Source organism: Perna viridis, chromosome 14 (assembly GCF_037379345.1).
Source record: "Perna viridis isolate PV_CMFRI_1.1 ecotype Kerala chromosome 14, ASM3737934v1, whole genome shotgun sequence".
Taxonomy (NCBI): Eukaryota; Metazoa; Mollusca; class Bivalvia; order Mytilida; family Mytilidae; genus Perna; species Perna viridis.
In genome coordinates this window covers 27,471,260-27,759,617 of record NC_142458.1, presented here as the reverse complement: position 1 = coordinate 27,759,617, position 288,358 = coordinate 27,471,260, and the positions used below count along the sequence as shown (strand labels likewise).

Here is a 288,358-nt window from a genome sequence, read left to right as displayed (position 1 = left end):
CTGCACACGACTTCCCGTTTTTCTAAAGCAAGACACATATTGTAGTAGATTTCTATTAGCTGGTGTACAGTTGAGTGACCTGATCTAAAACCGGCTTGATACTTGTCTTTCATGTAAAAAATTAAATATGTATTTATAAACAACCCTTTCAAATACCTTGTCTACATAGCTTCGCAATGCAATAGGTCTATAATCACTTGCTGGTGATTTGTCACCCTTTTTGTGTAGTGGCATACGATGTTTTCCAAATATCAGGAAAGCAGCCCGAACGTAGCGATGTGTTAAAAAGTGTAAGCAACGGTTTACAAATGGTTTTTGCAGTATTTTCAAGCATATGGCGACTTTATTATCATGTCATGTCCAACAGCTTTTACAAGCTAAAGAATTTTCAGTATATAATATTATCTATTGTAAATTTCATCATTTTCCGTTTCTCAAATGCAGGCGGTATAAATTTATATCATATACTTAGATTAAAATATAACTTTGTTACATATGCATTATAAGTGTTTGTTTAAACCCTACATCATCTACCCTATATCACACCTCTAGACCTATATCGCATACCCTTTATCACACCTCAAGACCTATATCGCATGCCCTATATCACACTCCTAGACCTATATCGCATACCTTATATCGCACCTCTTCACAGACCATACTTGAAGTATGGTTGAAATATATGATATAATGAACATGACATTTAAAATCTTTAGCACATGCTGTATCAACCCTTGACACTTAGGGTGATATAGGAGTCTCGGGTTGATACAGCATTCGATACAGATTTTGACATGTAATATTCAGTATGTATCATTAAAATTCGATATTGAATAAAATTAAGTATTGAGTACATCGTGCAGCTTTTCCCTTTTTCATCATATACCAATATATTATTAACAGAGACTTTTAATGGGGGTATGGTGGTAAAACATGATGGTTTGCGTAAAAGCGCTTTAACTAATTTCCAGTCCGATTTAGAATCGGATCGTGACTCTCTGTCTCGGAGATCATTTGCATTTATAAAATTTGATCTCTTGCACGGTTTACCATGCTGTTCACAAAGTTTCTTTGGCGTTTATACTTTAGAAACGAGGTGAACAACATGATAGAACGTGCCAGTAAACGAGGTGAACAACATGATAGAACGTGTCAGTAAACAATTTTATATAAATGCAAATGATCTCTTAGAGATTTTTATGGAGTAAAATCTGTAGACAATCATAAACATCTTGGTTTAAATTTTTCATCGCATTGTCGGTGGAACGTTCATATTGACAACATTTTAAAAAGTGCAAATTAAGATTTAGCAATACTTCGTAAGTTCAAATTTCTTTTCAGTAGTTCCAATCTAACAACAGGTACCAGTATCGTATTGCATATCCCTGAGCGGGTGTACGTCAAAACATGGATGCCATAAAAATATAGTGCATTTTCTTTTTGCCTCTCTACAAACTAATGTTTTGTCAAAAGACATGAACAATGACTTAAAAAATAGAGCAAACATCACACTGTAAGATGAAGAACTTTTTTAAAAGAAAATCTAGCATAATATCATAAAAATGTTCCACTGAAAAGGTTGGTTTGGTGAGTGCAAAACGAAAGTGAAAGTATGGAAATGGCTATTTATAGTTCAAGACCACTTTTCTGTCCAATCTTCGTGGACTCACCCTATTTTCTTTGCGGGAAATTATTTTTTCACATGTCCTTAGAAATGCTACATAAGTGAAAGTTTTATTGAATCAATTTACATATTTTTTAAAAAATCCTAAAAATATGCACTTCACTATAGAAGTCTATGGGAAAATTAATACGATACTGAGACCAACAATTTACTTCACCTATATTCTACCAAGACTAGAATATGCACGTGATGTTGGGGACGTGTGTACAATTTTACAACGATAAAATAGAACTAATTCGATATAAGTCTGTGACAATTTTGACAGGACTCACACGATTTGCTACTATTGACTTGTTATATTTTGAAACCAGCTAGAAACTTCATCTATCAAGATGAGACCGTAGGAAATTAAACTTAATGTCCAATATCGCATGTGGAAATTCTCCAGATTTTCTACAGGACAGTGTAAGAAGTAATCGGGTTTACAATCTCCGCAATATTAATAATTTGACAGTTCCAGTTACAAGATTAGAACTATATTTGAAGTCTTTTCCCATCTACGATACGGTTATGAAACCAGCTGGATATGAACTTGTGCCAGTTGCCGACATTCAATCGTTTTAGAAAATCACTTAGCGGGAACCGCTGGCATACTTTTCAGTTGGAAATCGAAAGTTAAACGTATTACATACTCGTTTACGGCGCAGATGTAGTAACCTAAACGCGGATCCATTCCGAGTCAATTTACAAATGATGTTAGCTGTATATGTGGATAGCATCGTGAAGATTCGCTTCGCTATTTCATATAATTATGTCAAATTGAAAGGGCCATTCTTTTAACAAATTACCTGAAAATACACATATTCAAACAATACTCTTTGGTAATGACTTTTGGTCTAATAAGTAATAGTATATATTGTTTTCTTGCCATGCAGAGATTTATCAAGGTTTTTTTTCTTGCCATGCAGAAATTTATCAAGGATACCCAAAGGTTAGGTAATTGATCTCATGACAATCCTTTCTTGCTGTTTTCTTTCTACTTTCACCGTCATTCTCTCCGCTCATGTCATTTGTTCATATTTTGGTGAATATAGTGCATGTGTATATTTTTTATTATATAGAGAGGACATTGGTAAGTTGTTAAAACTTAATTGAGTTCAATTCTTTTTTTTTCTGCGCAATAAAATGTGTTAATTCTAATCTTCTTCCTATTTACCGACTAAGTTTATTTTCGATCATTTTTTATCAAATGTAAAATTTTTCGTGACATTTTTCTCAGGAACTGCTGATCCCATCTGCTTGATATTTGGTATGCTGGCTAGTGGTCCTATACCGCGCGTACAGATTTCAGTCCTATCTGAAAACTACTTCCTGTTTACCGACTTTGAGAAGAAATACGGGTTATTCTCAGTGAGTAGTATCTTACAGATCCCGTGCTTGTTAATAAATTTTTAACTCTCTCAAACCTTCTCAATTAGTTTTTAGAAAATACTTTAATATTTGGTAGTATATATTATGGAGCAACCACTTAATATTTTTGTGGGCGCTAGGATTAGATTTTCTATCCTGCCTTTTTATTTTGAAAATAATTTGGTCCTGCTTTTTGCGCTAAGCACCGAAATTATTTTTTTTTAATATAAACAAAAAATATCAGGACAGTTATAGATCCTGCTTTTTTTATTTTTATTTTTTTGATGGCCTGTCCTGGCTTTTGATTTCTTGTTCCGACGCTGTCAGTAGAGTTCGCTTTGACATCACGTAACATCCATGATGCTTACACTTGGCAACCTAACCCATATATCCTTACAACCTCGCATTTCATTGGTGTCCAGATCATTTTTCTTTATTGAATAATCTTTTATAAATAGAATAATTGGAAAAAGTTTACTTGTTGGACCAGTAAAATAATTGAAATAGGAAACATAGTACAATGTTCCCAGTTCACCAAATAAAATCTTAATCCGATTTGGGTATTAACAAAGCGAGAATATGCATCGGCTATCTTTTGTAGTATTTGTTTACAACTGCAGTTAGTCCATAGGGCTGGTAACGAAACTCAGAAACCAGGGTCTACAAGAAGATCACGAGTTCTTTTCTGATTACGCAGTTTCACAACATTTTGCTTCCATTCATATACAGTGTATATAAACAATAATATTTTTGTATATGAAAATTGTACCAATATCGTCTATTTGTCTTGACTTTTAAGATAAAAACTGAAAATACTTGATAACTTTTATTTTAAAATTAAAAGAATTAAAAATGTATACCCACCCTATCATAAATTGTCTTCTCAAAACAAAAAAACTAAATCTAATTTATCTCACACTAAATTTGGTAAACATGTTTCTAATAATTACCAGTATCTACACCGCATGTTTCTTATAATTACCAGTATCTACAACGGATACTAAACGTCTTGAAATGTATAAAACTACGGAGAACCTAAAAAAACAAAAACTTACAATCAGTAATAATACTGCTTTTATTGAATCTACAGAAAAATGCTAGATGTGGTCTCTATAAGTAATACAGAAGAGTCATAAGGTTGGTCAATTTCTACGTACCAAACGAAATATGTTTATCTTAAGCACATACATTCATTTGAGTATATTATCTTTAGGATTCATAAGACACTAAAAAGTTTCATGATATTTTAGAGATGAACTTTTTATATTTTACTTCAAAACTCACTTGAATTGCTATTCAGATTATCACAGTTTAAAACAAAATGATACGTTTTTGAAAAAGGATTAATATCGAATATGCAAAAGAGGGGATTTTTTTTGTCAATGCCACACCGGGACACCAGAATTACAGTAACCAAGGTTATAGCGGTAATCAAAAGAATGTAATCCAGGGACAAAGACCAGACATGGAAAACAGACATACACAACAAAGAACATAAAGTAACTAAAATCATAAATACATAGTAACAAAAGTAAATGAGCAACTCGGACTCCACTAAAAACTGGGAGCATGAACCGGGTGAACCGGTAGGGTAAGCGTCCTCTGCTTTTCTAGAAACACCCGCCGAGATGCTCATAAAAAATCAAGTCCGGGTTAGACAAACGAGGAAAGGCAAACTATGACCGTTGAATAAATCAGTTTTCATGGTGCTGATGGATACACCATACCGATCCACCAGTTCATGATGACGACCATAAAACTTCTGTAGTGATGACTTCAATCTTGTAGCAACATAACTCTGTTCCAGGAGCCTATTTGTTAGAGTTCTAGCGCGATACAAAAAGTCTGAGTAGAACATACAAAGAAAACCTTCAATACAAAAGAACTAAAAGGTTCACACTGAAAAAAGGCAACAAATATCATAAGGGAAAGTCGGATGCTCCGGAAGGGTGAAAATTTCCTGCTTCTTGTAAGACACCAGGGCTCGGTTTCATAAAAAAGATGTTCTCAAACTTTCCTCAACTCAATATTGACCGAAATTCAATTGATGAAAAATTCAAAAATTTGAGTTTGAGATTTTGTTTGATTAAACCCAGCTAAGCCAGTCGTACTGTCCATTGGACAAGGTCGAGTCCATTGAAGAGAAAATATCCATGACATTTGGAGGTCGATAATCATGATCGAAATAAACACTATAGTCACAGTAACAACGGTAGAAACTTATAGGCTATAAACTGTGGAAATAAATCCTTGTCCCATGCAGTAGTCCCGGCGTCAGTCACAAAATCTAGAAAATGAAAAAAAACCAATCATAAAATGATGACAAACAATCAAAATTCAAACTTCATGAAGTTACCGTATTAAGAAACAATCATTCACAAATACTTCTTCAATAAACAGCTAGAATGCTCCGCACTTTGACGGTACTTCAATTTAGCTAAAAAGAGAGAATCATTTCAAAGGTATATTCGCGGCCCAACATGAATCCTCCGCTTTCTGAATCACATTAAACTAATCTTTACTTGTTTGTTGTTTCAGTTTATTTTTGACCTTACAATAAAGGGGTGGTTTACCTCATAAAGCTAGTTTAACTCCACCGCAGATCACATTCAGGAGATGGTGGTCAAAATTGTCTCTTTATGTCTATGTATCACGTTTTTTGTATGCTTCTGAAGAATTGTCACCGTTCAGTTACCGTCAACTTTACTCAGTGCTTCTTAACGAAGTGTTTACACCTATTAAAGACCTTTTGGTGATACATGTGCCATTTCGTATTAAGGTTACGCGCTGGTGCATTTGTTACGTTTCACCAAATCCGTTCTTTTTCTATTCTAACTACCACAGGAAATACATTCTTTTGATTACCGCTATAATCTTGGTTCCCTTGGTTACTCTTACAATGTATAGTTCGGTTTAGAGAAATATCTTTACATAGAAGGTTGGTTTTTTATTATGTCAAATATTTGACCAACTGATTAAAACAATTCTATGACCATTGTATTACTGACCAAAAATGTTTCATTGCATTTACATGATTTATTGATTGTTGCTTTATTGTTGAGGTTTAACGTCCGAGCAGCAATATTTCAGCTATATTCAGACGATGAACATGAAATGGATGATAAAATGAACATGAAATGATGATGAAAAAGGGATGGGACACAAGGATAATAGGGTCGAAAAATTTTGCTTGTCACTAGAAAAAGGGAGGGATGGGTAAGGTTGGGCAATTTAGCCTCCTGTGGCGGAGCGCAAAGGTTCCTACTCCGGGAGAATACCACAGCAGAGTTCTTTAACGTGTGAGGAACGTGACATCTTTCCCAACACGGTGCACCACTATGGTTTGCCCTCAGGTTTTCCATATTATAGCTTGACAACCCCAGCATGTAACACGCCAGGGGTACCCCATTCCACCACCTGGGGCACACTTCCCAGTTGCTCTGTGGACAGAGCACCTAGCCTTCGGCTAGGTTTCTGAGCACTATTTAGTCGCCTTTTACGACAAGATTAGCGCTGCTGCATGCCTATTCTTTTGACACCCGGACCTGCACGGGGTTCATTGCATTTACGAGAAACTTTTAAGTCAGACAAAAATTAACAAAAAATCTGTGAGCGATGGCTTACTAGTGATACCTCCGCTTTCAATCACGATATAAAGAAAAGAAACAAAGTCATCAGTTAACAAGAACTTGCCGATTTGTTTTCGAAAATGAATCCCACGATATGGCACACCTACAGGGAGAGTAGGTTAAAATTTCAAGCTGCTGTGGATACTTTTAGTAGTTGCCGAGGAAAACTGTGACGGAAAAAAATGTTACAGGTGGAAACACTGACAAGGGTAAAACAGTATATCCCTTCGGAGCGGGAGCATAATTATCAATAATATTTAAATACGAACATTTAGTCTTATAGATACAATTAAGCTTCTCTAAGTCTGAAATATAGGGATGGCATGGCTTCTACTGTTGCACTTGCATGTAATTGATATTATTACTGAATAAGAATGCAGAAGTAGAGAATGGAAGTATAGACTTAGTTGTTTCCATACGATGGAACATACGAGCAAAAGATTACTGTTTTCTGTAGTTATGAATGAGATGAAAGTATATTTGGAAGTAAACTAAAAAAAAATAAGGTGTTATCAAGATTGAAAAGTAATGCTGTTGAATATCTTGGGTAGCTGTTTGTCGGGACATCTTTGAAGTGCTAAATCGAAAGATATCTGCATGAAATTGCAATTAAAGTCTCCCCAAACGGAAATAAATCTTTAGATCAAGTCCATATCTGAAATTCTGAAATTTCCTGTTTTTCCCTTTTTCATTATGGGGTTCTCATTTCTAATGCAACAGGGAAAACATTCAACTCTTGCTGTGTGATGTTTACCATTCATATAATGAGAATGAATATGTTGAATACGTCAAAGAAACAACAACCTCATCAGGATGAAAATCACCCATCAGTCTTCAATGGATCACAAGGAAACCCTCACACCACAGGACAGGCTGTAGCAGGCCCCAAAACAACAGGTACAGTGAAATAGTTTCCCATATGGTTAGCCGCGGACCAATAACTATATAATCCAATATGGAAACCCTTACACAATAATACTGTAATATTCTGTTGGATGACCAGTTACATGTACACAAAGCTTTATTTGTTTGAAGTCCTAAAACTTACCACAGGACAAAATCTTGATACAAAGAAAATTTTCATTATTAAGTGTACTTAAATTTTTAGTAACTCATATAATAGACTTCTAATGTAATCCAAAAGGACAAATATTTGTGATTTTTAAGTTCTTTAAGCATAATACTTAAACTTCGTTTAACAACAAAGGCCTTTCTCAAATATATGTCATATGTATAGAATACAAGGATATGTGTTATTTTTGAACTTTAAACGTTACAGACACCGTTGAAAAGATTAGCAAAATATTGTTTCATTTTGTCCCTCATCAAACAGTGAGATTTTGAAATGATTTCAGCAAACAATATCATCAATGCCTCACTCAGACTGTGACGACCCATGTAGAGACTTGAACTGGGATCCATTGTATATACGGTTCAAGTCTAATTTTAAAGGTTCATAATTTATCTGAAAGTGAAAATTACAAATCTATAAGTACAGGACTTATATATACATGTATTATGTAATTTTTAACTATAATTGGAGCTCATTAGGGTGGCGTTCTCGTACGTATCCTAAGATTTGGCCTATGACAAGCCTTTATACCAATAGAATATCTTAGTGACCTCTTAATTTGTGTCTCGTAGCTATCACAGACACATCTTATTTTAGTACGTCCTTAACATATTTTAAATCGTTATTGCATCATTCATTACCAGAAGAAACCAATTATCAAATACCTACTAACGTGTAATTCATCAGATGCATCATTTCAAATGTAATATAACAAAAATATTATTGAAAAAATATCATCGTATTAAATGGAAAACCATTTGTTTAAAAAAAAATGAATTTTTGAAGTGTCGTTGTATAGTGAAACACTGAGTTCAAAGTTTAAAAAATGCACAATTTATTTTTTAAACATAAGGAAAGAGAAGACGCATGGGTTTCTGATCATTTCAGATTCATCATCTGACTCACATGAAAATAATGAACATAAAAACGAAAACTTTTCGGAGGAGAAATTACTCAATCGTTTAGATGAAGTTTAGAGTAAGAATATACGGCGCTTCATTCAACTAGAACGGAAATGTAGCCAGAATGAAGCCGATAAAATGTTAGGATGAGGATAGGATGTTTTTAAGACACGTTATCAGGTGAAAAAGTTGAAATAAATACTCTGGCCTACACCTGCTAGAAGATAAATTTTCTGACCTCAATTCAGATACTTTATACAGTGAAATGAAAATAAATGATCCTAGCGGTATTTTATGGCCCAAAATATTACAAAAATAAATATTTTGACCCAACAAAATTTGCCAGGCTACCCCATCAGAATCAATTCGTCGTCCCCTTATCTATCGCATTTTACTGACTGTTTATCAGCCCGTATGTACATTTACAAAAAAAAGACCAATATCAGAACGAAGAAGACGATAAAGGACATGGAAAAAGCAATGAGCCTGTTTGTATGAGTCCTTAGTGGTTACTTGATGCAAAAATAGAACAATCTGACCAACCCCCGTGATCAGCTAATGACCTGACATCGTAAAAACATTAGGGATAATAAATTATACAAATGACTGTGAAGTCGTTTTTCGTCACAAATTTCCTTTTCAAAACTTTTAGAACATACCCTTTGAACCGTCTTATTTGTAGTAATGCCATTTTTTTGTTGTCTGTGAATCATTTACGTAGGTATATCATTTCAGTCTTGACCATACTAATCGTTTGTCGGTAATCGAGGCGTATCATTATAATTTGGAGTCTCCTTTTATAAAAAAAGTTTAACCGAAATTCAGTAAGATGTGAATTGACACCTTACATTTTACAAAAAGAAAATTTTACGTGAGTGTAAAACTTCTAGTCACTACTGTTTGCAAAACACGTTTTTGTAATAATTCTTTCAGTCGTAGAGCGTGGGAAACGGACCGCACTATAAAAACTATTTGAAAAGATGTTTGAATTGACGATTAGGAAAAGGGTCAACTAAAGTCAGCACTATGACTATTATAATTGGCGAATGGTTGCAGTTTCTCTTCATAATTCAAATTTCTAATTCAGAAAAAAATGACCTTCAATAATAATACATTTTGTATGAAGTTTTAAACAAGACTTTTTGTTATTAAAATACGCCATGATTTGGAAATACCGGCATAATAGGTGTTAAAAGATGTAATAGAAAACAATACATCTGTCCTTTTACAAATTAAGACTTCTCAATGATTGAAACAAAGAAATGACATAATGATAATAATAACATTTAAAAAAAAAACCCAATCAAACAAACAAACAAAAAAAAACCACACACACACACACACACACACACACACACACACACACATAAAAAAACTGCATAACAAACAAAAAGGTCGAAATAAGCAATATAATGTTTTTTTTTGTTGTTTTTTTTTTAACCAAACATTTACAAACTACCATTGCAAAAAGCACATTTCCAACCATCTTGCTCTTTTAAGACGATGTATTTATTTTCTTAAATGGCATTTTACTGATTGTTTATCAGCCCGTATGTACATTTACAAAAAAAAGACCAATATCAGAACGAAGAAGACGATAAAGGACATGGAAAAAGCGATGAGCCTGTTTGTATCGCTTAGAGTCCTTAGTGGTTACTTGATGCAAAAATAGAACAATCTGACCAACCCCCGTGATCAGCTAATGACCCGACATCGTAAAAACATTAGGGATAATAAATTATACAAATGACTGTGAAGTCGTCTTTCGTCACAAATTTCCTTTTCAAAACTTTTAGAACATACCCTTTGAACCGTCTTATTTGTAGTAATGCCATTTTTTTGCTGTCTGTGAATCATTTACGTAGGTATATCATTTCAGTCTTGACCATACTAATCGTTTGTCGGTAATCGAGGCGTATCATTATAATTTGGAGTCTCCTTTTATAAAAAAAAGTTTAACCGAAATTCAGTAAGATGTGAATTGACACCTTACATTTTACAAAAAGAAAATTTTACGTGAGTGTAAAACTTCTAGTCACTACTGTTTGCAAAACACGTTTTTGTAATAATTCTTTCAGTCGTAGAGCGTGGGAAACGGACCGCACTATAAAAACTATTTGAAAAGATGTTTGAATTGACGATTAGGAAAAGGGTCAACTAAAGTCAGCACTATGACTATTATAATTGGCGAATGGTTGCAGTTTCTCTTCATAATTCAAATTTCTAATTCAGAAAAAAACTGACCTTCAATGATAATACATTTTGTATGAAGTTTTAAACAAGACTTTTTGTTATTAAAATACGCCATGATTTGGAAATACCGGCATAATAGGTGTTAAAAAATGTAATAGAAAACAATACATCTGTCCTTTTACAAATTAAGACTTCTCAATGATTGAAACAAAGAAATGACATAATGATAATAATAACATTTAAAAAAAAACCAAACAAACAAACAAACAAAAAAAAACATACACACACACAAAAAAAAGAAACATAAAAAACTGCATAACAAACAAAAAGGTCGAAATAAGCAATATAATGGTTTTTTTTTTTTATTTTTTAACCAAACATTTACAAATTACCATTGCAAAAAGCACATTTCCAACCATCTTGCTCTTTTAAGACGATGTATTTATTTTCTTAAATCACAAAACTCCAAATCAATATATTGTAATGGTTGCAAAGGTGCCTCTTTGGAAGTGTTCAATTTAGAGGAAAAATGTCGAAAAATGCATTTTCAACGACTTATGTTGGTGAATTTTTACCTTTTCTCTATCTGATTTCTTCATAAATTTGCATATTTTTTTTACAGATTTTGTTGGAATTGTCGCGCATTTAAACATTTTTTTATGTCGGTCCTACTTCTGGGGAAAATGACCAAGGTCCTTTAAAAATTTAGAAATTTGATCTCGACTTAATCTGAACAACTAACATTTAATTACTGCCCCAATAGAAATTTGACCTCTCGACAACAATGCCATCGAACAGCCGCCGCTGTGTATATATAACATCTAAATCTGGAAGGCTTGTGGGCGATGGTCACCTGTGGTGGTATAAAAGGGTAAAGGTTCGCTGGTCAGCTCAGAAACTGGCATAGACTGTGGATCCCTCTTGTCTAATCAGAAAGGTGAGATTGCTTCACATTAATAACTTGGTTTGCCACTAAATTACTTTTTATAAGGTATCTTGAAGTTCAGTTTATTTAGGTGACAAATAATTACTATGTCTTTTATTTCATTTTTTATTTTCTGAACGCTAATTATAAAGCAGCAAAATTAATTCGTTTTCCAACCTGAATGCAGTTAGATAAATAATGTATGACTTTTTCTTTTTATTAATATGCTTGATTTTCAAAAGGCAGAACTTTTAATTAAGTTTTAGCTGATCTACAGGTTCGAAGTCTGAGAACAAAATATGCCTAGTTGAAAAATTTTGCCAGAATAGAGTAAATAAAATAAATATCTCGTCATAGCTAGCCGCCCCTCCTTTAAAGTTTAATCATCAATAAAGTGAATACATTTATTTAAAATCCAAAAATTTTTTTTTTTAATTTTATTTTCTTTAATAATATTGAAGTTTCTATAAACGTCAGACTTTTGCTATTTGAATTTCTGTATTATCTGTTTTATTATGTGGCTTAGGATCCTCGTTCTTTTGTCAAATGCTTTCTAATATAATCCTCTAACCCCATGATTGGATATACTTGTAGGCTTCGTTGATGTTCGGTTTAGGACAGCACATAGCAGAATGTTGGAAAAATTGCTCTAAATATTTATCGTTATATTATTTTTGGAGTTTTTGTGATTAGAATCAAATATATTTGGATTCTGATCGATTCAGACTATATCAATAATGTTGTGTCTGCTTATTTTTTTTGTAGATGAAGTTGCTATTGGTTACAGTTCTCTGTCTCGTGGTATCCTTGGAAGCCAAAGGATTTTTCAGCAGAAGGGACGATAAAGAAAACGCAATACAGGAAGCGACCAACGAGGTGAAGGCCAAATTTGGCAAAGACAAAGAGGCAGACATCCGCAATTGTATGTCACTGGATAAAGGCTGCGATTCTGTCGGATGCTTTTACATGATTGCCGCCGATCTGACCGACGACGAAGAATACCATGGTATGGTCGTACAATGGGCTCTCGGTCTCCGAGGCATGTGCTGGACCGACATCTGTGAGAAGTGCGGCTGGTGCGACGAGGAGGCATCAAAACGTTCTATTAAGCGACACCTATCAAGCTCAAAGCGTTACAACAAAGACCAGGCTTTAAATGAAGCCACTGGTAGCATCCAAGAAAATTTTGGAGTAGACAAGGAGGAAGCTGTAAAAGAATGCTTGAACAAGGACGGTTGCGACTCTGTCGCCTGTTTCTGGATGTTGGCTTCAGAGCTGACCCAAGACGAAGAGTACCTACACATGGTTGGTAGCTGGGCCCTGAAGGTCAACAAAATGTGTCTTGAAGACATCTGCGATGAGTGTGGTTGGTGTTCTGATGTCAAGAGATCATTCCCGTCTTCAAAGAAGTCAACAGCCTCAAAGCTGGTCGATTTAAGTAGATCTGCTAGAAAGAGGTTTCTGTCGAAACTGAACTAGACTCTCGGCCGACAGTGCTATTGGATTTCGTGTCAGAGTATTGAATGGAGAAATTCCCAATAAGACGTTCAAGCTAGTATGAACAGTTCGTTTTTTTATCATCATTTATCATTGCATTAAATTCAAATAAATCTTTCGATTTAAAATATTGTCATTTACTGGTTTTTTTTTATTTTTATATACGCCGTGATTTGGAAGTACATGTATGGACAACATAACAGACAGTGATTAGTCAAAGAGAACCGACTTTAAATACATACTCTGATTGTTTGAAGAGGATGTAGAAAGAATATAAAATACAAGTTATGCAATCTTTCCCTGTTGGCTATGATAAAAATTCTGCAAACAAACTGATAGTTATCCTTATATATCTAATTTTGAATCCTCTCAGCAAAGACATAAAATATAGTTACGATACGATTTGTCACATAAAAAGCAGAAGAATAAAAAAACAGAGATTTTGAACTTATATTCTACGCTCGAGTCAAAGATTTTCTATTCTGAAAAGCGATATATTGTCTTACGGCTGTTCTATCACAGCAAATACCAAAAGCCTATCTCGAATTACAAAATAAGGTATTGCACAAACACAAATTATAACAGTAAAATAAGGAAAAACAAAACAGAATTTAAACATAAACAAAATAAAACAAAACAACAAAAAAACTTGAAGAAAGGTCAAAGCTGCAATATAGGTCACTAATCTTGAAAATCGACTTGTGTCTTTGTATCGTTATATTATTTTTCAGTTTGATTGTGAGGTTTTGCCATCGTTCTGGATTTATTTATCTTGTTGTCGGGCACTTTCAGGGCTTGCTTAAAAGCGTTATGGTAAACTGTAAAGGTATTTACTGGTTTGGATTTAAATTATGTTGTATACTCGTTCGTTTGTTGCCTTTTACCATATCCGTACGTTTTCCCATTTCAACTCTGAAGTCTATTTTGAAGAAAAAATAATAAAAAAAAGAATAATGGAATAAAAAAGCTTTGATCTTAAGGTCAAATTCACCAAATCTAAGAATAATTAAAATCAGTCTCTTTGTATTTGTTTTACTTGTTTCCATCGGATGGGCTTACTATATAGAACCTCTGATTGATTAATTGATTTATTGTTGGGGTTTAACGCCCGAGCAGCAATATTTCAGCTATATTCAGGCGATGAACATGAAATGGATGATACAATGAACATGAATGATGATGATGAAATGAAAAAAGGGATGGGACACAAGGATAATGGGGTCGATAAATTTTGATTGCCACAAGATAAAAGGGAGGGAGGGATAGGGTCGGGCAATTTAGCCTCCTGTGGCGGAGCGCAAAGATTCCTACTCCTATCGAATACCACAGCAGGGTTTATAGAACCTCAGAAGACAGTCCGGACACAACTTGTTACCATGGATACATAAGACACTATACAGAACCTTAGAAGACAAACAAATTACAGTCCGGACACGATTTGTTACCATGGATACATAAGACATTATATAGGGCTTCCTCTACTTTGTGTGTCATGATTAAAAAAAAAACAAAAGAACAAAAACAGATTAAACGATAAGATAAATTTTGAATTTTTAAAGCTCAAACTCGGTTGTCTCTCTTTGACAGCACTTTTTTCATCGTTTCCTTTTAAGTTATATATATCATCACAATGTAAAAATGCTACCGGGTAGATCGGTTATTATACTAGGTTGGGGAAGAATTACGTAAATACAAAAAGAAACTGTCAATTAACAAATTCTACTATTTTAACTCGTCATGGATGGTTTATTGAAACAGTAATCTACTTGTTAAGTTTCTCTGCATTGTGTTTCACTTCTTTTGTGTAAGTTGCATTTAATACCACAAATATTTATATCTATATATCAGAACAGTTTAAAAGGTGGAACTCCAAAAAGTCTTGCAAAGATCTACCTACAAAGTATTCAAAAATTAAGAAGCGTGATAAAGGTTGATAGACTTGTGGTAGGTCAAGCAGCGTGTCAGTGCATTTAACTAAATTTTAATGTAAACATTCATCCTCTTCTGCGAACGCCATCTTCAATGTTGTATAAGCCCCGTTATTTTTTTTTACCCTAATCGATTATAGAAGAACAAGAATATTGTTTTATTATCCAAGTGGGCATGAACATTTATGAAGAATTATGATTGTTTTGATATAATCACCCTGCTTTCAGTATACCTCGGTAAAATGAGATACGCTCCCGGGGCACACTCTATCATACTGTTGTCAGTATACCTCGTGGTAAGAGAGATACGCCCCCCCGGGACACACTCTATCATACTGCTGTCTGTAAATCTCGGTAAGGGTGAGATACGCCCGGAGTCACACTATCATACTGCTATCAGTATACCTCGGTAAGAGAAAGATACGCTCCCGAATCACACTCTATCATACTTCTGTCAGTATACCTCAATAAGAATGAAATACGCTTCCAGGACACACTTTATCATACTGCTGTCAGTATACCTCATTACGAGAAAGATTCGTTCCCGAGTCACACTCTATCATACTTCTGTCAGTATACCTCACTAAGAATGAAATACTCTTCCAGGACACACTTTATCATACTGCTGTCCATATACGTCGGTAAGATTGAGACGGCAGTAGACATTAATGTCTGTTTTTTTTTTTTTTTGTTTCTTTTATTTGTTTTTGTTTTTGTTTTTGTTTGTTTAGGGGGATCCAAAACCTGCGGTAATGAAATAGTTGTTAAGTCCTTTCAATAATATGCATGTGATGAAGATGTTCAGAGCCCGTTACAGTTGGTTGATGACATAATTGTTAACTTTTAATTTTCACTTTTTCTATTTTATCCTTTGTGTATCATTTTCAGATTACTTTCTATATTTACCAATTCAGTGCATATATTTGAAGATAACCTACGGTCAGATTACCACAATATATTGTAATTATATGAGACTGGGGGGTCCATCTCCATGTGCATGTCCTTGTATTACAGTGCTAGAATGTAGAACGGCATTTTATTGCGCTTAAAGTTACATTAAAATTCAACTAGTTTCGTAGTCTTCTGAAAAATTCTAGACCCATTTTGTTTTAGCAATAATTACTTTTTGTATGCATGGCCTTTTTCTTTTAATTGTTACCCCCCCACCCCACCCCCATCCGAACAAAAAAAGATAGGTCTACAGGTTTTTTTTTATAGTTAAAGAACTTGTTGATACCGTTTGTATTGCTCTTGTTATTTCCCTTTTAATATTTAAGACCTAAATTAATTTCGAGTGCATGTGTATGTTTAAAAAATGACAAATCGATAAGATGCACTTGAATGATTTATTTTTCCCTGCTATTCAATTCAATATTTGCAAAAAAGAATGCCCCAAATTATTTCAAAAAATCAATAATGATATAAATCATCGAAATTGTTTGCTCTTATAGACTAAATAATGTTTAACAGACAACAAAAAATCAAACATTTTGAAAGAAAAAAAAATGGGGTGACCAGCTTATTTACAGACAACTCTCCTTTTTTCTAATTTGAATATTTGGCCATTAAAATCAATGGATTTGAATAAAAATTCAAATAAGGTTATTTTATTTTCATTTTAGATGTTTACTACTAAATAGCTATCAAAAAAATACAAAAGTAATTTTGAAATATATTTAATATGTATTGAAATAATATAAATGATATTTAATAACTTTTTGGTAATTGCGTTTCTCCAACCTTTTTTCGATTGTATTTCTTGTACTTTAAAACACCTATATTGAACAATAGAGGTTGTTTACAATGCACCACATTACCATGATGAAATCACATGGACTAGTTTTCAGGTTCCCTAAAAATGAGAAAACTAGAAATTTTGAATTCCACTAAATAGGGGAGCCACCTTTTTGTTTAAAACCCATGTTTAGAAAGTGTTGTTAATTTTGTACAAAAGCATACAGGACCGAATCCAAGCACTTTAAAAGGAGGAGTGCCAGTCGAGGTTCCCCAGAAGAAGGGGCTTTTAGGGCATTATTCGCCATTTTTTCTCAATTTTACAGATGATAATGACAATTTTCCAATAACAAAGGGGGTACCCGCCCCATGCACCCTCCCTATTGACCCACTACTGGCATAAAAAAGTAAAAACATCCATTGTGTTGACTAAAGAACTAACTTTTTAAGATACAAAAAATGTGCATGTTCATTGTATGTGTTTGCTAGGAAACGTCATTTTTACAATGTTTAATGATTGATTGATTGATTGATTGATTGTTGAGGTTTAACGCCCGAGCAGCAATATTTCAGCTATATTCAGGCGATGAACATGAAGTAGATGATAAAATGAGCATGAAATGATAATGAAATGAAAAAAGGGATGGGACACAAGGATAATGGGGTCGACAAATTGTGATTGCCACTGGAAATAGGGAGAGGTGGGTAGGGTCGGGCAATTTAGCCTGCTGTGGTTCCTACTCCGGGAGAATACCACAATAGGGTTCTTTAACGTGCGAGGAACGTGGCATCTTTCCTAACACGGTGCACCACTATGGTTTGCGTTCAGGTTTTCCGTATTGTAGCCTGACAACCCAGTATGTAACACGCCAGGGGTACCCCATTCCACCACCTGGGGCGCACAACCCAGTTGCTCTATGGGTAGAGCGCCCTAGCCCCCGGCTAGGGTTCTGAGCACTATTTAGTCGCCTTTTACGGCAAGCTTAGCACTGCTGCAGGCCTTTTCTTTTAACACCCGGACCTGCACGGGGTACAATGTTTAATGAGAAAAATGCATTTAATCAATGTTAAGTCGGTAAGAAAATTTCTATAGAAAAATGTCATTATATGTTATCATGATCATATCCAAGTTTCCATTTTTAAGTTTTATTTTCACAAGACCCCAACAGGAGAATGTATTATATGTGAACAATTAAAAAACCTTCAAATAACAAAGAAATGCAATGAATAATACAAAATAAGTAATATTTAATTAATGATCGTTATATGTTTTAGTCTGCGTGGAAATAACCTCAATCACGTGGTGCACATTAAATTACACGAGTAGCTTGTTATTTTCATCTGTGCACAACGTCCACGTATCTATCTAAACCTATACCACGTACGGGGGTGGGGGTAACGTAACTGGTAAAAAGATACAGGTATGCGGCCCCAAAAAAATTTACCCACCTTATTCATATATTCTGACAATGAAAAACCGACACCCACTCATATATATATATAATGCATTTATGTAACCCATTCATATATATATGCATGGTGTTTATCAGTATCTACCTATCACAGCAGGATGCTGATCTCGGAACATTTGACATTGTATCTAAGGACATTAACATGTCCAAGCTGATTGGATCCCTTTTTGCTTATCAGTCAAGTGTTAATCTTTATTTACTTTGATTTTAGGGATGATTCAATTGATGTCAAATCATTTACTATGTGTAAATATATAGGCAATAATTTGTAAATTTTAATCCCAATCACATATACTGCAACTAAATTCCTACCCTTTTCATATATTACTAATCATAAAAGTAGACCGATATGGGCCGCACATCTGTACCTACCCATTGTACTTAAGTTCTTAACTAAGATGAGGTTATCTTCTAATCGTTTACATTGTTTGCATAACTATAAGGCACCGACCATTTATTTTTTTTCCTGGGAGAGGATGTGCAAGGGTATTCATGCCGATAATATATTGTTATTCTGCTTCGAATGCCCTATTACTTCTCCCTCGTAAAATTAATACAAGAATATATAATTTGGGTAATTTAGTTATTTCTATGGACGCGTATTAGCGTCACTTAAACATTTTTCTTTAATTGCGTTATATTTGCGCAGTTTGTACATAAACATCAAACGTGGAACATCCACTACAGATACGTCTCATGATCTAAATAAAAACTACGCCGAGCGCGATATAATACGACCGCAGCATATTGAAACCTGCACGCTGGGGAACAGTATGGATGCTCTTAATTTTGATACATGCAAAGAACGGTGGATTGTCAAAACATCTTTTAACACATATTTAAAGTTCACTACCCTTGACACCAAGGCTTTTTTTAACTTATCTTCCAATGCTTTTGCTGAACATTCTATAAAAACTAAGGATTTGGTATCGAATGAAATAAACCCACAAATAAAGAATATAAATACATTTAGGCGGGACTCACATTTAATTGGCCCATATTCCTCCGAAATGGTAAATAATAGCTCAAATCGACCACCCAAACCCCAAGATTAGATCTACATTTTTAAAAAAAAATCATTCAAAAATTAACAAAAAACTTCAACAAATAATTAAAATTGAACTTTTTTACCCTTCACGCCTTAATTACTCGGAAACTGTAAGAGATATCACAAATCTGAATGACAAATAAAGGCAGGGATACCTACGAAGAATCCAATCGAACAAAATTGTCGAAATCGGAAAACAAATATAAAAGTTGATTCTTTGGGTTTTGCCCCATCTTGATCGCCTGTAACTATAGCTTTGGAAAAAAATATTATACAATGGTTTTAATACAACACTAATTTCCCCTTTTTGGCCCCTTTTCTGAAAAGGTAAGGGTCACAAACCGCTAAATGTTATAGAAACTTTTTTTAGTGATTAGTAATATTGTAGTTAACTCTGCGTAATAACACAAACCTAAAAATGCGAATGGGCAACGTCGTTACATTATACTCATTTTACCACAGCATAATTTTGTGTTATACCACAATAAAGTAAAAACAAAGTTTAGGTAACGCTAATACGCTTCCGTATATTTCATTACAAATTCTGAACAAATTTTTTTTTGGAACAAAAATCTACGCCAGATTTTTTTCCCCAAAACCCTCTCCATCTCACATCAAAGTGGCCTACTAGAAAGTTTATGAAAATGAAACCATTGCTTTTGAAATTTAAATATATCTCTCTTTTTTATCAAAGTAGAATTATATGACAGGACTTTATTTGCATATCCAGTCAACTATTCAAATATTTATGAATAGTATAATACGAATTTCAATTTAAATGTAAACAAAACCCATGGTAGTTACATAAACCTTCTCTGATATCAGGGGCTGAATTATACAAATCTAGATTTCTCTTATGTAAAAGAATTTAGATAATGTTACGTAATAGAATAATAGTCAAGAAACAAAATTAAAAACAAAAAAAAACAAAAGCACAGTCATTTAAATTTTTTGCTAAGTAAACGTAGAAAAAACACTCTAATCGGCTTGCATTCTTGAAATGAAGTTACCGATTCACATATATTAAGTAGTGACGGTTTTCCTTACGGTGAGGCCATGTGGATTGGTCTAACAAAAACAAACCTTATATCCAAGTTTAGAGTTGAATGAACTTTTACCCGTGACCTTCTCATTTTGCTAATTTAATTAACAAAGGGTTAGGAATTAAATTACCCAACTGAACTGAAAATGTCATAATTTAGAGCGTTTCAAGTAAATGACATAAGACCATACAAATGTACATACTAGTGAAAAGTGGGTTTATATAATTTGTCGGCGTGTACATGACATTTCGTAGTTAGTATATCTTCTGAACGCGCGAGTGTTAGATTTGTTGGATCTGCAGTTCAAATATGTTCAATAAACTTTTATGGCTTGGTGCTCTGTTAGTTGTCAGATTGTCGGATGTCATTTATGCAGAGAAAACGATGATGGTGGTTGCCAATCAGAGCTTAGAACATTTTCACGTGAATGTTCCTAATGGAATACTAATTCTTTTTATGGAAACCGAAAATGTGAAGATCAGCTTTAATTTTACCGTTGAATGTGAATCTACGGGTGAAAAATATATTTTAAGAGCAAAAGTAGATGACATAGGTCTCGTGAAATTACACGCGAGTGACGTACTAGTTGATTGTAGTGAAAGGATTATTGATACTACGCCGGTGCTCGTTAATAATGTATCTTCCTCGAATCCCACATATGCTACCCATGACAACGAAAATATGAGGAAAAGGAGATACGTCGTCCACGGAGCAATCCCTCTGACTATGGACGTTGATATGATCGGTAAAACTTTTATAACGTTCGTTTTACAAAGTAACTCATCCACTGATAATACAGACAAAAACCACAATTATAAGATCCCTTTGTCAGTTTTACGAACAGTGAGACCGATTGACACTGCTTTTCGAATCATCATATATGTCTTTCTAGTTTTTGTTAATTTGGCGTTTGGTGCCAAGTTAGATTTGGATGTGGTAAAGGAGAACATCAAACGACCCCTCGCTCCCGTCATCGGTCTCCTAGGACAGTTCGTTGCTATGCCATTGGTAAGTGAAACTATCTACTAATTACCTTTCCAGGGCACCCAATAAAAACTTTTTTTTTAATTCAAAGTCGTACACTTAATATTTTTGTTCTGTTTGTTATAGGCTATTGTTGCTTATTTGTTATACATTTTTTGTTTTTGATTTTGCTGTTGTAGTTGCCTTTTTTTATTTTTATTTTTTTATTTGTTTATTGTTTGTTATTGCTTTTTAATAATGATCGATTTCAAAGTAGGATAAGGGTACGTTGCTTTGAAATTATGAAATTAAGATTTAACTCTGTAGTTCATATGCTTTTTTCATTTTGTTGTACTAATGAACAGTGTATAAAAGTATCAATTATGACCCTGACATGTCGCATGACACCATATAAGAACTGATATTATAAATCCGTAAACTACATGTAGAACAAACTTCAATTTATTGATATTTCAGTCATAAAGTTTAGGGGTCTTTGTATGCTTGACAATACGGCTGTTATTTGTTTAAACCGGTGTAGTCTAGAGGGTAACCAGACACTTTTGCTATTTTTGTTACAGATAAGAGTAGTAGCAATCACAATTTTTAACCCAAATATTGGATACGAAATATAGTTTGGCTGCACAAAAAAAAAATACATTTTAACGAACTAATCGCAGAAACGGAAGCCTCGTACGTACGTAGCCATTGTCCAATTCGTACCACAGTTTACATAAGCAAATAGAAACAAAGACTGAAGTGAATCCACCACAATGGCACACAGCACGTAAAATTTATACCTTTACAATTCTGTGAAAGTACTTTAATTCGTGGATATACCAATTTTCGTGGATTAGAGAAGAAACACCAGTTCGTGGTTGATTGAACTCGTGGTTTTGAGGTTTACAGTATACACATCAATGGGATTCTCCTTTTCGCTTTGAACCAAATTTCGTGGTTTGGCCTACCCACGAAAACCACGAAAATCACAAAAATTGGTTCCCCACTATCAATAGTACTTTCACAACAATCCAAAACTCAGTAAATGCTCTCAGTGTTGTACTTGTGTTTCGGAAATTTGGGACTACTGCAATGTTCCTACTTGTACACGTATAGTCTCCTTCTGTTTACTTAGTTATTCACTTTCACAGATTGGTTTTGGTATTGCCAAGCTTGTTATGCAGAACCAACCGAGTATTGCTCTGGGAATCTTCGTTGCTGGTTGTTGTCCAGGAGGTGGCGCTAGCAACATGTATTCTTACCTTCTTGGTGGTGATTTGTCGCTATCTATTACCATGACAGCTTTAAGTACAGTTTTGGCCCTTGGTAAGACAATAATTTCAAAGGAATGTCTTATATATTAAATCAGAAGATTGAAATAAACGCTTTTAACAAATTCAATGTTACATTCATCTTCGACTTTAGACTTTTAAGATTGAGAAAAACTGTTAAATGTACTTATACTTTGTTTTAAAACTGCTACAATAATATCATTATAATATTTAACATTAGATCTCTTAAAATAAGTTGAAGTGCATATAGCATGACTGTTTGTCCATCTGTTATGGTTTCAAGTGTTAATAAAACCTTCATGTCAGTCTCTTATATGACGGGTATAGACCCATGTACAGATTTTGAACAGGGGGATCCAGACTAGTATTTGCTCATTTTTCTAAATATTACACGAAAATAACAAAATTTTCCAACAATAATGGTCCAATCCGCGAAGTTCCCCTTCGGTCCACAACTGATATGGTATTATATGCACTTGTGTTTGGTATATTTCAGGCATGATGCCAATGTGGCTATATACACTTGGAACACTTCTGATGGAGACAGACGCACAGATTCCCTTCGCAAACATCGTCAGCACACTTCTCGTTCTAATGATCCCACTGGTCGTCGGCATTTTAATGAAGAAAAAGTTGCCAAAGGTTACTGAAGTAGTGATCAAAATACTTAAGCCTGTGACCGTCATCTGTATCATCATATTGCTTTCTGTTGGAATATATTCTAATCTTTACATTTTCAAGCTTTTTAAGCCTAAAATAGTACTAGCTGGTTGCTTACTACCCTATATTGGATACCTAATAGGTGGAGTACTTGCTGCAATTGCACGGTTGCCATGGGAACGCATTAAAACAGTTGCTATTGAGACTGGTATGCAGAACACAGGAATTGCCATGATTTTGATGATGTACGCTTTTCCGCCACCTGACGGTAATATTGCAGCCGTCGCTCCTATTGCATCTGCTGTTATGACGCCACTTCCGCTTTTTGCCATTACTATTCCGTACCTTATTTACAGGCGAGTAAATAAAGACAAATATGCAAATGTTCCCACAGAGAACGGAAAAGAGGCAGAGAAAAAACCCAGGAAGTCGTTAGAAATGGGTATTAAAGTGGAAAATGGCAAGGCGGAACTACTTGTTACATGAACTGAAAAATAATGAATATTTTAAAATTTGTAGCGATACATGTTACAAAAAGTGAATAACAACCCAATACGTAGGGCTGTTACCGATGTCTGCTTCCAGACAATACATATGGTGCCTTATTAACATTGCATATCAATATAGCTAGTAACAAGTATTCAGGGGATATATAATTGTATTAAAAAGACATTGTATAACTTTATAGCACCATGTTTATCAACCCATGTGATCATACTTTTTATATGTAAATCTGTCCTAAGACTTTGAACAACGAACACATAAGAAACGTGCCAAAGTTCGAAAATATTCATATTGATGTTATATGGACATCTGTATAATAAATTAACAAGGTACGAGCCGTTTGATTTTCTGGGCTGAAGCTTGCGATTTTATATTATTTTAAAGAAAAAAATTCTGGCTCGGATATTTGTGACAAAATAATCTGGCCAGCATATGGAGTGAACAAAAAGAGCCTGGTCCACATTCTCCAATCTTATATATTATGTATTAATATATGTAATTCGAAGAAGTCTGGTCTGCAAAATTTTCTGACCGCATGAATCCTGCACGATTTCTGTTCCCTCAAGAAAATCAGATGATACATGCCTAGTATATTGCATAGTAGACCGAGTAGAATTAGTTTTCTGCAAGCCAAGATATATCTCGTCATAGTGTCCTCAGAATTGTCGTCTTATTATGTGTTATATGTTATAGAATGGGCAAACTTCTGTAGATAATTTTTATAGGGATTGACGAGCAAATGAAACAGAAGTATCGGTCTCTGTGAAAATCGGAGAATTGGTTATATATAAACATGATAGAAATCTGATTTTCATTTATTTTGCCGGTGCAATTTCATTTAAATGTGCTACTCTTAACAATTAAATCAGGGGCTTGTAACTATGTCAAAATCAATTTCTTTAACACAATTGAAAAAGTTCCCAATACAGAAAAAATGTCGGTCAAAATCAGTAAAGTGGACATACTGTTGGATTAGTTACGTTCTCCCATGTATACTTCTAATATTTCATACTTAGCATCGGTTGATTCTTACAAAACTCCTAGCAAATCAACAGGGTCATGGTTTGTAGCTCAGTGGAGGGGTGGTCGACCGAAAAATCAGGATTGACAAACAAAACACGCTCGTAAAAGAGATCTAACTACTAAATCAATCAAGCACTTTGATCTTGAATTTCTTTTCGTAAAATAGCTCTTCATTAATTTCTTTAAGTCATGTAAAAAAAATCTTCGACGAGCACAACATGATACGACCACAATGGTCGAAACCTGAACAGTTTTGGCAAGTGTGGACACAATATTAGTTTTTGGCACAATGAAGCATAAGGTCTTATAATTTATTACGGACACTACAACTAGTTTGGACATTATATTGCACAAAGTTTTATATTCAATCAAAAATTTTCAAAATCAGACCAAAAATAATCAAGTCAATTTTTTCAGGTGTTAGCCCATTAGGCCCTTTTAACCAGAAAACGGTAAGAGATATCTGAAATCTGACTGAAAATGCGGGCAGGGATTTTTATGAGGAATCTTATAAAAGATTTCGAAATCGGACATAATATAAACTGTGCCTAACTGTGACCTCCTGTAACTTGAAAAAAGTCCAAAACACATAAAATCTGCTGATGCATATGTTTACCAGAATTAAATAAGGAACGCAATAATAATATAAGAGAATAATTAAAATAAGCAAAAAACATTCTACATATATTTTGATAAAACACTCATTTTTACCCCTTTTTTTGGCCACTTTTCTAAAATTATAGGGCCACAAAGCCCAAATAGAACAGGAATCTTCTTTTAGTGGTTACTAAAATCATATCGAAATTTCAGAACAATTAGTCAACCACAACTAAAGTTAAGTGTCCCCAGACGACGGCGACTGCGCCATAACATTATACGACCGTAATTTTTTGTGGTCGTATAAAAATTCATTCGTATTAGTAAACTCGTTGTAGACGAAAGTCCTTGTGCTACATATCATCACATACGTTTTGAAATTTGAAATTTGCGCAGAAATCTGTAAGGATTGATTACAAATGTACAAAATACAAACTATCCCCGAGCTACAAATTTGTAGTGTAGGAAATTTGGCATGAAAATGGCACATTGTACGAGTGTTTAAGCCATACTATGTAGCTTCTATGGATAATTGTGGGGTCATATCAATGTTAAACTATAAGTCAACTATTTTCTCAGCAATATAAATGTTATTGTTATTAAAACCCAGTTAAATTAAAACTGACATTTCGGTTTTATGTACCGAACTTAACAAAATAGTGTCACTTTCCAGGTTAAGTATATAGTCATGTATGCGGTGGATGACTGCTGTGAAAGTTGAAACTTTCCAATAAGGTTTAAATTCGGATGTGCTCCATCAAATTTACAGTTCACTGTTGGTGATCGTGATATTGTATTTCAAAAATATGTGAGGACTTTGAAAAGTAAACCTGAAATGGCCTTACCGAATAAATCGTTCGATTCGATACAGGACGGTAAACATCTAAAACGAGCGGACAAAGGTTTCAGGTTTTAAATATAAGATGATGCGCTTCAAAGCTATTTATTTAGACCTCATTCAACTTCATAGTAAAAAAGTGATAAACATATGACATCTGTAGTGGAGACACCAAAGAATATAAAATAATGATTCTGATTGAAAACCACTGGGTACATTGTATATATATGACATACTAGTATCAAACTACAAGTGACTTAAAAAATATCTACCTAAAAATGAGAGACATAGTTCTTACCCAACCTCAATAGCAAAGCTCATTTGAATTAAATGTATTTGAAGACTTTTGCAGTATCACTCTTAGAGGTTGTGATTTTTAATAATATGCACATTTTATTAGGGTCCATCACAGACTGTCCGTTCATTGGTCTGAAATAATGTCTGGGCTTAAAGCCTGTAATTTTCAGTGGTTATTTTTCAAAATAGGCTTTTAAATTCGGTATGTAGATATCAGGGTGAATGATCTTTGAAGACAAATTATGCTGTTTTTTGTTTTATTTTAAATCGTGACGAGTCCAAACTGTAAATTCTGTATTTCATAATAGGATTTACAAATTTAGCACATCGGTTGCGACTTGACTTTCTTTTCAAATGCTAGAATTTATGGTGGTCCCAAGAGAACAGGACCTTCATACATACTCCCTCCAGCGAGAGAGTCTATCTCATGATTGTAAGACTTTTGTATCTTTCTATAATAATCAGCCTAGTACATGTATAAAGAGACAGCATTTACCTATGGAGAATTTAAGAATATTTTATACAATGTGCCAGTAATAATCCTTATTATCTATTTATCTTGTTCTAACAATACCTGCTATATAAATTGTCATTGGGGACTTCAAGGTGGTGTCAAATAAAAGCAGCTAAGATCAAGAGTGAACTACAAACATACAATAGAAATATATTCTATTCATTAACATTTGACCCAAGACACAGTTAATCCACAAGACCAAAGTTCATTACAGAGTGAATAATCAAGGGAACCAAGGTTATAGCCCTAATCAAAAGAATGTAATCCAGGAACTTAATGACCAGACATGGAAAACAGACATACACAACAAAGAACATGAAATAACTAAAATCATACATACAAAGCAAACGAGCAACTTGTGGACTCCACTAAAAAATGGGAGCATGGACCAGGCGCACCGGTAGGGTAAGCGTCCCCTGCTTTTCTAGAAACACCCGCCGAGTTGCTCATAAAAAATCTAGTCTGAGGCTGACTTTACAGTGTCTGTAGTATCCTTTATTTTCTTTGGGGTAGATGCGATGTAGCAAATCTACAGAAAACATTTTGAACAACCCTGGCCTGGACATGCTACTATCTTACTGTGACAGAGTCATTCAATCATTGAATAAAATTTATTTATTTCACATCATTAAACAAATGTAAAGAAATACAACATGAGTAAAATATAAAAAATACAGTTAAAAAAGATAAAAAAAAGTAAGGTTGAACTTTATCACATTTTTTTTTTCATGTCAGTTAACTTTTTTTAAGACTGATTATCCTTAATACAAATAACAATGTCAAAAGAAGTTGTCAACACATTGCACAATGTTGTATTACTATTACAAGCACATATGTAACATATGTTTTTATATGTTTAATCATATGATAAGAAAACATATGGTGATGTGTGTTTTTCAGCATGAAAAATGTAAATCTGCATACATTTATTTAGTCTTCCAACAACAGCAGAAGATCAAGAAGGAGGATTCTAAGGGTTAATATATTAATACCATATGATTTATATATAAGTCCTAAACACATGTTCATTTTCTACTTCTTTGTTGCAATTTTCCTATGTACATTTATAGTGAAACCTGTCAAACTGAACCCTGAAGAATCTGTAAACCTGCTGAAATCAGGCATTTTTTTCTCGGTCCATCTACCTTTATATTATTGTATTTTGAATTGAATATCAGTTTAAATCAAACAAATTTTAAAGTCCAAAAGGTAATCAGTATATACAGGTTTCAATGTACTTTTACTACTGTAAACGTAATTTTCATTGTGTACTAAATTTTGCTATTTTTGCAATGGGCAGAAAACCCTTAAAAATAGTACACATGAAATTTAATTTTAACATTATTTAATGCTAATCATATTTTTGAAACCATGAAAATTGATATCTGCAAATATGTTCACTTGAAAAAATCTGTGAAAATTAGCAACCATGAAAATTAATACGTTAACAGTATATCAAAATGTTGATGATTGTTGAATCCGCAGACAGTCATTACTTAATGTAGATAATAATTATAATTATACAAGAACAATGGCTCTACTAAACACCAATATTATACTTCGATATTCACTTTAAATTGACTTCTACTACACTGAAGTACTAATGCAGAAATATAAATACAGGTGGCATATACAGACATCAGACATGAGCATGACAATATGGCACTTCATTAATAGAGAAGAACATTAATTGATTTAACACTTGTACAGTGGAGTCCTCTTATCACATACCCAATTTTTAAGAAAAAAGTATGCAATTAACAGAAATATGCTATTATCATAAATGTTGAATTTGGTATGGTGTAACAGTCTTATTCTCCTATACATTATCCTGCTCCTATATAAACAACTCCAGGGCATTGATTAAACCAACATAATGTAATTACAAACAAAGAAATAAAGTTATACAGCTTTTTGACTTAATTTTACTATACAGACATAATATAAAAAAGTTGAATTAGCTACACCTTTTATTTGAGTAATTGTTAAAAATAAATTGTTATGGCCAGAAAATGTCAATTTTATAACATTTTGCCTGTTTAGACCTATGCAATTCAGAGGAATATTTAACACAGCAGAGATGGGAAATGATTTGGTTCTTGAAAATGCTACACAATTAACAGAAATATGCAATTAAGAGGAATCCTCTGTACCACACTTAAGGCACACTGCAAAAACATCTATATACTAGTTCAGATATAAAGATTCATATCACATTTAAATAACCCCAAATTAAGACATGAAAGAAAGATAAATAGACAGAAGACCTTTTAATCAATACAGACATTAAGTGTTCGTAAGAATCAGGCAAAATGGGAAAAACCAGAAACAGCAATGTCAAAACCCCACCGATCTGACAATGTAATACCACTCAAGGATACTTTCTCTATTTGAAAAGACCATTATTTGATCTCTGCATCACTGGCTTTGCTCAGAAATTTTTCAATGGGATGTTAGAAAAATTAGGTTTTTGACAGAGTTTTCTCTCCTTGAAATGTTCATTTCAATACATTTCAATGAAATTGTAACTCAATGGTCCAGTATGATATGAAAAATCAAGTCTATTTTCCTTGATTCTGATGGTGAAAATAGTCAAATGAAACTATCAAAATGATGGGTTTTTTTTCATACCATGTTTCATCCACTGCCTGATTCTTACAGAGACTGACACTTAAGTAAGGACAAGGTAAAATTGGAAAATAATGAATCATGCTTAAAAAAAAACAAGAATTTGACAATTTGGGGACAGAAATGTAGTTCCTGGTCTATTGAAGAATAATGAAGAGTTCTTTATCTTAGAAGTGTCAGAGGATGCAGAAAAGTGTGATCAAAGTTACAATAAAATGGTAAGGGAAAAGTGAATTAACTCCCTTTGATGATGATGAAATCACTATGCATTTCATATAATTTATACCTCGAATCACTGACCCTTAAAAAAAAATGAATGCAATTTCTGAATTTCAGATAACATTTTGAATAAGACTTCATGGAAAGATTTGTGTGTTTTTGCCACCATGATTCACCCACTGCCTGATTCATTCAGAGAAAAAAAATAGAAACAAAGAAATGATTGATGTTTGATGTAAAAAAGGGAAGTAAATATTTGCTTTTTATATAAAGCTAAAATGGTTGACTTTTGCCAAACACTTGATAATGTTAAAAGTTTGATTGGCAGTTACATTATTTCAAAGCTATGATCTAGTATAAATGGATTTTAATCAGCAGTAATCCAAGGAACTTAACTCTACTTTATTTCTTCATATCTGTAAACCTTGAGAACAGTTTCCCCTGCTGGCACTGTTTCATGTGGGAGATTTTCATGTAAAAGCAAATTTTTTTTGAAAAAATTAAATTATGTACCAGTAGTATTTTTCACGGGAAAATATATTAATTTGTTAATCCTCCCACAAATCTTACAATGCTACATTTTTCATTGATTTTGTGGGTGTCTGCCCTGTAATGAGGGAGGGCAAACTGGTATGATTTCTTTGTGATGTGATCATACAACCAAAGGCAAAATATTATTAAAACCTTCACCAATACAATGCAGAAAACATTAACACACCACTCTAACAAGTTAAGGTATAAATAGCAATCCTTTTGAAAAGACAGAAATTACACCAACTAGTAGAAATAATGATTTGGACCAAACCCCGAACAATAAAATCTCTACAGAAATAAATTGCACACATCAGGAATTATATCACAATCTTTCTCATTGAATGACACATAATTTAGATTTATTGTTTTTCAAATGTTGAATTTCTTTTTGCAGTTTTTGGATTTCCTTGTCTTTCTCCTGGAATATTTCTTCTTTCTGTTTATCTTGACTTTCATCATTTACATCATCAATTTGTTTCTGTAGTTTGTGGATTTCTTTGTCTTTCTCCTGTGACTCCTCAGATATTTTCCTAATCTCCATATCTTTTTCTTTCAGCACTTTGTATTTTTCTACCTCTATGTGATTGTCCAGTTCTCTCTTCTGTCTTTCTAATTCTTTCTTATAAAACTTAAAAAGAGTGAAAAAAATGGTACCCATTGCCATACACCATACAGTATAACATCAAACCAAATTTAATCAATTAAGTACCATTCTGTGTAAGAATCAGGCAATGGGTGGCACATCATTTCCCTCAATTTAGTCATTTTTGTCTAAAATATATTCAGTGCATCTAGAAAACAACCAAAAACCTATTTAAGTTTATCCTGAAGGATCTGTGATATAGATATTTTTTCACTGCTTATATAAGGAAAGAGTGCTGGAAATTTTTCCGCCATTTTTCTGTAGTGCATTTCAACTAAATTTGGCCAATCAGTATCTTAAAAAGGCAAATTTTACAAACACTTGGATGTTTATTTCTGGGTGGTTATCGGGTATAAATACTTGGTAAATGCAATAAATCTCTGTGTTTTCCCCTTCATGTGCCACACCTTATACACATTTTGCCTGATCCTTAGACGGAGACATACTTAAATGTTGATGTGGAGTAAAAGTATGGAATTCACAGACTATAACAGTCTTCATTTAAAGGTATACCACAACTTGATGTCAGCAAGGACTTTTGATAGGAGTTTACTAAAAAAAAAACCTTGATCTCAGCAACATTACTCATAGAAATTTGAAAAAGCTTCATACAATGTCAACAAAATGTAAAAAAATAAAATAAAAAGAAGAGTTTCACTAAGTGTAGCATGATACAACCATAGCATGTTGAACTTCGTAAATTTGGGAAAAGTATGGACAAAATATTAGTTGTTGACACACTTGAGCATATCGACTTACAATTCATTATGCACACAACAACTGGTGTGGACACAATACAGTACAAAATTTTTAAAAAATCTGCTAATCAAAGACTTTTGCTTTTGAACCCCGTAGCTGATAAACATAACAGATGTAAATCTGATAAAACAAGAAACTTAGAGTCATATGTCCCCCGCTGATTTGTGACTGGACAAATGTTAGGATAGACAGGTATTTCTATGTCCCCCTCCACATAGCAGCAGGGGACAAAACAGCACCCAGGGATTTTCATAGAGGAATGATCCAATGAAAACAAAGAGCTTCATAGACCACAGCATGATATGACTACAGTGGTTAAAACCTGAACAGTTGTGGCAATAAAAAAAATCGAAATTGGACCAAAAATAAATCAAAATGATGTTAGCACTGAAGGTTGTTGATTCAAGTCAAAACTGTAGTATGAAAAAATTTCAAAGATTACATGATGTAAAATATAACTGGAATCATATATTTGTGTTTCCCATATTATTTAGAATTGTTTATAATATGTAGAAACTGAACGTCAATACTTACTTCTGATTTCTGAAGTATTAACAGTAATCAATAGTTAAACAGTACCTTACTTCACATACATTTACAATTTTGTTCCATTTCAACAATTTTTTCCCAAATTTTTCAAGCTGTAATTTCCAATCATATTCAAAATTTTTTTTTTAAATGAATACTTATTCTGCACTGTCATTGTACTCAAATAAAACCAATTTAACTCAGAGAAAATAATTTCAATGATGAACATTAAAATTTCCAAAACAAGACACTTTTCATCAATTTAAATTTTACTACCTATTTCACTTGGTTAAAATCAGTACTCTTCACTCCTGTTTATTAATCCTAAAAAATTAATGATAGGTAAAGATTTTGACAGATAAGTTAATTAAATGGAACATGCTTAACACATTTAAAGTTTCGTGACACAGTACTGCAAGAAGTAAATTCCCTAAATGAATTTCATTACAAAATATCTTTCAAAGCCAAAAAGGAGTTCTTCAAATCTTAGTTGATTTGAAATCTAGATCTTCATTTTATTTTGCAGAAATAGTAAAATGTTTTGAATCATAAAAAATGGATGAACATTAATTAAGCTTTTTCTATCAAATCTAATAATAAGACATATGTTTTCCCTATTAGCCCCTTTACTTCAAAAGAGGTGGGGCAAAAAAAGTATACTGGGGCCTTTCGCCATTTTCAGAGGAATATAATTAGTTAAAAGTTGGAAAATGTTGGATAAGTTTTACTCAATTTTCATATATAAACTAAAGATAAGGGATGATGACCACAACAACAATAGAATGATACCAGTATACCAATGAAAATTATTTTTGTGGTCAAAGAAAAATTTAAAATTGGACCCAAAAATGCATAAGTTTATTTTTATGGACATGGCCCCTTTTGCAACTTTTTACTTGAAAACCGTAAGAGATATCTAAAATCTCATTGAAAATTGCAGAAAGAGATTTTCATGAGGAATCCCCCCAAAAAAATTTCAAATGGACAAACAAATTTAAAAAGTTGATAGTTTCGGGCATGGCCCCTTTAGACTCTTATTACTCCAAAACAATTAAAGATAAGATGACCCTATTCAAAACTGGGGTAAAAATCTTCAAAAACTACAGGGACCTCGGTCATATTGTGAGGAATGATGTGTTATGATTTCAAACAGACTAGATAAGTTTTACCCCAGTTGAAGTAAATAAATGAAAGTTAAGGGAAGACAGAACATTGACAACAAGGTGATATCATTAAATGCAGGACCAGTGGAATGATAAAATAAAATGCTTTGCAGTGTGTAGCTTGATGCAACTGCAGAAATTTAAAACTTGAAGTAACACTTTAAAATTAGGAATTTATACAAATTTGAGAAAAAGCTTATATTTGTCCCTACAAGGCAAGGGGTCATAACCCTTCAAATCATTCAACAACTTCCAAAATTGTGCCATCAATCCTTGTACAATACAATTGCATAAAGATCTTTACACTTCTTCTCAAGTACATGTAACTGCCAGGAAACAAAACAAAATTTCAAAAAGTTTGCTTTTGACCCCCTTTGATCACCAATTCCTTTATGGACAAGGTAATAACCATTAAAATCAATTCCAGCCAGATTGGGACTCAGAAGACCTTGAGATACAAATTCATTAAGATCCATAAACAAGCATATACATGCTATTTTTCTTTCTATTTCTATGTAGTAAGGATTATGACCCAATAAATCATTCAAAACCTTCCTGTAAAGTTTTGGAATCTCATAGTGCACTTCCATGTAGATCAATACTATTTTAGTCATACCACTGTTTGAAAACATGAAAAATACTATTTTGAGGATTTCTGTTAAATACTCTCAACCAATCAGCTAGCTTGAAATTTGAAATTTTAGGAAAACCCAAGGATCTGAAAATAATCTCAACTGAAACAGGGCCTGGGACTTAAAAATAATCTAACCTAATACTTTATCCATTAACCCATACCTGTTTAGACCACTCCTGTATACCTGAAGGTTTTAATGGTCCTTGAACACTTCCATCTCTGCGTATATAGACCTCACCTGCTGCCTCATACAACAGACCTTGACTATCAACTTTATCTACTGATATCTCAATCACTTTAAAATTTCCTGAAAGACAGATGACAAAGACAAGTCTAAATCTATCACCTTTTGAAAATCGATAAACTGTAGGAAAGGTGATGTTTCTTGAAGGGACAATGTATAATAAAGTTCTAAATCATCTATGCCATCTACCAACAATGCAAAATAAATCAGCATAAACCAAATGAATTTGCACACGTTTTGCTATGTAAACTTCCAATTGTACAGGAAATTGATTTTAGACAGTGTAAACCAAAACACATAACAATATATGCCCAATCTAAATATAGCCATATGTTAAATTTGAAATTAATCAATCTATAGGGAGTTGTGATAATTATTAAGAAATCCAGAAGGACAGACAGACAAGTGTGTGAGTTGGGGTATAATAACTATTACATGTATAACTATTCAAATTCCATACTTATATACAAGTAACACATTTCTCTGGCAAAGCCATAATTAATATTTTAATATGTTGAATATTTAAAGTGGAGAGATTATAAAGCAGACTGGAACCTTCTTGAACCCCCCTGACAATTATTATATATAAGCAAATACAAATTTTTGATTAGTAGAATATCATATTAAAGAGTCAGTATCTGTAGGATTCAGGCAGTGGGAAAAACATGGTAACTTAACACTTTGACAGTGTAATTTGACTTTGTGTACCACCAGAATAAAATACTAAGACAAGATTTTCTACAACATTTTGCAAAAAAAATATTATTTTATTGAAAGGCATTGCAAAGAACACTTCAAGGGGAGATAACTTTGTCAACTTTCTAACAATAAAACTGGGAAAATTTCCTAACATATCCAGGAATGCAGAGATCAAATAACAGTCACTTCAAATGATAAACACTTCTTCAAGTCAAATTATATTTTCAGACATATGAGTTTTTGACAAGCATGATTTTTTAAAAATTTTTTTCCAATTTTTCCCTAAAAATTATTTTTGTAGTTTTCTTGTTTTAAAACCCAAACTTGATGAATTTGCTCTAAAGAGCCTACTTCATAAATGAAAAATCTGAAACAATAAAAAAAGGAAGCATTCTTATATTTTCCAAAATGTTATTAAAATCCCTTGAAGAATTTTTTAGTACAAGTACATTTTAGCAAATGTATAATGTGTGGACAAATGAACAGACAGCTGAATGGGATAAGATGTTGGTATTACAGATTACTGGCATTACCTTTCGCTTGTCCATTTCTGTGACAAACAGGAACAAATTGGACATGGTAGCTCTGTGGGAAGATTTGTGGCTGGATACTTTTGATTGTCTGGTCGATCTTAAGACGTATATTATCCTCTTTCTTCAACGTGTGGTCACAATCAATACCAATAACATTGCCTATACATAAATATCAGTCTAAAACAACATCTTAATAATAATGTACATGTATAATGTAAATGTTACAAAAAAAAAAACATTCAGCAAGGCCTAAAAATAATAGTCTTGTTTCCTGCTACCAGCAAAATAAATAGGGTAGGTTGGTAGGGAAATCATTTCATTTTTCAGAATCATTTTACATTGCGTTGTCTAGGGAAACAAGCTAGACTTGAACAATGCTTGAACCAAAATGGCCATAAAATGTTTAGGGTAGGCACAACCAACTAAGGTAGGTAGGGCAGCAGGAAACAGACATATTATTTTTTTTTGCCTTATGGAAGCTTGAAATTACAATAATGTCTTTCGTAGGAAAATCTTAGTCCATACATCTGTACATTTCTAGCTAAAAGCAAACCAAATAATGTTATTTGTTAGTATGAAGCATTTATAACATGACAACTTTAAATTGTATTCCACCTTTATAATACCATTACTAAACAATTTGTAACCCAATAACCTACCATTATCCTTCACTCCAATGAATAATGTTCCTGCTTGTGAGCTGTTGAGGAATCCACATATATATTTAGCAACATGATCTCCTAAATTTTTGTCTATGTAATGCTCACCACCCCCTTCTTTAAACTCCTTATTTCTTGTCTCGTTTCCAAGGTTTTCATTTTCTATATAAAATTTGCCTTCTTTCTGATGCATTCCATGGTTTAGAGATTGTAAAGTTCTCCTTTCATTAACATTATTTACTGATGGGGGAGTGTGGTATGAAGACTGGTTTAAGTTTAGTGGTTCTGGTACAACTTGGTTTTGTTTCAATTTGTCTTTTTTTGACTTATTCTTATTTTGGGATTTATCAGGCCTTTTGATGCCAACTTTTAAAGCATTCTTTGGCTCAAGAAGTGATGAAAATCCAAAACGGAGATTTCTTCTTTTTTCCCATGTGTCAAGGTGATCAATTGCATATTGAAGATCATCTTTAGACTGAACATGAATGAAAGCATGTCTTGATTTTGACCCACCTTTGACATAAATGTCACTTCGTCTAAGGTATATCCCAAGTGTTTGTGAGAAGAGTTCATACAAGTAATTCACTAGATCTTTCTTTGGACAGTCTTTTCTTAAATTGCCAAGAAAAACTGCATTTTCTTCCAGTAAATTAAATTGACTTTCCATAGCTAATTTTTTTTACGACTCCAGGAACATTTTTGACAACTTGTACCTCCATGCAGACATTATAAGCTATAAGTGTAACCTACATGTACATGTACACTTCATCACTGTATGGGCTACAAAAGCCTTTACATATGAATAAGTGGTAGTATAAGTAGCTCCTGAAGTGGATGCACTTCAAGTTTGTCACCATTCAATCAATGAGGTTTATGAAAGTACAGTAAGACCATCCTTGTGTCTCTCAGACTGATAAGTTAGAGATGAGCTAGTATCTGAGCAGGTATTCTTGATCCAAATTTCTTTACATTTACACCATGGCAAGTTAAGTTCTGTTAAAGAATTTAAAAAAAAAATCATTTAGTGTCATTACTTCCTTTACAAATTTCATGAAATCAGTAGCGGTGATGCATTCTTTGCAAAGTTGTCAGCATAATTTTATATCCTATTAAGCTAAATTCATAAATCAATTATACTTACAGGCTGATGGCAAGTTTCAAGGAATATTGTCATTGTTTCCATGAGTTATCTCCCTTTGCATTATATCTTTACTATAAAGTGGGTTTTATGGCATATTATCCTTTGTATATAATCAGTGTATACAGTTAATCATTTTTATAAAATATGTTAATTGTGGTTCTGTCCACTTGTAACATGTAAATATCAATTTAGGAATATAGGAAATTCTGAAGAAGAAAGATCACTGCCACTGGTCAATTTCACAAAAAGAAAAAACAAAAAAAGAATAGTGTTTTAGAACATTTAACAGTCCAGCTGGTGTGAGTGATTATCACAATATTATTTCAACCGTTTTAAAAGATAATTTGGCAGTCAAAAGGAAAGATGTCAAATATAGAAGTTACAAAAAATTTGATTTAAATGATTTTACAAATGATTTACATTCAATTAAAATTACTGAAAATTGTAATGATACAGATTTCAACAATGTGTACAATGATTATGAAAATGAGTTTGCAAACATTTTAGACAAACATGCTCCAATAAAAACTAGAAGCCAATGTAGAAAACCATTTCCTTGTATGAATAAGGATCTTAGAGGGGCCAAATATAGAAAACAAACGCTATATACTAAATTTATTCAAAACCAGAGTGACAAAAATAGGGAGAAATTTAGGCAACAAAACTCAAAAGGAAATCTATGAAAGTATACTTTTTAGAACGTGGCCCTGGAGGATAAAAAAATTGTGATTTCTGGAAAACAGTCAAGCCATTCTTCTCTAAAAAGGGGAACTGTGGAGAGCAAAAAATTGTACTACTTGAAAAATGACAAAATTAGAAACAATTCAGAAGATGTGTCAAACGTATTCAGTAATTTTTTCTCCACTGTAGCCAAAAAAATTGGAGCAGATGTTGAATATGACCCCTCAAACCATCCTAGTATTATTGAAATTTTGAACATTAGAAATGATAAAAACAGTTTTATTTTTAAAGAGGTATCTAATGAAAATGTAGAGAAAATTTTTAATAAAATAAATGTGCTGACGGTATTCCAGCAAAAATGGTAAAAAATTGTAAATCTTGTATAGTGCCTCAACTTACCTCTCTTGTTAATATGTCAATTGAAAATACCTGTTTTCCTAATAAATTGAAAGAGGCACAGGTTACACCTTTATTTAAGAAAAATGATCCATTGTCAAAAACAAATTGTAGACCAGTTAGTCTCCTTATATTTTCTAAAGTTTTTGAAAAGATATATGAAATACAATGATCTGATTATTTTGACAAAATATTCGATCCTTTTTATGTGCTTTCAGACGTGGTCATGGATGCCAAACCATCCTACTCAGAGATTAGAAGATTGGCGAGCTGGTCTTGACAAAAACCAATATGTAGCAGCAGTTTTGATGGATCTTTCTAAGGCCTGTGATTGCTTCCCCCATGAAATTCTGCTCGATAAATTATCAGCATATGGTGTTTCCATACATTCAGTCTCCCTCCTCAAATCTTATTTATAAAACAGAAAACAGCAGATTAAAGTTAATAATGTTCTGAGCAGGTGGGCTGACATTCATAAAGGTGTACCTCAGGGCTCCATCTGAACCCCATTGTTGTTTAACATTTTTATAAATGACATTTTACTCTTTGTAAAAAAAGGGAGCCTATAAAATTATGCAGACGATAATACCTTGTCTTTTTGTAACCTTGATTTTGATAAGTTAATCTCTACTCTTGAATCTGAGTCTCAAATTTTGATTGATTGGTTTCAGTTTAATAAAATGCAGACAAATCCTGATAAATTTCAAGTTCTTGCAGTGGGGAAAAAGACATTTCAGAAAAATCCATCCATCAAAATTCAAAATTCAGTCCTCACTTGCGAAAAAAAACTACTACTGAAATTACTAGGAATAGAGATTGATTATCTGTTAAATTTTGATGATCATGTCAATGTGATCTGCAGGAAGGCATCTCAGAAACTGAGTGTATTAAAAAGACTAGGTTCTTATTTGGATCGTTTAAGTAAACTAACTATATTTCATACTTTTATTTTTGAGTAATTTCAATTTTTGCCTTTTGGCTTGGCACTTTTGTACAGAAAAGAATTTAAAAAAATGAGAAAAAGTGCTAGAAAGAGCACTTTGTTTTGTATATGAGGACTATAACAGCTCTTACCAGAAACTCCTTATCAAAGCTAGGGTGCCTTCAATGCAGATCAGACAGATAAGAACTATGGCTTTAGAAACTTTTAAAATTGTTCATAATATTGCCCCTGTATGTCTAAAAAATCTGGTAAATGTAAAAAATTCTAAATATTCTTTCAGGTATGTAAACTTGTTGGATGTGCCTCAGGTCAAGTCAAGCAGATATGGTAAAAAATCTTTTAAATTTGCAGCGGCAACACTATGGAACAGCCTTCCCAACTATTTCAGGAGAGAAAACAGTTTTTCTCATTTCAAGAGCCTAATTCAGTCCTGGAATGGTTCGGAATGTTGCTGCTCTGCATGCAGGTAACTTTCTTTTAGATATCATGCTTATTTTCAGCCATACATTTTGTTTTGGCTTCTGCTTAAATAATAGTACTTCTGCATTAGATTTAGTTTCTGTATGTTTATATACTTTTATGTTTATTTCTCTGCTACATAAACATGTTTTAATTGGTGAATGCTATGCTTATTTTGTGCTTGATTGTATGTATTGCTTTGTGTGTATGTGTCCTTGCCTTGTTTTATGTTATGTTTTTGTTGTATATTTGGTCAAAAGCTGCTTAGAGCTTGTGTTTGTATTTATGACATGCCGAATCAAAATAAAGTTTTCTTATCTTAATTGTAGGAGAAAAATAGGTCATATATTATGATACATTTTGGACATTTTCCTGTAATGATGCCATAATTAACTACTATTTTCAAAACATTTGTGGCCAACCACTCTTTCTTCTTCTTTGGGCATTTCAAGTTTTAACAAGTTATTTCCATATACACAATTTCAAATTATTCTTGATTGTATTAAAAAAGGAAGTAAATTATCTCTTTTGGGTGATTCTGCTTAGCTAAAGACTTTCTTCAATTTACCATCCATTCAATGCAAAATGAAAATTGTACCTAGAATTGTGTTCTTCCTGCTTCAGTTGGAGTAAAAATTTCCTCAGGTGAGGTAAAATGTTCAATGTTTCTAAAAAAATGAACTTTGTGGTGTCCCCAGCCTTTAAAAATTGTCAAAATTAGAAATCCCTTTACACTGTTATATTTTAAACAGGGACAAATACATCCCTGTCATCATTTTTTAATGCTTTTGATATTAAAAAAATGCTGTTTTCTGCATGGTCATCTTTTGTAAAAACACAAAAATACATGTAGCACAGTGTACTGTAGATATAGATATGGACTGCATTTAACATGCACAAGTACTACATTTGTACATGGACAGATATATACTTTTGTAACGGGAGAGCATGATTTGACTCACAAAATTATACTCCGCCACCGAGGATCGAACCCCAGATCGCTCGGTGACAAGCCAGCGACAAACGATTCGGCTAAAGAATTAATCCTTTAGCCAAGTCAATTAACTGGCTATTTAAATTTCACTACCTACTACAGTGCAGGTAGGCCGTCCTGCCACATTTCCCCCACCTTAAGAGTCTTCGTACCACGAACAACTCTAACACTAGCTCAATAGCTGACCAAATCCTGTGGGTTTTTTAGTTGGGCACCAAATATAACGGGAGAGCATGATTTGACTCACAAAATTACACTCCGCCACCGATGATCGAACCCCAGATCGCTCGGTGACAAGCCTGCGACAAACCGATTCGGCTAAAGAATTAAATCCTTTAGCCAAGTCAATTAACTGGCTATTTAAATCTCACTACCTACTACAGTGCAGGTAGGCCGTTCTGCCACACTTTCAAATATGTATTTCCCTCATAAGATTCTATTTTTACCACAATTTCAACTGTGCTTTTGAGACCATGACCGAGTTAACATTTAGTTTAGTTTAATTCAGTTTGGAAATTTTGTAAATAGCATGCGCAGAGAAAAGTGGCAGTATCTTCACTCACTATATATTACTTCAACGTATTGAAGTTGGTCAGGACTCACAGGACTCCCGTCAGGAGATTGTAGAAGTCGAACCGGTGTCGTTATCGACTGGATAACTCTCGTCTACATATAAATCTCTATTGTTTAATCTATTATTTCCCTTGTAAATCCTCATTGTTTTGACAACAGTTGGACTGGAATAAAAGATCACTACTTATTTTAACAGGAAACCAGTAAACCAATATAACCATGAAACAAATTTCGTGTCCGCCAGCATTTAAATCGTTTTTTTGGTGTTTTTTTTATATAAAGATTATTCGTAAGAGTAAGAGTAAAAAAAACGACAGCGTTAGTAATTACATAGGTATAACATAACAACAGTTATCTTTTCTTATTGTTACTTAGTATAGAAAATTCAGATCGTATATGATTCTTTTTTATCAGTTTGGATGGAAGATCAGAATTGATATAGCAGTCGCCAGAGCCTTTAGACTTGTAAAGCCTGTTAGCATCTAAAATTATCTTACACTGCCGCAGGAAAATAGTACCAGTGGGATACCCAATTAAGATTCAAATGCAGGTAGTTAGGTTCACTTTCTAGGTATTTCTAATACATCATATTTAATTCTATGCTATTTACACCAATAAACAAAGCCAATAAACAACTTTTATTGCGAACTTAATATTTAATTTGGTTTGTATTAACAACGATCCAGTTAAAAAAGGTTTCCTCTAACCTCAGCAGTACCTGTTTATACCTATGAACTTACCCGAATAAACCAATCGTTGATTATATTATATTCAATACGTCGATATATTTAAGTAAGTTGCCTACAAATGCAATATTCTTAGACGCATGATAAAAGCATTTGATGTTTAGCTAGAAGTACAAGAGCAATGCTGAGTGCCAAATTTTAGAGCTGTCTTCAGATATTTCATGCAGGACCTGTCGGATCCATATATTTACAAAAAAAAAAAACTTTCACCAAAAGGGTAGCAAAATCCATCAAATCATCCTGATCTATCACCCACTGTATGTGTACTTTAATAACGGTCATCGCCTCGTGACATCGGAAGCCCAAAAATGACAAATAAAAATGAAACTTTGCTTACAGACGATGGCATAGGAATTTCGACAATGGATTTCTAAGGAATGGTGTGAGTCTGTGGCTTTTACCCGTCCAGTAGGTCATATTGACCTGGTTAAGACCAATATTAGCCTAGGCCAATATGACGTATTGGACTAGTTAGTCAATAAAGGTATAATCGCGTAAGGTTTTCTATATTATCTGAGTTATTGGTCCTCGGCTAGTCGTATTGGACGTCGTCTACACATCAGTCCAATATGGTTAGCCTCGGACTAATAACTAAGCCAATATGGAAAACCTTACATACACAATACTGTAATATCAACCATTCACAACAATAAGCTTGTGTTTAGATAAATACGTTTAAATTCGATCCCCATACTTTCCTTTTATCGCTGCTTCTATCCCATATTTTTGCAACTGACGAACATTTTAGGCGTGAAAATTCAAACGATCGATATAAATTGATTAAATACATGAGTACTTTGATTCCCTTTATGTTGTTCAAAATCAAATAAAGCGCGATATGTTGATACTAACTAAATATATTTGATTTTCAAAAAGCTCTTTTATGATTTGAAAATAATTAAATAAAAGAATTTAAACATTAGTGAAAAATAAATGAACAAATAAACAAACAAATAAATTCAACGTAAAAAATACATTTTCGGAGGATTTTGACTTATTTGAAATAATCATGCCCACTGCATGCATGCATACTGACACTTCAGTAATTTTCCCCGTTGACCCCCCCCCTGACCCTCTTTGGATCCACATATAAAGGTGGCATGCCAATGCACCCCCCCCTAGCAAATTTGAAACACTTCGTGATCCTCACCAGTGATCCTGTCAAGAATTTTTTTTTGCCCCCCCCCCCATTACCTAAAACTTTGGATCCGCCACTACTTAGGTTTTCCAAGTTAATTATTGGATGACATACTGTCATCCAATAACATGGTAAACCAAGTTGTTCATTAACATTTTAGTTCATGTTGAAGCATTTTTACCATGGGTAGGGGTGGCAATTTTCCACCTAACTTGACTTGGAAAAGTTCAAATGTATATTACTTGGGATCGTAAGAAAACTAAGACACTTTTACCGCAAAATCCTAAGTGTTACCAAACCTTTCTTGGTATCATTGTAAAGCTGAGACAATGGGCTTAACGGTGATATCAAAGTTTATTTAGTTTGTTCAATCATACTATCCCAGGAAGGCTAAGACGCTTAAGCAATTGAGTCATAAAAATCTCCTTGACCCAAGGGGTACAAATATAGGCTTATACTGAAAAAGAATGTGAGAATATTCTTTGGCGACAAAATCATTCCGTAATAGGAGGTGTAAAGGTACCTAAAATTTCACCATGAAGTTGATGAGTGAGGGGAAGGGGTGCACAGTGGATCCTCCCAGCCCATGGACCACTAGGCTTCCGATGTCACGAGGCGGTAACCGTAATAGAATACACGACTGATTGTTTTGGGATCATGTAACCCTTTTGTTAGACGTTTGGTAAAGTTGGCAAAAATGAGCGGCAAATAACTGTCTGGAACCTCTTTCTTTATATTAGTTTCTTGATCGGAACCACTTCCTCCTTTTTTGTAAGTACTAGAGTACACTGATCCACCAGGACCTGCATGAAATATTAGAAGACAGCTCTTCCAATTGGTACTCAGCATTCCTCTATATTTCAGGATCAATGACTTTTTGTAATCTCGCATGGTTTTCATTTCTAGCTAAACACCTAATAGTTTATTTTGCGTCTATAAGAATAAAGCATTGGTAGGCAACTTGAATATATTGGCATATTGAATATAATGAACGATTGGTTTATTCGGGTTCTGATTATTGGTACTGGTTATATGTCAACTATTATATAGTTGGCTGTATATTGCATTTGGGTGCATGTTAGAAACTTATTACCTTTGCGTTGGGCAAATTTTTTTATTTCAAGTGGCCGCAAAAGATTTTGAATCTCCGCCGTTCAACTGGGCGCATTTTTCAGGCAACACCAATAAATTTGGTAAATCATATGAATATGTTAAAAAATTGTATATAAAAACATCGCCGACAGTTAGCGGTTTCCACTCAACTTTGGGCCAGTCCAACGTTGGAAGATTTATTTTTAAACACACGAACAACGGACCGGAGGCGTTTCATTCACATTTTAACTCCCAGTTATATTCAGCGAGTCTCGCTCTGTATGTTTTTTTTTATGTATTGCTGAAGCAATTCACTTAAACTAGCTCTTGAAAATCCAATTTAAAAATGTGCCCATATGAAATGTACATGTTAAAAATATCGATGCAGGACTCTTTTAGAATTATTGTGTTTTAAGCAAGTCACTTTTATCTTTTAGTGCTTTTGAGGTTTAACACTTAGTGCATATATGTTTTATCATGTCAATTTTAACATCTTGTGATATGCTGTTTTATCATGTAAATAAATAACTTAATATTAAAACTATTATTCACGTACCTAGTTCTTGAAAATCCAATTTCAAAATGTGTCCATATGAAATGTACATGTTCAAATATCACGTGCCTATTTAAAAGATTTCATGCACACATTTGCAAAAACTTTTATTAGAAATACCTGAAGTTGACTTAACTATCTACATTTGAACCTTAATAAGGCTAGATGGCGACTTCTATATTAATTTTAATCTATCTAAATTGATAAAATGAAAAATGAATGAGAAATAAAACAGCTGAAAAACTCACACTTCACAGTACATTAATAAATACATATAAAAAAAATGATAGTAAAGTTACTAACTGGGCAGATTTTCATAATAATTCATTATAATTCATATATTTATACGGAAGCGTCACGTATAAATTGTTTATCCCTAACTTACGAATTAAGCCAGATTTTTACAAATAAATTCAGTTTTTTATTGGATTTTCACGTATGGACTTTTTAATCTTTATTTCTATACAATTTCTGGTCTTTCTCGGTAAAATTGCATTTGTATTTTTAGTCACTGGAACCCCAAAAACGAAATTTATTTGCATGGTGAATTACTCCAGATATTGAATAGTTTAAATTTGCTGATTGATAGATTATTGGTGTTTAACGCCGAAACATGTAGCATCAGGGCGATGAACATGAAAAGGACGATAAAATGAACATGAAATGATCACGATGAAATGAAATATGGGATAGGGCACAAGGGTCATTGGGTCGACGAATTTTGATTGCCACTGGAAATAGGGAGAGAGGTGTAGGGTCAGGCAATTTAGTCTCTTGTGGCGGTGCGCAAAGGTTCATATTCTCCTATCGAATACCACACAGGGTTCTTTAAAGTCTGTGGAACGTGGCATCTTTCCGAACACGTTACACGACGATGGTTAAATTTTTGCGGTCAGTTTTTCCGTATTATGGCTTGACGACCCCGGCATATAGCATGTCAGTAACCATCTGAGGTATACAACCCAGTTGACCTGGAGACAGAGGAATCTGCGCACTATTTAGTCGTTTTTTAGGACAAGCTTGGCGCTCGCAGGACCTGCATTAATATAATTAGCATAATTAACTACTATATAAGGATAAGTTTCCATTTTTAGTGTTATTTTGATACATTTTTACTTCTGGTACTTTCTTCAACCCGAGAACGAAAAAGAATGTTTGGAAAAATTTCTCAATAGACATATTTACATAAAAAGATATATTTTACATGGAAAGACATTTTCTTTACTTTTCTGGTCCTTTCTGGTTGATTTCTTCTTACTTTTTAATTTCCTTTTTGGTATTCATCTTTATCTGTATATATATATATACACAAATATGGCCGAAAACGAACTCCAGCTTCCTCGTTTGAAACACAAAAATATTGAACTTGGCGATCTTTCAACAAATAGAAGCAATGGAAGAGAAGATGGAGTGGTTAATGGTGCAAGGCAAAGGCTCTATAGTCATTCGATAGGATCAGACATCCACACCTCCCTTCAACCAGAGATTAACATGAGACAGTATGCTCAACAACTTGCTCCTTGGGTTTACAACTACAGACTATGGTCGGCTATGTCCACATTACCTCCATTTTTCACTAGTCAAATGAGTTGTCTCCCTTTTCAAAATCAGCAGATGTTTTCTGGAAGTTCATCGTCTTCTCCTTCAGAGTATTCAACCTCGTCCATGCCAACACACCAGTCACATCAGCATATTGGAGGCATCAGAACACAGGTCACAAACAGGATAGGTATAGACAAAAGTTCAAAGTTTAGTAGATTCAAATCAGTGGCCCACTAAGGACACAATAACAACACAAACATATATGATTCATTTACAATATTTGACATGAAAGTCGTGCAACTGTATACATTTGTACATGTCATAAAGTAATAATTTGGACTTATCATTGGATGATAGGCATTTGAATTATGTACCAATTGAAGGATTTTTTCACCTTATTAATTTAACCTCCCCATGCTTAATTTGCAACAAACAAGTATGCTTTGATAATCATTTTGTTGCAAATTAAGTCGCCAGAGTGGGTACTAAAAGATTTATAGATAATGATAATAATGTAGAGTAGGCATTGCCTATATCAGCGAGCACTGTGAGCTTTACCATACTTGTACCATCTGTGCAAGACTTGTAAGAGTAGTCAAGGACATTAAAACACCTTTGGCACAAAGGGATGGGATGGGGTGTTTGGATGAGATTTTTTTCATAAGTTATATTTTTTTGTAAGAAAAGAAACCCTGGTTCCCCCTTTCCCCCTCTTTTCAAAATGGTTGATGACATCTTATTTAATACCAGAAATATTACAGTTTTCAACAGCTGGTGGAAATATTTTACACATATCATTTGATGTCATCAAAATTCAGACACTATTGACAGAAGAAAATGATTGCCTTTCCTATCTTATAAAAGCTGCATGTACAAAAATGTATGCTTTGATTTGGCAAATAAATCAATCAGTTATATTATTTCTGAGGTGAGTTAGGTTCTTTACAACAGCAACAGTGGAATTGCATATATACATGTTCATGTAGTATATGTACATCCAAGTTTTTCAAAAACTTTTTACAAACACATCATATTCACTTCTTTTAAGAAGTAAAAAAAAATAGAAAAGACTTTAAATCTATCAGAAAAGATAAAGTTATTTTTTCTGAAAGGTACTCTTAAACTGTACATTATTTTTGCTTGATTTAAGGAAACACTTAATTTTCTCCTTCAGTCACTTTATAGCTCACCTAGCTATTGCCATCACTTAGCACCCATCATCTTCATCCCTCGTCGTCATCGTTGTTGTAGTCGTCTGTTAACAATTATTAAAAAATCTTCTCCTCTGAAACTGCTGAGCGGTATTATATGAAACTTTGCACATATGTTGCTTAGGGTATCTTGCACAAAAGTTATATTTAGATTTTTGATCCGTTAAAAAAACATGGCCACTGTTACTAAAAATAGCACTCAGCGGTCAGACTGTAGTTTTTCATATACATCTCCAAGACCATTAGGTTTAGCCAAATTCTCACTGGGTGAAAGTGTTCACCATGATGAGATCTATCGAAGGTCAAATTTTCATTTTAATCTATCAAGCCATTTAGAAGTTATTGTCCTTTTTTGACATTTGTTTGCTATTTTTAATGTTATTTCTTTCAAAAATCTTCTCCTCTGATACTACTTGACCAATTGGAACTAAACTTCGTATGACTGTTCCTTGGGGTATTTTGCTCAAAAGGTATGCTTAGATTTTTGATCTGTCAAAAAATAGGCCACCGTTACTTAAAATAGAACATAGGGGTCAGACTGTAGTTTTTCACATATATAGATATAACCATAGTTATTTTGTTGCAAAAGTCGCCAAAGGTAGATACCTACATTGTACATGTATGTGTTTTAGGGTTATATAATAATGCCATTATAACATTTACTGAATATTTACACAATACATGTACATGTACCCTATCATAAACAACCTTGTGTCTTGTGCAAGAAATCAAGGATGATTAGATTATTATTTTGTTGCATACATGTACAAAAATTGTAAGGGTGGATACAATCAAAGGTTGAAGGGTCATATTATGATAGGCAATATACATCAAATTTGAGTACAATTCAAATGTACAGTAATTCTATCATTATTCAATTTTGAGCAGTTTAATAAAAAATGAGTTTCATCCTCTATTTCATGACTATATGCGCATTTCAAGAATAACCTATCTTGCCAGAGATTGTCCTGATATTTTCCAGTGTCTACTTTTAGTTAATGTGCAGTTATACTTTGTTTGGTTAGGCTGAACATATACAATATACATGTTTAATTCAGAAAATGTTATTGATAAGTGCTATGTTTGAGAAAACTGCACTCAACATGAAACACGACTGCTTCCAGTTTTACTGAAGTTGGTCTTTTTTTGCCTTTTGTAACTTTTTGGAAAATAAGTGACAGGGCAGCCTACAAATGTACCATTCTGTTCAAGATATTTAATGAAGTAAATTTTAATCACTAGTTACATAATTGACATGGCTTAGGAATTATATTTGTACATTTTGCATTCAACTGAAAATGCTTGTGGCGATTTTTTGATGAATTATTATGAATAAGCCTATTAACATGGATATTGTCCATGTGGTACATTGAATATTGAGGCAGGGAAAGTGTAGGGATTCTCACAGAAGATTTGTGTCATAGTTTTATTGATTTTCAATAAAAATACTTCTGTTCTCAAATTTAAAAAAGGAGTATTGACATATTGGATGGAGGAGTCAACCAGTGCTAAAACTTCCAGATTGGCGACATCATACTGTTTGGAACTTATTGTACAGCATGAGATCACCAACTGGGATTTACTCCTCAGGATAAAGCTCCAACATCCAACATTTCAAAAGCTCTCTATATATTGATGTATAGCATATACATTTTATTTCAGGATCAGAATTTACATTACCACCTTTATGGAAGAGAGTTATGGCAGAGTTAATAGATTTTGTAGTTCTTTTTTACCTGAAAATCATCATCATGATCATGGTTATGAGACAGATGGGTATTCTGTAAGTACTGAAAGTGATGTATAGAAAAATAGATCATTTTGATTTAGATAATATCATGTGGAATATCTTGAGACTGAGTAGCACGTGAGTGGAGGTGTTCCGTATGATATTGTCATGATAAAAATCCACAGTAACTATTATTCTATATATCGATAAACTAATAATTGCATTTTTTTGTCATTTTAAGGTACTTTTAGGTAAAAAAAAAACATAGTGTGACTTCATATTAAGTGTTGGTGCATGACATCATTTTCATTAAAAAAAAATCTAAAGAAGCTCTGATAATGTCATAATCACTCCAATGTTTTGACAGATATTTTTTGAATATCTTGTAATGTATGAGAGATAGAAATATATCTGTCAACTATATCATAAGAAAAAAGGACAGATTACAGATAAACCAATTACCAGTACGATGAAAATATTTTATTGTGATTCACCTGCATGGATGAGGGGAATTTTGGATTTATGCAAAGAAAATTTTTAAAGAGTTTTGTATTGTATGAGGCTGTGACACACGCTTGCCAAAAAATATGATTTGAATTTTTCTCTTTAGAAATTTGTGATACTGAACATGGTTTAGGCCAAGAAAAAAGTACTGATGTTTCTGCTAACATGATCTAAATCAATGGTCAGTAGGTGGGCAAAATGTTTTATATGACGGTCAAAAAGGCGGTGAAATTTTGTCATGATGCTGTCTTTGTTGCAATAACTTTAGTTGTAGTGAACCAAATGTCATGAAAATTTTAAATTGTAACTTGCTGCTGGAAGAAGCTTGTTATTCAAAATTTTGTCACTGGCCCCTACTGTTCTTCTGAAAATGGGCCAGAAGGGGTAAAAAAAAGTGTTAATTTGAAATTGATGTAGGTTTATTTTTCTTCAATTTTGACAATTCTTGTTTCGAATTGTTCCTTATGAAATTCTGTTTTACCAGTATGTTCTAGTTACAGATTTTAAATAGCATTTAGCATTTTCAGTTTAAAGGGGGCCAAAGTGGGGCCACACCCTAAGCACTCCAGTTAAGAGTCATGCAAAACGTGATTCATGGGTGAAAAGCCTACATATTTTTATTTTTTATATTTTGCTTGAATTGCCATAGTAAACAGAAATTAACATTCTGTTTTTCATATAAGCTGTGTTCTTAGTAGATAAAAATTAGATAGAATGCACTGTAGATTTCAAAATTAAGGGAGACAACTCTGTAAATGATACTCAAATACAATGGAATCTATTGGATTTTCAATGATGATAATCTCCTAAGAGCAGACAGATAGGAATGAATAATTACACATTTTATAATATAAACCCATAAGGCAACTTAATTACAAAAATAAAAATATGTAGCCTTTTTAGGGTATATCACATTTTTCAGATTTTGCATGATTCTTACAAAGACAGTTACTTAATTTTTTGTCTGATTTTGATTCTTATAATTAAATTCATTCTGGACATCTATACCTGCATTGTTCATTTAGTATTTAAATATTTCTCACTGTTTTTGAATAACATGGGGTCAAAGGGACTAAAAACACAATTCTTTGGAAGGCAGTATTTTCAAAATTTTTGTCTTATTTCAGTGATTATTTTTTTGTAAATAGTTCCTCTTTATAGGATGCTTAGAAGTATGCAAGCAAATTTATTCCATAATAAACTTTTTTTTGAGGTAGTGGGGTGTGAAGGGATCCCACAAAAGCACTGGTTTATATACAAGACACATTCAGACTTCAATAGTACTTGTAATGAAACGACTAAAAATTCCTCAGGGTAGGTACAAACAATTAGGGTTGGTAGGGTTGGCAGAAACACAAGTAATTTTTTAGCCCTAAAAGACTTGTGCATATATTTAAAAATTAAGGTTGGCTCAGGGAGAGCTTAAAAAATGCATTGAATGGGGTGTTACAAAATCACAAGGATACAGTACATAGTTACAATAAAGATGTATATCTACAGTAATTGGTAATGGGTGATACATAACACAACCTCTAAACATTTAGTATGACCATTGCATTGTTGCATGAAGTAAGCTGGAAATAATATCTCAAGATGAGTGAAACCATCAAAAGATTCAAAAGATTGAATATATATATATCTCACAAAGTAGCAAATTTCCAGCAGATGATTAGGTTCTTTGATTGATATTCCCTGTGACATTTATCTATTGCATTCAAACTTTGAATGGTTCCATTCATAGTGAGGCATGATGTCTGTTTCCAGTCTGCACAACTCACCTCATGCAACAAAGCACGGTTCATACTTAATTTTTACAGGTCGGATCTTATATGTATACTCATATCATGAAATTACTGGTAAAGTATTTAAAAAAAAATATTTTAGACATCCTTTTGAAGATGCTGTGAAGAATAGAATGAGTGAATTAGATTCTAAGAATGGAATGACAAAGATGATTGACTACATGTTTGGTTTATGTAGTAACTTTTTGAAGCTTTTGTCCATTTATTCATGATTCACAGTACTACATGATAACCTTCAACTGCATGAAAATACATTATGTACATGCATCTATGTAAAAAAATAGCATATGTGTCATTTTCAATAACATGAAATATGTGAAAAATCTTTTGAAGAGATTTACATATTTATCATATTTTTTATTGTCACCATGTGTTGTAGGAAAACAGAGAATGTGCTGAATGTGCATATTGATTTTGTTCCATATTTTGACCTTAAGAATATGGAGATGGACATAGACAAGGCTTTTACAATGACTTCAGAAATCATAGCTCTTGAAATAGTCAACAGAATTATGATCACTTTATTTGAGGTTTGTTAATATACTGTACATTGCATTGTTTTAGAGGATCTAAATATAGAAGAGGTTTATAAATAGTGCAAACTGGTCCAAACCAGGTTATTCAAAGATTAAAAACATTTTTGTTTTTAATAGATGGCAGTCTAAATATTTTAACATGTAATTGATTGCCAATCACGATATTGCAGGTTATTTTTTTTAGATTATTTGAATTGCATTAGTGTGGACCAGTCTGCAGTAATGACATTATAGTACCAAGCCAGGTTATACAAAATAACCTGGTTTGCACAAATAGTACTAACCTATCAGAAAGCTTGTTCCAAATCAAATCAAATTATATAAATATGGAATTAAACTAAAATGGAATACACACTAAAACATTGTTTTGAAGATACAAGTACTGGTATAGTAGATTTGTTTGACTTTACATGATTTTTTTTTCAAGCAAGAAAGCAGACTATGTACATTAGAAACTGAAAAAAATTACCTTTGAATTCCACAAAGGTTAAGAATTATAAGTAGACAAAAGTTTAGTACATGTATTTACTTCAACATTTATATCATACCAAGAAGGCATGAAACTATGACTTACATTATTTGTGGTATTGATATAGTTCTTAGGAACATATTGATTATATGTACCGATATGTGTATGGAAGGCATTATTTTATGATAGAGACAAAAACTACAATGCTATGCATGATTGAATGATAAAAAAAAAACTTAAGTTATCTAAAGGCTATTCTTGTAGACTAGTACTTTTGAGCTTTATTTAAATGGATTGCCTCTATGCCATGACCTACTAGTACCGACTTAATGATTACATATATTGAATTAAAAAAAATTCTGTGTAGATGAAGACCTCTGTTGCTATGGTTTATGTTTTTTATGTGTATCCTGAATACAAGTTAACTTTTTAATGTATTATTTTTTTAGACATGTTGTCTTCGAAAGGGTGTGGGAAGACCAGGTGGCGCCACACCAGGAAAGAGACTGATGGGAATGGTAGTGGTATCATGTGATAACATTATAGATCTTGGTAATGGTAGAGTTGTTGTTGTACCTGCTGGAGATATTGGCTTTATCAAGTAAGGTTAATGGGAATGATTTTCTTCTACTTTTCAGCAGAATTCTGCTTTTTCAAAATCTTATTACCATTAGAATCATCCTTGGGTAATAAAAAGATAAAAGTCTGTGCAAAAACTTGAGGTTTCTGTGTAATGGATAAAGAAATGAGTATTAGAATATGACCTGACTTATATGTATCTATGACCTGACTTATATGCATCTATAGGAAGAATAAGTTGATTTTATGAAAACTGTTCCAAAACATAAAGATGTAACAAGGTGGTGGTTAAAACAGAATGACAGTCATATCACAGTACATACATGTACATGTATACGGAATACCTTTCCTCCTTTTTAATAAAAAAAGTTTAAGATAAATGCCTGTCCATTCCTCTGTAAATATACATGTATTTTTAGCATACATAGAGAACATTTTTTTTGGTTTGTACACTGTTGTCTTGCTTTCAGTAAATGTGCATACTGGTATACACTAAAAACTGTTGGACATGTACAAAGGGAGATAATCCAGCTGGGGTTATAATGCTATATCTTTTCATAGTCTTAAATTTAGTTTATCATACTTTTAATTGAGTCATTTATTGGCAAGAAAGTTGTTATTATATACTGATAATTCAATGTGAAATGTGTAAAAAAATTTCTAGATTTTATAAAATTTGTTTATATTTGAATGTACTTTTCTCTTTTCAGTGCATTGGTTCGATCTGTGATCAAGAACTTCACCTTAGCTTTTTTCTTCCCTGCCTGTTTTACTGTGTTTTTCTTTCAATACAACAGAGCTGCTTATGATATTTTGGCAAAGACAATTGTTGTAGAACTTCCTGTAAGAGAAAGACAAAACCAAAGATGAAACAAAAGTGTGATGAGCATTTGAAAAGTGATATGATGTGATAGAATTTATAAATAAAAAACCTTAGCAATGATCAATTTCAAATTGAAATCATACAGTTGACTATTCAATCAAGGATGAAAAGAAACATGTCCATTCGTTTACTGGACTTGGAACATGGGTCAACTTAAGTAGTTATGGAACTTTTCAACTCAATACTTTTTTGTGGTATGAGTGAAGTATAATTGAAGGATAAAAGAGCTATAGATATTTTTAATTGTGCAAAACAATTTTTATGTCTTCAATATGTCAGTAGTGTTCCCAGCAGGTTTTAAAATGTATAGGATGATCAAGGTAAAAAAGCAAATTTTAAAGCACATCACACTAGCGTCACCATGTACTTGGTAAAAGGGCTGGGGGGCTTATAGAACCTTCCTAACAGAGCAAGGTGCCTTTAAACCACCAGCAATGGTCAGATGGCTGGTAGGAAATACATGTACCTTTCCTGTACATTAGGTTGTATAATCAAGTACTTGTATACACCGAAATAATTTTAATATGTGAAATTAAGTTGTGGAAAGATTCCAAAATTATACTGGATGGCAATATCTCGTCATACTGTATAATCTGTTATCCAGGGGTAAATTCTTTAAAAATGGGTATAAAAATGTGCTTATTTTTAGTCTGTGTGTCTGATATTAATATATGATAAATGGCTGAATGAACAAAATTAAAATAATCCAGAAATTATTTTGTGATAATCAGATAAGCTACCATCATCTAAAATATAATATATAAAATATAAGTTATTTTCTTTTTCTGAAATTTTCTTGACTTCAGTATACATTTCAGAATTAATGCATCTTTGTCTCTTTTAATGCTTTTCTAGGTATTTGTCTTTGTCAGTTCATATGCTCTTAACTGTATATTCAAAGGTTTTGACATTCTAATTTAAACTTTTTTGAAAATTGCCACTTTTAAAAATAATTATTATACATGTATTTTTAATAACATTTTGATAAGCAACTTGTTGGAAACAAGCCATATGAATAGTTCATGTTTCATTTTAAAAGAAAATACCAAGCAAAAACTTTTTGGTTGTAATGCCTTCAGACACTATGCTGATGTTCCTTCAGTTATAATATTTGTATGCATTGTTCTAGTTATTCATTGATTTTTTTTAGACTATTTTATAAGAAAATCATATTTTTTTTTAAATTGTGAAGTCAGTGTTGAATAAAATTTTGAATCCTTACACATAATGGTATTAAAAACTAATGTTTTGTACAGGTATTTCAGTTTAGTTGTATACCAGTCAAATAGAGTGCAATGATCTATTATTTGACACAAAATACATTTGTAAAATTATAGAGGTTATGAAGGCCCCTACAACCCACTTTCATAGAATATAACAGTTTGTATATACTAGGGATGCAATAGGAGCAAATACACTTCCAATCTGAATTAATTCCATGGTGTTGGTCTACCAGTATAATAAAAAAACAAGCAAATAAAGTGCATTGAAAATAAACCCTGAAAATCCTTTGTATAAGCATTCAATTGCTATAACCTTATACAGACTATGTTGTATATTTTAAATCCAAATTATTTCAATGTAATCTCAACACTGACAAACAAAAATTTCCTGCTTCAAATGATCTCTCCTTTTATCAACACTTATCTTCAATCTGAAGGGCATTCAAACTTCCATTATCTTTATTTCTACATTGTTGTTCGATAAATTTTCATATATTTATTTATTGTTATTTGTAATAATTGTTATTAAAGTTTTGTTGGATATCTATGGATGTGTGTTGTTCCTGTGTCAATAGTGAGGGCATATATTTATAGAAAAATGCTGTATGTCAAGGAACTGATCTGGTCTATTACCAAATATTGGATAAAAAAATATACCAAAGCATGAACAAATGGACTATTTAAATTATCTTAATCTAAGCACATGGCCTTCAAACATGAAACAAGATGATCAACATACTGTAAACTTTGAATTAAATAAAATACATATTGAGGCATGAATACAAAGTCTAACAGTATTTCTGTGGTTATAGGACACATTGGTATGCTAGAATTTGTAGATAATCTCTGCATGGACTGTTTAAGGATGATTGATAACTTAATGTTGAAGTGTCAGTGATGGTAAATACTGTCAGCACTAAAATCAAAACGTTTCTCTTATTATATTACCAAAATAAATTGTAGATGAACAATAAAATCATGCTGTTTTCAGTGGCAGCGCCCATAGACATATTGGTTTCCAGACAATAACTTGAGTATATGGATATAGTGAATATATATATATATATAAGTCTAAAGGATTGTACAACGATACCGATAAAGATGTTAACACACTATAATAAAGTATATAATGGGCAAAATTTTCAGTGAACAAATGACCCATTAAGTTGACTTTTTTTTATATATATTTTGAGGTAGACTGAGTTGGGCACACCAGACACAAGCATTTTCATAACATTTCAACAATTTCTTCATTATCAATGAATGGATATTTATTAAATGGTACCACAAAAGGAAGATGGTGACTGATATTTGAGTTTATTACTTCATTGAACTGCTAAGGAATTAAGGGCCAAGAAAGGGGTCAGAAACTAGCATTTTCTTGATATCCAGACAATAACTTAAAGTGATTGCCATACCTCCGAAGGAAGGCTGGGATTGATTTTTTTTTTATCCTGTGTCTAACATTTCATCAGAATCAAAATTCAGAGCTGTATCAAGCTTGAATGGTGTGTTCATATTTGCCATAACTATTTAGTGTTTGATCTATGTGGTTTAATCAAGCCGCGTCCACCAAATAATTTTATTTTAATTTTATCTTTAGAAATACATAGAATATAGACAAGATATACCAATCAATGAAAGTAAATCAGAAATTGTGGCCTTTAAAAAATGCTAGGAAAATGTTTCATTAAGTCATGAAACAGTATTTATAAACCCAATCATCAATGAGATTGGCATGTTGGCACAGTAAATGCAGTAATATTTATTACAAACTAAAAAACTTAGCAAAGCTCATAGATGGATAATCCCTGTACCCATCCAAAGTAACTAGGATAGAAATAATTAATAAGTTGTCAAACAGAACATTGATGTGGCTTCCGTCTGAAATTGAATCTTACAAAATGACATGACTTTATAAAGCTGTCAAAGTAGCTGTGATAAATAGTTGAGGGACACCACAAATAATAAATACATCCCACAAAAAGGGGGGTATAAACAACAGGAGTAAACAATATATATAGTGTTGATATTTTTAATGCAAGAATATATTATTACACCTTTCAACATTAAAACAAAATTCCTGAAAATACATGATCATTATGTCAATTGCAGACATCAAGTGCAATATCAAGAAAAAAATTAAGTTCAACAATTCATTACTTTTAATGAATAAAATGTTATATCATGTTCAAGAAATCCTATAGGTGTATTCATCCCCCCTCCCCCATTATGCTAAAAAAATTTGGTTGACTACATAGGAAACCACTGGAGCAGTCCCCCTCTTCAACCAGTCCGTCCCCCTTTCTGAGTTGCATCACTAAATAATATGAATGAAAACAATAAAATAAGTTTAACCCTCAGAAATAGAAATATGTTATATCTTTTACATGAGAACCTGCACATTAAAAAATTACTAGGTTCATAATAAATAAAATGATGAACATGATTCTTGTGAAATTAAAAACCAGGGGGGGGGAATCCAGATATTTGAGAGTGGAGGAATCTAATCAAGTTATGATGAAAGGGGGTTCCAGGCTATCATTTGCTTTTTTTGCCCAAATTTTTATAGACATGAATGAAAACAAAACACTAGATAAGACATACTGGTCAATAACACAAATGCCACATCATGTCTTCTTTGCATATAGATACTGCATACATATATTATTGATGAGATACTGTGTATATACTATTGTGTGTGGGGTACTAATTTTCATGTGTAGACCAAACCACAAAATTTGGTTCCCAACAAATAACAGATTCCCATTGTTGTGAATACTGAAAACTTCAAAACCATGAATTCAAGAATTTCAAATTGAAGGAGTTAAGTAAAATTTCAAATTAAGATTTTTTTTATAAAACCTAACCCAAAGTATCTTAGTTTGAAATGAAAATTTTACTTTTTTTGGAGGTACTGTGGAAGTATTATCGTTGTGGGGTTAAAATTTTTGTGGTTTTCGTGGGTTTGGTAAACCACAAATTTTGATTTTCAATGAGTAGGAATCTTCCATTCATTTATATGAAAGAGTTATCAAACCCACAAATTCAAAAATCTACAAATCATTAATTTTGCCATAAGCTATGAAAGTTGGTACCCACAAATAAAAGTACAATGACAGTAGTTTTGAATTCATTTATATAATTGAATCACAAATTTTTTATCCCACAAACAATACTACATTGATAGATACAGTTCCTTAGAAACTACTGGACTAGCTTTAAAATTACTTAAATTACAAAACTCACAAAACTCACAAATATATTTTATGAAAATTACACCAGTCAATTTGTTATACATGTACAAAAAGTGACCTCATCACAATGAAATACCTTATGACAGATTATTTTGGCAGGTACAAAGTTTGGCAATTTTGATGCAAAAGATACATGTAAATGATTTTTTTTTTTTGCATTTTTAATTTAAGCACAGTGGTGCACTCAGTGCTGAAGCCAAGAGAAAATACTTTTGTGGAATTCATTTTGGTATTTTCAGACAGACCGCTTAAATATGGCAAAATTAGTACCTTACATCAATCCCTGGATATACAGTATGCTGAAGTCAAATGTAGAATCAATATAATTAGGTAATATTCACATGTACATTGTATAACATACACAAACTGGATTTCAGGTAAAGAAATGAGACCATAGGACTTCTTCTATTACTAACATGCAACAAAGAAGTTATACATGCATTACAACCCTTTTTAAATAAGAGGGTCATATTTTTTTTTATTACAAATATGTCTTCGCCATTCGTGCATTAATTTGTTCAATGTTTATTCAGTAAACTAGCCAAACTTGTGCTACTTTCCTTAATAGTATTCAAATTTTTAAATTAAAGTAAAAAATAAAATTAATAATATTTTTACCTCAACATTGTTTACATACATATAATGCAAACCTGAATCTTGTCAATAAAACTGTTAATATCATTATACTTTTTTTCTCCTAGCATTGACCTCATTTACTGTTTGGGAAACAAATATATGGAATAAACGAAACCCAAACTGATGTTTTCATGCAATTAAATCAAATCTAAACAAATTTCACACCCTCTCTACTATAAAGATCTAAGACATCAGTGAAATAACAATTATAGCATATAGGCACATATAATGATAATGTTGTTTAATGAAGGTTAGATCAACTCCATCCCATGAACATCATCATTGCATGCACTGTAATAAAAGTCAATGACTAGAAATTATTGGATTAGGTTAGGAGAGCTGACTTGGAATCATAATGATGGAAAACAGGTCCGATATCTGAAATTTTTGTGCTAAATCTCTTTTGTCAAAAATTGTAATTTTTGAGTCCTGACAATGCTAGAAATTTTTTATGCATAAATTATACTTCATTTTTTTTAAAGTCCATAAAAATATTTACAGACTAAAACATAATACCATCTAGATCACATATGTTTTCAGGATCAAGCATAACACAATCTGAAGCACACACATTTTCAGAATAAAACATAACACAACCTAGAGCAAACAAGTTTTCAGAACTAAACATTACACAATCTAGAGCGTACTTATTGTATTATTTTTTTCTTGAAGTATTAATATTCTTTCTACAAAGCATAAGACACTATAGAACACTTATGTATCACAAGTAATAGTAACACTACAGTATTTAAATAGCTTGCATAGAGATTCCTTGCTGTTCTCAAATCACATGCCTGGTATGAAATATGAGCTCACAAACACTAGATTTGGTTTTAAGTCATGTGGTCAAACTTATACAAATCATTTACATAAAATCAATTTTAAGAGCAGTTATTATTTCTTATTTTGTGATAAAGGTCTTTTACTAATACAATGCATAGACTTCTAAATTTTAAAGACACCCTCAGATTTAGAGCAGACAATTTTTGCAGAAAATTATACAAAAGATTCAAAAATTATATTATATGAAATAATTTAATTTGATTTGTAATAAGCCTTATGATTGGTGGGGTTTCTTTGGTCAACATACAATGTTGGTTATTTTGTATATTGTACATCATTAATGTGTATTGGTACAGTAAAATCATTAATGTGTATTGATACAGTGACATCATTAATGTGTATTGATACAGTGACATCATTAATGTGTATTGGTAAAGTGACATCATTACTGTATATTGGTATAGTGACATCATTAATGTGTATTGATACAGTGACATCATTAATGTGTATTGCTACAATGACATCATTATGTGTATTGATACAGTGACATCATTAATGTGTATTGGTATAGTGACATCATTAATGTGTATTGCTACAATGACATCATTTATGTGTATTGATACAGTGACATCATTAATGTGTATTGGTACAGTGACATCATTAATGTGTATTGGTCAGCAGTCTACCATTCAAATAATCCCTTAGTTTAATAATATACTGATTAGATCAAATCCTAATTCTGACTGGAATCAATTTGAAACTAAATATAGATTTCAATTTTCGCAGTTCACAGAGCATAAGCTGCTGCAAAATTGTATAAACAGCTGAAAAATTAAAAATAATTCTTCATTGGATTTACATATTCTTATTTATTTGAATAGAAAAAGTAATACCAGCCTCCAATTCAAATATACAATGTATGACTAATATTCACAATTTATTATCTTTAATCCTTAAATTTCATACTTTTTAGTGTGCCCAACATGTTCTAACTTAGAAATAAAAAAATAATTCTCTGTTATTATTTCCCAATCCAAACAAAACTGTTTTGCAGTCATATGACATATATATATGATTTCTAATTTGCTTTGTATCATTTACCATATTTCTAAGTAGAACTTTTTATTTCATATTTCAAAAAAACACAACTAAGAATAGTTTTTAATGAATTTTGATAGATGAGTTATATCAATATTTCCAAAATAAATTGAAGAGGATTTAATGATTTCTTCTTTACACTTTTAAACTGACTTGTAGTGTTCAACGAAGTAAATTCAGAAACAATAGAACAATGTGGCTTACAGGTCCATCAGATCAATGACCTGGCAGCCCGGGTAATATTTTTGTTCCACAAGTTTCTCTCAAATATAACCCTGGGTCACCAGTGACGTCTTCCATCGTTTCATTGGATGAGTGGTTATGATGTTATTTTATTTATTTTAAATGTTCTTATAATCAAATTTAAAAAAGGAATATTTAAAAAAAAAAAAAAATTTCAAATTACTTATGTTATCTTTAAATTTAAATGGACCATAATAAGTTAATTCAGATAATTTCATCTTGGTTTTTTACTTCATTTCATAAGCAGCAATTTACTCATATATTACGCATATCCATCGGTGGTGACCCGAGTGTATATTTTAAGCAATCCTAGGGTCATTTATGATATTGATCTGGGAACCAAATTAATCTGACCAGATGCACAGAAATACATGTACTTATGATTGTATCATTGACATTTTTTAAATTTTAATATCATGAAATTTTCATACCAATAAACAATATTTTACTTACTCAAATACACTCACATTTCTATGGAGATTTCTTTTAAAAATAATACATTTAAACATGATTGTAGTTCAAACTTTTACTGACAATTTGAAAAAAAATACTTATACAAACTCTATATTGTGATTATTTTTAATTTTGTCATTGGAAATAACTCTCTAAAAAGCCATAATTATAAAAAGAAAGTACAATGCCCTTGATATAGATCACAAATCACATCAATTATATTTCTGCTTTTTTTTAATTTGTGTAAAAATAATCAGCACCCTTTTGTCTTTTTAAGCTGACCATTGTAATTCTTGAAATATTTTAAGTTCAGTGCAAATTGTTAAACATCCAGAAGCAATTTCAGTAAATCATGAAATCTATGTAACTTCTGAATTTAAAAACATAAAAAAATTATCCTGAACAAATTAAGATAAAAACAAACCAATGTTTTACAGCTGTTAAATTTAAATAGTCCATCATGGATACTTATCATATAATGTACATGTTCAGTAATCCTCTAACAATACCAAACATCTTAATACACATAAAAAACAATCAGTGTAACAGAAATAATATTGCTTCCCTAGGTTGATGCATATATATGGACCTCTTACCAAATATTACATTTATCACCAGTCTATCAAGTGACATACTGGTTCATTATTACAGATCTGTTCTTGGATAGCACACACAGAATACCATTAACCAGTATAAATTCTATAAATATCCTATTCTGTTGCCTCTGTCATGTTGCTTTTCCGAGTTCAATTTTTTTCTGTAAAACTCTTGATGAATGATAAATCATTGAATCTATGATACCAGCAACTGAAAAAAAAAATATATATAGATATGTGACTTTATACAGTCATTTGTGTTTCTTTTTTTATTTTATTGTGTCTTTAAATACAAAACAGTGCATTTCCAACATCTTGTTATTCACTATTAATTTCAACCTGTATCCCCTTTTTTCTGCTATATATATATATATATATACATGTGTTAAAACACAACCCTATGGTCTACACTATCTGAATAGGGGTTGGATGGGTTGGAAGTTTACTGAAAAATATAATCAGCTCTGACCTCAAATTTTATATATTTTTGCCTAATACATATGTTAAGTTTTCTCCTTAGAAACAGAATGCAACAAGAAAATTTAAGAGAAAAAGTAAGAGAAATTTTAATCAAACTTAATTATGAAAAAGAAATCATTTTGAAACATCTAGTCATAGGATATGAAACACATGATCAAAACTATTGGGATGTCATCATTATATTCACCATCATTAGTTTCACTATTTATATATTTATTATTACATGTCAAATCTCAGAATAATGCAAATTGATATTCTTAATCTTTTAAAGAATGAAATTATTCAGTATGTCACTATCAAGAAACTGAATACATTATCAAGTTTGGGTAAATTACTTCTTATTTTGCAATGATCATAATTATGTACATGTAATCATTGCTTTCCTGTGATACTGACAGTACTTAAGATACATGGAAGTAATCACATTAAGTCCAATTTCATAAAGATGATAAATATTAGGTAAACGGTAAATGAAAACTACATGTATCACAGGGAAGTAGTGAATACATTGCCTGTTTACATTTAAATCTACTTGTGTAATGTAAAAAAAAAAAAATTATTATTTTACCTGTAATAAACACTGTACTTATAGGTACAGAAATTCTAGGGTACCTTTATAAGTGAAAGCTGTAACTGTAAGGTTTTTATAACAGCTTTGCTAAATAAAATCTATTTTTAAGGGAAAAAAAGAAAAAAGTATTCTAATTTTTCCTTGTCCAGAAGTTAGCAAACTTGTGGTTAGATAGTATAAATTTCCAACTATTGATAAAATACCATATATAAAGCAGTTATTAAATTTAGTGGATAAAACGTTGCTATTGTTACTGACAATCAGTACAATACAGTAAATCTTTACCTGTAAATACACCTCCTATAATGGCACAAATACCTGTTAAAAAGTGGGTAAATGACCTAAAAATAGAAAAAAATCATTCAGTGACTAATAGAACAGTGCATATTGAATAGTGTGCATTAACAAAAATCTGTGTATATAATAAATATTTCATAAAGATCCTATGAAAAATTATCAACACAAGCAGACTGTATTCAAAGACATTAAATAAAGTTGGATTATCTCCCTTTCTAGACATCGACAAACAGAGTGTCACATCTACTTAACATTAATGCAAAGTTTCATTACTGAGTATTAATTTTTTTAACAGTTTGAAAGAGTGCACTTACAGGCCTTCGTTCAAAATGATAGAAAAGACCTTTAAGTTGGACTACCTCTCTTCCCAAACATATTGTGTCATGCCAGTCTCTAAATGTTGTTCAACATTTAAACACAGTATTATCAAAATCACTTAAATAATTTCAGAGGTTTATGAAGGGAAATACAGACAGACACATTGATAAATTTGTGGATAAGAAAAACAAATTTGCAATACTTGTCTATGGCACCCATGCTAGTATGTATAATGGTTAACCCACCTTCTTTTTTCTGTATATTTGACCATCATGGGAGATATTTCATATATAACAAAAACTCCTGGAAGTCCTGATTCACCAGTAGTACCACCAACTACTTTTGAATGTTTTGTCACAGAATACTGATTTGTATTCAAAATCTGAAAAAAAATGTGTAGAAACTTATTTTCTTTTAACATACTTGGTAATTATAAAGAAACATATTTTTAAACAACACTTTAAAGAGAGAGTTCATATCAAGGGTTTCAATAACAATAGTACACAGGTTTAACAATTAATAATTGTATTACATAAAAAGTGTAGGAGATTTACAAATCTATAAAGTTTCCAGTTAGTTTTGTTAAATTGTAGGCCCTTGTGATAATATTTTGGGCTCATTTGTCCACCACAAAAGAAGAGAAAAGTAGTACATCAAGAAAACAAAATGTTTTCTGTAATTTACATTTGTATTATTTTCTTCATAACCTTTTAAACAAGGTATTATTTAAATTTGGAATTATTTTTGAATTTAGAAAATGACAAAAAGAAAAAAAGCAATTTGTAAAACTAACCCTTACTAAGGGGGTTATTCATGCCAGCATGGCTAAGGGGGTAAGGTTAGTTAGATAACAAAAAGCAAGGAAAACTTACTAACCCCCCTTAGTCATGACTAATCCCCTTAGTAGGGTAAGTTTTATAAATAATTTTTTTTCACTTTTTTCTTTAATCCAAAATAATTCCAAATTCAAACAATAACTTGTTTTTACTAGTATGGTAGGAACAATAATTTTATAGACATCAAAATATACATCTCCTTTTATTCCTTGTTGCTAAAAATTCGAAATTTGTAAGGAATACCTAACTATTTGACACAAAAAAGTAATACCACAAATGTTTAACGAAGATCGATTAAATACTATATACATACTTGACCATCTACTTTTACATATGTTGTAGGGACAATCTTCACATAATACTGGAACATCATCTGGGCTGTAGAAATAATATAAAATTAGTTTAATGTTTAATACAATGTACATTGATGAATAAAATGATGGAAGGTAGGTAAAAAACAACCAAAAATGTCAAGGCACAGACCATTTTCTTCATGAGGTGGGCGCCTGGGATTTTATGTTGAGTTAGAAATTTTTTTTTTAGCAGCTGGAGTTAAGAACTTTTATTTGAAAATCTAAATTGTTAAGTAATTGGGGAAATATTGAATCATAATTTTTTTCTGTCCATGCATGGCTGAGTAAAAAAAATACTTTGCTCAAATTTGGAATAATCTTATTTATTATTTTTTTCGAAATAAACATCCCCCCAAAGTTTAAAAATAGTTGGTGCCCAATGTACATAGAAAGAAAAGTCAAGTACATTGAAATGATATTTTGATACACATATGGGCTATGTCTTAGTAATAAACATATTTGAATAATATGAGAAAATAAGAAAAGTCTTTATAGATCCAATTATCTAAATATAGTATGAAAAGGTTATCCCTCCCCATCTCAATACAGACTACAAAATCTCAAGTTGGATTACCTCACTTGCAAGCATATCTGACAATAGTTATCCCCCTATAATATAACATCCATTTACCTATAATTTATATCTAACAAGAAACAAGACTATGAAAAGGCAATGGGTAGATATTAACATACAATTCCTAAGGGTTAGATTTTTAGTTCTATGCAAAGGTAGAAAACAAAGTGAATTAGATATTTTACCAAAGAGTGCCTGAGACTACATTATCTTGCATTTTACCATGATCTTATTTTATCTTCACAATTTAATTTTTTTCTCCTATCAACTCAGAATGGTCCCTTTGCTGCTGCAGAGACTTTATATTACAGGGTCTGGTCACTCCAAACAAAGTCTATATAACTCTGCCTCCCCAGTCATTATACTGGTAAAACTTGATATTTCTTTCTCAAGACATAGGTACATTCATTTAGTCAACATTTTATTGTTATATTCAAAGCACACTTGTTGAAAAAAGACATTGCCATTCAGGAGATTTTTCTCTTTCATTTGATTTGATATCAATTTCATCTTGATAAATGCAATAGTTTTCACAAATATTCAATGACAAATTATGCTTTATCAACCTTTAAAAAAATGATTGTTTTGCTTGTTTGTCTAAAAAGACCTAATTTTGAAATGGAAAACATTTCTATTCTGTTCATTTAAAATAAATAAATAAATAAACACATGTTGCCATTTTCCAATCTTTGATCTTTAATTTCGGACATCACTCATCAAAATCCATCCTGTGGTTTTTACAAACACCCTTAGCAAATAGAGCTATCCTATCTTCAACAGAGAAATTTAAGAAAATTGGCAAAAACAGCCAAATAGCAACAACAGTGTTCTCTATAGATTACTACAAACAACATCTCCCTCTAATACATGCATACACTCCTGGGCTGCTGTTCCTCTTTACACACAAAACGGTGGTGTCATAAACTTAATCTGATTCCAGGATGAGAAGGGGGGAAATAGATGTATCCTGGTCTCCTCAGTGTGAACAGAAGAAAGATTATCACTATATACCAACACATATACTGGTATATTGTCTACAATAAGGTACAAAATATTTTTTTTTCACTTTGTCACTTGAAAATAGTTAAAGCTATGATATGTAGAACTTGTCGGTGCTTCGTTATACATATATTTTTTTCGGTCCTCAGACAATTCACTTAACCGGAAGTTCTCAAATACAGCTACATCGTGCACCATGATAACAAGAAACTGACGATTTCTTGCATTACATAGCGATTTTTTTTTTAACATAATTCAGTACGAGACACCATAATATTTCACACAAACAAGGTAAAAAGCGGGTGAAAGTATAATCGGGGAGACGAATACGTAACACCGAATTGTCCTTGAATAACTATCGAGTATCGTAATCACAGGCCCCTGATTCTATTTATAAATGACAGGGCTTTGCTAACGGAGTGTCCACACGTACCCCCAGAAAAATCAATTGATTTTGATTTTTCTTGGGTACGTTTTGATTGTAAAGCACTGTCGTTGATAGAACAAGACTTTTGTGCCTGTGATCGTTAGCATTGATTATGCTTGGCTCTCACTTTCAGTGAAATACTACAGCTTTCTCTGTCAGTCATTAAATTCATAAATACACCAGAAAGGTACACAATTTTAGGCAGGACATTTCAGGGTTATGGAAAAACTTATGACGAAGACACTTTCAGGAAGTCTGAAAGTTGAGTATGATTTTCAGTGAATTTTCACATCTGTTAACACAATAGACATTCATGAAATGCTCCCTTTTGTCAAAACAATATAGTACCATGATGTGATATTTTAACTGACAATACAGCTATGGTGCATAGTGCATTTAACCTTGATCACTGACACTGGGAACTCCTCCCAATGAAAATTGTCAATAAAGTCCTCTTCTTCCTATAAAGTTCATCCCTCAGATGTCTGAGTATTGAACAGGAATATTGCCTATTCCAGCTTCTAATAGTTTAATGACTTAATTTATTGGAAGGACTTTCAATGAATGAAGGGTCTGACAATACTTAATTCAAGATTTTTCTATTCCAGGTTGATAAGTGATGCCAGCAGGTGTACCCGGTGGTTATAACTATGGCCAACAAGGCCCAAGCTGTTTTGACAAAATGAAAATGGGATTTATGATGGGCTTCTGTGTCGGAATGGCATCTGGGGCCTTATTTGGTGGATTCTCAGCTATAAGGTGAATGCATATCTTTAATTTTAATAAGTCTTTGATAGATAACAAAGCCAGAAGAAAAAAAAATCTCGCATGATCAATGAGTACATGTAGTAGCATGTAGTATGACTTTACATACATATATTAATATAACAACAAGTGTTATTGATGTACAATCTATATCAACATGACCTGTCCTTCCTACATTTGATGTGGAATTCTATTTATACACATACATTGTACACTGTAACAAAGTGTTTTGCCGCTCTGGAATTTCTCATTTCTTTCTGAAGCAGTATTTTACATGTATCTTTTCAAGAAATTATCATTGAAATATTTTTCAACCAATTTACACAGAGAATAAAAGATGATATTAATTTCTATGTCATTTAATCTTGTACATTGTAGTATTCTGTAAAAAAAATTATGTCATCAATTTACTGGTAGTTACTTGGATTATGTATTAATTTAATGTATTTTTTCTTTCTTTTCTATAGAAATTTATAACGATTTCCATAATAACAATGACATTTTGATTCTTTTTCTTTCTGATGATAAAATTTCATGAAGACATGCTTTATCAATATTTTTTTCTTAGATTGTCATTTTGCTGAGAAAGTGAGTGGAAAATTTAAGATGTGATCATGACAAAATACTTTCGGCACATCTTTAGATTGATATTGAGACCTTCTAAAATAATTTTTTTAGCTAGCATTGGTATTTTCAACAAAAAGAATATTAGCAATTCATTTACATGTTAATTTGCAGGATGGGATTACGAGGCAGGGAACTTGTTCAGATTGTTGGAAAAACCATGGTTCAAGGAGGTGGTACATTTGGAACATTTATGGCCATAGGAACTGGAATCCGATGTTAGTTATGAGAAGACTTTCATGAAGTTTGGACCTAATAATATATTTTTTCTACCAAAGGGTTTTGTGTAGAAAACTAGAAGATCATTTTTCATGTGATATAAATGGACATTTTTTATAAGAATGTTACAGCATTGGGTTTGAAAAATAATCACAAATACTATTAAAGATGAAACTCCATGTATTATTAATTTTATTATTATCATCGAACTGTTTTATCTCATCACATGATTGGTGTATTATGTTATACCTACAGTTATGTGATTTATACAATATCATCATGTAACTGACATCCTAAAAATTATCAGCTCTCACTAACTGCAAATTATCAGTTAGGAAACTAATAAAAGAACAGGGTTCCAATGTCCCCAGCATAGAAAAAAGTGCATAAAACTTATAATTCACTGAAATTTTCTAAGTCCAAGGGCCGTAACTTCTGTAAAAATCATTCAACCATAATTATAGTTGAACTTAATCTGTAACTTATCATAGTAAGACTACATATAAAAGATAAAATCATTTTGTACAAGCGTTACAAAAGAATGTGCGGAAAACTGTAAATTCACTGAAATTTTCTAAGTCTAAGGGCCATAACTTCCGTAAAAATAATTCAATTGTAACCAAAGGCGAAATCAATCTGTAACTCTTCATAATAAGGCTACATACCAAAAAAGAAACTTATTTGGTAGGAGCATTACAAAAAAAAGTGCGGAAAACACGGATGGACAGAAGGATGCCTGCATTTCCATGTCCCCTCGTGATGGGTTGCAGGCAACAACAAGGTCCCATGATAGTGAACACTATCCATTCCTTCATAACCTCAATTAGCACAGAAGGTGTACAAAAATGAGTTTGTTTTAAGATCCACTTAAAGTTAACAAACAAACAAACCTGATTTGGTTACCAATATTAACTTCCATCAAACGTTTTTTCCTAAGATTTACAACTTCACTCAGGAAGAGAATATGCTTTATTTAGTTCATGTTCAAAATTATAGTTGGAATATTATTGGCCATATTTGGACCAATGAAGTCAGATTATTTACACCGTTTAGCATCAGCATGAATAATAAAGCAATTTTTTTTCAGATAACAATGTACATTTGTAGCATTGTAAAAAAATATCAATAGTACTGACTGAGTGTTAGTGTTCAGAAAATTAAATAAATCACAGAAACTTCATTTTATCATTGTTTTACCATTGGCTGGACACTGTTTTACCTTGAGTGATATACCATATAACTTGTTGCGACAATGTATTAGACATGAAAAAGAAAAACATTTGAGTTCAGGGTTATTCCTGTAAAATTTCCCTGGAAGGGGGGTGTAATACCACTTAAATATTTCAACCTTGGTTGGGGCATTTCTGATATTTTTCATAATTTAATGCATTGAAAAAATAAAATTAATTATCTTGGTACATGTAGTAACCATTATGAATTGTGGTGTTCCACCCTCTGCAGGTAAATTTTACAGGAATAGTTCTTCGAACAACCCAATACAACCAGCATGTATTTTAAGCTGACCATAGTTTAATCACCAAATTGTAAAAATACTCAACATATCATTAGGGGAAGCAAGTGGTGAAACAGGTTTTAACATAAAGACAGTAGTTTTCACATATACATGTAAACATATCCCTATCTCTCTTACCTGATGAAATTTTAAATTTACAGAAAACATATTTGTTTACCTAATATTTAATAAAATCTTAATCTTCTATACAGATCTCCATAGCAAACACTTTTCCATTGTATACATACATGTACATGATTTATGCCAAAGAGGAAATGAAAATTTGCAAAATCTAAGGTAAATAAACATTAAAAATATATGATGTGTAAGAGCAAAAATTGCATTAAAATAAAACAATTTTAATGTATTTGGCAAGTCCTGTAATTTTTCTCAGATGGTCACTGACCTCCAAATTTTGCTTAAATTTTCTTCAGATGTTTGATGTACCAAAGTTTGAGAAAAGTTTTGGTTTGAACTTACTCCCTTGTAAAATATGTTCTTTCAGAAAAGTGCTGAACTGATTCAGCTAGAAATGCTCACAAACATTATACCCTGAACAATGAGAGGTGTGGACACTAGAACCTTTCATTCTGGATGGTGTTTAAAAACTTGACACAGGATAGACTTCTGACACAGAATGTAGTTATAGAGCTAAAAAGAAACTATCCATGTAGACATTCTATGGGTGGTTAAAAAAAGTTATCCTACTATATTATAGTTCCAATGTAATGTCACACTTATTATGATGTAGGAATGAATAGGGATTTTTCTACATGCAAATCGGAAGTGGATACCTAAAAATATATTTTCAAACAAGCCATATGAACTGGCAGAGGAGTTATTTCCCTTTATATTAATGTTTCTAGTGTTTTCCATTTAATTCTTTATTTATTTCATTCTTCAGTAAATTACAAACACACATTCAGTTTTTAGAAGAAGAAGAAAAAAAATTATTGTTCTATAATAGCTGAAAATTTTATGGAAATGAAATTTGGCATGTCAACTACTGCATATGCCTTCTATAGACACCCTCTTAAAAGTTAAATTATCTATACAAGTAAAATCCATACAATGAAGAATGGTAGTCCATAATACTTACTTTTATCAGATATCTGTTTGATATTATCTAAAGGATTAATTATTCCTGGATAATCATCTCCAAATGATAAATGTTTTATTTTATGTGTTAAATTGAACTGAAAAAGAAAGAGGAAAGAAACTATATACGAAGGAAAAAGTCAACAGTTAAAACAGAATTCTGTTCACTATTTCCTAAAATTACTAGTATATGAACTATGTGAAATAGAAAAAAAAAGTGTTCAATGTCCCCCAGCTCTAACATATCTGAAAGATTTATTATAAAACAATCCCAATCTGTTGGGAAATGGAGGCAGGAGAGCACTATTTAAATTTCCAAGGGAGATAACAGAATGCTGTCACATGGTTCTTGCCAAGTCCAATTTTTGATAGCAAAATGCCATAAAGGCAATGAAAATAATGATCCTTGATATTTACCATTCAAGTCTGGGACTTAAGTTAAGGTTACATACTGAGAGCTTCAGTATTATACATAAAGTACAATAGACTATGAATTAAGATAGAACAAAGAAACTTAAAGACACAACATAATTTAAACATTTCAAGTGTAACTATTGAACTATTCTATAAAATGAAAATTACCCAGAAGCCAGCCACAGTTCACTTTTGAACTTTGAATTATTTTTTGGTATAAATTAGACAAATGTTAGCTTAAGAGCACTGACAAAACAATTGTTTGATTTTTTTTTCACTTTGCAATGGAGAACACTCCAAAATTAGCTGGTTATCATTTACTTCAAACAAGTCAGAAAGATTCAAAGCACAATGTAGCAAATGTTGGTATAAATTTTATCAATATCCATTTGGCAATGTTGGTGAAGGACAGACAGATGCCAAACATTTCATATTCTTAGTTCCTTTCTTATGTGGGGACAGTGAATTGAAAATTCCTAATTTCACAGGTCAAACCAAAATTTAAAATTAGTTGACAGCTCATAGTGCATGAGTATTGAGTACTATAAATTACATGTATCTCAATTCATACAAAATTAACAAAGTACTTTTTTATCAAAGAATGTATAAAACAAGGACAGTTTCAAAGAATGTATAAAACGAGGACAGTTTCAAAGAATGTATAAAACGAGGACAGTTTCAAAGAATGTATACAACAAGGACAGTTTCAAAGAATGTATACAACAAGGACAGTTTCAAAGAATAAATTGTTCATTGCTACTGCTATTATTATTGAACAGAAAAAACACAGTTAATTTAGAGGCTGAAAATGTGATAATGACCTTGTATTAAGATTTCAAGATGGAAAGAATCTAATAATATAATGAAAACTATAAATACATGTAGTTAAAATCAACTTGATTCGAAAACCCTCTCACAAGTAACTCAGTCGATTTACAGAGCCTCTTGTAAGTCAATAGGGTACTCACCTTTTGTCCTCCAAATGCCTGAAGATCATGCACTGAAAAGAAATTTATTATAAAATCAGTAACAAAGTCATCATATGACCATTTTTTTTTTAATGAAAAACTTTTGTGAATGAAAGACATGAAATAAATTTGTAGGTAAATGAAGCAAGCAGAAAACGAGAATACATGTACAATAATGTGTCAACACCGTACCATCAGTTTTCCTCAAATCTAATGGATAGATTCAAATGGCTGTCCTCTTTGAGAGGGAATTTCTCATTTCAAACAAATTTACAGATTTATTTTAGTTACTTAGAACATTTTAGGAAACACATATTCTCTTTAATATTGAACACCTGAACATTATATGATCAGAACAAACAACTTTGACAGCATTCTTACTAGGGTCGTATTACCTCTATAAGCTTGCTGACTGGTTTATTTTTTATTTTATTTTAATTTTTTAATACCATATTGTTTTTTTTAAAGACTACATACCATGTACATGCTGCTGTTGGAAACTTTTTCCAGGTGCAAAATGGAAATTTCCTGCTACTTTGTTTACTTCTAAATATCCATAAACTTCACATCCTTCATTTTGTTGGGCTTTCATCTTTTGACTCCAACCTTCTCTCTCACACTGGACTATATTTTCTGGATTATTAAATGCCCAACCTTTCTTCCTATATGCTTCTCTTACTTGTTCACATGTATTACAACACCTGAATGAATAACCATATAATTAATCATCTACACCAATATTTTTCTAATTTACTACTCTGTACACCTATCTAATAATACACTGCGGAAACTGAAAAAAAAAGATTTCACAGAAAATGCTTCATGGATTAAAGGATTGTTCTAAAATATGAGGTAAAACTGAATTATTTCATTTTAGCAGAATATTCTATACTCTTAAATTTTCTCTATATAATTCAGAATTAACGGTATACATCATGATTCTCTCAGATTTTTAATACTGGCCCTAACTATTTTCAAGCAATTTGGTTGTGCTATTTCAAACTGGATCCAAGTCTGTCTACATGAAAATCAAAAGGTTGCTCCCTTATATAATGAATTAGTTGAAGTCAGCTTTATACCGGAAGTAGTTTTTGTACCGTGAATGAAGAAATAATACAATGCCAAATTAAAACTGCAATTTTCAGAACCTGGCATTGTAATTTTTAAACATAACTTATGTGTGATTTTTCACAAAATGTCAAATTCACAATAAAAAATGCACACAATAATTTCAAAATGTACTGCATAGAAATCAGATAAAAATTTAGAAAAAAAAACCAAATTACACAGATGTTTAGAGTTGCTATGAAATAACAGATATACAACAATGTACATGTTCATAATAGATTCAGTTATATAAATGTATCAACAAAATTCACATTTAATTTCTGTATAAAAATCAGACATCACTTACTCGCCATCTTTTGTTTCTGCACCATAGCAACTTTCACATCTGTCGGGGTCCAATGGTTTGGTTAAAGACTAAAAAAAAACATGAGAAATGAAATGAAAAAAGAGTGAGAGCAAAGATTTTTACTTACATGTATTTGTCAATTTGGAGACTAACAGAACAGTTTTAAAAGTTCTCAAAATCTCAAACGCATGTACGACAACTGTATGCATCATTACAGTTGAATTTAATTTACTGAATAATCTGTTGACAATATCTGCTGTACTCCATGGTTAGACCTCCTGAAAACTGGTCATTCTAGAATTCTTTTATCATAGGTCAAAATAAAATGTTATTTATCTTTACTTTCAAGGTTGATTTCTTTTTCTTTTTTTTTAGAAAAGTTTAAATTCATCCAAAACTTTTTTCTGGAAGACTTCTTAAATACTATGTCATTGCACTTACTTCAGTTATATTTTTCGATTCATCTCCAAGTTCTGAAAAAAATGAAGAAGTTGAGTAATAATAAAACCATCATTGGTATCATATTCTTGGCCAGTTTTTCAAGTTCAAGTTTACAATTCAAATACTAATCATATTTATCCATCGCCATAACGACAGAAGGACCTAATATGTCTATTTTATTTCCTATTAATTCGAACAAATCTCCTGTATTTGAATTATATCTTTATATTCTTTTATCTTTAACATGGTCAACCTTAATATTTCCTATATTAAATGTATGTCACACATCACAGTTCTTTTATAAGTTCTCTAAGTGCATATAAAATATATTGCATACATGTGTTACGCCATATATTTACATGAATATTTTAGTTTCAGTAGGGATTATAGTATGATTTTGTTTCCACTAGTTAAATTTAACAAGTACTGAAAATTTACACTAGCTAAATCCAAGTTTTTTGTCATTTCTGAACTTAACTTATAATTCATTATCATATAGAATCAGGGATGACTTTCCAAGGTCAACAAAGCGAAAAAAAATCATCCCTATAGAATTCCAAAAACAAATTTCAGCAAGGGTAAAATAATTTCTACTAGCAAAATTGAATTTTAACTTGCATATAGCAAGAATTTCTCCTTAAATTTGATAACTAAAGTTTGTCGGACATTAGTATACATGTAATTAGTTTACCTTCCTTCTCAGGGGGATCATCTATTCTATTCCCCTGTAAATCAAGCCTCTGTTTCAGTAAATGATGATCTACATCTATCTGTTGTTCTCCAGACACATCCATTGCATCTATACTTAAAACTTCAAAATAAACAACAAATATTAGAAAAGAAACTAGAAATACTACGAACAGGTTAACATTAAAAAAGGATACCACCTACTTCAAGTGGACTTAAGGAGGCAGACCTAGGGTAAGGGACATTACTCTCGAAATCAGTGATATGTTTGTATTATATTCAATTTCATCAAAACCTATCAAGCTTTCATTTGAAACATATTGAAATCAGTCCAAGTTACTTTGATGCTTAGATGAGATTGATGTAAAATGCTGAATACAAACATTCCAATCATTTCTAAGAGTTGTGTTCCTTACCCTAGGTCTACCTCCCTAAATCAAGACATGTTTAAATATCTTCATTCATGTACAATTCCATATAACGTCTAACGTATTAATGCAAACTTGGGAAGATGAATATGACTTTCTTGATATGTTCCTAAACATATGTGCAACACATGTTTAGGGTTTCAGCTGTTATTTTGGTTGTTTATCAATTTAAGTTTGTTTATGCTTCTTGATGTAATATGTGTGAAAACTGCATTTTCCATACTAAAGATATTGATTACTTATGGACATTGCCTGAAGGCCATTATGCCATAAGCAGTCCTCTTCATGGAATAGATGGTAATAAAGCCATGTACACACTAAATTTGAAAACATTTTGAAGGCCCTCAGGTCACCAAAGAAATTCTAATTCAGACACCATATTGTTCCTGTTAAACCAATCTTAAATTTTACTATATGTATTTAAACAACAATAATTCAAAAATAAATATGAGTTACTTACAGGCACATGGTAAAACATGGAACCTCATGTTGATGTTAATTTTTAATTTCTGGCCTCTGGTGGTGTCCACAAAGAGCTCCTGTGCAACATCATTTGTAAGGTAGAAATTCAGCTCAGATATAAACAGGATCACCATTATAAAAGAACTTATAATAGTTACTGTAAAAATAAGTAAATTCACATTTTAGAACAATTTATGTCTAAATAGGAGGAAAGCATATCAATTTGCTTTTCTTGTTTTGCTAATTTTTGAAATTTTTTCATACAGCCATTTATAGAAAAAAGTCTGTAAAGAGAAGACACTGGTACTGTATAGTAATATAACTGGATATTTTCATGAGGTGTTTATTTTCACTTAATTTTTACCAATTCTGCAGAGTGCATTGTGATAAAATTCCTTTATATACATTATGTATTGTAGGTGAGTTTTTTCAAGTTGACATATTGGGCAAGAGAAGGACAATAATTACCTGTCCAGTGTACACAACAGGTGATTCAAACTGTGTAAATTAGTGGACAGCATGAAATGAAATTAAGTTTCAAAAAAATTCCAGTGTGTGAACACATTTTAAAATTTTTCTCATTAACATCAGCAAGTAACTTACTATTTAAACTTCTCACATTAAAGTTTCACTACAAAGCACTCTTTAAAATATTTAAGCAAAGATTTTTATAGTACAACCTGTATACACTAAGAATGGGAAGTCAGGTTGGCAGAAACTTTAAGGGATATTTACGAAACATGTCTAAATGTCATTACGAGAGTCAGTAAATTAGGTGGCAATTGCTCAATAATCGGCACTAGCTAAAAGTGATTTATGCTTTTATTGGCCATTTAGTGGAAGTTTCACACAATGATATATGCACAGCTATTTCATGTAGGGTCTTTTTTAAAAAATTGAAAAAAAAAGTTATGTATGAATTAAGGGAAAAGGAACTCTTTTCAACATATGGGGTATATCGATAGTCTTTACATACAATGTAATACAAGAATAATTGGAAGTTCATTTTCCTATATTGTACTTAATTATTTAATTAGAGAGGATAATTGCTCTAAATCTACGATTACAGTGGGTAGCCATCTTGGCAATCAGATAATCTCCCTTACTGCAAAATTACCAGATGGCAGCACCAATTATGATGGTAAATATGGTAAGTGGTTGTTAAAATTTATTTTACGTGTACAAATGTAAGTGAAGTTAACATTTGTGGTAAGTGGAATATAATAAGATAATGAATATAATAGTGGAACAAAAAGGGCATATACATATTTATTATATAGATAGCAGTGTTTTATTGAATGTTCCCAATGAAATAAATTTCGATAATTCACACTGTGAAATAAATTTGGTAATTTCACTCACTTTCTCTTACCAAAACTTTGAAATCAATCTGCCGTTCACAAAATTTGAAATTCATGTTGAAAATAGCAATGAATAATCGAGGAAATCTGTATAACAAAAAGGATAATCAATTGGTTATCAAAATATGATCACTCATCCCAAGAATGCAGTAAGATTTAACTTATGTGCGGAACAATTACCACACACAAACGTTAAATCTATGCATTCTTCGGCACTTGTGATAATATTTTGGTTATTCACTCCTTCTAATTAATTATCCTATTAATATCTATCATTCTTAATTCAAGACATTGACACTGCTGATGTATTATATTTTTTTGGCAGTGGCTATTTTGTTGGACCTATCGGTAATTAGAATATTGATTAATGATATGATGCTGCTATCAAAAAATATACAGGCTTCTTACTGACTTTATTTATAAACTATAATGAGAACATTTCAGTTTCTTTTTATAATTTTACAGATTATAATTAACAATCAGTATAGTTCAATACATTAATCTATCATGATGATGAATTAGAAGATATATATGACTTAAGGCCATGTTAGTAAAAAAAAATTCTCTGGTGAATTAAATGTTAAACATCAAATTCATTAATTGTTTAGTTTAGAAAGCAATAGCTACTGATCAACAAGGTCTATTAGCACTGAATACAAAATTCAGCTATTATGCAGAATTATTTGAAAATGCAAAGAAAAGATATGAAGAACATCATTATTTTCAAAAATCTACATTAAAAAGTATTTAACATTAATATTTCTATGTAAAGAAATCTGTATCAATTTTAAAATATTAGAATAGAGAAAATTTGTAAATTTTTAATGATTAGAATTCTTATTATACTTTAATTTATGTATTATTTTTTTTTACATTTTTCATTCCAAATTTCATTTTACATCATATCTCCAAATGACAAGAAATAAGCTATTTTACCAGACCTGACAAAATAGTCTTGGAGGCTATTATACATGTACATTACTCAATCATGCAGTGTGTATATATACATACATACAACGTCTCAGAATGTGATGACTCTATTCGCTACACTGCTGCATCGGATTAATCCTACGAGGAGGAATGACCCGGCCAACGAAAGCTATATTTTTACAAATGAAAGAAGTTACAATTTGAAATTTTAATGCAAAGCAAACAAAGAAAAAATAAAACCCATTTGTACCCTTTTTTCTTATCTTTATTTTTGTCATAAACAAGCTATAAAGATGTAGTATTATTTAAATCTACTTTTTGTCTGATGACCTGCTGTGTTGACTCTCAAATGAAAATGAATTTATAAAAGCAAACAATTTCAAGTTTTGATATTTTCATTTGTTTTGAATTATGTTTTCTACTTTACATAAATTCTGTTTCTTGTGTGACCACGTTAAGATAAAGCATTACATGATAGTACTGCGGGAAAGATTAGTGCTACAGATACGTCATGAATCATAACGCATACTGGGAAAAAATGCCAGCCTCCTGTGTTAATGTTTATCAGAAATTTAAGAAACACATTTTTATGAATGTTTACACAGATACTATTAAATCCGAGTAAAACTCTACTGGGGTTCCTATTCCCTTTAATACATAAATGTAGAAGCATTAAGGCCACTTGTCTGTGGTAAGAGGGAAACTAGTGGTGAAATTTGAGCCCACATACATGTACTTGTCAAGCTTTAAAAATCCTGGTAACCTAAGGCATAGTCCAAATAAGTAGGCCGTCTTTTGAAGCTAATTTTTATTTTGTCTGGTCGTCTTAATGACAGATTAAAAAGAAGCTTCAGTAAACGTCATCATTATCTGGATTACCAACAGTCCCTATAACATGTTGCCGTAGGCATTTTTTAAATTTGACAGTTATGCCTCAAGAGCAAGCAAAATAGAAAATTGGCCTCCAAAAACAGCATAATCATTTGGCCTATAGACAGAACCAGATGAAAAGAATATACGAAAAATATATATAACTGAATCCAGTTAAAGGCAGTTTCCATTAGCTAAGATACATAAATTCAGTTTGAACCTATGTTATGAAAGTGTCATTCATACTTATAATTGGTCACAAATTTCTGTTTGGATATTTTCGATCCGAAAGAGAAAACAAGGAAGAAAAATTAACAAAAAAACTGGAAACAGATTGTACCGGTTGCTCCGCCGAAAGTTTTGATTCTAAAATCCTCCAAGGTCTTCGGATAGGCGTCAAATTGCCTAAGTCTGTCAAAAACTGTTTGTTTATCCATATCATGAGCGTTAGTCTCTTCAAAATTAACAACCTTTTAAACTAAAGACGGTTCTGTGCTCGGCGAATTGAAAAAGCGAACGTGTTTCCACAACAGGAAGTTTATATTTATTGATCCTCTATTTTGAAGAGTTAGCATGAAGTTCAGTTACAGACCGGAAATGGTAACAAAATTAACAAAGCACAAAAACGTAACATTTTATGCAACATACTAATATGAATTGTGTTGAACTCAGCATTCTGATTTAGTTGAAGGTCTTTAAAGTTTCTCTAATTTTATTAGAAACGAAAATGGGAGCTTACCCATTTTTAAGTTTCACAAACCTGACATACTGTATTTCCTCAGCTGGGACAATACCTATTGTTAATTGTGTTTTCACCCTCTCTTTGGGCCAAATGTCTGTTTTTGTAATTTGTTGTATATAGGATTTTTTCTTTGTATAAGTATTAATGATAATCAAATGTCATGATTTGAATAAATAAATATCATTTGATTTTATTTGGCAAGCTACTGGAAGCTTAAAAAAAGTCATATCTTTATTCTCAACTTAGATTTCAGATAGAATACCCAATTAACACCACTAACTTTAGAATAACTGTGTCACTCTTACAAAGTATGTCTGAATTGAAAAGTCACTGGCACCAATGAAATCTAAATCACTATTTCACTGGTACCATGAACTAAATCATTATACATCATTGGCACCATACATTTAGACTGTATTGTATCACTTGCACCATATGTGAATATGTACATGTACATTGTATGGTACTCATGTATATCCACATTCTAAACTTTGGGACATGATGGCATCTCTAAGGACTGCACTGTACCTCTCTTTGCTTTACTTTCTGACCTGGACCTACATGTTGTATATATGATTCATGTTTTTCTTGTTCTGTTCTTTAGTCCTCAGGACAGTGGATCAATTAAAGTTCATAAAGGGCTTCGCAGAGTGCAGAATGATAAGACTGCAGTGGTAGAACACTGAACACTTAAGGCAAATTTAAAAAGTTGATTTTTTGGGGCAACACCAAATTTTGTACTCTTTCAACTCCATAACAATTAATGATAAGCATACCCTGTAAAAACTTAATTTTGAAACAGAATTTCAAAACGAGCAGATATCTGAATAATAAAAATCAGATCAACAATATGCTTTTTCTATCATTTCAATGATAACACCTATTTACCCCCTATTAGTCTTATTTCCAAACGAAGCAGGACTATAACCTCCAAAAACCATAGGGCCCTATACCTTGTTCCTAGGAAGAATGTGTTAAAAATTTCCAAAAGATTTGATAAGTTTTTTTCATGTTTTTGTAAATGAGCTAGAATTAGCCGACACCACTAACTGTGTGGTACCATTATACAACCAAAATTTGATTGTGGTCAAAAATAAAAAGTGGCATCTTTTTGAGCACCCTGTTAGAAATTGCAGATATAACTTAAAATCCTGACCTTGACCATTGGCATTTCTACCAATCACATTGATGCACTTACATCCCTCTACTCTGAATTATTAAACAAACTGTCCACTAATATGTTTTAATTGGATGGATAAAAGCACACTATAGAGAGCTCTATGCCAGGAAAGAAAAGGGTAGAGTAAGACAACCTAGCCTGAAACATGTCAAATTACATGTAAATGTGTCATGTTATATCAGTATTGTAATCTTTTGTGTTTTAATGTGTAAATTTTATTTTTTCCTAATTAACACGATCTCTAACATTTATTTCACGATAGTTAATTGCTGCAATTTGTTAAATGTTTATTTCATCTTGCCTGCAAAGAAGCAAAAATTAAATAACTTGTTGCTTTTTACTTTTGATGTATGCAAGTCTGATTAAAACTTAACGACAAAGGCTGAAACAATAATTTTATTCATTTGATCAAGTTAAAATTCCAGGTCAAAATCAGTCTCATTCAGTTCTCCAACTTTAAACAAACAGCTCTGATCATACATAGGTACTTGTCCTGTCTTGTTTTGGATATTAATCTGATATCTGGATTGGGGAGACATCATTGTTTTCTCATTGCTATCACTGGTCTTGTATGAATAATTACTTGTGTTAATTTGATATTCAGGAAAATTGGTAGTTTTACTAATGACACACTGATCTACAAGACTAAGTTTTGAGACTGCTCCTGAATTTTTAAAGTGATGGCAAATTTCATTACTATCGGTAGTTTCAGAGTCCTGGTTTTCTTGTGAAAACATAAAATCATAGTTTTCTCCTGAACCAGGATGTATAAAAAAATTTTCATTATTTTCACTTTCTTCACTTGATGACTCCCCACCATCTTCTACAAACTTCCCCCATTTTGAGCTAGTTGTTACAGTTTTGCTTGTTTTTTGTATTCCTTTTGATACACTTTGAACTTTTCTTTTTTTTTCTTCCCAAGCATCAGCTGATCTATGACCTATGAGTTCATGTGAACTCACTACATTTTGTTGGTCATGTGAGAAATGATTGTTCTTCAAAATTGTGTTAACAAGAACAGTGTTGTTTATCCTAGAACTGCTATGGAAAGATTCTTTTACAGGTAAAATATTTTGTCTTTCTTGAACATTAGGGTTGTTCTGTTCATCTGGCATGAAGTTGCCATACTCAAATAATTGTTCATTTCCAGTAGGACTTTCTTGGTTACACTTTCTTGAACTAGACTTTCCCTTCAGCAAGTTCCCAATGCTTTCTTCTGTGCATCTTTTTCTGGAAAAGGAAAAAGACCTAACTTTAAAATTTACCTTCTTATCACCATGCACAGTAACATTCTGTTTAAGAAGCACTACAGCTAAGAATCATGCTAAATGTGATACTTAGTTTGAAAGGCTACATATTTTTACTTTTGATATTCTGTTTAAAATGCTTAAGTAAACAGAAAATAATATGCAGCTTTTCATAGAAACCTTGTTGTTAAAAGATAAAAATTATATAGAATGCACCGTAGAATTCAAAATTAAGGCAGATACTAGTAACTCAGTAAATCAGACCAAAATACAATGGAAACACTTATATTTTCAATGTGAATTAGCTCATAACAGCAGCCAGATTAAAATAAATACTTATACATTTCATCACATAGACCTATGAAGCAACTAGATAACAAATATGAAAATGTGTAACCTTCTTTGGGGTGTATCACATTTTACAGAATTTGCATGATTCTTACAAAGACTGCTACTTAAATGTCAAAACCACCATTACCACTGTAGTGTAAGATGTAATTTTGTGATTAATTTTCAAATAAATAATGACAGTTACTGACCATATTTGTGCCACATTATATCACAATAAATAAATTTCAAAAGGATCCTTGCATTATATTTTTACGGCTGTCCGACGGTTTTCGTTGCCATTGATTAACCACTTTCGCTTACAATCAGATTTGTTTTCAAAAAGCGACCCTTACAGCACATGCGTGGATTAAGGTCACCAGAAGTCACATACCGGGGTACATGTAAATTTATTTAGGTTGATTCTTTGTCTTGCAAGACAATAAATATATAGACACCTATTTCACGTACATGTATTTAACACATTTTATTTGTGGATATTGAATGAAATTAGACAGGAAAAGTACAATTTAGTAGAAATAATTCAAAGTTGAGGCATATTTCAACAGAAACAAAAAATTACAAAAATGACAGCTAAATTGCAGCTTAAAGAAATTAAAAAAATTGAACATAATGAAATTCGTTTGAAATGAAAAGAAAAATGTTATTATTGATAACGGTAGAATTTCTGAAAGTTCAAACAACAAACCAAGAATTTGTTCAGGAAGGACAAAAGATATAGACGGGTAACACAATTCATTTGTTCATTAAATCCCTGGTTTATGGTACTTTTTCAGATACAATCATTGTGAAGCAAAAATATTGGGAAAATGTCACTGAGATTACTACCTGAGTAGTCATATGCAAATAAAAAAACTTCAAAACCTTTTCTTAGATTTTCTATTGACGTCATCAAATCTGTTCCTGTTTGTTGTGTATAATTCTTCATCTTCAGAGTTATCTCCCCTATCATCTTCAGCATCAACATATTGAGACCATTTATTTGGCTGAGACTGTGTATGGACAGGTGCTTGGTATATATCTCTGTCATTTGATTCCTCCTGTGGCTGAAATCAATGCAAAAGGTATACAATCCTTTGCTACAAATTTAAACCAAACCAAGAAAAAATCATATGTTTTAATTCAACCACAATACATTTTACCTATTGCAAGGGTAATAAAATCAATTATTCGAATGAATTAAAATGGAAGAAAAGAAAAAAATAAGTTTTTACCTGGTCATATTCCTCCTCTGGACTTTCCTCAATCTCAGCTGCACTATAAATTACTTGCTCAGCTCTCAGTATATTTAGTTTCTGTACATGTTGTCGACAGTCATAGCCAGATCCTTGTCCATATACCTATAATGTACGTAAAAAAGCATATACTGTACTAGAAAAAAAAATTAAAGATACATCTGAGATTTTTTTACCTATATTTATGGTAAAAGTGTCCTAAACTAACAGTTTTTAAAGAAATTTAACCATTTAGGAAATGTAATGAAACATATTTTTTTTTCATTTTGAAGGATGACAAAAATAAGATACTATTTGAATATGGAATGAATAAGTTCAAAAATTACTCATCAACCAACTACTCTGGCAGAAGCCTAGGTAAGAAGTAGTAATAGGATAATAAATTGGAAAGACTAAAATAACCAAATCATGATCATGAGTGCCAAAGAACGCCTAGATTTTAGGAGTGAAATTTTTATGCGTTTTTTATGTCTTGGCACCAGTGATAATATTTTGGTTATTCACCAAAACCAATTGATTATCCTATTTAATACATAGATTTTCTCCATTATTCATTGCTTTTTTTCAACATGAATTTTAAATTTTGTGAATGGCAGATTAATATTTGTGTTGTGACACTTTGGCGGGAGAAAGTGTGAGAGTGAAATTAACAAATGTATTTCACAGTGTGAATTATCATACTGAAATTTATTACACTGGGAACATTCAATAAACACTGCTATCTATATAATAAATGTATTGATTTGGGTTTATATTTCATGGAATGGTGTAAACACTATTACCAAAGTTAAAGGGAACAGTAATTCAGAGAAATATTAAATTATACTAGAAAAGAATTTGTAACTTTTAACAGCATCACATTTCCCCACAGAAAGATATTTCATTCAAACTGGCAACACTCCTGTGCATTGCTAAAGATCAACAGTATTCAACCATAGGTTCCATTATAAGAAACCATATAAAAACATGTCCTGGCCACCACAATCACCTGACATTAACATCATTGAAAATCTTTAGTTATATTTTAAAAGAAATTACAGTGTCCAAAAGGGAGAATAAATTTAAATGCTGACCTTTGTTGTGAGGTTGCAAACATTTAAAAACCTTTTTTTTTAATTAATAACTGCATACCAGGAGGTAAAACATTTGAAGAAATGGAACAGATATTCAAGAATGCTGCAACCAAATTTCCAAAATCATCACCATTTTAAAGGAAAAGTATGTCAAAAAACAATTACAAACAAAACTTGGGAAATATACTGTACTGTTCAAATTTCAGAAAATGTAGAAAAAAAAGATAGAAAATTATAAGGGAGGTAACTGACATTTTGTATCCACAGTGTTGGTTTTAGAATTTGCTTACAGACGTGGTTCTACATAATTCAGACCTGTTAAATTGACAGTATTTGTCAATCATACAACACGGGTCACTACAAATACAAAAACTCCAGTGTCAGTTACTATCTGTGTCCTGTTTCTTATATGTGCATAATCATTGATCTCAAAGTGTAGGTCAAGATATGAAACTAACTTCACAGTGTCTGAAGTATCCTTTATCTCAAGTTCTTTAGGGTAGATGTGATGTATAAAAGCACCAAAACTAGGATTGTTTAACGATAATATGTCATCTATATAGCGGAGAATGAGATTAAAGGATCTAGCTAAACAATTTTCCTCAGATCCTGGATCAGATCAGCTATAAAGTCAGTCTCATGAGAGTGTAGGAATAGGTCAGCAAGTAGAGGAAACAATTTGTTCCTATTGGAATGCCGAAAATGTGTTGAACAATGCATCCACCACACTGAAGAAAAAAGAAACCAGCATTTTGAAAACTTATTCTGTATATTTGGAACATAATTTGGAATTGTTTTTTACAAAGTATGAGGAATCTCTACAAAGAACTACATATCTGCATCTGGGTGTACAATTTTTTTTGGAGTAACAACGATGTATAATGTTTTTGAGATGAGATTTTAACTGTGTATGGGGAATAAAAATATCGAGTAAAAAAAAAATCATAGGTTTTCATGCTATTGTATTCTGATATTAATCTTGAATTGAGGGTTTAAGAAAGAGAAAAAAAATACTTGAAAATCTTTCAGATAGAAAAAAAGGGAGGGGCATTCAGTCTCATAAAGGGTCCTGTTCTCATATACATATGGCTTCATGTGGCTAAGTTGACAAATACTTCTAGTATTAATATGTACATCCTTAGCCATGATTGAGACTGCATGATTTAAGTAGAAGTTTGTTTAAAATCATTTTAAACTTTTTTTCACAATCCAAGTCAAATGTTTCCACAGTATACCTTTTTGATGGACTGTTTTTCCCCACACATTTTACAGTTCCATTTTTTCGATTTCTTGACTTGATGAACTTGGAAGGTTTGACACTGGTAACACTGGAGAACGTTAAACTCTTGGGGCATCTAAAATACGTAGGGAATGCAATCAATATTGGAAAGAAAGATGTATTGTTTTGAATATTTTTAAATTAAGTAAACATTGGACATGTTTCAAATGTTACCTACCAGATGTTCAACAAGAAATATGTGAACCAGTGCCCACTAGAGATGCTCTCATACCACAAGCATAATTAAATTTATTCTGAATTTCCTCTGACTCTGCATTACCCTCCTTTTTTATATTTTAATTTTGATATGTCAGGAAATTCAGACTGCAACCATGCCTGCAATGGCCTAAGCCTCAAGACACTCTCACATACCTGCCAACTCTGAAAATCCCTAGGACAGGCAGACAACCATCTTGCACTACAGGGCCTTTTTAGTTGACCAAGTGTTTTGTGACAATATACATGAATGTGATGTAATAAAATACATAGCATTTAGTAAGCCCCTTTTTGTGGTGGTTTGCTCCAAACCTTATCAAAATTCTGAAATTTAAATACTCTTAAAAAAAACAACTGAAAAACATGTTCTTTGTTATTCATATTGTTTTTGCTATGAAGATTAGGTAGATTTCCATCTTTTATGAATAGTTTCACTTCATTTGTTTTTGGTGCTTTTTACAGCTTGCTTCATGGTATGGGTTTTGCCTATCATTGAGGCTAGAAACCACTAATTCCACTTCCCATAGGCTTCTATGCTAATTTGACAATATTCAATGGCTTCTCTGGACTTTACCTTAACTTTAACCTGCAGAGGACTATATATCAGCATGATTCTACATATGTCAGCTCACAATCCTCAGAATGGCATGTGGGGTTAGCAGACTTGCAGTGCAGGACTGGTCACCTGAAGTGAAGGGTCTATAAATAGCATGGGAAATCCCAGTGTTTTCATAAGATAGGGGTATATTTAGGAACCATTATGGAGATTAGGCTTCACATCACAAGAAGCAAAATGCACCTACAAAATGTACAGAAGTGTTTTTCCTTTCAGAAACTGTTTAAATTTTTTAAATAAGATGAGAACTTTTTTCACAGCACTATGAGGAACAGGGGTAATTTCTGCGTAGGACTATTTTTGCGTACATTCCAAATGCTCATTGGTTGAATTGGTGGTCTGTAACCTTGAAGACCGAAGGGTGACCTGTAGAAGTTTGTATGTTGCTTGGTATTTGGAGTATGACTGTTTCATTGGCAATCATGCTACATCTATTTTTTTTTATTTTTTAAGCAGAGGACGCTCACCTTACATATTATTTTGGTTTTTTTATGTTCTTTGTTGTGTGTGTCTGTTTCCCCTGTCTGGTCTTTGTCCATGGATTACATTCTTTTGATTTCCACTAGAATCTTGGTTCCATTGATTACCGGTACTCTTTATAACCATTTTCACATTTTCTAATGTTTAAAAATTTTGTCAGCAACATTCCTACATTGTATAATTCAGTCATTATAGTTGTGGCATATATTGAAAATGGCTGAACATTGGTTTTGGAAATTTCATCTGTTAGAAGACCATGCATAAGTCAATTAATTAAGTCAAGTGTTTATCTACATCTCTACATACCACGAGGTACCATGTTTCAGGAAATGTAACAAATATTCAAGATTGCTGCTGCCAAAATTCCAAAAATCATCACTAATTTATTTGAATAGTATTTGCTATAACTATTGTAAACACGTTTGGCAAATATACTGTTGAAAAAACAGAAAATGTAAAGAGTGTTTGAAAATTATAAGGCAGATAACTGACTTCATGAATTAAACAAACCCGTGTAATTTTACGTGGTTCTACACAAATCGACATTGTTTGTCAGATAAATTGTGCAGTAGAAAATCAATCATTAACAAATGATTGGCTGTCCCATAAATTGGTGAAAGATCCAATTGGGATCCATTTTTTACTTGTCAATCATCTCTGATCTGCTGATTGTTTACCTGTCAAAAACTTTCCCTAACCTGCTAAGACAGCAATTGCATGTAATATATTTTGTCTGATTTTTTTTAGGTTTGAATTCAGGGTTTTCAGAGTAGATCAACTTTACAAAATCAGTATTCGACCTTAAATTTTGCATTAGTGGGACAAGAGGTCAAAGTGTGGGAGTGGGCAGGTACATTGTATGCTCTCAGAAAATTGATTATGCCACCCCCTCCAACCATATCAATCAAAAAAGCTTGAACATATCCACTTAGTTGGTAAATAAGAAGTAATATTTAGTGCAATGTGACCCTTAGGGTTAGCTGAGGTATAGTGGGTTAACCCCACTACATTGGTCAAAATATTAAGCCTCCAATAAAAATTCAGAAACACTGATAGGCATGTTTTGTTTTCACACACCTAAAAATATATAAACTGGAAAACAGGTTTAAGTATTTTCTATATATGGCTGTTGTTGAACTTGACAAAGGTCGGTATACCCACTCTCCCATTTTTAGAGATTAAACTCATGTTAAAAAATAAATTTCATGTGTAAGAGTGGTTCTTTACCCTTATTATTCAGCAAAACAGAAATTGAGAAAGCCACACCAACACCAAGTAAAGTCAATAGCTAGGACATTGAAATTTCCCGCCAAATGGGGGGAAATTCCCATTGTGGTAGGGATCCTTATACCATAAACAAGAAAATTTGATACTCTATAGGTTTCTCATAATTTTTATTTGGTTATTAAGTAGAAGTGCTATAAGAGTTTTAAAGTAGTCAAACATCCATAAAACGGCAATATGAAGCATTTTATGGTCTGAGATGGGTTTTCCCACATAAGAAATGAAGGATCCTTTAGCCTCAATTTAGACCAGGAAGTTGTTTTCTGCTAAAGATGGAGGAATGTTGATTTTACATTCCAATAGATGGTATTTATCCAATTATGCTTTACTATCTTGCTCTAAGCAAAATTTAACTGTGTAATAACTGACTGTGTCGCAAATTGGAGGCTAAATTTGGTTTAAAAGCTGGGAAGTCTGAAGACAATTTAAATGAAACAAAGCTTTAATAATAATATTGCAAGCTTGTCCATTCATACTTCAGTTTAGAATAGAAGGCTATGTTGAGGTACATGTAGATCCTCAAAGAGATAAAGGTATTGATTTAACATTATATGAGGTAGGTGGAACCTGTAAGAGAATGAAGTTGCATATATACTAGATATATAAAAATCTTCTTTCCCCTCGTCTTGAGTCGAGACTTGACGTCTTAACGCTTTTTCTAGACATCTGTTGGTGGTTCTTGTCACTTCTTGGTGCTTCTTAATTGTTATTGTAATTAGTGAGAGTGGATTGCTGAAGCCATTTTCTTCTCAAATTTATGTTCAGTTAGAAAAAATTTGTTTGCACAAGCCCGAAATTTTTTTTTTCTGCAGCAGCTGGAGTTAATTTTTTTTTATTTGAAAAGCTAGATTGTGAAGTAATAGGGGGAAATATTGAAACACATTTTTTTCTGTCCATGGCTGAATGAAAAAATAATTGCTCAAATTTGGAATAATTAAATTTTTTTCAAAGTTATCCCTCAGTATAAAAATGGTTGCATGGTGCCTTAGTGTTCAATATTAATTCTCTAAACAGGTGTATATTAAAAATTGCTTTAAGTATCAAGTTTAGTGGATCCAAAGGGCATACAGCTTAATCACTATTTTGTTTAAAATCCCTTTGATCTTGCTATACAATCATTTTCTATCTCACAGGCACACCAGTCGAGTGAGAATGAAAGTTATCGCTAGTTATCGCTGTGCCCTCATGTGACATACAAGCAACAGTGTAGGAATATTTAACAACCCAAATAACCAAATACTGTGGTGTCATCCCGGTTTGCCCACTTTTAATTGAAGGTTTATATAGACATAGGGGATTGCGTTGTTTTAACAATTAAAGTTTGTTTCTGAAATGTAGATATAATTTTACATGCAAATTTATGATCAACTATTAAATTAAGAGCAATATGCATTTTTTTCTTTCCTTCTCATAATCAATTCTGTATATCCCTTAGACAGAGGTTACAAGTACAAACTCAGTGTAGGATTAAACAATAAAGATAAAAAAACATACAAATATAAATGAATAAATAAAAAAAAGAAAAAAAATGTTAATAACAGATGTGCATTATATATGCACTATCTTACTATACAGTACTAGGCAGTAAGAGAAAAAAATAATATATATAGCACCATGTCTTGCTGACATCATCATATGCAAGCAGTCGATGTAACCAAATGTTTCTCAGCATTAAATTTTATTCGTCTGCAGCGCATACGAAGTGTATAACACAAGGTTCGAAATCAAAATCATCAAGATTCATAGGTCTCCCCCCAGCAAGAATCAAATATAGCAACTTTCAGTCGAAATAACTTAGTTCAACTTACGAATGTAAAGGGAAGTCATGTAAAAAAGGCACTCGCAATAAGTCGCCGGAAATAAAATCATTTTTTACATAAGTGGAGTCTTAATCAAAAATATCAATTGTAAATTATGAATTTGTACTTCATCATTCATTTTGTAGTATATTATACTGTAACTAAATATTTTTTTTATTATTTTTTATTATATTTGCATATTGATGTCTGAAAAATTGAAAGTTTAATTTTCAAATTAAAAAAATAATTAAATTTGACAATTAAAATATTTTCTGAAATATAAAAAAAGAAGCCATTAAGTTTTCACTTATTACATGAACATGAAAAGGGGCCATATCTACCAGAACATTTGGAAGACAAATGAAAAGTGGGATTAAGAATTTTTTCTTTAGTATAGACTGTCTGGTAGCATACTGTAAAATTATATATATTATATTGGATATGCGCTTCTTTCCTTTTTCTACATTTTTATACATCAAAAGAAGACACGGTGAAAGCAATTTTTGCTTACAAATACATACAGAAACATACATTTTTATATATGTATGACACATAGTGGGGTATTTTAATACAGACTATACAACTTCATGGTTAGTGAACCCTTTGTATTTATTTTGTTTATACAACTGATTGATAATTGGGGTAATTCAAAGTGGGCAAAGCAGGATTAAACCAGTACTGGTTTGCAATATAATGATAATGATTAAATACAGTTACTTAATTTATTAGAATGAATAAATGCCAAAATTATCCCACAAATTTTAAATGTGACCATCATAGTTCACCAAATTTTTTCAAATTATTTGTATCAAAGCTGCACAACATGTGACGTCAAGTAGCACTCTGCTGACAAAAAGTCCTGAAAGGAAACTTTACAGCGCTTATATAACTTACATATTTAGGTCAGGAAAACTTAAAATAAAAGAAAACTAATACTATGCACTTCAGCAAAACAGTGATCAACAAATTCTTTAATATTTTTTTCAACTTGCGGAGTTTCTTTTGCCATCTCATTGAAAAAATATTAAATAATCTAATAATATTGTACATCAATGAAAAGATAAATTAATGTAGTTTTTGAATATCATTTTTTTTTCTAAGAAATCTGTTATTTTGCATTAAAAATGTGGGGGTGGGGATTAAAAATTTAATAACTCAACCAAAAGCCCTTAAAAATAGTGGCATTTTAGTGCATTTTCATTGATAAAGAAATAAGGACACATCACGAGAATATTACAATGTATACCTAAATATTCTATAATAAGTAAGAAACAAATTAAACAAAATTGTCCTTGATTCAATCTGCAACAATAGTGTTGCAAAATGAGCTTGAAGTTGGGAATTTTCACACATTGAACTACTAAATATACTTAATTACTGAGTAATTAATTGGCAATAGCAGAAAACTTTAACATTATTTCACTAAGATATGTATGAGTTTCAAAAAACTACATTAGTTTGTCTTTCCTTTGATATATACCATCTTAAGGCCCATAAAAGTTTTAAAAACCTTAGCCATCCGTGTACTTTAAGCAAGACACTTGAACATTTGATAAAAGTGGAGAAATTTAAGGAAGTATTTTAGATTATCCAACTTTTAATTTTATCAATGATATAAGAAGGAAACTGGATTTGTTGATTTACACTGTAATCAAGATAGACTGAGAGACTTTTTCATGATAAATAGTTTGCTAAAGATAGTGGCTTTTTCCTGATACATAATATTTGGCAACAAAAAAATTGTCGACCAATCATTTTCTTTTTAAAAACTGATACTATTCATCTTGCTGGTCAGTTAACTGTTTTATATTTATATTTACATTATTTGAGGTCCACAAGGGGAGGTACATTGTAAACATACCTACCGCTTGAATCTCACTAATCACTTCAACTTTTTCCATTATACTTGACATATTTAAAGAAGTAATGTTCAAGATTTCTCAGGACAAATGACATCTTACAGTTGCATACCATTGCAAAGCTTGGAAAAAAAACAATATGCAAATGGTACGACGATTGTTGAAGTTTTTCAAGAAATTGTCTTGAATAAATAATAATGAAAACCCACATTTTTACCATTTATGCTAACTGACAGCATGGAGGCCAATTACACATGTAAATAATATTCATACACTTTTGTAGTAAAATAAAAAAAGTGATTTTAAAGTACACATTCTCAGCTTTATTTTGATTACTTTTGATCAACATACACACAAATTATGCTTTTACAATGCATAGATCTAGGTACAGTGTGTATTTTGTACCACATATAGGGGTCGGCCATTTGACCCATGAGTGGTAGTGAAGGTCTCAGTATCGTATTAATTTTCCCATAGACTTCTATAGTGAAGTGCATATTTTTAGGATTTTTTAAAAATATGTAAATTGATTCGATAAAACTTTCACTTATGTAGCATTTCTAAGGACATGTGAAAAAATAATTTCCTGCAAATAGGGTGAGTCCATGAAGATCGGACAGAAAAGTAGTCATGAACTATAAATAGCCATTTTCCCTACTATCTCTTTCGTTTTGCACTCACCAAACCAACCTTTTCAGTGGAACATTTTTATGATATTATGTTAGATTTTCTCTTTAAAAAGTTCTTCATCTTCCAGTGTGATGTTTGCTCTATTTTATAAGTCATTGTTCATATCTTTTGACAAAACATTAGTTTGTAGAGAGGCAAAAAGAAAATGCACTATATTTTTATAGCATCCATGTTTTGACGTACACCCGCTCAGGGATATGCAATACGATACTGGTACCTATTACTAATAAACATTTCAATATAATCATAAAAGTTTTTGTTTGTCTGCTAGAGTATTCATTTTCATACTGAAAATTCAGAATATCATTGCCCTGCTGCAAACATGAGTTTTCTATTAAAATTTTTATATAGGTACCCTATTCCAGGCATAAGACTAATATCTCAATGTTAGCCAGAAAATATTACTTTTGATAAAAAGCTGCTGCATTAGTCAAACTAAGCAAATTTGTGGTTTATTCTGACATGGTAGATACATGAGCTGTACTATGAGTTCCAAATCATTATTCAATCCCCACTTGTGAGTTCCATATATGGAAATATTAATATCCGAACCTCCTTTTTTGTCTGTAACTCAAGGGAGCCTCTTGTTTAAAGTAAGTATATGTACCGGTACAACCAACTGTTTTAAACTATAGATATGGTCATTTCGATTATAATAAATCCAGAAAAAAGTATACCAATATCATAGTTTTAAAAAAATATAGCTTTTCATATGCAGAAAATACAGATTTTAAGCCATTTTGGTACCCCAGGCAGATACAAATGGACCTCAATATAACAGGAAAAGGATTTTTTCTTTAAAACAGATAGTTATAATGCAAGAAAAATAGTTTACTAGTGTAAATATTATAATAACAATTGTATGCTTTAGATACTTTTTGAAAAAATTCAGTTTTTATATGAAAAAACACCATTATTTTTCTTGCCGCATTAGAATCTGTCCTTTTGAACCACTAAAAAAAGTCCACTAAAATATTGGCTGTTGACTTTTGTGACATTTCTGTGTTTAAATCAACCACACAGTTATATGGCAACTCATTTTAGCTATTTATTTGATAGAAAAACAAAAAATTAAAAAAATATTCATTTTTTCATAAATGAAGAGGCAATGTATGGAAAATGACTATTTTCAAGTCTTAACCACATACTTAAAATGTGTTGTAATTTGAAAACTATCCTTTATGCAGGAGTATTACTTGCTTTAGGTTACCTGAATATAGATATGCTCATCATAAATAGTAAAGATAATAATTTTATTGAACTGATATCCTACAAATTCATGAAAACAAAATGCATTTCCAAATTTGGTAAAGATTAACCATAAATGCAAAAAACCAGAGCTACCATAAAAAATAAGGTTCAAAATTTGACTAATTCATCTTAAAAGTGTTACCTGCATTGGGGTACTACTTTTTCAGCTGGTAAAGACCACTTGCTGAATATCAAACTTTACTTGAAAAACTGGCTTACTAGGTCTCAGTATCGTATTAATTTTCCCATAGACTTCTATAGTGAAGTGCATATTTTTAGGATTTTTTAAAAAATATGTAAATTGATTCAATAAAACTTTCACTTATGTAGCATTTCTAAGGACATGTGAAAAAATAATTTCCCGCAAAGAAAATAGGATGAGTCAACGAAGATCGAACAGAAAAGTAGTCATGAACTATAAATAGCCATTTTCCCTACTATCTCTTTCGTTTTGCACTCACCAAACCAACCTTTTCAGTGGAACATTTTTATGATATTATGTTAGATTTTCTCTTAAAAAAGTTCTTCATCTTCCAGTGTGATGTTTGCTCTATTTTATAAGTCATTGTTCATATCTTTTGACAAAACATTAGTTTGTAGAGAGGCAAAAAGAAAATGCACTATATTTTTATAGCATCCATGTTTTGATGTACACCCACTCAGGGATATGCAATACGATACTGGTACCTGAAACCTGAGGTTCACAAGGGGAGATAATTATACCTACAGGTTGAGATTTGTGAGCACAACCTTTCTAGATCAGGGAAAGACTAAACTGTGTTTTAAATTTTGAAAATCAAGGGGAGATAATTATACCTATGAGTGATGGTTTGTCCTTTTGTAAATATACTATTATATTATACATATATTAAGAAGTTTAGTTATGTTACAGGTGTAAGATTAATTACCAGATTCAACGAGATATTTTGATTTAGATTATTTTTATTCTCGGTATTTCACATTTCATGCATTATTAAAATACATGTACATCAATGTCTATGGAATTCCTTTTTTTCTATTGTGCCTAGCCTAACCATTTAATTGCCATTTTAGCTCAAGCACTGTTACAATCTAGACTGTTTCCCCATTATTGTTAAGTAAAATGTTTCTGAAAAACAGAAGTTTCCCTACCTACCTCCCCAATTTTTCTCTTGCTGGTAGCAGGAAACAAGACTTATCTTTTTTGGCCTTGAAGATAGTGACAACCTGTACTAAACATTTCCTCATGTTTATATGTTTATAACATATTCATTGTTCAGCTTTCTTGTGATATAATGTAAAAAGTAGGTTTTTTTTTTTAATTCAGCCTTAAAGTTACCTTGTTTCTATCTGCCTTCACCTGTGTGGTTTATTCAAGCTAGACTAAAAAAATATTGTTTGATTCCCATTTTCCAGAAAAAAATTCCTACAACAAAAAATGTATTGCCATTTCATAAAACAGGCTTTTATTATTTACTTTTCTTTTTAATTGTAATTTGTTTGTGAAAGAATCATGGCATTCTGGAAGTGCTAAAGACATAAGTAAAAAGGTGTAGTTACCTGATAACCTTTAATATAAAACATTGTACATGTAATTGGGGTGCTGAAAATGTTTATTAGTCTTACCTTACCTGGTTTTATCTGTAACACTTAGTGTTACATTACACAAGTCGATCCATTAATATATACAAAGATTTCCACTTAATTGCATAGCATTTTCGAGAACCAAATTATTTTCCATCTCCTCTGTTAAAAATTCCTCTTAATAGCATAGGTCTAAACAGACATTCCTGTTTATTGCATAATTTTTTTTTTCCAAAATGTTATAAAAAATGACTTTTCTGGTCTTAATGATGTATTTTTAACAATTACTCAGTTAAAAGGTGTAGCTAATTCATCTGTTTGATATTATGTTATTATAGTAAAATTTGTCAAAAAGCCATATAACTTTATTATTTTGTTTGTAATTTCATTATTTTGGTTTAACCAATGCCCTGGAGTTGTTTATATAGGAGAATCAAACCATTACACCACACCAACATTCCTGATAATAGCTTATTTCTATGATTTGCATCTTTTTTTTCTGACAAATTAGGTATGCTAGTAAGAGGAATCTACTGTATATACATGTATACAATGTAGTTGTTTTTAATTATTATCAAGCGCGGATCCAAGGACGGGTGTGCCGGACGTACACCCCGTTAGAATTGAAAAAAAATTTTTTTTTTTTGCATAAATTCTTGATTTTTCACAAATTTTACCCACAAAATTTTCTTAAATTCTATTTACACCCCCTAACCTGAGGTCCTGTATCCGCCTCTGCTTATGTTCATCAAACTACAAAAAAAATGTATATAATGAGCACTTTGATCCTTCAATATAAGGAAGTAACATTTTTGATAAGGGAAGCAAAATCACTGAAATTGTTGCACAAATATCATTAATATTTTTTACATGTATTTATATTTTAGATATTGAGGGCTGTTGTTCATGAGAACAAATCCTATCAACAACATATAGTATTACCCAGCCATGTTCATGTAGCCACTACACATTCTACAATGGAAAACAACATACCTGGACAGAGAACAACTCTATCTATCAATGAGGCCTTTTGTTTTTTGGACTCAGCTGAGTACAAAATTCACGAGTCTACTGCTCCACACGAAGCCCCACTCCTGAAAAGAGCAGTAAGTGAATCTGGAATAATTGCCAAAAATTTAGCAAACAACAAATTACGAGAGACTTTGTGCGTCGATAGAATTGAAGAGAATGGAACACGCTGTAATGGACATGTAAAGGATGGATATTCAGATGTCAATAGTAACATTGAAATGAAAATAGACAGTGGTATCAACTCCATGTTAGCCAGTGATGTAAATGAAGGTGTAACTGATCAATTACACTCAAAAAAAGGTTCTGTTGATGGTACTAAGACCATAAGTTCTTGCGAAATTGTATCAAATGTTGAAACAAAAGATATTAAAGTGCACAAAAAGGATATTGTGGAAGAAAGTGGGAATAAGTCAGAAAACACAAATTTAAAAGGAGATGATCAGACTTTAGGTTGTGATAACAATTTTTTGGTTGTGCCTAATATTGAAGATGATGGAGATTCAGGTTGTAGCGATAGTGAAAGGTTGTCTTCAGACACACATGAAAGGTCATGTGCTGAGGTCATTTCTTTAGAAACAGTAAATGATGACATTGAAAATAATGCAGGTGATAAGAGTGTAGTGAGAAATGGAGTCCTTCAATTAAACTTGAATGATGAAAATAATTGTAACGATGATAAAACTGAGAAGAGTGATTTTAAATCAACAGAAGAAAAAGTTGAATATGAGAATCAAAATGATGAGGTTGTAAAGATGCGACCAAAGTCTATAACCTCACCAACCCGTAGGCAAAGGACAACTGAAATTGTCAGTGATGCTTTTGGTTTTCTGAAAGAGATTGAAGCCGGAGAGGAAATTGGTAGAAGAAGCAGTGGATACAAATCTTCAAACTTTTCAGATGAGGTGGCCATTTTAAGGAACAGTGCTATTGAAAAGTTAACTAATGGGGAAATAAGTTCAAGGCCTACAAAACCATCGGAACCAAAAAAGAAACAGTCTCTAAAACGCCAAAAAAGTCATCGAGATGATGATGATGAAAAATCAGAAGACTCTTCTGACGAAGATACAGGTATAGAATACTAATAATATATTACACATAGCACCAGTTATAGAGGTTAACATAGGTCTTGACTGATTTCCATTGGGGATGATGGCATTTTGAGCAAATATCTTTTTCATGGAAGAGGTTACACGTATTTTAAATCAAAGTACTGAGGTTTATATAACAGTAACATTTATACCACAGTTGGCACAAAGGATGGTTTGGTTTGGTTTTTGAGGTAGTGGTCAAAATGGGCCTATGACAACCTTTTATGAAACTAAATATAAGATGCAATAAAGGGCCATCTTTGGTCCACATTTTAAGAAAAAGATAAATCTGAAGTAAATTAAAATGACATGAAGTTATATACATGTACAATGTACATGTACACGTATATACAGTATGCATTTTTAAATAAACTAAGAAGCCTCAATATTCTAATCTTAAGAACCAGTAATATTTTTGTATAAACTTGGTCACTATAAATGGAGGAAATATAGACAGAATTACTGACAATTGACACTGTGAATTAGTTTTCTCAGCATTACTGGCAATTGACACTGTGAATTAGTTTTCTAAGTACTTTCATATGTATGACCCAGTCACTTGAAACATATCTTCCTTAATTGTTAGGTCAGTGAGAAACTAAGACAACTATAATTAGCATTGAATGATGTCGCCTTCATAGTAATATGCGTGACTATTTTCTTACTTCTACTTTTAAATGTTTTGTTTTTGGAAGTCTTAAGAGCTGTAAGTAAACATGTACATTTTGAACTGTTTATTAACAGTTTCTGATGAGTTCAGATCAGAATCAGCCAATACATGTACATCTAGAACACTCAAGCATGTCAAATTTCCAAAACCTTGGCCTAAAAAATTGAAACCCATGACATAATTAATAAACAATCAGTAGAAGCTAATACAACTTTTGTAAGTACTAGTCTTTGGGAGCATCAGGTAGGTGGCATGCTGAATACATGTACATGTATGAAGTGGATTTCTAAAACTTTCCTCAAACACTTTATATTTTTTACGTAACTATTTATTATAATGTACATGTATTTACAGTAGTAGATTGATTGTGTTTGATTGGAATGATGACGTTCGAAAGGCAAAAAAATTTTCATGAGAGTTTCAAATGCATGTACATGTATTTAGGTATTTCTATCACATGTACTTGTATGTACAAAAACTTGAATCACCATATTAATACATGAACATGTTTGTATTTGAATATACCGTAACTGTGCAATCATTATTATTTGGATGCAACATTTTTATTTTGCCATTGTAAAATCTTTATTACATGTAGAATTTTGCCTGTCAGAGTTTGTGAAAACTGAAATTCCCCAGGTGGTCCATCATAGATTTTCTGTGTATAATAAAGAGGGACTTGTAGCAAATCTATTCAGTAAATTTGAACCTCAGTGAGTGCTAATTGAACCTTCACACCTGACATGACTAATTGATATCACTATTTTGTGTGTAGAAGAGTAATCAAGGGAACCAAGGTTCTAGCGGAAATCAAAAGAAAGTAATCCAGGGACAAAGACCAAACATGGAAAACGGACAAACACAACACAGAATATAAAGTAACTAAAACATACACTACGGCTAACGACCATTTTGACGATTCCCTTTTCCCACGGTGGGGGTGGGCAGTGGTGGACACCCTTGCACACGTTCCTACCGGCCCACGGTGGACACGTGGTTGGTCGCGGTCCACGTTGCCCACGCATTTTGATTTAATGTTAATCAAGTGTTACTTGTTGGATTAGAATATTTTCAGAAATACCGAATAGTTCAACATATCTTATCTGAATTTGGAAACAACAACTAATCTTTAAGATGAATTCTGAGAAAAATACTTTAACGACCATGTGATGGAAAAAGTGCAACCTCCTTTTCCTTATAATATTTAAAATTCTTAGAGAAAATCAGCTAAGATCGGATGTGCAGCCCCTTTGAAAGATGAATCTATTTTCAACAGCCTCCCTTTTTACGGCACTGCATTATTTTACTTTGAATTTCTCACGGTGGCTAAAGGTGCTGGTGTTCTATCTCGGACCTTTGATTGACAGGTAATCAAATAAACAAAATGTCAAGGGTGTGGTTTTAAGTGAAGATGCAGTAACGTTGATTGACAGGGAATAAATTATAGAAATATTGAGGGTGTGGTTTAAAGTATTGTGAAATGAAACTGGACAGTTAACCGGCGCGTATTAGCTAACGACACTTACATGTACCTTGGAAGACGTATTCATGTAGGTGATTTTATCATGATTAGACCTTCGTGCACGTGTGTACTAAGATTGAGGAGTAATTATTTTTTTACTTTTTTTTGGTCATCAACCGTAAAGAAAATAAACGAGATATACGATGAGTGCAACCTTCATGAAATTCGAAAATAAAATCGAAACGACTGTGGGCTGGTGTTACGAATTTTAAATATGTTAAAATTTGAATAATACTCTCTACTATGATTAATTTAATACGTATCCATTTCAATAACTACAGGTAAAAATTTTCAAACTTACTTTTGTCCCGTATTAGTATTGAAATATATTGGAGATTTTCGGAAAAAAAGGCCTACTAAGTCGGCACACCAGTGTAAATAAAGATTAGTTTAATTTATTCTATACATAGTTAGTCGTAAAATTCATACTAGAGGAATTTTTTTTTATCAGATTATATATATCTGGGGGATTCTAACACTATTTTTTATGGGATTTTTAAGGGCGAAATTTTGATTTAAAAATATAATTTTGGATGTCCCTAATACGCTTCTGTAATCATAAAACATTAAATTCGGTTTCTTTTTATTCCTTAATCTAAATATTATTACCGGTAAACGATTCCTTCTCGTTAATTAGCAGTTAATCCACCACTTCCTGTAGATTCAAGGTTCAAGATTCAAGATTTTATTTAGAAAAGCTCAGGCACAGTGTGCAACATGAGCAAACAAACGTTACAACATACAACATATCAAACATACAAAGACAAAGACAAAGTGACATATATATATGGAAGTAAAGAAACATAGCGGACAGGAATAAATTACTTCTAGGCAAAAAGTTTTCCGAGTCTTTTCAAAAATAAAGATACATTTTTCAAAAGATTAGTGTGACACAAAGAGAACATATCCGCCATTTTGACAATACTACAGTTTTGCACATAATAATTTGGGATATATTTATTTCGTAATGTTATTATTTCTTGGTTGTTACAAACAAAAAGGTAGTGTTATTCGTCACCAACAACATCTAACGAACATTTTGTACATTTTCTATTTTCTCTATCTATGTGATACCAACGTCCAGTTTCAACAGGTATACGAAAATTACTAAGTCGAAACTTCGTAATGTAAATTCTATGTTTTTGTTCAAGTCTTAATAAGTATGGTTCTATGCAAAATTCTTGTTTAAATAAAGAGTAAAAATATCCTCTTGATGATACACTTATTTGTGAACACCAATGTTGTACAAATTGATCTATCAAAATCTGTTTTATATGAAACTTGATCATTTTAACCTCAACTTGCATCTGGTATCCAAATATAAAGCTTAGTCCTGCATTGTCGAAAATAGATTCAATATTCTTAACAAACATAATCTGACTTTGACCTCTTATACAAGTTATATAATAATCTATAAATCTTGGATGACAACTTTTCTGTGGACATCAATATGCTCCAAAAACATAATGCTCTACATTTTATACTGATGTCCAGGGGGTATCTACTCGTCTCTCCATAAACCAAAAAATTTGGAGTAGATATTCTCACACCCAAAATTCTTTTCAAAAATTGTAAATGTACTTTTTCTATATTATCGTTCTTCCCAGTCCCCCAAATTTCACTTCCGTAAAGTAAAATAGGGGCTACTAAAGAGTCAAAAAATTTTAACTGTAAATCAATTGGCAAATTAAGATTTCTGATCTTATAATAGACTGCATATAAAGCCTTTTGAGCTTGCTCTACTAACTTCTTTTTGGTGTGAACGAAATTACAATTATATTGAAATAAAATTCCCAAGTAGGAGTAGCAGTCTATATATTCTAGATCATGACCGTCAAACAATAATGGTGCTGCAGGACGAAACTTTCTCTTAGAAAAAATAACAACTTTTGTTTTACTTCGAGTTTCCATAGTTTACAATACTCATTGAACACATTTAAAACTTTTTGCATGCTATCATACGTTTCTGAAAACAGTAATGTATCGTCAGCGTATAACAAAAGAAACATCTTCATAAACTCATCTATATGCTGGGCCAAAAGATCATCTATAGTTTGTAAAGATGAAACATCATGATTATCAAAAAAGCTTTCCAAATCATTCAGGAAAATTGAAAAAAGAAAGGGAGACAAATTTTCTCCTTGGCGAACGCCTATAGAACAATTAAAGAAATCAGAGCATTCGCCATCTTTTCTAACACATGATTTTACGTTTTGGTACATATTTTTTATAACAGAGAAACACTTTCCATTTATACCAGACCTTAACATTTTTGTCCACAATCCACTTCTGCTGACTTTATCAAAAGCTTTGCTAAAATCGACAAATGTACAAAACAGCTTCTTTTTATGTAAAAAATAAAGTTCTATAAATGAGTTTAAAATGAAAATATTATAAAGTCGAATGGTTCCTCCGAAAACCGGCTTGTACTGGTGAAATCAGGTTAATTTCATCTGCAAATGAGGTAAGTCTATTATTCAAAATGCTCGTAAAAACTTTACTAAAACAGCTTTATAAACTTATCGGTCTATAGTTCGACGGATCTTGTACATCACCCTTATTCTTATAAATTGGTTGTATCATGCCTAAAGTCCAACTTTCTGGAACTATACGGTATCAAAAATAACGTTAAAGATTTTTACGCATGTGGGAAGCAATATATGAAGGGTACTTTTTAAGTACTCATTCCTGATACAATCGATTCCCATAGCCTTGTTATTAGGCAAATTCTTAATGACCTTTTCTATCTCCGACGCATCAATAGGACAGTTAAGTATGCGGTCAGCAAGATCGCGTTCGCGGAATTCATCGTTATCTGGATCTAGATCATTATCAACTTCGTCTTCTGACGAGTTGATATTTTTAAAATAATCGTATAGTTCATCTAGCGGAACTTTTACATCCGATTTACTAGCATTAGTGCATCGCTTAAGTATTTCCCAAAATTTCTTCTGATTATTCTTCGAGGCTTCTCTTATATCTGCGGATAACTTCGAACGAAAGCTTGAATATGCTTTGTTAAGCACATTCTTGTATTCACGACTTGCTAAGTTCATATTATTTCGATTATCTACGGTCTTATTCAGGCTGTAATTTATTCTAGCCGCATGAAAAGCCTTACGCCTTTTTTTACAATCATTATCAAACCAGGGCGTTTTGGCAGGTGAACCGTCTGTTTCACGTGTCTTATCCGAATGCGCAGATTTAATACCAAACACCATACCTATGGTGTCTATAATGTTGTTGATATCTACTTGACTCGGTACGTCACCGATTTCATGTCTGGCGAATAATTCATCTACTTCGCTGATAATATTTTGCAATCTATCATCAGAGAGAAAATTGTTTACGTATTCCTCTGATTTTTCGCACTTCCAGTTCTTCGCTTGACTGGATTTCGGTTTATTATTTTCGATATCGATCTGCTTACTACCCGTACGATAGTTTTTAAACGAAATATGAAGCTGTTTATGTACATCTGAAAATTGAGGTGAAAAATCTTTAACTTCAAAATCTAAAATATGGAAAAGTAATTTAGAAGACGCTAAGAAATAATCAATTACAGAAACGTCTTGACATGTACATTCACCGGCATGCTTATCTTTACCCAATCTTCCATTTACAATATAGATATTATTTTTTCTACACATATCGAGAAGCATATGACCATAAGTATTTGTTCTAGCAGTACAAGTACTTTTTCTGATTAACTAAGCACCAGCTTTTACAATATTCTCATAATCATACATAAAATTAATAAGATCAACATCGTCTAACATGTCAAAAATATCTAGTAAAGATTTATCAGTTTCAACATAATCTTTTAAAGTTCCAGTTTTGGCATTAAAATCGCCCAAAAGTCCAATAGGATCACCTTGTTCGCATAATTGGAACATTTCTGATTCAATTTCATTGAAGGCGTCCAGAGATGTAAATTTAGTATTCCCTGGAGGGATGTAAATACAACCTAATAACATGTTTCGATCTGTTTTTAAAACACTACGGTCAACTTTAACCCATTGTACGAAATTTTATTCAGTAAATTCCAGTAAATGCTTAAAATTATTTCTAAAAATTGTAATTAAACCACCAGATTTTCTTGTATACGTCTTTCTATATTTTCCAACACAACTGAATTCACTAGGTAAAGCTAAATGATCAAACTCATCAATTTTGGTTTCTTGAAAAAATAGAATATCATAATCATTGAAAATATTTAAAAAGCCAGGATCTCTTATTTGGACAATAATCCACACACATTTAAACAACAAACATTAAGTTTTGAATGTTTTTCATTTATTGTATGTTCTTTATTAACATCACTATGCCGCCTGTCCTAACTGAATTGAACCTGGTTTCGAGGATCGTTTCTACGGTCGCCTGGGTTTCTTGCTCCCCCTTGTCCTCGTGCGTCGTGAACGTACGGCCGTCCGTTTACGAAAAGTTTGTCTTTTACAATATACGCTCTTTGATTTTGGTCCCGCAGTTCCTTCATCCTCGGCACCAATTCGCGACGACGGTCACTGATTTCCTGGGGATATTGTTGGTAAACCTTGTACTGTTTGTCCACTAGTTTCGTACGTGCTGCGTTGATCACCGTGTCCTTGTCCTTATTGTAAACAAATTTTGCCACTATGGATGGAGGTTTTCCGTCTCTCCTCGGTTTCAGACGATGGACATTGTGAAATTGAATGTCGTTTACTTCAAGCTCCTTTGTCAGGAATTGCTTCAAGACATTTTCGGTTTCCTCTTTAACTTCGGGATTCGGCGCATTAACCGGTATGTTTTCAAATATCAGGTTATACTTCATAATACGGGTTTGCTGATCTAGAATGGTTTCATGCATGTCCCTGGTTGCGTTTTCCAATTCATCTCTAGCAAATTCTAGGTCTTGTATTCTATCGTGAAAATCTCTAAATTCGAAGTCCTTCGACTCCATGTACTTGTCATGTTCTGTAACTGATTTTTTCAATTGGTCGATTTCTTTTTCAACTGAATCAAATCTATCTTCTATGTTTCGCAACCTGTCATTTATACTATCCAACATATTTAACTTGTTTAAACGTACATGAATGTCACTGAGTATCGATTCTATGCTTGGCCCAGACTGTTGTTGACGTACCACTGTTTGTGTATTAAATTGTCCTTGACCCTGGTCACTGAGAAATACCTGCGGTGCATTCAGGTGTGAATAATTGGTGTGTATCGGGGTCGATGTCTGCATTTGCGGTCCTAATTGCGGTTGTATATTCATATTCGGCGGAGATACATTTGGAATAAATGGCACTGGTCCATACAATGTTTCGTTAGCATTACGAAGCGCATTATAAGTCATGTTATTTGTAGGCGTGCTCGACATGATGTATGACGCACTCACCGAACTGTCCTGGCGCCTCCTTTTATTCCTTCTACCGCCCATAAAACATATATCTGAATGATGCCATGAAGTCCTCGGTTCCAAACTACCAATCTCAGCTGGTTTCTGGCAACTTATAGTTGTTATGAATACACAAAACACAAAAACTGACCGGGACAACATTACCCGTGGCCACTCATGTCCGCCATCTTTCCTTTTCTGTATATTGGCTGAGTGTGACACGCTCAGGTATTAAGTACATTACACGGATAATACAGATTTTACTAATTAAGTTAACGTTGTAAACACATTAATTAATTTTATTTCTAGGTGACTATGATATGAAAATCACAAATACTTTACAAGATTATGTCGTTTAGAAAAAGAAAAAAATACTTGTATTGAGCATGATTTTACAAGAACACTAAACATTTAATTATTGAAATAAAAATATGATTGTCCTTGTGTCATTCACCTATTTGTATATTTATAAACTAACAATGGATATTTTGAAAATGAAAGTAATAATATTTTTGGAATAAAATTTCAGAAGATTCTAAAAAGTTACGACATTCCAAAATAAAACACTTTTAAAGCAATCCATTTTCGGGAATTACATGTAAATTAATTTTAATTAAAAAGTCTGACTCGTGAAATGAAAAGTTATGATTTAACGTCAACGGTATAAAAAAAAAATTTAAGAAAGCATAATTTTACATTTCTATATGTCTCTTAAAGTTACATGTTTTTGAATGACGGTGTCGAATTTTAAATACTTTGAAGTATTATTGCTCTTCTTATTATCTATGCAAGTAAGACACCTTGTTCGTCGATCGGTAATTGTTGCAGTGTCAACGAAATGTCAATTTACCTCATACGATGCTCAAAACACAGGGACACACCTTGTGATAAAACGTGAAACACATTGATTGGTCGACGATATTACAAAGGCGTTTATCAAATTTGCACTCAAAGTATTCTAATAGTTTTTGGTTTAAAGTACTTTGTTCTTTTTTTAGAATTATTACGTAAGAAACCCGTCAGTAAAATGAGTAGTTCGCAAGTACTCGAGTTTCTTGAACATTTAATTAACAATTTGTATGCTACTGTTATTATATAATAACGGAACTAATCGTAGTCAAAATTGTTGAACTAAGTGAAGAAAAAAAGAAACGGAAGAAATACGTCATTCTATTGTCTATGGTGCGCTAAATCTTAAAGAACTAACTGCATATTCAACTTATGAGGGGAAATTTTCACCCATCACTATAGTTGGCTAACGTGTGCTCGGATAATACACGGTTAAATCCGTTGCCATTTGAAAACTCATGAAGTACGCGGTTCAATAATTCTGGATCATATATTATCTTCCAACGGTGCTTCCCGCTCTCAAATTGTGTTGAAATGACACGATATCGAAATTGGTTATTTATAGACCGTAAGTTGCACATGTCTGCTTCAAATCCGTTCTTTCACTTAGAAAATACAACGGCGTTAAATAGATTGTCAGTAAAATAAGGAGTTCGCAAATACTCGATTTTCTTGAATATTGTAATTTACAATTCGTAACAATCTGGTGACAGGTCAGGTGTATGATATTATTACATGATACATGTACATGTAGCAACTGGAAATGATAAAATTAAGGCCTTATGAATTTCTTTAAAAATTATATCAACTTTGGTTTCCGATTAATCCAGGTTTACATTTTGATGATACTAAATAATGGTAGATTTAAATACGATGGGGACCGTAAGAAATAGAAAAAAAAGGTTAAAGCATTTAATTCATATAAAAACCTAATTGTATCAATTCCTAAGTAAACACCTGGTGGTGTCACAATTTTGGCTTGAGACCAATAATACATGACAGAAAATTGATTCTCACGGTCAAGGCAATGATTGACACATTGTTCTTTTATTTGTCAACGGTATGAACATTGTAATAAAATTGCCAATCATGGATTAAATCCAATCAACAGGTTATCACGCATCCACCGGATACCATTGGCGTGGACACTATACTGTCCACCTGACACGTTGGGCACGTGGACATCTGTCCACCGTGGGCATTAAGTGTGGGCAAAGTGTGGTCAACTTGATTTGTCCACCGTGGGCGAGTGGCATCGTCAAAATGGTCGTTAGCTGTAGTGTACATACAAAGTAACAAAAGCAAATGTGCAACTCCCACTCCATTGAAAATTGGGAGCATGGACCAGGTGCACCGGTAGGGTAAGCATCCTCTGCTTTCCAGAAACACCCACTGAGTTGTTCATAGAAAGTCAAGTCCGGGGTAGACGAGAGAAGAAAGGAAAACCATGACAGGTTGAACAAATCAGTTTTCATAGTACAGATGGATTTGTTTGTTTGTTTGTTGGGGTTTAACGTCCGAGCAGCAATATTTCAGCTATATTCAGACGATGAACATGAAATGGATGATAAAATGAACATGAAATGAAAAAAAGAAAGGATGGGTCTCAAGGATAATAGGGTCGACAAATTTTGATTGCCACTGGAAAAAGGGGGGATGGGTAAGGTCGGGCAATTTAGCCTCCTGTGGCGGAGTGCAAAGGTTCCTACTCCTATCGAATACCACAGCAGGGTTCTTTAATGTGCGAGGAACGTGGCATCTTTCCAAACGCGGTGCACCACTATGGTTTGCGGTCAGGTTTTCCGTATTATAGCCTGACAACCCCAGCATGTAACAGGCCAGGGGTACCCCATTCCACCACCTGGGGCACACATCCCAGTTGCTCTGTGGGCAGAGCGCCTAGTCCCCGGCTAGGTTTCTGAGCACTATTTAGTCGCCTTATACGACAAGCTTAGCGCTGCTGCAGGCCTATTCTTTTAACACCCGGACCTGCACGGGGCTAGTACAGATGGATAAATGTCTTATAACCAACTCGGGTAATATTGGCATGTACATACATGCACGAGATAAATGTATGTGATAAATCCTTTTATCATTTAAAATTATTGTGAAAGTTGTTCGTGTCTTTTTGTGATGAGTGCAAACACAGCCATCAGTGCATACAGGTAAATTGTGTGCATACATGTGTTTAGAAAGTAGAGGTTGCCTTTAAGCAGAAGCTTGCTATGGACAATGCAGTACTGCATTAGAAATGAAGTTGTCTGGAACATTATGCCTCCTTCATATACATGTACATTGTATGTTTACAGGTATTACATGTACACTTCATACATGTATAAGAAACTTGTACAATGCAAATCATACTGGAATTGAACAATTCAAATGAAAATTCGAAAGGGATTGTAATACATGTACATGTAGCATTTGCTTTTCTATGTGAATTTATTTATATAATTTATAAGTGCTCTGTATGTGAATTAAGAATAAGGTTGTTGTTATATTAGCAGGATGACCCCAAATTTTTTACCCAGAAAAATGATAAACCCTCAAAGCAATATAGTTATTGGGGATATTTTCTTGAATTTTGCCTTGAAATAACAAGAAAAGTATAAAAACATCCCAATATTGTTCTTTGACAACTCAGTGTATACGTGTTTTACCTTCATCATCCGGGGAAGCAGGTCTAGGAGTTGGATCACTCCATTCATAGCAAGAACACCATATTTATTTGTGCAATATTATCAGGAAATATTGATTTTCTTTTATCTTTATGGGAATTATGCCCCTTTGAATTTAAAAACTTACCATAAATCATAATGTATCAGCTTGTCATTATAACTACTCTGAAACTACCCACTAGAATTTCATTAACTTGGTACATGTACATGTATGTAGCAAGAACACAAGATGTGGTTGTGGATATTATCAGGAAATTTTTATAATTCTCTCATTTTTATGGGAGTTATAGGTCCCTTTGAAATTAGAAATTTACCAAAAATTATCATATGTCAGCTTGTCATTGCAACTTCTCATAAACTACTTTAATAATTGAATTTTGTGAAACTTGTTATTTTGCAAGATCACCATATGTCATTGTGCATATTATCAGGAAATTTTGATTCTATGATTTTCATAGGAGTTATGCTCCTTTGACCTTAGATATTTACAGAAAATCATCATGTATCAGTTTGTCATTACAACTCCTCCAAAACTTCCCAACAGAAATTTCTTAAAACATAGTACATGTATGTAATAAGAACAATATATGTTGTTGTGCATATTATCAGGAAATGTTTATTCTCTAATTTTTATGGGAATCATGTTCTGTTCTGTATCTCCATCCGTAACACCTGTTTTGTTGCATTTTCCTCCACAACTATAAATCACATCTTCAGTGCAAGGCAGGTAAGACATCAATTGGTCTAATGTGTTAATCATGTCAAGTGCATTTTGGTCTCTGATAAAAATCTTATTTGATGAAAAAAATGTACATGAATTAATTGTATTTAATTGCTAATGACTATTTTTACAGGTATTTATAATGAAAGCTTTAGAAATTCCTGCTGGATATGTTTAGACAGCCATACACCTATGATTAATGATTCCATTGATGAAGGACCAGAGGAAGAGCTGAATGGAGAAGATAAAACAGGTATAGAATAATGGTGTAAGAAAGTCATCCTAAATTGAGAATGCCAGGGGATGGAAATCATATGGTTCATGTGTATGAACAAACACAGTTGTCTGGACATTTTACTGCATGACAACCTCAAACATAACTTTGAGTTTAGTATTAAAAGCGAAACATCTTTTCATGTAAAAATACCAATAAACAATTGCAAATGCACAATGCATCTAGTTCTAAATGATGAAAATGTTAATAAGGCCTAAAATAGAAGATTTGACATTGTAATGCAGTGTTTTGAGATCATGTAAGCAAACTATAAAATGCACATTGGTCTTTGGATTTCAATATGATCTACATCGGTAATTCTGGAAGGGAAAATGAAACTAGAACAAGACTCATAAACCCTCAAAAGTCTTGTTTTTCCACGATTAGGACTCAAAGCAGGCACTGTTCATGTATATTTGTATGATGCTCTCTGATAGAATTAGACTGTTGTCTGTTGTCATATTGTGTAGATGGGATTGTCATGGAGTCAATCCATTGAAGTAATTTAAAATCAGTAGCCACTACATCCTTGCCAAGCAAAGTTGAGATCTGATTCACTGAGACATTTCATAATTTGATTTGTTGCCTCTTCAATGGTTAAAGAAAAGAAAGATTTTAAATGTATTTTATTGGCGTTACCCTTTCTTATTAGATACATACATACATACATACTGACAGATGTACATAGAAACATATCCTCTCCAGGTCCTTATATACTTATGAGGTCATTCATTTATGCTTGTTTCGTACTATTATCAAACATGTAATTGTTATCTAGATGAGAAACTTGATTTTTGCCTTGGTTGTCTGTCACTAATCTTTTACTTTGTAGCTCACATGTTGTGCAGTGGATTGAAAGGGTTATTCATTCTGTTATTTATTTAGTTCTATTTGCAGAGAAAGAATAAAATTTTCACAACCTCCGACATTGAGGTATTTCCTATAGAATGGAGGCATGTTAGTTTGATAGATTACTTTTTCCCTCTTTTTAATATCAGCCATTTATCACTTTGATGGTTATCTTTATTTTCAGATGATGTGTTTGTTGAAACTCCGTCTTCCAAGATAATGAATGGTGATATGAACAGTCATGTATTTAATCATAAACGGTCAGACTCAACAGCTACTACAGCGTCAGAACGAGAATTTAAACGAAGTTTCCAAACAAGGAGAAAATGCTTCGTACAGAGAAATGACAGTCAACAGGAATATGAACGGATGTCTTGTCGAGTTTTTGGTAGGCTGCAGATTTTCTTTCGATGTATATTTTAAATCATATTCTCCTGATTTTGTCCAGCTGAATTCATATTGATGATTACTTGAATAGGATTTCTTAATGCATTATGCAATAAAGTTGGCAAAATATGTCATAAGTATCTATAGAATATCCCTATGCCTTGTAACTACAAATGCATGCTGTAAACCAGATACTTTTCACATTTTAGGATGCCAATTCAATTTTTTCAAACATATTTATTTCAGTAAAGAATTAGACTATTTGCAGAGGTTCAGTTTGCACAGTTGTTAGGGCTTGCAAAATTAGCAAAACTGAATCGATCGCAAAAACAATTTTTTTTATGGTATGTACCTTAGAAAAAGGTTATTCTGACCAGTTCAGCATTATACTGTAGGAGGTTTGATTTTATTTTCCATCTTATTTATAACAGATAATGAGAAGGTTGTGACGATGCAGAAGAAGGAGAATGAAACAGGGTTTGGGTTACATATCCTAGATACACAGCCTGTAATCATTTCAGGTGTTGATACAAGTAGGTAAAGAGGAGTCATCTCCTCATTATAATTTCTAGTGTCAATAGAGGTAGGTAATGAGGAGTCGTTCTCATTATAATTTCTAGTGTCAATAGATGTAGGTAAAGAGGTGTCATCTCTTCATTATAATTTCTTTTGTCAATAGAGGTAGGTAAAGAGGAGTCATCTCATAATTTCTAGTGTCAATAGAGGTAGGTAATGAGGACTTGTTCTCCTCATTATAATTTCTAGTGTCAATAGAGGTGGGTAAAGAGAAGTCTTCTTTTCATTATTATTTCTAGTGTCAATAGAGATAGCTAAAGAGGAGTCTTCATCTCATTATCATTTTTAGTGTCAATAGAGATAGATAGAAGGGAGTGATCTGCTCAATATTATTTGTGGTGTTGAAAGTGATAGGTAAAAAAAGTAGCCTCTTCGTACATATCTTAGATACACAATCTATTATCATCTCTGGTTGTTAAAGGTAAATAAAAAAACTGCTTCCTTTTTGCTCTCAAAGCCTTTGTAAGACACCCTTTTAGAATAATTGGTATGAAATGGGCATGTTTAGTCAGTGATATTCTTGATCAAAAAAGACATATGGGCACAACAATGAACAATAGTAAAAGCAGATAATCAAAACTCATATTAAGTTCATGAGAATATACATTGCAAGGTTAAATATTTGATAATTATAGTTAATTTGATTTAACACTATACATGTTTATCCTACACGAACAGCAGTTACATATATATAATAGTATATTGCTTGTAAATTGTAATTATATCTTATATCAGACAGTCCAGCATGCAGAGCAGGTGTAAAGGAAGGACAAATACTTTTAATGGTAAATGGTGTGTCAGTTTTGGATGCTTCACATGATAGGATTATCTCCCTTGTTCAACAAAGTAAGCATCGTAGATATTCTTGTATTAACATCTCTTGTTCAACAGAATAAACATTGTCTCACCACTTTTAACGTTTCCATTACTTTACATGTTAAAAAGTAATATTCAAAATTTCACTGAGATTTCCCAGGACAAGTGACATCTTAATTTTGCATAGCATTTCAAAGATTAGAAAATAAGGCTTTCATTACCAGTATACTAATGATATGATGATTGGAAAAGTTTTTCACAAAATTAACTTGAGGAAATGATACTGAAAATCCAAATGTTTACCTTTTGTGCTAACTGACAGCATGGAGGCAAATTACTCGCACATGTAGACAATATTCATACACTTACTCATACACTTTTGTAGTATCTTAACAAATATGATTTTAAAGTGAACATTCTTAGCTTTATTTTGACAACTTTTGATCAACATTCACACATAGTATGCACTTACAATGCCATAGATCTAGGTTCAGTGTTTTTTTTTGTACCACATAGAGGGGTGGCCATTTGACCCGGGAGTGGTCAGTGAGAACTAGATATTCTTTTTATTATCTCCCTTGTTCAACAGAGTCAGAATTGTGGTAGCCTCAATAACTCAGGTTTAATCTGTTTATATAAGAGCCTGGTTTCATTCCATAGAACTTCAATGCAAGGGTCACTAGAACTGAATGATTATGAGTGGGTATTTCAAATTTAATATGAACATGACTATCACTGAAGTGTGTCATATTTAGACAGTAACATTCACTAATGATAGCCAAATTTCAAAAGGGCCGAATTCATACATTCACATATTGATTAATTCTAGTTGTGGATGTCCCTTCTTCAACTGAATGCTACTTATATAAAATTGTCTCATGCTTCAACAGATGGAAGAGTATTCAAGGGAACCAAAATTCTAGTGGAAATCAAAAGAATGTAATCAAGGGACCAGACATTGAAAATAGACAAACACAACAAAGAACATAAAATAACCAAAATAATACATACAAAGTAACAAAGTAAATGAGCAACTTGGACTCCACTAAAAATTGGGCGCATGGACCAGGTGCACTGGTAGGGTAAGCGTTCTTTGCTTTTCTAGAAACACCCACCGAATAGCTTATAAAAAGTTTAGTGAGATAGAGAGTTCTTGTTCGTATTTCAACTTTTTATGATGAACTTCATTTTTTTCCTGAAAGATTTTCAGTCTATTTTTATCTTCATTTTTCTTTATTTTAGGTTCTAAGACACTCCAAGTGGAAGTTGCCAATACTGATATCCATTACATTCGAGACCTACAGAAACCAGTTATGTCTGGTTATCTGTACAAACAGAAAGAATCTACATTCATCAAGTCATGGAAAAGGCGCTACTGTGTTCTTCGTCAGGATAACTGCCTTTACTATTTCAAAAATGAAGGGGTATAATGTCCTTAAATTTCTCTTTTTACATTCTTAATGGTTGTATGACTTGACATTGTAATGCAATGTTTTGATTGATGATTTATTTTGATTGTATATTTCATACACTTTATGAGTGGATAATATATAGATAAAAATCCCTGATATTCCCTCTGTCTATATTTGGTTTTAATTTTCTTTGCCACTTTCAAATTGATATGTTGAATTTTCAGCCCAGATAGAAGAAAGTATACAAAAAATATCTAAATTCCATTGATGGGATTGATATAAATACTTGTATCATAATCTCTCTGTCAGGTTTTAGACATTGGATGCCACATCAATCTTACAGTTAAACCCCAGTTTCATGGTTTAATTTGCCTAAATAACAATTACCAATGTGGACCAATGACATCTATTTCATAAATTAGACCCACTTGGTGTCATGTTAATGTTGAACTTTAACCTCTACTTTAGGATTTAGACCCTCTGGGTGCCATACCAATGCTGAACTATCTAGTTTCCAGACACCAGGATAATAATAAGGACAACTGCTTTAAGGCAGAGAAATATGGAGCTAAAACATACTACTTCAGTGTAGACAATCGAGATGACATGGCAAGGTCAGTTAAATGAATTCTCCAAGGTCACGGTATATGGCAAGGTCAGTTAAATTAATTATCCAAAGTCAGGGTTTATGACAAGGTCAGTTAAATGAATTATCTAAGGTCAGGGTATATGGCAAGGTCAGATAAATGAATTATCCAAGGTCAGGATATATTGCAAGGTCAGATAAATGCAAACTCCAAGGTCAGGGTATATTGCAAGGACAGTTAAATGAATTCTTCAAGGTCAGGGTATATGGTAAGGTCAGATAAATGAATTCTTCCAAGTAAGTGTACACAATCGAAATGATATGTCAGTTGTCAGTTCCCATCTTTCATAGACTATCTTTGTTTTTCTTCAGACATGTATTGTCTTCAGTAAGTGACACAGCTAGTGTCTTGATAGAAGGAGGAACTGTTTTTCCTACAACACCAGACTTCACCCAAAATCTTTTCTACAAACTAGTCTGTATACTAAATACTTTAAATTCAGAAAATAGATTTGAGATTCATGAGTTTTAAAGTATATACTTGTACATACATGTATATCTTGAAAATACGGTTCACTGCACTGTCATCTGAGTTTATTTCTAAATAAACATAAAAGGCAACTGAACACTAGATACTCCACAAATGACTACCAGTTTGTCAAGCCATGAACACTAGATACTCACAAGTGACAACCAGTTTGTCAAGCCATGCTTCAAATTTCAGAAAACCTAGTTGTTTGTTTTAGTAATACTTGTAATATATGGTGTGTCCAAATATAATGTAGGATAATTCACAAATTCTTCCATTTTTTTTCTCTATGGGGTTGCCCTTGTATTCTTAGTTTTATGGTGTCTGTATTTGGTGGGTGTATGGTATGTCCAAATATAATGTAGGAGAATTCACAAATTCTTCCATTGATTTTTTATACATTTGTGGCACTGTGTTTTGACCTTGTTGAAGAAGACTCCCTATTGTTTTTGTTTTTTTTTCTTGTTTGTCATTTCAGAATAGGCTTTTTATATGAAATTGTGGTTATATAATGGTATCAAGCTTTTGCTGTCAGCATTGTTGTCTTCATTGGAAGGCTTCGATTGACTTTAGTTATTGTATCTCAAACTATGTAAGAATTAAGGACCAAAAAGGGGCCTGAAACAAGCACTTTCATGATGTCCAGACAATAACTTGACTATTACATTAGTGAATGGACCTCCCTTATATTGTACCCCAAGGTGCCATACCAGAGCAAGAAGGCTGGGATTGATTTTGGGGGTTGTGACTTGGGACCATTTAGGAATTAGGGCCAAAATAGGTGCCAGAAGCAAGTATTTTCATGACTTCTTGACTTTAACTTGGCATAAGAGTGAATTGATCACTGAAATTTTATAATGTGTCATTTTACAAAAGGAAGGCTGAGATTGATTTTGGGGTTTGTACTGGAACCTTTTATGAATTAAGGGACCAATAAGGAGTCAATTTGATTCTGATCAAATTCTTATTTTCACAATCACAATTCAGAGCTGTATCAAGCTTGACTGGTGTGTCCATGCATGTCCCAACTATTCAAGTTTCAACCTCTCTGTTCATTATTTTTCATGTTCAACACTCAGTTTCACTATATTACATCAGTGTATCAATTTGTTTTACAGATGGGTTGGTGCAATGAATGAGGCATCCATGCTTTCTAAAAAAAGAGTAAGTAAATTAGAATTTTATTGAATAGGGATGTTTTTTTCTCACTTCAACATGTGTGTTTAGTGTGTTAAATGTATGTAATTGACATTACTCTAAATTTTTTTATACAGTTAAATGCATCTTTAAGTAATACTTAATACGTGTACCATCATGTTCTTTAGATTGATTTTATGTAATATTGTGTGAAGGGCAGAAAAACAAAAATGTTTGCTTATTATTTCATTATCACAATTTAAAGAAAGGCACATTATCTATATTCATTTTGTACCTATCCAGTGAAATATATCCTAATCCTTTCATATTGGTTGTAAGTTTAGTGTTTAGCTCACCTGGCCAAAGGCCAGGTGAGCTATTGCCAAAGGCCAGGTGAGCTATTGCCAAAGGCCAGGTGAGCTATTGCCATAGGCCAGGTGAGCTATTGCCAAAGGCCAGGTGAGCTATTGCCATAGGCCAGGTCAGCTATTGCCGAAGGCCAGGTGAGCTATTGCCGAAGGTCAGGTGAGCTATTGCCAAAGGCCAGGTGAGCTATTGCCATAGGCCAGGTGAGCTATTGCCAAAGGCCAGGTGAGCTATTGCCATAGGCCAGGTCAGCTATTGCCAAAGGCCAGGTCAGCTATTGCCGAAGGTCAGGTGAGCTATTGCCAAAGGCCAGGTGAGCTATTGCCATAGGCCAGGTGAGCTATTGCCAAAGGCCAGGTCAGCTATTGCCATAGGCCAGGTGAGCTATTGCCAATGGCCAGGTCAGCTATTGCCAAAGGTCAGGTGAGCTATTGCCAAAGGCCAGGTCAGCTATTGCCATAGGCCAGGTCAGCTGTTGCCAAAGGCCAGGTCAGCTATTGCCATAGGCCAGGTCAGCTATTGCCAAAGGCCAGGTCAGCTATTGCCGAAGGTCAGGTGAGCTATTGCCAAAGGCCAGGTGAGCTATTGCCATAGGCCAGGTGAGCTATTGCCAAAGGCCAGGTCAGCTATTGCCATAGGCCAGGTCAGCTATTGCCAAAGGCCAGGTCAGCTATTGCCAAAGGCCAGGTGAGCTATTGCCATCACTTGGCATCCTTTGTCTTCATTGTTGTCGTTGTCCGTCAACGTCATCCGTTGTCATCGTTAACAATTATACAGAACTTTTCTCCTCTGACATTACTTGACCAATCAGAACCAAACTTGGTACAAGTGTTCCTTGGGGTATCCTGCATAGAACTGATGAAGGGATTTTTGATCTGTCAAAAAACATGTCTTCTGTTACACATTCTTTAGTCTGGGTATTTCAAAAACAACTTCCATTATCAATATTTCATGAGTGTTTAATATACCAAAAATAATTCGTATATTGGTATGGTGCTATCATTGTTGTCATCCGTGTCTTTGTCGGTGTTTGTAGACACTTGGTTTTTGTGTGATTACATGAGTATTGGTTGATCTTTATAAAATTTTATAAAAGGTTCCAAACCTGAAAAGGATGGTTGGTATTGATTTTTAGAATTTTAGAATTAGGGCCAAAAATAGGGCCTAATGCAAGCATTTCATTTTACACTGCTATTACAGATGAGTTTGTATGATAAAATTTGAATCACCTTGTCTGTCTGTCTGTCCATCAATCATTACACCTTTCCAAAACTTATGTGCAATTATTGCCACTCCTAATTATTATTATTTTTTTTTAATTTGATATATGGCTTTGTGTAGATGGGGCATATGTTGAATGTGCTTTTAGTTGCTGTTAAATATTGACTTCCTGTAGGAGTTGGGGTATAGCACAACATGTGCAGCTTAATGTTTCCCTTGCAATCCATGTAAAAACACTCGATAATCATTAATATTTACTTTTTTCAATTTTTAGGGTTCTACTTATATCAAAAGTGTAAGAAATAATACTAATTTGGCTAGTTGCTGGCAAACCTTGATAATTCCTATAATTTTGCATTTTAAGGTGGACTTATACACAAAACTGATAGATGAAAGTATTATGATATTTTTTGTTATACTTATGCCTGGGGACGAATGTGGTTGAGAATTTATAAATATGTTCATTAAACAGGATTTCCATGTAAGATCTGTTATAACTATGGCACAAAATGTTGAATTGTTTTTACTGTTGCTTTTAACCTTCCTATATAATGGTTTTTACTTTTATATTTGTTTAGAAGAAATTGTTCAGTTTTAAATTCAATTAACTTCAAACCTAATGAGAGAAATTTGTAGGAGTTATTTATTCATTTCAGCGAATTTGAAGGTGTTTACTGTAAATTCAGTAGTTGTTGGAGGCATAAATGGTTGTGATCTCTTCATAGAAGTCAAAAATGCACTTTAAAATTTTTGCAGTAAAGTTTGAAATTACTTAGTGCATACCTTTACAATTGCAATTTGATGTCAGTTGTATAATTTGCTATATTAGAACAATAATTTCTTAAGTTACAGTATTTCATAGCAAACAATTCTCTTATTTTAACTGTAAACCTAGAAAGAAAATTTTGATGACATTTGATAAAGTAATTCGAATTTGATCATGTGCCATTCATTGGTTTGTTTTTTTACATAGGCTCCTTTTAATTTACTAGGATTGTTGTGGGAATGAACAAAAGTAACTTACTAATTATTTATGTTATACTCTATGCTTTGCAGGGTCAATCATGCTATTTGTTTTACAATAAATTTGCTGGCTTTTGCTTTACTATGGAAGCTATATTATAGTTTTTTTTCTACTTTTCATGATATAAAAGTGTGTTAAAGAATTTCTCATTCTCCTGATTTGTTTGGAAAGTTTCAAGAATAGGTTTTTGCTTTGTAGCTTACTTTAATTGGTTGAACAGTCTTTAAAAATATAGTTTCTGTAGGAATCTCTCATTATTGTGTGCATATGAATTTTGTTTGCTTCAAATGTTGTATCACTTCGTTAGAAAGATGCAAGGTACATATTAAAGTATAGTGATTCACCTTGGATTATTAAATTTTCTTGTGGTATTAATTTTTGCTAAATTGGCTACTGCTCTATTTTCCTTATTCGAAGTGAATGACTTATAAAACACTAAACACCTCAATTTTGGAAAATTAAAATATCAATTTAGGTGTTTGCAAAAATTACACCAACTACATAGTATACATAATTTAAGTAAGAGGTAATTACTATGTATCATCACTATTGTTTATTTTTCATGGTTAAAAACAGACAAAGTTTAAAGGGATGTTTTTTATTTATATCTCTCTGAAAAAAAATCTGATTTACTATTTGAATTCAAATAGAATTTGACTTCATAACCGTTTTTTATATATTGCTGTTTGGTTCATGCCAAATTTCTACTTCCTATTTCTACAACCAATAAAGAAAATTATTTTTATGGTTATTTAAAAAAATATTGTCTTTGGTGTGTTGCAATGTATGCTTATGAATCTCATTGACAGTAGTTTTTGTTCTTAAAGTATTTGCTCTATACTTGAGGCTTATTTCTCTCCTATTATAGAAAGAATCATGGATGGATGTGACTAGCCATAATGTAGGGTTACCTGCCCTTGAAGTACGTAAACCAGAATGTTCTGGATATCTATTGAAGTGTGCCAGAACCACCAAAGCCTGGCAGAAGCGTTACTGCATTCTCAAAGATGCCTGCATTTATTATTACAAAAATATGTATTCACCCAGGGCACAAGGTACCGTTTTATTGTTAGAAGGAATTTTATTTTTACTCAAACACTTATGAATAAGTTGAAGACTCTTGTGGGAAAGACAAATTATGTAAACCAAGTTAGATAACAATGATACCCCCACTCATCAGTTGGGGACTTTGACCCCCACTCAATAAGTGGGTGGTATGGACCCCCACACAACAAGTGGATGGTATGGACCCCCCACCCCATTCAACAGCTGGGTGGTATTGAATCACTTTGTTCATCTGTCTTTCTGTTCGTCTTCGTTTTGCTGCAATAATCTGGACTGCCAAGAGATGTATTGTGTTATGTGGCTGTCAGTAGATAGGGCATATGATGTAAGCAACTTTTTCTGATATCAACTTCCTGTTTTATAGTACTGCCTTAATTAAGTGTGGCAATACAATGTAGTAAACACTGTTTACTATTACAAATTTAATCTGCAGACTCAAAAAGTGTTATTGAATTTTTCTAATTATATTAAGTTGGAAATGGGTATTGCTAATGTAACTGCCTGTCTGTCTGTGATATTCTGTCTACTCACTCTGCTAAGTCCTTTTTATTTGATGGCAAAAAATTTGCTTCATCTGTCGATACTTGGTTTCCATGGGGATAACTTGAGTATTTGTTGCTTGATCTTTGTAAAATTTTATACCAAGGTTACAAACTACAAAAAGAAGGTTGGTATAAATTTTGGGGTTATAGCCCCAATTGTTAAAGAATTAGATGCAAAAAGAGGGCATAAACAAGCATGTCATAGAATTTAACTTTATAACTCTGTGAAAGCATACAAATGTCTATGATATTTATCCAAAATATTCTATACCACAAATGGTTGAACTTGGATTGATTTTGGGGGTAAAGACTAGAGCTTTTCAAAAAGTAGGGGCCAAAAAGGGAGACCAGAAACATGCATTTTCCTGATGTCCAAGTAATAACTTGACTAATAATTTTTATTTTTTTTATTTTTAAGTTTTCTTTTTATAGGATAATTTATGAAAATCCTTGCCTGCATTTTTAATCAGATTTTAAGTATCTCATATGGTTTTCAGATTATAGGTGTCAAAGGGGTCACAAACCCAAAAAATAAACTTTTTAATTTCTCAGTCTGATTTTGAAAGTTTTTAATTGAGTTTAAAATTTTGTGCTTCATTGTGTCCATACCAGTTCTTGTTACGGAATGAATTGTTAGTCTTTATGCTTAAGTGTGTCAAGATTTTTTCAAGATTTTATTGATACACTCAGGCAGAATACACTGCAACAAGAGGCTAATCATACATAATACATATACAAAATGGCAAACAAAGACAAAGTGGTACATGCTATTACATAAGAAGCATATGACAGAAAAACAATGAACAAATATATACACTGATACGGTGTAAGCGACAATATTCTTAACTTTTAACAATCGTCAATAACACTAATCACGTGCTAAGCAGATCACATCAACACTGAATATATACATTCAATACAAACATACATGTACAAATGGGTTAATACAATATGGATTTTGAGTTAATCATGATTTATACGATTTGTAAGTATACATTTATTTCTTATAATATTCTATAATAATTTGCTAAGCTTTTGCACAAAGATAGCCAAATTATTCAATACTGTTTTATTACAAAGAGACAACAACCCTTTAAGTTTGTCTTCCCTTGGATATGTATAATAGTACGACGGGATGAATTTTATTCTAAACCGCTGTATGTGTTCATTTTTACATTGAAACAAGTAGTGAAATTGATTACCAATAGCACCAAGATTACTTAATAAACAAAATCTTTCTGAGCGTGAGGTGTTGGTCCAACGTCCAGTTTCAATTTGAAACTTGACGTTTGAGCAACGTAACTTACTTATATAGATTCTACGATTTTTATTTAACTTCACGAAATACTTTTCAAAACCAAATTCATTTTTAAATAAACTGTAGAACTGACCTCTAGACGAATTCATCATGTCACTGTACCACTTCTGTATAAACTGATCATGTAAAATTTGTTTGACATATATTTTAGTGTCTAGTTTACTTAATACACTTTGACTATTCTATACATAAGATAAACCAGAGTTGTCTAATATAGATTTAACATATAAAATCCATTTGGAATGATATACATTTCTGTTATGCATATCTAGTAATAACTGATATAACATTCCTGACATTTTATTTTCGTTTGTAATAAGTTTAGCCCGAAAGTTCAACATGCGAATTTTAATGTCAATTTCAATTGGATAACGTCCGGTTTCCCAATAAATCATAAAATTTGGTGTAGTTGATCTTACAATTAAGATTTTCTTCAAAAAAATTGCAGATGTATCTTTTCTAACATACTAGTGTTTTCAAAACCCCAGACCTCGCATGAATATAAAAGAATTGGCTCAATCAGTGAATCAAATAATTTTAACTGTAAGTCAATTGGTATATTAATGTTTCTAATTTTTCTGTACAGTGCATTTAGTGCTTTTTGAGCTTGGTCTAACAATTTTTTCTTTGCCAATGAAAAATTCCCGTTGTAATTAAAAATTAGACCAAGGTATGAGTATGAATCAACTCTTTCTAAAGTTTGTCCAAATAATTTGAAATCATGTTGAACTTTGCTTTTACACTTACAAAAAATAATGGTTTTAGTTTTGTCAACATTGACAGTCAATTTCCATCGTGAACAATAGTCTTCAAATACAAGAAAAGAACTTTGCAGATCTTCTGCACTTTCTGCGAATACAATGGTATCATCAGCGTACAGTAGCACAAAGATTAAAACATAGATTCTTAATATATCTTGACAATTCTTTGTAATATACTCAAGGCCTCATACATTGTTTTGAAGAAAAAAGTCCTCTAAATCTGCTAAAAATACTGAAAAAAGAAAAGGTGATAAATTTTTCCCTTGACGAACCCCCGTATTGCATGAAAAGAACCCAGAAATTTGGTCGTCCTGCTTAACACAGGATTTAATGCAATCATACATGTTATAAATTACTTTTAATATCTTCCCACCAATATTATTTTTTATCATCTTTTGCCAGAGACCAACCCTCCATACCGTATCAAACGCCTTCTTAAAATCGATGAATGTACAAAACAATTTTTTCCCAAATGATAAATAAAGACCAATTAGGACATGTAAACAAAATATGTTATCCACTGTTGAATAACCCTTTCGAAATCCGGCTTGGGACTCTGGAATAATATCTACTAAATCTGCATATTCAAAATAGCTGTAAAAAGTTTCCCAATTGATGAAACAAGTGTGATACCTCTATATGAATCAGGATCAAGGGGGTCACCTTTGTTTTTGAAAATAGGTATTATCATACCAAGTGTCCACATTTCTGGAATGTCTCCAGTATTCAAAATAATATTAAACAACTTAAGATACAGTGGCATCAACATATGTGCCGTTGATTTTATGTACTCGTTTATTACACAGTCAAAAACTAATATTGTGCCCCAAACCATTCAGGGTTTGACCACTGCTGTCACACATGCTGGGCTTGGCAAAGCTTTTTATTATTTTTAAATTCTGAATATATATCATAGAACAAGGGTAACACAGATCTTGTGTATTGTTCATTTACCCTTGTTTTAGTACTGGTCTATATTTATTTACAGGAATGGCTCACCTTCATGGTTACATGATACAAGATGCCTCAAAGAAATTCTCCTTCACACTGAAGCCACCAGAATCACAGATGAGACAGTTCACCTTTGCTGCTGATAATGAAACTGATAAAAAAAGGTAAGGAAGTTAAATATTGGCAAAAAAATATACTATGCATCAAAATAGAAGGAAAACTCAGAGACATCAAAATCTAAAATATTGAATGAAGTAAAATATCAAGTTCTCAATATAGTGAAGTATTAAGGACAAAACTAATTAAAGTTCTAATGTCTTAAGAGATGAGGGAGTATCTAAGAATAAAGAAATTACTTCAAGTTTGCCTTTGGAAGGTTATAGTAGAGTGAACCATCACTTAAACATGTTTAAGTGAGATTTTGTTTGTACAGATGGATTCTTATTGCATTGCAGTTGTCTTTACATACAAGTAAATACATGTATTTGAAGAAAAGACAACAACATTGTCGTTAAAACCTGACACCGTAGTAGTAAATTCAGCTGTTGTTTTCTTTTCATTTTCTATTAATATACCTTTGTAAGAACTTATCACTCCCATTTCTTATGTTTATTTTTAGATGGGTGGATGCCATGACAAAATCAATACAGAGATGGATTAAAGTAGATTAACACACAGAGAACTGAAGGAAGTGAAGAGATATTGTTCAGCTAGTGGTATATGCAATCAAACATGAAGAATTTTCTCAGCTTATTGGTTGTTTTTTTTTCTTGGTTTTTGTTTTGCCTTTATCCAGTCAGCATTTATGAATGGATTACGTGAATAATGACACAAAAACATGTAATGAATTTTCATGAGTGTAGAATACCATTGCTTTAGGTTAGCTTTTTATACCCTACTTGTTAAAGTGGCTAGGTATTATGTGTTATGCTCTGAAAAGTTGTGTGTCTGTCCGTCTGTACTTCTCCCGACAGTTTCCAGATGATAACTTGGGAATGGATCAACAAATTTTTGTTTAACTTTGCACAATCATTTAGTACCGTCAAATATAGAATTGTTAAAATTTAGCAAAATCCCAAATATAGTTTTTGAGGTTATTTTTAATGTTTTGCCATCCCTTTTTTTTCACCATTATGTGAAAGGGTATCACTTAATGTTCCATCTATGTCCTATTTTTGGCTTGATGTGATAGTAATGGTCAGTCAAAGTGAATCTGTCGCTAAGTACTCTTTATCTGTTTGGACTTTTTTTATTCAACTTTTTTAATGAGCCTGATTTCATGAAACATTTAAAAATTAACAATCAAATGCAAACTCCTTTTTTGATGTGTTATATTAGTATTGATCCAGTGGTTAAAAAAATTGTAAGCATCATTTCAATCATTTGTTTGGAAGTCACACTGTGCTATTTCCTTATAATAAATTAAAATACAAACTTTCATCAACGCTTTATTATATAGTTGACAGACACTTTAACAGATGTCAGTAACATTTAGAAACCCCATCATCCTGACTAGTGATTCATTTACAATAATGTAAGTTGTTTGGGATCAACCATAATTGAACAAAGTGTTGAAATTGTATATGTATAAACAAATGTGATTTTTAGGTTGTGCATTTAAAATTTAACAACCATATGTGTGTACATTTCAGCAACATAAAATCAACACATATTCCTGAACATCTAGCCAGAGAAAGAGACAATTAAGTTTATAGATTTTTTTAATGGAGGTTGTATATTTCTCTAAGTGCTTTTTTGTTTAGCTGTTATGTTATTAACCAGTATTTGTGAATCCCACCTTAAACATTGTCGCTCAACCAAGGAAAGCCTCTACAGTGTTTCTCTCAAGGATCAACAGTTTCATATTATATTTAGGGTAATGTTTTGTACTCATATTAATGCTGTTTTCTATGAAAGGTTACTGTATGCAATTTTAGTACTAATCCTTCTACTAATGGTCGATAAACTTACTTCAAGCCAGTAAGTTTTTATAGAAATTGAATCATATTTAAACACAAAAAAAAATTTCAAATTGTATATTGAGCAATAATCTTCAAAATCTCAGATCACAAACTTGAGTTACTATATTTTAAAAGTTAAATATTTGAAACAAAAGGAAATTAATTGAAATTGTAGGTTTGTGACTATTTGACTTGTGATTGATTTTTAACATAATTAAATTTAGAGGTGCATGAAAATAAGCACAATTTTATATGCCAAAATTATAGTGCTAGAAACTTTTTAAAATTTAGTAAGTTTTTTACCTGTGTTTTTATTTTTATATTAATTATGATACAGCTGCAATTTAATGATTTTGTATTTCAGGTATGTTTAGTTAATGTAAATGATGAACCATTTAGTGGTTTTGATATTGATTCTATGCTTCAATGAAGTATGAGCTTAGCTGGAAGAAGAAGGTATTGAAAAAAATTCTATTGATAATCAGGTAATTGCATATACTCAAACATTTATTCTGTTGAATTAAACATTGCAAAGTAAAGTTGAGCCTATTCAGCCTCACCTGGATAGGGGTTCATATTAGTGATGGTCCCAGGTCTAAGACTCTCATTTTCTGACGTAGGATCTATGAAATTTTATTTAGCTGGGTTGTTGAACTTCCAACTCTTCATTTGACACCGAATGCAAATCTTTTGATATAACTGAATTGAATTAAAACATTGATAAGGTGCCAGGGCCTTCCTCTCTTGAACCTCTGCTAGAAGTGGCAGGATTACTCCCTATTGAAAACAAAAACATGGTTTTAACATTCTATGATTTAAAAGGAGTAGGTCTGGTAAGGATCCAAAATACAAAATATATGAAACTTGAGAATGAACATTGATGTGGCCAATGTTGAAAGAGCCAAAAACAAAATTTGTTGGTTTTCAGCATTTTTCACAGATTTTTCTAGCGATAGCTAAGTTTGAGGGGTAAATATGACCATATATGTTCAAATTATTTACAGAAACCAATCATTTCGACTGAAATATGCATTGAAGAGTTTTATAAACATCATACTAATTTGTATGGTACACTTGGATTTTGAGGGAAAATTTTGCCTTTACGGGACCTACACCTTTTTTAAGAATGGTTATTTTTGTCATATCGAATGTTGACTGACTATCTATACTCGGCGTCACATAAATAACATACTGTTAAAATTTGAATAAAAATATTTTCTACGACTTTATTGACACCAACCGTCGTTTAAATTGTCATAAATGACTTGCTCATTCGTTTAGCCAAACAGCTTCTCAAAAACAAGTCGCTTATTAGCTTAAATCATGCGTAACAAATCCTTACGGGAAAATCCCATACTAATATCCGCCATGTTGGTTTTTACGGGACGATTTGTTTACAAACGAAGTGCGTAAGTTCCCGTCGAACTCCGGTGACAATCGTCTGCTTGATCAACTTCTCGGTATTATACGTTGTTCGCGTAAAATAAATCCGAGATATCCGAAATAACGCCGAATTGCATTCTGGGTTCTTCGGTTTTTGGACAAACCATTTAAACGTAAACAACATCTCCTAGCAACCCGATCACTGTAAACATGGCCGACTTTTTACAATGTAAATATTGCCACCTAGAATTAAAATCTGACCGGAATTTAACGATTCAATGTTTAGGGAGAAGCCGTTTGGCTTAACGAATGAGCAAGTCATTTAAGACAATTTAAACGACGGTAGGTGTCAATAAAGTTGTAGAAAATATTTTTATTCAAATTTTAACAGTATGTTATTTATGTGACGCCGACTATATTCCCTTTTCATTCTCCCTTTTTTGAAAGTTGAATATACATGTTTTTATTAGCGGAATCTTTTATCCTCTGCCCTGAAATATTTATTCATCAATTCATTCATACACAAGGTGTTGTAGACACATTTTCTCTGAAACGATTCGTTACAGATTTTTGGCAATTCACTAATTAATTTCAATTTGTTTCTTTAGAAATTTCTACCTGCCCTTTAATCAGCCCATAACAGATGATACAGGTTCACTATAGGCAAGTTTTGGTGTACCTTACATTAATAATTTTTAAGGTTAATAGGTCATCATCAATCCAGCTGGGCTTATACATGTATTGTAGTGGTATGTTGTATTGAAGGTTTTGTTTTGTATGTTATTGTTACATTTTGAAGTTTATTTTTTGTTGAATATTTTTTGTAACCTGTATTTGTTTTTATAAGAAGTATATTTATGTAATTATGTTTAAACTAATTGAAGTTGTGTGTAATATTTTTATTTTTCATCGTTACTATTTTTGATAGCTTTATACAGTTCTTGTTTTTTTATATGTGAAAAAAAAATTAAAACATACATTTGAACCATTCCATTTACATTTATACCAAGTCTATGAAATTAGTTTTGATTATTACTGAATATTATACATGTATGTGAACATGTTTATTTTGTTACATTCCAGATTTTATTGTAATTTTTTGTTACACCTTTTCACTTTCCATTCTGTAATATTTTTCAAAGGGTTCTGCGGTTATAGTGTATACCTCATATTTCAATACATATTTTTCATGTGAAATTCATGTTAATCGAGCTTCACATGAAATTCATGTGAAATTCACATGAAATTAACATGATTTCATGTGAAATTCTCTAATCATGAATTTCATGTGAACATTTCGTGTGAATTTCATGTGAAGGCTCCATTCACCCGAATTTCACATGAACTCTGTCACTTAGTTTATTTACTCAATTCAGGTGAAAATCATTTGAAATTCGTGTGCAAATCATTTGAAATAATTTTGCCTGTGTAATTTGATTTTTCCTAGAATTTCAATTCCTATACAGTCAAACCTGTTTTAGGATGGAAGCAGTCATGGTCATATTAGAAGGTGGTCTTTTTAATAAACAGGCTAATTTAACATATAATACACTACATAAGGATAATATAACCCTAGTCCTTTAAGACATGTTATTGCTGAGTAAAGGTGGTTGCTAAGACCAATTTGACTGTATATGCCATAATTATTTGAAAACTACAAACTATAATATTGCTAAAAAAAATGTTTATGTTAGCATGTCTAACATTCCAACTATATTGTATTTACATGTAGATAATGTGAATATAGTTACATGTATCAAACATAGCTTTCTGATAAACCCTATAGAAACTAACCTAAGATCAATCCTTGATTACTCAATGTGCTGTACACTTGACCGAAATGCAAAAGTCAAGATTATAATGGTCAAAATTACACTCACTGAATGTAAAACACTCCAGTTAAAATATTTGTCTTCATTCTGATAATTTAAATTAACAATATACTAATTTTGAGTATTTTTAGTTTCCATGTTTAGTATATATCTATTATTGGTCTGTACTTTATTTGAAAGAAGTGTTCATAATGATATTGAAAATTCTACCAATACTATCTGTTGTTGTAATATATTAGGGCCACAACATGGTTACTGATAACTTCCTAATTTTTAGGCATTTATTTTCACTAATTTCACAAGGAAGACAAATTCATGAAGTAAACTGCCACTAACTAGTTTCCTTTATGAAATATTTATGAAATTAAGTTTAGTTAATTTAGAGTATTACAAATGTTTGTTCATTGACCAAAATGATTTGCTGGTGTTTTTTCTTTTCTTTTTTTGTGTATTAATTTTTTTTTGTATTTTTTAAATTTATCTAGTATTTTGCTACTATTAGATAATAATGATTGCTTGTCTTTGTATGAGAGAAATAACGAATTGAAATTTTATTATTTAATGCCACTATATTATTCACAACATTGTATCTCTATTTTAAATATAGAAGAAGTGTTTCTGATCTCTCAAAGTAAGCAGTAGTCCTTTATAAAAGGAACTAAAAGTTACATTAATGAATATTTATTATATGACTTTTTGTGCATGATTTTGTGCCATTGCTTTTTGGAATCTCAGTGTTACATATTTGTTCTTTGTTTTGTCAAGTTATTCACTTACAAATTTAAATATATCAGAAATGTCTTGATATAATTGTCAAGACAAATTTGCTTCATGCTTTGATGAAATAAAATTAACTTGAGTAATAGCTTTGTTATAGTACTAATTCACCTAACAATCATGCAGTAGTAGAAAAGTATATTTTTTTGTAAATTTTCTTATCCAAATTTCAATGTATGTCTTATAAGTTATATAAGAACCAATAACACTTTTGAGGACTTTGGAAACAAAGTACCTCTATTTGACTGTATTGACTAATCAAATTCTTTTTCGAGCCTCCAAATGGTAATTTTTTTTATCATAACAATGACTTTCTGTAAACTTGTAGGTAGTTGTGAAGTTTACAAACAATTTTGATGTATCTATATTTGCATGATACTTAGGTGGAGTTGTATTCAGATCACTGTTAAGTTACTGTACAGCTTTATCTGTTACCAAATAAATGAATTAGTCACTAATTTTCCTTCATTTATTTGATTAGAAAAGTTACATTGTCTGTTTCCTAAAATAACTCTAGTTTTCTTTCATTTGTTTGAAAAGAACAGTTACCTTAGGAACAGAATCTACAATGATTTAAAGATACAAGAATTTTACTTCCTATCGGTATCTAAGAAATAAGTATACTGTTACAGAAAAAAAATCAATTACTGTACCGTTTAAGAGCAGTTCAAATTCCATGTAACTGTATTCAAAAAACAATAAAACTACATCAAAACAAATTAAAAAGGATTCATTGAAATATTTATTTTGCTAATTAAGTACCAGTCTTTCTAAAAATCAGTTAGGTGATTCATGCATGTTAAAAATCCACCAAACTCAGTCTTCTTTCTAGTTCAGAAACAGTTACTGATCACATAACCAGTTTAAGTTTTTCATTTAGTTGTTGCACTTTTCAGATAAAAATCATATAGATTGTACATGAAATTTGCACTTTGGAAGAGTTATCTTTCTTGATTTGGTTGATTTCAGTGAGAGATGAATGTATGAAAAGTGCAGATCTGAATGCGGAAAAAAAAATGTTATGTGAAAATATAGCATATATAGACTGAAAAGGCATCGTTTGTTTGGTGCGTTTTTCTTCACCATGAATCACTTTATAATTGGCAGTGCCTGAATTTTATGTGGACTGGTACTTAATATTTTAATCAACAATTTACATAAAAACAGTTCGAGAAAAACATAATCAAAAAGACAAAAAAAATTGAAATTTGAAAATTTATCAATATATGATGGTGGCAATTTACATACGTATCATCAAAATAAACTAATCCATATCAAAATAAGTACAAATGAACCAATATGGGTAACACGACCTCCCACCAAAGAAAAAAGAAAAAAATGTCTGGCCAATGGATTTGGTTGCTCCGCCTGGTTCTTGTAAAATACACGTTCCGCCGTGTTGTCCATTGAAGGTTATCGTTTAATCAAGAACGAAATAATATTCATATGTGGCATTTTCCGCTGTGTAGTGTATTAGTCATTCGTCTTCAGTAGTTAGAATTATTCGTACATAAAATTAAGCATTAACACGGTTTTGTAGACACACACACGTCTTAACAAAGTGGATTATCAATATTATGAATTTTACGAATTTGTTACATCTTTGCGATTGACCTAGATTATATGGATCTTCTGTGTTAACTTTTTCCCTTTAAACGCGTGCTATTTCTCTGCTATATTGAACAATGTGGAAAAAGTTGTTGTCGCAACGCAATTGTGACTGATCCGCATAATTTCTGGACTAAGAACTTCAGTTGAACTTAACTATCATTTTTCGCTTTGATTCACAGAAATTGCATGCTGTGTTTACTAAATGAGGTATTTATAAACGAGTTTAGGATGTAAAAGAGTAATCAAGGAACCAAGAGTAAGAATCACATATCCTTTGAATAAAACAAATCGTATCCATCAGCACCATGAAAACTGATGTATTCAACATGTCATAGATTTCCTTTCCTCGTTTGTCTACCCCGGACTTGACTTTTTATGAGCAACTCGGCGGGTGTTTCTAGAAAAGCAGAGGACGCTTACCCTACCGGTGCACCTGGTCCGTGCTCCCAGTTTTTAGTGGAGTCCGCGTTGCTCATTTACTTTTGTTACTTTGTATGTATGATTTTAGTTACTTTATGTTCTTTGTAATGTATGTCTGTTTTCCATGTCTGGTCTTTGTCCCTGGATTACATTCTTTTGATTACCGCTATAACCTTGGTTCCCTTGATTACTCTTTAACCAACCATTAGGTAGAGAAAACACATAGACAAATCATAATATTTCTTTATAATACTTTTATCAATCCAACATTGGGATGACCTCATCATGATGTCAAGGAGGAAATGAATGAGTCCCATGTTAAAACAGAAATAAAGAAACTGATTATAAGTTACACAAATGCAAAAAAAAGAGCTAAGGACTAGTAGCAGTTAACTGACATGCGAGCTCTATACCAGTTTAAATCTACAAAAATTATCGTATGCAGTATCAATCCCAGTTCTTCCCATGCGGGGTTGAGAACCACGGTTCATAATTCATACAAGAAGGGGCACGACCCATGTCTGGCCAAAAACTGCCTTTAAATATACAGTATATGTAGTGTGTTAGTTTCTATGAAAAAAAGCCAATGAGCGAATCAATGTCAATACTACAAAATGCTATCTTTAACGCTTGGACAACAATATCTTAAATATACCACTTACGAATGAGTCGATTTTACGATATGGCCAATTTATTGGGTGCGTATTGAGCTTGTGATGAGTATTACCTTAAAATCCCGTAGTCACCGTATTACAAGTACATCTGTAATAGGATGACTCCCCTGTATCGGTTGAAAAATACTGTGATTGCTTTTACGAGCTAGTGGCATCTAAAACTTGATGTAGTAATTTCTGGGTTATTCGAAGATTACTTTCGTAAACATCCAAAACATTGTTCGCACCAATTTGTAATCTGTAAACGCTATATAATGGTGTCAAGAGTATATCACCATCTACAAATGGATAGTTAACAATAGGGAATGAAAAATCTTCCCTTTTATCGTAAATTTTAGTATTTAGTTTACAATTAATAATATGCATACCAGAATCGAGAAACGGACAATTTTTATTATCAGTATTTGTTGTATAAAAGAAATATTGTCCGAATACCTAAATGTGTTATCAGTTTTTTTTTTACCAAATGTTGATTGGAAATCTCTTTATTCATTTTAGCCATAAATTGTGATTCGTAACAATACGTAAGCGGTGCACAATTGATCCCCATGGGAAGTGCAATAACTTGACGATAAGCAGTACCGCAAAAGGTAACAAACATGTGTATATATGGCTCTTTTTTCTAGAAATGCTGTTCTTTTGATACAGTCATTTGGGACGTATTCCCGCTTTGTTGAAGCGGGTGGTTTTATTGGGAATGATATTTTTAAAGTAGCTCCTGCGTTTTCTCAGTCACTCCTATAATCATACAGGAATTTCTTTTATTAACTCGTTGTTTTGCTTACTATAATAAATCCCTTTCTTGACCGTTAAGCATATTAATTTTGGTCGGCTGCCTTCATGTGTTCAAATGTTTCAAACTTATGTTTGTAACATGGATTGGTTTGGACCTAGGAAAAATTACGCGACACCAAATTTAAATATCAAAAATCATATTTATTTATTTTAAGTTTTTTTTTTTTTTATAGTTATACTAATAGTTCTACGACATTGTGCATTGTGTGTCAAAAATCAACGGCAACTGTTTGCGAATCTGAAATTTTCATAGCTCTTGTTTTTTCTTTAAATTATCTGATATGTTAGATGACGCTATTCAGTTCCGATAACCATCAGAATTTTTGGTACTCCTTAAACATTAGTTACACTATGTTAAACAATTTCGAAGATGTATTATAAACGTTAGATACAATGGACTAGTTCTTTATACAACAGCATTTAAGGTACAAAGTATACTTAACGTAATAATTCATTCCGACATTGTAATATCTACTTGACTTCATGATGGTTTTATGGATATACTTAAGATCCACAAGATAAACAAGACGGAAGAGAAAAGGCAAAAATGTTTTACACAACGAATGTCGAAGAATTTTCTTTGACAGAATTGACCAGGAAACACAAATTGCCGTGTCTAGTCGAAGTGAAAAAAGTTTATATCGAGAATCACGTAATTTTCTGAAAACTGGTCAGGTAGGAATTGAATAAGTTAATACTGATCTCAATTGTTTTACAATTTTGATGTTTTTGGGCTCTCGTAATCGAACCTATGATCGAACGTATGTTTTTTTTTCAAAATAGACAAGCTTTTTATTTGGAGGAAAAAATCACAAAATGTTGCAATTTCATAGTTATAACTCAAACATGGTAGAAAACAGTCCAATACCGTAAAGGGATTCTTCAGGAATATCACCATCTCGAAATGGAAAATTAACATACCAAAATAATCTCTTTTGTCATATTTTTTTACAAGGATCTATGACTAGTTCAGTCATAAATTGTGATATTTGGAACAGTAGGGGAACAAATCGGCTATGAGAGGAACACAAAATGTATCCGTTTGAATGCAAACAACATGCAAACCATAACTATCTACCGAATCATACAAATACTGAAAGTTATGAAGCCGATCTAATACCTCAAACAAATTTTTGATACTCTAAAAACAGTTATCACCACTATACTATCACTATACTGATAACATTTATTATCAATACTTACGCTATTTCAATAGTAGTTAAACTATAAGTTTATAATTTAGAAACATTAGTGGCAGAACACTTGCTGGAGGATTTGAACGGCTTTTTATGAAGTATTGGTATCCAATATCAGGTTGGAACTGTCATATGATCGGTGTTAGCACACGACAAAGCACCTAATTTATTATGTTCTTTAGTTATTTTACTCTCTGTAGTATACGTGATATATAAAGTACTCGAGTTAGTTATTTCAGTACGAAGTATTTCTGCATGATATTTACGTCATATAAAAAACACATTGTTAGCCGCTTTATCCGCCGGTGCAGAAACAAATTTCTTTCCTAATTCTTTTAACTTTTTTCTTATTCTAAAAATATGAAGAAAAGTGTCGAATGATATGTTCTTTTTATGATGTTCAATTCTTATGTCTATGATGGTCATGAACATGTTGATAAAATTGTCCAGCGACCTTTTATTTGCATTTTCTCTTCTATTCCACTGTTTGTAATGAACATTCAATGAACTTTAGATGGTGTTGTGCCACTCCTTCTAATCAATTTTACATTTAGGACGATATTTGGGTCTTTTTTCAAAACCTTAACAATTTTTCTGACTTCAACGATGTTTATGTCTCCAGTTATAGTATGACCACATGGTGCATATCGAAATGTAAAAGTGGCACAACATCAAGATGACGGGAAAATCGTATTTGATGTCCGTATCAATAGAGACAGAAGTGTAATTAAAAATAAAATACTTTTAAGTTTCTTATAGGAATAAGAGGTTCTAATTTTTTTTCAAAATAACCAGGAATAGATTCAATGACACTGACTTTGGAATCCCTAAATGTAGTAGGTAAATTTGATAAATCTACACCTTTGTTAATAAAAGACAGTTTGAGAAAATGTCTTTTAACATTTTCAGGTTTGTCAATTTTACGTATCAGTTCATAGTAGCAATATAACATTACTATAAGTGCTACTTCATATCGAGGAAGTTTTAGAACTGGAAATTAGAAGAAAGCTTACAAGATTGTCATCCGTTATTCTTAAATATAGCAAGAAAACTATGAAGAGAAACTGAATGACGGTGAAATTTCGTTTGTTGCGAATAATGCGTTTGCCATGAGATTGTTGAGTTAAATATATCAAATTTCCTTTAGTTATTGATGCGGCAGCGTTGTAAACAGGGTAGACAAATCATAATTATCATCCGAATCACAAATCGTGTGTAAAGGAGGGTCGGACTTTGATTCTTCCGTCCCCTGCTGTTATCTGAAAATGTCTAATTTAGACAATGTAATGACCTCAAAAAGCACCACAAACGACTATGCTTTCCCAATTCTCACTTCAGACCATTGATTAATTGACGATGGCTGCAAAATGAGGCAGTTGCTCTGTTATATGTAGATACTCTCAGTTTACAAGTTCGATCACAGGGAATCGAGTTAACAATGTCATATCAAAACATTTCAATTCAATAGTTGTAAATTAATTGAGTATCAAAAATATATTAAATGAATATTTAGCTAGCAAAATTAATTATAGTTTAGCTATTGCACTTATTTATTCCATAATGAGCACTAAAACACCCGTATTTAAATCTATTACTTACATTTCAAGACATGGACTTTATAAGTACGGCAACACAGTTCTATATTTTAACCTTCACCTTGAATTTGGATATGAAGGACAAAAGAAAAGACAAGAAAAGAAACACGCTGTGGTGTTATTTAAATAAACAAGTTACCTATTTATAATTCATATTTTAGTAGTAAAGAAGCTTCTGAAAAATAACAGATTTTGTCAGATTTTACTCATATTCGAGTATTGTCACATTAGTGACTGTCCAAAAGTTCAAGTAACAATTATTTCATTATGAAATCATTTGTTAAAAGTGAGCCATACCTTATCTACTGGTCGTCCCAAGACAATTCGAAAATTTCTCGTAAAAATGTATATATAGAAATCATTTTGGTACTAAAACACCAAATATTTATTTATCATAACACTTTCCTACTACTAAAGCTTTTAATGAGTAGTTTGTACCTAAAGAAACTATAAACATACATTATTTTATATTATTATAACTTACAACGACTTTTATATTCGAATTTTTGGTCTGTATGTATTCAAGGGAGATCATTATATAATTACTATAGGCGAAATCGTTACACTCCTCCCCTCTTAGATTAAAATTATATAGAATTTTATTAAAATATATTTTGAAAACGATTGAGCAAAAATTTAAACATATTTTCAAGTTTAATGAACGCTATTTATTTATTAAAATGTTCATTAAATAAAATTCAAATTTCACAATTTTCACCATTCTGGTTTTTTCTTTAATTGTAAGACCTGTCCTCCTTTTCTCTCCGGTACTTTGAAAAAATGTGTTTCATGATCTCTTGGAACGAGAACAGCCCCTTCCAAATTTGGGAATAGATTTTGATATACCAATTGTTCATGTAAGATCCTTCTATGTCTCCTAGCTTCTTCACGTGGTTTGACATTCACTTTCGGCCTGAAGATTCTCTTTGCAGTATTCCCTGGTTCAATATAGTTCATATTGTCCACCATTTTTGACGAAGTATTGCGTAATTCATCTTCTAAAGCAGAATCTTGCAGTTTGTGAAACTTCTTCAAATGTTGTTTCAACTGGCACGTTCTTGCCATATTCTTATCACAAAGACGGTAACTCAGTATAGACGTTTTCTTCTCGTGGAACCTCCACCAATGCTTGCAATACATAGCAAAACTTTTGATGACAAGGGTTTCACACCCCTTTACATCACAAGGCATGCTGTCTTCTGGCCAATACTCAGCCACTGGCTGCTCACTAGGTTTAACAAACGGTGCAACAGATATGTCGAAGGTAGACATCTGTAAGATATCAGATAAATAATTAAAATAAAGTAATTACAGAAACTTCTTCAGTCTATTTTTTGTAGGGTAATTGTCCCTTAGGATATATAAATCTACTTTTTTGTAGATGATTTGCTTTTAAATTGCTCATACTCTCGGCAATGTTTATTTCTGTATATTTGTGGGTCGACTTCAAATGTCTTTTAACTTCACATTTGTTTTTGAATTGTTTGCTACAAGCCGTGCATCTGTATATAGGAATAGTCCGGATGTGAGTAATTTTCCAGTGCTTGATATATTTTCCGTATGTACGTAAAAATGATGAACATCTATCAACATTGCATTCCAATCCATTTTTAGGAAATACACCCCTTAAATCGTCGTCAAATTTCATAACTTCTCTTTCATCTACTTCAAAAACATCGATATCTGCCATGATTGTTGTACTATCTGAAAAACAGTGTTTTTATAATATGTTTGTTCAGGCATTTTTTATGTACTGAGCTTTTGTAAAAATGGATAATTCTAGTCAAACATACAGGAGCCAGTACTTTCCTAAGCCCTGATTATATATGTATGACTGAACTAAACATTTTCAGAACTCATAGAATAAATAACTACTCCAAAATTTCATATAAACTTATTTGATACAGAACAAACAGGATACTCTTACTAAATCATTTCAGGAGCACCTTTTAAATAAGATTTTGACATTTATTCTGTTACAAATTTATATATTTATTAAAAAAATAATAAAAATACAAAACTAAACCAGATACCCCTACTATTATTCGGAAGTTCTGTTTAAACCATTATTTGGTATTTAGCTTTATTTTTGTTATTTTATTATTAATTATTTGAAAGTATTTACTTCGGAAGCCTAGAAACCCTTACTATAAGACATTATTTCAGCACTAAATATGAATATACATATATCATAAGTTATGCCTTCTGTCTATTTATGTACTTATGATTTATGGTGTTAATTTCTAGAATATCGGCCATTCAATTTATTGCAACAGCTTGTTTTATATTGTCGACTTCAGGAACTTACTTAGATAATCAAAATATCCATTTAAAATGTAAAAAAAAACACAATATTATCATATAACTTCATTTAAATATTTACAAAATTTCACATTAAAATAAGAACATTTTATTCTAAATTTATATTAAAATAATAAAATCAACCCTACAGAATTGTCACTTCTGCACGGAGTCATATACCATTTGGTACTAATAGTATTCGCAAATCTATTTTACTCCTTTCTCAGACTAACAAAATAATAATCTTAACATATAGGGTTTGATTTATAACTGTCCTATGTACATCTGTTAACTGTTTAGGGAGAATATTTTAGAGGTTTTTTAACGGCTCGGCCACAACGTGTTCTTTTCGGAGGAGTTCTTAATAGGCCAGAGTCAGTCCCCTCTGTGTCCCCTGTTACTTCACCCCAATTTTCTTCTGTTTCAGAAATGTCATTTGCCATTTCCTCACTATCATTAGGATTAGGAAAACTTAAATTTATGTCCGATTGAGTGTCGTCTACACTTGACGAATCAATCTTAACATCTTGAACATTATGCCATTCATATGGCAAGTCTCTACCTAAATGAGGTTTTAAATGGTCTACATGGACTATTATACTTCTGCTAGTAGGGCTTTTTCTGATTTTGTAATTCACATCAGTAATCTTTTGTTCAATTTGGTAAGGTTCACTCCAACCCAGTCCAAATTTAACATTTGCAAAAGGTGGATACCACCTCCAAACAAAATCTCCTTTACTATATGTTCGGGATTTTACACCCCGATCATGGTTTTTCTTTTGTCTGAATGCGGCCTTTGACAAATGATTTGTGGAAAAACTATATGTCTGTTCTGAAGTAGCCTTCAACCATTCTACATACTGAATAGGGCACCTAGGCTCTATTTCTTGAAATGGATTCCCAGCAACAATATCTATAGGACATGACATCTCCCTCCCAAACATCATTCTTAAAGGTGAAAAACTAGTACTATTTTGCACTGTTGCCCTATATGCCATTAACAAAAAGGGAAGATTATCATCCCAGTCACTTCGATTTTCATTGACAAAAATTGAAATCATTTGTTTTAAAATACGATTCATCCTTTAAACTAAGCCATCAGAATTTGGGCGAGAAGGAGCTGTACGAGTTTTCTCAATTTCTAACATCCTGCATATATGACGAAACAATTCAGACTCGAACTCTCTACCTTGATCAGAATGTATACAAGTTGGAACCCCAAACCTACAAATAATCTCAGTCACTAGTTTATCAGCCACTGTAAGGGCGGTGTGATTTACCACAACAAAAGCTTCAACCCACTTCGTAAAATAATCTGAAACTACAATTATATATTCATTGATATTCATTATTCATTATATCAATTCCTATCCCATCAAAAGGTGATCCTACGACTGACTGTTGTAACGGAGCTCTTCCTATCCTTGGACCAGGTTTAGCCCTAGCACAACTATTACTTTCGTTACACCAAACAGCAATATCTTGACTCATTCCAGGCCAATAAAAGCGTCGTTTAACAGACTTTATAGTTTTATCTCTTCCTAAATGGCCTGCTGTACGTTTGTTATGTAGTTCGGAAAGTATTTTAGCTATAACTTCTTTAGGAGCTAACAAAACTATTTTCTCTGTATTTTCTCCCTCAGACTCATAAACATAAAACAAAATTCCATTTCTGACAATCAAAGATTCCCATAACCTCCATAATTTTCGACATTCGTAAGAACAACTTTCAACTTGACTTCAAGGGGGTTTAACATCAAAAATACTTTTCAATTCTAAACTTCTATTTATATCCGAGTTCTCTGTCTGCCATTTCAACATCTCCTCATTTGACCAAGATTGTAACCAATCGAATCACTATGATCTAAGTCTACCGCCATAACTTGCGCTGAACCTGATCCTAAATCAAAATCTGTATGTTCTACAGGTATAGAAGACACCTGGTCGGACTTTGAAATCCGTTTAAATGATAAACAAGCTCTGACAACGTTATTGTTGTCTTCAGGATTCTTGTTTTGTTTTAAAATACCTGTATTAGAACAATCATGATAATCTGACCTATGGCATTGCCCACGTGGTTTGCGGGTCAAGCTATCTGCATTTGTGTGCAATTTACCTTTACGATGTTCTAAAGAAAAATCGTAGGTATCTAATACTGTAATCCAGCGTGCTAAAATTCCTTCTGGAGTTTTAAAATTCTTTAACCAGACCAGTGATGCATGATCTGTTCTGATTTTAAAATGCCTTCCCCAAAGAAAATGTCGAAAATACTTCACAAATGTAAATACCGCCAAACGTTCTCTTCGGGTAGTGCAGTATTTTCTTTCTGTGTCATTTAATGTTCTACTTGCAAATGAGATCACTCGTCTCCATTTTGCACTTGTGACAGTACAGCCCCTATACCGTTGGCACTAGCATCGGTATCTAACATAAAATCACCTTCCGCTTCGGGGTATGCCAAAATTGGTGAAGATATTAACAATTCCTTACGTTTTTAAAAGGATATCTGACATTCAGAACCCCAACAAAATTTGACAGATTTCTTTGTGAGTTGTGTCAGCGGAGCCGCGACGTTAGCAAAATCGAGAATGAATTACCAGTAGTAACCGGCTAATCCTAGAAAACTACGAATTTCTAATATATTTTTGGGTACTGGCCATGATTTGACAGTTTCGATTTTACTTGAGTCACATGCTATACCTTTTTCAGAAACAACATGACCTAAAAATGACACTTCTTTCTGAAAAATTTACATTTACTGGGCTTACGCTTTAAAGTTGCAAAACGTAAACGTTCGAAAACAAGCTTCAAATTCTCTAAAGCAATGTCAAAATTTGGACCAAATATAATCACGTCATCAAGGTAGCACAAACACCTTTCCCACTGATATCCCTTTAGAACCATTTCCATCAGTCTTTCAAAAGCTGTTGCAGAATTACAACATCCCATTGGCAAATCTTTAAACTGATAAAAGCCCTTATGGGGGGCAAAAGCTGCTTTATCCTTACTATCAAGGTTCATTGGGCATTGCCAGTAACCAGATGCTAAGTCCACAGTATGATACCATTTGTTGCCACCTAACGAGTCCAATGACATCTATCCTAGGGAGAGGGTATGAACCTTTAATTGTAACTGATCTAATTCCCCTGTAATTTATACAGAACCTTATGGACCCATCCTTTTTCTTAACTAGAAGAATAGGAGCAGACCATGGACTGTTACTAGGATCTATAAGGTCAGCTTCAAGTAATCGATCAATCTCTTTTTCAACTACTTCATTTTGAGAAATAGGTACCCTTCTAGGTGGAATTTTTACTGATTTATCATTCCCTGTGTCTATTTTATGACTAACTAAGTCAGTTCTACCTAATCTCTTATCAGGACCAACACATATGTCTTGAAATGTAAGTATAAGACTTTGAAATTTATTTTTATTTAGAATCAGTTGTCTTTTGATACTTCTTCAATAAGACATTTTAAATGGTCAGGGACTATTTAATCCTCAGTAATATCTAATTTTAGTTTATTTTTCTTTGCTGATATTTCTTCAATCTTTTCAACTGGCTCTAATTTCCCTATCAGCGATTTTTTAGGCAACATTATAATACCATCGGAGACATTAATAATGTTTATTTTGACCTTTTCATTTTTACTTTCATAAATTGTCCTAGCAATCAGGAGACCTTGATTTTCTATTTTTTATATAGGCTCTAGCATTGTCAAATTTTCGCCTAATGATCCGCCCCATGCAGGTCCGGGTGTTAAAAGAATAGGCCTGCAGTAGCGCTAAGCTTGTCGTATAAGGCGACTAAATAGTGCTCAGAAACCTAGCCGGGGGCTAGGCGCTCTGCCCACAGAGCAACTGGGATGTGTGCCCCAGGTGGTGGAATGGGGTACACCTGGCGTGTTACATGCTGGGGTTGTCAGGCTATAATACGGAAAACCTGACCGCAAACCATAGCGGTACACCGTGTTGGGAAAGATGCCACGTTCCTCGCACGTTAAAGAACCCTGCTGTGGTATTCGATAGGAGTAGAAACCTTTGCGCTCTGCCACAGGAGGCTAAATTGCCCTACCTTACCCATCCTCCTTTTTCCAGTGGCAATCAAAATTTGTCGACCCTATTATCCTTGTAACCCATCCTTTTTTTTCATTTCATGTTCATTTTATCATCCATGTCATGTTCATTGTCTGAATATAGCTGAAATATTGCTGCTCGGACATTAAACCCCAACAAACAAACAAACAAACCTAATGATCCTACAACATAGCCTTCTACTGTAAATTCACTATCTGGAGGTATCATAGTCTGTTATCTGTTATCCTTACATTAGCACAAGAGCTGTAACTTTGTTTAAATAGTTTAATCTTATTGCCGTTAATTGACATAGTTAATTTTGACAAATGCATGTTCACATCGTAGTTCTCAAAGAAATCTATTACTAACAAACCAGACAAATTATGTAAGTCTGCTGCTATAACTGTATATGAATAGACTTTATTTCCTAGATTAAATTTTAAAGGAATTTCCCCATAAACATTCATTTGCCTGCCCTCTGCAGTTGTCAAAGTTGTAACTTTTTTAACTGGAGAGGCATCAATTCCTATTTTATTAAATGACTCTTTACTTATAATGCTTATATCTGATCCAGTGTCAATCAAAAATTCAAAATTAGTTTTCTGAATTTTAACTTTTTAGAATAAGTAACCTTGTTTCAATGTATTAATTTGAACATTTAAATCTTTTTCTTCATTTTGACCAAGTTTATTTTCAGAATTCTGGACTGAACTTTTGGTCTCAAGGTCAGTCCCGATCCTTTTCCTTTTTCTTTATTATGATTATCTTTTTGTGCCTTGTCATGTTCATTTTGATTTTGTTGGTTTTGTCTATTTCTTCTACTATATTATCGTCTACATTGACCATTTTCATTATGCCAACGGAATTTTGCCAAATGTCCTACCTTATCACAAATTGTACATTTAATTTGTTATTTCTCGTTTTGATTACACAATGCTTCTAGCTTTTCTGTTAATTTCTCAATACAGCTATTCAGTGTTTGAGCTAAATTTTGAATGTCTTTATTTGTATTTTGTTCCTTGATTCTTTTATCTATTTTAGATTTTGAAAAATCTGTTTTGTCTTCATTAACTACCCTAACATGAAGATCAGAAGAGTTGCCAATGTCTCTCGGTTTTCGTGGATTACTTTGCGCACTTGTAAATCCTTCATATTCGACTGCGTTAGCTATGGCCGCTTGTAACGTTTGCGGATGTGCAAACTGCACATGTTCTTCCATTTCAAAGTTTCCTAGACCTAAAATAAACTGGTTTACTACAAGCTGCTCTAATACTGATTGATATTCATCTTCCGGGTATGCTAACCTCTCTAAACGCCTAGGTGCATAGCCGAAATCAGCAAGTTATTCACCTTGCCTTCGCGTTCTTGTTCGAAATTCACATCTGTACGCGGTCACGCGTTCCTTAGTGTTAAACCTCTGTGCCAAAGTGTCTTTCAGCTTTGTATAATCATTTGTCACCTCTGGACTTAAATCGCCGAGTAACTTTTGTGGTACGCCGCGCAAACTCATGGAGAGTTGTTGAGCCTTTTCAATTTCGCTCCACTGATTCCACGCGGCGGTCTTTTCAAAATGTACGTTATATTCCTTCCAATCTATTGCCTTGCCGTCGAATTTTTCAGGCTCCTTCTCCCATCATGTCATCGGTGCACAAACGTTTGAAGTTTCTGGACGATGATTTATCGTCTGTGTTTGGTCATTTGCTTTCACGGAAGTCACCGTATTTGTATTGTGCGTGTCTCTATTTGAATTTGCTTTCTGCGGTTGTTTTTCCGCTTTCTTATTTTGATTATCAGGATTTTGTTTGACTCGAAACCGTTTCAGGTTTGGTCGCGCTTGAGCCAACGAGCTCTCTCTGAATCCGAGACAGGTCATTTACTAACCCTTGATAGTATTCAAGAGAGTCTTCATCTGCTCTTTTCAGCGGTTTCAACTTACTGTAACCGGGCCGTTTATATTCATGTTCACTTGTGTTTGTCTTTGAGTGTGTTCCGTTATTATTTTCTCGACACGACAAGCTTGGACAAAAATAATCGCTTTGCGACAATTTTCTTCTTTCATCAATGCTATCTGATTTCGTTCTATCTTAATGTAATTTAGTATCTAATCTAATTTCATCCCGATCTGTTCTAGCGGAATTTCGACACGTCGGTCCAAAAGTAACATTTCTACTATTAATTGTATCATGTGACGTACCGTGTGACTTTGTATGTCTAACGTCTTCGTTTTCCTAGTCTGAGTACAATACTGCGTCATCTAACTGCGACGTTCCAACATATCTTTGCATCCATTCGGCAAAATTAAAATCTTCTATACGCTCTGACAACTCTTCTTCATCTTCATAATATTTACCACCTGTTGCAATATTTTTATTTAATACCCTTATTTATTGTTTTATTTTATTGAAAGTTTAATTAAATTACTGTATTTTATATACTGCCAAGGTTTCACCTCCGATCCCCACACTGGCCACCAAAAATTATGTAGCAGGAGAGTCGGGCTTGGATTAATCCGTCCCCTGCTATTATCTGAAAATGTCTAATTTAGACAATGCAATTATCTCAAAAAGCACCAATAACGACCATGGTTTCCCAATTCCCAATTCAGACCATTGATTAATTGACGATGGCTGCAAAATGAGGCAGTTGCTTAGTTATATGTAGACACTCTCAGTTTACAAGTTCGATCACAGGGAATCGAGTTATGGCAGTATATAGAGAAAATACTATAGTTTTTAATACTTTATATAAATTCAACATTTTGTATATGCACACATAACAATGTCATATCAAAACATTTCAATTCAATAGTTGTAAATTAATTAAGTATCAAAAATATGTTAAATGTATATTTAGCTAGCAAAATTAATTGTAGTTTAACTATTGCCTTTATTTATTCCCTAATGAGCACTAAAACATCCATATTTAAATTTTCAAGACATGTACTTTGTACGTCCGGCAACACAGTTCTATATTTTAACCTTCACCTTGATTTTGGATATGAAGGACAGAAGAAAAGACAAGAATAGAAACACAAAAGTTCAAGTAACACTTATTTCATTATGAAATCATGTGTTAAAAGTGAGCCATACTTTAGCCACTGGTCGTCCCAAGACAATTCGAAAATTTCTTGTAAAAATATATATGTAGAAATAATTTCTTTTTCCATTTGATATTGAACGATTAGTAAAACACCAAATATTTATTTATATAAAACTTTTCTACTACTAAAGCTTTTAATAAGTAGTTTAAACTAAAGAAACTATAAACATACATTATTTTATATTATTATAACTTACAACGACTTCTATTATCGATTTTTGGTTCTGTATGTATTCCAGGGAGATAATTACATAATTACTATTGGCGAAATCGTTACACGTGTAAGTTAAGAGGTCGTTCTAATATCTCAAAAGAATTCTCGGAAATTAGTTTATACATAATGGAGTAAAACATTTTCTATGTTTTAGATGTTTTAGATGAGCTACTTTTTGTTTAATTGCTTCACTCTGGTAAAACATGGTTTTAAATTTATATTAGTCTAAAATTTGTTTTAGGAATTTATTCAAATATATTTTTTTTCATTTTGGTTTGATATGTTAAAGATTGCGTTATGTTTTGTTGAAAAAAGTAACTAATAACTAACAAAGACAACATGAATTGAAACAGTCATAAAGCATAGCGAACATTTAAATTCGGATCTCAGAATGTCTGCCAATATTGCAGCAACATATTCAAGGTTGAATATCAGAAAAAAATATAGATTATTTAGCTCTCTTTTTGTTGTCAAAGGCAGAAAATACTAACTTCTCAAAAAAATTCAATAAATTTCAATAATATATTTTTAAGTTGAGACGAAAAACATTGGCGAAAAATGTCAACAAAACTTCTATACTGTGCAATGTTACTTAATCACTCTATCACAACGGATCACTGTTATACTAAACAACTAAGGATCAATGATCTTTTCTTAAAAGGTAGGATTAAATCATATATGTTTTTTAATTCCATTTCTGTATTTTATTTGTTGTTTTCTGTCTTTTTTGGATCAACATTTTCCGGTTGACATTTTAGTGTCTGATAGCAATCGAACTTGTTTTACCTTAATTCGTCATTTCTATCTCGGTGTTTAGTGACAAAAAAAATAAAACCTTTTACGGAGGTAGACCTAGGGTAAGGGATACAACTCTGGAAATCAGTGATATGTTTGTATCATATTCAAGTTCAACAGAGTCTACCAAGCTTTCATTTGAAACAGAATAAAATCAGTCCAAGTTATTTTGATGCTCACATGAGATTGATGTAAAATGCTGAATACAAACGTTCAAATAATTTGTAAGAGTTGTTTCCCTTACTCTACATCTACCTCCTTGAAGTTACCTATTGGTAAAAATACCATTTTTTTGAAATAAAGTTTTTCGAATTTATGACGAGTATAAAGAACATCGCGTACATGCTGACGCCGATACTGTTAGTATACCATTAAACTGTGACATACCAATGACTGTAATGAGGAAAGGAAAGCTAGGTAAATAATATGTCATATTGTGATACAAGCATCATCATTGTTTACGTTATCATAATTAACCTCTACACCAACTCAATATATTGTTACTTAATTAGTCCTTAACGTACCATCGGTTAGGTAATAAAACATAGACTTTCGTATGCAAAACAAACATCAGCGAAACAGATCATGACACATTTTGTTTAACTACTGGTTTAAGAAGTTCTACCCATCGCTGAAATCTTTGTATTCATAAGAAGAATAATATCGATACACATGCAAATAATGTATTAAATGACCAAACACATCGAGAAAACGCGTTATATCGATGGCAACATATGTGAATATCATTGTTCTTACCTGAAATAGTTAAAATTCTTGTATTTCTTCATTTTTTATGTGTTGTCTTCTTAACAGTGACAGCATCGTTACGATCAATTATTGCTGATAATGTGTTCCCACAAGACGTGCAACTAGAAACATCAAACAAAATTACCTGCATGATGAGAACTCACAGCCAGCGTCATGTTATAAGTGGTGTTGTTTGCCTCAGACTTGTAGAAAAACATACATTGCATTATTATTACGGGAACCATGTTTTTAAAGGTATCATTAGCAAGAATATTCATTTATGATCACAACATCTTTAAGATAGAAAAAAAAAAAAAAAAAAAAAAAAAAAAAGTTTAAAATTTAATTCTTCATTTTTGTTTTTGTTTAACTTTTTTACCCACTTATAACATTGTTTCAAATTGTATACTGATGTACTGCTAAGATTTGAAATGACAATCTTTCGATTTTTTCAGATAAGATCTTAGCTTTTTTAACAGTTTAAAACACTAACCTCACATACCAAAACATGATATGTAATTTATGATTAATCAATAGGATGGTTAAAGTTTCTTGAGAAAAACAAACAAACAAACAAACAAAATTTAAAAATTTAAATATTGCATTAATTGGAGCAAAACGCTTAACTTTTCAAGAAGCCCCTTCCTCCATCATTCATACCAGCATATTATCTGGAATTCAGCTAGAAATGACGTACTAGTTTCTAAATATTAATCAGTCAAAGGTAGAAGGTAGAACAGTCCAGGAGTGATCATGTAGTTGATCAAAACACGAAAGGTTTAGAAATGACAGACGACATATAGTAGTGATATTTTAATGTAACTTTTGTCACAAACTATCATTTAAGCCCCAAACAAAAATTAAAAATTCGTCTCATATATTGTAGACAACCTATATGAGAAGATCTTTTGAATAATCGTTGGATATTGTGACGCAACTGTTTCTTTTGTAACGGGGCTGGCACATGGGGATCAGAAAACCTACAAGAAGTTACTAGGAAAAATGAAAACAGCTGTTGACAAATATGTTGATTGTAAGAACTTAATGGGATGTAGGGGTAAGTGGAAGTCTTTAAAAAAGGGGAGTACAAAGGAAATACATATTGTCAATTCAGAAACTTTTAATCAAATTTTATTTGTAGCCGAAAATGCTATTTAGTATATTTGCGTTGCCTTTAAACTCCGCCTCGTGCAGGTCCGGGTGTCAAAAGAGTAGGCCGGGAGCAGCGCTAAGCCTGTCGTAAAAGGCGACTTAATAGTGCTCAGGAACCTAACCGGGGGCTAGGCGCTCTGCCCACAGAGCAACTGGGATATGTGCCCCAGGTGGTGGAATGGGGTACCCCTGGCGTGTAACATGCTGGGATTGTCTGGTTATAATAAGAAAAACCTGACTGCAAACCATAGTAGTGCACCGTGTTGGGAAAGATGCCACGTTCCTCGCACGTGAAAGAACACTGCTGTGGTATTCGATAGGAGTAGGAACCTTTGCGCTCCGCCACAGGAGGCTAAATTTCCCGACCCTACCCATCCCTCTTTTTTAGTTTTCAAAATTTGTCGACCCTATTATCTTGTGTCCCATCCTTTTTTTCATTTCATTATCATTCATGTTCATTTTATCATCCATTTCATGTTCATCGCCTGAATGCAGCTGAAATATTGTTGCTCGGGCGTTTAACCCCAACAATCAATCAGTCGCAATATTCACAGTGATGAAAAATCCCAAATGTACTTCTTGGTTGGTGTTATACATACATTCACAAAATGTGGGAGCGTTACAGAATAACAGGTATTGGTCTTCATTTAACTTCATAATACCAACCAAACAAGATTGAACTTAAGAAAGTTGATATTAAATTTTGACGGATCGAAAATTAAGAATTATCATTATGTTTTTTAATCTCCTGAAAGTATTTGCTCAGTATTTGCATTGATACGTGGTCATGACATCTGTATTGTTTTTGTATCCGTTGGTGTTTTATTTAATTTGCAAATGGCGAAGAAGGTTGTGCCGTCGATACACGAATTTGTGTTAATTCTTAGTTTTTATTAAATAGGGATAAAATTTAAAAAAACACGGAAACAAATACTCTATTGAAGTATTGATTTATATATCAAGGCTACAGGACATTTTCTATTCTTCTAATTTAGTGTTTTTGACATTGGCTTTTGTTAATCATAAAACTGTTTTTGGTTTTTTTTTTTGAATATATCCCTTGGGCTCTGTTAAATTTCTAAACGGTGATAGACATCGCAAAATGTCTTTAAAATATGTTCTTTAACGGATGTCTACATATTTGAATCATATTCGAAGTCCTTACTTTGTTATTTTGGAATAGAAATCAACACATTCATCAATGATGTTGTTTTATCTGGTTAGTGATCTGCGTTATAGCAATTTAAAGAACTAGCTTTCTTTAAGGTAAAAGTAACTTTCTCAGCTTTTGAAAACAAAAGTATATTTTGAATTACACAAAGTAGGTACTGTAATTATCAAAATTGTAAAGGAACTTTAAAATATTGTACAATGAGGACCAAATATTTTACTGATGATATATAATGTTTGATAGAAATCGATATAAAGTATTGATGAACTGTATTCTAAATGCATTGTTTAAACATAAAGGCGAAACCATTTTTCAACCAGATTTGAACATATTGTGAATGAACTGATTTTTATATATAGTTTCAGTGATCCGATAACCGATAGCGTTTTTCATATAACTACACATTTTGTAGATATTTTTGTAACCAAATGTAATAACGGGGAACAATATGAACAATTTGCAAAGCACGAGACAAATAACACCATGTCTATAGAAACATAAATGAATACGAAAACCCATCTCATGTGAAATCGGAGCAACATGTTTATGAACAATTGGGGATTAAAATTCTACACAAGACATCAACATCGAGTCTGAAGTTCAGTTCGAAAAAATATGGAGAGACACAGACCAACATCAAATTAGAAAATATGGATATAACACTGATTTGGTGTATGATATGTCAGATGAAAATTCAGTCATGGATACTGAAACTACAAGCGATAATACAATATCATCTCAAAATGGATTTTATCTTGTTGCAAAGAAAGAAACAGTAGAAAACGAGGTTAGCAATACCAAATGTCGGCAAACAAAACCTTCAACAGACAACATTATTGTCTGAAAATGTCAAAACAAATTGAGAATTGGGTTTTGACGATGTCAGGAAGTTGTCGGTTGATGGTCTGAGTCACTATTTAAAAATCCTGAATTTAAGCAGTCATATTGAAAAGTTCAGCACGGAAAAAGTGGACGGTTGTTTACTTCAAGATCTTGACGAAGAAATTCTTCAAGATGAATTCGAATTTTCCAAGCTTCAGGCTTCGAGATTAATGAAATTTGCAAGATTTGGTTATACACCGATTTCACCAACTGGGAGAAACGAGGTGGACATTTGATCGTTCATATCATGTTTTATTAAACACCGATATAGGGCTTTTCGGCAGAGTGTTTCGTGGGAGCTGACCTCTCTCCCCCCCGAACCTGAGAGAAATACGGAGAAAAATTCCACATTCTTGGAATTCAAGACACTTATGCTAGGAAATCATATTACATTTGTCACATTTAGACTATTGTACTTGCACAAGAATTTGTTTTTACATACATAGTCCCCACCGTTAGATGGTGCTTTTGGGTCAGCTGCTGCCTGGCCAGTGGTCTGAGGGTTTCTTCGTCGTTCATTGAAGACCCATCGGTGGACTTCAGCTGATATTTTTCATCATGGTGGAATTGCTGTCTCTTTGACATATTCACCATATCCATTCTCCGTCTCTTCACATTATTAAATGTACTTATATACATAAATATCATACCTCATAAGATATTGATAAATGAAAAATGTTGAATAGAGCTTCCAAAATAGGTATCCCCTATACATGTAAATGGGTAGTTGAATTAAGCAAAAACGTTCTTCGTTCTTAACAAAAACAGAAACAGAACGATTTACTTAGAGATCTAGATATAATACGGATTCTAATTATGTATGCCATAGTAAATTCGGAAAAAAGAATAATCTGAGAGACTCCATAATGGAAAGGAAACTTTCTGGTAATGTTATTATCTTGAATACATTTCCTTTTGCCACTTAAATCATTGTTGATTTTTGTTGATTGTATTTTGGATATTACAATATATTTTATGTATGTCATTGTGTCGTTGAAGAAGTGGCATCATTCTGTTTCGGATCTTGACGTATTTGAATTTTTCCACTAATGACGCTTCGGTAATTGGTGTACTCATAACTAGACTAGTGTACCTAATAATAGTTGTAAATATAAACGCGCAGTAAATGATTTATTGTGCGAAATTTGAAGCTGCGTTATGAAATAAGTTTGTAGTAATGCAATTGAAGCAATTTATGTCAATAATACCTACAGAATATTATGACAACAACTTTTTTTATATCAGAGACTATCGATAGGCCTGACCTAATTATTTTTCGCCATTACTTCCGAAGATTGCCGACAGGACATTCACCAGGGTTAAAAATACTTTAGTTTTAGTGAAAAAAAATAACAATAACGGATACACAGGTAAGCACGTGTCTTGTTTTCATTTTATTTCATCTATTTCATGATTAGTTTTCAAACAAATAATGACCATATTTTAGCCGCATTATTTCACAATACGTAAATTTCAAAAGGATCCTTGCCTTATATTCGAACTTTTTTCTTTTACGGCTTGAGTCTGTCGGTCTTCCTCGCCGTTGCATAACCACTTTTGCTTTGCAATCAGATTTGTTATTAAAGAAGTAACCCTTACAGCACATGCGCGGATTCAAGTCACTATAAGTCACATGCATACGAATTATCTAGGTCGATTTTTTGGTTTTGCAAGACAATGAATATGTAGACACCTATTTCATGTATTTGATGCATTTTATTTGTGGATATCAAATGAAATTGTACATGAAAAGTACAATTTAGTAGAAACAATTCAAAGTTAAGGTATATTTCAAAAGGAACAAAAATTTACGAAAATGACAGCTAGTGCAGCTTTAAGCGGTAAACCTCGATTGATACTAAATTAGATTTGTAACTTAAAATACATGTTACTACATGTAGTAACTTTAATTAGTGTGTTAGAATGTAAGAAGTGGGGTAGTTTCGTTTGGTTAATACAAAATACAATTCAATTTGATCATCTCATCTGGGCAAAGTAATATCATGACTTTCAACTTTTTTTCTATTTGAAATAGATGATGTTTAGGGTCAAAGCACATTTTGTAAAATCGTAGTGTCCGGAAGCATTTATGTATGTAGGGTACATAGAAGGCAAACATAAATAAATGAGAAATAAAGAACAACCTATTTTGACATTACTCTATGTGTCTCTACTTATCAATGAATGACTGGTTCTTTGTATGCTGTCAGCGATTTTATAATAACTTTGTGTAATAAAAGAAAACCAACCACATTACCCAAACCAAAATAAAACGAACCAAGCAAACCATACAAAGATAATTTGTTGATAAAAAAGTCAACATCGACCTAGAGATTTTATAATTTTAATTATTTCTAACGCATTTTATTCAGCCTTTTTTTAAACAGTATGTATAATAAACGGGTTCGTTTTGGTTGTATTGTTTTTTCATCGTTTTTGACCCGTAAACATAGTGAACTAGCTTTGATATAGTGTCAGATTGTATGGGTAATCTTTTCAACTCAGTATAGGTTTACATTTTAATAGTCAATAGAATACAAACAGGTTATCATAATCCATGTTATAAAATCCCAAGACATTTTTTTCAATGTTCTAATGTTTTGCCATTATCGCCATTTAAAGATGGACATCTATCACAAATCCCCTTAAAATACCATCAATAGGAAAAAAAGATGATTTTTTTTCTAAAATCAAACGATCCTTTCGAAGGTACTTTCCAATAGCCCATGAAGGGTAACTTTCTCTTTTTGTTTCTGTACCATATCTGCTCGTTGTTTGTGCGGGGAATGCCACTAGGTACTCTGCAGTATCCAATCTTTACAGCTTTTATCTACAACTCCAACAAGTCTACCGCTATATAATAATAACCTTTATTAGGAGGTTCAACCACTGAATAATTTGAAAAATACATTAAATACGGGTCGAAACGAAATAAAATGCTATCAGCGGGAAAAATAATATCGGAAATATTTATGAACTTACAACTCGGCCGGTGTTTCTAGAAAAGCAGAGGACGCTTACCCTACCGGTACACCTGGTCCATACTCCCAGTTTTTAAAGGAGTCCGAGTTGCTCATTTGCTTTTGTTTCTTTGTATGTATGAGTTTAGTTACTCTGAGTTCTTTGTTGTGTACTCTGTTTTCCGTGTCTGGTCTTTGTCCCTGGATTACATTCTTTTGATTACCGTTATAACCTTGGTTCCCTTGATTACTCTTACATGGTGTGGAATGAATAGGAACTGATTATTCCATATCTGGGTCAATTTTGAAACCTTTATGTTCGGAAATAATGAATTTATGCAGAAAATGTAATTTGGATACCGTGGAAAAGTTGGTTCGGGTACACACTATGTTATCAATGTGCTGTATGGCTACGTATTTCATGTTCAAAGTGTACTGTGTAGGGTAACAACATTTTTTAACCAAGTCCGTCCGAGTTAACTTGATGTTTATGAATTGAAATGAATTTAGTTTGACACTGATGGTTCATTTTTAAAGTGTTGTCTCAGCTATTTTTACTTTTATTAGCGAGTAGTTGATTGGAAAATTGGAAAATTATTTGCTATATTTAGAACTTGAAAAGGTGACATGGCAGAGTTTTACAGTATGATGATGTTCAAATGTAAATGCTTTGGAAACAGTTTATGCATTTAATCTCGGAGAAAATACATGCAGCCATTTATTCAAGAACAGTAACACTGTCAGCATGTCAGATAAATACCAGATATTTCCACTAATATGACGGAACTCGCCGTAAACGAATGTAACTCAATGAAACTCGCCCTAACAGAACCTTTTGCGACAGACCGTTGAGGACGGGAGAAATTATTTATTATAATTAGTGCAGATAAAAATCGTGGAACAATTCATATCTATTTCACAGTTCATATCTTTATTAGAAATCAACAATATTAACACAATATATTGAATTTCATATTCTAAATAGTACTTCCGATAAGCAAATAAGTGCGACAGCAGTGATTAAAGGAAGGAGTGAGGAAAGGAGAAAAAAAAAGGAATACAAGGCAATCAATAGCTTGTTTTTGTCCTAATTTGTCATGAAGTTAGAATATGTTAAGTCACAGCTATCAGTTATTGTCTAGAATTAGTCGAATTATTAACCCTAATGCCGTTCGAATGCATACATGCTTGAGTGCGTTTTATATGTCTATAACTTTTCAAACTTTTAAAGGCATTGGTGAAGTGCCATATTTTCAAAGATTTTGTAGTAAATTAGTTATGTTAAAGTACGGAATAAAGCACATTTTATATTTTGTCCCTTTTAATGACCATGTGTAGTATCTAAAATGCCACTAAATGTCAATTTATTTGTTATGTCACTTTTTAAACGTCCAATGATAAGGCAATCGTCCCACATCATATCTCGAGACTTGAGATATTATATTGAAAATAAATGTGTGTCTCAAGTATTATTTATAATACATTTCAATGATAAAATTGAAATTGACTTATGGCATTAAGATTGTTCCTGCAATAGCAAACAACACAAAATTATAATTAATTATATTTGAAGTACGCGCAACTAGCTATATTTCCCTAAAATCAAATAAATTTTCAATGATGTTTTTAAAGAAAAACTATCCTATGCTTTATTACTTGATTTGACGGTGCTTTTTGTTACCCTATTTTCTCTTTAGAGTTTCGTCTCATTAAAAGTTGCCCAGTTTGTACGACATTACATTAATTTTGATTACAATTTGAATGAAGTAAAAAATAGTTAAACCTTAGTTTGAGTCTTATTTCTACTGTAAGTGTATTCATTCCACACAACAGACTATCCCTATCGATACGTCCGTGCGTATCTGTACTGAAACATTATTCGACCTATTGATAAATCGACATATGAATGAAAGAATGAATGTTGGGGTTTAATGTCCGAGCAGCAATATTCCAGCTATATTCAGACGATGAACATGAAATGGATGATGCAATGAACATGAAATGATGATGAAATGAAAAGAGGGATGGGACATAAGGTTAATAGGATCGACAAATTTTGATTGCCTTAGAAAAAGGGAGATGGGTAAGATCGGGCAATTCAGCCTCCTGTTGCCGAGCTCAAAGGTTCCTACTCCTATCGAATACCACAGTAGGATTCTTTCACGTGCGAGGAACCTGGCATCTTTCCCAACACGGTGCACCACTATGGTTTGCGGTCAGGTTTTCTGTATTATAGCCTGACAACCCCAGCATGTAACACGCCAGTGGTACCCCATTCCACCACCTGGGGCACACATCCCAGTTGCTCTGTGGGCTTAGCGCTTAGCCCCCGGCGATAAATCGACTAACTTCTACAAATTCAACCCATTATATCAACGTCAAATGTGGTTGTTTTCTAATAGTACCTTTTGATCTGCGGTGGTGAAAAGTAACATGTAACACTAGTACATTGTTTAGGTCCGTATATGGTCACGAAGGTGTGACTTTCTAGTGGTATGAACTGGTATGTAATCCTTCACTGATGCTATTAGATGGAATACCTGGAGTTTAAATGTTTATCACTATATTTGAAGAACTCAATCTTTTTTTAAATCATTCAATTGTAGACTATTATAATGGAACGCAGAAGTAAAATTTTGTAAACAATCCGCCATATTTAAGTTATCATGATTATATTCAACTCTCTTTATTGTTAATCCATATTAATGGAACTTCTGAAGAATGTTACAACTTTTTTACATGAAATAAGAATTTATACAGATTGTGTACTCCGGTCTTAATATTGGTAGGTATATGCATACATCTGTAATTCATACAAAACATATTTTGCAATTTATGCTTTATATGTTTATTCAGCAGTGCAATATACAACTTGTGACATAACCAACCAAAGACGACAAATCATAGGATATAATATCAGTTTGTCAGCTCTATACTACGTTTTGTCAGTTATACATCAAATGACATGTACATATAGTGATTGAAAACTTATGTTGGGTTTTGGTCAAAAGTAACAATTTTCATTGTTCATATATTTATGCGTTCATATCTTAATATATACGTATGTATTATATTATCTGAACATATATTTTGGACGTCGGAAACGAATGACATACTACAAATTATCGTTTTATTTTCCTTAGTTCATTATGCAACTACAATTTCAGCCATTGCTTTATAAGTCAGTAACTATTTAGGTCATGTTGAATTCTCTACCTAAAAAATCCAATTTCATTGATTATAATTTGATTATAATATTGAATGATCAGAAAGAACAAATATTCAACTATGAAAAGTACAACCAAAATTGACTGAACACATTTGTAAACGTAAAGTATACAACAACAAACTTAAATGAATCAATAGTTGTGAAAATAATTTTCCCAAATAGATTTTGTCTGTAAAAAAAGTGTAGCTAAAGAATATGATAGTATCGATATGACAACGCCATATCATATGTCAAAACCTGATCTAATCGTATAGAAAAATCAAATTGAGTAGAACTGCATGTGGTTCAATACTTCTTTTCTTCAATATTTGCTTCTGTAAACTACATTTGCGTTTGTATCGTTCCAGACATCTACGGTGAAAATGGGCAGCGTCGAATCTGAGGAATTTCTTAAGTTATTTGGCTGTGTTATAGATATTGGAACTGATGTTATAGGAGCATCCTTCGAAAGTAACATTTTGCAAAAATACAACGGGTCGTTTCAAGATTATTTAGAAGATGTTGATAATAAACACAGATTTTATCATCAGCTTGACGATAAAAAGATCAATTGCTGTAAATGCCCCCCTGCTGGTTGTTTAATACCTAAGAAACGTAAATTGGAACATTGGATTTTCGAAAGTGTTTGCGTCATTGATCATACAAACTCGAAACCAGGACATTTTCTAAAAGGCCGAAATGGTTTTGTTCAACAAATTTGTCTGTCAAAATATATCGCCAGAAATGTGTCCACAGAGTCTTTAGACTTGACCATTCTTGTCTATTTCCTGATTGAGAGTGGGGTATTACAGCATGACGAGAGCGATGCTGTAATAGAAATCCATGACATCAGGAACGAACTATGTCACCCGAAAAAGAAAACTCATCAGTTTACCACCAGCGAATTAAATTACACTTCGGCAAAACTGGAGAAAGCCATTTTATGTCTTGTCTTCCCAAAACAATACGGAAAGGCTATAAAAGATCAAATTAAAGCGCTGCAAGATCGTTCACTGCAGAAAAGTGATGTGGACCGTCTATCTAATAGACTGAATGAAATACAAGATGTAAGAAATTTATTACTGAAAAAGTCTTTCTTTATTAGCATTTTGCCTTTTGTACAATTAATCAATCTTGAAACTATATGTATCAAGATATGTTTGTAGCTAGTTTTGTTCTCAAAGTGGTTGGTACATGTATACCTTCCAGATGGGTTAAATCGATTGAGAGTTTCAGTAACCGATTATCTGGCGGTCACTCTTTATGTTTACTTTATGTTTTGTTTTTGTGTTTTTCTTTCTTAAAAATAGACACTTTAATTATAGATCGTATACACAGGAGTGTTAATGAGAACATTAACGTAACATGATATGATGAGAGGGTATCCTTGAGTGAGTTATGCTGTCAGTAATAATGTTTCTACATATGTAAACATCTCACATATGCATAATCAAACTTTATAGGCTTGCTTTTGTATTCTTTTTGCTTAGTTGAGATATATAATTGACGGACGAAACCCAATTGTCACTGACATGGGATTCTGTATCTACATCGGTAGAACAATGAAAACATTATTTTCTGTCAATTCTAGTTCATCCTTGGAGGTGAAGAAAACAGCACTGGGAAAAGTCTCTTATGTGAAATTGAAAATATTAAAACCACTGTCAGAGGTAACAATTGTAATAGTTAGATTTTCAGACAAATTTGTGTTCATATATACCAGAATTAGAATTTAACGATATAAACAAAAGGAAAATTATGAAACTACACAACTCTTGATAGCTTTTCCATATGATGTATATTTTAACAAGCATTCTCAACATATAATTGTAGAACATATATTTCACCATGCTCTCACTTCAGTGAGGAAACAATCCATAATTAGTGCTTATTTTGTTAGTTTTTGGAGATGTTTGATCAAATATTTAATGCCAGCATGTAGGCACCGGTATAGAGTCGGCTGAAATTGATATCCTAAGAAAAACATTGCCAGTAAATCAATTTAGTTTTGATTTCAGATGAAAGCAGTGGAATTAGGAATCATGCATCGCAATGCCAATTAGGTATTTTATATTGTAACATAGGTGTTTCTGCAGAATCTTTCAATCACAAATAAGGAAAATTAAGTCCATAGAATGATGTTCGATAAGGAAACAGTTGGAATATTTACATAAAGGTATTAAAAGACTATGGTATAGAGAGAAAAAAGATAGAAGAAAAAAGAAAGAAAGATAGTATAATATCCCAGTAGAGTAGAATAAACAACGGAGTTAACATTGATAAAGATTCTGAAATGGAAAATATCATTACTTGCCATCATATGTCGTACATTAAGAAATTTTTGTGATATGTTTATTTTTTAAAATGATTTGTATTAAGTGGGATTTTTCTGCATACTGCACAAATCAAAACTGTAACTTTGTTTTAGAGAAATAGTATCCATTTGGTGTTTCACGCAAGGAACTCTTTTTGGCAATGTAATATATTTGCAAATAGAGTAATTATTTAAAGGCATATGGACACTCCATTAAGTATTGTCTTTAGTGTACTCATTTATTTTGTGTTTTTGAAGTTGAATTTCAGGAAATTTCATGTTTTTGTTGTACATTGTATGCATCTACTTCCCCTGCCTAGTTGCTATCCTTGGATTATATTCTTTTCATTTTACGCCCCCCCAAAAAATTATAACGGCATCATGCTGTAGTCTTCCGTAGACACCTCATGCCCGGAGAATAAAAAGAGTATAAGCTAACAGAACGTTATGACATTAAACCACAATGTGCCAAAAAAGCAGTCTGGTACCGATTTAGAAAGTTGGTATTTGAACTTTTTAGGACTAAGGGTTGAAAAAGAGGCCAGAAACAAACATTTCTATAATACCTAGACAATAATTTGAATATATTATAAATAGATTTTTTTGAAAATTTCAAATTTCGTACAACAAAAGGAAGGCTAAAATTGATTTTTGGGGTCGTGACTCAAATGGTTTAAAATAAAGGGCCAAAAATAAGCATTTTCATGATGTTCAGGCAATAACGTGAATATAAGAGAATGAGTCTCTATGAAATTGTATAACATGACATAGGGTGCCTTTCTACCAAATAGAAAGGCAGGGTATGATTTTCGGGATTATAATTTAAAATTGTTTAATAATTAGGGTCCAAAAGCGGCCTGAAACAAACATTTTCATGTTGTCGGGACAATAATTTGACAAAAAGTGACTGGATCTCTGGTACTAAAGGTGCTGTACCCCCACAGAAAGTTTGGGATTGATTTTTGGATATGTGCGCATAGAGAAATTCAATACAGAGCTGTATCAAGCATGAATTTGATATTTGCCTCAAATGTTAAGGGTTATTAAATCAGTTTATTACCGTTCGAATTCCGGTTCCGTAGAGTCCTCTTTTGTGGTATATACATTGGATTTGTATCACTTTACAACATTTCTTATGTATGTGTTTGTGTGTCACTTGATCTTTCCAGATACAGCAAAGGTAAAAGTAAGACAAATCAATTGAAAAGATGTCAATACAGGCAGAATTAAAAACCGGCAATACACTTATTGTATATCAATGAGTGCCAGTGCTGCATCAGTTTCCAAAGACCCCGATGTAACAAAAACATTATCTACTATACATGACAAATATGTTGTCATACCAGCAGACAAAGCCCAAAACAACATTGTTTTTGTCTGCAAAATGTTTGTATCCAATGTTTATTATCTGAGGTAGACGTAGAAAATAATGGTAGTGATAAGACCTATACTGCTACCACTCTCTCCAAAGTAGAGATTGTGGAAAACCATAAATCTGTGCTATCCTCTTTTGGTCTCTATACCAAGGACGATGATTGTCATTTACCGTCTATGTAATGGATTTCTAAACTTCACAGGAATCCATACAAACAACGTTTCATAGCTGGATCTGCAAAATGTACCACCAAACCTCTTTCAAAACTTCTAACGTCTGTACTCACAACTGTCAAAGAGGGTCTGCAGTCCTACCACAACAATTGTTACTCCCGTAGTGGTATTAATTCAATGTGGATCCTGAAAAATTCGTAAGATCTTTCAGACAATCAGTTCAAGACTATTATCTGAATATAATAGCATTAAAACCTATGATTTTTCAACAATGTATACTTCTATTCCCCATACTCAGTTAAAATCTCGACATAAAAACATTATACATCGTTGCTTTTTCCAAAAAAAATGGTACACCTAGATACAAATATATAGTTCTTGGTAGAGATTCCTCATACATTGTAAGAAATAATTCCAAATCATCTTCCAAATATACAGAGGTAGATTGTGCTCCTTTACTTGATGACCTACTCCTTCACTCTTATGAGGCTGACTTTATATCTGATTTGATCAGAAAGAAAGAATATCGTTTGGCTAGATCCTTCAATCTCAGTTTCCGCTATATAGATGACGTATTATCTTTAAACAATCCTAATTTCGGGGATTTGATACATCGCATCTACCCAAAAGAACTTGAGATAAAGGATACTACAGATACTGTGAAGTCAGCTCATATATTGACCTACACTTAGAAATCGATGATAAAGGAAAACTATTGACCAAACTTTACGACAAACGTGATGACTTTTCATTCAGAATTGTCAACTTTCCTTTCATCTGTGGCAACATCCCTTCGGCTCCTGCGTATGGAGTGTTCATATCACAACTCATACGTTATGCCAGAGCTTGCCGAAACTACGCGGACTTTTTTTTTATCGCGCTAGAACTCTAACAAATAGGCTTCTGGAACAGTTTGTTTGTTTGTTTGTTGGGGTTTAACGTCCGAGCAGCAATATTTCAGCTATATTCAGACAATGAACATGACATGGATGATAAAATGAACATGAAATGAAAAAAAAGGATGGGTCACAAGGATAATAGGGTCGACAAATTTTGATTGCCACTGGAAAAAGGGGGATGGGTAAGGTCGGGCAATTTAGCCTCCTGTGGCGGAGCGCAAAGGTTCCTACTCCTATCGAATACCACAGCAGTGTTCTTTAACGTGCGAGGAACGTGGCATCTTTCCCAACACGGTGCACCACTATGGTTTGCGGTCAGGTTTTCCGTATTATAGACTGACAACCCCAGCATGTAACACGCCAGGGGTACCCCATTCCACCACCTGGGGCACACATCCCAGTTGCTCTGTGGGCAGAGCACCTAGCCCCCGGCTAGGTTTCTGAGCACTATTTAGTCGCCTTTTATCACAAGCTTAGCGCTGCTGCAGGCCTATTCTTTTAACACCCGGACCTGCACGGGTTAGGGTTATGTTGCTACAAGATTGAAGTCATCACTACAGAAGTTTTATGGTCGTCATCAGGAACTCGTGGATCGTTATGGTGTATTCATCTGCACCATGAAAACTGATTTATTCAACGGGTCATAGTTTTCCTTTCCTCGTTTGTCTACCCCGGACTTGACTTTTTATGAGCAACTCGGCGGGTGTTTCTAGAAAAACAGAGGACGCTTACCCTACCGGTGCACCTGGTACATACTCCCAATTTTTAGTGGAGTCCGAGTTGCTCAATTACTTTTGTTACTTTGTATGTATGATTTTAGTGACTTTATGTTCTTTGTTGTGTATGTCTGTTTTCCATGTCTGGTCTTTGTCCCTGGATTATATTCTTTTGATTACCGTTATAGCCTTGGTTCCCTTGATTACTCTTTCATTATTGTCACACAGAAAACCTCCTGCGAATTGTTTTTCATGTCCACTATCCGCTAAATGTTTCTCTTAAGCTTTGTAGTTTTTGCTTTATATCATAATGCTGCTAACTGGGAATATGCAATAGCTCTAAAATCTTATTTCATCTTTCATTCATAAGTAATCTACAGCAATATTTAGAAATACACGTAAGATTGTACCACATAATTAATGCGATGTATTGTAAATATCTTTTTTTTTTGCTTTTTACCTAGGTTTATTGGAGTTTACTCACGATGCGTTTAAATTCATGATGAAAATGGTTAAAGATGATTGCACAGACCTTAAACGTAACTGCAAAAGAGGTGTGTATCGTCGCAGATCTTTGATGTTAAATACATGTTTAAGAGTAATCTGTGTATCTGCGAATGCAGATATTGACTTCGCCACAAATACACATATTTTTTTCTTTTAGCCAATAACCTTTGTTAAGCAAACAGGTTGGCGAATTACATGGAGTAAAAAGTTTATAACACCCATCACAACTTTATCTACACTGTCATCAATTATGATTAGAAGTGATGTTTTGTTTGCAAAAATTTGAGTGACAATGTTCATGAAAAGTTGTTTGATATCTTTTAGCTGCAGCAAGAATAGTGGCCCATGTTTTACACAAAAACAAACAGTATACATAGATACAATATTGTTTTATCTTGCAGCAATGGATAGACAAGGATGTACAGCAACTTTTTACTCGGAAGCTTTAACCGAGAAATACGAAGAAGTAAAAGCACGACTTCTAAATAACCCTGAGTGCATGAAAGATGTGGATACATTCCAGGTAGAATCTGTCGATAAAAAATGTATCCAAATTAGACTTTCAGCCGATCCGTCGATTTTCAAAAATGAGACTCATCTATTCTGGGCCATACAATCTCTAACCGCGAAAGTGGTAGATGCAGCAAATCTTTCCTCTGATGCGATAGATGTTATTGATGTGTCATTTGTTTTTGATGGACCTCTCTCTGAAGGTAAATATATGGTTCTATATCATTAACAATTCTGTAAAACAATACTGTAACAACATTATCGGTCGTCACTCAATCAGGCAAGACAATTTCGCGTATGAATAACGGTACTAGTGGGCAAAAATTACATCTGCTCATGAGTTGTTAGTGTAAAATGGAGACAGGGTACAATAATAAATCAAACCAATTTTGCATACAAATCAAGAATCGGGGTAACCGCTCAGTGTCGTTAGATATGTGCTTCAATATGAAACTAAAACAACTTGGACTTGCCTCAAACGTGAAAAAAACAAGGCATAATTTATTTTAAGTCTGTATCAATTTGTAAATACTTTATGGACTTTTTGTAATTTTAGTCACTTTTTAGCTCACCAGGCCAAAGGCCATGTCAGTTATTGCCATCACTTTGCGTCCGCCGTCGTGGTTAACAATTATACAAAACTCTTCTCATCTGAAACTACTTGACTAATTAAAACTTAACTTTGAATGTTCCTTGGGGTATCCTGCATAGAACTGATGTGAGGATTTTTGATTGGTCGAAAACCTATGGCCACCGTTGCAAAAAATAGAACATAGGGGGCCAGACAGTAGTTTGTCACATATATCTCCTAAACCGTTTAGCTGAATTCTGACATGAAATAAAGGTGTTCAGCATGATGAGATCTCTCTGTTGGAGTTATTGCCCTTTTTCAACGATTTTTGCAATTTTTAATATTATTTGTTTCAAAAATGATCTCCTCTGACACTACTTGACCAATTGAAACCAAACTTGGTATGAATGTTCCTTGGGGTATACTGCATAGAACTGATGTGAGGATTTTTGATTCGTCGAAAAACATGGCCGCCGTTACTAAAAATAGAACATAGGTGTCAGACAGTAGTTTTTCACATGTATCTCCAAAACTGCTAGGTTTATCCAAATTCTTTCAATAGCTGAAATGATCCATATCATTAGGACTACACAAGTCTTCAGACTAACAGAGTCTTCAGTTATTGTTCTTAAAAAGAAAAAAAAAAGATTTTTTTTAATAGTCTTTAGTCAATATCATGCAAACTATGATAGATTAAAAGAAACTTTCAGTTGTTGAAAAGATCTTGTGATAAGTCCTACCAAAGACTTCTTGAGTCAAAATTGTTGGACAACTTCTTGTTTAATTTATTGCCTTTGAAAGGCAAAATTCAACAAGGTGAGCGATTCAGGCTCCTGGGAGCCTCTTGTTTGTAAATTGTTTCATTGTTTTAAGGACAACACAGACCTTCGGGCGTGGCTGCATTTTAATGTTTTTAATATTTTGTCAAAGCGTCAATGTTTTTAATACTTCGTCAAAGCGTCAACAGTCTTTCCATTGAATGAAGTTTTGAAATGTCTATGCATGTTATAGAAAATTAAAAATATATATATAACTGATGTAATAAGATTCCGCACGGCAGGTAAGGGAAATATTACGAATATCCAAATAGGTCGTTGTCTAAAGAGTTGACAAATTCTAAATGGGTCGGTTTGAAGTATAAAAATTAAAAGCTAACTGAAATTAAATACAAATTGACTCTCTCCTTATATTGTAATATTTTAAATTTCGATAACAGGTGTTTCAAGGAATAACCTCTCATCAGCAGTTATAGCTTAAATATATAGGAATCCGAAAACTGATTGTATACCAGAAGTTCTCAAAACAAAAAAAGTATCGATTGATTGATTGGTTATTGCGGTTTAACGTCCAAGCAGCAATATTTCAGCTATATTCAGACGATGAACATGAAATGGATGATAAAATGAACATGAAATGATGATGAAATGAACATGAAATAATGATGAAATGAAAAAAAGGATGGGACACAAGGATAATAGGGTCTAAAAATTTTGATTGCCACTAGAAAAAAAGGGGGATGGGTTAGGTCGGGCAATTTAGCCTTCTGTGGCGGAGCCCAAAGGTTCCTACTCCTATCGAATACTACAGCAGGGTTCTTTCCATTCCACCACCTGGGGCACACATCCCAGTTGCTCTGGCCCCTTGCAGGTCAGGGTATCAAAAGAATAGGCCTTCAGCAGCACTAAGCTTGTCGTAAAAGGCGACTAAAAAGTGCTCAGAAACCTAGCCGGGAGCTAGGGGCTCTGCCCACAGAGCAACTGGGATTTGTGCCCCAGGTGGTGGAATGGGGTATCCCTGGCGTGTTGCATGCTGGGGTTGTCAGGCTATAATACGGAAAACCTGCCCGCAAACCATATTGGTGCTGCGTGTTGGGAAAGATGCCACGTTCCTCGCACCCTGCTGTGGTGTTCGATAGGAGAAGGAACCTTTGCGCTCCGCCACAAGAGGCTAAATTGCCCGACCTTACCTTTCCTTCCCCATTTTGCTAGTGGCCATCAAAATTAGTCGACCTTATTATCCCATTTTTCATTTCATCACCATTTCATGTTCATTTTATCATCCATTTCATTTTCATCGTCTGAATATACTGAAATGTTGCTGCTCGGACGTTAAACCCCAACAATCAATCAATCAACCCAGTTGCTCTGTGGGTAGAGCACCTAGCCCCCGGCTAGGTTTCTGAGCATTATTTACGACAAGCTTAGCGCTGCTGCAAGCCTATTCTTTTGACACCCGGACCCAACGGGGAAAAAGTATCAATATAAGAAGCCAAATCCATCACCAAAATGCTCTACCATGAGCGATACTAGGAATGAAGCCTTTGAAGTTAGATATGCTACAAAACATGTTATAATTCGGGGTCAAACAAGTTTGTCTACTTAGTTGATAAATACCCTTGGGAGTCTATTGACCACCAGCAGTTGCATCGATCAATTGCTAATAGAATACAAAAATACCAATTAACTTTCAAAAGTCATTTGTTGTTTCAACGACATACAATCGGACCCGATCCCCTTATAAATTTAACGGCTTGCGGAGTAATTTTGATAAATGATTTTATTTTAGACCAACGGAAGACAGTAGAACGACTATTTCTGTCAACTACATCGGACAGCGGGACGTTATTAGAAAGTAACATTGAACCACAGGTTTCGAAAATTTGTAAGCCATTTTTATTTTACTTCGTAAACAAAATTGAAACATATATATTGTATAGAATTAAACAATAGTAAGAATTACTTTATTTAATTGGCGTCGGCAAAACAAAAACACTGAAACAATTATATTATATTTATTCTGATAGACCAAAACTTGCTCTTATGTGGAGGAGTTCAAACAGTTTAAATTGGTCTAAGGAACACAGTATTTATCTTTTTGACATATAAAATTGATTAATGTAATTTTGAGAACTTACGTTGCATTTAAATAACGATTATAATAACAAATGTAAAACTGATATTATAGATTTGTACTATTATCCCATTATATATTACTTTTGCTTTAAAGTGCCATTAAAGATATTCACTTCGAAAGAGTGTCAAACTGAAAAGTGGTCAACTGAATCCTGTCCAGAGTGTAATAAGAGTGTTGCAAAAATAGAGGATCTCCAGAACAACATTGCATCTTTGTTAAAAACTCAAAATTGGATCGAAGGCGGTTAGTAGACCCAAAGACGACCACAGTATTGCCTATTCATACTGACACGCATATTAAATTTGTATTACGTTTAATAATAATAACATTATTACATGTTATACCTCATCATTTCATGTTCATTTTATCATTAATTTCATGTTCATCGTCTGAATATAGCTAAAATATTGCTGCTCGGACGTTAAACCCCAACAAACAAACAAACAAACATGTTATACCTTTTATTGTAACAAGGTGAGACGTTAAGTTTCCCACAAAGATTGTACAAATTTAATATGTTTTAATTTTGTTGGCATTGGCATTGAAAACATACTTTTGGATATCAGTCTTCCTAAACATTTATCTCTATTGCAGCTAATGCGAGGTTTCTCTTAAAAAAACACGAACAGCATAACGAAGTATGGAACTATTATATACAACTGATATTCGGTAAAACGCAACTGGTTTTGTTATTACATTTGTGTTGTCGGGTCAGTTCTTATTATGAAAAAAAATGTTTTATTTTGTTCTATTTTAGAGTACTTCGAGAATGATTCAGTCGAAGATTCTGCATATGTCACCAATTCTGCAGGTAAACATACCATCAAGATAGGTGTAAAACTAAAAACAAACGAACAAACAAAAAATATAACTTGAGAAACTAAACCTAAATGTTTCATTTCGTGCTTAACAACGATTTACATTCTTGATCGGTATCTTAATCAAAAACCGTTTATCGAAACAGTTTTTCATTGATTTCCACAAAAGTGGCAAAAGATAAATAAATTTAGCTGCTTCCAATCCATTTTGGTTTGGCGTTTTTATTTTTTATTTTTTTATATTTGTCATTATGAATCCTTATCTTGAAAAAAATGAGAAAACTCCGATTTAAAAAAATTAAGATTTTCTTCGGATTGAGTGTACGATACAAACATATAAAACGTATTTTCATTTTCAGTTTTTGCAACAACTTTAATCATGTTCTTTCCTCACGAGGGGAGGACATTTTTGTAATTCCTTTGGTTGTTATTATTTTTATTATTTGTCTCGTGTAAAAAATTCTTAAAATTAATTTTACAAGAAAAGTATACAGTGCATTTAAGCCTACAGATCCAAATCATTAGGACTATGCGTTACATACTTGATGGTCGTTGTATGAGTTATCTAACTTTGTTCGAAATCATTTTCTGTTATTTGATTTATTTCGAATTCTGTTAGGCGTAGAAACATAAAACATCCTAAGTGACTTATGGTGTTTCCAAATTTTAATGTTATACATATACCAGCTAAAATGTTTTATTTTGATATTTCATGTTTCAGCTCAAGACAATAGTTGGTTTTTAATAATAAAAAAAAACTTTTCTTTTTGAAATATGTGACTTTTTCGATTATATCGAATTTTTGATGCGTGTGTTTCTTTAGTTAATTTATTACCTCGCTTTGAATTTTTCTATTTTCTGGATAACATCATTTTCAACCATTGTTAAAGAATGATTTCGGTGAACTAAAATAATGAAATTAGAAAATAATTACTCAAGTAATTGTTCCTTTAAGTATTAGAAGTAATTTGCTATATTTTCAATATAATTGCACTTCATCTATTATGATGTATGGACGAGGAATCAAGGGAACCATGGTTCGAGTGGAAAGCAAATGGATAGAATTCAAGGACAATAGCTAGTCATGGTAAACAGACACACATAACAATGAACACGGAATGGCCAAAATAATACATACAAAGAAAGAGAAAAGTAAATGGGCTCCTCGGACACCAAAACTGGGTGCATTGACCAAGTGCTCCGGTAATTAAACGTCCTCCTCTTTTTTTAGAAACACACGCAGAATTAATCATAACATGTCAAATACGGGGTAGACGGAAGAGGAAAGAAAAAAACTATGACACGGTGAACACATCGGTTCTCATGGTGCAGATGAATACACCATAACAAATAAAACCAGGGGTTCATGGTGACGACCATAACTATTCAGTACTGATGAGTAGTACTGTACTGACTTGTAGCAACATTACCCATTTCTAGACGCCCTAATTAAATAAGTCTAGCGCGGCACATAAATTCCACATAGATACGGCAAGTTCTAGCATAGCGCATGAGTTGTGATCTGAAAACTCCTTACACAGGTCGTGAAGGAATATTGCAACAAATGAACGGATAGGTGACAATACGAAATGAGACGTCATCGTATTTGTCATATTGGTTAGTCAAGAGCTTTCCTTTACAGTCGATCTCTAAAAGTAGGTCAAGATATGAGGTTGACTTCATTTTGACTGTTGTGTTTTATCTCAAGTTCTCTAGGCCTGCACTCCACAGTATTGTAGAACTGCCTAATTTTGGTCTTGTAATCTGATGTTTTGTAACATTTATCACTTTAAAAAATTGTCAAGCATCTGTAAATCTATATATCTAGAAATAGCTCAAGCCAAGGCCTTCAGGATGCAGTAAAAATTTTCTGGAAAAAAATTACCCACAGCATATAGGGTTACCATCGAAACCATGCAAAAATATGCGAAAATTTGCAAAAAAAGTTCATAAAATCAGGTTTAAAAATATCAAATTTCCCGCAAAATATCTGAAATTTTTATTTCAATCCCTGAAACTGTTCAAACTTTTCCCTTCAAAAACCCCTTCCTCATATGGGCATCGCCGGTTAGATTTTGAGCTATTTCACTTTGTAATCCACTTATTAAATTTAGCATGGTAAAAAATTGACTTACTTTCACTTTCACAATGAAGTCAAATTGTCATTGAAAAAAAGCCCCTTCAACATTGAAAATATATAAAACATTGCAAAATACTTTTAAAAGTCCCCTTTTTTCAGAAAATGTTTTATCAACAATAGATTCTTCATTTTTAATCACTATAGCAACCACCGGTTTCCATTTATGTCATTTTTCATCCCTAGCCAAAAGTGCGAAACTAAACTAAACTGTGGAGTGCTGGCTAGAATAGAACATATGCAATGTATAAAATCCCCAAAACATGGATAGTTTTGCGATAATACGTCATCTATATAGCGGAAACTGAGATCAAACGATCTGGTTAAACGATGTCCTTTCTTTTGAATCATATCAGCTTTAAAGTCAGCCTCATAAAAGTGAAGGAATGGTACAGCGAATAGCGGAACACAATTTGTTCCATTTGAATGTGGACCGTTCAATGAAAAATCGCATCCACCACACTAGACAAATATATTGTTCCAGCATTTTAATAAAGTGTCACTTACCACTTCAACTGGCTACATCCTATGCAGTACCAAAACAAGCTAATCCTAGATCTGTGCATTATTTGTGTGAATTCTAAAAGGAGCCCCGTGCAGGTCCGGGTGTCGAAAGAATAGGCCTGCAGCAGCCCTAAGCATGTCGTAAAAGGCGAATAAATAGTGCTCAGAACCCTAGGCGGGGGGGGGGGAGGCTATGGCGCTCTGCCCACAGAGCAACTGGGTTGTGTGCCCCAGGTGGTAGAATGTCGTACCCCTGGTGTGTTACACGCTGGGGTTGTCAGGCTATAATACGGAAAACCTGACCGCAAACCATAGTGGTGCAGCGTGTTGTGAAAGATGCCACGTTCCTCGCACGTTGAAGAACCCTACTGTGGTATTCTCCCGGAGTAGGAACCATAGGGCTCCGCCACAGGAGGCTAAATTGCCCGACCTTGCCCACTTCTCCTAATTTCCTGTGGCTATCAAAATTTATCGACCCTATTACCCTTGTGTCCCATCCCATTGTTCATTTTGTCATGCCGATGTAACATCAGATATTAAACATCTATGTCTTGAATGTAACACTTATGGCTTGAACCTTACCTATTCTATGCAATCTTTAAAGTCATTGTTTTGTCATTTGACATTACCGGTTCTTGTGAGAGACATTACGCTTAGTTTTCATCATGTATTCAAAATATGACAATTCTTATTTATTCGTAGATTCCGTAGAATGCTATTCAGAAACTGATAAGCCGCTTAGTGAAACAGCAAACTGTAAGTTTTCTAACTTGAAATTCTTCATTAATATTATACAAGCTGTAAAAATTGAGTATGACCGTTGCATTGTGGCGTAAAGTGAGCTGTGCAAACTTGAAACAGATATCGTTCCTCACGATAACTGGAACTAAACATTCGAATAAATATCGTCACAACTAATGAAATAAATTCCCGGCATTCAATATGATTCTTTGATTGATTGATTCGTTGTAATATATCTATGGAAGTAGATCTTTTCAGGGTTCAAATAATTTTGAAGTACAATGTATATTTCCAGTCCTTTCAGTGATCTTGAACAATATCGCATCGGTCATACTAATATTTTACAGGTTGTTAGAACGAAATATAGCAATGATCTGTGATAATGATATGCCTATAATTGTTTCTGTATTAGTGATAATAAAATTAACGTAACTATTGCCACAGTGCCTAGGTGGCAAATTTTCTTATCCCTCTTAAGTTAGATATATATGCGGCAACTTAGGAAGGGGTACAAAGGTTTGATAATACCGTCATTACAATGTAAATGCTTAAAATGAAAATCAATAGCAACTGCCACATAATTTCGTACCATATTGGCACAATAATGGAACAATGTGTTCATTTTCCAGAACTTTACCGTATCAAGTGTGCAATTGATACGGCATCTGAAAACAGGGGAATATTGTGTAACTGTTTAATGTCGGAAATTGTTTTAATTGCTTCTATAGCGACAGGTAGGACATAAAACGTTAGATTTTTATATCATTTGTAGATCACTGGCGTTTTCCTGTTTGATATAAACATTTACGACTGTTTGTTTGTTGTCTTGTTTTTGTTTGTTTGTTTTGTTGTTTGTTTTGTTTGTTTGTTTGTTTTTTTGTTGTTTTTTTTTTTTTTTTTTTTTTTTTTTTTGGGGGGGGGGGTTTGTAGTTTTTTTTTTGGGGTGGGGGCAGTTGTGAATTTCAAAGACCCGTATACGCATGTATACGCGTATATGCTAAAATAAAACTAAACAACTAGTTCTATTTATTCAGGTCTGGTATCTGTAATTTATTTTCTCCCAAATTGTCTTGATTTTGATCAAACCTCAAATATTGTTATGGATAAACAAACTAATTGCGTAGTTAAAATAACGATCATCAACACCGGTACAGAAGAATACATGTGATTTGCATCTTTTAGGCTTCGAATTATTATCATCATTTATATAAATAGTTATAATTTTATAAGATATTTTTGATGGAATTCGTTGTTTATACTATTCTTATATATAGCCATGTATTCAAACCTCACTTATTCTCAGCATAATATTAATTTGTATTGTGTAAGAGTTTGCTGTACGTTGTTGATAATTTTTTTAAGTGGCTATTTTTAATCTAACAGTGTATTCTTGACTTTGCTTATTCATGTGTTATTGAATATATCCCTCCTATTTATTGGTATGAGTAAGGTAATTTTGTTATTACCTTTATTTTTGGCCTACTACCAATGAAATACTTTATATTTTATTAAAACAGACCATATACCATGTTAAAACTGCATTAGCTGTCATTTTCGTAATTTTTTATTTCTATTGAAATATGCCTTAACTTCGAATTATTTCTACTAAATTGTACTTTCCTTGTATAATTCATTTGCTATCCACAAAAATGCATTAAAACATGAAATAGGTGTCTATATATTTATTGTCTTGCAAGACAAAAAATCGGCTTAGATAAATTCGTATGCATTTGACTTCTGGTGATCTTAATCCACTGTAAGGGTCGCTTCTTTAATAACAAATCTGATTGCAAAGCGAAAGTGGTCATTCAACGACGAGGAGGACCGACGGACTCAAGCCGTAAAAGAAAAAAAACTGAATAAAACGCAAGGATCCTTTTGAAATTTACGCATTGTGTTATAATGTGGCACAAATATGGTCATAATCTATTTGAAAACTAATCAAGAAATCAATAGATAAAATGAAATGAAAACAAGACACGTGCTCATCTGTGTGTTCGTTATTATTTTATACCCAGGTTGGTTAAAGTATTTTTAACCCAGGAGAATGTCCTGTCGGCAATTTTCGGAAGTAATGGCGAAAAATAATATGAACAGAGCTACCGATCTTCCCTGATTAAAAAAAAAAACGTTGTTTTCACAATATTCTGTAGGTATTATTGACATTTATTGCTTCAATTGCATTACTACAAACTTGTTTCATTGAATCAGCAAAATCCAGTAGAATCAATACTGAACAAATTTTGGCAGCTAATGCAGCTTTAAAATGTAGAAGTTGTCAACTCTTAATTGTTACTTTGTATTGTGTGTATATATATCTACAGGTAATTAGACATCTTGGACATTGTTATACTGTAAACCGGGAAATTTTTTCGCGGTTTCTGCTATAAATCTTCATCCCTGCAGTTTTAGATTGGCAATCTTTCATCAAATTGTACCGTAATGTTTTTTGAAGAATATTTCCGACAGTTTAATTTTGGTGTTACGGATATTGGCTTTAAAATAACGAAGACAAATCCGCCGCGAAACTTTCACGGTTTACAGTAACAAACAATATATTTTCATTTTGCCTTTGAGTTTGTATCACTTGAACGGGATTTATGGGGAAACATAAAAAATTGCATTTTTTATACAAGGATTAATTGTTGAAATTTCAGTTGATGAAGAAAGTGAAATCGCTGAATCCATTGACCCCATAACCTTCCGAAATTTGGCAAAATTGTATTATTTGGTTAGCGTGATTTTTGCAGACATGACGAAAGAAATTATCAAAACAATCTGTGATGACCACCACTTGTATACGTTGACAATACTACAAAATAGAAAACATAGAAGAATATTTACTATTGATGAATTGAGATGTTTAAAATTAGAAATACGTTATATAAACTTTTCAACAGTTATAAAGTTGTTCGAAATCTTAAAATTATCGAACCACCCAATCGAGGCTGGGATCACCCATTGGTAGACGAACAAGACTATTCTATTGGTGGTTGTATAGAACAAATGAGACACACTCGAAACCATATAGTATGTTTAAGTTCGTTCAACATTAGTGACACAGATATGGAAAACAAATTTCAGTCTAGTATAATGATTGCACGAAATGTTGACAAATATCTTAACAAACATAGCTTTGAAATGAAAGTTGAATTGTTGAAAACACTTACGTTGTTTTCTTAATTCTTCATTTAGTAAATGAGGAAAATAAAGAATTTATATCAAAGTCGTGTTTATTTCAATAGAAAAGGCCAACAAAACGATCGTGCAATACATTCATATATTTGCATGGTCCCAACAATTTTGTGAAGAACTGAACGTCCACTTTACAGATGTGTCAGTGCGGATAATTTTTTGACAGTTAGTGGAAATAAAGCTATATTTAGGCACTCCAAAAAGGATTTATTGTTCATTTTAATTTTAACATTATGGCGGTACATGAAAATAATAAGATGTTCTTTATTTTTTTTGATAAAAAGTATATAGAAAATGAAAAAAAGTATCAGTTTTCATTTCAAACTTTGGGTGCATTCCAAAAATTACTCAAAAGCGGAACTCAAAAGAATGTAATCCAGAGACAAAGACCAGATATGGAAAACAGACGAACAGATCAAAGAACATGAAATAACCAAAATAATACTTACAAAGTAACAAAAGTAAATGAGCAACTCGGACTCCACTTAAAACTGGGAGCATGGATCAGGTGCACCCTTAGGGTAAGCAACCTCTGCTTTTCTAGAAACACCCGCCGAGTTGCTCATAAAAAGTCAGGTGCAGGGTAGACGAAAATGGAAAGGAAAACGACGACACGTTGAATAAATCGGTTTTCATTGTGCAAATAGATACACCATAACGATCCACGAGTTCATGATGACGAGTATAAAACTTCTCTGTAGTGATGACTTTATTCTTGTGGCAACATAACCCTGTTCCAGAAATATTATTGTAAGAAGTGTTTCGCGATACAAAAAGTCTGCGTAGTTACGCAATCTCTGGCATAACGTATGAGTTTTGATATGAACACTCCATACGCAAGTGCTGAAGGGATGTTGCCACAGATGAAAGGGAAGTAAACAATATGGAATGAAAAGTCAATGCGTTTGTCGTATAGTTTGATCCGTAGTTTTCCTTTACCATCGATCGCAAGGTCAAAATATGAGGCTGACTTTAAACGGTCTGTAGAAACCTTTAACCTTTTTCTCAAGTTTTGTGGGATAGATGCGATGTATCAAATTCCTGTATCTAGGATTATCCAACTCCCGCGGTGATTGTGGTTGATATAGATAGAGCTGGAACATGATAAACACAGTGGCTAACAGAAAAAAACAAAGACAAACAATAACAAAAATACTGAAACAAATGAAAACTAGGAAAACAACAAATGAAATCAAAACCAAACAAAGAAGCATACACACTTCCGGACTATGTGTGTATTGTTTCGTTTTCCTTTTAAGTTCATGTAAATATTGGGGCATCTGTTTTGCTGTAAATGTGTTTAATGCTGTTTTAGGACCCAGTTACAGCTTGCCCTGTGGTGTGAGGGTTTCCTCGTTATTTTTTGAAGACCTATGGTCGGCCATTAGTTGACATTTTGTCGAGGCTGTTGTCTCTTGGACCATATCGTTATAAACTAATTACATTTGTACCTTATGATTTATCATTTTAGTACAACGATAAGATGAGGGATACAACAGCCTTGGATGCGAATGAAGCAAAGCAATATACTTTATGTTCTTTGCTGGGTGTGTCTGTTTTTCCTTGGGATATATTCGTATGATTTCCGCCCTAATTGGTTCTATTGATTATTATTTCTATAATGCCTTTTTATGTGATCCAAATACATTTTCTTATTTTAAATATATATATTTTTTTTATAATTTTGTATACGTTGAAGAACTCACGTTACTTGCATTTTATCACAGAGCGTTTGAAAGTTCTTTCATAATTTCCTTTCATGACTAAACTCTTTTGAATAAGCTTTCAAATAAAGAACTAATACCTAAAAAAAAACCCAGAATATTATATTAATAGAATATTATCGTTTCCCTTCATTTTGACCTTTAACACAAACTGGTTAAAAGAGTTTGCTGAAACCAATATTCAAAATAATTGCCACCAGTCTGTTTAATGATGGGGTATATTTAGAATGATTGATTATTGGGGTTTAACGCCCGAGCAGTAATATTTCAGCTATATTCAGGCGATGGTATGTTTAGAAACAGGAGTGTCACGACTTTTGTAAAGAGAATGTAGTAGAGGAAGATGTATGGAATAGAGTTTGGTTTGAATATGATGAAATACAAAAAAAAAAAAAAACAACAACAAAAAAACAAAAAAACAAATAACCTAAATGTAACGAAAAATTACCAATTTGAACTTTTACTTTTTCAGTGTCTGTCTGATACAGATCATTAAACATGTTAAGCAGCCGACCGCTATCAAAATAATTAATTAGTTCCATGTACTGGATGAACAGACAAACAACGACTATCTTATCTTAACTAGATCAAGATTACAATTCGATTTCTATGTAAAATTGTCAATGAAAATTAAAAGTGAAAAGAAATAAAACTAATTTATCTAAAGTTATCTAAAAACATATGAAAATTGAAGTCAAAAATATAGTTGTCTTCTAAACAAGACGCACGCGAGTCTCAACACATTAATGCGTAATTATTTTATTATCTTAATGCGCTATTTAAGTTGTAGATCTAAGAATTTTAGTTCTACCAGTACACAGGCAAATGTGCCACGCATGAGAATCATATGGTTTGCATCATATGATTATCATACAAACCGAGCACCATATGATAATCATATGTTTCGGTTTACATATGATAATCGCATGATTATCATATAATCATCATATGTTTTTCACAAACATATGACCCAGTGCAAGTCCGGGTGTTAAAAGAATAGGCCTGCAGCAGCGCTAAGCTTGTCGTAAAAGGCGACTAAATAGTGCTCAGAAAACTAGCCGGGCCTATGCGCTCTGCCCACAGAGCAACTGGGATGTGTGCCCCAGGTGGTGGAATGGGGTACCCCTGGCGTGTTACATGCTGGGGTTGTCAGGCTATAAGACGGAAAACCTGACCGCAAACCATAATGGTACAACGTGTTGGGAAAGATGCCACGTTCCTCGCACGTTAAAGAACCCTACTGTAGTATTCTCCCGGAGTAGGAACCAAAGGGCTCCGCTACAGGAGGCTAAATTGCCCGACCCTACCCACCTCTCCCTATTTCCAGTGGCAACCAAAATTTGTCGACCCCATTGTCCTTGTGTCCCATCCCTTTTTCATTTCATCATCATTTCATGTTCATTTTATCATAAATTTCATGTTCATCGTCTGAATATAGCTGAAATATTGCTGCTCGGACGTTAAACCCCAACAAACAAACAAGCAAACACAAACATATGATTGTCACATGTTTTCAAGCCAAAATTAACATATGAAAATCATATGATAATCTTATGACTATCATATGTTTAATATCATATGATTGTCATATAATTACCATAGGATCATCATATGAATCGAGAACCATATGATTATCATATGTGACATATTTGGCTGTGTATATTGGTTAGATTTGAGGTATTGAAAGGATTTAGGGTAATGTTACATCAATAGTGTAAACGTTTTAAAATTACTTTTATTTCTCGTGTTGCATCACGCAGACCATATGTATTTAAGACATGAACTTGGAACCTGCATGTGAAGAGAACAATATTTTTAAAAACAAACTTATTTAAGTAGTTGTTGAGACGTTGTGTCTGACTAGTATAAGAAACAGATTTCCACACTATAGTTTAGCAAGTATTCATCAGTTCATGCCTAATTCATTAATCATAGCTGCTGCCTTTTTTGCATGAAATGTAGAGGGCAAAATATTAGATGAAACTGATTATTTGGGACTGCAACAACCCACTTGACATTTTGAATATACAAGCATTGTACAAATATAGTACGTACATATAGACTTATTCGTCTATTGATTCTAAGGCTATGGCAAATGCTCCAACAAGATTTCAAACTATGAGATCACACACCTTTCCAATATCCCTACAAATGATGGTGGCAATTTTACTCTATGCAAGTTGGAACTTTCAACAAGTTCTTGCTAATTTTCACAATAACATTTAGCATTTCAAACATAACTACAGAAGTCACGCAGTGTATTAACTCATAGTGTCTCCATTTCATAAAGATGCTGCTCACAAACCAAGATGCCATGCATAAAACGTACTACAAGCACAAGATTTCAAATTTTATAATTGACATGGATGTTATTTACAAAACCCATCAAATACTAAAGTCCTAATCTCATAAATGACATTTGTGCATTAACCATAAAAACTATCATTCAGTCATGTATGTATGTGGTGTCAATACAATGCACGGGTAGGACAATCTTAGACACAATATGCAGATAAGGTTTAATCGTTCTCTAACAAGGCTTCCCCGAGGGAGTTCGAAAACTTTTACATCTAACCGAAGGATGCCTGCGATTTCTCAATCTTTCATGAGAAAAGCGGATTCTTTTTTCACTTTGAGTTTGTATTCCAATTAAGTGTGTGAATTGAAATAACCTGCATTTAACATCTGATCGTGATGTATCAGGCCAGTGACCAGGTGCAAATTTAGGTCAGTTCAAAACAGTATAAAACAAACAGCTACAAATAATCAATAATCGGTTATTCTCGATTACATTATTATTTTAAAAGAATTTTCAAACACATATTTGATATCGGAAAAATATGACCGTTCGTTAACTCTTTATTTAATTGTGTCATTCATTCACGGGAAAGTGCACTTAATAACTCTCAACCCGTAGGTGAGAAAAGGAAATATGGCATAGCTAAATATAGGAATTTCCTTGTCTCTAGTGAGAAATTGGAAATCCCTTGGCACCAAGACTCATTACACCAGCTAGTGCGTATTCAAAAACGAAGAAATAAATAACGCGGCACCATTAAAGAATTTTTTGGGCTTTTGAAATCGCCTTTTAAGTATGTTGATACTAGAGTGAGTAACCTAAATATGACTAGGAGTACCAGAGAACTCTACGACTAATTAAGTTTTCAGAACTAATTCGATGCACGAGTTCAATTTCCATGCATGGTTGTTTATATTTTGTGTATTTGCAGTAATTTATTTTCTTACTATGGCTGATTATTATTTATTTGTCTTGCTTAATAGTTTAATATATCTCTCTTTTTAAAATCTTACCCAACTCTTTCTATCCGCTTATAGGTCAGTTCTTGAATGCTAGTAGTGCGTGTCAGTTCTCTAAATCTTACTTATGATAAAATTATTTCAATTTTATGTTTGAGTATTTGGTTTAGGTGCATGAGCACAGATATAGTAATGAGACATAAAAGCATTTGAATAGTATGCATGGAGCGGAAGTGTATATTGAGCATGCTCATTGACTTACCACGAAAGGGTCTATATCGTAAGTTGTCAATTTGCCATCACAATAACATGCGTTCTAATCCTATATTGAATTTGTGTTTCAAGTGTTAACATATATATATATTTGTTCCAACACTCAAACAGACGAAATTAAAAAATTAAAATATGTAAAATCATTTCTGTATTATGACTAATTAGAACGGGAACAAATGGGTAAATTTTGAAAATTAAATAGTAAGAAATTTTGGTATAATTTTGAAGATATTTGAAAGGAGCTACGATAAAGGTGTGTCGTAGAAGTTTTCCAGTGTGCAACATTAAAGGCTCAATAAAGTCACATTATTCGTCCGTGTCATATTTTTTTATGAAACCGTTTCACTTAACTTGGTGACATTTAAACACATTTTTACCCAGGCAAAAGAAAGCGACAAGTGTGTGTCAATTATTTACCGCCTAATTATATCTAACACCAAAATTACAACATTATCAATGCCTTAATTAATTACATTTTTAAAATGTAAAAAATGTTGAGCTTAACAGTATGTATTAAGTTATTTTACCCAATCATTTGATCCTTAAGTGATAAATTTTGTGATAACTGATTAATACCCTTGACCTTCAAATAAATAGTATTTATAAATGTTAACTGAGTCTCCTTTTAAATAGTTTTAGCAAATAATATTACTTTTTTTCTTATAAAGACAATTTCAAAGGTCAATATCAAAGGATAGATTTAGATTGTAAAAGGAAATGTACGATTTATTAACTATGATTCAGAAATAGTCAATGTTTTTCCAAAAATACATATAATGATCTTTTGGGCCAGCTGCTGCCTGCCCTATGGTATGAAGGTTTCCTCGGTCGTTCACTGATTGATTGATTGTTGGTATTTAACGTCCGAGCAGCAATATTTCAGCTATATTCAGACGATGAACATGAAATGGATAATGCAATGAAAAAAAGGGATGGGACACAAGGATAATAGGGCCGACAAATTTTGATTGCCACTAGAAAAAGGGGGGATGGGTAAGGTCGGGCAATTTAGCCTCCTGTGGCGGAGCGCAAAGGTTCCTACTCCTACCGAATACCACAGCAAGGTTCTTTAACGTGCAAGGAACGTGGCATCTTTCATAAACACGGTGCACCACTATGGATGCTGTAAGGTTTTGCATACTATAGGCTGACAACCTCAGCATGTGACATGCCAGGGGTACCCCATTCCATCACCCGGGGCACACATCCCACCAGTTGCTCTGTGGGCAGAGCGCCTAGCCCACGGCTAGGTTTCTGAGCACTGCTTAGTTACCTTTTACGACAAGCTTAGCGCTGTTGCAGGCTTATTCTTTTGACACCCGGACCTGCACGGTCGTTCATCGAAGACCAATTGTTGGACTTGGGCTTACATTTTCCACCCTACGGGATTGGTTTCTCTTTGAAATATAAACCATGCCTATTCTCATTATATTATTTTGCTTGTAATAAAAATATTTCTAACGTTTACTATTATGGGCAGCTCATTTTACGCTAAAAAGTATTACATATGGAATGTAAAACCTACATGTATAAATGAGATATATAGGAAAAATATATTCGTTATAAAGATACTTGTCAAGCTTCTCTATAGATATTCTTTTTGCAAAAGAGACTATTATATTATGTGTCTCTGTCTGTCATCTATTGGTACGGCATTCACTGTCAAATCGATAACTCTATAACTCTATGCTTAATGCGGATCAATTTGTTAAAAGATTGGTATTTAAAATGGAACCTACAAGTTGTCATTAATTATACTTAGTTTTAAAATCTTAGGTAGGTCCATTGACCTCTTTGAGAAATATTGCACACGAAAGAACCTCTTGGTGAAATATTAATTTTGATATCATTGTTATGTATGACACTTCAATTATCTTTCTTTCCAATGTAAAACAACAAGACCGTATCATGTCACCAACTGGTTGTTTACCTACACTTTGCAAGAACTAAGCAGTAAAACACACCATTCTATTACAATCAATGTTAAAAAGTCCCTAGCTTTTTTTTTAATTACTCTTGTGTCGAATGAAACTTTGTTATTGAAGACATCACAACATATTTTTGCAAATTAAGAATAATCTTAGCATATGAAATGAAACGAAAAGCATCAAGAAGATTAAGTATAACAATTTCAGCTTGATAAGATAACAAAGTTAAATATTATATTATGTGGTTCAGAGGTTTAGAAATTTTTGTAAACATAAAAAAAGAGAGTTTCCATCGAGAAGCTGTTTGAAAACAATTGTAAGAAAGTTTGCGCAATCAGTATAACAAGGAGCTCTTTATAAATAATATTGCATATAGAGAAACATAATTAAATGACGCCAACGATTGCTCAAAATCGATCTCCAATATTTACCATCATTTAGAATAGTACTATTCGGGACGACCAAAACACGAGGTTAAAGAAAGTATACACCTATGCTGGTGCAGATAACTTAAACCACAAAACCATGCATATCATATAGGTAGAGTGAAGCGACGGCAGTTCATTGTGTTCGTATGTCCTACAGATGAAACGCGTATGTAATTCCAAGAGAAAAGGCTTTGAAGGGAATTTTCATAAGATCTTTATTGTGACCGATGAAATTACAAAACATTCCATAATGATTTGACTTTTTGAAAAAAAAATACTTTAGTTCAACAATGCATGAAAATGTTGGGGCTTGCATTTTCAAAAAGAGCAAAATATTTGTCAAAAACTGTATGTCAGTGAAGAGCAATATATGTATGCTTACTCCTTGGTATATTTAAAACAATTTTACATATTTTGTCATTTCTGTCATTTATAAGACCTAGATAACATATAAGTTAAAGCGCTTAATGTACATTCATAAGAGAATCCGGTGAAAATCCGGATATTGGTGTAGTGGTGGCATGACAGTCAAACTTTTATCATATTTTCATTTCTCAAACATTTTGTTTCAAATAAGGCAAAATGATAAAAACCTTGAAAGATTTTCGTACACCGTATTGTTGAGTTTGACTGTTTCCTCAACTGCAAAGCGCCCCGTGCAGGTCCTGGTGTTAAAAGAATAGGCCTGCAGCAGCGCTAAACTTGTCGTAAAAGGCGACTAAATAGTGCTCAGAACCCAAGCCGGGGGCTAGGGCGCTTTGCCCACAGAGCAACTGGGATGTGCGCCCCAGGTGGTTGAATGGGGTACCCCTTGCGTGTTACATGCTGGGGTTGTCAGGCTATAGGCTAAAAACCACTAATTCCACTTTCCATAGGCTTCTATGCTAATTTCACAATATTCAATGGCTTCTCTGGACTTTACCTTAACTTTAACCTGCAGAGGACTATATATCAGCATGATTCTACATATGTCAGCTCACAATCCTCAGAATGTCATGTGGGGTTAGCAGACTTGCAGTGCAGTACTGGTCACCGGAAGTGAAGGGTCTATAAATAGCATGGGAAATCCCAGTGTTTTCACAAGATAGGGGTATATTTAAAAATCATTATGGAGATTAGGCTTCACATTCAGGCCTATTATTGTCTGAATATAGCTGAAATATTGCTGCTCGGACGTCAAACCCCAAGAAACAAACAACAAACAAACATCAACTGCAAAGCCTTCAGATCTTTGTCTGATTCTGATTTGAATCTCTTTGGTTTTGATGCCAATGGTGGATCAAAATGTTCAGATTGATAGGGTTGTAAGGCTGTATTTAACTTTTTATTTGCCTAGTTTGCTGATGTAGAAACAAACAAAACAGACAGTATATTGTCACTTGTTTCAATCACAGGCATGTTTTTATTTGGCAAGATGTGTATCACCGTCTTAATTCAGATCAAAGGTAACCATATTTTGCAAAGTTTTAAAAGCTGACAACGGACGTTCTAAATTTAATGGGTAATAATGGGTAATTTTAATGGAAAATTATATTATTATTGATGGAAATACAATAATGAATGCATATAATTAACTTATGAATTAACTGTAAATGAAATTCGCCCCGTGCAGGTCCGGGTGTTAAAAGAATAAACCTGCAGCAGCGCTAAGCTTGTCGTAAAAGGCGACTAAACAGTGCTCAGAAACCTAGCCGGGGGCTAGGCGCTCTGCCCACAGAGCAACTGGGATGTGTGCCCCAGGTGGTGGAATGGGGTACCCCTGGCGTGTTACATGCTGGGGTTGTCAGGCTATAATACGGAAAACCTGACCGCAAACCATAGTGGTGCACCGTGTTGGGAAAGATGCCACGTTCCTCGCACGTTAAAGAACCCTGCTGTGGTATTCGATAGGAGTAGGAACCTTTGCGCTCCGCCACAGGAGGCTTAATTGCCCGACCTTACCCATCCCCCCTTTTTCCAGTGGCAATCAAAATTTGTCGACCCTATTATCCTTGTGACCCATCCTTTCTTTTTTTCATTTCATGTTCATTTTATCATCCATTTCATGTTCATTGTCTGAATATAGCTGAAATATTGCTGCTCGGACGTTAAACCCCAACAAACAAACAAACATAAATGAAATTCAATATAGTTGTAACAGTAATCATTACATACTGTAGAAAACTTAAGCTCTAGTTTAAGTTCGTAAGGTCCCCAAATGAAAACATTTGTTTTTCGTGTCTGTGTAATCGCGTGCCAACGATACGATATATTTCTTTTTTCGCAGAGGTACTTAACATTTTTATGAAGTTATAATCACAAAAACAAAAAAAAACGTGGTGTTGTACTCGTATGTCATTAACCGCTTTCTGCAAATCATTATAGAAATACTACATGTAATTACGAAAATGGCTTTCAAAAATATTGCAGTGTAAAGCTCATTGACAAACAGACAACAGCTGAAACAATTGTTTGCAATTTAAGAGCGATTTGGAACGACGATAAAATTAAGAAAGCATTTATACATTTAACTGATTAACCTTTTCAATTGTTACTTTCTACATGAAAGCAGGTTGACCACAACCCATATTAAAACTATAGTTTTTAAATAACAAACAGCTATTGTATGCTTTTTGAAAAATTTGCTCAAAAACTCTACTTCAAAATAAAAATGGTAGAAAAAAATAAAAGATTGTAAACTTCCAAAAATTGAATTAAACAGTTTCATCATCTCTGTATGATTCCTAAGTTGTCAGCATATTTTCCATCCATCTGTATCCTAATTTTGTACTTCTTTTTTTATATTTTATTTAAAATTTCAATTTTCAATCAAATTGACAATGGCCTTTATAATGTATTGATGTGCATCTGGACTATGTAACAGTAAGTGTTATTTGTTTCCTTCAGTAAAATAAAATTTTATAATTAAGTTGTCATTGGTGGAGAACACTAATTATAGAATCATTACCCATGTCTACCAGTAGTGTGTGTAGTATTTTCATCTTGAAAAATGATAATCCAGATTGTTTAAACTACCATAATACTTTAAAACAAACAAAACACGAATTATTTCCTTTATTGCTGTGTTGCCAAACGTTTTTGATAATCAATTCGGCTTTTGAACGATTTTTCACATGACAAAAACGCAGTATTTTTGTTACTAAAAACCTTCTAATGCAATTTGGAAATTCATGTTTAAAATATTTCAAAGAACATCCACCCACCCCACCCAATCTCTTTTGGGCATACGAAGATTACGGTCATAGAGCAATTCACATTCCCTCAACGAAATAATCATAATGCGATAAGTAGTATGCTCTTTGTGAATAATCCCGTGAAATATCCCTATCGATTTTTTAACAAAGCTGAAGATATGTTAAATCTATAGTCCAGCGCCGTGAAAATAGTTGTATATGAGAGAGTAATCAAAGGAACCAAGGTTATTGCGGTAATCAAAAGAATGCAATCCAGGTACAAAGACCAGACATGGAAAACAGACATACACAACAAAGAACATAAAGTAACTAAAATCATACATACAAAGTAACAAAAGTAAATGAGCAACTCGGACTCCACTAAAAATTGGGAGCATGTACCAGGTGTACCGGTAGGGTAAGCGTCCTCTGCTTTTCTAGAAACACCCACCGAGTTGTGAAAACTATGACCCGTTGAACAAATCAGTTTTCATGGCGCAGATGGATACACCTTAACAATCCTCGAGTTCATGATGACGATCATAAAACTTTTGTAGTGATGATTTCAATCTTGTAGCAACATAACCCTGCTCCAGTAGCCTATTTGTTAGAGTTCTAAAGTTTCCTTCACTTGGTTGATTATGGCTATAAGGACGTCATAGATTGTTTTTTCAAGCTTTGCTCACAGTATACAAAAAAGGACATTAAAGCATTCGTGATGAAATAAATGACCTGTAAATGACGTCTTCCATTGAACCTCACTTGACCTTTTCAATAGTGACAAGTAATATGAAGTAGTATCGCAAGATCTTGACTTTGTAATGTACTCTATGTAATCTTTCATCTAATTCTTTGTTAGAATGTTCACGTTCTTGTACTTTACCCTGACCAACTAAATTCGTGATATCGTAAATAGGATGATTTAGTGCACGCAATATGGTATTTCAATTTTATGGAAAATATGATATAAGAAATGAAAATATCAAGTTCTTTCAGTTAATGTACACGACCTTTTGAGGGAGAGGGGTAAAAAAATGTCGTTATTTGAATTATGCAGCCATTCATTAGACAGGCGACAACCACCCACCCAACCTTCACCGAATTGCTAAGAAATATGTTTGTCATTTTTTTTCACGTAATATACCGACACCTCTTACCCAGATGGAAAAAAAAGGTTTGAAATGAAATTTTGATACTTGAGCCGAGTTCATTTGGCCGTTTTAAATGTAACATGATGTAAAAGCAATTTCAAAATACGGCGTTTTTCAACTTTTTTTACATAGGCTTCAAATTTTATCTAGAGTGTCGAATATTTACATTCAATGTCAATTAAGAATGACGTCGAGCTTTGAATATTAATGTAAATATTTGCCTTACTGTCCGCACGACAACAAAATAGGAAAAACAAATGCGTAAGTGTCAACAAATACATGGCATCAATATAAAAACGAAAAACACAATAATTGTTAGACAAAACACTGATACATAATAAGACTTGGACAAACAAACAAACATCATTACACACAAAAACCTAAGGAAAAAAAAACACCCTACAATAAATAAAGCACTTGTAATACAAACACTTAAAATAAACAAAACAAAACAAAGCAAAACAAAAAAAAAATCAAAAACCTAGAAAAAACTGTTAGCAATGCTCACTAACATTATACCCCGACTCCCCCATTCCATAATATGCATCTTTTGACCTCTAGTTTGACTTAAATCAAAATCGGAAATAGAAGGTGTACAATAGGAACATATAATACAGATTCTGTAAAAGTTTCATTCAATTCCATTCAGTGGTGTAGGAGAAGAAACGGATAAGAAATGGGTCACCCATGTACAGTACTTTTTGCATACATGTATATGTAACAATTAGAAAAACGTGTCATATTTTCACACCATGTCTGATTAGGAAAACCCCTTGAATACGAAGGAGGTTGTTTTGAAGAATTTTTGGATTAAAGTATTTATTTTCATCTGTATCTCTTTTCTCTAATAGAACGGTTAAATATTCTGTTGAAATACTGATTATTCAATTTATGTAATAAAAAAGCTTGCACAAATATGGTTGTTCCGTCAATTGCATATTTTGACATCATCCCAACAAAATAATGGGAGAGACGTCATGCGACTCAGACACACATTGTTGTTAACATGACATTAAGTGCTTAGAATTGTTTGTTTATCATAAGTTTTGTATAAATTTAAATATGGTTTTGCATTTCATCATATCTGGGGAACGTAAACACATGTGCAACATTAAGTGATTTTGGTGGCTAGCCAGTAAAGTGAAGATAGTGCAGATTTGTTTGATGGGATTGAGCCACTAGAAAATGATATTGACACCCAGTGTTAGCTGCCCGGTGCAGGTCCAGGTGTAAAAAAATAGGCCTGCCGTAGCGCTAAGCTTGTCGTTAAAAGCGACTAAATAGTGCTCGGAACCCTAGTCCACAGAGCAGCTGGGTTGTGTGCCCCAGGTGGTGGAATGAGTTCGTCAGGCTATAAGACAGAAAACCTGACTGCAAACCATAGTGGTGCACCGTGTTGGGAAAAATACCACGTTCCTCACACGTTAAGGAACCCTGCTGCTGTTTAAAGAGGTCAGCTATCAGTATCAATGTCCTTGTCACCTCAAGATCAGTTATTTATGACTTTAATAAAACTTAGAAAAAACAAAGAGGATGTCGAATTAAGCTTTTTCCTTGAATTGTCCGAGTCCACTGTATCCAGGGTTATTATCATTCTGATCAACTTTATTTTCAGCTTAAAGAAATTGATATATGACCAGGTAGAGAAGTCATTAATGAATACATGTCAACAGCACCTGTCACTCTGGAAAAAAAGTTCAATCCGTTAAGAGTCTAGATACAATCGAAAGCTACCTAGCACATTTTTTCAGGCGGAGTCCATAAGACGTCTACTCAAAATCAAAAGCGATTCGCATCAAATTTAATTTAATTGAGTTTTATGATGTAAGTAACGAAGTAGTGGTAGAAAATCAATCAAATTAGACAAATTTAAAAACGAAGATATAAATATCACCTAGACCAATAATACATAGGACAATAAAACTTTGAACGATGAACGTTTATTCTAAACTAGATAATTACATAATAATAATCTTTCGAATGTTAACGAACTCAACTTCAAGAAAATCAAGTTTTAAAAGGATGCAAATTTTGACGCCCTTACATTATAGCAGAGTGATTAAACATTTGTAAAGAAGAAAACATGTTCCCCTCGTACGACCTACATATAGCTGTGTGTTTCTGCCGACACAGATTCCATTTTTTTTTCAGTTATAAGAACTTATGAGATAACAAATAGTCCTACAATTTTGATTGATGTAGGTATTTGTCCAAACTTAACAACTTGTTTTGGTGCATTATAAACATTTCTATAAATGTCTTAGATTTATTGTTAGAACTCGAATGTGAGAGGAACTTCACATTGATGCTTCACTCTAATTCTCATCAAAAATAATAATGAAAATCATGGCAACAAATCGTCCATATAAAACACTTACGTAGAAAAGTATTATATTCGTTGTTTCTCGAGATCCGTTACATATCTTGATTCACCAACATTGACACGTGTGGCTAGAAGCTGCTTAATTATTTGACTTGTATGCATTGAAATTATATATATTTTATGATATATATTAATCGAAGGAAACATGGCCTTGTTAATACCGAACTCCGTTTAGAATAATAATGTGAAATTAAAAAAAAATTATTATAATAAAGTTTTCCTGGAAAAGGAAAGTCTTTTTTTCTGTTCGAAATTTCATCAAAGCGCTAAGTTTCTCTGACAACACGGAATTATCCTGTTTTCTTCATAGCAAGAAGCTTAATTTATTTTAATAAGAGCATGAGAGATCTGTATATAATCGTTAAAGTCAATATATGAGCTATTACTTAAACGTATGGTTGTTTTTGTATAGTGGGTTAACCCCTCTCCAATTGATGGAATGTTCCGTTTCCATACACATAGCCTGGATATTCTTCTTTTGAATTTTGTAAAAAAAAATATTATGATCGTAATTGCTGACATACTTTAGGATGAACGACAAGATCATTTGCCGTCATTATTGTTTTTAGTGTAATCCGATGCAATGTTGTAATTCTTAGTCATGTGTGCAATTAATCATCTGATTTTAGTGAATAATGTCTCCTATATAACAGACCATAAAATGATTATGTTTATTGTTTTGTAAGTTGAAAATCAATATTAAAATATAGCATTATTTTGAATGCATTCACGGATTTTTAGGGTGCACAGTAAATCACAATGGAGAGCTTACAAAAAATAGTATTATTCCATATACGTATGGAATGTTGAGTTGCTTTGAATATGCAAATCAACACCTCTTGACCTGATTTGATGACGTATGATCCACATGCGCAGGTCCCTGTTCTTCGTACAAAAAGAAATCCAAATAAGTGATTGCACCGAAAATAGTTATTATCTCATCTTGAACTAGACGCATTTCCCCACAAAGGTCAAAACTTTGTGAAAATTATGGCCTGATTGTATTCAGTACTGTTTTGACGATTTTACCAGTTTTGATTGGTGGCACTTTTATGATGCCCATTTGTGTCGAAATAGCGAAATAATCAACCGTAATGGAAGCGGGCAGTTAACGTGTAATTAGGACCAATGCGATGGTGTCCAACCTTCCGGTTTTTACCCTAATATTGTCATTTGTTATACTGACTTTTCTTTGGACTACTGCCTAGATTTGATGAGTTCGGGTTTTTGTTATTACCCTTCATTCACACCTTGGCGATACAATTTAGTTTAACCAAGTTTCATGGTGTAAATAATGTAGAAATGGTAAAAAACTTTATACATATTGCTTACCCATGTCGATAAACAATCATCAATTGCGGGACATCGACAAATTGTTATTTTGGTTTAAGATGTTATAAAATGGCGCCCCGAGCAGGTCCGGGTGTCAAAACAATAGGCCTGCAGCAGCGCTAAGCTTGTAAAATGCGACTAAATAGTGCTCAGACGTCAAACCGGATATAGGCGCTCTGCCCACGGAGCAACTGGGATGTGTGCCCCAGGTGGTGGAATGGGGTACCCCTGGCGTGTTATATACTGGGGTTGTCAGGCTATAATACGGAAAACCTGACTGCAAACCATAGTGATGCACCGTGTTGGGAAAGGTGCTACGTTCCTTGAACGTTAAAGAACCCTGCTGTGGTATTCGATACGAGTAGGAACCCTAGCGCTCCGCCACAGGAGGCTAAATTGCTCGACCCTACCCATCCCCACCTTTTATCTTCTGGCAATCAAAATTTGTCGACCCTATCATCCTTGTCTCCCATCCCATTTTTCATTTCATCATCATTATTTCATGTTTCATGTTCATTTTATAATCCTTTTCATGTTCATCGCCTGAACATAGCTAAAATATTTTTGCTCGGGCGTTAAACCCCAATAATCAATCAATATAAAATGGCTAGCTTTTGGCACACACTTGTCGTTTGTTATTAGGGGATTTCATTCATAACCTTTCCATAAAATATCTTGATTGTTTACATTTACATATGTAAAACCAAAAAATAAAAAAAAATGTCGATAATTTTTCATTTGTTTTTAAATTTCTTAATATCTTTGGGCTTCCAGGAGAATGCAAATTTTTATAATGCAAAAACGAAATATCATATTCGACAATTTTACACTTCGCAGAAATGCTTTGGTAAAGCTATGTTAAAATTTCATTTAAATAAAACAAACTGTTTGCAAGAAAATGAATGAAAAGCAAGTTAAAACGGTTCGAAAGAAAATGAATGAAAAGCAAGTTGACTTTTGACCTCAAATTTTCGGAAATTAAACCACCAAAAACTTTTTCGAGAGTCCTTAATCGAAGTGCCTTTTAAATACCTTCAAAATGATACTAAACTAAGCCGTGTGGAATTTCGGTCCAAAGTGTATATTAATATAACGAGAACAGGTATGAAGTTTATGTCAAAGACACTACAACATCACTAAATGAAAATGTCAGCCACCATGATCATTGATCACCCCACAGTAAAAAAACGGACGAGTTAATAGTTCTTTTCTTTGTTGTCTTTGTCGATTAAACATGAACTCTGAATAATTAAGTCGATCACTTGTCGATTAAACGAGAGGACGTTTACAAATTGAAATAATTTTTGTCCAATCCCTTATGCAATAAAATATGTTCAGTTTAGTTCAAACATAAACTCTGAAGAATTAGCTCGATCACTTGTCGATTAAACATTAACTCTAAAGAATTATGTCAATCACTTAACTAAGAGCAATCAATAGAACCAAGATTACTCTTAGTTAAATTCAAACATTAACTTATTTATATTTGCACGGTGAATTGTGAAACAGTGTCACGTCACTTCAGATGATGGTGATAACATATGCTGATTCTTGAAACCCGGTGTAATTCCCCATAATCAATAGAAAAGTTGTAAAAGACAAGCTTGATATTTTATTATATTTTAGTTGAGTATAAGTCCAGTAAGTAGTATCATGTTCAAATTGGTGAATAGGTATACGGGTGGGCGACTTTTACCAGAGCTCCACCTAAAAAATAAAACAACAATATAGTCGTTTATATATATTGCACAGAAAGTTTTACGTTGTTAATAAAAGAAAATTTTATACTTTTTTGATTTTCTTTGTACATATCAAAAATAAAAATGTAATATATTCGATAATTAAATGAATCGTTTTCGTATCTTTTATATTTTTATACATGGTTAAATTCATAAAAACTTGTTTTATTACCTCGGTGCCGTAAAGCCTTAATCATTGTAACGTGTACCTGACTACAACAGGTTGATTGATGGATTGATTGATTGTTGGGGTTTAACGTCCGAGCAGCAATATTTCAGCTATATTCAGACGATGAACATGAAATAGATGATAAATTGAAGATGAAATAAAAAATGGGATGGGACATCAGGATAATAGGGTCGACAAATTTTGATTGCCAGAAGACGAAAGGAGGAATGGGTAGGGTCGGGCAATTTAGCCCACTGTGGCGGAGCGCAAAGGTTCCTACTCCTATCAAATACCACAGCAGGGTTCTTTAACGTGAGTGGAACGTGGCATCTTTCCCAACGCGGTGCACCACTTTGACTTGCGGTTCTCCGTATCATAGCCTGACAACCCAGCTTGTAACACGCCAGGGGTACCCCATTCCACCACCTGGGGCACACATCCCAGTTGCTCTGTGGGCAGTGCACGTATGTGATCTAGATAAGACCATTTACGTACCTGCATGATAGAATGCATTAGCTACGTCATCGTCCTAGTTTACAGTCCCGGTATAACAATTATCGACTGTGTTGGTGCCACTGCAGATCCTTTTTGATCAACTCCAACATGGTGCATAGACCGTTTCCGTCTAACAAGTGATCCCAAACCTTTGAACCACCCATAAGATTTCAAGCTCCTGAAATTGCAAAGTTTTCAGTTACTTGTCAAAATCAATATCAAAATCTTCAAACTTACTTATTTGCACCCTACCGGTACACCTGGTCCATGCTCCCAGTTTTTAGTGGAGCTGCTCATTTACTTTTGTTACTTTGTATGTATGATTTTAGTTACTCTATGTTCTTTGTTGTTTATGTCTGTTTTCCATGTCTGGTCTTTGTCCCTGATTGCATTCTTTTGATTACCGCTATAAACTTGGTTCTCTTGATTACTCTTTTATTATTATAAATAACAAAATCTAGAATTTTACAAACTACAAAGCAATTTCTGTACAAATGTTATAGTGTAAATTTAGGTTAAGTAATCTGTTGTAACTGATTACCATGAAATATCTGAAAGAAGAAAATAAGCAACAAGGAGCGAAAATATACGTGGTCATCATTTTAGTTCATTCATATCGTGAGTTAAGAGTGACTTTTTTTTCGTTAAAAACAGAATTCAGTAGCGACTTATGATTTATTTCACTGCAACATGTCCAGTGCAATAACAGATGCTAAATGAAATAAAGTGTTTCATCAAATTGCTTTTGAGTGGGTAATTATTGCAAAATCGGTACTAGGTTATATCTTAATGACATTGTAATATCTAGTACTTTTTGCATGTTTACAAATTGAATTACAAAAGAGTTTATCCATATCTTCAAAACTTATGTATCGCACTGATCAAAACAAGTAATTATTTATCAATTTACAGTAAAACGTTATTACCTTTTTTCGAAATTTCCAATATGTGACTTCGTGCATATGTGAGAAAACCGTGGGGGACAAATACCGGAAACAACTGCTGACATAAGTAAAACAACCAAACATAATCCGATAAACCTTTCCATTTTATTGTTGGGTTGTTCTAAAGAAATGGCGAAGATAAAACATAACTAAGTCATTTTATAAGAACAGAACATCATGTGATTTGTGATCATTGGTCAACTTCTAATAGTAGTGAAGAGCAGTAGACCTTTACTCCTTGTGTAGTAAGTATAATAGAGAAAATACGTCATTAAATATCGCTTTACATAATTAAAGTTTTAATTTCACAGGAAATAATGGTGTTGAGCCCGCCCTTGTTGACATATTTTTGTTGCAGACACTAAGTATGTATAAATACTTATTTCCCTCGAAATTCTACGATTGCTTAAATACCAAACGTCATTTATAAAGAAGAACTCATACCAATGGATCTTACAAAACGATGTCACGTTTTTGTTATTAAGTCTTATAAACGTAAAATAATAGGTGAGCAAGTAAAGAAGCTCATTTTTGTCCAATAATTATTCTGACCATTGTTGAAAATAAATATTATGTCAATCAAAGTTTCCAGTATTTCGATAACACCTTTGGTATATTAAGAAGATGGTTAAAAGTCTTATGAGGAATCTATGCCAAGTAATACGTATTTGAATATAGGTGTGCCATCTGCATTTAAATAACAACGGTAGAAATGGCTTGTGAATCAAGCTAGGAGAACATTAATATAAAAGTTATGACTAAAGTATCATCAAGCATTCGTTTTTAAAGACGTGTTGGAGATGTTTACACAAAAGATAAGAACACTGTCAGTCTGTCTGCATTATAAATAGTATTAAAATTGTAGTTAAAACCGTATTCAAACATGGTACAATACTTGTATGGGGAAAGCTTCCCATTTTATGGTATATTCTATAGATATGAAAATAATTATTAAATTTAATTAAAATTTACGCTAAAATGTTGTAGAATTGAATAAAAATAAATTGAATTTGATAATGTAAATATTCGATAAGAAATATGCAATGGCGACTCTATGGTGGATCGGAAATGGGGAAAGTGGGTGGCATATGGTATAAATGGGAAGTTTATACCATTCAAGAGCTATAATAACCAACTTCTCATTTGTTTGGTAGACACATAAGAATGAGTTTGGACGACTTAACATACAACAAATGTCAGAATGGAGCAGCGCGTATTTCATATACAATTTGTCAAATTCTTAAGGTACACGTGTCCTGAGATATTATGCTTCAATTTCATATCACGAAGTAAAGATGCAAAGTTCAAAGTCTGAGGTGTACATGTAAAAGAGGTTTGTTTTTTTCTGTAAATTGTGTCATTCTACTCCAAAGTACTTCTTTCATGTATTATGTAATATCTAATTTAATTGCTCGATTTTTTTTTTTTTTTTTTTTTTTTTTTTTTTTTTTTTGTAAGATGAAGGTAGAGTGCAGATCGCAGGATGATCTGATATCACATGAAACTTTTTTCCTCGATTCGTATTCGGTATTTTCCGATGTTTCCATGCAAAAATGTACAATTTTCCTTAGAGTCTGACTAAATTACATGTTTTAGTAAGATTTGTGCTAGTATGTGACTATTGTTTTGTCTAATTCTTTCTTGCTCTTCGCCGTCTTGTTTTTTACCAATGTTTTAATACTAGTGTTTCTACTTATTGTGATATGGTTTGGTTTGTCTTAATGATATGTGTGTTGTTAATTCTAACGGTAATATATTTATCCATTTTCAAATTGAAGACATGACACCAATCTAGGAAGCACATCTACTGGGCCAAATGTAACCTATCTTAGCTATCTTAGCAGCATTGATTAGTGAGATAGTAGAAATATGTGAAAGAAACTATTCTGAGGAGACGAAAATGTAAAAAATCTGACTTCTTGAAACATATATTTTAAATTTTACCTTTTCGGCTTATTTCAAGTAAACGATGATCTTAGGAGCAAAAGAAATAGAATGTTGCGAAATCCTTATTTCATATGACAATCTGACGATGGTACGTTTTCCCTGCCAATTAACACAATCTTTTTGTTTTGTTTTGTTTTTTTTTTTTTTTGGCAAATGTATATGAAATCGTTCGACGACGAGACAAAACCTTTCATCTAAACTTGGTCTGCAAATATGCCATATTTTTCGATATTAGTTCTAATATCTCTCTTTTATATTGAAAATCCATAGTAATTCTGTAAGAACATTCAAAGGGTCCCAATATTAACCGAACTATTAAATATATTCCAGTTTTTTTTTCTTTGTCAAAGTTTCCTCCACTTGGTTGGTTATGGCTATAAAGAGGTCATTGATTGTTTTTCATGCTTATCTGTCAGTATTCAAAAAAGAAGAAAGAAAAAATGCATGAAAGCATCATAATGAAATATATGACCTTTGATAAACCATATTTTTTAGTAAATGTGTCTTCCATTGAACCTTTCTTGACCTTTTCAATAGGAAAGCACGTAATCCGAACTAGTATCGCAATTGTTGGTAAAACAAATAAGAAACCTGCTCCTTAAGTATCTGGATTTTGTAACGTACTCTTTATTATTTGTTGACTTTTCGCCTTCTTGTACTTTACCTTGGCCAAGCAAAGTTGTAAGATCATAAAGGGGATGTTTAAGTGTAAGCAAAATGACATTTCAATTTTATGTAAATATGATATAAAAAATAAACATATCACGAATGTGGAAGAACTTTATCTTCTTATACATTTGATTGCTTCCAAAATAACTGAGGGAGCGAGGTCGAAATATTGATATTTGAAATACGCGACCATGCATTAGATATGCGACAACGCCCCAACTTATAAGTTTTTCTTCACTTGATGTACCAACACAACTTACAGGAATAAAAAAAAAGTGAAAATTTGAATTGATCTAATTTTGGATATTTTCAATGTAACATGATGCCAAAGCAATTTTATTAAACGGCGTTTTTGAACTCGCTGAAGTGTCTATCACTTATTGAGCAAAATGTTCGTCAAATAGAACACCTAAGTTTTCAAGTAACATACTCCAAATGCAAGTGTTCGGACGAACATTGCATCCGAAACTCATTTTACGTCAGTTGTATAACGTAGCGAAGTCTGTGAAACTGACGGATAAGTGACAGTTAGGTCAACTGAAGTTCTTAGAATATTGTACGGAACAGTAAACAGATGCATTAAAGTACATGATATTGACACAGAAAATACGTACAAACCATTTGGTAACCATTTGGTACTCGATTCAACGATGATCCTCAACTGCCAACACGGTAGAACGGGTGTCTTACAGGAAAAAAAATTAATCCCCCAGACCTTTTTGTTGGGGGGGGAGGGGGTGGTTGTGTTACTCGTCTTGGCTCATTTTTTCCGTCTTTGTCATTGTTAATTATGGTCAGTTTAAGTTTTTTCCACATTTACAAGGGTACCTCACTTAATTTAACAAAGTTTTATGATGTAAGTAATGTAGAAGTGGTAGAAAATCATCCAAAACAGACAAATTTGTTTGTTTTGTTTGTTGGGGTTTAACGTCCGAGCAGCAATATTTCAGCTATATTCAGACAACAGACAAATTAAATATATCGATTAATTGATTGATTGTTGGGGTTTAACGCCCGAGCAGCAATATTTCGGCTATATTAAGGCGATGAACATGAAATGATGATGAAAGTCAGCCAGCATGACCATTGATAACCCCACAGTAAAAAAAAAACGGACGAGTCTATAGTTCTTTTCTTTGTTGTCCTTATCGATTAAACATAAATTCTGAATAATTAGTTTGATCACTTGTCGATTAAACAAGGAGATGACGTTTATAAATTGCAATAATTTTTGTCCAATCCCTTTGCTCTTTATACAATAAAATATGTTCATTTCAGTTCAAGCATAAACTCTGAAGAATTAGCTCGATGACTTGTCGATTAAACATTAACTCTGAAGAATTAAGTCAATCACTTAACTAAGAGTAATCAGCAGAACCAAGATTACTCTTAGTTAAATTCCAACATTAACTTATTTATATTTGCATGGTGCATTGTGAAACAGTGGAACGTCACTTCAGATGGTGGTGACAACAAAGTCCATATGTCGATTCTTGAAACCCCGGCACCATTCCCAATAATCAAAAGAAAAGTTCCAGAAAAGCAGAGGACACTTACTCTATCGGTGCACCTGGTCCAAGCTCCCGAGTTGCTCATTTCCTTTTGTTACTTTGTATGTATGATTTTAGTTACTTTATGTACTTTGTTGTGTACCTCTGTTTTCCATGTCTGGTCTTTGTCCCTGGATTGCATTCTTTTGATTACCGCTATAACCTCGGTTTATTTTATTACTCTTGCAAAAGACAAACATGATATTTTATTATATTTTAGTTGACTTTAAGTCCAGTAAGGAGTATCACATACAAACGATGACTGACTAATTGGTGAATGGGTAGACAGGCGGTTGACTTTAACCAGAGCACCAACTAAAAAAATAAAACAATTTAGTCCTTTATATACTGTACAGAAAGGTTTACATTATTAATAAAAACAAAACCCTACATATTTGGTTTTGTTTTTATATAAAAAAAAATATAAAAATGTAAGATATTCGATAATTAAATGAATCATTATCGTGTCTTTTATATTTCTATACATGATTAAATTCATAAAAACTTGTTTTTATTACCTCGATGCCGTAAAGCTCTAGTCATTGTAATGCGTACCTGACTACAACAGGGAGTGGTAGTGCAAGTGTGTGATCTAGATAAGACCATTTACGTACCTGCATGACAGAGTGCATTAGCTACGACATTGTCCTAGTTTAGAATCCCGGTAAATGTATTACCGGCAGTGTTGATGCCACTGCAGATCATTACCGATCAACTCCAACATGATGTTGGCATTGGTGCATAGACCGTTTCCGTCGAGCATGTGACCCCAAACCTTTGGACCATCCATCAGAAATCAAGCCCCTGATACTGCAAATTTGTCAGTTCCTTGTCAAAATCAATATCAAAATCATCAAACTTCTCATTTCATAACTATAAATAACGAAATCTAGAATTTTACGAAACTATAAAGCAATTTCTGTACCAATTTTATAATGTAAATTAAGGTTAAGTAATCTGGTGTTACTGACTACCATCAAATATCTTAAAGTAAATATACTGTAGAAAGAAGAAAATGAGCAATAAGGAGCGAAAATATCCGTGGTCATCGTTTTAGTTATACATGAGTTAAGAAGTTGTCGAATATTAAGTTGTATGAAGAATTTATGCCAAGTAGTACGTATTTGTATCTAGAAGTTCCATGTTTCTTTGAGTAACAACGGTAGATAAGGCTTTTGAATCGGGAATTCTAACTAGGGAACATTGTTATAAAAGTTACGAAAATTATTGCTCATCATGCAGTGACTTTTTGAATAGTGTTGGGAATGGTTACACAAAAATAATGAAAACACTGTCAGTCTGTCTGCATCATAAATATCATAAATGCACACATATTTAGATGCGTATAATGTTAATAAAATTGCAGTTAAAACTGTATTCAAACATGGTCCTTGTATGGGGAAAGCTTTCCATTCTATGGTATATGGAGGGATGGTGAGTGGGGTCGGGAATAGGGAGAGTGTATTGGGGGGATTTAGGATTTTCAATTGGGAGGATGGGGAAATTATCTTTGTTACGAAGTGACCATGCAAATAAGCAACTCGCACTCCTGGGAGCAAGGACCAGGTGCACCGGTAGGGTAAGCGTCCTCTGCTTGTCTAGAAACACTCTCCGAGTTGCTCATAAAAATGTCAAGTCCGTGGTAGACTAAAGAGGAAAGTAAAACTATGACACGTTGAACAAACCAGTTTTCATGGCGCATATAGATACACTGTAACGATCCACGAGTTCATGATGACGACCATAAAACTTTTGTAGTGATGCTTTCAATCTTGTAGCAACACAACTCTATTCCAGAAGAATATTTGTTAGAATTCTAGCGCGATAGAAAAGGTTTGCATAGTTTCGGCAAGCTCTGGAATAACGTATGAATTGTGATATGAACATTCCATATGCAGGTGCTGAATTGATGTTGCCACAGATGAAAAGAAAGTTGACCATTCTGAATGAAAATTCATCACGTTTGTCGTAAAGTTTGGTCAATAGTTTTCATTTACCATCGATTTCTAAGTGTAGGTCAAGAAATGAGGCTGACTTCACAGAGTGTCTGTAGTATCCTTTATCTCAAGTTCTTTGGTGTAGATGCGATGTATCAAATCCCAGAAATTAGGATTGTTTAAAGATAATACGTCATCTGTATAGCGGAAACTGAGATTCAAGGATATAGCTAAACGATATTCTTTCTTTCGGATCAGAACAGCTATAAAGTCAGCCTCATAAGAGTGAAGGAATAGGTCAGCAAGTTGAGGAAAGTATGAGGAATCTCTACCAAGAACTATATATTTGTATCTAGGTGTACCATCTTTTATGGAAAACCAAGGATGTATAATGTCTTTATGTCGGGATTTTAACTGAATATTCGGAATAAAAGTATAGTATAAAGTGTTGAAAAATCATAGGTTTTAATGCTATTATATTCTAATAATAGTCCTGAACCGATTGTCTCCAAAAGATCTTTCGATGTTTTTAGGATCCACATTGAATTAATACCACTACGGGAGTAACAAATGTTGTGCTAGGACTGCAAACCCTCTTTGACAGCTGTGAGTATAGAAGTTATAAGTTTTGAAAGAGGTTTGGTGGTACATTTTGTAGATCAAGCTATGTAACGTTGTTTGTATGGATTCTTGTAGAGTTTAGGAATCCAGTACATAAACGGTAAATCACAATCATCGTCCTTGGTAGTGAGACCAAAAGAGGATAGCACAGATTTATGGTTTTCCACAATTTCTTCTTTGGAGGGTGTGGTAGCAGTATAAATCTTATCACTGCTATTATTTTCTACGTCTACCTCTGATAATAAACATTGCATGTAAATTGTTTTGCAGACAAAAAAAATATTTGGATAATAGACATTTTCGGGGAAAACATAGGTTTTTTTTATGGAAAAAATCACAGATTCTGATAATTGAGTCCCATTGACCTAACGATTGAGTTTTTGATTTTTGATAGATTTCTTAATAAATGGCACCTGGTTTATGAGTATAATCATTTTTGAGAAGGTGTAGATTAAAATATTTAAATAAAAAGGTTTTTGAAACTCACAGCCATTTGTTGAAAAATCACAGATTTTGAAAAATTGAGCCCTGTTTCAATCAGACCAAGAGAAAATATAAAAGTGCAAGTATTGGGCAGTTCTTTAATTTAACCCTTTAGTCAAACTTTTTGATCATTGCAATCAATGGGTAGCTTACAATAATGTGATGTGATACAATGATATCCATATCCTAACCTTGGCTTTGACCACATGATCCGAATGTGTTGTAGTTTTTGTGTACAAAGCTTTTCCTTTAATTGAATACAAGTCATTGTATTTGGTTAGCTCTAGACTATCGTAAAACCAATAAAACAATAAGTGGCAATGTATGTTTGAGCATCATGTGCCTATTTACATGTACCTTGAGCCCCGTGCAGGTCCGGGTGTTAAAAGAATAGGCCTGCAGCAGCGCTAAGCTTGTCGTATAAGGCGACTAAATAGTGCTCAGAAACCTATCCTGGGGCTAGGCGCTCTGCCCACAGAGCAACTGGGATGTGTGCCCCAGGTGGTGGAATGGGGTACCCCTGGCGTGTTACATGCTGGGGTTGTCAGGCTATAATACGGAAAACCTGACCGCAAACCATAGTGGTGCACCGTGTTGGGAAAGATGCCACGTTCCTTGCACGTTAAAGAACCCTACTTTGGTATTCGATAGGAGTAGGAACCTTTGCGCTCCGCCACAGGAGGCTAAATTGCCCGACCTTACCCATCCCCCTTTTTCCAGTGGCAATCAAAATTTGTCGACCCTATTATCCTTGTGACCCATCTTTTTTTTCATTTCATGTTCATTTTATCATCCATTTCATGTTCATTGTCTGAATATAGCTGAAATGTTGCTGCTCGGACGTTAAACCCCAACAAACAAACAAACAAACAACATGTACCTTGATTCCCATACAACTTAAGGGTTAGGTTAAGTGCAAAGGTCAGCAAAATGAAGTTTAGGTCACAATAGGTTTACTTTGTTATATTTCATTCAAATATTTAATATGTTTGTTGAAATCACTACCTGCAGTAAGCAGAAGATGTCTCTATGGTGATTCTATTAAAAGATTACACAATAAAATTGATAAAGATAAAATAATAATATTGCATGTAGAAGGTGTATGGAGTGATCTCGTGCAAGGTTAATATGATTAGTTTGAATGAAGAATGTGTATGGGGTATTTTTTACATACAGATTACCTAATAAGATTGAATGTCGAATGTGTATTGAGTGATTGTACATGAGGATAACACGATAAAGTTGTAAAAAGAAATTGTATATAGTGATTTTATATAATGATTACATGATGAAATTGAATGTAGAATGTGTATTGAGTGATTTTATATGAGGATAAAATAATAAAATTGCATACAAAATGTGTATTAAGTTATTTTATATAAGGATTACATAATAAAGTTTAATGAAGAATGTGTATGGAGTGATTTTATTTAAAGATAACATAACATCCCATGTAGAATGTGCATGGAGTGATTTTATATGAAGATTAAATGATAAAATTGCATGTAGAATGTGTATTCAGTGATCTTATATAAGGATTACATAACAAAATTGCATATAAATTGTGTATGGAATGATTTTAGATAAGAAATACTTAATAAAATTGAATGTAAAATGTGTATGAAGTTTTTTATGGGTTACATTTGTCAATTTAATCTTTTTGCATTATGTAGAAGTACAACAAAAGTCAGTTCAAACATTGTTCCGCCCCGTGCGGGTCCGGGTGTCAAAAGAATAGACCTGCAGCAGCGCTAAGCTTGTTATAAAAGGCGACATAGTGCTCAGAACCCTAGCCGGGATGTGTGCCCCAGGTGGTGGAATGGGTAACCCTGGCATGTTACATGCTGGGGTCGTCCAGCCATAATACGGAAAACCTGACAGCAAACCATAGTGGCGCAACGTGTTGGGAAAGATGCCACGTTCCTTGCACGTTAAAGAACCCTGCTGTGGTATTCGATAGGAATAGGAACCTTTGCGCTCCGCCAAAGAGGCTAAATTACCCGACCCTATCCATCCCTCCCTATTTCTAGTGGCAATCAAAATTTGTCAACCCTATTATCCTTGTGTCCCATCCCATCTTTCATTTCATGTTCATTTTATTATCCATTTCATGTTCATCGCCTGAATATATCTGAAATATTGCTGCTCCGGCAGCAAACCCCAACAATCAATCAATCATGTACGTCTTCTTAATCTGGGGTTTTGTCCCTGATGAAGAAGGGCCACCAACACTTTCATCGGATTTTACTGCTGCGATTTTTTTTCTCTAAAATACAGGATACATCAATACAACTTGAACTCAACTGCTAGTAATGTAGACATGCAAATTATATCATTTAGAAAATAACTGTTTTGCATGTCTTTTCAAGCTTTGCCGGCACCAGCTGGATGTCAGATATCACATTCAAATTCGAGTTTACTGGCAATGCGTTTCCACAAAATCCGATTGGAAAGCAGCACAACACAATATAGTTATTTAATGCAACTACACGTGTATCAAATGTTCTGTAAAATATTGATGATTTCAATGTCAAATGGAGCTTTGCGTTTCCGCTAATATGTTCAGATGTCAATTCCGTTATGCATACCATGACAAACTCTTCGAGTTGCTCATTTGCTTTTGTTGCTTTGTGTATATGATTTTAGTTAATTTGTGTTCTTTGTTGTGAATGTCTGGCCTTTGTCCCTGGATTGTATTCTTTTAATTACCGCTATAACCTCAGTTCTCTTGATTATTCTTTCGATACAAACGATTTGCTGTAGAATCAGTATCATAAACATATGAAATAAAATTATAGGTATTGTTGTATTTTATTTATTTAGTGTAATTTCAAGTTTTCAATCCTAAGCAATAAATAACCATATGCATGTAATCCTTTTTTTATAAAAAGATGATCATTTGTATTGATAAATATTGTCTCTCAAATGCGCAAATATAGTTGCAAAATCGAAGTAAAATTGTCGCTTATTAATAGCCAACTACATATAAATAAGAACGCTTTTTAATTCAACATGTCTAGTTTTGTTTGCTTCTGTACTTTGTTAATAAATAATAATAAGTTCAAATGTTGCTTAATTGTGTTGTAAATGATATAATGCTATTAATCTTATAAGTTTTCAACATTTCTTACATAAAACGATATTGTCTCTTACCATTGTTCCTTCAAATGGTTGATAATACATAATAGACCCTTTTGTGGTAAGTTGGTGAGCATGTTTAATATACACTTTCGCGAGGTCCTCAATCTCTGGATAATCACTAGGTGCTGTAATCTACACAAGGTACTTGTAACAACCGAATGTAATTTTCTTGACGATAGATTCTATTAGGCGTTGGAATTTACAAGATGCTAGAATAAAGTTCGTAATTATACTGAGTTTGTTTCTGGTCTGTTCATATTGTTCTCCCTGAATGCGAGTTAAAATGTTTCCAATGTTGATGTTCCTGATTCAACACTCTTCTGCTAGTTTTTCCTGCATAGTTTCTCTTTCATTTTCTAATAATGATATTGTTCACAATGAAGTATGGACAGCAAGCTTATTGCAATACTACCTACTCTCGTAGTGGCACTAATCATATGTAGATACTTAAAAAGTCTAAAGATTTATCAGCTGCTCCGGTGGTGTAATATCTATTTTGCCAGAATTATGTTTGACTTGACTTGATTATGAATCGGATTAGTGTTCGGTAATTTTGTTGTTACTCTTATTCAAAACCTAAAATCCCGCAGCTTTTCGGAAATTAGTTCTCTGAGAACTTTTGATTTCTCAACCCTTTACACTACGTTACAACATGATAAATTGAAATATCTTTTGAAAGGACTTATTCGTAAATCTTCTGCTGTTTCAAAACATTATGTTGTTCTTTGTTACATATCGACATATTCTCCTAAAACATCGCAGAAGGGCAAAGTGTGCTACACAGAAAAGCAGGTCTGCGATATGCTTGATTTCCTCATTGAGAACAAATCTGTTAGATTTGGAGGAGTTATTTTTCAACAAAAAGTTCCTCACCTATCCAAATTGTCTTTATATTTATACGAGACTGAATTTCTTCAAAATCTCGTAAAGAATAAAAATTTAAAAATGCTTAATCATTTTACTTTACATACAGATATATTGATGATGTATAGTTCCTTAACAACCCTTGTTTTAGTAAATGGTGACCGTCAATATAACCCCAGAGCTAAAGATAAAGGAGACTACAGAAACAGCTTGTTCTGCATCTTTTTTTGGGCCTACATTTCGAATTTGACAACAGTGTCATCTCAGAACTAAGAATTATGATAAAAGAGACGACTTGAATATAAATGTTCCCTACCTGTACAGCAATATCCCTTCATCTCCTGTATATGGTATTTGTAATCTGTAATTGATTCGCTACGCTAGAGCTAGTACTAACTTCTCTGATTTCCTTGAACGCCATAAATATCTGTGTAAGAGACTTTTGAATCAAGGGTATGATGAAATGCGTCCTAAAAGGTCTCTTATCAAATCCTTTTTTTAGATATCAGTCCTTGGTTGGAAAATACTCAGTTTCTTCTAAAATAATGAGTAATGACTGTTTTTGTGTTGATTGTTCTTTGTGCTGTTGTGACCGCTGATTTTTCGATTATGACAATAGCATGCAAATGCTTTTAATGACCGCTGGTATATTCACGCTGCAATGGAAGAGGGGGTTTAGCGCGTTATAAAATCTAGATTAAACCTCCATTTCGTTTAAAATGCCTGTACCAAGTCAGGACAATTGTAGTACCAGCTGCTCCGGTGGTGTATTATCTATTTTGCCAGATTTATTTTGGACTTGGCTTGATTATGAATCGGATTAGTGTTCGGTAATTTTGTTGTTACTCTTATTTAAATGTTATTAATAAGTTTATGTTCATTCGTCCCCATATAGCATAACCATATAGCAAAACCATATACAGCATCACGAACTTTCATAAAGTTTTGTAAACACTTGATAAGACATACATTAACAGGCTTAAAATATAGAAGTTATACAACTCAACGCCTGGCTAGCAGATTTTAAAAGTTTTTCACTGCTTTGCACCAAGTAACGTGTTCAGAAAGCCATATACCGAGATACTTAAAAGAGTCTACATATCCTAAATTATTGATACCACATTGAACAGATCTAGGTCTAATGTATATGATATTGGATTTACTACAATCAATACTCAATCTCCATTTGTAACACCATTGGTTAACACAATTTAACATACATTGTAAATTATCCTTATTTGCTGCTAGTAGCACAATATCATCTGCATATAGCAACATATTTAAATCAACATCATCAATGTCAATACCTTTATTTAAAGATTTAATCTCAGTTGGTAAATCGTTATTATATAATGCAAAAAGCGTAGGTGAAATTAAACAACCCTGCTGACACCACGAGAAGCAGGAAATATAAATGTAAAAGAGTTATTAACACACACTGAGCATGTAGTGTTGTCGTACAAAGATTTCACGGCATTCAGAATTTTACCTTTAACATCAATGTTTTGCAACTTAAAACACAAAAATTCCCGATTAACATTGTCAAAAGATTTCTTTGGGTCAATGAAACAGGCAAAAGTTATGCCATGGCGGCCGAGTATGTGCAAAGCTCTTGGCTGGTATGTTTTAACCACTGATGCCAAGTTGCTCACAAGTCCAGGTGGGTTCAAAATAAAGAGAATTGTCACTAATCTACAGTTTATTATGATTATACATAAAATACATATTACAGAATGAAAAGTTATTTTGACATCAGAAAATTACGAAAACTCACATATACGGTGCACTCAATCAAGTTATCATCTAAAAGTTCTCAAATTCCTTCATACGGATGGGATCCATATGGTACAGGGGAGCAACACAACAGACATCAACAATCGAGGAATTCTACATATAGGGAAAAATTCCTGTTAAGGCAAGTTACGCTATCGTTAACACATACAATATACGACCTCAAACCACCGTCCGGCACCTCGGACCATTGTCCGGAATACGATAACTTTCTGTTAAGGCAAGTTCTACTAACGTCAATAATTCACAATAACCTCGAATCATTGTCCGGAACCTCGGAACATAATGTCCGGAATACAAATACTTCCTGTTAAGGCAAGTATACGTCAAAACGTCAAAGAAACATCATCAACAACAACGAGTTAACTTCCAGTTAAGGCAAGTTACAACTCTCAAAAATAATGTTCCTCTTGCATCACTTGTCTCGAAAAACACATCCCTTAACCACATGAAAATAAATTCCAATCTTACATTCAGTCTGCAACCGTATATTCCTAAACATAAAATCTGCAATTCTCCTCCTCTCTCTCTCCTTCTTCTCTCCTTTTGGGCCACCTATCCCATTTTATTCCACTACTAAATTTCAATCTCCAATCTTTTTTTTAAACTGAAAATCAAAGCCCTTATATATTTTATACTAGTTTATCATAACTTACATAACTGACCTAAATTAAGCACCAATTCAACACCAACTTAGCACCAATTTCCAATAAATCAAAAACTTTGACAACTACTTAAAGCAACATCCTACATGGGTAACATGATACTGTACTTCATCACTTTTCCTATAGAAAACCGCTTAAAATCATAATAAAGATAAACTTCTGGATATAAGACTAACGGTACAATGACTAAATCAAAATATGCTTATCTAGACATGCAACTAATTATCATGAAAATATACACCTCTACGGTTATAAGACGTGATAGTTTACGATAATTTATGATGGAATACAAACTATAGATATGACCAAGACAATTCCGTTTTCGACGTAATCCACATTGCTCATCTACTAATAAGTTTGATACTCCTGCCCACTCTACAGACCTGTGGTTGAGTATATCACAATACATTTTACATGGCACCGATAAAATAGTAATTCCTCGATAAATATGAGGTATGCGCAAGTTGGTGCTATTTGGCTTCACAATCGGAATTGAATACCTTGTTTCCAATCTGAAGGTGAGACATTATTTTCAAAGCAGGAATTTATAATCCTATGTAACATTTTGATGCAGGCCTTGTTTTAAGAACTTCGGATGGGATGTTAGCTACACCTGCTGCTTTTCGTAGCTTTAATCGTTTCATCGATTCTTCAACTTCACGTAGTGTTATAGGTTCGTTTAAACTAGACGTATCTGGAAAGTCATTATATCAAAATTTACAGAGACATCGGCTGTATTAGCCTGCTCGATTCTTTCTAAGTGCTGGTTGGCATATAGAGTGTCATTTTGTTCATTAAATAAAGTCTGATAATCAGTTTTCCATTTTCGGAAAACAAAGTTACCACTTCACCGTTATCGTCCATTACATCGTTGGGGTATTGTCATAATGATCCCTGCCCTTCTCTGAGATTTCCCATCTTTATTGCCGCTTTTTAATGACACTTTTCCGTGCATACTGTTTAAGATCCTGGATGATAATGGTGTTGTTTTTAGGGTGTAGGTGTTTTCTGTCCTGAGCTGCCTATTTTGCTAGTACGTCAGTTTCAGTTTTACCTGGGATATTGGCATGACACGTGTTCCACAAGAAAATGGTCTAAACTCCCTCCTTGAAATCTTTGAGAATCTTAACAGCTAGGGTTGGAAATATAGAGAAAAGAGTATAGAAAATGGATGACATCAAGGAAAGCCTGTCGAACTTATCCGTAAGGGTTAAAAGGAATGAAGAAATGATCAATGAAACCAGAGATCGCAATACAAAAATTGAAGAAACTGTAGAACAAATGGATCAAGTCGTCGATACCGTATTAGATAGACATTCGACAAATGTAGGAGAAATTTCTTAAATCAATGAAAAGAAGAGAGAACGAAGGTACCGCGGTATGCAAAAACTCCAACATAACTGACCTTCGAGCAGAACTATTGGATCTAAAGTATGAGTGACAATTTTTATTCTCGAGATTAGAGTTCCAACGAGATGAAGTGTGCCAAATAAAAACACAGAGCTTTATTACAAGCGAACTCGGAATACCGTAAAAAGTTTCGCTTGGTAATGTGCGTCATTTGGGAAACCCGAACTAAATGGAGTGAGCCCAATTGTCGCCAAATTCATCCACAAAAATAAACTTGAGGTTGTACTTAACAATACATTCAAGTTGAAAGGAAAACTATATGGAATCAGCAAACAGTTTCCAATCTAAATAGAAAAAAAACTAAAAGAACTATACCCACGCATGAATAAAGCAAAGAGTGGAGGTAAAAAATAAAATAATGACTGAGGGTGTTTTTAACGTCCTTAACTGCCACGTCGGGTCTTAAGAAGTACAATCGGTAAGAGATAGACTATATATTAACAGGAAAACACATGAACCAGTGAAAGCAAACGGAACTGAATACAGGGATATTCTCCTACGCAAAGCTCAACAAAACTCTAGTTAATAACAAATTTACGACATTGCGCCCTTTCAAACGGTCTAGTCAGTTATCCGGAAACAAAGAAGAAATAAGCCATCACAACGCGTGTGTAGGACAGGTCGAGAGAGTCATAAAAATCAAAATAATTGTTGATGATGTTTCTTTGCCCTTTTGACGTATACTTGCCTTAACAGATAGTATTTGTATTCCGGACAATATGTTCCGAGGTTCCGGACAATGGTCCGAGGTTATTGTGAATTATTGAAGTTAGAAAAACTTGGCTTAACAGGAAGTTATCGTGTTTCGGACAATGGTCCGAGGTGCCGGACGGTGGTCCGAGGTCGTAGATTGTATGTGTTGACGATAGTGTAACTTGCCTTAACAGGAAGTTATCGCTATATGGAGAATTCCTCGATTGTTGATGTCTGTTGAGTTGCTCCCCTCTACCATATGGATCTTATCCGTATGAAGGAATTTGAGAACTTTTAGTTGATAACTTGATTGAGCGCACCGTATATGTGAGTCATCGATCACACTCGATTCCACGCAGTACAGGTATGTCTACTTACACTTTACGGATAATAATAATTGGACGTGTATTGGAGATGTAAACAGTAAGCGTTTTATGTCTCAGTTTGCATCTTTTCCACCCTTCTGGTCTGCTTAAATTATTGTTAACTAAAATAAAATTAGTAACTAATTAAAAAAAAACTAGTATACCAAAAAAAAAAAAAAAAAAAATTTTCGATATCGCAGGTTGCATAGATTGATTTGTGTGTAAAATCGTTTCATGTGTACATTGCTTCTTTGAATTAGTTTAAGTGGTATATGTTGGTGTTACAATAATTATATGCTTTTCAGGTTTTCAATAATCAATCAATCAATCATCAATCATATCACGTTAATAACTCTACTGATAAAACTTCGTACGCTGTCAGTACACAATTATCTGCGTCTGAAGGACAAGTATCTAATATTGGAGATCTATCTGACCCGAATTTATTTATAGTCGTTTACAAATAGATAAAAACTTTTAAAAAAATGTTAATGTTGCTTATTTAGTGAGTAACGCACAGATAAAAAAGGTGTCAAGGTTCACGCTTTATAGGTCTTCTTGTAATAAACTATTATATAATGGTCACGTTAGCGAGTCGATTTAAAAAAAATAGTATTTTGTCCTTTAAATTAAAGATGGGCATTGAATGCATTAAATATATTTAAAACTCTCAGAATTTGTTTGAGCTGACTGTACAATACATTTAGTCAACACAAGTACACAGTTGTATGTACCTTTTGAACTTCACATGCACTTCTTTGTATCCGAGCATTGCAGTATTACGAACGATACATTGTTTAATGTTGTCTTCAACGAGACGAATGACAACTAATTCAAGAAACTAAACGGTTTTGTTTTGGGTTTTAGTTATTAGACTACGTCCAAATAATAATGTCGTTTGTGGAGGCTATAATTGTTATTTTGAGTGATCGCCTCAAAAACCTCCGCGAAAGTAGAGAGGCAACCATTTGATTCTGGAAAAAAAGGGGCTAGCAATTTTTGGACATGAATATTCTGGTCTAAACCTCCTAAAAAATAACTAAAATTTTCTGACCTTAGACCAGATACTCCAAACAGTGGAAATAACTAACCTTGCCCCAATGTGTTGGAAAATACATTTTCATAAATATTTTGACGCCACAAAATTTGTCGGACCCCCCCCCCTTCAGAATGGAATGGTTGTCACCTTATCTGGACTAGGTTTTAGTCATTTTTATGGGCAACAACTAACTGTAAACAATCGGAATTATACGAATATTTTGTTTGCGTAAGGAGAAAGCATGAGGAGTTCCGATAGCCATTGCAACCATCCTTGTTTGTTCTAGTTATTGAACCTTTTACAAAAATTATTTAACCGAGTAAGTAGACTTAGTTTTGTTCATTTGTACATTATTATGACATTATACAATAATCTTTACTCTCATTGATGCCAATATGCTTAGTCTAGTATTGGACTGAGAGAGGCTGTATTTTCGGATTAAGAAAAGGGGTGGAGTTGTTTAGTCCGAATTTCCTCTGACCTCTGATCAATATCCAAATAAAAAAGAGGAGGGTTGCAGGGTCAGAGGAAATTCGGACTAGGAGCTGTTCAACCCCAGTCACGGTACACTTCATTAAAATCAAACATTTTATGTTTATCTTTCATGTTCTTATCGCATTTTTTGTTGAAAAATATTTATATGAAAGTAACCGTTGACTAGCCGTCCAGCGGGATAGGATTTTTTTTTTCGTACCAAAAATATTCTTTTTGTTAACATTCCTGGACTGTTTTCTGACCATGTTCGCCTGTTATAAATGTAATACTTTAAATGCTACTATATGCCTAGATTTTCGTCTTCCTCCGGTAATTACGAAATTCAAGAAAAGGTTTTGCATGGTCATGGGAATTCTTATGTGTGAAGATGATGTATAACATCCTTGCTATATGAATACATAGTTAGAAATGTATGGCAAGCCAAAGTGGACAAAAATCAATATTTTGTAATATTAGAAAATGATTTTTAATATTACAAATATTAATAATATTAATATTTAAAATTCATTTTCTAATATTATAAATTCCTGATTTAGTAATATTATAAAATATCACACATTTTGTAATATTACAAATTGCAAAATTTACAATTTTTTTTAAATATTAGAAATCATTTATTTTCTAATATTACAAATTCATTTTCTAATATTACAAATTCATCTTCGAATATTATTAATTCATTTTTTAATATTACAAATTAATTTTCTAATATTACAAATTCCTGATTTAGTAATATTATAAATATCACACGTTTTGTAATATTACAAATTGAATTTGTAATATTAGAAAATGAATTTGTAATATTAGAAATTTATTTACATTTTTTAATATTACAAAATGATTTTCTAATATTAAAAAATCGTCATTGAATACGACAAATCCATTTTCTAATATTAGAAAATCAATTTCTAATATTCAATAATAGTTTTTTGATATTAGAAATTCAATTGAATTTTTAATATTAAAAAATAATTTTTTAATATTAAAAAAGTGTTTTGTGATATAAGAAATCTAATTTGTAATATTTGAAAATGAATTTGTAATATTAGGAAATTAATTTGTAATATTAAAATATCGTTTTTTAATATTAGAAAATGCTCATTTTTGTCCACTTTGGCTTGCCATAGAAATGTCTACAAAACTTACATGGTTTCCTCTTTAATAACCATAAATGGATAAATACCACATAGGGGAAAAAACATTTAAGTGATAAAAACTTTTTATACCCCGTCACACGAAGTGGCGAGGTATTATGTGATACTCCATCCGTCCGTCAGTCTGTCCAGTCCTCTGTCCATCTCCCGACGGTTACGGATGAATATTTTTGGACAGTTGTTAGGAGCAATCATTTGACTTTAATGGGGGGGGGGGGCTAGGATAAATTTTTTCATCCTGCCTTTTTATTTTAATAAAATGTAGGTCCTGCCTTTTTTTCTTAAGCGCCAAAAGTTAATTTTTAACAATACATTCATGGTAGTTGTACGGTAAAAATTTAACATGCAAGCAAAGTTATACATTCATTTACGCGTATCTTGTCAGAACTTGTCGATTTCTGACAGAAATCATAAGTACTCTATAATAACGTACTTATGTATAATTCAATTTGATTTGTAACAAGCTTTTTGATTGATTGATTCTCTTTGACCCAACCAGGTTGCTCTGTATAACCCGGCTTGGTAACATGATACCATGAACGTCGATTGGTCCGCAATCCGCGATTCATATGATCTCAAACAAAATGATGTTTTGATTACGAATAAATTTATTAAGTAGCAGTCTTTGTAAGAATTAATCATAAAAATTCTGTGATAAATTGTAGGTGATACACCACAAAAAGTCTACACATTTTATTTTTGTTATTAAGTTACTTCGTAGGTCTATGCGATGAAATGTATGATGAAATATATTAATATTATTCATTCCAATCTGTCTGCTTTTAGGAGATAATTGAGAATCCAACAGTTTCTTTGGTTTTTTTAGTTTCACTTACATAGTTATCTCCCTTAATTTTGAATTCTACAGTACATTCTATATAATTTTCTGTACTAAGAACAATGGTTATATGAAAAGCCACATGTTAATTTCTGTTTACTATAACGTTTTAAACAAAATATCAAAAATAAAAATAAGTAGGCTTTCCAACCATGAATCACATTTTGCATGGCTCTTAGCTGGAGAGCTAATTAATATTAGGACTGTCATTCATTAGATAATGTTTCTATTTTTGAACAGGTTGTACTCATTGACCTTGATTGGACTAGTTCACACTATTTAACCTGATGATAACAAAGTTATACCCTGTATATTTATAGGGTATTATCGTTGGAACTCAAAGGTAGAATATCATATGTAATGTCACGTACATCTGACGTAAGTCATGGCAGTCAGACGCATTGTTGTGAATATTCTTACTCGGTACCGCGCTGGTTCCAGTTTTAATAGATTTTACTGTACTGCATCTTGTAAGAAGAAATGTAGTCCTACATATTTTCCGGAAGGAGTCGGTGAATACGTGATTAATGAAGTGTCCAAGTTTTCACCCGACATCCCGGTGGAGGAAGCGACAACACCTCCTGCTAGTTGGTGAGTGACTTGCATACAATATTAGGACCTGAGGAATACGACACCCCTACTAAGTGGTTCGTTGGTGAATAAAATTATCTCCTACAATATACATGTAAACAAAGCAAGAGGCAAACGACTCCCCCTGCTTGTTGGTGAATGAAACACGACACCCTTTGCTTGTTGGTGAGTGACAAACGATACCACTACTTTTTGGTGAGTGACAAACGACAACACCTGCTTGTTGGAGAGTGACAAACGACACCTCCTGCTTGTTGTAGACTGACAAACGACACCCCCTGCTTGTTGGTGAGTGACACACGACACCCTGCTTGTTGGTGAGTGACAAACGACACCTCCTGCTTGTTGGTGAGTAACAATGCCTACTACAATATTTTCACGGCAAGGGGTAGACAATAAGGCTGATAATTACTCAGTGCCAGTGGTAGACAATACACCATGATGATGATGATAGTTGGTGAGTACAGTGTCTACTTCAATACATCGAAGACCGGTGGCAGACAATAACCCCTGATAGTTGGTGAGTTACAATGTCTACTACAATACATTAAGGGCCAGTGACAGACAATGCCCCATGATAGTTGGTGAGTTACAATGTCTACTACAATGCATTGAGGGCCAGTGACAGACAATACTCCATGATAGTTGGTGAGTTACAATGTCTTCTACATTTAATATACTGAGAGCCTGCGGCAGACAATACGCCAGTGGCTTGATACTTGGTGAGTTACAATGTCTTCTAGGACTTGTAGAACTGTATCTATTTCTTTAAAAGAATGGGGAATGGTCGTGATACTTAATACGTTTTTTAAACGGTACACACGCCAAAGCAATTTAACAGAACCTCATTTGTAATTACTTTTTGAAGGTACACTCAGCCTCAATTCCATTCACTTGATAAAGCAGCCATTTTCCGGAAGAGCTGGATACCGGTTGGGCGGATAGACCAGTTACAGGAACCAGGGCAGTATATAACAGGTGGGTGTATAGAATTAAAACATTTTTTCGGTGTTTACCGTGTCCTATCCCTTTGTATGCCACTTTCTTTAGAATAAAATTATGCAACCCATTCTTGGGTGTGGGTTTTTTGTCTGTTCGTCTACCTGTCCGTCTTTTGCCACCTCTTGCTTAGGATAGTGTTAAAACATTTGTTCTAAAGACATTTCACCATAAATAGTATAATAGGGGTATTCACAAACTATTTAAGATAAGTATCGCATCCTCCTTGGTTATTTCTACAGTTGCTTTGCCTCTGGTACAAACTGCCATAATAGTGATCAATACAGTGTATAAGACAGGTGAAATCTGAAACGCCCCCGAAGAAGCATAATTCATGCCATTTTTTATTGTATAGTTGGGCTTTTTTATCATTGTCCTCTCTTGCAATCAGCCATATGTCAACCAAGTCAAATCCATCAATACTCATTTTTTTCATAGGTTTTCTTGCCGACGAGCCATATCTAGTTGCACGAGATGAGTCGGGAAGTTTGCGGGCATTTTATAATATTTGTCGACACCATGCAACCCTGCTCATGGATGAGTCTTCAGGCAAAACTACGCAATTTCAGTGTCCGTACCACGGCTGGACGTACACACTCACCGGTCGACTGGCAAAGGCAACCCGACTGCGCGGAATAAAAAATTTCAGTGCTAAAAAATATGGATTGGTCCCCATACAGGTCTCTACTTGGGGGCCTCTAGTATTTATCAACCTTGCTGAAAAGAATGATAAGTTTTGCTTTAATCTCAATGAAAAGCTTAGTGAAGTGAAAGGTAGACTCGATAAAATGGGATTCGAAGACTTAAAATTTATAGAACGTCGCATCTATAACGTAAAATGTAACTGGAAAGTTTTTATTGATAATTATTTGGATGGTGGATATCATGTAGAATATGCACACACAGATCTAGCTTCCTTGTTAGATGCTAAAGACTATACTACCGAGGTGTTCGATGGCTTCTCTATTCAGAGTTCCTCTGGAAGCACCGGTAACAATGAAGGACAAGAGAGAATCGGAAGTGGCGTTCTTTACTCGCATGTGTATCCGAATCTCTTCATAAATCGTTATGGTCCATGGTTAGATTTTAACTACATGTACCCAATCGACGAAGAGAATTGCGCCGTGGTCTTTGACTGGTTTTTGGAAAAGGATGCTATGAGTGGACTAGATACGAAACAGAAATATACGAAAATTGCCGAAAGTATCCGAGCTAGTGAACAGGTACAAGTTGAAGACATACTTTTGTGTGAGAGGGTACAAAAAGGGCTCCGATCGGCCTCTTACGAATGGGGACGGTATGCACCAGGAGTGGAACAGGCCGATCACAAGTTCCATGTGGAATTAGCCACAGACTATCAGCAATTCATTATTGAATCACAGTCTAGTAAATAAACGATTACATTTTTTTAAATCTTAAATGACTCGTTTTGAATGTTACAAACTGATGAACTTAATGTGATTGAAAAGAAATGCTTTATGGTTTATTCTCTGTCTTTGCTTCACAATTGCTAGAAGTATTAAATAGTTTAGCATTAACCTGATATTAAAGACAGTGAAATGTTGAGAAAGCCATTCACAAACCTGAGGAGGCTACAGAGGGTAACTATTTGCTCCCAAAATGAAATGAAAACGCAGTATAACACAAGCTAATTCATATTGCTAAAGGCAGAGCACACAAACGCGCAGGAAATATGCTCATAGTTTATTAATTTTTATTTCTATGTGCGTGTATTTTTGGTTATTTCATGATCTTTATGGTATGTCTATTTTCTTTGTCTAGCTGTATTTTCTAGATTTTTTTTTATCCTGGTTCAATTGGTTTTCCTTTACGACATAGTATACCCCGGTATATAAAAATATCTTCTGTGATCTACATCTACAACTACGCGTTGTCTAACATCTCGTTTGTTCGTCAAAATCCATTGATTTGTTTTTTGGAGGAGTTTGGCACTGGGATATGGATGGCACTATTAAGATGTGAATGAACTAACAGTTTACTGTTTACTGCACTGGGTCCACTTCCTGGTTCATGGCATTGGGTTAGCCTTTAAATTTAATCATACATTTGTGTTTCTCATATTATTTAGAACTGTTTTTTTTTAATATGTAGATACTGTATATCAATCTTTACTATTGATTTCTGTGGCCCTTTTCACAAAAAATCGTAAGAGTAAAATTAGTCGTAAGTTATGACGTCACAATACTTTGATTTACTATGACGTCATGACTTACGAAAAATTGGTTCCATTTCATCTTTTCCCCAAATTTTTAAACCTGTCCAAAAGTTAATTTGCATTTACATTTAAAAAAAAATTTAACTGATTTTTATCCTACACTGTAGTTATACTCAAATAAAACCGATTTCACCTTAAGCAGGGGCTGCTCTGGCTTTCAAAATTCTGTCGCAAGAAAAATCGCCAGCTGCCAAATTTTGTCGCAAATTTTCAGAAATTAGAGTCAAAAAGGGTGCCAAAATCTTTTTTTTTCTCTATTTTTTTTTTTAAATATGACGGTATTAAGTCCAGTGATGAGTTATCAATTCATCAAAATAACCCCTTCATTCATGACAGGCATGTATCCAAGATTCACTTTCGATGCATGTGTAAAGCAGGTTTTTAGCTCTAGTCTTAGTCAGGATATAAAGCCATTATTCACTTTTTATATGCAAAATGATGAAGTACTACTCCAGAAAAAGGTTTTAGTTCTATCAAGGACTTTATATTAATATGCTCATATAGTCCCTAATTTTAAAACATGTTCATATTTGACCTTTAATTGACCTTTGTGGTCTAATAAGTTTATCTTAAAAGGTAATTTTGTTTTTTATTCATAAATTTTCAAAAAACTTGATTCTTTTTTCTTAAGTTAAGAAGATAATTTCTATGATGAACATTAATTTTTTTTAAACTAGAACTTTTCATCAAGTTGAATTTTCTCGCCAATTTTACTTGGTTAAATCCCTATTTTTCACTTCCTGTTTATTAATCATAAAATATTAATGATATGATGAAGATCTTGATTGATAAGTGTGTTAGATGGAACCTACTAAACACATATAATGTTTCTTGACACATTACTGCAAGAACTTAATCCCCAAATTGAATTTATTACCAAATATCTTTTAATGCCAAAAGGAGTCCCTCAAATCTTCAATTGATATGAAGACTAGATCTTAGTTTTATTTTGCATAAATAATAGAATATTTTTGAGCTGAATGATTGCCAGAAACAGATTTTGATTTACTGGTTATAAAAGAAGTTACATTTGGACTACATTTTCGTGCTCAGAAATAACAGGGAAGTTTTTTCTATCTAATAGTTTTCAGGATATTGGCTGAAAATTGGAAAAAAAAAAAAAAAAAAAAAAAACGTCATTTTTCATCTTTCAAGGGAAATAACTCTTACAAGGAGTCGCCTGACAATTTTGATACCTGAAGACTTTTGAAGGCCATCATTTCAGCAATTGAAAGAGTTTGGCCAAATCTAATGGAGATATATGCCAAAAACTACTGTCTGACCTCTATGTTCTATTTTTAGTAACGACGGCCATGTTTTAGACAGATCAAAAATCCCCACATCATTTAGTTTTAAATTAGTTTAAACATATTTTATTTGTCTAATAACGTACAAAAGGGATTAGACACACAAGAACATCTTGTATGAAGTCTTTTCCCGTTAAAGAAATATGCAATAATCTTACAAGCATGCGCATACAGATATATATTTTTTGGAAAATTACTCATATAAAACAGATGAAGAAAGGGAGAAAAAGCTTTAAAAGGTTAATTATGGTGGAGAAAAGATAAACAAAATGGGATGTGTACTTTCGTGTCATGGTTCAACGGAAGTAATAGAAACTTAAACAAGGAATCTCCTTGAGTTTTTTATATATTAAAAAAATTGACTTCAATAATAATATGTTTTGTTCGTTGGATAGATCCTCGTGTCCATATAAAAATAGTTCTAGATTAATTGGCAAATTTTCCAGTAACTACGCAAGATCGTTCATTAATTTCTGCCTTAAGGGGCTGTATAAATGACATTTGAAAAAATAGTGGTATTCAGTTTCTACTTTGAATCCACACCTGCAATCTGGATTACCAACAATATTTACTTTATGAAGGCCATAATTAAGAAATGATGCTCCGCCTCTCATTTGTGTTACAACAATATTAAGTCACCTGGCTCCAAAAGCGTAGTGTTTGGGGATATTGGTTTTTACTTAACGTTATAGTTCGCTTTTGAATTTTGATAACGAATCCAAATCTCTTGTTGATTGATCTAATTTATTCCAATGTCTTATCGTAGAAGGAATAAATTATTCTGCTGTTATAGAAGGTCTACAGAAGGGTAATATTATATCTAAACCATTTCTTAGGGGATAGTTAGTAGTACTTTGAATTGTTTGAGGAAGTAAACTACACAGAAATGGAGGTACACTGGTTGTTAAGTGTATACATCATTTGGAGTTCGCTTCTCTCGCGTCTAGATTTTAATATTTCCCATCCAGTTTCGCGGTAGATCAGATCTGTCTTGGTAAAAATAGGCAATCAAGTTACAATTCTATGGCAACTTCAAGTTGCACATTTTCCAACCTAATCGTATTAACTACGCCACAGTTGTCCTACACTTCACATGCATATTCTAAAATTGGCCGTACGTAAACTAGATAAAGTTTTTCTACAGTATCCCTACAAATTTTATATTTAAGCATCACGTTGATATGTTTCATAATACTTTTTATGCTGCTGTCAATGTGAATATTCCATTTGCCATTTCGACTAAATGTTACACTTAAGTGTTTATGAGAATCCGTCTTACCCGGATTAAAAGTCATCAACCACGTTTTAGACCAGTCGTCTAGTTCAGCAAGATCATGATTATAGATTTAATATGAACAAGATCGGTTCCGGAAGCTCCAAATAATGTATCATCTGCAAAAAGTCTCGTCAATAAAATTAGCTGTTCAGATATACATGTATTGTTTATAAAAATTATAAATAATAGAGGACCTAGCACAGACCCTTGTGGAGACACCGTAAACGGGGGACATTGTGTTTTTTTTTTACAACTCTTTGTTCCCTGTTTTCAAGATAACTTTAAACCATTTTACAAGATCACCATTTATACTGTATGATTTCAATTTTTGCAGTAAACCTTTATGCCACACTCTATCAAAAGCTTTCGAGAAGTCACAAAAAACGAAACAGCTTGTTTGCTTTTTTTCTAATCCACCAAGAACAGAGTTACAAAGCTCTAATGATTGGTACACTGTTGAATATCCAGGGAGGAACCCGCTTTAGTAATCTTACAAAAGTTTATTTTCAAATAAGTGATTGTAGACATGTTTATGAATTATCCTCTCCATCACTTTGCCCACACAGCTAATCAAAGAAATAGGTCTGTAGTTCGAGGGTAAAGCGGTATCCCCATTTTTAAAAATCGGAGTCACGTTTGCGGTCTTCAAGTTGGAGGGAAATTTGCAATACTGAATGGATTTATTTAATATTATCTGTAAAAGATATCTCATCAGTTCTATGCAGGATACCCCTAGGTACATTCATACCAAGTTTCGTTCCAATTGGTCATGTAGTGTCAGAGGAGAAGAGTTTTGAAATATTGTTAAGGACGATGACGACGGACGCCGAATAATGGAATAGCTCACCTCACCTTCGACCAGGTGAGCTAAAAAGTTGCTTTTTAGTGTGTGTGACCCCACTTTGACCCCCTACAAAATAAAAGTGAATGAGAAATAAACCTTCTACGTCAATGAACATCTATTTTATCCCTTGTAACCCCTTATAACGGAAGTGCTTAGTAACCCTATTCTCTCTAGCAACAAATCTAGTAACAATATATCAAAATTTCATGACTTTTTGTTCACAACAACTGAAGTTATAGCACAGAAACGAAAAAGGAAACGACGACAGCATCATAACACAATACGACTGCATTTTCGCGGTCGTATAAAAAGTGCCGCTTTGAAGAAAACATTGAGCTGTCGCGGTAATCAGGAGTAGATGCAGATAGAATTGAAAGACAGTCCTGAGGGTATAATGACTGATAAAAAGGTGGCATGCACCATCACATCGCGCCCGAAAAAAAAATGGGAGGAAGCGCCCCGTTGTGTCTGTTCTGGACCCGCGTTTTTTCATCAGGTTGTGGTTTATAACAGTATAGACGCTTAGAATGTAAACCTTAAGTTAATTTACGTATTAAATATACATATAACGGACAAGGACGAGCACTAAATATCTCTTTATACATATTTGTCTTTTTATTTTGTTGGTCAAGCGTAATGCTTTGTTGAAGTTGAATGGTTGAAAAAAAATACAACATAGTTTGATTTCATAATTAATTATTCTTAAACAAATAAATCATGTAAATATATGTACAAAACTGAAAACTACAGTTACAGAAGAATAAAACGGACGTTGAATGAAAACCATACTATATTTTCTTTAAATTATCATTGATTAAAATGGCCTTCTGTCTAAATAAAATCTAATTAACGATCGCCAATGTTAAATCTCAATAATCTCGAAATCAGTCGCAGGTCAAATCATCAAGTATATGCATGTTCATTCGAATTCATCTCTGAAAATGTTAAGAAAAACTACAAACTAATAATAGGTATGGTCTAACTTCGGGTTTTTCAACTTGCAAAGTTTCAATGAATATAAATACTTGGCACAGCTTGATTCGACCGCAGAGGTCGAACCCTGAACACAGGTATAAACACACTATTCAATCTTGATATACAACTCTGAATTTTGATTGCGATTAAATATTTGATACAGCAAAAGAATTGGATCAGAATCGCAGAGGCCACCTTTTTGGCTCCTTATTCCCCGATAAGAAGTACACACACACAAAAAAACAATTCAAGCTTTCCTATGGTGGTATGGCAGCGTGGTTACAAGTTTACAGATATCCATTCACTTTCACTCAAGTTATTATCTGTACGTCAGGAAAATGCTTGTTTCTTGTCCCCTTTTTGCCCTTCATTCTTTATCAGTTCAGGTCTTGACGCCCAAAATAAATCCCTGCGATCCTTTATGTTATGGCACTTTTTACTACAATTTCAAAGAGATCCATTCACTTAGTCAAGTCTTGACATCATAAAAATGCTTGTTTGTGGCCCCTTATTAAAAATGGCTCAAGTGATAACTCCAAAAATCAATCCTAGCTCTTCCATGGTGGTATGACACTCTATGGTACAATATCGATGATTCATTCACTTCATAGTAGTCATAAAATAGCATGCACGTGGTCCATAATTCCTTAACAGTTTGAGATTATTATTCCCGGCCTTCCGTTGGTGGTAGGGCACTTTGTCATACAAGTTTAAAAAAGATTATTTCACAATGAATAAGATTATTTTCCAGACATCATGGAAATGCTTGTTTTGGGCTCTTTATTTTGCCTCTAAATCCTCAACGTTTTGAGTAACCACCACGAAAATCAATCCAAGCTTTTCTTTTGTGGTATGGCACATTGTGATACAATTTCAAAGAGATCCATTCACAATTAGACAAGTTATTGTCCGGACACCAAGAAAATGCGTTGTGAACCCCTTTTTGGCCCTCAATTCCTACTTACGGTTTAAGTAACTATCCCTAAATTCAATCCCAAGCTTCCATTTGTGGTATGGCACCTTAATTGTGGTGGTGATATAATTTCGTAAAGATATATACACTTATAATAGAGTTATTGTCGAATCATGAATACGACGACGATAGCATGATACTATTTTTGTGGTCGTATAAAAACATGAACAAAGGACAGTTAAGTCTTGATATAATTATTACACAGTAACATAAATAATGACATTAAACTATTGAACACAATTTCTACATGATAATGATGTCAATGACAAATACAAAGTCGGCAGTTCCGTCAAATTCACAGCAAAGCTACAAAATGGCTGAAGCTTGATGTCTATTCGATGAACAACCCCATTCCTATATACAGAAACAGGGATTTGTTTCGATGAACAATCCCATTCCTATATACAGAAACTGGGATTTGTTTCGATGAACAATCCCATCCCTATACACAGAAACAGGGATTTGTATCGATAAACAACCCCATTCCTATATACAGGGATTTGTTTCGATGAACAACCCCATTCCTATATATATGGAAACAGGGATTTGTTTCGACAAACAACCTCATTCCTATATACAGTGATTTGTTTCTAGGAACAACCCCATTCCTATATATATAAAAACAGGGATTTGTTTCGATGAACAATCCCATTCCTATATATAGAAACAGGGATTTGTTTCGATGAACAACCCCATTCCTATATACAGTGATTTGTTTCTAGGAACAACCCCATTCCTATATAACGGGATTTGTTTCGATGAACAACCCCATTCCTATATACAGAAACAGGGATTTGTTTCTGGGAACAACCCCATTCCTATATACAGGGATTTATTTCTAGAAACAAACCCATTCCTATATACAGGGATTTATTTCTAGAAACAACCTCATTCCTAAATACAGGGATTTGTTTCGATGAACAACCCCACTCCTATATACAGAAATAGGGACTTGTTTCCAGGAAGACTGCCAATTGTTCGATATTGTACTTTGTACAATGAACCTGGTAAAACCCAGTAAAATTAAGATAATTATTTCCTTGGTATACTGTATATGTACTGTTATAAATGTTTGCTGATGGATATGAAATACCATGTTAAAGTGCTTGGTCGTACAGATATTTTTTCATCGCCGTCATGATAATAGGTATCCACAGCTGAATTGTGAATAGAGCTACGATGTGCGACATTGTCGGTTGTAATACTTGAATTTTCACGATGTGAACTTTCTTGTATAAATCATCTGGTTAGTAATGATCCATTGGTTCAGTTTTGATTTCAGTTTTAACAAAAGGTTCTACAAGTTCGTCCTGCTCGGAGTCTACAACGCTCCTCATCTTCTCAAGCATGGCCTCTGATATCTTTCCCGTGTCGACCTCTGCACAAATACGTCGATGCTGAAAAATAAAAGACATCAATTTAAAATAAGCAAAATTGTAATATTACATTATACAATGTGATATTAAACGTTACGTAGTTTAAATATTGCTGGACTTCGACTACTGTAGTACCTACATCGATATTTTGTCTTTGAATACTGTTTATATTTTGGTTTAGATCTTCCTGTGTATATGGCTTTAATGCTGCTTATGGTGCATACAGAAATTTGCCACACACACACACATAGATATATATATATATATAAAGGTCTGAAAAATTCCCAACGATGTTAGAACTGTCAAATTTGCGATGCAAATTTTTGGTCGTTCCCTCCGCAGGACTCGAACTCGTACCGCTGTGACATCTATGGCAACACCACCTGCACAAAGTCCAGCGCCCTAGACCACTCGGCCAGCTAGGATATATATAAGTGTTCATAAAGATCCATTAAACAAGTTACTCAAGTTTTTGCTCAGAAATCAGGAAAAACTAGAAATACTGTCAGCAAGCTCACAAAGCGAATACCCTCGCATCGAATGAAGTTACATATATAATATAACCCATTAGTTCAATTATCTCCCTTTGGGGTCTTAAGACAGTAATTATATTCCTATATGCACATCTACATATGATACTAACCTTCATAATTTTCTTCACATCCCCTTAAGCGGTTAAGGAGGAGTTGCACTAACAAGATTTTAACATGTAATAACCTTATGTTGAATTATCTCCCTTTGGAGTCTTCCGAGAGTACCTATATTCCTTCATGCACATCTACATATGATGCCCAACCTTCCTATAAAATTTCAACTAAATCCCTAGTGCGGTTTGAGAGGAATGATCTGAGCTGCGCTAACGCTAACAAGGAAAGAAGACGGACGGACAGACAGACGGGTAATTTCTATATACCCCCTTACTTTGTTTGCGGGGTATACAATTGTTTTCGTCTTTATTATCGGATTCGAGGCCGGCAAGACCCCTTCTTTGGTCAATCAGAGAACTGACTCATTCTTCGATTTCTGTATCCGTTCCTGCATATCATGATCTCCGAATTTGAACTCAAGTCTCCCATTGAGGGTAGGGCACCTTAATGTACGATTCCATATACTACGTTCATATGTTTATTTTAACCCAACTGAGTGTCGGGCACCAGCATAATACTTTTATACAAACGTTATCTTTACGGTCCTCTAAAAAACGCCATTTTTTTCTCCGTTCGGTGCAGAACTTATTCATAAACTAAACAATCCTTAACCCTAAAATAAACCACAATCTGGCTTTTGTATTATCACAGAGATCCATGCTCTTATACTTAAGTTACATGTAGTTGAAATTTATGAAATGCCCTTTTTTACCCTTATTCTAAAACGACAGTAACAGTAAATACCAACATTTCTTTTGTAGTGTGGAACCTTTAACGGATAAGAAATTTTTACCAAGCTTAACTAATGATCAAGTTGTCGAATGAAAACTGAGTACTATGAATGAAAATGACAGTGTTATACCATCGAGCATATCAATTATATTAATTTGTGGTGGTAAAAGTGTAGACTGCGAATTTAACATGTACATGCAGTCATTTGTTTTGTGTCCCGGATTTTATTCAGTATAAAATCTGACCATTTTTCTACTCAAGCCTGTCCTGGATTTACCAAACTGTTCATCCTTAATTTTTTAACAATACATCATCGTACTGCCTTCTTTATTTCAAATTTCAAAATAGTCCCCCTTTCCCAAATAAAAATAAAATGGCTGCTCTAACACTTTATTCAGTTGGGGAAAAGATTTAACAATTGAAACTTCGATTCTTACCCGTGTATGGCAATCCTACAGTTATCAGAAAAGATATCATTTCACTGTTATAAATGGCTAAATTATTATATAACTTCGTATAAATAAAACAAGTATATGGCCAATTTCCTGCTCAGAGGGTACATGTACATTCATCGCTATTTCAAGCTAGTGAAGCGGTATGTTATTGGTCAGTCAGTGGTCATAAGCTACAAACCACTAATGTCACTTCCCATAGACTTCGATGCTAATTTCACAAAGTTAAATGAGTTATGAGTTTAACCTGAAGAAGACTATACATCACCTAAAAGCTGCATGTGTACACTAATAGCCCTGAAAATATTATGTGGGGTTTACTACCTTGTAGTGCGACACCGGCTCCTAGAACGCAATGAGCTAAAAATAGAATGGGAATTCCCCTACATTTCACAAAAAGGGTCTACATGCAGAACTCATAAAAACATTTAATTCAGTAAGTTACAGTGACCATTTTAAGTAGAAATAAAGGAAATATAATTCCCTGCCAAACACAAGCTCAATTGCGCAAACTTGATGTGCACTTTTTCCACAGCAACATAGCACATGCAAATGCACAAACTTTTGGAAGACTATTTTTGCAGGACTATTTTTGCGTACGTTCTAAAAGATCATTGGTTAAATTAGTGGTATGTAACCTAAATTATAGGTCTCTGTAGAAGATTAATATTTAGTTTAAATCAGGGGTGTAGCTGCCTATACGCAAATACGCAGTTGCGTACTTTCGGAAAAAGTAACAAAAATAAAAACACACATTTTAAAGATGAAATAAAGGTTATTTACCACATATGCATACCATGAACGTAGTATAGGCCCTGAAAAACAGGCTCCAAAATCGTTAAAATTCAGGAGTTTCCCTCAGGCCTTTGCCTTGCCGGACTCACTGGGGGCCTTGGGCGACCCCCCTCCCCACCCCAAAGACACCTCGCCGTAATTTTGCGTATAACTAAAACTGGCCTAGCTACGTCCCTGTACATAGTCTCCTAGTATAGGGCCAATTGTATTTTTTAATGAATACAATAAAGATTTATTTGAATTCTTAGCAGAAAGTATTGGATTTTAGTTCTGTAGAGTTTGTCTCTAAAATTTGATACTTTCTGCCAATTGATTTTAACAAACACAGATTGGGGAAAAAATTATTTTTTTCTAAAGATGGTTCTATTTTTTAAAATTTATTTTGTGTAGTATACATTTATACATGTATGTACGCTAAATTAAGGCATGCGGAATTTCGTATAAATACAATATTTTTTTATGTTTATGGTCTTGAATATCCTTGCGGATCTCGCACGACCGACCTTTACGGAGATTCTCTTAGTATGTCAGTAAGTAGATAGAGGTAACGAAGCCAGCAGCCGTCGGGATACCTGATCGAAGAGCTCAGAGTAAACTATGTATTACTAAAGGCTAGGCTGCTCTGTTGACGATGTGGCACAGGGGCGGATTCAGGTGTGGCGTGGCGGGCGTGCGGCCTCCCCCCCAAAAAAAAATTTAAAAAAAAATTTGCAAAGCATGAGTTGTCAGGGGAAGATTTAAGCGGTTTTAGGCTGAAACTTCAATTTCTCGCTAATTTTATCACAAAAGATTTCTACATTGCACCCACTCTACAAGAATATTTCAAAATTTTACCTAAAAACATTTTAACTGTGCGCCGCCCTAATCTAAAATCGTACAACCGCCTCTCTGGCCTACTCACAGACCCCACGTGGGTCCAAGCGCGTATCCCCACTCAATTTGGGAGTTCATCATCGTTTAGAGTGTGAGTGATAATTAGTTTTCTAAAAGGATTTAAGTTATATACATATGTACCTTTTATGTACCTGACCCTTTTCAATTACAAATAATCCACTGAGTTATCAGTGGAAACTTTATTGTCCATCATTCCAATTAACGGTACTACATATACCAACAGTACGTAAGAACAACAAACTATAGTATAACCATTATTTATTAATATTCATTAACATAGTAATTACATGTAATCATAAAGATAAACTAACTAACTCTGCATGCATCCAATTTATTTAGAAATAAAATATACATGTACACGTACACATTTCAAAATTCAATGGTTTAATCACAAATGCTGTACCTGCGAGATACATGTAACTACTCGACCTTCTGGTATTTCTTTAAAATATTCTATAAACGTGTACATTGTAGCCTTGAAATGAAAACAACGTTCTTTTGGTAGAAACATACTAAAACCCGTCTTACAATTCAGTAATACCATTCTTTCTTGCTCTGTATGCAATTTGTTTTATAATTACATGTAGTATCAGCGAAAATAGCCGAGTATTTTGGATTCCAATCATGACTACTAAAGAAAATGCCTGTATACGAACGAAAATCCTATCCAATTGCATCGGTAATAAATTAAGTAGAGATAGTCTGATGACAAAGTCATTGTACTTCAGTGCATGTTGTCTTGCTATACACATTTGTCTAATTGTTGCAAAACGTCATCAACTGTTAACGGAATGTCAAGGTTGGAGTCAACTGTTAACGGAATGTCAAGGTAGGAGTCAACAGTTAACGGAATGTCCAGGTTGGAATGTAGAAAGTGAGAATTTTGGCTTAATACATCCTGAAAAGCCAAATGTGAGTCTGTCTGGTTGTCCTTGATAAGAGGTACGTGTGCTTGCTGAGGGTTATCGATCTTTGGTAGTAAACATAATAAAACGGAGTTATCAGTTTCATTGCGTTCTGTGTCCCTACATGTAGTTATCTTTGATGGAACATTAAAACAGGAGAGTGAGAACACCCCTTCTTTCTGCGTTCCTGAAGCACGACCTTCTGCAGACGAATACAGAGGTTGTGTGTTGGAAATAGCTGATAGTCCCCTGTTTGGTGTAATAGCGATGTCCAATCCGAAACCCCTCAATGAAGAGGACACTACATGTGGTGTTGCTCCAATAAGAGCTGGAGCTAAATGTATTGACTTATGGGGACAACTTTCTGTAGAAATAAGATTATGTTGCACTGTCGCCGCTTTAATCGGACTTAGCGGTATAGATGTTGTTGCTTGATTTACAGGTCGTTTTGACTTCGACGAATTGCTGAAACGCCTACTGATTTCGACTGGGGATAGTGACTTATGTGTCGGTGGAAGTGGTTGGGAGATGGGAATGGTAATCATCGAAGTTCGGTTTACATTTTTAACAACACCGGAACGGGGAATCGTGGAGTTGTGCGATTCTGAATATTCGTGTCCCTTTAAACTTAACATCAAACCCCCTGGGAGAACTCCGTTGTCTATCTCTTTGCACCATTTCAAAAACTAATGTTAAACATAAAAAAAAACAATATAACATGTATATAAGATTACACGTTGATTAATTTTCAATCCAACTTAAATAAACATATCTTATTTAGTCTTATTTACATATTTTAGTACAAAGCAGTTACCATGCCCTGTCCGGTGTACTGTCGGTGAACTTATCAACTACACGTATTATAGTATGAATAATCCGCTGTCATGGTAGAAATCTTAACTATTATAATGATACATACATTTGTACATGTTTCAAACAAAGTCGAATCATATACATGTACATGTACATTGTATAATATGCTTAAGGTTGATAAAAGAGGACGGGAAAATTAAAAAAAAATAAATACAAGATATAAATACATGTGTACATGTATTTCGGTTCGAACTGAAATGTAATATCTATAATGATGTTTGGGGCTAACTGCAGCCTGGCTTGTGGTGTGTTTCCTCGTCGTTCATTGAAGACCAATGAGTGCTCTTATGCTGGTGGGGTTGCCACATTGTCTCTTTGACATATTCACCATAGCTATTCTTGTAATATACTTTCAGAATAAAACTTGGAAATTGTCCTCTACATTCAACAGTGGTCCCGTGAAAAAGGTAAGCTTGGACAGCCCGTTCAACCCATCCAAGCAAGCAGAGGCAAAAGGTCGCATTTATAATTGTACAAGAGAAATGACACAAAGAAGAAAAGCCATTAAACTAATAATGTTGACTTTTAAAATCAATATTTAAAAAACATCCAGAAAAGAAGGCAAATGTGCATATAAAATAATTAAGACATTTCTTCTTGTTAGAAGAGGGCCCCAGGCTACTATATGCTCATTTGTGCCTTCCTTTTGCAAGAAATTTTAAAATTCCACAAAAAGGGGGAGGGGTTCCACCTCCTAGACCCCTGGACCCGGCACTCATTCAAACATGTAAAATGTAATTCAAAATGAAATATACTCACCAATTCAAGCTCATCTCTCAATTTAAAGATAGCTTTTTCCTTACTCGTAACCAGATCCTCTAAATACTGGTATCGTAATTTCTTTCTAGCCCTGCACTCTCTGGCACTCTGTCTACTGCGTTCTAATTTGACCTTGACATCGACCTTGGTAGGTCGTCTACCTGGTCGTTTACTTGATCTCCTTGATGTTCTATCGATGGTCATCTTATTTTCCTGAAGAAAAAATATGTACAGTATCAGTAAAATATATATATACATGATGAACGGTTACTAGAATGTAGAAATTCAAGTTTAGAAAACGTACATTAAATCTCATATGTAAATCCACCACTGAAAAGAGACAAGTACTGAAAACACATCTACATGTATTTAGTTCGATGTTTATATAAAGGAGCAACCAATTTATTCTTTATGGGTAATTCTATGTTTAAATTTAGGATGTAAAAGCAAGTACAAAAATGGACAGGCAATTATTAATATTTTATTAAACCCATACAGAACAGATCCAGAGAGCAACTTGATTAAAACCCAAGAATCCGGGCTTGCCGCTCTCATTTCCAATAAAACGAAATGGTTTCTTCGTTAATCCCAACCATTCATAGCAGAACAAAAATTATCAGCGCGTTACACTAGTCACGTATAATAAAAATCAATACTGAAACACTTCAATTTCAAACTACATTTAAAATAAGGCGGTAATTAACATATATGGACCTGTTCCGGGGTTACCACAGTAACGCTGTCTCCTAACATCCCTTTTAAAAGATTCAAACATGCACCAACACTGAGAATCCTTCTCAACAATATATGATTGTACAACTTTCTTCTGCGTTCCTGTTTTTATATTGAAATTCCCTTATTTTAAAAATTCACATCGCAGTTCAACTTATTTTTAAATTTTAGTGGTAATTATTGTGATGCATCAGCATAGGAAAAGGACATCCGTTGAATACACCTTTGACGTAAACAATACAATATATACTCTGTAACAAATATAAATGTTTTATTTATCACATTTTCATTATCATCACGCGATATGTATAACAAATTGTAGTACGGCGGTACATGCAACGCAACAAATGTGTGCATTATTTTACAGTATGTACGTCATTATGGCAAAAAATATATCTGGGCACTCCGAAAAAAACTTCAACTTCGTGTATGTTCCCGTTTCACTCGAATGAAACAAATTTTATTTTAAAATATTAGTTGTATAAAGCTGTGTCAGGTCATTGAATTCAACTCCCTAAAAGAATGTATCATGATGCTTGTATCGTGCAAAATTTTTACTATGAATTTTAGGTGCTCGATGGTTACCACGGATAGTGATACTGGTGTACCACTATATATCACCCTAGTCCAAATAATCATGCCATATTGGATGCTCAGTTTTATTTTGCTTCGTCTCCTACATATACATGTACGAGATCCGGTTAAGGTATGTCAGATTAAAAAATGTTCCAGCCAAATTATTTGGACTAAACTCACCAAAGGGTACAAACTTTTATGTGGGCTAAGTCACAAAAGTGAAGGTTTTAAAAAATAGTGCTTTGCAACGATTTTTTTCCATAACCTTAAACCGATCAGGGACCGTATTAACTTTCCAACACGGCCCCGTGCAGGTCCGGGTGTTAAAAGAATAGGCCTACAGCAGCGCTAAGCTTGTCGTAAAAAAGGGCGACTAAACAGTGCTCAGAACCCTAGCCGGGGGCTAGGACGCTCTGCCCACAGAGCAACTGGGATGTGTGCCCCAGGTGGTGGAATGGGGTACCCCTAGCGTGTTACATGCTGGGGTTGTTAGGCTATAATACGGAAAACCTGACCGCAAACCATAGTGGTGCACCGTTTTGGGAAAGATGCCACGTTCCTCGCACGTTAAAGAACCCTACTGTGGTATTCTCCCGGAGTAGGAACCATAGGGCTCCGCCACAGGAGGCTAAATTGGCCGACCCTACCCACCTCTCCCTATTTCCAGTGGCAATCAAAATTTGTCGTTCCCATTGTCCTTGTGTCCCATCCCTTTTTCATTTCATCATCATTTCATGCTCATTTTATCATCAATTTCATGTTCATCGTCTGAATATAGCTAAAATATTGCTGCTCGGGCGTCAAACCCCAACAAACAAACAAACTTTCCAACACGTGATTTTAATTAAAAATAGCAATGAACATAAAAACAAAAAATTTGATTGGACAAATGATTGGAATGAACTTGACCTCGGGTTCAATAATTGTGAGACGTCAATAAAAAAATAAAATAAAATAAAAAACAAACTTGTAGTGTAAAAAAAGATTCACCAAGGAAAATGTAGAGTTGATTATTTTTAATGTATCAGAAAGTCGTGCGTATACTTTAATGTCATGATACCTCAAATTTTAAAAGGAAACTTGTAAATCATGGTTATGAGAAGAAGGATTGCGTAATCAATATTTATTTGTACCAAAACAATAAATTTCGAGACAACAGTTTTGAATAACGATGTCTTACTTACGATAGTTTTTGTTTGTATTCCGTCTGCTTTATTATCACACATAAAATAATTCACAACTGCTTCCAAGGTGTGTTTCGTCACGAGTGGCAAGACTTTTGTTTTTGTTTTGATTCTGGCAGAGAATCTTAAAAAAGTTTTTGATTGGTTGTAAAAGGATCGACGTAATTTGTTCTATTTATAGCTAACATCCAGAACATTCGGGTTTTCTATTTACCTTGACGTCACCTTGAGTAGTCAAGGACGGTCATCGCCCTTTTCTACGAACTAAAAATTTTTCAAAACATTTTTGTCAATAACTTTTATAGTTTTTTCTTGGCATAAAACGGCGGTTAAAAAGAGGGCTTGTTGTCTCTCGTTCGGGATGAAGGGGCTTCATATATGGTACCGGGTTAGTTCAAATAATTATGCTGTTTTGAGAGGTTAATTTTTATTTGCTAATTTGGTCGCCTCCCGTCATTCAGATTGATAAATGCCTCAGAATATTTGGACTAGTATTATGTTCCGACGAATGTCATTAGTCAGACATTTTTTATTTTACTAATCATTGGCCCTTATCAGGCAAGATAGATACAGACATCATAATACAATAATAATTATTAATCAAAGTACTCATGTACTGAATCAATTTATATCGATCATTTGAACTTTTACGCCTAAAATATAATCGTCAAATTGCAAAAATGTGCATAATTAAACTACAAACTACTAGTTGGCCTTTCACAGTTTCTAAATTTTCACGTCGTAATTCAATTTATCGACCTCTAGGTCGAAAATGTTTGTTAAATCTTTCAAACTTTAGCCACAATCATTGAAATAAATAATATCCTTAGATGCTTGTTCCTTTCAACTAGGTACATTTCTCAGTTGATTAGCAAGCTTTACGGCTCAAGCGCTGAAATTATTCCATAGACACCTATAATGTGTCATGTAAAATCGCTTAGTTTCTGGGCACCTAGGTCCAAAAACATGCACTTGAATATAAACGCTGGAGTCTTAAAATATGATATCAACAGTCGTGTCTGGTACGGGAAACATTAGTCATGCATGCATTCTTAAGGCCATGGAGCACCTACAGCTTTATCATAATAACATGCACATGGCCGAAAAAGCCAAAAACAACGAAAATCAACAAAACACAAACTGACACAATTACAAGTTACACACATTATCGAAATTCCTATGCTATCGTCTATCATGACAAAGTTTCATTGTATGAAATTGTCATCTCCGGGCTTCCGATGTATTTAGGCGCTAATCGTAATAAAAATACACAATACAGTTGATGACACATCAGGATTTAGGGGGTGATGCTACCATTTTGTAAACAAAATTGGCTAAAAGATGATCGGCAAATAATAGCCTAAAACCCCTTTCTTTGTACAAGTTTCTTGATCGGAGCCACTGCCCCTATTATCCGCCAGGATCTACATAAAATACCTGAAGGCAGTTCTTCCAATTGGTACTTAGCATTCTTCTTAATATTTCAATACTATCATTGATGACTAGTTATAATTGATAAAAATAAAGACTTTATAAACAATTATCAGAATATGTTTAAACATCTGTATGAATCATGTACCTTAAGGATAATTTCATCTTATGATTAATACTAACTACATGTATTGATGCAGGGCACTTATCTAAGATCAATTTTAAACAGTTATTGAATCCGTTTCACAGATATGAGTAAAAAACCCGACGTACCTTCAGATGTTGCTACTGCAACCATGAATCTACAGAAGCATACATTATACTTGTCCATTCATTATTTGAAAACGGAAAATTATGGGTGTTGGCAAGTCTATGCAGGGCGTTGAGTCGTCTCTTTGTCGATTAATAGAAATAATAAATAATACATGTACCACATCTAAAATAAGCATTGAATGCAGTTTTAATTAGAATAAGTGTAGATGTGAAAAAAAATTCTAATTTAATACCGTAACAATCACAAACTATTATCCTAATTTGGTTTCGTTTCGTGTCTACTACATATTTGAGTAATACATTGTCGTCAATATCATCACAAAATCGGAACTATTTAGCCATTTCCGCTACACTAAAATCGCCGGAATTGTATTCATATACGACACAAAGTAGTTCTATCCACCAGGTAACGCTAAAAAGTTTTGTTAGATATCACTAAAAATAAAGAACAATAACTCTATCATCACACATCCACTGAAGAGGTCTCAGTATCATATTAATTTTCCCATAGACTTCTATAGTGAAGTGCATATTTTTAGGATTTTTTAAAAAAAAAATATGTAATTGATTCAATAAAACTTTCATTTATGTAGCATTTCTAAGGACATGTGAAAAAATAATTTCCCGCAAAGAAAATAGGGTGAGTCCACGAAGATCGGACAGAAAAGTAGTCTTGAACTATAAATAGCCATTTTCCCTACTTTCACTTTCGTTTTGCACTCACCAAACCAACCTTTTCAGTGGAACATTTTTATGATATTATGTTAGATTTTCTTTTAAAAAAGTTCTTCACCTTACAGTGTGATGTTTGCTCTATTTTATAAGTCATTGTTCATATCTTTTGACAAAACATTAATTTGTAGAGAGGCAAAAAGAAAATGCACTCTATTTTTATAGCATCCATGTTTTGACGTACACCCGATCAGGGATATGCAATATGATACTGGTACCAAGATTTGTAATATTTAGAAAGCCAAAAAGCCTACTTTATTGCCAATAGAAAAAGAAACATCTAATTAGTAAAATCAAAGACATCGAGATTAAGACATAGACATATAGACACATGTCGGGACGTTAATTATCCAGTAAAATTGCAAAAGCAGCATTCACACTTCAAATGTGTATACCAACATACAGTCATGTATAAAAATACGTAATTTTGTGTAATGTTTACGGAAATTTCAGACTTTTACTGCTTGTATTACACTTTCCACAATCAGGACAAGCGTTTTAGATACATATAAAATGTCGTTTTAAATCATGTTATCGATGGACAATACTAATGGTGGGCAGATATGCGAAAGAGTAATCAAGGGAACCAAGGTTATGACGGTAATCGAAAGAATGTAATCCAGGGACAAAGACCAGACATGGAAAACAGACATACACAACAAAGAACATAAAGTAACTAAAATCATACAAAGTAACAAAAGTAAATGAGTAACTCGGACTCCACTAAAAACTGGGAGCATGGACCAGGTGCACCGGTAGGGTAAGCGTCCTCTGCTTTTCTAGAAATTAACACTTTGCAAGAGTAATTGTTCTTTATTTTGTTCGATTTGGTTGCTTTTAATGGGAAATAAATGTATGATTTTATCAAAGTACTGACCAGAATATGAGGACAACTGTTATGTAAAAATTTAGCACATGAATATAGATTGAAAAAGCATCGTTTGTTCGGTGGGTTTTTGTTCGCCATGAATAACTTTAATTTGGAGAGAGTTCGAATTTTAAATGGACTTTTACTTAAAGAAACTGATTTAGATATAAAGCAGATTTAAGTCATTTTCGTAAGACTTTTTAACATATAAAACTTTTATTGAAGACAAAATTTAGAAAGGACATGCAAGAAATCTTTCATCTTTCACTGAAAGTTCAAACTATTTCTTCGTAGCAAAGTAATAAACAACTTCTCCAAGCGCAGTGTGATACAACTGCAGCCAGATGAACTATTGAGCAAGTGTGAACACAATATGAGTCTTTTGACACACTAAATGATTGGGACTTATAGTTCATTAATGGCACAATAACTCATCTGGATGCAATATTGCACAATCTTTTGAAATTCAATTTCAGTACAAAGCTTTGCTTCAAGGTGCATTCATGGATCACTGTGTACCTCATTATCTCAAAGACAGGATATGTACATTCAATTCCATATTTCAAAAATCACTTTGGCCGAAAGTGAACATTACAGAAAATATTCCTACTTCACTAGACAACGAAGAAGTCATACAGTCAGTAAAAATATTTATTAATTTGTACAGAGAAAAGTCATTATATATAAATGTACTAGTAAAGAAGTATACACTATGACATACATGTTTATTATGTACAAAACATTCCAGACCTGATTTTATGAGATAAAAAAAAACAAAGCAGAAACTGACAGATTAACATTATTATTATGATTAAGTATAGATGCCATTCACATTAAAAAGTGACAAAATGGTCAAGTTCTACAAGGAATTGGGGGAATTAGTCATGTTCCTCCATTATGCATACATTATACATTTTTATGTACATGTATATAAATATTGTGCTAAGTTTCAGTTATATTTGTTTAATACTTTTCAATCAAATAGATAGCAAGTCCTGCAGCTACTAGTCATAGACCTGTTTCCAGTGTCAGAAACTTAATTTTTTGTTTACATAGACCCATCATAATTTCATGTAGAACACACTGTACATTTTAAAGAAAACTGAGCCATAGACCTGCTTGATTTTACATAGACTCGGTCCGTAGGTCTACTGTTAATTTCTTTCACTGTGTTTCCACTGTCAGTTGTATAATACAAATGGTGAATCCAAATTCTAGAAGATATCAAAAGAATGTAATACAGAGACAAAAACCAGACATGGGAAACAGACTAAGAACTTAAAATAACTAAAATAATACAAAGTAACAGAAGTAAATGAGCAACTTAGGCTCCACTAAAATTGGGAGCATGGATCAGGTGCACAGGTAGGGTTAAAACGTGGAAATATGTTTTAAGCAAAAAACAACCGAGTCTGAACTTTGAGAAGGCATGAATAAAATTACATCCATATCAATTACAATGTCTGATGTAATATATTGTACACCTATAATAATACAGAATACATCAGCAATTCAAAAACCAAATAATGTCTGATAAACTGTCAAAAACTTATACAAATATAAATGTATGTAAATAGGAAAAAAATATATGAACAGCAAAAATAAGCCATCTGCTGACAACTGCAGCACATATGTATAACAGAAAAACCTCTCTTAATGGTAGACTTTTGGTGGAAAGATTTTCTAAAGGAAAGCCCATGGATTAAAATATATTTACTCAAAATTTAAACTAACCACTATTTTTCATTTCCTTTCCACTTTTAATTTAAAAAAGAATGCCCAATTATAATCCTTCCCAACAATTACAGAATAGGTAAAATGATACAATGTACATAAAATGTATAACATGTCACAAAAAATCACTTTACTCTCTTTCTACACAATTTGGAGAATGAGCAATAATCTACAATTCTGATATCCGAAGTCTTTTTTAACACAAAACTGTCGAATTATTTCTACTGGGACAGTAATACATGAATTGGACCTTAGAACTGCTTCCATGTTTTCTACTTTGTCCAAGCAAGTTCCTAAAAATGTAAAATAATTATTCTTAAATCCTTGCCATAATAAAATGTGACTAGAATAGTTCACCATATTATTCATAATATATTCATATATAGCTAATAATCTGATGGCGTTAGTTGACTAATGCCTTTAATATTTTCATACATGACCACATGTAACTAAATACTATATGTATGTATGTACAATGAACATGAGAAATTCTGATACTAAGTACATTTTTACCATATTTCATTACTTTTACTTAGTGCCATTGGCCATTAGCTTAATAATGCTGGTGAAGTAATAAAATTGTCTCATGCTAAAGAAGATTTTGAGAAACTTTATTATGAATAAATATTGTTAAAGCTAAATAAGCACTATCTTTAAAAAACAACAGCAGACGCAGTAAAATTTGTTTTTTTTTACACATGATTTTCTACATTTCATTCAGGAAATAACACATGACACACAATTTCAATTCTCGTCTTTAAGGTCAAAGGGTAGAAAGTGAAACTATACTGACTGCTTTGAAAAAATTGACTTCAGGCACACACTGCAGTTGCTTGTAAGAAATTGTACTTCAAGCCATAAAAGTGCTTAAGGACTAGTTTTCATCATATCAAAAATCAGGCAATCCAATTCATCATAAAGTTAATGACAGAACTCATGCATATGTAAAAAATTTCTTATTTAAAGCTACACATATTAATATACCTGTGTTAATTGGTGTCATGTTGATGATCAAAGCTAGGTACTTAATGTCTCCATTTTTCAGGATGACCTTTAACCTGTGATAATTGGTGTCATGTTGATGATCAAAGTTTGGTACTTGATGTCTCCATTGTTCAGGATGACCTTCAGGAATACTTCACCATTATCTCCATAATTGTGTAGCTATTTCTACCTGTTACTTCAGTGTAGTCCATTGAATATATGGTATACTTCTTCATTGTAAATTTGTTAAAAAATGTATGCCTTTGCCATGTTGCCAACTGCTCTTTTAACAATCTCTTTATTTGCATGTGAGCATCGGCCAACTACATAAATCACTTTCAATTTCTCCTGTCTTGTTCAAATGTCTTTTATGCATTAAATTTTTGTAAAAAGTTTAGGTCTGTATTTTGTTGTTCAGATGCTGCTGGAAATCTGGTAACTGTTGATTTACACAGGCAAATCTTTATCACGTGGAATTCATGTTAATCGAGCTTCACGTGAAATTCATGTAAATTCACATGAAATTAACATGATTTTCATGTGAAATCCACTAAACGAGAATTTCATGTGAACATTTTGTGTGAATTTCACTTGAAGGCTCCATTCACCCAAATTTCACGTGAACTCTGTCACTTAGTTCATTTGCTCAATTCAGGTGAAAATCATGTGAAAATCGTGTGAAGATCATGTGAAATAATTTTGCCTGTGTATAGCTATATATGCAACAAACATAATCTGGTTCTGAACAGTGACGTCAGGTCATCATTTAAATCCTCAAAAAAGAAACAGCAGGAGTGGCTCTACAATAGTTCTGAATCTTCAGGCCATTTAAATCCTCAAAAAAAGCATTAGGAGTTGCTCCACAACGGTCTTAAGTCATTGACTTTCTTTGAAAGATGAAGAAGACAGTGCACAGTAAAAGAAAGGAACCTATCTTCATACAACTCCTCCATCAACCACCAAATCTTTTGAAGAAATGTCATTGATCTTTTTAAGTCACTTAAACTAAATGAGTCCATTAATAGAATGCAAATAGCTCTTTGTAGGTACACGAAGTGCTTATAATACTTTTCAAGGAAAATACCATACAACACAGCTGCAGAGTAAAACAATAAAAAAATGAGCGTAGTTCTGCTGCCATTGTTTTGTCCTGAGAGCATCATCAAACCACAAGTTCAGCATCATTTTTACAACTCCAAGTAAAACACATATAATCAATAGCTGTTCCCTTCATTATGTTGTAACCTAGTTCTTTACACATTGTTGACAAGCTTTAACACTTTTCACTGCCTCTGGATTTCCTCTCTGACTATGTTTGAAATTTCAGTAGCTTCTCTGGCAATGGGTCCTTGGTACTGCATGGCCAAAAAATGCCCTCTATTCCATATCTGTATATTCTAGAATGGTCCTTTGCACTGGTAGAATGACTTTTACCTGTGACTAAGCAACACGGGCAACTTCAATTGTATTGCATCACTGTCATCATAAAACACCTGGCAGGACCTGTAGAATTTAAAATAAAGGCAGATAATTCTGTAAATGACACTAAAATACAATAACAGAATCTGGAATTTTCAATGTAGATTATCAGTTACGAGCATACACTTCATACAATACATTTCATCAAATAGACCTATAAAGCAACTTGATTACAAAAATAAAAATGTGTAGCCTTTTTTGGGATGTATCACATATTACAGAATCTGCATATTTCTTACAGCGACTACCACTTAGGATATATAAATCAGACAGAACATTCTTTTTAAATGGTTACATTCTCTTGTCACCATCATATGTTCACATATCATGATTGGTTTGATTTGCTTGTATTTGTAACAATGTTATAGATTTTAATGAAAGCAATCTTTATATACATGAAATAGAGAAATTACTATAACTTAGGAGAGGACTACGTTGTTGCACAAATCAAAAATATCGAAACTAATCTGTTAAATGTTCATGAAAATAAAATTAAAATAAAATAATTTTCTTTCTTAACTAATTAATCATGATTTATAATTAAGGTATTTGAATTTCCATCACCTTTGGGTGGCACTATATATCATATATAGATATAAATCGAGCACCATATGATAATCATATGTTTTCAAGCCAAAATTAACATACGAGAATCACATGATAATCATATGACTATCATATGATTGTCATATGATTACCATATGATTATTATATGAATCAAGCACCATATGATTATCATATGTGGCACATTTGGCAGTGTAAGCTTGACAATACAGCATGTTTTGGTGATTAGAAAAAAAGGACCATAGAAATATTTATGGAATATTCTTTGTTTGATTAATATGCAGTACTTGTATCAGTACTAAACCGACTTAGGGACATCGTGACCTACGGTAATCGGAAGCTATCGGTTATCAAAGTACTGAAGTACTGAGTAAATGAAGCCTTCTTAGTTTGCTCTGTTTCTTACTGCACAATCACATTTCTAATCATAAAAAAGGATTGTAATATTTTAAACTAGGGAAAGTAATATTTTTACCATTCTTTCTTTTAGAAGAAATTTTTTTTCAAAGACCGCTTATTAGCTGAGCAGCCACAGCTTCTTGAGTTGACAAGACGAATGGGGGAAAATGACTCACAACCTTTTCTTACTTTTCACACGAACAGATTTGACGATACACATTTAAAAATATACATGTTAATTCACTCTTCCATGTTTCTTTTTTGCTTGTATATATCACTTCACTACATAGCTTTTGCTTTTACTTGTCATAGAATTGAAGCAAATATTTATTATACAGCTCCAAGTTCTCCCTTAGTCATACATGGACAAAGACTCTTTAGTTAAACCACTGTTGAATCCTGTGTTCCTGTGTCAAAGCATGTAAATTTGCCATTTTTGCTGTCTAATTACTTTCAAAATGAATTATGACCATACAATCAGACCAAAACATCAACATAGTAGTTCACCCAAAACCAAGGTTCTTTCACTTCTACTAAATAGAGTTACTAACAGAGTTATAGAATGGAGCAGTCCTGAGAGACGCAAAAAAGGTATTCAAGACTGTGATAGAAACAATCTGTATTTTCATGTCATTCAAACAGTACTAATGGACCCCATATATTTGTTTAATGGCTAAATCCAATAACTAGCAAGTCGAATATCCCTATTAAATGCAATGCTGTCAAAATATTCTAAATAAACAGAAACTGAAAACTTTTGGTAAATAACATTTTTACTATCTATTCTAAATTTAGACAAAAAGTACGTTACACAGTTTTCAACATGTGTTGTTAATTGTAAATATGTGTATATGTATTAAGATAACAAACAATGATATGAATACATCAATTGAAACTAGGTTTTTGTACTGTTTATAAGTAACACATTGTAAATAAGTCTTATCTATAAAAAAAAAAAAAAAAAGACAGCCAACACAGAAAATTTGTTTCTTTTTACAAATAATTTTCTACATTTCATTCTGGAAATAACTGTCCGAAAAAGAATACATGTTACAAGTATTTGTTGGTACATACAATGTATGTACCGCATGCAATACCTATACTTTAGCTGTTGTTGCATAATTATAAACTGATTCAGAAAGTTCAAACCTTAAGTTTGTAACATGAATCATAATCATACATTACACAGCAAAAATGGGTAAATTATCAGGACTATGAGCTCATGACAGATTCATACCTATTTATCATAAACTAACAGAGTACAAAAAACATTTTACAAATATTGTACATCAAAGATATAAAAAAAAATTAAACAGGATTAAAACAGAAGATTTGACATGATACTCGTCTCTTTAGATGCATGCAGGGTGACGCGAAAGTACTGTACTAACGGGTTGACTGGCAGAAAAAAAGGATTCATTTTCCCTTCAATATTAAAACATATAAAACTTTGTTTCCCAAATACTATTTTCAGCTATTTTAAGTCTACATCTAAAAATTGTCAGGCAAATTAAAGGATATATTTAGATATGTCATGATGCTCAACTGGAGAAATCCAAGATGGCGGGATGACGCGAGGATACTAGCGGGGGCTACAGATACAGAAAAAAATATCCATTCTTTCCCTCAAGATAATCCAAACTAGTTTGCAAATAGTATCTGTAATGAAAGAATAGTGTCTACATTAGGGAGTGGTTTCCTGCAGTAACCCACCTCATTTAATCAAACTATTTCCCGTTTGGCATCCCTTTCAGCTTCAGAAACTTTTCTTCTAAGATCACATGAGATATTCATATGCATGAGATGGCCAGTGACTGTAATAATTTTTCACCACGTGATCAACAGTCTGAAGAAACAAGTCATTAAATAGTGCGTAAATATTACGCGGATTCCTAAATAAAATGGAAGATGCGAAATTTCCCTTGCATGCTGTTTGATTAACAATCAATTTCATGGTTATTTTTACTCCATTCCATTTCACGTTTCACTCTTTTCCATTTACAATGGTATTGATCGTGGATGCATGTGAGTGCTACCGCAAATTATGATATTTAGCAACATGTTCATGTGATGCCTAGGTCAATTTCAGCTACTGTTGTGGCTTCATTGACAAAATCAATAAACTCTACTTATGATCTTCCTTCAGATAAAAGAGTTCTGCAAGATGGTTATCCACATATATTTCAAAGACTTTCACAGAGCCTTGTGAATTTTACAAAAGCGTATTTTGCATTGATGGTTATTTATTTTTGTTAACATTGGTATGATTTTTCATAAGAGCCTAACTTAATGCAAAAGTGGTCTTACCCTTTAAGGTTTTTGCTATCACAAACTCATGAAAACATTCATAAATTTTGTTTTATCCAATACATGAAGTTCATTCTCAAATACAGATTTACTTTTAAACGATTAATATATGTCGTTATCTCCCAACAAATAGTTTATACAATCAGTTTGACCTTATTTTACTTGATACATACTAGAAGTTATTTACACCTCCATTACAATCAGTTTGACCTTCAGATCCATAACCTTGGCCATCAGCAGGAAAGTAAGCATCACTGTAGTGGCTAAAAACAAAGTATGAAATCACACAAAACATGATAACAGTAAATTTCCTATATATCTCTTTGTTTTTATACTATTGTGATTTTACATAGGTCTTTTCCAATCCATTCTTCTATTTAAAAAAAAATCCTTGTTTTGAATCTGAAATCATTGGCAACACTGTGATGCAAAAGATAAATTTTGAATTAAAATATTTGATTACAATTATTAAAGAATGCATGGACACGCTACAGTTATACATTTTTATGAATGTCTAGTTTCAGTGCAAGTAAAACATAGTCAAAAACATAAATTTATATATTTGTGTTTGAGGAGTTTTTTCCTTTTTTGTAGAATTTTGTATTGAAAAGACTAGCAAATGAATATGTACACTTTCTCATTCTATAAGATTTACAAAAAAAATTAATTAAAAATAATCACCTACCTTCGTACATTTCTCTACCTGGAACCAGTCTGAGAATGTATCTGTGGTGGGATCTGTAGCTTTGACTGGTCAAATGAAAAATGGTTGGAGGGGATAAAAGTTCACTTTCTAATCCAAATGACTACCAGCAAAAAAATCATATACTGTGACAGCAAAAGAACCAGTGGCTAAATAAAAAAAATATTCAAATTCAAATTCTTTATTAGCACAAACACAATTACAACAATTGGCAATGAATTTTATATGATTTTTGTAAGCAAAAAATTATAACTGTTCATTTCATATCACTTCATTTACACTCATTTCTGCTACCAGCTATTTCACATCTTTTTGAAATTTAAACTTTCGCTTGATTGATTTATTATAGGGATGTCAATGTATACATAATGGAATACTCAATTATTGATGTAATACAATTATGTTTTAGCCCTGTACAACAATTGCATAACTGAGTTTTTATCAGCTGGTCTGGAATTGGTTTAATTAATTATATTTTATTTAAAGAATATCATACAAAATGGGTTAGACACAAGTACATCTTACTGATGAAGTAATTTCTCGATTTCCAAAATTGGTCCTAGATAGTTGTAAAAGGAGTGTATGAACATGTATGTCTTGTAGACAACTCCTCACAAAAGACATTATGTACATATGTACAGGGCTGAACAGTTCTACATTTTATTAAAATCAAAATTCAGTTTATACTGAGTTACTCGTTGAAGAGTCCTGCTCAATGAAAAACTGTTACTGGAATACTTTTAGCAGACTAGAAAATTTTTACCTCTGACTGGATAACACAGTAATATGAAACCAGGGGAAATAATCCTGCATCTTTAGTGAATGTGACTGATGCATTATGGGAAGAGGTAGCTGGTGTTGTCACGGTAATAAGAATGTTTTTGTCAAAGTTGCTACTTTTATAGAATTATTCTTACATAAAGAGGCTCTCGAAGAACCTGAATCTCTCACCTGGTAAACAATACCCAATTTACTAAGTAAGCAATGGTATCTTGCTTTGTTACCATGTTTGACAAAAAAAAAAAGGCTGAAAAAGAGTATCTACTGATGAATGCTGCAAGTTTAACTTTGTACCTAAGGCACAGTAAAATGTTGGAAATGCCTTCAAAGTGTTTTTAAAACCTCTGGAAAAATCTTGGGTAGGCATCCCCTAAATATGCCCTGTTACCTCACTGGGTCTGAGGGGGCAGTAGCCCACTATATATTTGCTGGGAAAAAAATTAAAAAAAAATAAAAAAAAGACATTAATATACAATATTTTCATCATCACTTCAACTCCAAAGACCATGTTTACTAAACCAAATGTCATTGAAATTAAAGAAAATGTACTAATTAGTGGGAAAATGTTTGCCCAGAAAAATTTTCTTCATTACCATTCAACTAAGTATACAATGTTTCTTGAAGAAACCAAAAATCATTGGCATCTCAGCAACTGGTAAAAATGGCCAAAAATTGGCTGCCATTTTGAAAATAGTTGCTCAACATGAAATTTCAATACTTCCACTCAACTCAAAACATCAAGTTTACCTTATGAGTAGCTTTAATCTTTCATTTTTCTTAAGTTGAGGAAAAAACAGCAAAAAAAAAGCATTTTGACCCTATGGGTTATTGCAAAAACTCCTATGTTCTATTTTTAGTAACAGTGACCATGTTTTTAAACATTTACAAATTTTAAACATTCAGTTTGTGCAGGATACCCTAAGAAACAATTATGCCAAATTTAATCAAATTTGGTGCATGGTTTCTGAGAAGAAGATTTTTGAAGTTGTACATTTGAAAAACAACATAAAAATCTGTTTCAGGGGCCCTAACTCATACATCGGGTGAGAATCATTTTGAAAATTTCGTTAAAAGTCTGTCTTCTAATGGTGAACAATATTAGCTTATGCTAGAATTTTGCTCAATTCAACTGTTTTTGAGTTGTTGCAAAAATTGTTTTTTGACCCCTATGTTCTATTTTTAGTAACAGGGGCCATGTTTTTTTAACATTTCAAAAAATTTAAACAATCAGTTTGTGCAGGATACTCTAAGAACAATTATGCCAACTTTAATCAAATTTGTTGTGTTGATTCAGAGAAGAAGAAATCAAAGTTGTACAAATAAAAAAAAAATCTATTTCAGGGGCCATAATTCTACATCTGGTGAAATTCATTTTGAAAATTTTGACTTAAGTCCATTTTCTGATGCTGAACAATATTACCCTATGGCACAAATTCAACTGTTTTTGAGTCATTTTCAAAAAACTGTTTTTTGATCCCTATGTTCTATTTTTAGTAACAGTGGCCATGTTCTTTAACATTTCAAAAATTTTAAATGACCAGTTTGTGCAGGATACCCTTAAAACAATCATGCCAAGTATCATACCAATTTGTCAAGCCGTTTCAGAGAAGATGTTTGAAAAAAAAGGCTAATGACGACAGACGCAAAGTGATGACAATAGCTCACACAGCCTTAAGGCAAGGTGAGCTAAGAAGTATATTTCACCTACCTACCAAAATACGTATCAAAAGTAGTAAGTAGCCAACATTTTTCTATAATGACTAAGAATACAGAGGCAATTCTTTTTCCTCCATAAACAAAATACTTGTGATACTTAAGTACCAGTCCGCATAAAATTCAGACACTACCAATGGTAAAGTGATTCATGGTGAAAAACCCACCAAAGTAACAATGCTTTTTCAGTCTATATATGCTATACTTTCACATAACAACCTTTTCTGTATTCGGTTTTGCACTTTTGAGAAAATCATATATTCATCTCCCACTAAAAGCAACCAAATCAAGCCAAATCAAGAACGATAACTCTTGCAAAGTACAAATTTCATGTACAATCTATATAATTTTTATCTCAAAAGTGCAACAACCAAATGAAAAACTAAGACTGGTTACTTGATCAGTTACAGTTTATGAACAAGAAATAAAACTGAATTTGGTGGGTTTTTGATATGCATGAATCACCTTCTGTCTGATTTTTAGAAAGACTGCTACTTAATTTACTATGAAGAAACTTTCACTTGTAAGATCTCTGAAATAGGAAGAAACTAAGGTTATGCAGTTCATTTTAAATTTGAAGATTTTACATACATTTATAGTGTTTACTTTATACAAGCTAAATTACATTCAATGAGAAGTTTTCTATAGTTTTATCCACTTTGTTTCTTGTAAAACCTATAGTAAACAAGATGTTGCACACTATGTAATGATAAGTATATACCCACTCAAATATTTCAGTGAAACCTGGGAACACAGTACAACTTATAATGTAGAAACTATGTATCAAATGTCTAAGCAACTAAATTTATTACAAAGATTTCAATTATGCAGCAACTACAGAGCTACTATGTCGATGAGTAAACAGAAAGTAAATGAGCAAGGAAACATCATGCAAGTTATCATGAGAAAGAAATGTATCAAATATCTAAGTGTTCCCTCCTATAGAAACTGAGAAATCTGCTGCAAAAAAAAAATGTAACAGATTGATGGACAATATATTGCAATAATTCTAATCATAAGATTCTTCATGCTTATAGCCGTTTTTTATTGGTCGAGAACGTCTTTGCCAGAAAGTTCATAGTTGCATGAACTTCTTCTGATCGTTCATACATGCATGAACACCAGTCAACCTGAAACCAATATGGCGGCCGTGTAGATTGAAAGAGTGTGCAACGAACTAAAAGGCATAATATAGCCGTAAGAATAGTTTATTACATTCACATTGATTTTACCGGAACAGTTTGTTTACAGAGAGTAATTTTCAGCTCGGGGAAAGAGCCCTAAAATTAAATATTCCCAGAACTAGATTCTATAAATCCATTTACCTGTTGAGCACATTAAAAAAATCATTCCCAAATGTCAGGATAGAATTGTAAAGATTAAACAGGATTTTGGTTGTTCATGGATGTATGAACGGATCTCTGCTCTCCCAAACATTACATGAACATTGAGTTTGAAGCTCCGAGATCTGTTCATACATGCATGAACGACCAAAAATATCTGTTTAATCCTATAATATAGCCCTCATTCTAATGAGATGGGTATAATATTTATCTCATAGATTTCATACAACATGACAAATGATCATAAATTTAAGTTTTCCCCAAAAGTAAAGTAACAAAATAACTGAAAATGTCCTAGTCTACAGTATCAATGAGAAAGTAAACATGTATGGATCTATAGAAAAATCACTACCTTTGCTTTTTGAATTCCTTAAAAATTGAATTTTTTTAGACTTTTTTGTAATACATATCCCAGTCATTCAATGCAACATTGATTTTTTTAACTTCTAAACTATACCTACATAGGAAAATTAAAAAAAAAAATTAGTTAGAATTTACCAATGTATCTAATTGTCTGATTCGATATATATCTATCTCCCAGAAAATTGCTTGCTGTGGGTAATCAGGATAATGAAATATAATTAAGTCGCCAAAACCAAGTTTATTAATTCTGCATCATTTCTGATTAATATTATCATTTTCATTTTCTTCAGCCTGACCGCAAACCATAGTGGTGCAACGTGTTGGGAAAGATGCCATCTTCCTCGCACATTAAAGAACCCTTCTGTGGTATTCTCATGGAGTAGGAACCACAGGGCTCCGCCACAGGTGGCTAAATTGCCCGACCCTACCCACCTCTCCCTATTTCCAGTAGTAATCAAAAATTTGTCGACCCCATTATCCTTGTATCCCATCCCATTTTTCACTTCATCATTTCATGTTCATTGCCTGAATATAGCTGAGATATTGCTACTCGGGCGTTAAACCCCAACAATCAATCATTTATTTTCTTTAGTTAAGACCTTGTCCAGAATGTTTTAAAGAGATGTATTAATGGAATAAACTGATCCTAGACTGATATTATCTTGTTTCTATACAACCTCCTGAAATACATGTGTAGGATACAATGAGGCATTATTATATGCAAAAACTAGAAATATTATGAAAAAGCTCACAAAGAGAATGAAATTAATTTTAAAAGTTTTTTTAATTCTTTGTTCAATTACCTCCCTTTAATCATATTTCTTCTTTCACATCTAGATATATGTGTAATGCCTAATCTTCCTATAAACATTGGAATTTATCAAAAAATTCAAAGGAGATTCGCATTATAAATACACACTTTTTGATTAGCGCAAGCTTTTTTGAGTTATTCTTCGAAAAATATCTGGGATAGACAGATGGACTGAAGGTTTTACTGACAGTAAGACAGACAGAGTGAAATCTGTACACCCCTTAAACTTCACTTGCAGGGAGTATAATACCTATAACCGGAGAGATCAGTAACTGTAGTGTTAACGAACCAATTCATCTAAAATCTGGGAACCCATTTACGGCAATATAAATGTGTATTTACTCCATTCTGAACAGAATGATACATGTACATGTACCTTAACAATATTCTTGACACCATTTTATCTATAATTTGCGCACTAATTTAAGTTTAAAAGTGATCAGAATTAATGTATTCACAGATATTTATTTATTTATTGTATTTATTGAAATAAAAGAGGAAACAAAACATTTCTTTCAAAGAACTATGTGTGAGCAAATCAGAGATGCATCACCTGTCCATTCAACATGACCTTTTATTACAAATCCTATTTAAAGTTTAATCCCATCTCAGACCATATGAAAAAGCTGTACTTCAAGGTCTTACACATGATCATTTATATGATAGTGTACTTTTTCAGACAGTAGACCAGGGAAGGAGAGAAACTACACATTGTTATCCAGTATAGGTGGTGCTTACAAAATGATCAATATAGAGATTCAACCTATCACTAGTTGTTTATTTACAAGAGGCACCAAGGGACAGTGCTTAAAGAAATACAATTGTTATTATGTATTCCTCTTGGTGCCTGAATAACAATTATAATAACTAGAAATATTGTGTAAGCTCAAAAAAAATATTGCCACTTCAAATGAAGTTAAATTTATAACCCATAAGTCTTTATCTCTCTTTGGAGTCCTCATTCATGTACATCTCCATATGATGTCCCATCTTCCTGTAAAATTTCATTATATTTCCTAGAGCAGTAAAGGAGGAGTTGTGCTCTTGAGCTTTTAACATGTAAAACTCTTCAGTTTTATTAAGAATTTTCTCCCTTTGAAATCCCCCAACAACTCTTTATTCTTTCATGCACATCTGTCAAAAATAGTCTTTTTACCTTTCTAAAGCTGGACAAAGTCCCCACAAAAAGATCATTGTTAAGGATATTGTAAGGTACAATCATGCCAGTTTGGTTCTAATCTATCCAGTAGTTCAGGAGAAGATTTTAAAAGTTGGAAATAAAAACATTCTGAAAAAAATCCATTTCAGGACCCATAACTCATTCAATTGCAAACAGATCTTTCTGAAAATAACTGCATGGGTCCATTCCATCAGTGCTGAACAATTTTACTCCTGCCAGGCTTAAGCTGAACCCACCTGTTTTTGAGTTATTTGCATAATTCAGCAATTTGACCGCTATGGTCCATTTTTAGTAACAGCAGTCATGGCAATAGCCCACATGGCCTTTCGGCCAGGTAAGCTAAAAAGGAAGACTTCTCGACAGTCCAATTTTGAATCATTCGAGTAATACACGTATATACTATACAGGCTAAAAACCACTAATTCCACTTCCCATAGGCTTCTATGCTAATTTCACAATATTCAATGGCTTCTCTGGACTTTACCTTAACTTTAACCTGCAGAGGACTATATATCAGCATGATTCTACATATGTCAGCTCACAATCCTCAGAATGGCATGTGGGGTTAGCAGACTTGCAGTGCAGTACTGGTCACCGGAAGTGAAGGGTCTATAAATAGCATGGGAAATCCCAGTGTTTTCACAAGATAGGGGTATATTTAAAAATCATTATGGAGATTAGGCTTCACATCACAAGAAGCAAAATGCACCTATAAAATGTACAGAAATGTTTCTCCTGTCAGAAACTGTTTAAATTTTTTAAATAAGATGAGAACTTTTTTCACAGCACTATGAGGAACAGGGGTAATTTCTGCGTAGGACTATTTTTGCGTACGTTCCAAATGCTCATTGGTTGAATTGGTGGTCTGTAACCTAAAGAGTCACTTTTTGTCTTAGAAAAAATAAATCACTATGCAGGTATCTTCCTACACACATACTGAATGCATTTGCAAAGTTTCAGTGAAATGTGATAAGCACTTTTTTAAATATTTGATTTTTAAATATAGGGTAACCAAGTTGTGCGAGCAAAAAAGTGACAATATTCTACCATACTTAAATGCATTAAATATTTGCAAAGAACTTTTTCTGACTTTTCAAATAAAAAATATCAATCACAACTTGTTTTTTAACAATATTAATGAAGAAATAGTTTTAAAAGTAATCATTTTCTGAGAAATTGGTCTATTTTTAAAAATTTATTTCTGACATGCCTCCCCCTTTTTCTGGATCACATGTCAAAAATCCTAAATCTTTAAATTTTCACAAAAGGTGATATATTTGGCTTTAAATTTGTAAATACAGTGTTTTCACATTACAACATGACCAGTAAAGGGCACCTAAAGCAAAAAAAGTGCTCAATAATGGATTTTCCATGTTGCCATAGGGGAATGCTTATATAGCCTTAACCGCATTAATGAAAGTGAGTTTTTCCTCATTTCTAACCTAATTTTTGCTCAAATCTACACAAAACTTGATTTCAAGTGCTTATTACCACCATATTTAGGTAAATATAGCCCTCAAAGTTTAATATTTGATATTTTTACTAAATTTTCTACACTTTTTACAAGATAGGACATAAAAATCAGCCAAAAAGACCAATTTTCCATAATTTGGACCTATAACTTAAAAAAATGCATATTTTGAAGGATTTTTGTTGTGTATTCCTCTCATGGCAAAGTTAACAAGATCTTCAAGTAGTTTAAAGCTATTTCAAGAAACTTTTCATTTTGCCATGGCTTCACTTAAGGCTAAAAACCACTAATTCCACTTCCCATAGGCTTCTATGCTAATTTCACAATATTCAATGGCTTCTCTGGACTTTACCTTAACTTTAACCTGCAGAGGACTATATATCAGCATGATTCTACATATGTCAGCTCACAATCCTCAGAATGGCATGTGGGGTTAGCAGACTTGCAGTGCAGTACTGGTCACCGGAAGTGAAGGGTCTATAAATAGCATGGGAAATCCCAGTGTTTTCACAAGATAGGGGTATATTTAAAAATCATTATGGAGATTAGGCTTCACATCACAAGAAGCAAAATGCACCTATAAAATGTACAGAAATGTTTCTCCTGTCAGAAACTGTTTAAATTTTTTAAATAAGATGAGAACTTTTTTCACAGCACTATGAGGAACAGGGGTAATTTCTGCGTAGGACTATTTTTGCGTACGTTCCAAATGCTCATTGGTTGAATTGGTGGTCTGTAACCTATACAATGATTAATCTTCAGAAATCATCAAGAGGTAGTGTATAAGGACATCTTACTAAGTTGAAGTTGCAGTCCTTTTCATGTATAATGCAGTTAGGAAAAGCTGCAAAGACAGTGATTGAGATTAGGGAGGCCTGTTCCTTTTATCTTATTCCTGCTAAAATGTCCGATTAAAATCAGAAATTTTTACCATCAATAGGTCATTTTTACATAAGAACCTTTTTATAGTTCTACCGCTTCCTGAAATGTCAAAAATTATCTAGAAAATCCAGTATTCACACTCCAAAATTTGTCTCATTTCTTAGATTATTTCCTTATAAATTTGACAAAAAAGATGTCAAATGCTGTCCTAACAGGTTAAGGAATGTTTTATGATAGGTAAATAATCACAGAGGAGTAATATCAGCTGATCAGGTTTATCAATTATGATTGACAATGAGAAAAATTGGATCCCAATTGAAAACACCACCATTTAATGGACAGCCAATCATTTTCTATACACTAATTTGTACTGCACAATTAATTTGATAATTACTGACAATTTACCAGTGTAAATGATGTGTTAACAAATAATATAATTACAATTTTTTATTCAAAATGTCATTCAATCACTTATAATTTTCTATATATTTTTTATAGGAATACTACTCCTTAGGAATTGTGATGATTTTAAAATTGGGTATCTGCATTATTGTATATTTGTTACAGTACCCCAAATATTTTAACTTATGGTATGCAGTTTAAATGAAAAAAGGGCCTACTCTTCAATCATTAAATTTCATGATTGAGGAGATGAAGGTAGCGCCTAATGAAGAAAAAAAATATTTAATATAATTGAGGGTACAGTACCTGAACTGATCCCTGCAACAAAAATTGCGATCGGTCATCGATCACCAATCAGTTTCCAGTCAGTCATCGATCCGTCAAACCGATCCATTATACCAGTGATTGCATCATGTGACCATAGAGCGGTCACGGTATTTTATGGTTTTTGTTGTTTTCTTTGTCAATTTTACACATATTTACATAATGTAATAGATTTATAAACATCAATTTACACTTAAAGTTTACATATCTTCTATTTCAAACAGATTGTATGTCATTTTACATAACAAACTGTGATCAGATTGGTCACCGTCATCAGTCATCGATCTGTCAAATGGTTGCGCGGATCGGTTCAAAAACTGTATCACCCCCTTTTTGGACTTGGGATTTTGGTCATTTTTAGAGTGTACTTTAGACTTAGGCACACAAGTCCATTGACTTAACATTTCAAAGCAGCTGTACTTCCAAATTTTATGGAATTTGGACTTTACCAAAAAGTGAAATTGTACTTGGGACTCCACCCAAAACATGAAGTGTACTTTGGACTTGAAGAGGGAGGGGGTGATGCCCCCATAATTCTAGAATAAACAGCATAGTTTTTAAAGGAAACAAACTTCATGTATGACGGTTTTTTTTAATAAACTTGAAACACATATTTTACTTATTACCCTACAAGAAAACAAGAGGCTCCCAGGAGCCTAAATCGCTCACCTCGTTAAATTTTGTCTTTCAATGGCAATAAATTTAACAAGAAGTTGTCTGATAATTTTGACTCAAGAATACTTTTTTGGTAGGACTTATCATATTAGGATCATTACATGGCCTAACAGACAAAAATGAAAATTTTAGTCTGACCCCCATGTTCTATTTTTAGTAATGGGGGCCATGTTTTTAGACGGATCAAAAATCTAAACATAGATTTGTGCAAGATACCCCATGGAACATTCATACCTAGTTTGGTACCAATTGGTCAAGTAGTGTGAAAGGGAAAGATGTCTGAAAGAAATAACATTAAAAATAGCAAGAAAACATAAAAAAGGTCAAGAACTCCTCAAAGGCTTGACAGATTAAAATGAAAATTTGATTAGAGATAGATCTCATCGTGCTGAACACTTTTACTTGTGTCAAAATTTGCTTAACCTAGCAATTTTGGAGATATATGCAAAAAACTACAGTCTAACCCCTATGTTTTATTTTTAGTAACAAGGCCATGTTTTTTGACGGATCAAAAATCTAAACATATTTTTGTGCTAGATACCCAAATAAACATTCATACCAAGTTTGGTTCTAATTGGTCAAGTAGTTTGAGAGAAGATGTTTAAAGAATTAACATTAAAAATAGCAAGAAAACGTCAAAAAAGGGCAATAACTCCTAAATGGCTGGACAGATTAAAATGAAAATATAATCACAGATAGATGTCATCATGCTGAACACTTTTATGCAGTCAAAATTTGGCTTAACCTAGCAGTTTTGGAGATATTTGCGAAAAACTAGTGTCTGTCCCCTATGTTCTATTCTTAGTAACAGCGGCCATGTTTTTTGACAGATCAAAAATCTAATCATAAATTTGTGCAAGATACCCCAAGGAACATCTATGCAAAGTTTCATATAATTCCTCTCAGCAGTTTCAGGGGAGATGATTTTTAAAAAATTATTAATGGACGACGACGACGACAAGTGATGGCAATATATCACATGGCCTTCAGCCAGGTGAGCTAAAAAGTACTAATATAAACCCTCCAGTTTTGAAGAAACCACTTCATCATATATATGACAAGTATTTAGTCCGAATTTCATCTGACCCAACAACCCCCTTTTTTCGTTTGGATATTGTCAACATATCAACAATATCCAAATAAAAAAGATGAAGGTAAGTGGGTATGTGAGTCTCCTTTTATTTTCTTTTTCCTTACCGGAATTTCTGATGAATAACATATTGAAAACAGAAGACCGGCCTGCATTTTATTGATTACTTCTGGGATCTCAAAATGCTGTATTGCAATGCAAAATCTTCTATTTTACGCTTTTTCTTAACACTTTTATCACATGGAAATAGAAACCTGTCATTTGTTCTGGTATTTTTACACACAAATGTGTTTTGATTTTATATACTGAATCCAACGCTCTGAAAATCTCCATGCATTTGAATGGTTGACTGGGACCCATTCTCGTGAAACCAGGGAGTTACATGACAACACTTACAAACCCTATTGCAGGGTAAGAAGAAGTTCAGAATATCTCACATGTACATGTAGAATGTAGTATGTGCAGGTATTGTAAAAGTATCATAAATGGGTGTCAACACAACAGGAGCCTTTTGGGATTCGGCCCTGGAGAGAATTTTATGTTTTGACCACCATCGATCGGTGGTGGTCAAAACAAAGATTAACGGTGATGGCCAAAACGAAAAATATCTCCAGCGCCGAATCCCAAAGGGGTTGGAGTATATATATATATTAACATAGCTGCGAAATTTACCTAATTTTTTTTTTTAATTTTTAACGCTAGATCGCAAAATTAAAAAAAAGATCAAGAGCTACGATTTCGCAGCTAATATTAACATGCAAATTATATTAATATTATAAAATCAATCTTATAACTTGAAAGTTGGATTGGGCCATCTGGGGCACATTGTAAAAAGTGCTAGAAGATGAGGGCATGATGCAACGCTAAAGAAACCTCTATGCATTAGGACATAGATTGGAACGTACATATCCTGGGACAACGTTCCTGGTATCAGTTACTAGCCATGACATCACGAGTTTTACATTGTATCAGTATGTGTAATACGCTGAATATTGCGATCGGGAACCAGCCTATAACGTGCAATGGCCAGCCCAGAGCCGTCCGAATTACCACAAGGAAAAGGGATAAAGTAAAAACTTCCGAATATTTTCCAGAACTTTTTTAAGCGCAATTTTACGAAATGGCTAGGTGACCCACCTGCTGGTTCAACTTTCCAAATATCTGGGTTTGGTTCGTTTTTATAGAGGTATGTGTTAATTCTTTTTCTTTGAATTTCCTGTCCTTTTTTTGTTTTGTGCATAGTTTGCACATTTCCTTACCCATATTCTGTGATACTGTCATTACTGATATATGCAGTAAGTTTGCCAACACATCACTGAATCAAGCCAAATATAAATCTAAGTACTCATGTACTGTGTCAACAAAAAGTTTTTTTTTACTTTTCAAAAATTTGTAAATCTGGAAACTAAAAGTGGGTGAAATTATTCAATTTTAATGTCAGTAAGCACCAAGCATAGGAATGCCTATTATCATGGAAACCTCAATATGTTGTATAGGTTCCACTAATGGCACTATATAGATAGGTCAGTGCAGACAAATTAATAACAATTTCATAACTTGTACTAATGTCTTGTAAACACCATCATACATTATTTCACTTATGCTCATTATTACATATGATATCATCGCAATCACCTAAAGCTAAAACAAGCAAATCCAACATTTTTTCCTGTAAAAAGTATATATTTTTCAAATCTTGCATTATGGAGAACCATGAAAAAAAAAGATAGATTTTATTTTCTATTTTGTCATGAAAATCTGTAGCCATGGTAACATTATACAAATATATGTAAGTTTTCATAACAAATTTTGGGTGCCTTCCCAAAATTATCATAAAAAAAACCCCAGGTTTTCTAAAATACCAGGCACTTTAAAACTGAAGGAAGAAGTAAGCAGGCATGGTATTATTGTGAAAAAAAAATAAAAAGTGCACTTTTTCTGCTCATTTGTTCAGATTTTAATTCTTAACGTTTATGCGAAATTTTGCATTTTTTTAAAAACAGAAAAAACAGCTGTGAAGAGAAGCCAATCTGGTCAGGATCTGAATATTTCCAAATAGCTCAAAGCATGCATTTTCCACCTCTTTACCTTCACAAGTATTGCATCTATTTATCTACAAAATGGAGACAATTAAAGGCCAGATATAAAGTTGAATTAACTAAATCTCAGTATGAAATATCACAAGTTCCAAGTATTTCATTTCATCAGCATTGTTACAATATTTAATTACATCAAGCTAATCTACATCTGATGTTATTTTTCACACAAAGTTTCATCAATATAATCAATTTAAAGGTGCAAAAAAAGTGTTGTGCTCATTATTAATATCTTGAAGGAAGAAAGGGCTGACAGATGTACAGACAGATCATTCTCCCTGATTCCCCGAAGAGGCTCTATGAATTTTGACAACATGCAATATGGACAATTTTCTGAATTATTTTAAGTAGAAAACTTTCAGCACTTTTGATGTTTTTCATTGTTCTAAAAGGGTAGGTAAGTGCAGGAGTTTTTCTAGTTTTTTTTTTAATGGGCCTTTTAGGCTATTTTTTGGGGGGATTTTGTACAAAAATCTGGTCAAAAGGGAATCAAAGTTAGTGGGTTATGTCAGTAATTTTTTTGGAATTCTACATGATTTTGAAGTAATTTTCTTTAGAAAAGGGTCCAGACCCAGAGGAATGCGCTAGAAAAAAATTAATGAAGTGTCATATACCTAAGATAATATATATGACTCAACTAATTTTAGCTATTTTATACAGAGCACAAGTTCACAAAAAAGGAATATAACCAATTCTTAGACCTTTTTTAAACATTGGGTGTCAAAGTAGTTTTTGATTAAAACGTTGCTGTAAAGGAAGACAAGATATATTGTGTCCAGACTCACAACCCACCCGAAATTCATCTAGGTTCTTAAAACTGCAAGTACTTGGACTATAAAATCTAAAGAAATTTTTTTTTTAATTTTAAGAGGGAGTCCATGCAAAATCCAGGGTGGCACATAACAAATTTTGTTTTAAAAAAAATTCACACAATTTTATTTCACAAAGACACCTTTTCTCAAATTTGTTCTTTGAATAAGTAAAACAATTTAAGAGAAATAAATATAGAATAGAAAGCATTGAAATTCATTGAAATAGGGGAGATAACTCTTTAATTTGAGGTCTCACTGACCACTTCCAGGTCAAATGCACCCCCCACCCTATGTAGTACCAAAAACACACTGAACCTAGACCTAATTGCATTGTTAGTGCATTATTTGTGTGTATTCTGATTAAAAGTAGTCAAAATAAAGCTGAGAATCAATATGTACTTTAAAATCATATACATGTATGTAATTTACAACAAAAGTGTATGAATATTGTTTACATATGTAAGTAATTTGCCTCCATGCTGTCAGTTAGCAGAAGAGGTAAAATTGTAGATTTTCAGTATCATTTATTCAAGTAAATTTTGTGAAGAATTTCTACAATCATCGTACCATTAGCAAAATGATTTTGAAAGCATTATTTTCCAAGCTTCGCAATGGTATGCAACTTGAAGATGTCATTTATCCTGGGAATTCATGAAGAAACTTGAATAACTTTTTTAACATGTAAAGTAATGGAAATGTTAGAAGTGGTTAGTGAGACCTGAGTAAAATTTTTTGCATTGTTAGTAAATTTTAGTCAATGTCTGAGCCATCCATAATACCATTAAATGTTTGATTTTAAACAAACTTGACACTATTTGACCACATATGATATATACATTACATTGGAGCAAATATTTAAGTGGGATAAAATTTAACTGTGCCACCTATATCATAGGATCTGCCTGATTTTTACACGGACAGCTACTTAGCAAGTTTATAGACGAAAAAATTACCTGTAAAAGAATTTATTAGGCTTGAAATTAAGACCATTGATTCCAAAGGAGTTCATTAAAAACATGCTTTTATCTTCTTTTCACAAAAAATCCCCCAAAAAGAGAGTAGAAAAGTGATTTAGTAATTTTATATTGTATACTTACATGTACTTGTAATCGAGGTTAAAGCTGGAAAGTAATTGCTGCATAATCTTTATGTGTCTTGACTTGAATCTGTTCAATAATCCTCATCATCATGTGCTGATAGTGTGAACATTCAAAATAGTGTCTACACTGCAAGCCTGAGCCAATTTGCAGGCTTGACAGGTATATAACCATTTCTAGAATGCCACAATTTGGTGACGTAAGATTAAAACCTGATCAAAAGTTGAAAATATGTCCAAAAACCAAGAAAACAAATTTCAAAATAGAAAGTATTTCTGCACATAACAATATTGTAAAAAAAGAAAGCCAAAATTGAAACAACTAAACAGCAGTAAAGATTCCAAAAATACAACAAAACAAAAATACTTTTAGTGTGTCAACAGAACTGGAAAAATAAACTTTGTGACATTTTTTTCAGCTGATCTACTTAAATGCTGAACTTAATAATTCAATTGTAAGTTTTGTTTTTACATGCTTACTAGTTATTACTGGTTACCCTTATTCCCTGGAATAAAATGAACAAATTTTTAGAAGATAAGCCTGAAATACCAAATTTAAATTCTTTATCTACAGGACACCTCAAACATGATGCTACTCGAAAAAACATCATTAATATCTTATCAGATTATTTAGTACAAGTTTTGTGAGAATACATAAATATATGCATTGAGAAGTAAAGCCATTAGGAAGTAATTTGAACTTTTATTCTTTCTAACTCCTAAATTGTTAATTGGTGCTTAAGTTTACATGTTTTAATGTATTGAGAAATACCTTATGATTGTTGAACCAAAATGAAATATATGGCATAGCATGCCCAGCCACACTTCTTAACGAAACCTACCAATTATGGAAGAAATTAATCAGTGGTTTTAGGTGTTGTCTTCACAAGATCTTACAGACAGACAAACAGACCCTGTGTAATTTTAACTTCAATTCAATGTTTTATGTAGTAGGAAGGGGTTGGACAATTTAAAAAGAAATATATATCTCTTAACCATAAAAAAAATCTAAAGTATGAACGGATCACAGGACACAGTTATGTTCTGTTTTTAAATAATGCAGAAAAAGAAATTGTTCATGGTAGCTGAACAATCTGCCACATCTCCTGATGCAACCCTATAATTACTAAAATAGTAATGGTAAGGTTGAATCAGGGACCCTTTGGGTGGTAAATAAAAAGATTTTGTTTCATCTCACACCTCACACTAGTGTGTGAGGCCTGACCCTGGAACACATCTCTTTTAAACAATCTGAACAATCTGCCACATCTCCCAATGCAACCCTTTAATTACTAAAATAGTAGTTATAGGGTTGAATCAAAGGGCCCTTTTGGTACATACAAAAATATTTTGTTTCACCTCACACCTCACACTAGTGTGTGAGGCCTGACCCTGGAACACATCTCTTTTGAGTTGAGCATGAAATTAGCTGTAGCCTGACTCCCCCTATATCGTCCTGTAAACTGGACAGTCATCCTTTGCCTGAGCAGCTACACATTGTCTTGCTTCAGGCACACATACATATGAAGCTGAAGCTTATCCATGTAAAGTTTCATTAAAGTCAATCTGAAGAAGGAGTTCAAGGCTAAAATGTATCAAAACATGGACGTTGGATAATCCCCTCTTTATTAATATTGAACATATAGGGTTTTTGGCTTTATGAACTTCTACATCAACTCCATATAATGTTTCATCAAAATCCTCTAAACTGTGTAAGTAAAGCTTTATTTACTAGTATCATATTCTATGTATTCCTCTTTTTTTCAAATATTGCCACATATACATCTGATGTTAGTTTCATTAATCAATCACTACAACAGTGAAGAAATGTTGTCCTCATAGAAAATATCTTGACCAATGGATGAACTAGGGAATGGAACAAAGGATGGATAAACAGATCATACTCCTTGACTTCCCAAAGATGGCAAAACAATTAAAGGGTCTAAAGTCAACTTTCTGAATTCTTTTAAGTAGTTAATTTTTTTCGGCAATTTTTATATTTTAAATGGTTTTTATAAAGGGAGATAAATGCCATACTGCCCGAGACAATACATCGCCATTCAATTATAAAAATTCTTTTGAAGTTCCAAAAAAATGATAGAAGACAATTCACTTGAATTGATTTTGACTGAAAAAAAAAACTGAGAAAATTGTTGAAAATTTAACTGTTTATTAAATTTGCTGAATTGCCCAAGGATGAAAATTAACCAAATCTCGTAAGATCACTCAAAAAAGAATTTACTTTAATTGACAGAATTTAAAACAATTGATGCCAAAGTAGTAGTTGATTGAAAATGGGCTTTTGATTTTTTTTTTGACAAAAACAAAAAGTTAATAGAAAATTTGTTCATGGAATCTGAACAAAACTTGTTCATGGAAGCTGAACAACCTGCCGCATCTCCTGATGCCACCCTATTGATTACTTCAATAGTATAGGGTCGAATTGGGGGACGTGACAGCCGATGGCTGCTGCAGTGAACCCCAAACACTGCCCGACTTCACTTCATTCGACCCTTTTCGTACATGAAAAGATTTTGCTAAGTTCAGCTTGAAATCAGTTTTCAGCTGAACTCCTTTATATAATACTATTGCACTGAATCCTTTGTTTTAGTTATAGTTGTGCAGATGTTGTTGATTAATGTATCTTCATGACTTTATTGGACTTTTTAGTTTATTTTAAAGAAGTGATTTTGTAATTTTATATTGTATACTTACTTGTAATTGAGGTTAAAGCTGGAAAGTAACTGCTGCGTAATCTTTATGTGTCTTGACTTGAATCTGTTCAATAATCCTCATCATCATGTGCTGATAGTGTGAACATTCAAAATAGTGTCTACACTGCAAGCCCGAGCCAATTTGCAAGCTTGACAGATGTATAACCATTTCTAGAATGCTACAATTTGGTGACGTAAGATTAAAACCTGATCAAAAATTGAAAATATGTCCAAAAAACAAGAAAACAAATTTCAAAATAGAAAGTATTTCTGTACATAACAAAATTGTAAAAAAAAGAAAGCCAAAATTGAAACAACTAAACAGCAGTAAAGATTCCAAAAATACAACAAAACAAAAATACTTTTACTGTGTTAACACACCTGGAAAAATGACAAACTTTGTGACATATTTTTTTCAGCTGATCTACTTAAATGCTGATCTTAATAATTCAATTGAAAGTTTTGTTTTTACATTCTTACTAGTTATTACTGGTTACCCTTATTCCCTGGAATAAAACAAATATTTAGTGGATAAGCTAGAAATACCAAATCTAAATTCTTTATCTACAGAAGACTTCAAATATGATCCTACTAAAAAAAAAAAACAATATATTATCAGATTATTTAGTACAAGTTTTGTGAGAATACATAAATATATTCATTCAGAAGTAAAGCCAAGGAAGTAATTTGAACTTTTATTCTTTCTAACTCCTAAATTGTTAATTGGTGCTTAAGTTTACATGTTTTAATGTATTGAGAAATACCTTATGATTGTTGAACCAAAATGAAATATATGGCATAGCATGCCCAGCCACACTTCTTATCAAAACCTACCAATTATGGAAGAAATTAATCAGTGGTTTTAGGTGTTGTCTTCACAAGATCTTACAGACAGACAAACAGACCGTGTGTAATTTTAACTTCAATTCAATGTTTTATGTAATAGGAAGGGGTTGGACAATTTAAAAAGAAATATATATCTCTTAACCATAAAAAAAAATCTAAAGTATGAACGGATCACAGGACACAGTTATGTTCTGTTTTTAAATAATGCAGAAAAAAAATTGTTCATGGTAGCTGAACAATCTGCCACATCTCCTGATGCAACCCTATAATTACTAAAATAGTAATGGTAAGGTTGAATCAGGGACCCTTTTGGTGGTAAATAAAAAGATTTTGGTTCACCTCACACTAGTGTGTGAGGCCTGACCCTGGAACACATCTCTTTTAAACAATCTGAACAATCTGCCACATCTCCCAATGCAACCCTTTAATTACTAAAATAGTAGTTATAGGGTTGAATCAGAGGGCCCTTTTGGTTCATATAAAAATATTTTGTTTCACCTCACACCTCACACTAGTGTGTGAGGCCTGACCCTGGGACACATCTCTTTTGAGTTAAGCATGAAATTAGCTGTAGCCTGACTCCCCCTATATTGTCCTGTAAACTGGACAGTCATCCTTTGCCTGAGCAGCTACACATTGTCTTGCTTCAGGCACACATACATATGAAGCTGAAGCTTATCCATGTAAAGTTTCATTAAAGTCAATCTGAAGGAGGAGTTCAAGGCTAAAATGTATCAAAACATGGAAGTTGGATAATCCCCTCTTTATTAATATTGAACATGTAGGGTTTTTGGCTTTATGAACTTCTACATCAACTCTATATAAAGTTTCATCAAAATCCTCTAAACTGTGTAAGTAAAGCTTTATTTACTAGTATCATATTCTATGTATTCCTCTTTTTTTCAAATATTGCCACATATACATCTGATGTTAGTTTCATTAATCAATCACTACAACAGTGAAGAAATGTTGTCCTCATAGAAAATATCTTGACCAATGGATGAACTAGGGAATGGAACAAAGGATGGATAAACAGATCATACTCCTTGACTTCCCAAAGATGGCAAAACAATTAAAGGGTCTAAAGTCAACTTTCTGAATTCTTTTAAGTAGTTAATTTTTTTCGGCAATTTTTATATTTTAAATGGTTTTTATAAAGGGAGATAAATGCCATACTGCCCGAGACAATACATCGCCATTCAATTATAAAAATTCTTTTGAAGTTCCAAAAAAATGATAGAAGACAATTCACTTGAATTGATTTTGACTGAAAAAAAAAACTGAGAAAATTGTTGAAAATTTAACTGTTTATTAAATTTGCTGAATTGCCCAAGGATGGAAATTAACCAAATCTCGTAAGATCACTCAAAAAAGAATTTACTTTAATTGACAGAATTTGAAACAATTGATGCCAAAGTAGTAGTTGATTGAAAATGGGCTTTTGATTTTTTTTTGACAAAAACAAAAAGTTAATAGAAAATTTGTTCATGGAATCTGAACAAAACTTGTTCATGGAAGCTGAACAACCTGCCGCACCTCCTGATGCCACCCTATTGATTACTTCAATAGTATAGGGTCGAATTGGGGGACGTGACAGCCGATGGCTGCTGCAGTGAACCCCAAACACTGCCCGACTTCACTTCATTCGACCCTTTTCGTACATGAAAAGATTTTGCTAAGTTCAGCTTGAAATCAGTTTTCAGCTGAACTCCTTTATATAATACTATTGCACTGAATCCTTTGTTTTAGTTATAGTTGTGCAGATGTTGTTGATTAATGTATCTTCATGACTTTATTGGACTTTTTAGTTTATTTTAAAGAAGTGATTTTGTAATTTTATATTGTATACTTACTTGTAATTGAGGTTAAAGCTGGAAAGTAACTGCTGCGTAATCTTTATGTGTCTTGACTTGAATCTGTTCAATAATCCTCATCATCATGTGCTGGTAGTGTGAACATTCAAAATAGTGTCTACACTGCAAGCCTGAGCCAATTTGCAAGCTTGACAGATGTATAACCATTTCTAGAATGCCACAATTTGGTGACGTAAGATTAAAACCTGATCAAAAATTGAAAATATGTCCAAAAAACAAGAAAACAAATTTCAAAATAGAAAGTATTTCTGTACATAACAAAATTGTAAAAAAAAGAAAGCCAAAATTGAAACAACTAAACAGCAGTAAAGATTCCAAAAATACAACAAAACAAAAATACTTTTACTGTGTTAACAGACCTGGAAAAATAACAAACTTTGTGAAATATTTTTTTCAGCTGATCTACTTAAATGCTGATCTTAATAATTCAATTGAAAGTTTTGTTTTTACATTCTTACTAGTTATTACTGGTTACCCTTATTCCCTGGAATAAAACAAATATTTAGAGGATAAGCTAGAAATACCAAATCTAAATTCTTTATCTACAGGAGACCTCAAACATGATCCTACTAAAAAAAAAAACCAATTAATATATTATCAGATTATTTAGTACAAGTTTTGTGAGAATACATAAATATATTCATTCAGAAGTAAAGCCAAGGAAGTAATTTGAACTTTTATTCTTTCTGTTACTTGGTGCTTAAGTTTACATGTTTTAATGTATTGAGAAATACCTTATGATTGTTGAACCAAAATGAAATATATGGCATAGCATGCCCAGCCACACTTCTTAACGAAACCTACCAATTATGGAAGAAATTAATCAGTGGTTTTAGGTGTTGTCTTCACAAGATCTTACAGACAGACAAACAGACCCTGTGTAATTTTAACTTCAATTCAATGTTTTATGTAATAGGAAGGGGTTGGACAATTTAAAAAGAAATATATATCTCTTAACCATAAAAAAAAATCTAAAGTATGAACAGATCACAGGACACAGTTATGTTCTGTTTTTAAATAATGCAGAAAAAAAATTGTTCATGGTAGCTGAACAATCTGCCACATCTCCTGATGCAACCCTATAATTACTAAAATAGTAATTGTAAGGTTGAATCAGGGACCCTTTTGGTGGTAAATGAAAAGATTTTGTTTCACCTCACACTAGTGTGTGAGGCCTGACCCTGGAACACATCTCTTTTAAACAATCTGAACAATCTGCCACATCTCCCAATGCAACCCTTTAATTACTAAAATAGTAGTTATAGGGTTGAATCAGGGGGCCCTTTTGGTACATATAAAAATATTTTGTTTCACCTCACACCTCACACTAGTGTGTGAGGCCTGACCCTGGGACACATCTCTTTTTGAGTTGAGCATGAAATTAGCTGTAGCCTGACTCCCCCTATATCGTCCTGTAAACTGGACAGTCATCCTTTGCCTGAGCAGCTACACATTGTCTTGCTTCAGGCACACATACATATGAAGCTGAAGCTTATCCATGTAAAGTTTCATTAAAGTCAATCTGAAGGAGGAGTTCAAGGCTAAAATGTATCAAAACATGGAAGTTGGATAATCCCCTCTTTATTAATATTGAACATGTAGGGTTTTTGGCTTTATGAACTTCTACATCAACTCTATATAAAGTTTCATCAAAATCCTCTAAACTGTGTAAGTAAAGCTTTATTTACTAGTATCATATTCTATGTATTCCTCTTTTTTTCAAATATTGCCACATATACATCTGATGTTAGTTTCATTAATCAATCACTACAACAGTGAAGAAATGTTGTCCTCATAGAAAATATCTTGACCAATGGATGAACTAGGGAATGGAACAAAGGATGGATAAACAGATCATACTCCTTGACTTCCCAAAGATGGCAAAACAATTAAAGGGTCTAAAGTCAACTTTCTGAATTCTTTTAAGTAGTTAATTTTTTTCGGCAATTTTTATATTTTAAATGGTTTTTATAAAGGGAGATAAATGCCATACTGCCCGAGACAATACATCGCCATTCAATTATAAAAATTCTTTTGAAGTTCCAAAAAAATGATAGAAGACAATTCACTTGAATTGATTTTGACTGAAAAAAAAAACTGAGAAAATTGTTGAAAATTTAACTGTTTATTAAATTTGCTGAATTGCCCAAGGATGGAAATTAACCAAATCTCGTAAGATCACTCAAAAAAGAATTTACTTTAATTGACAGAATTTGAAACAATTGATGCCAAAGTAGTAGTTGATTGAAAATGGGCTTTTGATTTTTTTTTGACAAAAACAAAAAGTTAATAGAAAATTTGTTCATGGAATCTGAACAAAACTTGTTCATGGAAGCTGAACAACCTGCCGCACCTCCTGATGCCACCCTATTGATTACTTCAATAGTATAGGGTCGAATTGGGGGACGTGACAGCCGATGGCTGCTGCAGTGAACCCCAAACACTGCCCGACTTCACTTCATTCGACCCTTTTCGTACATGAAAAGATTTTGCTAAGTTCAGCTTGAAATCAGTTTTCAGCTGAACTCCTTTATATAATACTATTGCACTGAATCCTTTGTTTTAGTTATAGTTGTGCAGATGTTGTTGATTAATGTATCTTCATGACTTTATTGGACTTTTTAGTTTATTTTAAAGAAGTGATTTTGTAATTTTATATTGTATACTTACTTGTAATTGAGGTTAAAGCTGGAAAGTAACTGCTGCGTAATCTTTATGTGTCTTGACTTGAATCTGTTCAATAATCCTCATCATCATGTGCTGGTAGTGTGAACATTCAAAATAGTGTCTACACTGCAAGCCTGAGCCAATTTGCAAGCTTGACAGATGTATAACCATTTCTAGAATGCCACAATTTGGTGACGTAAGATTAAAACCTGATCAAAAATTGAAAATATGTCCAAAAAACAAGAAAACAAATTTCAAAATAGAAAGTATTTCTGTACATAACAAAATTGTAAAAAAAAGAAAGCCAAAATTGAAACAACTAAACAGCAGTAAAGATTCCAAAAATACAACAAAACAAAAATACTTTTACTGTGTTAACAGACCTGGAAAAATAACAAACTTTGTGAAATATTTTTTTCAGCTGATCTACTTAAATGCTGATCTTAATAATTCAATTGAAAGTTTTGTTTTTACATTCTTACTAGTTATTACTGGTTACCCTTATTCCCTGGAATAAAACAAATATTTAGAGGATAAGCTAGAAATACCAAATCTAAATTCTTTATCTACAGGAGACCTCAAACATGATCCTACTAAAAAAAAAAAACAATTAATATATTATCAGATTATTTAGTACAAGTTTTGTGAGAATACATAAATATATTCATTCAGAAGTAAAGCCAAGGAAGTAATTTGAACTTTTATTCTTTCTGTTACTTGGTGCTTAAGTTTACATGTTTTAATGTATTGAGAAATACCTTATGATTGTTGAACCAAAATGAAATATATGGCATAGCATGCCCAGCCACACTTCTTAACGAAACCTACCAATTATGGAAGAAATTAATCAGTGGTTTTAGGTGTTGTCTTCACAAGATCTTACAGACAGACAAACAGACCCTGTGTAATTTTAACTTCAATTCAATGTTTTATGTAATAGGAAGGGGTTGGACAATTTAAAAAGAAATATATATCTCTTAACCATAAAAAAAATCTAAAGTATGAACAGATCACAGGACACAGTTATGTTCTGTTTTTAAATAATGCAGAAAAAAAATTGTTCATGGTAGCTGAACAATCTGCCACATCTCCTGATGCAACCCTATAATTACTAAAATAGTAATTGTAAGGTTGAATCAGGGACCCTTTTGGTGGTAAATGAAAAGATTTTGTTTCACCTCACACTAGTGTGTGAGGCCTGACCCTGGAACACATCTCTTTTAAACAATCTGAACAATCTGCCACATCTCCCAATGCAACCCTTTAATTACTAAAATAGTAGTTATAGGGTTGAATCAGGGGGCCCTTTTGGTACATATAAAAATATTTTGTTTCACCTCACACCTCACACTAGTGTGTGAGGCCTGACCCTGGGACACATCTCTTTTTGAGTTGAGCATGAAATTAGCTGTAGCCTGACTCCCCCTATATCGTCCTGTAAACTGGACAGTCATCCTTTGCCTGAGCAGCTACACATTGTCTTGCTTCAGGCACACATACATATGAAGCTGAAGCTTATCCATGTAAAGTTTCATTAAAGTCAATCTGAAGGAGGAGTTCAAGGCTAAAATGTATCAAAACATGGAAGTTGGATAATCCCCTCTTTATTAATATTGAACATGTAGGGTTTTTGGCTTTATGAACTTCTACATCAACTCTATATAAAGTTTCATCAAAATCCTCTAAACTGTGTAAGTAAAGCTTTATTTACTAGTATCATATTCTATGTATTCCTCTTTTTTTCAAATATTGCCACATATACATCTGATGTTAGTTTCATTAATCAATCACTACAACAGTGAAGAAATGTTGTCCTCATAGAAAATATCTTGACCAATGGATGAACTAGGGAATGGAACAAAGGATGGATAAACAGATCATACTCCTTGACTTCCCAAAGATGGCAAAACAATTAAAGGGTCTAAAGTCAACTTTCTGAATTCTTTTAAGTAGTTAATTTTTTTCGGCAATTTTTATATTTTAAATGGTTTTTATAAAGGGAGATAAATGCCATACTGCCCGAGACAATACATCGCCATTCAATTATAAAAATTCTTTTGAAGTTCCAAAAAAATGATAGAAGACAATTCACTTGAATTGATTTTGACTGAAAAAAAAAACTGAGAAAATTGTTGAAAATTTAACTGTTTATTAAATTTGCTGAATTGCCCAAGGATGGAAATTAACCAAATCTCGTAAGATCACTCAAAAAAGAATTTACTTTAATTGACAGAATTTGAAACAATTGATGCCAAAGTAGTAGTTGATTAAAAATGGGCTTTTGATTTTTTTTTGACAAAAACAAAAAGTTAATAGAAAATTTGTTCATGGAATCTGAACAAAACTTGTTCATGGAAGCTGAACAACCTGCCGCACCTCCTGATGCCACCCTATTGATTACTTCAATAGTATAGGGTCGAATTGGGGGACGTGACAGCCGATGGCTGCTGCAGTGAACCCCAAACACTGCCCGACTTCACTTCATTCGACCCTTTTCGTACATGAAAAGATTTTGCTAAGTTCAGCTTGAAATCAGTTTTCAGCTGAACTCCTTTATATAATACTATTGCACTGAATCCTTTGTTTTAGTTATAGTTGTGCAGATGTTGTTGATTAATGTATCTTCATGACTTTATTGGACTTTTTAGTTTATTTTAAAGAAGTGATTTTGTAATTTTATATTGTATACTTACTTGTAATTGAGGTTAAAGCTGGAAAGTAACTGCTGCGTAATCTTTATGTGTCTTGACTTGAATCTGTTCAATAATCCTCATCATCATGTGCTGGTAGTGTGAACATTCAAAATAGTGTCTACACTGCAAGCCTGAGCCAATTTGCAAGCTTGACAGATGTATAACCATTTCTAGAATGCCACAATTTGGTGACGTAAGATTAAAACCTGATCAAAAATTGAAAATATGTCCAAAAAACAAGAAAACAAATTTCAAAATAGAAAGTATTTCTGTACATAACAAAATTGTAAAAAAAGAAAGCCAAAATTGAAACAACTAAACAGCAGTAAAGATTCCAAAAATACAACAAAACAAAAATACTTTTACTGTCTTAACAGACCTGGAAAAATAACAAACTTTGTGAAATATTTTTTTCAGCTGATCTACTTAAATGCTGATCTTAATAATTCAATTGAAAGTTTTGTTTTTACATTCTTACTAGTTATTACTGGTTACCCTTATTCCCTGGAATAAAACAAATATTTAGAGGATAAGCTAGAAATACCAAATCTAAATTCTTTATCTACAGGAGACCTCAAACATGATCCTACTAAAAAAAAAACAATTAATATATTATCAGATTATTTAGTACAAGTTTTGTGAGAATACATAAATATATTCATTCAGAAGTAAAGCCAAGGAAGTAATTTGAACTTTTATTCTTTCTGTTACTTGGTGCTTAAGTTTACATGTTTTAATGTATTGAGAAATACCTTATGATTGTTGAACCAAAATGAAATATATGGCATAGCATGCCCAGCCACACTTCTTAACGAAACCTACCAATTATGGAAGAAATTAATCAGTGGTTTTAGGTGTTGTCTTCACAAGATCTTACAGACAGACAAACAGACCCTGTGTAATTTTAACTTCAATTCAATGTTTTATGTAATAGGAAGGGGTTGGACAATTTAAAAAGAAATATATATCTCTTAACCATAAAAAAAATCTAAAGTATGAACAGATCACAGGACACAGTTATGTTCTGTTTTTAAATAATGCAGAAAAAAAATTGTTCATGGTAGCTGAACAATCTGCCACATCTCCTGATGCAACCCTATAATTACTAAAATAGTAATTGTAAGGTTGAATCAGGGACCCTTTTGGTGGTAAATGAAAAGATTTTGTTTCACCTCACACTAGTGTGTGAGGCCTGACCCTGGAACACATCTCTTTTAAACCATCTGAACAATCTGCCACATCTCCCAATGCAACCCTTTAATTACTAAAATAGTAGTTATAGGGTTGAATCAGGGGGCCCTTTTGGTACATATAAAAATATTTTGTTTCACCTCACACCTCACACTAGTGTGTGAGGCCTGACCCTGGGACACATCTCTTTTTGAGTTGAGCATGAAATTAGCTGTAGCCTGACTCCCCCTATATCGTCCTGTAAACTGGACAGTCATCCTTTGCCTGAGCAGCTACACATTGTCTTGCTTCAGGCACACATACATATGAAGCTGAGGCTTATCCATGTAAAGTTTCATTAAAGTCAATCTGAAGGAGGAGTTCAAGGCTAAAATGTATAAAAACATGGAAGTTGGATAATCCCCTCTTTATTAATATTGAACATGTAGGGTTTTTGGCTTTATGAACTTCTACATCAACTCCATATAAAGTTTCATCAAAATCCTCTAAACTGTGTAAGTAAAGCTTTATTTACTAGTATCATATTCTATGTATTCCTCTTTTTTTCAAATATTGCCACATATACATCTGATGTTAGTTTCATTAATCAATCACTACAACAGTGAAGAAATGTCCTCATAGAAAATATCTTGACCAATGGATGAACTAGGGAATGGAACAAAGGATGGATAAACAGATCATACTCCTTGACTTCCCAAAGATGGCAAAACAATTAAAGGGTCTAAAGTCAACTTTCTGAATTCTTTTAAGTAGTTAATTTTTTTCGGCAATTTTTATATTTTAAATGGTTTTTATAAAGGAAGATAAATGCCATACTGCCCGAGACAATACATCGCCATTCAATTATAAAAATTCTTTTGAAGTTCCAAAAAAATGATAGAAGACAATTCACTTGAATTGATTTTGACTGAAAAAAAAAACTGAGAAAATTGTTGAAAATTTAACTGTTTATTAAATTTGCTGAATTGCCCAAGGATGGAAATTAACCAAATCTCGTAAGATCACTCAAAAAAGAATTTACTTTAATTGACAGAATTTAAAACAATTGATGCCAAAGTAGTAGTTGATTAAAAATGGGCTTTTGATTTTTTTTTGACAAAAACAAAAAGTTAATAGAAAATCTGTTCATGGAATCTGAACAAAACTTGTTCATGGAAGCTGAACAACCTGCCGCATCTCCTGATGCCACCCTGTTGATTACTTCAATAGTATAGGGTCGAATTGGGGGACGTGACAGCCGATGGCTGCTGCAGTGAACCCCAAACACTGCCCGACTTCACTTCATTCGACCCTTTTCGTACATGAAAAGATTTTGCTAAGTTCAGCTTGAAATCAGTTTTCAACTGAACTCCTTTATATAATACTATTGCACTGAATCCTTTGTTTTAGTTATAGTTGTGCAGATGTTGTTGATTAATGTATCTTCATGACTTTATTGGACTTTTTAGTTTATTTTAAAGAAGTGATTTTGTAATTTTATATTGTATACTTACTTGTAATTGAGGTTAAAGCTGGAAAGTAACTGCTGCGTAATCTTTATGTGTCTTGACTTGAATCTGTTCAATAATCCTCATCATCATGTGCTGATAGTGTGAACATTCAAAATAGTGTCTACACTGCAAGCCTGAGCCAATTTGCAAGCTTGACAGATGTATAACCATTTCTAGAATGCCACAATTTGGTGACGTAAGATTAAAACCTGATCAAAAACTGAAAATATGTCCAAAAAACAAGAAAACAAATTTCAAGATAGAAAGTATTTCTGTACATAACAAAATTGTAAAAAAAAGAAAGCCAAAATTGAAACAACTAAACAGCAGTAAAGATTCCAAAAATACAACAAAACAAAAATACTTTTACTGTGTTAACAGACCTGGAAAAATAACAAACTTTGTGACATATTTTTTTCAGCTGATCTACTTAAATGCTGATCTTAATAATTCAATTGAAAGTTTTGTTTTTACATTCTTACTAGTTATTACTGGTTACCCTTATTCCCTGGAATAAAACAAATATTTAGAGGATAAGCTAGAAATACCAAATCTAAATTCTTTATCTACAGGAGACCTCAAACATGATCCTACTAAAAAAAAAAACAATTAATATATTATCAGATTATTTAGTACAAGTTTTGTGAGAATACATAAATATATTCATTCAGAAGTAAAGCCAAGGAAGTAATTTGAACTTTTATTCTTTCTGTTACTTGGTGCTTAAGTTTACATGTTTTAATGTATTGAGAAATACCTTATGATTGTTGAACCAAAATGAAATATATGGCATAGCATGCCCAGCCACACTTCTTATCAAAACCTACCAATTATGGAAGAAATTAATCAGTGGTTTTAGGTGTTGTCTTCACAAGATCTTACAGACAGACAAACAGACCCTGTGTAATTTTAACTTCAATTCAATGTTTTATGTAATAGGAAGGGGTTGGACAATTTAAAAAGAAATATATATCTCTTAACCATAAAAAAAATCTAAAGTATGAACAGATCACAGGACACAGTTATGTTCTGTTTTTAAATAATGCAGAAAAAAAATTGTTCATGGTAGCTGAACAATCTGCCACATCTCCTGATGCAACCCTATAATTACTAAAATAGTAATTGTAAGGTTGAATCAGGGACCCTTTTGGTGGTAAATGAAAAGATTTTGTTTCACCTCACACTAGTGTGTGAGGCCTGACCCTGGAACACATCTCTTTTAAACAATCTGAACAATCTGCCACATCTCCCAATGCAACCCTTTAATTACTAAAATAGTAGTTATAGGGTTGAATCAGGGGGCCCTTTTGGTACATATAAAAATATTTTGTTTCACCTCACACCTCACACTAGTGTGTGAGGCCTGACCCTGGGACACATCTCTTTTTTGAGTTGAGCATGAAATTAGCTGTAGCCTGACTCCCCCTATATTGTCCTGTAAACTGGACAGTCATCCTTTGCCTGAGCAGCTACACATTGTCTTGCTTCAGGCACACATACATATGAAGCTGAAGCTTATCCATGTAAAGTTTCATTAAAGTCAATCTGAAGGAGGAGTTCAAGGCTAAAATGTATCAAAACATGGAAGTTGGATAATCCCCTCTTTATTAATATTGAACATGTAGGGTTTTTGGCTTTATGAACTTCTACATCAACTCTATATAAAGTTTCATCAAAATCCTCTAAACTGTGTAAGTAAAGCTTTATTTACTAGTATCATATTCTATGTATTCCTCTTTTTTTCAAATATTGCCACATATACATCTGATGTTAGTTTCATTAATCAATCACTACAACAGTGAAGAAATGTTGTCCTCATAGAAAATATCTTGACCAATGGATGAACTAGGGAATGGAACAAAGGATGGATAAACAGATCATACTCCTTGACTTCCCAAAGATGGCAAAACAATTAAAGGGTCTAAAGTCAACTTTCTGAATTCTTTTAAGTAGTTAATTTTTTTCGGCAATTTTTATATTTTAAATGGTTTTTATAAAGGGAGATAAATGCCATACTGCCCGAGACAATACATCGCGATTCAATTATAAAAATTCTTTTGAAGTTCCAAAAAAATGATAGAAGACAATTCACTTGAATTGATTTTGACTGAAAAAAAAACTTTGAGAAAATTGTTGAAAATTTAACTGTTTATTAAATTTGCTGAATTGCCCAAGGATGGAAATTAACCAAATCTCGTAAGATCACTCAAAAAAGAATTTATTTTAATTGACAGAATTTAAAACAATTGATGCCAAAGTAGTAGTTGATTAAAAATGGGCTTTTGATTTTTTTTTGACAAAAACAAAAAGTTAATAGAAAATTTGTTCATGGAATCTGAACAAAACTTGTTCATGGAAGCTGAACAACCTGCCGCACCTCCTGATGCCACCCTATTGATTACTTCAATAGTATAGGGTCGAATTGGGGGACGTGACAGCCGATGGCTGCTGCAGTGAACCCCAAACACTGCCCGACTTCACTTCATTCGACCCTTTTCGTACATGAAAAGATTTTGCTAAGTTCAGCTTGAAATCAGTTTTCAGCTGAACTCCTTTATATAATACTATTGCACTGAATCCTTTGTTTTAGTTATAGTTGTGCAGATGTTGTTGATTAATGTATCTTCATGACTTTATTGGACTTTTTAGTTTATTTTAAAGAAGTGATTTTGTAATTTTATATTGTATACTTACTTGTAATTGAGGTTAAAGCTGGAAAGTAACTGCTGCGTAATCTTTATGTGTCTTGACTTGAATCTGTTCAATAATCCTCATCATGTGCTGATAGTGTGAACATTCAAAATAGTGTCTACACTGCAAGCCTGAGCCAATTTGCAAGCTTGACAGATGTATAACCATTTCTAGAATGCCACAATTTGGTGACGTAAGATTAAAACCTGATCAAAAATTGAAAATATGTCCAAAAAACAAGAAAACAAATTTCAAAATAGAAAGTATTTCTGTACATAACAAAATTGTAAAAAAAAGAAAGCCAAAATTGAAACAACTAAACAGCAGTAAAGATTCCAAAAATACAACAAAACAAAAATACTTTTACTGTCTTAACAGACCTGGAAAAATAACAAACTTTGTGAAATATTTTTTTCAGCTGATCTACTTAAATGCTGATCTTAATAATTCAATTGAAAGTTTTGTTTTTACATTCTTACTAGTTATTACTGGTTACCCTTATTCCCTGGAATAAAACAAATATTTAGAGGATAAGCTAGAAATACCAAATCTAAATTCTTTATCTACAGGAGACCTCAAACATGATCCTACTAAAAAAAAAAAAACCAATTAATATATTATCAGATTATTTAGTACAAGTTTTGTGAGAATACATAAATATATTCATTCAGAAGTAAAGCCAAGGAAGTAATTTGAACTTTTATTCTTTCTGTTACTTGGTGCTTAAGTTTACATGTTTTAATGTACTGAGAAATACCTTATGATTGTTGAACCAAAATGAAATATATGGCATAGCATGCCCAGCCACACTTCTTAACGAAACCTACCAATTATGGAAGAAATTAATCAGTGGTTTTAGGTGTTGTCTTCACAAGATCTTACAGACAGACAAACAGACCCTGTGTAATTTTAACTTCAATTCAATGTTTTATGTAATAGGAAGGGGTTGGACAATTTAAAAAGAAATATTCATCTCTTAACCATAAAAAAGAAAAACTTACGAAGTAGAAACGAATTGCAGGACACATTTACATTGTTTTTTTTTAAATGTAGATAGAACTCCTTGATTTTTTGTAAATTGAGAAATATTCATATTTTCAAAAGACAATAATTTAGCCAAATGTTAGTTGAATTATTGTATATCTGGTTTTATTTATAATAGAAAAAAATATAGTTCCCAAACAAAGTGAAAATTAAAAAAATAAAAAATTAATGAGTTCAGTGGGAGTGAGTGGAATAACTTCACAAGTCTCCTCACAATATTTCATATATATATTTAAAAATGCATATTCCACATTTCATGTAATGTTTATGGTGATATCACATCATAAAAATCATTTTCTAATAAGGAACTGTTAGAAGCATGCACTTATGAACCGGAAGGTAGCAAAACTCTGTACAGTTGTTTTTCAGATCAAAATAAAAGAAGATTGACAACATGACTGATGCATGGAAAAGCCCGACTACACTAATCTCAAGTGGTAGGGGGTGGGATGAGCCGAGATGTGTACCAGGGTCAGTAAAAACCCTGAAATCAGCAATAGCCTTACTCAACCAGACATCACCATTTATTGACCACTTTCCTTTCATTCAATCTTATTACATCTGTACAAAGTTTAACTAACTAAAGTTTCATAAACGTATATTTCTATAAAGTTCTAAATTAGAAAATGACTTTCATGATATGTATCTTCACAAAACATTTCATGATACATGTTACATGCACATGCATACATACAAAATACTGTGATCTGAGACTCACAAAATAATACCAGCTACTTGGTTTAAGGCATGTCAGTTGGAATGTCTTCCTTTGCAAGCATTTAATCACAATCTGTGACTTAACAAGAGTGTTGGCAAAATTGTTACCCAAATTAAATTTATAAAGCTTTACTAATCATTTAAGTTATATAGAAAGAGGCAAGCATAGCTAAATTTTGTACTCCTTCAACTCCAAAATGGTTAAAAACAAATCTACCTAGTTAAAACATTTAAAGCAGAGATTAGACAGGAACACATTAATCAGATAAGCAATTATTTCAATAACTCCAAATAATATAGGGCCCACTGCTTTGTCCCTAAAAAAAAGGTCAGATAAGTTTTACTCAAGTTATTGTAAATTAACAAAAGTTAATGGACACCAATGACGACAGTGTGATACCATTACTGGACAGAAATCAATTCATCCAACTGTAAACAAAAAATTAATTATGCACGTCCGGTGGAGGACTTCATAATTTTTTTGTGTGGATCTAGCAGTCACATCTATTTCTAAAAATCTGTGCCTTTACAAGAATATTGATCCAGTTGAAACCCAAACTGAAAATGTTCATCTTCATATGGTAATTAACACGTAACAATATTTGAGTACAACACAATATTCAGTAGTCTTTTGCATCAAGATCTCCTGAACTGAAAAGTTGGCACATTTGCATAGCAATTAAAATAAAAATTGCATGATTGTTTTCAAATCTGCTTTGCCAGACTATATTTCCATCTAACAGACCCTCACTGTCTACTAGTCTGACATTTTTGTGTGCTACTTTGCAGAAGCAACAGCCTGCAGGCAGACATACAATCACCCTAATAGCAAACTAGTGGTAACTTGATCACTTATATGCCATAAACAGTGAGCACCATCATTGGTATGATCAAACTGGAGGGAAAAGTTGAAATCCTTCCGATTTCAAGTTTAGCACACTACTAACAAATAAAGTTTGCACATTTTTTTTTCTTCAATTGGTACCAACACTTAATATGCACATCTCCATAAAATTGATTCATAAACAAAATATTTCAGTTCAACAGTATGAATACCCTGATTTTGTGCTAACAAATAATTCTTTGACTGCTATATTTGTCTAGTTTTTATCAAAATCTTAATATGTACATTTGTACATCTCAATATTCTAGTAGTTGATAATGAATGCAGAACATAATTCCAGCTTCATGACACTTTTTCTTACACTGTGTACAGTTCATGACATATTGTTTATAGTGTGTAAATTTCATGACATGTTTTATTACACTGTGTACAGTTCATGACATATTTTTGACATTTCACATCAGCTACAGGAATCGTGAAGATTTTGATACTTAATATGGATAAAGTTTAAGATCATATGTAAACACACATGTAAATAGATTATAACTAGACATAAGCACAGAATTTAATTTTTTTCTTCAAATGTCAAGAGTTCTTAGGGAGTGTGCTCTTTCACCTCATGATTCTCCTCACAAAATTTCATATATATTTGAAATGCATATTCCATATTTCATGAAATGTTTATGATGATTTCACATCATGAAAGTCATTTTCTAATTGGGAATTGTTAGAAGCATGCACTTATGAACCAGAAGGTAGCAAAACTCAGAACAGATATTTTCAGACTAAAACAATCGGAGACGACAATCATAACTAATGCATGGTGAAGCACAACTACAACTAATTTCAAGTAAACCCGAAAGACAGAGTGATTATTATTGAAACTGAGCTAACCTTGAAATCAGCAATAGCCTTACTCAACCAGACATCACCATTTATTGACCACTTTCCTTTCATTCAATCTTGTTACATCTGTACTAAGTTTTACTAACTAAAGTTTTATAGACATATACTTCTACAAAGTTCTTAATCAGAAGATGACTTTCATGATATGTAATCTTCACAAGACATTTCATAATATATGTTACATGCACATGCATACATACAAAATACTGTGAACAGACTCACAAAATGATACCAGCTACTCTAATTGAACTCAAAACAATTTAGAAATTTATTCAGTTGGAATGTCTTAATTCCTTTGCAAGCATTTACTCACAACCTCCAATGAAGACATTGTTGCAGGTGGATTACCTCCATTTGAAAGCATTTTGCTTCATGCACACCTTCAAGTGATGTATTAAAAATTCTCTTTTAAAGAGAAGCTTTAAATGTGGAAGTGTAATCAGGGGGAACCAATATTTGAGCCAAATAATCTAAAGAATATATTATGCAAGGATAAAGACCACCACAGGTACGACAAAATGCACAAAAGATTAATATTATGTAATCTAATGAATTTTGTTCATCATGCAGTCTATCATCACCAAATTAACCACTTGAACAGTGTATAATAAATCAATACCCCAGCAGCAATATTTCAGCTATATCCAGGCAATAAACATGAAATGACAACTATGAGATGGAAATACAGGGACAGAAGGGTGGATGACCCTGGACTCCACATGGAAATAGGGAGAGGTGGATAGGGTCAGGCAATTAAACCTCCTTTAGCAGAGCAGAGGCTCCTACACCGGTCATATACCACAGCAAGGAACCTGAAAGTGCAAAGAAGTAGCATTTTTCCTAACAAGGTGCACCACTTAAGTTAATGGTTAGGTTTTCCTTTTATGGCCCGAGGACCACATCAGGAAAAACATTGGGAAAAATGCAAACTAGCGTGTCTGATACTTATTGGAATCTGCATTTGGCATATTTCATGTGCACAGACATGGCATTTTATGCACACAGATCCTCATTTTGTCTTGTTCATAAGACATTCCTTTAAGATTAAGGTTGTACCACACAGTCGGAGATACTGGGTCCTATTTATATACCCCGGGGGTCCCACGGCGGGTTTTCAGAGTGTCCATGCAATATCAAGAGATACTTTCTCCATAAAATTCTGCCTAAAAGAAACAGATGCCACCAATTAATAAGTGCATCTTTACTGCAACACAAAAACATGCAGTCTTATGAAAAAGAAAAACATACAAATTATTTCTTAAAATGTTTTCAACACATCTTCTTCTTGAACTAAATTAATGTGTCAAGTTTCATTAAACTTCCATTATAAATGTAGGAGATCTAGCAACCACAAAATAATGTTGCTTCAAATTAAACAACATTCCATAGAAGTAATTTTGAACTTACTTCATCGTAAGGGTGTCATCCCAGGTTGAAAAAGAACCTCATCAGAACTGCACGTCGATGCTTGTTTATCCAGATGTTCATAGACATGCATAGTTCAGGCTTCAGCCATCTGTGTGGTAATAATGCAATCAACTTTTGCTTGTCTTCTCCCACATTTTAAAACACATTTAAAAAGTTGTTAAAAAACCTGAAAGTAAAAGCATTTCAAATAGCACGCACAATTCACGCCATTATTTAGTTACCGATCACGAGTAATAAATAAGTAGATCGAAACTACTTCTCCTTGATCTACGTTGCTAATTCAAGAATTCTACCCCTCGCGATACCTTTCCGACTCGGACGGATTGAAATGATATTAAAAATGAACTTTAACATTTTAAACAGATTTCATCACCATTCTGCTTTACAAGATTTTTTCCATGGAAACTGGGGTTTGTTTGAGCAACGCATTGACTGTCATCTCCTGGGTGGTGAGTTATTTAGGAAAACAAAGTAGGCAGTTTTCAAATTTTGCTTTCAATGTACCGAGAGAGAAGATCATTTAGGCTAACACGATATATAGACACACGACGCAAAACTCGCTCGAAATTCTGAAGACGAAAAAGATAATTTAGTGATTTAAGCTTAAATGAAATTTTAGGTCAAAAACTTAAGAGGCATATGCATCTGTTTAATTGAGAAATTTTACAAGTTTTATAAAAATGAAATTTTCCTCCAAGCGGTAAATATGAAATGTTGTTTTGGAATAAAGTAACTATTTGTTTACTTGTGAGACATGATAAAGAAGAAAAAAACAGCCAAACATTTTGGAACATCTTACATCTCAACCCATTAAATACCAAATTAACAAAATGGAAGTAATTATGGGGCGGTACAGATATTGCACCATGGCAGCTCATGTATTAAAACTCTGCCAGACTTCACTTCATTTGACAATATTTTGGTACTTTACAAGTCGTACTGGTTTGTAAAGCCCTGGAATACATGTAAACATGTACATCACTCTGTCTTTCGGGTTTATAAGCTTGAACTGAAAATCAGTTCTGTACACAACATACAGTTGATATAATTTAGATTTCTAAATTATCTCAAAACAAAAAATACTATTTTCCAAAATTTCAACCCAAGGCATCCTCATATGGCCTTAAAATATTTGGAAGTGAAAATTTCTTAATCCATATTAACTAAATATGGACAAAGATATCAATTTCAAAAGAAAGTTTCAAGTTCTCATGTAAGTTTACAGTTCACAGCCTTTTGAACTCTGTTTTTTTTTTCCTCAAGAAAATAGAGTCATACACCAGTGCCAAATGCTGTGTAATCTATGAAAACAAAACAAAAACACATCCAGAAATCACTGAAGTTGGAAAAATGATTGCACTTGAGCAACACTGAACCCCACTTAAACCCTTTCTGTGATCTCAGAGTTCCAAAAAGAGTGAGCAAATACAAAAATTATTTTCCCAATAAAAACTATACATATTTTAACTGATGTAGCACAACCTGCAACAAATAATTGTGCTCCCATGGATTTTTTTTTTTTTTTTTTTTTTTTTTTTCTTTTTTTTTAATTTTTTGTTATCGTACCATGGAAGTAAAATCATTTTGCATCAATTGGCTATTTATACTCTGACTTCTATAAAATCACAGCTTTAAAATACTCTCCATTTTGTCTATTTAATGTCATTTAACAATGTGCTTTCTGCCCTCAGATTACTCTTTATTTGACATTTGGTATAGTCATCCATTTTCTTACATTTACATTTGACTTTGAGAAAAATGGATGCCTCTCTTCATGCCCAAGTGTAAAAGTCACTACATCTTAGGTGACTGATGTTTATTGGAATCTGCATTTGGCATATTTCATGTGCACAGACATGGCATTTTATGCACACAGATCCTCATTTTGTCTTGTTCATAAGACATTCCTTTAAGATTAAGGTTGTACCACACAGTCGGAGATACTGGGTCCTATTTATATACCCCGGGGGTCCCACGGCGGGTTTTCAGAGTGTCCATGCAATATCAAGAGATACTTTCTCCATAAAATTCTGCCTAAAAGAAACAGATGCCACCAATTAATAAGTGCATCTTTACTGCAACACAAAAACATGCAGTCTTATGAAAAAGAAAAACATACAAATTATTTCTTAAAATGTTTTTCACACATCTTCTTCTTGAACTAAATTAATGTGTCAAGTTTCATTAAACTTCCATTATAAATGTAGGAGATCTAGCAACCACAAAATAATGTTGCTTCAAATTAAACAACATTCCATAGAAGTAATTTTGAACTTACTTCATGGTAAGGGTGTCATCCCAGGTTGAAAAAGAACCTCATCAGAACTGCACGTCGATGCTTGTTTATCCAGATGTTCATAGACATGCATAGTTCAGGCTTCAGCCATCTGTGTGGTAATAATGCAATCAACTTTTGCTTGTCTTCTCCCACATTTTAAAACACATTTAAAAAGTTGTTAAAAAACCTGAAAGTTAAAGCATTTCAAATAGCACACACAATTCACGCCATTATTTAGTTACCGATCACGAGTAATAAATAAGTAGATCGAAACTACTTCTCCTTGATCTACGTTGCTAATTCAAGAATTCTACCCCTCGCGATACCTTTCCGACTCGGACGGATTGAAATGATATTAAAAATGAACTTTAACATTTTAAACAGATTTCATCACCATTCTGCTTTACAAGATTTTTTCCGTGGAAACTGGGGCTTGTTTGAGCAACGCATTGACTGTCATCTCCTGGGTGGTGAGTTATTTAGGAAAACAAAGTAGGCAGTTTTCAAATTTTGCTTTCAATGTACCGAGAGAGAAGATCATTTAGGCTAACACGATATATAGACACACGACGCAAAACTCGCTCGAAATTCTGAAGACGAAAAAGATAATTTAGTGATTTAAGCTTAAATGAAATTTTAGGTCAAAAACTTAAGAGGCATATGCACCTGTTTAATTTAGAAATTTTACAAGTTTTATAAAAATGAAATTTTCCTCCAAGCGGTAAATACGAAATGTTGTTTTGGAATAAAGTAACTATTTGTTTACTTGTGAGACATGATAAAGAAGAAAAAAACAGCCAAACATTTTGGAACATCTTACATCTCAACCCATTAAATACCAAATTAACAAAATGGAAGTAATTATGGGGCGGTACAGATATTGCACCATGGCAGCTCATGTATTAAAACTCTGCCAGACTTCACTTCATTTGACAATATTTTGGTACTTTACAAGTCGTACTGGTTTGTAAAGCCCTGGAATACATGTAAACATGTACATCACTCTGTCTTTCGGGTTTATAAGCTTGAACTGAAAATCAGTTCTGTACATAACATACAGTTGATATAATTTAGATTTCTAAATTATCTCAAAACAAAAAATACTATTTTCCAAAATTTCAACCCAAGGCATCCTCATATGGCCTTAAAATATTTGGAAGTGAAAATTTCCTAATCCATATTAACTAAATATGGACAAAGATATCAATTTCAAAAGAAAGTTTCAAGTTCTCATATAAGTTTACAGTTCACAGCCTTTTGAACTCTGTTTTTTTTTCTTCAAGAAAATAGAGTCATACACCAGTGCCAAATGCTGTGTAATCTATGAAAACAAAACAAAAACACATCCAGAAATCACTGAAGTTGGAAAAATGATTGCACTTGAGCAACACTGAACCCCACTTAAACCCTTTCTGTGATCTCAGATTTCCTAAAATAGTGAGCAAATACAAAAATTATTTTCCCAATAAAAACTATACATATTTTAACTGATGTAGCACAACCTGCAACAAATAATTGTGCTCCCATGGATTTTTTTTTTTTTTTTCTTTTTTTTTAATTTTTTGTTATCGTACCATGGAAGTAAAATCATTTTGCATCAATTGGCTATTTATACTCTGACTTCTATAAAATCAGCTTTAAAATACTCTCCATTTTGTCTATTTAATGTCATTTAACAATGTGCTTTCTGCCCTCAGATTACTCTTTATTCGACATTTGGTATAGTCATCCATTTTCTTACATTTACATTTGACTTTGAGAAAAATGGATGCCTCTCTTCATGCCCAAGTGTAAAAATCACTACATCTTAGGTGACTGATGTTTATTGGAATCTGCATTTGGCATATTTCATGTGCACAGACATGGCATTTTATGCACACAGATCCTCATTTTGTCTTGTTCATAAGACATTCCTTTAAGATTAAGGTTGTACCACACAGTCGGAGATACTGGGTCCTATTTATATACCCCGGGGGTCCCACGGGGGGTTTTCAGAGTGTCCATGCAATATCAAGAGATACTTTCTCCATAAAATTCTGCCTAAAAGAAACAGATGCCACCAATTAATAAGTGCATCTTTACTGCAACACAAAAACATGCAGTCTTATGAAAAAGAAAAACATACAAATTATTTCTTAAAATGTTTTTCACACATCTTCTTCTTGAACTAAATTAATGTGTCAAGTTTCATTAAACTTCCATTATAAATGTAGGAGATCTAGCAACCACAAAATAATGTTGCTTCAAATTAAACAACATTCCATAGAAGTAATTTTGAACTTACTTCATGGTAAGGGTGTCATCCCAGGTTGAAAAAGAACCTCATCAGAACTGCACGTCGATGCTTGTTTATCCAGATGTTCATAGACATGCATAGTTCAGGCTTCAGCCATCTGTGTGGTAATAATGCAATCAACTTTTGCTTGTCTTCTCCCACATTTTAAAACACATTTAAAAAGTTGTTAAAAAACCTGAAAGTTAAAGCATTTCAAATAGCACACACAATTCACGCCATTATTTAGTTACCGATCACGAGTAATAAATAAGTAGATCGAAACTACTTCTCCTTGATCTACGTTGCTAATTCAAGAATTCTACCCCTCGCGATACCTTTCCGACTCGGACGGATTGAAATGATATTAAAAATGAACTTTAACATTTTAAACAGATTTCATCACCATTCTGCTTTACAAGATTTTTTCCGTGGAAACTGGGGTTTGTTTGAGCAACGCATTGACTGTCATCTCCTGGGTGGTGAGTTATTTAGGAAAACAAAGTAGGCAGTTTTCAAATTTTGCTTTCAATGTACCGAGAGAGAAGATCATTTAGGCTAACACGATATATAGACACACGACGCAAAACTCGCTCGAAATTCTGAAGACGAAAAAGATAATTTAGTGATTTAAGCTTAAATGAAATTTTAGGTCAAAAACTTAAGAGGCATATGCACCTGTTTAATTTAGAAATTTTACAAGTTTTATAAAAATGAAATTTTCCTCCAAGCGGTAAATACGAAATGTTGTTTTGGAATAAAGTAACTATTTGTTTACTTGTGAGACATGATAAAGAAGAAAAAAACAGCCAAACATTTTGGAACATCTTACATCTCAACCCATTAAATACCAAATTAACAAAATGGAAGTAATTATGGGGCGGTACAGATATTGCACCATGGCAGCTCATGTATTAAAACTCTGCCAGACTTCACTTCATTTGACAATATTTTGGTACTTTACAAGTCGTACTGGTTTGTAAAGCCCTGGAATACATGTAAACATGTACATCACTCTGTCTTTCGGGTTTATAAGCTTGAACTGAAAATCAGTTCTGTACATAACATACAGTTGATATAATTTAGATTTCTAAATTATCTCAAAACAAAAAATACTATTTTCCAAAATTTCAACCCAAGGCATCCTCATATGGCCTTAAAATATTTGGAAGTGAAAATTTCCTAATCCATATTAACTAAATATGGACAAAGATATCAATTTCAAAAGAAAGTTTCAAGTTCTCATATAAGTTTACAGTTCACAGCCTTTTGAACTCTGTTTTTTTTTCTTCAAGAAAATAGAGTCATACACCAGTGCCAAATGCTGTGTAATCTATGAAAACAAAACAAAAACACATCCAGAAATCACTGAAGTTGGAAAAATGATTGCACTTGAGCAACACTGAACCCCACTTAAACCCTTTCTGTGATCTCAGATTTCCTAAAATAGTGAGCAAATACAAAAATTATTTTCCCAATAAAAACTATACATATTTTAACTGATGTAGCACAACCTGCAACAAATAATTGTGCTCCCATGGATTTTTTTTTTTTTTTTTTTTTTTTTTTTTCTTTTTTTTTAATTTTTTGTTATCGTACCATGGAAGTAAAATCATTTTGCATCAATTGGCTATTTATACTCTGACTTCTATAAAATCAGCTTTAAAATACTCTCCATTTTGTCTATTTAATGTCATTTAACAATGTGCTTTCTGCCCTCAGATTACTCTTTATTTGACATTTGGTATAGTCATCCATTTTCTTACATTTACATTTGACTTTGAGAAAAATGGATGCCTCTCTTCATGCCCAAGTGTAAAAATCACTACATCTTAGGTGACTGATGTTTATTGGAATCTGCATTTGGCATATTTCATGTGCACAGACATGGCATTTTATGCACACAGATCCTCATTTTGTCTTGTTCATAAGACATTCCTTTAAGATTAAGGTTGTACCACACAGTCGGAGATACTGGGTCCTATTTATATACCCCGGGGGTCCCACGGGGGGTTTTCAGAGTGTCCATGCAATATCAAGAGATACTTTCTCCATAAAATTCTGCCTAAAAGAAACAGATGCCACCAATTAATAAGTGCATCTTTACTGCAACACAAAAACATTTAGTCTTATGAAAAAGAAAAACATACAAATTATTTCTTAAAATGTTTTTCACACATCTTCTTCTTGAACTAAATTAATGTGTCAAGTTTCATTAAACTTCCATTATAAATGTAGGAGATCTAGCAACCACAAAATAATGTTGCTTCAAATTAAACAATATTCCATAGAAGTAATTTTGAACTTACTTCATGGTAAGGGTGTCATCCCAGGTTGAAAAAGAACCTCATCAGAAACTGCACGTCGATGCTTGTTTATCCAGATGTTCATAGACATGCATAGTTCAGGCTTCAGCCATCTGTGTGGTAATAATGCAATCAACTTTTGCTTGTCTTCTCCCACATTTTAAAACACATTTAAAAAGTTGTTAAAAAACCTGAAAGTTAAAGCATTTCAAATAGCACACACAATTCACACCATTATTTAGTTACCGATCACGAGTAATAAATAAGTAGATCGAAACTACTTCTCCTTGATCTACGTTGCTAATTCAAGAATTCTACCCCTCGCGATACCTTTCCGACTCGGACGGATTGAAATGATATTAAAAATGAACTTTAACATTTTAAACAGATTTCATCACCATTCTGCTTCACAAGATTTTTTCCGTGGAAACTGGGGTTTGTTTGAGCAACGCATTGACTGTCATCTCCTGGGTGGTGAGTTATTTAGGAAAACAAAGTAGGCAGTTTTCAAATTTTGCTTTCAATGTACCGAGAGAGAAGATCATTTAGGCTAACACGATATATAGACACACGACGCAAAACTCGCTCGAAATTCTGAAGACGAAAAAGATAATTTAGTGATTTAAGCTTAAATGAAATTTTAGGTCAAAAACTTAAGAGGCATATGCACCTGTTTAATTTAGAAATTTTACAAGTTTTATAAAAATGAAATTTTCCTCCAAGCGGTAAATACGAAATGTTGTTTTGGAATAAAGTAACTATTTGTTTACTTGTGAGACATGATAAAGAAGAAAAAAACAGCCAAACATTTTGGAACATCTTACATCTCAACCCATTAAATACCAAATTAACAAAATGGAAGTAATTATGGGGCGGTACAGATATTGCACCATGGCAGCTCATGTATTAAAACTCTGCCAGACTTCACTTCATTTGACAATATTTTGGTACTTTACAAGTCGTACTGGTTTGTAAAGCCCTGGAATACATGTAAACATGTACATCACTCTGTCTTTCGGGTTTATAAGCTTGAACTGAAAATCAGTTCTGTACATAACATACAGTTGATATAATTTAGATTTCTAAATTATCTCAAAACAAAAAATACTATTTTCCAAAATTTCAACCCAAGGCATCCTCATATGGCCTTAAAATATTTGGAAGTGAAAATTTCCTAATCCATATTAACTAAATATGGACAAAGATATCAATTTCAAAAGAAAGTTTCAAGTTCTCATATAAGTTTACAGTTCACAGCCTTTTGAACTCTGTTTTTTTTTCTTCAAGAAAATAGAGTCATACACCAGTGCCAAATGCTGTGTAATCTATGAAAACAAAACAAAAACACATCCAGAAATCACTTAAGTTGGAAAAATGATTGCACTTGAGCAACACTGAACCCCACTTAAACCCTTTCTGTGATCTCAGATTTCCTAAAATAGTGAGCAAATACAAAAATTATTTTCCCAATAAAAACTATACATATTTTAACTGATGTAGCACAACCTGCAACAAATAATTGTGCTCCCATGGATTTTTTTTTTTT

General features: G+C 33.1%; 11 protein-coding genes and 4 long non-coding RNA genes across 39 annotated transcripts in view; 7 read left to right on the top strand and 8 right to left on the bottom strand.

Annotated features, from left to right (window-relative positions):
* Positions 1-12,520: 12,520 nt before the first annotated feature.
* LOC148598863 (uncharacterized) lies at positions 12,521-13,234 on the top strand. The gene has a single exon (XM_088562562.1). It carries the CDS (start codon positions 12,521-12,523, stop codon positions 13,232-13,234), a length of 714 nt encoding a protein of 237 aa, XP_088418688.1.
* Positions 13,235-20,566: 7,332 nt separating this feature from the next.
* On the top strand, positions 20,567-24,231 carry LOC148598862 (ileal sodium/bile acid cotransporter-like). The gene is made up of 3 exons (XM_088560461.1): positions 20,567-21,485; positions 22,592-22,766; positions 23,229-24,231. Exons 1-3 carry the CDS (start codon positions 20,787-20,789, stop codon positions 23,876-23,878), a joined length of 1,524 nt encoding a protein of 507 aa, XP_088416587.1. The 5' UTR covers positions 20,567-20,786; the 3' UTR covers positions 23,879-24,231.
* Positions 24,232-27,761: 3,530 nt separating this feature from the next.
* On the bottom strand, positions 27,762-41,788 carry LOC148598861 (uncharacterized). Its single transcript, XM_088560460.1, has 5 exons — positions 41,586-41,788; positions 36,409-37,401; positions 35,750-35,908; positions 34,435-34,580; positions 27,762-31,174 (listed from the first exon to the last, which is right to left on the bottom strand). The coding sequence occupies exons 2-5, from the start codon at positions 37,073-37,075 to the stop codon at positions 30,881-30,883; spliced, it is 1,266 nt and encodes a 421-aa protein (XP_088416586.1). The 5' UTR covers positions 37,076-37,401; positions 41,586-41,788; the 3' UTR covers positions 27,762-30,880.
* Positions 41,789-46,427: 4,639 nt separating this feature from the next.
* Positions 46,428-56,151, top strand: LOC148598860 (protein FAM8A1-like). The gene is made up of 5 exons (XM_088559893.1): positions 46,428-46,853; positions 49,540-49,660; positions 52,292-52,442; positions 53,367-53,518; positions 54,207-56,151. Exons 1-5 carry the CDS (start codon positions 46,439-46,441, stop codon positions 54,364-54,366), a joined length of 999 nt encoding a protein of 332 aa, XP_088416019.1. The 5' UTR covers positions 46,428-46,438; the 3' UTR covers positions 54,367-56,151.
* A 1,470-nt stretch (positions 56,152-57,621) lies between these two features.
* LOC148598858 (endoplasmic reticulum-Golgi intermediate compartment protein 3-like) lies at positions 57,622-80,261 on the bottom strand. 4 transcript variants are annotated; one of them, XM_088559888.1, is made up of 12 exons: positions 80,058-80,261; positions 76,555-76,713; positions 75,671-75,790; positions 74,980-75,011; positions 74,539-74,606; positions 73,602-73,825; positions 73,125-73,156; positions 71,744-71,840; positions 65,484-65,548; positions 64,580-64,716; positions 64,005-64,060; positions 57,622-62,879 (listed from the first exon to the last, which is right to left on the bottom strand). In XM_088559888.1, the coding sequence occupies exons 1-12, from the start codon at positions 80,152-80,154 to the stop codon at positions 62,800-62,802; spliced, it is 1,167 nt and encodes a 388-aa protein (XP_088416014.1). In that variant the 5' UTR covers positions 80,155-80,261; the 3' UTR covers positions 57,622-62,799. The 4 variants fall into 4 exon arrangements, with proteins under 4 accessions (XP_088416014.1, XP_088416015.1, XP_088416017.1 ...); XM_088559889.1 differs by lacking the exon at positions 80,058-80,261 and adding an exon at positions 79,964-80,053; XM_088559891.1 differs by lacking the exon at positions 80,058-80,261 and adding an exon at positions 78,929-78,951.
* Positions 67,250-69,310, top strand: LOC148598859 (reactive oxygen species modulator 1-like). Its single transcript, XM_088559894.1, has 3 exons — positions 67,250-67,387; positions 68,132-68,282; positions 69,027-69,310. Exons 2-3 carry the CDS (start codon positions 68,143-68,145, stop codon positions 69,133-69,135), a joined length of 249 nt encoding a protein of 82 aa, XP_088416020.1. The 5' UTR covers positions 67,250-67,387; positions 68,132-68,142; the 3' UTR covers positions 69,136-69,310.
* A 1,756-nt stretch (positions 80,262-82,017) lies between the features above and the next one.
* On the bottom strand, positions 82,018-96,421 carry LOC148598857 (uncharacterized). 3 transcript variants are annotated; one of them, XM_088561981.1, is made up of 5 exons: positions 96,335-96,421; positions 86,778-86,897; positions 84,449-84,574; positions 84,099-84,280; positions 82,018-82,869 (listed from the first exon to the last, which is right to left on the bottom strand). In XM_088561981.1, the coding sequence occupies exons 2-5, from the start codon at positions 86,895-86,897 to the stop codon at positions 82,053-82,055; spliced, it is 1,245 nt and encodes a 414-aa protein (XP_088418107.1). In that variant the 5' UTR covers positions 96,335-96,421; the 3' UTR covers positions 82,018-82,052. The 3 variants fall into 3 exon arrangements, with proteins under 3 accessions (XP_088418107.1, XP_088418106.1, XP_088418108.1); XM_088561980.1 differs by lacking the exon at positions 96,335-96,421 and adding an exon at positions 89,361-89,461; XM_088561982.1 differs by lacking the exon at positions 96,335-96,421 and adding an exon at positions 89,211-89,232.
* LOC148598855 (uncharacterized) lies at positions 84,808-130,741 on the top strand. Of its 5 annotated transcripts, none has more exons than XM_088561979.1 (13): positions 84,808-84,826; positions 97,467-98,679; positions 110,650-110,769; positions 111,824-112,027; positions 112,458-112,559; positions 113,338-113,448; positions 114,661-114,842; positions 115,299-115,444; positions 117,064-117,109; positions 118,944-118,964; positions 120,562-120,748; positions 124,368-124,494; positions 124,950-130,741. In XM_088561979.1, the coding sequence occupies exons 2-13, from the start codon at positions 97,557-97,559 to the stop codon at positions 124,999-125,001; spliced, it is 2,421 nt and encodes an 806-aa protein (XP_088418105.1). In that variant the 5' UTR covers positions 84,808-84,826; positions 97,467-97,556; the 3' UTR covers positions 125,002-130,741. The 5 variants fall into 5 exon arrangements, with proteins under 5 accessions (XP_088418105.1, XP_088418100.1, XP_088418102.1 ...); XM_088561974.1 differs by lacking the exon at positions 84,808-84,826 and adding an exon at positions 89,667-89,723; XM_088561977.1 differs by lacking the exon at positions 84,808-84,826 and adding an exon at positions 89,730-89,950.
* LOC148598856 (uncharacterized) lies at positions 121,244-126,990 on the bottom strand. 2 transcript variants are annotated; one of them, XR_015918692.1, is made up of 3 exons: positions 126,852-126,990; positions 124,379-124,481; positions 121,244-121,412 (listed from the first exon to the last, which is right to left on the bottom strand). It is a non-coding gene; the product is annotated as an uncharacterized LOC148598856 (long non-coding RNA). The 2 variants fall into 2 exon arrangements; XR_015918691.1 differs by lacking the exon at positions 121,244-121,412 and adding an exon at positions 121,696-123,611.
* Positions 130,742-134,303: 3,562 nt separating the features above from the next.
* LOC148598854 (uncharacterized) lies at positions 134,304-174,585 on the top strand. 8 transcript variants are annotated; one of them, XM_088562516.1, is made up of 14 exons: positions 134,307-134,458; positions 146,800-146,927; positions 147,875-148,063; positions 148,695-148,865; positions 157,550-158,248; positions 158,773-158,851; positions 159,200-159,244; positions 163,123-163,212; positions 163,567-163,878; positions 166,812-166,907; positions 167,253-167,402; positions 167,917-167,970; positions 171,321-171,374; positions 174,017-174,585. In XM_088562516.1, exons 5-14 carry the CDS (start codon positions 157,565-157,567, stop codon positions 174,325-174,327), a joined length of 1,875 nt encoding a protein of 624 aa, XP_088418642.1. In that variant the 5' UTR covers positions 134,307-134,458; positions 146,800-146,927; positions 147,875-148,063; positions 148,695-148,865; positions 157,550-157,564; the 3' UTR covers positions 174,328-174,585. The 8 variants fall into 8 exon arrangements, 7 of the variants coding, with proteins under 7 accessions (XP_088418644.1, XP_088418642.1, XP_088418643.1 ...); XM_088562517.1 differs by lacking the exon at positions 134,307-134,458 and adding an exon at positions 142,261-142,279; XM_088562518.1 differs by lacking the exon at positions 146,800-146,927 and having other exon boundaries at positions 134,304-134,458.
* LOC148598853 (uncharacterized) lies at positions 172,380-193,701 on the bottom strand. 2 transcript variants are annotated; one of them, XR_015918768.1, is made up of 3 exons: positions 193,534-193,701; positions 192,608-192,785; positions 172,380-174,171 (listed from the first exon to the last, which is right to left on the bottom strand). It is a non-coding gene; the product is annotated as an uncharacterized LOC148598853 (long non-coding RNA). The 2 variants fall into 2 exon arrangements; XR_015918767.1 differs by lacking the exon at positions 172,380-174,171 and adding an exon at positions 191,802-191,911 and having other exon boundaries at positions 193,534-193,700.
* A 17,212-nt stretch (positions 193,702-210,913) lies between these two features.
* Positions 210,914-216,289, top strand: LOC148598852 (uncharacterized). Of its 2 annotated transcripts, none has more exons than XM_088562492.1 (4): positions 210,914-211,045; positions 213,534-213,804; positions 214,673-214,782; positions 215,242-216,289. In XM_088562492.1, exons 2-4 carry the CDS (start codon positions 213,599-213,601, stop codon positions 216,195-216,197), a joined length of 1,272 nt encoding a protein of 423 aa, XP_088418618.1. In that variant the 5' UTR covers positions 210,914-211,045; positions 213,534-213,598; the 3' UTR covers positions 216,198-216,289. The 2 variants fall into 2 exon arrangements, with proteins under 2 accessions (XP_088418618.1, XP_088418616.1); XM_088562490.1 differs by having other exon boundaries at positions 210,940-211,045; positions 213,454-213,804.
* A 4,856-nt stretch (positions 216,290-221,145) lies between these two features.
* On the bottom strand, positions 221,146-232,424 carry LOC148598851 (uncharacterized). Of its 3 annotated transcripts, none has more exons than XM_088562494.1 (3): positions 230,562-232,424; positions 229,848-230,060; positions 221,146-223,811 (listed from the first exon to the last, which is right to left on the bottom strand). In XM_088562494.1, the coding sequence occupies exons 1-3, from the start codon at positions 230,598-230,600 to the stop codon at positions 223,662-223,664; spliced, it is 402 nt and encodes a 133-aa protein (XP_088418620.1). In that variant the 5' UTR covers positions 230,601-232,424; the 3' UTR covers positions 221,146-223,661. The 3 variants fall into 3 exon arrangements, with proteins under 3 accessions (XP_088418620.1, XP_088418621.1, XP_088418619.1); XM_088562495.1 differs by having other exon boundaries at positions 232,336-232,424; XM_088562493.1 differs by having other exon boundaries at positions 232,340-232,424.
* A 3,856-nt stretch (positions 232,425-236,280) lies between these two features.
* On the bottom strand, positions 236,281-255,862 carry LOC148598850 (uncharacterized). The gene is made up of 6 exons (XR_015918461.1): positions 255,753-255,862; positions 243,796-243,962; positions 243,284-243,373; positions 242,517-242,649; positions 238,362-239,864; positions 236,281-237,670 (listed from the first exon to the last, which is right to left on the bottom strand). It is a non-coding gene; the product is annotated as an uncharacterized LOC148598850 (long non-coding RNA).
* A 24,089-nt stretch (positions 255,863-279,951) lies between these two features.
* LOC148598849 (uncharacterized) overlaps positions 279,952-288,358 on the bottom strand; it is a 17,123-nt gene continuing 8,716 nt past the window's right edge. For 2 of the 4 annotated variants that reach the window (XR_015918444.1, XR_015918446.1), the window contains 2 exons: positions 284,519-287,003; positions 279,952-282,421 (listed from right to left, as the gene is read on the bottom strand). This is a non-coding gene — a long non-coding RNA (uncharacterized LOC148598849). The remainder of the gene's footprint in view (positions 282,422-284,518; positions 287,004-288,358) is intronic. The other 2 variants (XR_015918447.1, XR_015918445.1) reach the window with 2 other exon arrangements.

Bases quoted from the DNA above. Each gene is read 5' to 3' on its own strand.
- LOC148598863 (XM_088562562.1), top strand. From the start codon at position 12,521: ATGAAGTTGCTATTGGTTACAGTTCTCTGTCTCGTGGTATCCTTGGAA.
- LOC148598862 (XM_088560461.1), top strand. From the start codon at position 20,787: ATGTTCAATAAACTTTTATGGCTTGGTGCTCTGTTAGTTGTCAGATTG. The intron at 21,486-22,591 runs GTAAGTGAAACT...TCACTTTCACAG, and splicing joins AGTTCGTTGCTATGCCATTG to ATTGGTTTTGGTATTGCCAA. The intron at 22,767-23,228 runs GTAAGACAATAA...GGTATATTTCAG, and splicing joins AAGTACAGTTTTGGCCCTTG to GCATGATGCCAATGTGGCTA.
- LOC148598861 (XM_088560460.1), bottom strand. From the start codon at position 37,075: ATGGAAAGTCAATTTAATTTACTGGAAGAAAATGCAGTTTTTCTTGGC. The intron at 34,581-35,749 runs GTAATGCCAGTA...TCTGTCTTTCAG, and splicing joins CAGAAATGGACAAGCGAAAG to GAAATTTTAAAGTGATTGAG. The intron at 31,175-34,434 runs GTATGGGTTAAT...ACTCTTTTTAAG, and splicing joins TACAGGAGTGGTCTAAACAG to TTTTATAAGAAAGAATTAGA.
- LOC148598860 (XM_088559893.1), top strand. From the start codon at position 46,439: ATGGCCGAAAACGAACTCCAGCTTCCTCGTTTGAAACACAAAAATATT. The intron at 46,854-49,539 runs GTATAGACAAAA...ATTTTATTTCAG, and splicing joins ACAGGTCACAAACAGGATAG to GATCAGAATTTACATTACCA. The intron at 53,519-54,206 runs GTAAGGTTAATG...TTCTCTTTTCAG, and splicing joins GGAGATATTGGCTTTATCAA to TGCATTGGTTCGATCTGTGA.
- LOC148598859 (XM_088559894.1), top strand. From the start codon at position 68,143: ATGCCAGCAGGTGTACCCGGTGGTTATAACTATGGCCAACAAGGCCCA. The intron at 68,283-69,026 runs GTGAATGCATAT...GTTAATTTGCAG, and splicing joins GGTGGATTCTCAGCTATAAG to GATGGGATTACGAGGCAGGG.
- LOC148598858 (XM_088559888.1), bottom strand. From the start codon at position 80,154: ATGGATAAACAAACAGTTTTTGACAGACTTAGGCAATTTGACGCCTAT. The intron at 73,157-73,601 runs GTATGTAGTCTT...ATTTCTTTTCAG, and splicing joins CCAACAGCAGCATGTACATG to TGCATGATCTTCAGGCATTT. The intron at 62,880-64,004 runs GTAAAGATTTAC...TTTTTTTTTCAG, and splicing joins TATAGGAGGTGTATTTACAG to TTGCTGGTATCATAGATTCA.
- LOC148598857 (XM_088561981.1), bottom strand. From the start codon at position 86,897: ATGCCCCAAGAGTTTAACGTTCTCCAGTGTTACCAGTGTCAAACCTTC. The intron at 84,575-86,777 runs GTATACTGTGGA...CGTACATTATAG, and splicing joins AAAAACAGTCCATCAAAAAG to GTATATGGACAAGGATCTGG. The intron at 82,870-84,098 runs GTTTTGAAGTTT...TTCCTTTTCCAG, and splicing joins AATAGAAAATCTAAGAAAAG to AAAAAGATGCACAGAAGAAA.
- LOC148598855 (XM_088561974.1), top strand. The intron at 114,843-115,298 runs GTATAATGTCCT...CCTCTACTTTAG, and splicing joins ACTATTTCAAAAATGAAGGG to GATTTAGACCCTCTGGGTGC. The intron at 117,110-118,943 runs GTAAGTAAATTA...TTCAATTTTTAG, and splicing joins CCATGCTTTCTAAAAAAAGA to GGTTCTACTTATATCAAAAG.
- LOC148598854 (XM_088562518.1), top strand. From the start codon at position 157,565: ATGGGCAGCGTCGAATCTGAGGAATTTCTTAAGTTATTTGGCTGTGTT. The intron at 166,908-167,252 runs GTAAGCCATTTT...TTTGCTTTAAAG, and splicing joins ACCACAGGTTTCGAAAATTT to TGCCATTAAAGATATTCACT. The intron at 171,375-174,016 runs GTAAGTTTTCTA...TTGAAATTTCAG, and splicing joins GCTTAGTGAAACAGCAAACT to TTGATGAAGAAAGTGAAATC.
- LOC148598852 (XM_088562492.1), top strand. From the start codon at position 213,599: ATGGCAGTCAGACGCATTGTTGTGAATATTCTTACTCGGTACCGCGCT. The intron at 213,805-214,672 runs GTGAGTGACTTG...TACTTTTTGAAG, and splicing joins ACAACACCTCCTGCTAGTTG to GTACACTCAGCCTCAATTCC. The intron at 214,783-215,241 runs GTGGGTGTATAG...TTTTTTTCATAG, and splicing joins ACCAGGGCAGTATATAACAG to GTTTTCTTGCCGACGAGCCA.
- LOC148598851 (XM_088562493.1), bottom strand. From the start codon at position 232,381: ATGTGTGATAATAAAGCAGACGGAATACAAACAAAAACTATC. The intron at 230,061-232,339 runs GTAAGTAAGACA...TTTTTTCTTCAG, and splicing joins GAATACAAACAAAAACTATC to GAAAATAAGATGACCATCGA. The intron at 223,812-229,847 runs GTGAGTATATTT...TTTATTTTTCAG, and splicing joins TGAGAGATGAGCTTGAATTG to CATCGACGTATTTGTGCAGA.